This window comes from Podarcis bocagei (genome assembly GCF_964188305.1).
Source record: "Podarcis bocagei genome assembly, chromosome: 1".
Lineage (NCBI taxonomy): Eukaryota > Metazoa > Chordata > Lepidosauria > Squamata > Lacertidae > Podarcis > Podarcis bocagei.
This window is the reverse complement of record NC_138125.1, coordinates 85245734-85503305: the sequence shown is the minus strand read 5'-3', so window position 1 is coordinate 85503305 and position 257572 is coordinate 85245734. Positions and strand designations below refer to the sequence as shown.

Sequence of the window (257572 nt, the reverse complement as noted above, 5' to 3'; positions counted from 1 at the left end):
GCCTTGGGGATGTCCATTCTGGAAACCCAGAGAGCTACTGTGAGCAAGACAGAGTGATAATCTGAGATGATATAAGGCAGCTGCCTTTGTTCCTATGATTCTATATCTAAATGTGCTTAAGTTACAGAATATTTCAGATGAACTTTACTCCCTGGCACTGATGTATCTTTCAATTTTGTGTTGCTAAATTTCACATCATCACAGATTTCAGTAAAGTATACATGCAAGAGTAGGATTGCAACCTTAATTAACAAGATGTGTTTTTGTGTGTGCATTTTATTGATATGTTTTAAGATTGAATATTGGTATGGATAGTAAGAATAGAAATGCATCAAGTACAAGGAATAATTTTTTAAAATCTAAATTTATTTATTTATATATTTTATTTATGATTTTCAGTTTTATACATTTCAATAATTTTACAGTCATTTTAACATTTCAAAATTTGACTTCCTTCCCCCCTCTTTCTGCAGTTCCTCAAATTTATTTTTAATATTTTCTGGGTATCCAAATTAACTTAATTTGCTCATTTGCTACTTTAAATATATACTTTTATAAAACTGCAGGTTATTACAATAATCCTGCCAGTGTTCTTATCTGTTTACAGTTTGTTTGTAAATATTCAAAAACCATTTCCATTTTTTTAATAAAAAGTTTTTTATCTTTATTTCTTCTTTTTCCAGCAAGTTTTGCCATTTCTGCATATTCCATAAATTTTTGTATCCATTCTTCTTTTGCTGGGACTTCTTCTTCTTTCCATTTCTATTTCCATAGGAAAGATGGTAAAAAATCTAAATGTAAGATTCGTTTAAAAGCATATGTATAGCTGTAGTCTCTAACTGCTGCTTAAAATGCAATTCATTTTCCCGACCGCACTGCAATTAGGCCAAGGAACACCCCAATGGCTCCCATAGGGACATTCTTCTGGGGCATATAAGGGATTTTTGTTAGACACACAATGGGAAGGAAATGGTTAAACCTCCCTACATGCTATAGTCACAAGAAAATCAGAGGCCCCAGTTCCTGCTGTTAATTATGATGGACTTCCTAAAAGCATAACACATCTGGTTTAGAACTTAGTACATTCTGCTCCAATAACTGCAGGAAGCCAACCTGACTGGCAGAAACTGAGGCAGAATACATGACTGGGGAAAACGGCTGTCTCGATTATGGATCTTTGCAGGCCCAGCATCAATATGCAGTATCCTCAGGCAGGGACCCAGCAGAGCCCTGGACACCAGGTGGCCAGGTCTGAGCCAACATTTAAATTTCCCACAGTGCTACTGAACTACCATTGCTCCAGGGCATTGTGGGAAATTTAAATGGTGAATCAGATCCACCTTCCTGATCCTCATCATCGCAATGCTACCAGACACTAGTCCATGGTGGCCAACAGGTTAGCCTTCTAGAAGACACCAGTAGAGGAAGAAGACAACCAGAGGGCATTCTGCCAAGGAAGGATCCAAACCTTGAGCCAGCCTTGTGCCTCTGTCATGAAAGCCAAGAATCTTGCTGGTGGGTGTTTGCCCATCTTTGCCTTCCAGCAGTGCTACCTATAGATTTATCCACAACTTTTGATCTTAGATCACCAGGTAATTGTCTGTGAAACAGGTGAAGTGAGTGAAGAGTTCCTGAAAAAGAGCAGAATCATTTCTCAGCTCACTTCACCCCATAATTAATTAGTATCAGAGCCTGAAACAAGTTGGGGCCTCATTAAGGAATGGTCTTCAAAAACCTTTCCACTGAGAGGTAAACTATACATTGTACAGCAGAGCTTTCCAAACTGTGTGTTGTGACACATTAGCAGGTCGGCTGCAGTTTGTGGGTGTGTCATGCGAACGCTCCCCGCTCTCCTCCCGGTGCTGGAAAGGGGTTAGTTGAACCTCCAGTTTGCTAGTAAAACTGAATTACTGTGTCAAGAAATGATGCATGTCTAAAAATGGTGTCACCAACATGAAAAGTTTGGAGAGCTCTATTGCACACTCAATGCATTTGGCAACTAGCTGCAATAGTCATTTTTTGTAAACAAAAGCTGTTTGGGCAGGGAGGACATTTTTTTAAGCAGAGAAGCTGTGCCTGAAGACACTTGAAAGCACTGAGCAGGACACTTTCAAGCAGTGGCGGAGCTTCATGCTCCGGGACGGCGGAGACCAGGCGGGGGGGTGCTGGCGCACGTCCCACAGGCATGACGCGCTGCCCGCAGGGGCGTGGCACCCAGTGCAGGCAGGGAGGCAGCCATGATGGCACCCCACCGGGATCACGCTGCCAGGGGCAGTGCGCTCCCCCTGCACTCCTCTTCCTCCGCCCGTGCTTTCAAGCAGCAGTGGCCAACCAAAGTGGTAGACCGTGGGGTCTCAAATTTCAGCAGTGCCCGCAATGCCCAAAATATCTGAGGCAGATATATTCATGCCAGACGGATGCCTCATCTGAGGCAAATCAGTAACCCTAGTGGAAGCACACATTATTTCACTGGATTGTTATGTACCTTACTTTTGCTGAATTATATGTGCATGAATGCTGAATTATACATATCTTCTATATTTGTTCTTGCCATTTGTTTTATAATTACTATTTCTACCTGTGGCCACTGTGGTGACTGATTCCAGGCAGAAATGCAAGAACAGCTAATTGGAATTGCCAAGTCAGTTTTCAAATCCTTCAGATACCATATTACAAATTCCCAGAACGAGGCATCCCTTTTGGGCAAATCATTGGTTATATTCTCCTGTAGATACTGCTTCAGTGATACAAGCAGGAGCAAGGTGCAAGATTTCAGCTGAAGAAGTAAAAGATGGATGAGGGATTAAAACTGCTCCAAAGCCATCAGGACATGGGTAGGCTCTCTTAGTAATTTCTGGTTTATACTGTACAGTGGTACCTCGGGTTAAGTACTGTTGTATTCAGATTTACCTGGACTGGTAGGAGAAACACTTAAAGATATGGCCTCGTTAATCTTTTTGAAGATATGCACATAAAACAAGAAAGCTTTCCCAGTCCTACACTTATAGCTAGGAAAAGACTGGAGTGTGCAAAGAAATATATTTGATGTGATATTATATACAGTGGTACCTCTGGTTAAGTACTTAATTCATTCTGGAGGTCTGTACTTAACCTGAAACTGTTCTTAACCTGAAGCAGCACTTTAGCTAATGGGGCCTCCTGCTGCTGCTGCACTGCCAGAGCACAATTTCTGTTCTCATCCTGAAGCAAAGTTCTTAACCTGAAGCACTATTTCTGGGTTAGCAGAGTCTGTAACCTGAAGCGTATGTAACCTGAGGTACCACTGTACATTGCATTATGTCAGAAGGAGGGAATCCATATATCACTGAGGGTCATCATCAGGTGGAGGTCAGAAGTTATTTTACATATTTCTTTCATGCAACAAAGCAGCTGGCAATGCTCAGAAAATATTATTTATTGACTTCATAGAAGATAAAAAATTATAAAAATGCAAGCTTTGCCTAGTCATTGAGACTGAGTGCTGAATCCGAATCCAGAAGATGCCCTCAAAGGTAAAATTTCACTAATAACAATAGAAGGCATGAGAGCCAGTGGTACTCAAAGATTCAGAATGTTCTGTGATCCATAGTTCAATGTATGCTATGTCATTTCAGAAATCGCTTGTCTTTTCTTCTCTGCATTCTCTACAGAACTAAAAAGCATGTCAAGGGAAAATCACAGCACCATATATGAGTTCATACTTTTGGGCTTCACTGACTCACCAGAGCTGAAAATCTTGCTTTTCCTATTCTTCCTTGTAGTCTACCTCATCACCATTGTAGGGAATCTTGGGATGATCCTATTAATCAGGATCGATTCTCGACTTCACACCCCCATGTACTTCTTCCTCAGCCAACTTTCCTTCGTGGACCTCTGCTATTCTTCTGTTGTTACTCCTAAGATGTTGATGGATTTTGTTGTGAAAAGCAAAAGCATTTCCTTGCCTGGATGTGCAGCACAGATGGCTATGTTTTGTCTCTTTGTGGCCACTGAAGCTTTCATTTTGGCAGCCATGGCTTACGATCGGTACGTAGCTATTTCCAGGCCTCTTCTCTATACAGTCATCATGTCCAGGAAAATTTGTGCCCAGTTGATGGTTGGACCCTATCTCGCAGGACTGATCAATGCTACAACACACACTAGCTTAACTTTCCAGTTAACTTTCTGCAAGTCCACAATCAACCATTTCTTCTGTGACATCCCTGCAGTCATATCGCTCTCCTGCTCTGACACAAGTTTCAACATGATGGTGCTTTTGGGTCTCTCCTTCACCCTTGGAACTCTCAGTGGCTTTATTGTCATCATCTCTTACATCTACATCCTTGCAGCCACCTTGAGGATCCGCTCCAGTGATGGGAGGCACAAGGCTTTCTCTACCTGCTTTTCCCACCTCACCGCTGTCTCTCTTTTCTTTGGGAGTCTCTTCTTCATCTATGTCCGGCCCAGCTCTGGCTCCTCAGAAGATGAAGACAAGACAGTCTCCATGTTCTACACTGTGCTGATCCCCATGTTAAACCCCTTGATCTACAGCCTAAGAAACAAAGATGTGAAAGATGCAGTCAAGAGGGTGCTTAGAATGAAACATTTCTCCTAATATACAATTTTATTATTTTATTATTTTGAAGAAAAGTTTATGTTTCCATCCATTCACATTTGGGGAATTCATGAAAGGAAGTGCTTTGGAGAAAACTGAAAAATGGATCTGCAGAGCATATAACTACTCAACCAGGTGGTAATTCTGTGCACACTCTCCTGGGCTCAGGAAGTCTTACTTCAGAGTAGACATGTACAGGACTGCAGTGTTAAATGTTTAATAAGCTAATATCTAAATAGCTAACAGTTCTAAAAAGGAATTTTGCAGCAGATAAATAAATATTGCAATATAAGCAGAGGGACATAGGTTAATGGATCCTGGTCTAAGAAGCAGAGAAATATGCTGAATTCAATGTGATTTGGTCATTCTTCCTTGAATTGAAATTTTTGCTCTGCACTAACATTAAGGGGACTACACACTAAATATAGCAAAAGCCTGGTGGCCACCTTCCTTGATAAAAACAGCACTGGGACTAAATTTGAGGCAAGGCTTCCTAGCTGCTCCTCCATGCAAAACCTTCCTTAAGGACCAAACATGACATGAATTTTGTCACATGATTATTTCCCTGGTGTGGTTGATTTTTCTTTAACAAAAATCTAGGGTGAGGGAGAGAACAAAGAGCATTTGTGGTGCAGAGGGGAGATTCTCATGGGGACCATGATGGGGTAAAGGCTTAAAGCTCCCTACCAATCCTCTACTGTGATTCTGATCCTGCTTACCCTCTGTCCAGTGATGGCTATTTGTTAAAAGAATATCAACCACACTGGAGCAAATGTCTAGATCAGGGTTTCCAGCTGTTTTTGGACTACAGTTCCCATCATCCCTGGCCACTGTTCATGATAGCTAGGGATGATGGGATTTGTAGTCCAAAAACATCTGGCGGCCCAAGGTTGGGAAACCCTGGTCTAGATTCACCCTGAACCTCTTTTCTTCAAACATTTCAAATGCATGCTTGGCTTCCAAATATACATTTAACCCTGCTATAGGAAAAGAGTCACAGGGGGCAGGTTAAAGAATGCAAGTTGTCAGTGGAGAAAGAGTTAAGCAGATAGAGACACATCAGCACCAGCGGCTCACTGCTCGTCAACTGATGAATAATCCTGTTGCCCTGATTTTGCAGTAAGTTTGCACTCTCCTTTTCAGAAACCAGAGGGTGCTTCTTGGTCTGTCCTGTACTGTACTTTCAACGCTGTCATTGTCACCTATAATTCTATCCTCATGGCTGTCCTGAGAATATGCTGCAACAAGAACAAGCACAAAGCTTTCTCTCTCAGCTCAATCCATCTCACAGTTGTGTCTTTCTTTTACGGGACTCTCTTCTTTATATGTGTGTGTCTCAGCGGCAGGTCTTCAGTTAATGAGGACAAGATGGTCTCTATGTTCTACGCAGTTATGATCCCCAAGTTAAACACTTTGATCTGCAGCTTCAGAAACAAAGAACTGACAGGTGAAGTGAGGTAACTGAGCAGGTTGGAGGTGAATTTTATTATAGAATAAAAAGGCATATATTGTGCTAGATTCTTTTCTCTGGTAAGTCACTAATTTCAAGTAACTAAAAGAATGGATCTTTTGGGATTTTGTAGAAAATATTGATCTGATCCATGGAAAACCCGATTGCAGTTTGTTCTGATTCAGCAATAAACTGTGGGTCTTCCCAGGGAAAACAGTGAGACACAAAAAAAATACCCACTCATACATGGACTAGTGCCTGGAAAGATGATAGATGATGGATGATGGATAGATGATAGATAGATAGATAGATAGATAGATAGATAGATAGATAGATACAGTGCTTTTTTCTTAAAAATGTTTAGGGGTACTCTCATTTTGACTCAAGAAAATCACCATTTTATAGTTCAAATCGGGGGGAATAAATACAGGAAATGGACAAAAGTACAAAGATTCACAAAATGTTTAGGGGTATGCGTCCCCCTGCATCCCCCCAGAAAAAAGCACTGGGTAGACTAGATAGATAGATGATAGATAGACGATAGATAGATAGATAGATAGATAGATAGATGATAGATGATATAGACAGATGATAGATAGATGATAGTCTGCAAGCTCAGTTCAGAGGAGAAATACGGCAGGTAGAGATGATGGTGCTGAGCTAAAGTACTGCCCATGAAACTTTCTTTCTTTCTTTCTTTCTTTCTTTCTTTCTTTCTTTCTTTCTTTCTTTCTTTCTTTCTTTCATATGCCACCCTTATCTTCCAAGGATCTCAAGGTGGTATACAGTAGTTCTCCTCCTTAGATGCAGACACAATTTCATCACAATAAAATCTTCAAGCAGCCAGTCACTGTCCACATATTCTTTCCAAGGGAAAGGCCATAGGGGAGTGACCAGAGAGGAGGGGGCTGGTGCTGGGGACCATCATTTTTGGCTTGGCAGTCAACAAGCAAAGAGCAGAGATATCACCGACAGCACCAAACAATACATGCCTATCTATAAGTAAGTCCCGTCCCCCCGCCCCAAGTTTAATGGAACTTACTTCCAGTTGTGTTAATAGGATTGCTGCTTGAAGCATTCTTTCTACTTCCTCCCCAAAGCACTGTGGTTGGAAGTAAAAAGAGAGCTCTGATAATGTCATTTCCTGACCGGAATCTATAGCGGTTAGTTGCAAAATTGTACCTTGCACTGCTCCACTTGGGGAAGGTTAAGAAATATGTCAATAATACTAATATTAAAAACCACCAAGAAATCCTCCAACTCTCTGAAAATAATAATAATAATAATAATAATAATAATAATAATAATAATAATGGCATTTATATCCCACCTTTTCTCCAAAGAGTTCTCCCCTCATTTAATCCCCACAATAACTTTGTGTGACCAGGCCGTGACAACCCCAACCCCCAGGGATCATTAGGAAGGAATAAAGACTCTGACAACGTTTTATGGAATTAAAATTAGGCCACAACTTTATTAAACTTCTGAATGTAGGAAGACCTTGGGCTTAGGCCTTGGGCGTGCATCCCTCCCAGCCCCTCAGCCGAGGTAACTGGGGCACATCAGGGTAATTGGGATGTGGGGGTGCACGCAGGGTAGTTTACTGGCAACTTTTCAGTGTATGGCCAGTGACACTCATTATATAACCCCCTTTTAAGAGGGGACCCTGGAATCGCCACTACAGGGGGGTGAGTCATCACGCCTCCCTCCCCCCATTATAGGCAAGAAAAGACTAAAGGATTCCACCCAAGGCCATAAACTGCCAAAGTTGTGATGAATTGCTACAGGGAAGACAAAACCTGCCAACGCAGGAAATTTTCTTCCCAGTCCTTCAACAACAACCAGTTAAAGACCATAGCAGTGCCTGCTAAACAGGGAGAAAAAGTTAACCTGCAGACAAGAAAACATTAAACTAAGTGAGGGGAGGGTGGGTGAATCTCCTGAGCCGACTGCCTGGCTACTGTCGGCTCCACCCCTATATATAATGGGACTGGCCCCACCTCCCAGCAATGAAACTTGACTACAGTGGTGCCCCGCAAGACGAATGCCTCGCAAGACGAAAAACCTGCTAGATGAAAGGGTTTTCCGTTTTTCGATGCGCTTCGCAAGACGAATTTCCCTATGGGCTTGCTTCGCAAGACGAAAACGTCTTGCGAGTCTTGTGATTTTTTTCGCTCCCCCCCCCCTTTTTCTAAGCCGCTAAGCCGCTAATAGCCTTTAATAGCCGCTAAACCGCTAATAGTGCTAAGCCGCTAAGCCGCTAAGCCGCTAATAGGGTTGCTTCGCAAGACGAAAAAACCGCTAGACGAAGAGACTCGTGGAACAGATTAATTTCGTCTTGCGAGGCACCACTGTACTTAGGCTGGGCATGGACCTCCAAATAATAACACTGAGAGGCAGACCAGCCCCTGTTTGCCCTGGCAACTGTAGGACCGTACGCGATCCCACAAAGGGACCCACAATGTAAAGTGTGAGTGCTCATTGTGACATAGATCAGGCTGAGAGGTCAAAAGTCACCCAGTGAGCTTCGTGACTGAGTGGCAATTTGAACCCTGGTCTCCCAGCTCTGACAACTACATTGCAGGCAGACAGACAGAGATATTCATCCCAGATTCATGCCTAATCTGAGCAAATCTGCAGCCCTAGTTTGAAAGACAAAATATTGCATCTGATTGTTACGCACATCACTTTTGTTGAATTATATGTATATTTGTAACCTATGTGTATTTGTAACCCATTAGTTAACCTAATACATGGCTGACTATATTTCTTATTGGCAATGTTTTTTCCTCTTGACTTTCCTACCTATGGACACTGGTGTGATTGTTTCCAGAGAAAATTGCTTTATTGTAGAACAGCTAATTGCAATTGCCACTAGAGCTTTCAAATTCCTCAGAGAGCCCATATCACGAATTCCCAGAATGAGGTATCCCTTTATGGCAGACTGTTGGTTATATCATCCCTGTAGATACTACTTCTGTGATAGAAGCAGGAGCACCCTGCAGAATTTCAGCTGAAGAAGCATATATTTGGGGAAAGGGTCTCAGAATAGATGATGGATGAAGGAATTAAACTGCAGCAAAGCCATCAGGACAATGGTAGGCTCTCTTAATTATTTCTGGTTTATACTGTACATAGCATTATGTCGGGAGGAGGCAATTTGTAGGATCATCATCAGGTGGAGGTCAGAAGTTATTTTGCATACTTCCTGCATGCCACTAAGTAGCCGACAAAGCTCAGAAAATATTATTTATTGGCTTCATAACAGATAAAGGATGACAAAAATGCAAACTTTGCCTAGTCATTGATTCAGAATGATGAATCAGTATCCAGAAGATCCCCCTAAAGTTATCCTACTTTTCTGTGTACAAGATGAGGTTTTTTATGATTAAATAATGTTTAAAAATTTGGTTCATCTTATAAACGGATAGTGCATTGGGTGGATGGGGGATTGGTTCCTGCCTCGAGCCGGAGATAGTAAGTGGCAATTGGGTGGGTGATTGGTGGCTGCGATGAGGTCTGGTGTCGATTGGCTGTCACTGCAACAATTGACAGGTCAATTGGCTGCTGCTGGCAGTGATGGGACAGGTGATTGTTGTTTTCGGCGATGCATAACTCAGATGGGTGAGCAATTTTTGGTCTCCCCCCCCCACCCAAAAAAAGCTCAACATCTCTGGGCAATCTCCCCCCATTTTCTTCATTTGGAGTCCCCAAAAATAGGGGGTGTCTTATACACGGGTCTTGTTGCCCAGAGGAGGGCAACCAAAATGGTCAAAGGCCTGGAAACGATGCCTTATGAGGAACGGCTAAGGGAGCTGGGCATGTTTAGCCTGGAGAAGAGGAGGTTAAGGGGTGATATGATAGCCATGTTCAAATATATAAAAGGATGCCACATAGAGGAGGGAGAAAGGTTGTTTTCTGCTGCTCCAGAGAAGCGGACACGGAGCAATGGATCCAAACTACAAGAAAGAAGATTCCACCTAAACATTAGGAAGAACTTCCTGAAAGTAAGAGCTGTTCGACAGTGGAATTTGCTGCCAAGGAGTGTGGTGGAGGCTGCTCTACAATGAGTCTGACTGAGGTGGGCACTTCCGTGACAGATTTGGGAAGGTAGACAGATCGGGATCCCAGCTCACCTCCTCCCTCTCATCCTGACTAGCTACCTGATGTAGGAAACACACATTAATCAGGCAGAGCCTGGAAGGGACACTAGCTGAGGGAAGGAAAGTGCTGAAGGGTGGGGGTAGGAGGAGGCAGCAGTGGAAAGAAGAGAGCGGCTTCATTTTTATTTTAAATATTATCATTCCCACTGATGTTTGTTTCAAGACTGAAGGCTAGGCTTGGGGGTTGGCGCATGGGTTTTTTTAACCCCCACAAACAAATGAATCCTATGAACACTTTCCCCTGAGTAAGTTCCACTGGACATACAAGGATAATTACCCTCAATCATCATTAAGACAGAGCAAAACTGGAAGACCAAAGTCAAATGATTTTAGGGTTGGCACAGACTTTGGAAGTCACTGACTCAAATCTTCTGCTCAATGTATGCTCAACACTCAACAAAACTAAACAAGTGCACTTTAAAAAATGCTTAAGAGGGTGTGTCTAAGAGGGTGGTAATTATCATCTGCTTAGTGTTCAGTGTCCTAGTCCTAGTTCAATGACTAGCAGGGCATTTTCTAGTTTGCCTCAGGCAACAAAATGTCTTGGGTCAGCACAGGTATAACCATAGGAAGCATGATAGCCAGAAGGATACAAGGATTCAGAGTTTTGTGTGATCCAAACTTGAGTTTTACAGAAATCGCTTCTGTTTTCTTCTCTACATTCTCTACAGAACTAAAAGGCATGTCAAGGAGAAATCACAGCACCATATATGAGTTCATACTTTTGGGCTTCACTGACTCACCAGAGCTGAAAATCTTGCTTTTCCTATTCTTCCTTGTAGTCTACCTCATCACCATTGTGGGGAATCTTGGGATGATCCTATTAATCAGGATCGATGCTCGACTTCACACCCCCATGTACTTCTTCCTCAGCCAACTGTCCTTTGTGGACCTCTGCTATTCTTCCGTTGTCACCCCTAAGATGTTGATGGACTTTGTTGTGAAAAGCAAAAGCATTTCCTTCCCTGGATGTGCAGCACAGATGGCTATGTTTTGTCTCTTTGTGGCCACTGAGTGTTTCATCTTGGCAGCCATGGCTTACGATCGGTACGTAGCTATTTCCAAGCCTCTTCTCTATACAGTCATTATGTCCAGGAAAATTTGTGCCCAGCTGATGGTTGGACCATATCTTGCAGGGCTACTAAATGCTACGACACATACCAGCTTGACTTTCCAGTTAACTTTCTGCAAGTCCACAATCAACCATTTCTTCTGTGACATCCCTGCAGTCATATCGCTCTCCTGCTCTGACACAAGTTTCAACTTGATGGTGCTTTTTGGTCTCTCCTTCATGTTTGGAACAGTCAGTGGCTTTATTGTCCTCATCTCCTACATCTACATCCTTGCAGCCACCTTGAGGATCCGTTCCAGTGATGGGAGGCACAAGGCTTTCTCTACCTGCTTTTCCCACCTCACTGCTGTCTCTCTTTTCTTTGGGAGTCTCTTCTTCATCTATGTCCGGCCCAGCTCTGGCTCCTCAGAAGATGAAGACAAGACAGTCTCCATGTTCTACACTGTGCTGATCCCCATGTTAAACCCCTTGATCTACAGCCTAAGAAACAAAGATGTGAAAGACGCAGTCAAGAGGGTGCTTAGAATGAAACATTTCTCCTGATATGCAGTTATTCATTTTTTTGCATAAAAGTTGCTATTTCCATTTATTTGTGTTTGGGGAATTCATGAAAGGAAGTGTGTTGGCGAAGACTTGAAAAGGCCCCCAAACAGCATGAAACTCTCTGAGTCCTGCAGGTAGAATAGTGGTTTTCTTTCCCATTTATGTTTGTGGGAAGGATTTTAAAAAATATATACCATAGGGAAAGAAAAGGACATGAAAGCAGTTCCAATACACCTTCTGCCCTGGAAGGAGCGAAGTGAAGATTCTTCTACCATCTTATCACCACCACCTGAGGACTGCTCAATCAGGTGGTAATTCTGTGCACTCTCGTCTGGGTTCGAGAAGTCTTACTTCAGAGTAGACATGTACATAACTGCACTGTTAAATGTTGAAACAGCTAATATCTAAATGGCTAACAGTTCAAGAAAGGAATTTCACAGCAAATAAATAAATATTGCAATAGAAGCAGAGGGGCGTAGATTAATGGATGCTGGTCTAAGAAGCAGAGAAATATATTCAGATCAATGTGATCTGGTCATTCTTCATTGAATTAAATTTCAAACTCTGCACTAGCATTAAGCAGGGGACTGCACACTAAATATATGTGTGTATAGCAAAAATCTATGGATGCTTTTCCCTTGGGCAAAAATTTGGACCAGCAGCAATCAGGGCTCCCTGGCCCTTTCCCTGCCTGCAGCTCCTCTGCTCCAAATTCTCCTTAAGCACCAAGCTTGACATGACATTTGTCCCATGATTTCCCTGATAACACAAGATTGGAGCAGGGGAAAGAAGAAATAGCAAGTGTGGGTAGATTCTCATTGGGACTATGATGGGGCAGAGACTTAAAGCCCCCTACAAACCTCTCACCTTGATTCTGATCCTGCTTGCCTTCCACCCATTGATGGCGATTTGTTAAGGAAAATCAACCATCGAGTTTTGCACCGAACCTCTTTTCTTCTCAAACATTTCAAATGTATGTTTGGCTTCCAAATATACATTAGGAACACTACAAGAGGAAAAGGGTCTCAGGCGTCAGGCTAACGCCTATAAGCTTTGGGAAGGGAAACGTTAAGCATACCGGTAAGTAGCAGCAGCTTTTGTTTCCAGCCTATGCATGTGTGGGATGTGTAGTTCCCCTTAAGACCTTAAAGGGGAAACCTGGTATGTAATAAATATGTGTTTGCATGGTAGAAGGTATTTCGGGGTGGGGGGGTGGATGCTTGTTGTTTTGCACTTTGGCATTTGTAAAGAAAAGAAGATTTTTTAAAAAAAAAAGTTTATTAAATATATATACATATAACTGTGTAATGTCTGTGTTTTTATTTCTTGTCTGTAAATTGATTTTATGTATATCTATATCTATCTATAAAGGGACGCGGGTGGCGCTGTGGGTTAAACCACAGAGCCTAGGACTTGCCGATCAGAAGGTCGGCAGTTCGAATCCCTGCAACTGGGTGAGCTCCTGTTGCTCGGTCCCTGCTCCTGCCAACCTAGCAGTTTGAAAGCACGTCAAAGTACAAGTAGATGAATGGGTACCACTCCAGCGGGAAGGTAAGCAGCATTTCCGTGCGCTGCTCTGGTTCGCCAGAAGCAGTTTAGTCATGCTGGCCACATGACCTGGAAGCTGTGCGCTGGCTCCCTCAGCCAATAAAGCGAGATGAGCGCCGCAACCCCAGAATCGGTCACGACTGGACCTAATGGTCAGGGGTCCCTTTACCTTTTATATCTATCTATATATATGGATAAAAGGGCAGAGTTTGCAATGAGCGGCTAAGAAAAGGAAAAAAATAAATGTAATTAATTTACATGCTTAACATAAAAAATAAAGTTAGTTAAGGGAACAGTTGGCAGAAGGTCATCATGGCTAGCTAGACATATGGGATTGGTGAGGTTTCTAGCATGAAAATCTCAGAGGCTGAAGATGTGAGTACATGCTGGGAAAGAATATCTAAAATGGCTTTATGAATACTTGAAGAAATGCTGGAAGTTGCCTTGGAGCAAGATTATGAACCTATGTTGCTCTCTGTCCTTCTGCTTTCCATTCACCCTTCCCCAAAATATGAATAAACAAATGCTCGCAAAGTCACCATAATACTCATGGCCCGGTAAAGGCTGTTCTGGATTATCTATCAAATGCTGAAAAGGAAGTCAATGTTTTGCATCAATGATGTATGAACTTTATCGCTCCAAACACCTTGTTATCCACTTCCAGAAAACATTACCATTTGTGCTACTACAGCAAAACAATTCATTGCAGTATTACACCACGCAAGAATGTCTTGCTTGCTATTCCACATCAGGGGCTGGTGCCCATTGGATCTGGTAGGGCAGAAGGCAAGGAGGTTAACAGTAGGTGCAGCCAGAGCCAGTAACAGGCGAAACCAATTAATTCTACTTTTGTCCCCACGTTCCTCCCAGCTTAGTTTTACAAGGACAGATTTAAGGGCTTATTCACACCTTTGTTTGCCTCACCACTTTCCCCCAGGAAAACCCATGGTTTAGCACTGAAATGGAACAAATGACAATTGAGTTCTCCACAGATTGTTGTTGGTTCCGATTTAGTGCTAAAGAGCAGGCTTTCCAGAGGAAAGCGCTGGGATGAAGGCAAAGCCACTCAGACTCATGGGACAAGCAGAAAACCACTTTGACCTGTGCTTTCTGAATTCAGGATACTGACAGTGACGCGGACTTATAAAAAATATTGGGGGGGCCCGGGAAAGCTCATGAATAATAAATAAGCTCATGAATATGCAAATAAAGTGGCGCCGCCTCCTCGTGAGCCAATAGGGGAGAGCGTGCTGCGCCTATTAATCAGCTCCGGAGCGGAAATTGGGTGGAGCTTTTGCTCGGGAGGGAGGGCAGGAGGCATGCAGCCCGACCCTGTGCATTTTGGGCTGGGGGAGGGGCGGCGATGGCGCTCTGCTGGAGGGGCGCCGGAGATTATTGGGGGGGCAGAGCCCCCCCAAACGAATTTTTGAGGGGGCTCGGGCCCCCTCAAGCCCCATGGAGTCGGCGCCTATGGATACTGATGCCACCTTGAGCATCTTGGAGAAAAAGTGGGATATAAATGAAATAAATAATGTCAAATGCAAGTGTTAAACAGCTTCAGATTCTAAGAGGCTACATTTATTCTGAATTCAGAATGCTGGTGGCATTCAAAGTAATATTCTTGTTTTACAAGGCTAGCAGATGAAAAAGACAGGCTTTACTGTGGCCAAAGCATCTTTGTAGGAAAACATTTTTCAGTGCAATTAATGTTCATACCCAATGGAACAAAAAATAATTGCAGCTTTACCACCTGACAGTAGAAATTGGTCCTCAAAGCCCCAGACTGAAGAACTCAGAAGGATATAAAGATTATTGCCTTTGTAAACAACACTAGAGAGACCAAGAAAACCTCATCTGAAAGATGTGCATTGAGATCCTATACAAGACTTCTCAAAGTAAGTCCCATTAAGTTCAAATGGGACTTTCTCTCCAGTGAGTACAGGTTCTCAGACCAAAGCAACTCAGAAATTGCTACAAGTTAAATTGTTGTTATTTAGTCGTTTAGTCATGTCCGACTCTTCGTGACCCCATGGACCAGAGCACGCCAGGCACTCCTGTCTTCCACTGCCTCCCACAGTTTGAAGAAGAAGAAGAAGAGTTTGGATTTGATATCCCGCCTTTCACTCCCCTTCAGGAGTCTCAAAGCGGCTAACATTCTCCTTTCCCTTCCTCCCCCACAACAAACACTCTGTGAGGTGAGTGAGGCTGAGAGACTTCACAGAAGTGTGACTGGCCCAAGGTCACCCAGCAGCTGCATGTGGAGGAGCGGAGACGCGAACCCTGTTTCCCAGATTACGTGACTACCGCTCTTAACCACTACACCACACTGGCTCACTTTGGTCAAAACAAGTTAAATTACTACCATCATTTCAATGTTCCCATTGATGTAAGATTGAATCAGTGAAAGAAGTTGCCAAAAAAATTCAGTGCCACATTCCTAAGGAGGCCAGGACAATTATGGGAAGTGTATTTTGTTTTAAGTAAAAGAGATAAGAAAGTTAATGACTCTTAGGGATATGGGAAGGCTTGTGGGGATGGTTAGTTTTTGCTTCAAATTGCACAATGTGGGTTGTCTGGACACATTTTTCTCCCTCCCCGCATCTCAGATAGGATTTTTTTAAAAATCCTTCTCGTTCCATCAGTGCCCCTGCTTTTCATTACTTGCAACATTTTCCTAGCCATTGACTTCTTTAAAAGGTAGAAAGTGCATTAGGCAGAACAAGAATCTTGTAAAAAGGAAAGCAGAGAACATTATAGGTATCATTATAGGTATCGTGCATATTTTCAGAAATCATCTTTCTTTCTTAAAATAGCTTCCTAAATATGCAACAGCTGAAATAGAAAACTGGCATTTCTTTATTTTGTCTGTTCTGACCAGCAGCAGCTCTCTGTGTTCCACCAGCACAGAGACACCTTCCGTGTCATTTGCAGCCTGATTCTCTTTTTCACTGAGACTCCAGGAATTGAATCAGGGACTTTCTTTATGCAGAGCATGGGCTGTGGCAAATCCCCTCCTCACAACCTATTGCATTCACATCCTGTATTTCATCTACATTCCTTGCACTATAGTGGAACTTAGCTTCTACTTTTCTGCACAGAGACATTGTGAATGGCCAATGTAAACCACACCATGGTGCATGAATTTATCCTTCTGGGCTTTGCTGGCTCTCCAGAGCTGCATATCCTCCTCTTCATATTCTTCCTAGTGGTCTACCTCATCACCATCGTGGGAAATCTTGGGATGATCCTCTTAATCAGGACTGACTCCCGGCTTCACACCCCCATGTACTTCTTTCTCAGCAACTTGTCCTTTGTGGACCTCTGCTATTCTTCAGTTGTCACCCCTAAGATGTTGATGGATTTTGTTGCAGGGAGCAAAATGATTTCCTTGCCCGGGTGTGCAGCACAGATGTGGTTCTTTGGCTTCTTTTTGGGTGCTGAATGTTACCTCTTGGCTTCAATGGCCTATGATCGGTATGTGGCCATTTCTAACCCACTGTTGTATAAGGTCATCATGTCTAGGAAAGTTTGTCTCCAATTGCTGGCTGGCCCCTATTGTGTGGGGCTGCTAAATGGCATTACACACACAGCCTTAACTTTCCAGTTAACCTTCTGTCAGTTCAAGATCAATCACTTCTTCTGTGACATCCCTGCAGTGATATCGCTCTCCTGCTCAGACACACATATCAACAAGTTAGTGCTCTTTGCCATGTCCTGCACATTGGGCACTCTCAGCAGTTCTCTTGTCATCATCTCCTACATCTACATCCTTGCTGCCATCCTGAGGATCCGCTCTGCAGACGGCCGGCGTAAGACTTTCTCTACCTGCTTCTCCCACCTCACCACCGTTTCCATCTTTTTCGGGACCCTCTTCTTTATCTATGTGGTACAGCCCAGCAACAGCTTCTCAGAAGATCAGGACAAGATGATCTCCATGTTCTACACAGTTGTGATTCCAATGTTGAATCCCTTGATCTACAGTGTAAAGAACAAAGAAGTGAAAGATGCTGTAAAGAGAGTAATCGGGAGAAAGGGGTTCCTATTAAAATAGTGGGCCTGTCATAGGATTTCTTCTTAAGCCAGGGGTGGTTAGACTTCAGGTTTGTGTGATGTAATTGGGATTGTTGTTGGCATGGAAGGGAAGATCTCCCAGGGTGGGAAGCTGGGAGAAGGAAGGGAAGTTCCCACGTGAGATCTGGGAGGGTTCACCTTTCTCTGTGTTGGTCAAGTTAAGATTTACCTGTGAAAGATATTATGAAGATGATGTATAGATGGTATTTGACTCCTGTAAAATTAGCAAAGATGTATCGTAATTGTGATAATACATGTTGGAAATGTAAAGAAAAGGAAGGAACATTCTTTCATATGTGGTGGACCTGCCCCAAGGTGAAAGACTTCTGGGAAAAGATTTATAATGAATTGAAAAAAATGTTGAACTATACATTTATAAAGAAACCAGAGGCCTTTCTTCTTGGAATAACAGGTTTGGAACTGCCCAAGAAAGATGTTAAACTATTTTTGTATGCCACAACTGCGGCTCGTATTTTGTTAGCTAAAAAGTGGAAAACTCAAGAATTACCAACAATAGAAGAATGGCAGATGAAGATGATGGATTTTTTGGAGCTAGCCGATCTAACCGGAAGAGTCCGCGACCAGAAGGAGGAGGAACACCATGAAGAATGGAAGAAATTTAATGATTATTTAGCTAAATTTGTTAAGCTAAACTAACTGGAAATAGCTTCCAGATACTTATTGGGTTTAGGATTGTATTTATGTTAACAGATAAAATAATATGTTTAATACAAGGAGGAGGAGAATTAAAGATGTTAATGTTTAATTTAAAGGGAATCAAAATTGGGATTTGGAAAACCGTTATAAGGATATACAATGAAATTCAACTAAGGGGAAACGAGGAAGTCGTTTTACAAAGTCAATAACTGCTATTTTCTTTTTTCTTTTTTTTTAATTTTAAAACCTTTATTTTTATTCCAACAACTTTAAAACACATGTACATCATTCACTAAAACAGAGTCATCAAACAAGAAAAAATTATATAAACCCAGAATCGAATTCCATACTGTTCATATACTAAATCATTATACAAGTCTGTTACATTGTTAGACTTCCCACCACCTCGGCGTGAGCTGTAACTCAACAATATATTCGGCAGTGTCTTTTGTTAACCATTATTTTTACCTCGCAGTTTTTATATTATACCTACTGTGATTTTGATATTTCCTAAAATCGTCTCCATGTATGAGAGGAATTTATTCCAATCTTTAATAAATTTGGTATTTTCCTGTTGCCTGATTTTCTGTGTCATTATTGCTAAGTCAATATATTCAATTAATTTGGTTTGCCATTCTCTGATTGTTGGGACGTTGGGTGTTTTCCAATTCTGTGCCAACAGTATCCTGGCGGATACTGTTGCGTACTGAAATAGGGTTTGGTCGTCTTTCTTGATTTCATCCCCGACCATTCCTAAGAGGAATGCCTCGGGCTTTTTAGGAAAGGTATACTTTAGAATCTTTTTTAATTCATCATAGACTGAGCCCCAGAACTTCTTTACCGCCTCACAAGTCCACCACATATGGTGGAAATCTCCCTCTTTCTTCTTGCATTTCCAACAGGTCTTGTCTCCGGTTTTATACATTTTAGCTAATTTTGTTGGTGTGATGTACCAACGATACATCATCTTTTCCATATTTTCTCGGAGTCCGACACATGCTGAGAATTTCATATCCTTATTCCATAGTTTCGTCCATCTCTCGTATTCAAGGGGGTATCCTAAATCTATGGCCCATTTAATCATAACCTCTTTAACCTCCTCGTCCATAGTGTCCCAGTCTAGTAGTTGGTTGTACATTTTGGTTAAAAGTTTAGACTTCCCTTCTATTATTTCTAGCTGGAACTTAGATTTATTCTTACTCATTCCGACTTTTTTATGCTCATTCCATAGGGCATTGATTTGGTGGAATTGAAACCATCCCGTTAATTTATCTTTTAACTCTTCGTAGGGCCTAATTTCCCATCCTTTATCAGACTTTCTCAGAAGATCAGCATATGTCCACCTTTTGCCTTCCATGTTTAGTTTCTTGATTGCTAGGATATCAATGGGTGACAGCCACCATGGGGTATCCTTTTCTACCAATCTCTTACATCTATTCCATACTTCCAACAACGCCCCTCTTATTATATGGTTGGAGAATCCTTTATGCACTCTCCCCTTATCATGCCATAGGTATGCATGCCACCCAAACCTAGTGTCAAAGCCCTCCAAATCCAATAGGTCAGTGTTATCTAAGGCTATCCATTCTTTAGTCCAGCAGAGACACGAGGCCTCGTAGTACAGTTGTAAATTCGGGACTGCGAACCCTCCTCTATCTCTTCTGTCGGTGAGCAGCTTATATTTAATTCTGGCCCTTTTACCCTGCCAGATAAACCTAGACAGGGTCCTCTGCCATTCCTTAAACATTGTTGTGCCCCTTACTACTGGGATATTTTGGAATAGGAATATCATTTTTGGTAGGATGTTCATTTTGATGGCAGCCATTCTCCCTTCCCAAGAGAGTTGCAGTCTACTCCAGCTATCTAAGTCTTTTTTGCACTCTCTCCAAGTTCTATTATAATTGTCTTCCACCAGATTTATGTTTTTTGGAGAGACCCAAATACCCAAATATTTAACCTTCTTCGACGTCTTTATCCCGGATTCGAGCTCAATTTTGGTTTTGGATTGTTCATCTACGTTTTTTATCAGCATCTTTGTTTTAACTTTGTTTAGTTTGAACCCAGATAACCTTCCAAATTCCTCCATTAATTCAATAACTGTGTTTATCCCTTTTGTGGGGTCTTCTATTGAAATTACTAGATCGTCGGCATAAGCCTTTACTTTATATTCCTTTATACCAATTTTGATCCCTCTTATTTCCGGTGTTTCTCTTATTTTCTTCAGTATGACTTCCAGGACCATAACAAATAATAGGGGTGACAAGGGGCACCCCTGCCTTGTGCCTTTTGTAATCATGAACGAGTTTGTCAGGTTACTATTAATGATTAGTCTTGCTCTTTGGTCTGAGTAGATTGCCCTTATGCCTTCTAGGAATAACTGCTATTTTCAATAAGGGTATGATTTATGTTTGTTATTGTCAGGGGTTCAGGGACAGAGGCACAGGTGAGGGGGGAGACGGAGAGCGATGGGGAAGAATCCCAGGACTGTGAGGAAGAGGAGGACAATGACTTGAGGTCTTCCATGAGTCTCTCAAGTGAATCGGAGGATTCCCAGAAGGGGGCGCCCCTAGTCAGGCCAAGGGGGTTCACAGGGGGGACATGCCAGGGGCAGGGAAGCAGCAGGGAAACCCCGAGTGGGAGTGGGAGATCGGGGCCGGCTTCCCAGCAGGAACGAAGTGAAGAGAGTGGAGTTCCCAGTGTGACACACGGAGCAGAGCAGGAAGGAGACAGGGGAAGGAGATCGGGGCAGGACGTCCTGCCGGAAGAGGCGGAGAGTAGTACAGGGAGTAGTGTAAGTGTCAAGAGGAAGGTCAGGGGTAGCGAACGCGCACCAAGTTCAAATGTGGAGGCGCGCGGAAATGGAGAGAGCCCGGAGGAGGAGCCTGGCCCCAAAGCACGAAGGAGGGGGGAACAGGCATCTGAGGAATCCGCTTCGGGAGAGAGCAGGAGGGAAGGAACCCAGGGGGGCAGAAAGACCCTGCGGAAAAGGAAAGACAGGAAGAGGTGGACTAGCACAAGCCTCTTAAGCTGGTGTAGGGGCGGGACCGATTCAGAGGGGACTTAAAACGTCTAGGCTAAGAGACGCGGGGCTGCGCGCCTCGGTTGTGAAAGCAATAATGAACTGCAATAAACACCCTTGTATATAAGAAGAACCTGGCGTTGGTCTTTTGTGAGCTGAGACCTGAGGCAGCCCTGACAGTAAGTCCCCTCCCAAAGATACGCAAAAAAATTTTTTGCAAAGCTCACGAAGTTTGGCAGCCATGAGTATGGAGCAGCAGATAGCTGAGCTACGCAACGCAGTCTCCCAGCTTACCACTGAGGTAGCGATCTCCCAGAAGAGGGGGGAAGAGGCGGAAAAGCGGTGCCAAGATCTGCAAGCCAGGTGGGATCATGCATGCCAGGTGGGGTTCCCGGGGGCCAAAGCTGCTGGAGTAGCACTGGGCAGAAGAGGAGGCAACTTGGTAGCCCACTTCGATGGGAACCTGAAGCAGTACCCCAGTTTTAGAGCAGACGTAGAATATGCGTTGCATTTGCTTCGCGACGGCTTTAAAGATGAGGAGGAAAAAGTGGGTTTCATTGTGTCCCACTTGCATGGGACTTGGCTGCGCAATCTGTGGCGCGAGGATTGCCCTGCTCGAAGGGACTCTGATGAATTTATCAAATGCATGGACGCTTGCTTCCAGTCTAGCGTGGATGTGGATGTAGCACGCCAGCAGATGCATGGTTTAAGGCAAGGCAAGGCTTCAGTACGTCAGTACCATGCTCGCTTTTTCGCCTTGCTGAATGTGCTGCGATGGGAGAAAGATTCTCTGGCAGTCAGAGACTTGTTTTGGGAGGGGCTCTCTGGCCCTGTGAAAGACGAACTGGCAAGGGGGGACAGACCTAAAACCCTGGCAGACGTGGTGCAGCGGGCGCTTGCCATTGGAGTACGTCATGAAGAACGCCCTTGGCGCAATGAGGGGGGTAGCCAGCTTCACGCACCGTCTAGAGTGCCTCCTTTCTTTCCCAGAGATCCAGGACGTACGCGTCCCTCACCTCAGCTGCAGGCAGGGGAGGAACCGATGGAACTGGGGAGTGCAAAGGCTCAGTCAGCAGCCGGAGCCCCAGCGTCCGGAGCAGTCAAGACAAAGCCTCCTAGAGGGAACAGGAAGTGTTACATCTGTGACAGTGGGACGCACATGGCCAAAGAGTGTCCCCAGAGGCTCCAAAAGCACACTGCAGCCTTAGCAACAGTAACTGCAGCAGCACAACATGAAGAGCAGTTTCAGGGAAACGACAATGCCTGGCTGGAAGCACAAATGCTGGGGCACAGCCAGGAGAGTCAGTAGGGCAGTCCCCAGCGCTTTTGCAGCCTGCAGACCCCCTGCCACCTAAGCCAGTGGTGCAGCTCACTACAACTCTCCAGCTACCTAATGGACGCACCCTAGAAGTCCCCATTACAATTGACAGTGGGAGCAACGCAGACTTCGTGGGGGTGCACTTCGTCAAGCAGCATCGCATAGAGCTCCTACCAGCCACGCTGCCTTTGAACGTCGTCACGGTGGATGGCAGGAAGTTGCTGGGTGGGCAGGTGGTGCAACAGACGCCACCCATGGTGATGCAGATTGGCAATCACCGAGAAATCATCAGTTTCAACGTCACCCGCCTGTCAGACACGCCTATGGTGTTAGGCATGAGTTTGCTGGATAGGCACAGCCCGACCATGGCGTGGTACCAGCGGCAGCTCACCTTTGGCTCGTCCTATTGCGCACAACATTGCATCCAGACCGGTCAGGAGGAGGAGGGCCAAGAGGAGGGGCAGCAGCTACGTCTCAGCATGGCGCAAGCAGTACCCCTCAAGTACAAGGAGTTTTTGGAGGTTTTCTGCGAAAAGGAGGCAGACCAGTTGCCACCTCACCGGCCCTACGATTGCGCTATTGACCTCTTGCCAGGGACAACGCTGCCGCCTGTGAAGCTGTATTCCATGTCCGAGGAGGAGCTGCGGGAGCTCAGGGAGTTCATAGATCACAACCTGCAGCGGGGATTCATCCGAGAATCAAAGGCTGTAGGGGGCAGTCCTGTGTTTTTTGTGAAGAAGAAGGACACGCCCCAAAAAAGGCTGATCGTAGACTTCAGATTCATAAACTCGAAGACAAAGCCCGCGGCCTTTCCCATGCCCAAGATTGACGACCTGCTTGCCACGGTGCGGAAAGGGAAGACCTTCACCAAGTTGGATCTCCGCGGAGCTTACAATCTCATACGCGTGCGAGAGGGTGATGAGTGGAAGACGGCCATGTTCACACCGTTGGGCACCTACGAATACAGAGTTATGCCGTTTGGTCTCCAAAATGGCTCCCACTTTTTCCAAGCTTTTATGCATCACGTGCTAGCGGGACTCCTCTACAAGAAGTGCGTATGTTTCCTCGACGACATTCTTATCTTCTCGGAATCGCCGGAGGCTCACGAGAGCGACGTTAAGGAAGTCCTGCAGCGGCTACGGGAGCACAGGCTCTACGCCAAACTGGAGAAGTGCCAATTCGACGTGACGGAGGTGGATTTTCTGGGCTATAGGCTGTCCAACAGGGGACTAGCCATGGACAGCGCCAAGGTTCGCGCGGTGTTGGACTGGAAGAGCCCGCGAACGCGGAAGGAGGTCCAGAGGTTCGTCGGTTTCGCCAACTTTTACCGCAAGTTCATCAGGGGTTTCGCCAGGGAGACGGCAGCTATCACGGACACTCTCAGCTCCAAGAAGAAGAAGTTCACCTGGACGGACCAGGCGGAGCAGTCCTTCAGGAGGCTTAAGAGTCTCTTTGCGTCCGAGGAACAGCTGTTACACGTGAATCCCAGCAGGCCCATGAGGGTGGAAACTGACGCATCTGACAGAGCGGTGGGGGCCGTCCTCTTGCAGGAAGACCCGCAGGGGTACTGGAGGCCCTGTGCTTTCTACTCCCGGAAGCTCAGCAAGTCGGAACAGAACTACACCATCTGGGACAGGGAGTTGCTGGCCATCCACGCAGCTTTCAAGGCATGGAGGCACTTTCTCATCGGAGCCAAGCACACCGTGCAAGTCTGCACGGACCACAAGAACCTAGAGCACTGGCGCACGGCGAAGCTACAGAGCCAGAGGCACATACGCTGGGCGGAGTTCTTTGCGGATTTCGATTTCAGAATCGAGTACATCCCAGGCGACGACAATGTCATAGCAGATGCGCTCTCCAGAAAACCGCAGTATCTCGAGGAAGCGGCACCGGCGGCAGCCAAGCACATTTTTGCACCACAGGCGTGGGCGTGCGCTTCAGCCGCCGTGGACCTGGAGGCGGTGCGGCGCGTGTTGCAGGCGGATCCGTTCGCACAGTCCAAAATGGAAGAGGTGCGGAGAGGCACGGCAAAGGATGGCGAGTTCCAGATACGCGACGGCCTGCTGACCCGTAAAGGTGCTCTCTACGTTCCGGGAGACGATCTCCGCGCGAAGGTTCTGCAGCAGTTGCACGACGCACCCAGCGCTGGCCACTTCGGCAAGGAAAAGACGATGGAATTAGTGGCCAGAGACTTTTGGTGGCCCCAGATGCGAGGGGAGGTCGCGGAGTACGTCGCCAGGTGTGACACATGCCAAAGGTCCAAGCCAGTGCACCAGAAGCCAGCGGGACTGCTGGAACCGTTGGAGACGCCACTGCAACCGTGGGAGAGGGTGGCGCTGGACTTTGTCACTGATCTGCCCAGTTCGCGAGGCAAGACGGCGGTGCTTGTGGTTGTAGACCTGTTCACCAAGATGGCGCATTTCATTCCTTGCGCGAAGGTGGCGACAGCGGAGCAGACCGCCAAACTGTTCATCGACCACGTGTTCAAGGTGCATGGCTTGCCACGGTCCATTCTGTCCGACAGGGGGCGCCAGTTTGTGTCCAGCTTTTGGCAGAAGCTCCTAGGGATTCTGCACGTCAAAATCAACCTGTCGTCGGCGAGACATCCGCAGACCAACGGCCAAGCGGAGAGGGTCAACGCGATCATGCAGCAGTACCTGAGATGTTACGCCAATCAGCGACCCGCGGCTTGGGTGGATTACCTGCCGATGGCTGAGTTTGCCTACAACAACACGAAGCACACGTCGACGGGGGTGACGCCGTTCTTCGCTAACAATGGACGGCATCCCAGAACCTTCCCGGGGCTCGTAACGACGGGGGAGGGGGCGCCACAGGAAGCCGACCATTTCGCAGCAGAATTGCAAGAGGTCCACGACGAGTTACGGAGACATTTGGAGCTAGCCAAACAGGCCTATAAGGTGCAGGCAGACAGACACAGGAGGGAGGGGGAAGACATCCAGGTGGGAGACTGGGTATGGTTAGCGGCCCAAGCAATGCCGGCCAAGTCGTTAGCTAAAAAGAAGCTAGGACACAGGCAACTAGGGCCGTACCAAGTTGAGGCCAGGATCAATCCTGTAGCGTTTTGACTGGCCCTCCCCGAAGGTTCCAGAATGCACCCGGTCTTTCATAGGTCGGTGCTCACCCCTTACAGGGCCCCACACAGATTTCAGGAGTCAGGGACGGCACCAGAACCGAGCAGAGAGTCGCCCAAGAGGGGGAGGTCACCTAGGGACGAACCAATCAACGAGGTCACAGAGGTTCTGGACTCGAGATGGGGGGAAGAGGGAGTAGAATATTTTCTCGCCAGGGAGGGCGCCCCGGCCAGCGCCAACAGTTGGGTGCCGGACTACGCTTTGGACGAACCCCTCCTCAAGGACGAGTTCCATGCCCTTTTCCCACACAGGCCCATGCCAGCACAGTTTTTCGACGATTGGCTTTTTACGCCCACACTTTCCGCCAGCACGTTCCGAGGGTTCTCCTCCGCAGAGGAGACGACGCCAGAGTCGAGCCCTCCAAGGGGATCGTGTTCGGGGGTGGACACCGACACTCCTTACTGGTGGGACGACCAACCAGAAGAGGACTGGCGCACGAGGTGGCGGATGGGTCCTTGGCAAGCAGACCCCACCCAGGCAACAGGGGGAGGGGAGGACGTGAACATGTTGGGAGAGGACCATGGGTTTGAGCACACAAACAATGAACTGGAAGCAGAGGAGATCGACGTCGACGACCTGTGTCCGGCAGCGACCTCCGCAATGACGGAGCCCCCGGAACCTGCGCCCGAGCAGCGGGAGGGGGGAAGGGGGGGCTTCGAGGGGGGATGGATGTCAGGGGTTCAGGGACAGAGGCACAGGTGAGGGGGGAGACGGAGAGCGATGGGGAAGAATCCCAGGACTGTGAGGAAGAGGAGGACAATGACTTGAGGTCTTCCATGAGTCTCTCAAGTGAATCGGAGGATTCCCAGAAGGGGGCGCCCCTAGTCAGGCCAAGGGGGTTCACAGGGGGGACATGCCAGGGGCAGGGAAGCAGCAGGGAAACCCCGAGTGGGAGTGGGAGATCGGGGCCGGCTTCCCAGCAGGAACGAAGTGAAGAGAGTGGAGTTCCCAGTGTGGCACACGGAGCAGAGCAGGAAGGAGACAGGGGAAGGAGATCGGGGCAGGACGTCCTGCCGGAAGAGGCGGAGAGTAGTACAGGGAGTAGTGTAAGTGTCAAGAGGAAGGTCAGGGGTAGCGAACGCGCGCCAAGTTCAAATGTGGAGGCGCGCGGAAATGGAGAGAGCCCGGAGGAGGAGCCTGGCCCCAAAGCACGAAGGAGGGGGGAACAGGCATCTGAGGAATCCGCTTCGGGAGAAAGCAGGAGGGAAGGAACCCAGGGGGGCAGAAAGACCCTGCGGAAAAGGAAAGACAGGAAGAGGTGGACTAGCACAAGCCTCTTAAGCTGGTGTAGGGGTGGGACCGATTCAGAGGGGACTTAAAACGTCTAGGCTAAGAGACGCGGGGCTGTGCGCCTCGGTTGTGAAAGCAATAATGAACTGCAATAAACACCCTTGTATATAAGAAGAACCTGGTGTTGGTCTTTTGTGAGCTGAGACCTGAGGCAGCCCTGACAGTTATGTTTTGTTTGTTCTGTGTTTTTGTTTGTCATTAATATTGTAAAAACTAATAAAGATTTTTTTGGGGGGGGAGATTTACCTGTGAAAGAGGAGTTTTGTGTGCTCTTGTTTCTTTTCTTTTTTCTGTTTTTGTTTTCATTTAGATTAGTTTTTTATTGTAATGTATTAATAAAATCTTATAAACTTTTTAGAAAGAAAGAAAGAAAGAAAGAAAGAAAGAAAGAAAGAAAGAAAGAAAGAAAGGGCTTTTTCTGTGGTGACTCCCCGCTTGTGCAATGCTCTCCCCAGGGAGGCTCGCCTAGTGCCTTCATTACATATCTTTAAGCTCCAGGCAAAAACATTTCTCTTTATTCTGGCCTTGGGCTGATTAACATTCTATGTCCTTTAGGGTTGCCATGTGTCTTCTTTTTCCAGGACATGTCCTCTTTTTCAGAGGTAAAATTTCTGTCCGGGTGGATTTTTTAAATTTGCCCAAATTTCTCTGGCTATACCTTCTAGATGAGACATAGACATAGCTGATGGTCGAAGACTTGCTTTCCTCTTCTCCTCTCCTGCCCCCCCCCCCTCAGCAATATGCACAGCTTCTATAGCCTACATATAGTGGGGGTATTTAAAATGAGAGTCGTCATAGTGTCCTCTTTTTTGCTTTTTAAAATATGGCAACTCTAAGATTGAACTTTGGATGAAGGGCAGTATACAAATTTAGTAAATAAATAAAAATAAGTGGCGCACACAAACATCAACTCAAGTTGGCAAACATACTCAGGTTTTCGACATTTCCTCTGATTCAGCTTTAAAGAGCAGGGTTTTGTGGGGGGAACTCCAGAGCAAAAGGGGGGGCACTTGCGCCATCCCTGGAAAGAGTGGAGGAAAGGTACGTTTGGATAAGCCCATAGTGGAACAGACATGTCAGGGACATGCCCAGCAGAGAGGAATCTCCAGAATTGGCTGAGTCTCCACCTCCAGGGGAGGAGGAATTGGCTGCACCTGAGTCACCAAGAAGTAGGAGCAAGCAATTAGAGCAAAGGTGGGCCAGCAGGAGGCAGGGGAGGATGTGGCGTATATCTGGCCTTGATTAGGGTCAGAAACCAGTCGAGTCAACTGACTCTGATGGCGAAGGATGAGTTTTAGAAGCTTGGACTGCTGTAAGCCACTTATTGAGGAATAAACCTCAGCTACTTAAACTGCCAGCGTTCCGTGTCTTGTGTGGGAGAAGCGCTAAACCTGACAAGACACAGAACTCCTCCAGGCAACCTATTTACTGGGTATTCATCCTAATTTGTTTGCACAAAGCTTATGTGGAAGTACCGGTAATATTGTATGGGATCTCTGCTAAGCATTCATTCTGATTTGTTTGTGGAAAGGTTATATAACAATGAACTTTCATCCTGACTTGTTTGCAGGGTGTTCATATGTTTTACAATTAATCATTCAGTTCAAACTTTTCAACACAATTCCCTGTCCTCTTTCGAACCAGAAAAGGTCTTTCTTTCTTTCTAACTTCTTTAAAAAACTTTGACATGCTAGGCAACAGAGCACTTTAAACCACTTTAGAAGAAATATATTTGATGTAATATTATATATATATATATAATATATGGTCCTGTGCCTCCCCCCCAAAAAAAGTTACAGAACCTGGGTGTGAACCAGGAATATTTTTCCATTAAAAAAGCATACATTCCACAACTGAGCTATCATTTTTCCAATGGATTATATTAGGAAGGGAGGGGGGTGTTTCCTGAGTTTTAGAGGGCTGAACAGCTGCTGGTGGAACTATTTATTTTTCATTCAGTTCTTGTGGTTGCCAATTAAACAAATGAAGGTGAGGAAGAAAAGTGAGAAAGGAGGAGTATTTTTAGTACACTTGCCAACAAAAATATCTGCCCTGGCAATTTTTAAATCACCTTATTTGGCATAAAACAGAACAAATGGAATGTGAATGAAGTCAACATTTAGCGTGAAGCTGATCAGCATCTCTTGCTTGTTCAGTTTTCAGTTTCTTGCCCAGATTGTGAACAGCCCCATGACCTTGAAAGGCCAAATGATAAGGATATGGATAAGCTGCTTCTTTTGCACATGAATTGTTCCTGAATGTATTCCAAAGAGTTTATCAAGTCTGCCCTTAAAGCCTCCCATAAGGTGTGCTCACATACTACATTTACAGTGGTACCTCGGGTTAAGTACTTAATTCTTTCCGGAGGTCCGTACTTAACCGGAAACTGTTCTTAACCTGAAGCACCACTTTAGCTAATGGGGCCTCCTGCTGCCGCCACGCCGCTGGAGCAAAGTTCTCATCCTGAAGCAAAGTTCTTATCCTGAAGCACTATTTCTGGGTTAGCGGAGTCTGTAACCTGAAGCGTATGTAACCTGAAGCGTATGTAACCCAAGGTACCACTGTAATGAGTGCATAGTGTGCCACTGTGCATAAACAGCTGGACTTATAAAGTTATTCACATGTAACACTCAACAAGTGTACAGACAGTGTACACAATATTAATCCATGCAGATCAAAAAGTGTACAGCCTTTCAGTGGAGCACACTTCATCAGAACAGGGCTTTTAGAATTATTATACTAATAATTCATGGAGGAGAGAGCTATCCATGGCTACTAGCCACAATGGCTATGCTCCGCCTCCAGAGTGGGAGGCAGAAATGCTACTGAATACCAGTTGCTGAAAACCACAGGAGCGAGGAGTGGTTTCCCACAGGCATCTGGTTGGCCACTGTGAGAACAGGATACTGGACTAGGTGGGTCATTGGCCTGATCCAGGAAACCGCCTCTTATGTTCTTAATGTTAGAAAGAGCCCAATTATTTGTCTCAATAAGAAGCCATTGTTTCTTCTCTAGGTGACTGGGTTTTACAAGATCCAAAAGGAGAACAGAGCATTCCAGCACTTTGGGAGTATATTTTAGGCAAATGTCTTACAAAGAATGGGTGGGAAATCTGCACTGCCTCTCCATATCTGCATCCTCAAGAGCAAGATTTTGTGCCAGCTTCCAGAGAGCAGCGGCGACAATGTCAGACACCAGCAGCACTCAAAATGCACATGACAACAGGCACTTTTGTGACTGATAGACATAATGAACCCCTGGCTCTGGTTCAATAAATACACTACGGGATTTAAGCTCGTCTGCCCTAAATCTGTCGAATTTCTGTTTGCAGAGAAGTCCAGCAGGTGGCAATAGTACACCACCACATTTTCTGCTCACAGAAACCCATTGGCAGGCAGTACTTTCAGCCTAGTAACTCATGTGACCCCAAGACTGCTGTCAGCCCTGTTAACTTATTTATCAGAGGGCAGCTGATATGAGCTGCTCTAGGCCTGGAGGCTGACAAATGGGTGTGTGCAAGTTCATGCACATCTCCGGGTGAATTCAGGATTAAACTTAACAACTTGGCACAAAGGTTTTCCAGGGAGCCCTTTGAAGAATCTGACCAATATGCTGTCATTCTTTTATCTCCCCCATGTTTATATGCATCCTGACATCTGTTCTTCAGCCAGGACCAATCAGTGGTGCCCACCAGCTTTCATGGCAACCTTTCACTCATCACCATCCATTAAGAAGTGGGCTATCGTGGGTGAAGGCGATCAGGCAACTGGAAGAGAAGATGCTGAAGCTTTCTTTGACTGTGACACACAGCAAAGCTTCCTCCAGCTGCCACGCTGCCCCAAAATGTCCCACAGGGAACAGAGCTTGGTGAGATCTGCTTTTATTATTAACATCACCACCATTTAGAGGGTGCAAGCAATACTTTGATCCACACCTATACAATGTTTGCTTCCGGAATTTTTCATGGGGGTTCACATTTTCATTTTTTCAAAATCTGCAAGGAAACTAAAATTTGCCATTCAATTCTTTCCCAGAGAGTGCTTCTGCCATTTTTGTTTTTAATCCAGCCATTTTAGTGGTTGAACACTAGAATTGTTTATATTGTTCAGAATTATCAATTATGTTCCCATCATTTAAATAACATGAACATCTCTTGAGTCTTCTTGTCATGGAAGTGATTCAGGCCACCCTCTTCAGGCTCATTTTGTGGGTCATTTTATTGAATAATTCATTTCATTTGCTTCATGTGTCAGCCTGTCCATGACACCAACTAAAGAAACACTGATACAAATGCTGTCTCCCTGAGCCTGTGATATTCGTTGATGTTAACCCCTAGCTAAGAATGTCACCCAAAGAGCTCCAGAATAAAGAACACATTTGTGAGATTATCTATGGCTAATTACACACTATACCTTTAAAGCACATTCAGAGCACATTTTCCCCCTGAAAGAATTCTGGGTACTGTCGTTTACCCCTCACAGAGTTATAATTCCCAGCAGCTCTTAACCAATGACAGTGCCAAGAATTCTTTGAGGTGGAAATGTGTTTCAAACATGCTTTTGTGGGATGTAAACACAGGAGCAGTCAATGACAACATTCCTAAAGTGTACATGTTAGAACATGGGGAGGGATGTCTGTCCAGCAAGCAGGTAAACTTCCTGGGGACGGACTTCCTCCGCATGTGACCAGAGGTGGGTGTGGCCTCACCTGTGCAGGTGATGACAAAAGCACAGGGCAGGCAGCCACTCTCTCTCTCTGCCATCTTCCTTCGATGAGGAAACATCTAAGGATGCTCTCTTGGCTCCCAGCCAAGAGAGGAGATAAGGACTATCTTGCTACAAGATAGATTCTGAATGTATGTAACCTTTTTAAGCTGTCTGCCTTCTGGGATCATATTGTGAACAGAACGTGAGTAAACTCTTTTATACTTTTATAAAGACTGTGTCGTGTCTTGTATTTTAAGAGGGAACAAAAGGGGAAATTACCAGAGTAATTATTATAGAGGTTCTAGCGAACCTGTGCACACGTTACCGTTGCGAACTTAAAGGGGAATGTTTATAAACTCTGCTGATATTTTGGGAACTTGTTAGCACAAGTTGGATAAGGATATAATTAGTCAATATATCCTCTCCTGCACCCCAGAACATTCCCACAGCTTTATAGTGTGTACACAGCCATAGGAAAATGGCCTGTTTTGTGTGGCAGAACATTAACAGTTCTTAATTAAAATATGTCATCTTTGTATTAGATTTAAGTTGCTTCATGCAACTTACATCTCGTGAATAAATAAGGAACAGGTAGTAGGCCTACCTCAGGCTCTTTAGAGAAAGACATTTAGGCAATGACTTGAGTGCAGCACCTTCCTGCACACATCCTCAGTCCACATCAGATAGTCAGCACTGTCAGTAGCAGCTGGCAGTGGGCTCGCCCACACCTATTTGTGTCATGCCTCAAAAGTACAGGTCCGAGCCATTTTCCACTTGACCCACGCTTTTTAGGCAAGGGTCCAAGTGGTTCCCCCCCCCCCGCCCTGCTCTTTTCTAAGGGAAAACCCGCTCTTTAGCAAAATATCAGAACAAAACAGCAATTTGGGGAAACCCTGAATTGCTATTTGCTCTCAGTGAGCTCTAAAGAGCAGCTTTCTCTGGGGGGAAGCAGTAGGACAAGAGTAAGTATGGATAAGACTACTGTAGCGTCATTGCTGTAGCTTACTTGAATGGTGCTGGTCCACAGTTTAAAGCTCCATGTCAGAATGCTCTCCCCCTGCCCTGCCGCTGTCCCCAGGAAAACCCACTCTTTAGAGCAATCAGAAGAAACAGCAATTTGAGTTCTCTGCAGAATTGTTTTCAGCACTGAAGAGTGGGTTTTTACTGGGGAAGCACCAGTCAGGGGGAAGAGGGTTCTGACACGGAGCTTTAAACTGCCTGGAAATATGGCACAAAAGGAAGCCTTGATGAGCTCTCCTCCAGCCCCAACTTAGCCACCACCCAGCCACATCCCAGTGCTGCCCAGGTGAGCTGCAGAGAAACTAACGTCAGCCAGGGGAGCGGCTCTGCCCCACCACACCTGCCACTACTGTTTTTGTGGTGCCACCATGGCTCCCTCAGCTGGAACATTTATTTCCCTCAAGTGTTTGACACAAAGCGAAATGCATACATTCTCCTCATTACTGTCCTCTCCTTAAAAAGATAAGAAGAGCCCTGCTGGATGAGAAGCAAAGGCCCCCGGTTGTGATTTCCAGCAACTGGGATTTATAGGCATCTTGCCTGTTCACCCACATGCCTTCTCCTGGCTCTCTCCAGAGCCCTCCCCTGCAAAGATCTCAGTTACCATGTGTGGGTCCCACACATACACCCTCAGCACCTTGTTCTCTCAAAAGCAGCAGCCATAGCAGTCAGTGAGTCAGACTAGGAGGGGACTGTTTGCTTGACCAATTACTTTGAATGCCTGCACTCCCTTGTCTGCTGTAAAGTACAGTAATCCTGACACATCACAAATATATCCTGTGACAAGCTGTTCACCCAACCTCAATACAAAGCCCAATACATGACAAGCAAAGAAATGGATAGTAACCAGACCCATTTGCAGTCTAAATTTTCAACCAAAGTAAAAAGGTATATTTGTTTACACTGTTCCAGAACAGCAGTCGTGTTATTCTGTTATGGCAAAAACAGAGTCTTGTGGCACCTATAAAGCGAGCACATTTATCATGACAGAAAGTTTCAGGGACCTCAGTCCATTTCATCAGACACACAAGTTTATTATTATTATTATTATTATTATTATTATTATTATTATTCATTTATTTAAAAAACACATCTGGCTGGGTTCCCCAGTTAACAAAGGGAGCTCATCCCATGGATATAAACTGTGACTTTTTCTTAATTGGGCTCAACTAATATTTGTTTTTAAAGCGGGTCACCCTTCCTCACTGGCATATTTGGGTACTTTGTTATTGGGAATCCATTTTCAAGTACAAAATGTCTGCTAGGGAGCAGCCCTCTGGTACCCATGCAATCTGCCAGCATATATTTCCGCCCAGAGTCAACACAGCGATGGAAATCCTCCCGGAGGCATAGCGTCAATATCCAAACTGATAGGCTCAACAAACTAACATAAATCCACATACATAAAAGGCAGCCTTTCTGCCAAAAATACAGAAATAACTATCAAATACAGATCCAGCCAAGATCCATCTGTCAAACCAACTCAGAGATGACAGTCAGCCCAGCACAAACACACCAACAGATGCAACCGACAACTACACAATGAAGATGCATAAATGACAGCACTATTACCATGCAAACACACAGAGAGGTGTATGCCTGTGTAACAACCCAGCCCTCTAGCACTAGCCATCACCCCTTATAATCACAACACAGCAGTCTTTTTCAGCTACTTTAAACTGTATAGAATCAACTAGGGAACCTGAAAACACACACCCTGCCCTTGCCCTTGCCTCCTGCATACCAGTTGTTCCTTGTGCACAAAGGATTGTTGGTTCAAGTTGGGGAAGAGATCTGACATCATTATGCTGACTGATGGCCACATTCTCTTCTAGGCAACCCTGAAGGGGCCACATCCCCGCAGTGGGCTGGGTCAGAGGCACTGGCACCAGGTATAGGGAGTGCTGGGGGCTCCAGCCCCCTCAATATTTTGAATCAGGGGGCCAGGCCCCCCAATATTGAGGGGCATCATCCCCCACCACCACTGGGTGTCCTACCAGAGCCCCAACCCAAGAGCCAGGAGGGGCTGGGACATCTTCATAGAATGGAAGAGTTGGCAGGGACCCAGTAATACAGGAATCTCATCAAAAGCATTCATGACATATTGCCATCCAATCTCTGCTTAAAACATCCAAGGAAGGAGAGTCCTTTAACCTCTAGCCTTTGTCATCTAAAGTATGTGTGAGTTTTAAGAGCCACTCTGTTGCTGCGACTGTGATTTGCTTTAATCGTTTTTTAATACGGTGGGGGACTTTGTGAATATGTGGTGTGCATCTTGCTTAAAAGCCACTCAAATGCCGTGTTAACTTGACATGAGAGACTTCAGCCATCTTCCGACTCCACAATCCTATGATTCTATGAAACTCTGGACAGATTCACAAAGTCCCCCATCATATTGGGGGGATTAATGTTCTCACTCTCCATTTCTCCAACTAGAAATGTATTCACACATGTGCGATGTAGTGTGGATTTTGCTTAAAAGCTGCATGAATTCCATGTTAAATTGATATGTGAGATTTCAAATATCGCTGGTGTTATATCTAAGTAACTTAGTTATGAGTTCTCAGGTACCACGCATGTGAGAGAACTTTCTATGGGAATCCTAAGACATCCTGGCTTGTTTGGCTATTTTTGTTTGTCATCATCTGTCTTGGAGCAAGATGTAAAAAGGATACTGGAAAAATCTGATTTCTTCATACACTTAACATAGGAGTAAGTGCCATCTAATACAGAAGGACTTAACATCCATAGGATTATGTTGCACGGTCGCTCTCTTGCTGCAGAACATTGCTCAGTTCTGCTATTGTGGTTTACATAGGCATCTGGTCAGGAACAGAATGCCAGGCTGTCCCAGCAGGGCTCTGTGTACATGATTATGATTAATAGAAAACAATGTATTGATTGATTATATCCCACCTTTTATCCAAGAAGCTGAAGGTGACACGTTTTCTTCATAGCAATTTTGCTGAGAGGCAGTGCCTGGACCAAGGTCACATAGTGAGCCACTACATGGCCAAGTGTACATGGGATAGGATTGCTTCCAGAATGCTCTGACAGAGAAGCTAAATCTAAATGAAGCCGCGATAACAACAAATTGCTCACATTGTGATGTTCCTTTATTATATCACAGGTTTGCTAGAGCAGCACTGCTTACGTGTCCACTGCTCTTTGCCAGGGAGGAGGATGGGGAGAAAACCAGAGCAATTTGGCCTTGCTCACACAACGTCTGGGACTGCCAAGCAACCCCTCCAAGTCCAGAGTCCACCAACTGCTACTGGTCCCACCACACTGGCCAATATTATCCTCTGCAAAGTTGCAGAGGTGTCTTGCAGGGGAGAAGCAGGGCGGGCTTAAGATGCACCCTGCCTACCACTCTTCCTCCTGAAAGCCCTCTTCCTCCTGGTTGCGTATCCTCTATGCCAGGTGGAGGAAAGCAGCTGGGAAAGCAGTAAATACAGAAGGGGTAGAGCATCCCCATAAACACACTGCTTCTCCCCTGAGCAACAAAAGATCCCTCACATTGCCATTTGCAGTTGAGAAATAGCAACCAGGGTTCAGAGGCCGGTGCTTGCTATCTATCACCGACATTTACCCTATGGGGTAAATAATATGGCCTGATTCTATCAGGTTTCTCTTCTCCTCTGTTGTGTGAAAGCTGGATCCAAGGTTGCCTTACCTCATTCTACCTCAGTCTCCGCTGTCTCCTCTTCCCCCAATTGTGTCATTCTTGATCTTTCCAATTCATTTCCTGTTCGCCCCAGAAGTTTCTGCTTAAATAGACCCTGGGGCTTCCTCGGCTTTTAGCTGATGCCAGCAGTCTCATTTTCTCCAGGCTGTCACAAAACTGCTGGTCCATGAAGGATAATGACAGGTACATCTTAGAGAAAGAAAAGCGGGGGGGGGAGGGGTGAGCAAATATAGAGAAGACTGGGAAACTATAATGGTAGGGCAGAGGAAACAATGCTAACATCATATTTTTAAAGTGTGATAATACGGTTGCAATTCTAGCAAATGAAAGGACAGTACATTATTAGTTATTTAATTTCTTGTTGTGTTTTTACTGCCAGGTAAGGCCCAGGACAGAAGCACTTACAAGTTTTTCGACCTCAGGTGCCAAAATAACTTGGCTGGCCTTGGATTCTGTATACCTTTTTTTTTTTAAAGTATGATATATCATGTTATGAGTTTGGGGGAGGGGATGTAGGAATTCAGGGGTTAGGAGGAGACCCTTCCAACCCCTGAATTCTTCTAATCCCTGGATCCAGGAAGTGTTAAAATATAAGCCAGGCTAGCTTCCCGGTGAAGCGATCACCTGGGTGATGGGCCATTAAGAGGAACAAAGGAAAGGGGATCTGCGTGAGACAGCAAATAGGTGGAGAGGCCCCCCAACTCGTGGATAGTTAGAAGGAAAAAGCCAGAGTTTAGAGTTTGGAGTGAGCAGCAAACTGGGAACTGAGAGAGACTGCTCTGATTTCTGTTCAAGTCCAGGGCCATCTTTGGGTGTTAATGCTGTGAACCCCTCCATCACAGGCTCAGGATACATAGTAGATATGTGTGAACAAACCATATATCCTAAAGACACCATAGTTTTCACTATGCCTCATTCCAAGGGAAACACGAACCCTGGGTAAGCACCTGGAATCTCCCGCCACTCAGAGATTGGGGTGACGTGCAACAATATTTTTATTCTTTTCAACAACTAAAACCCAAACAGATCAAATGCTGCCACCCAACGATGGTACTGAGGTACACTTTCATTATCTTAGTTCTGATCTATTGCTGAAGTTGGCATAGCAGGTCACACGCTATTTGAAAAGAGCTCTCTCTTTTAAGTTGTGTATATTTCTCTCTCTCTCTCTTTCACACACACACACACACACACACACACACACACACACACATATATATACACACACATGTGGCTATCAGAGCTGGAACTTGCATAGGTTCCATTTGCTGTTGTGCCTCAGGCAGAAAAATATATTGAAGAGGCCTTGCAGGAGGATGTAGGCCATCTAGTCTCTAGACTCAGGGCTGAGAGCCTCTTTTTGGAGATCTGTGCAGTGCTAAGTTAAACCCTGGCTGTAGCTTTACAGGCTATAAATCTCACTGGTGGCCAAACAGCTGGCAAATACCATCAAGAACACGCTATTATATCCTTCTCTCGACCTGCTGCCCTACAGATATTTTAGACTTCAAAGAGTGGAGGAATCTGGTTGTGGACTACAACTCCCATCATCCCTGACCGTTGGCTAGGCCTGACAGGAACAGGAGCCCTACAGCATCTGAAGGGCTACAGGTTCCCCATCCCTGGACTGCAAATTCCATCAACTCCAGGCAGCAAAGCCAATGTTTAGGGAAGATGGGAATTGTAGTCTAATGACATCTGGAGGGCACCAGGTTGGGAAAGACTGCTCTCTGACATTTGGCAGGCTTTGTTCTCCTGAGTCATACCTGGTGAGGTTTCTAAATTAGCACAGGCAGAAATGCTGTGCTTCTGAGGGAGGAAATGAGGCAATATTTACCCACCGCTGTGCCTTTGTGAAGTTTAGCTGGCAAAGGATAGATCTGCATTTGTAAAGTCCGTTTCAGGTGGGAGGTCCCTTTGGAGCCTATTGGGATCTTAAAATAAAACCAATTAATATCTACCCAAGGGAGAGCTCCATACACAAAAGGAAAAGAGCAACCTCTCTCCTGGGGTTTTTACACCATCTGTCTTCCCACCAGATGCCAGCAAGAGGCAATGGGGAAAACAGACATGAAACGTCCCCCTAATAGGTGCCAAACCCCCACAGGGAAAGGAGGGAAAATAACTCCACACACACATGTGGAGAGTGTTAAATAACTAATCAAAAGCTCTGTGAGGTGGCCACAGGCCACAAAGGGAAAGCCAATATGGCTTCTGGGCAGGATGTCTGGTGCCTCAAGGTTGTTGGCGAAGAGAAGAGTTGGTCTCCAGGCCTTGTTAAAGCCATCATCTGTAGGAAGAGGCAAGGAATTGCCTTCTGACCTTAGATTTATGCCCCCCTTTCTGTAGACACTCAGCTCAGTCCCCCACCCACTCCAAAGAATTATGGGAACTGTAGTTTCCTATGGGTGCTTGGAATTGTAGCTCTGTGAGAGTTCCCAAGATCCTTTGAGGGGAAAATGTTCTTTAAATGTACGGTGTGTTCGCAGTCTAAGAATCCGAGTCAGCAATGAGAAGCTGCTTCCCTGGCATATCTTGTTTATTCCCAGTCTATTCCCCCGGTCTCAATTTCCGTGTCTCTGTGTGTCCCTGTTTGCCTCCTCGTTTTCTGCCCCTGTCTGTCTCCTAGATCTCCAGCCGCCCCCGTCTGCCTGATTCTGCTTTCCCACTCCCTCCAGGATACGTGCCCCCCCCATCTCTGGGATTCCGTGGGTGCGCTTTTTATTCCATCCTCTGTTGCTTCACCCTTCTTCTTCTTCTCTCCCCCCACCCCCATCAGCTCAGTGGGGTCTGCAGCCAGCTCTCCTGTTGCTCAGAGATGAGGAGGCAGTTGCTAAGAGACAGTGAAACGTCAGTACCTGGCCCTCAAGGGGAAAAGGAGGGGGGGTGGCGGGAGAGGGAGAAGGAGGGAAGAGGAGGTGGGGAAAGACCTGGCTGAAATCAGAGAGAGAGAGAGAGAGAGAGAGAGAGAGAGAGAGCGCAACAGTAGCTGCAATTCAATGAGAAGACTGTCAGAATCTCTGTCTTTTAGAGGTGCAGATGAAAGAAAGGATGAAAGGAAGCAAGAAGCACAGTTGAATGGGAAGGAACCAGCACAGGAGTCCGCAGCACCAGAGCTGAGCTGAGCTCCAACCAAAAAACAGCCACCCTCTGCTCAGAGTAAGTGTCTCCATTGAACAAAATAAAATTGATGATGTGACGGGGGAGAAACGAAGAGGGGGTGCCTGTGTGCTGTGCGTCTGTGGGAAAACTAAGGCTGCCTTGTGTGAGCAGGGTGTGTCCAGCGGGTGAGGATGGAGGGTGCATTTGACAATGGGGTGTCATGGAGAAGAGGCAATGGGTAGAAAGAGGACATGGCAAGGATGAGTGGGGAGAGGGCAAATAGGATGTGAGCTCTGCAGGGCATCCAGGTCATTCTTGCTGGAGGAGGAGGAGACAACAGAAAGAGATAGAGAGAGGGGAGAATGGCAGTGGAGAAGGAAGAAAGCTTTGGAAGGAGAGGGATGTGGGAAGAGAGAGGCAAGAATGGAAGCGTGGTCCAAGTTAGGGAAGAGCCTCTAGGAAGTCATGTGCAGAGACTCAGGGATGAAGGAGAGGAATGGTGAGGGATGCAGGGAAATCTGAAACGCAGGCCTAGTTCTCCCAACAGAATAAAATTCAAGTGGTGTGTTTGTGTGGAGGCCCAAAGCTACTCCACAGCTAATGGTGGAGGAAGGAGCTATGAGTTGCCTCTCAGCAGACCTCTGTGGATGAAAGGGTGGTGCCCCGCAGCTGAGCCTGGACTAGGAAAAGAGAATGTGGGTCATCTTGACTGAAGGACAATGACCAGTTTGTGTGAAACCCAGGGGAGAGCAAAAGTAGGAGTTAGCTGCAGAGATGAGATTTGTAAGGACTTCCCCAAAGTTGAATCTAGTATTTTAATCTGATCGCTTTCGCTTTTTTTTTAACATGAATTTACTCCTTTGCCAAATGAGCCATGCCAAAGCTCTCCCCCACCGCTTTTCTTCTCTGCACAAAAGTCTATGGCTGAAACATCAGAAACACACAGAGGAGGAAGCTGTGTGGAGTCCCCAGAAATATGTCAGATCAGAAATGAGGGGCTGCTGTTGCGGCTTGTGAAAAATGCATGGTGGCTGATACTGTAAAGCAAGGTGAAGGAAGAGGTGAACTATAGTGAAGGCAACCACAAGAAGTATATGAAAGGGGTGGGGAACTGTGGTTCTAGCAGCATCAGGGGGAAGCATGCAAGCTGATCAATACCATGGTTGCTGTGCCTTTGATCCTCATTGCGTTTTCATTGGCAGGTTGCACAGTTAGAGTCTTGTTGCTGCCTGCTGAGAAAGAAGACCAGGCTTAAAGGACAGCATCACAACCTCTTGCCCTTGGCCTTTGGGATCCTGTAGCCATTGTCACACATGGCTTCCACATCAGCACTTCAAAGTCAGAGACACCATGAATCCATGCAGCTATGGGATTCTGTGGCTCTTTGGTAGTTCCAAACTGAGCAATGACGGCCAACCTTCTTCCCAGAGAAGAGAAACCACAGACTCCTAAGTGGCTTGTGTCCAGCCATTGTTCCTCCTCACCTTTCCAAGAGGACCCCGCCTACACCAGGACAGCAGCACATGGGAAATTAAGCAAGGGGAGCCGTTGAACCCTGCAAAGGTCACATTTTGTTTATAAATGCTCCTGTCAAAGGACACCTCAGTGACTCCAGAAGAAGACCATTTCAATGCTCGACAAGTGGAGTCACTGGAAACAACATTTATGGGCCTGATTATATATTTTTTCTGGAGTGACAGAAAACTTCTCTGAGAGGCCTATGTCTCCAACTAACACAAGGTAAAAAAAAAAGGAACACATTGTCTCTTAATTCAAGCTCAAGATATGTAATGCTCAACAAACATGGGTAAAAACCACCAGCTTTATTTACACAGATTATCTCCATAGACCAAGGTGGTCACATGTGCATGTATGCAGGTAAATGTATTTCTTTCCTCTTCTTCATCCTCTTACAGTAAAAAGTTTTTTTGGCAGCTAAATAAAACTACCAGAAATCATCAGCTTCTGGCCCATTTACAGCCCTTTTTTGGCACATTGTTCTCCCATAGGTGCCTCAAGAGCAGGACAAATAGGGGTTCAATGTCCTCCCATCCTCCCAGTCAGAATGTAGCAGGCTTTCTGTATTGGTGGCTCCCATTTGCTGGGCTGCATCCCTGCCCACTGCTCTCCCCATCCTGATTGGCCTTCCCTCTGCCATGTAGCCTCTAGCTTGCCAAAATGAACGCCCACTGTGTCCAGCTGGGAGGAGAGCAGCTTGCACCCCACTGCTGCCCTGCCATGATACTGACCCCTTTCCTTGTGGCAGTGGTGGTGGTCTTTGCCAGTGCCGTCACCGGCTGCCCAGTCCTGTGCACATGCCGCAGCCAGGTTGTGGATTGCAGTGGGCTTCGGCTCTTTTCGGTGCCACCAGACCTTCCGTTGGACACCAGGAACCTGAGCCTGGCTCACAACCGCATCGCTACCATTCCTCCCGGATACCTGACCTGCTATTCCGAGCTGAGGGTGTTGGACTTGCGGAACAACTCCCTGGTTGAGTTGCCCGCTGGACTCTTTTTGACATCCAAGCGCCTCTCCCACTTGGACTTGAGCTACAACAACTTGACTCACGTGGTGGCTGACATGTTCCAAGAGGCCTACAACCTGGTGCACATTGACTTGAGCCACAATCCCTGGCTGAGGAAGGTGCACCCCCAGGCTTTCCGAGGCTTGGTCCAACTGCGTGACCTTGATCTCAGCTATGGGGGCCTATCTTTCCTCAGCCTTGAAGTCCTGGAGGGTCTCACAGGCCTGGTGACTCTTCAGATTGGAGGCAATCCCTGGGTGTGTGGTTGCACCATGGAGCCACTGCTGAAGTGGTTGAGAAATAGGATCCAGCGATGCATGTCAGGTAGGTGAAATTACATGGCAGTCCAGTTGTTAGCTTCACCTTGGGGGTTCTGTCATTCTGTTCCCTATTACACAACACATTGTGAACTTCTGGGTAAAATGTTGGGTCTCTGTCTCAGCTTGAAATAAAAGCAGCAGTTCTCTCAGAGCTGCTAAGAAGGGCATTTTTGGATCATGGGATTTGAATCCTGTGCCTTGAGAAAGGCATTCTGCATTTCCCTACCTGATTTAGACCTGCTATGCTAGGAAACAGTCTGTTTTACACATTTTCCTAGGGATTATAAACCACACAATGCAAAAAAAAGTTTAGAGACAGTTGTAAGTTTCCCCAACCATGCAGCATTTGTGTGTGTGAATTTATTAGATTTTGGTACTTTGCTGCATCTGTAGTTGCAGTTCGCGAAAACTGCTATACAGAAATTCAAATAAAGGACAGCTTGTACTTGGTTAACTAAACAGGTCACTACTCTCTTCCAAATGGCCTGTTAAAGTTACTAATCAGAATTGCTCTACTAGAACTATTAGGCAGAGCAGGGAGGTGCTCTCCTTCTCCTAGAATATGAGTCAGGGTAAGAATATCTGGCCACTTCAGGGCTGAGCAGAAATTGCCTCTGAAACAAACAAGGCTTGTTCACACTTCAGCTTGTCCCATGCCTAGAAAGCATGAGTCCAAATGGTTTTCCACTAGAACCACCCTTTCTAGGCATAGGTCTGAGCAGTTTCCCCATTGCCCCTCTCCTTTCCCAGGGAAAACCTGTTCTTTGGCTTTAAATCAGAACCAACAACAGTCCATGGAAAACCCCTTTGCTCCAACTGAACATTAAAGAGCACCATGGGAAGAGCAAGAGGAAGTGTGGATAAGCCTTGACTGAGGGAAGCAGGGTTTTTCTTTCTCCTACTCTTTTCTGACTGTCTGGGTGATAGCTTTGTAACATGTGGCAGCAAAGTACTCTCACAGAGTCAGGACAGTCTAAGAAGTGTGGATTACAAACATAGTCACTGGTCAGCACTGTGAGGGGACAAGGGATTCCCTAGTTTCGCCGCTCAGGACTTTGGGACATGGAAGCTGGAAAAGAGCCCCCCTGGACCTTGCATGCATGCAGAGTCCTGGGGTTTGGGGTTGTTACTCGGGGGAGTCTCCCATGACATCTAATGGCATCGCCAGATGGAGTAGAGGCAGGCAGAAAATGCCGGGAAGCTCTGCCTCAGCCAGTTCCCATTGCCTAAGTTTGGGGCCTAGTTTATCCACACACATCTGCCTCGCTTTTTTATTATTTATGGGACAAAGGTGGGGCAAAGAAGCAGGTGCAGCATGGTGGCTGCTAAAAAGTCCTGTGGCAGCTCTAACTGCATACACACAAAGGCCTGAACCTCATCACACACAACCCGACTCTTCACATCCACTGATTTCCAAGAGCACAGTGAGGATCACCTCCCGATGTGGCTAGAGGCAACAGCTGACTGGCCCTCTGTGAGGTTAGATCCAGGGTGGATAAAAATCAATAATTTTTAAAAAAATCAGATTTTAAAAAATTTAAATCAGATTTTTTTTTATTTAAATTGGATTTATTTTATTTTTTAATTTGATTTTTAAAATAAAATGCTTTTTGGAGGAAAAATCTTTCTGAAGATAGTTTTCTACTCAGTCTAAGCCTTTAAAAAAAATGTTTAATCACATCAGTTAACAAACATGGATGCATATGCTATAATGTTATTGTTTTAGCTAAATAAATAAACAATAAATTGTTTAAGTTGTTATTAAGGAAATAAATGATTATACCAGCAAGGATGAGTCTTTCTGTAAAAAAAATGATTTAAATCAAGTCTTACTGACTCGTGATTTAAATCATGATTTAAATTGATTTGATTTACGGTAAATCAAATCCACCCTGGTTAGATCCATTGCACAGAGAGTTTTTAAGGAGCAAAGAGACAGATGAATGAGCCCTTTGGTACCTGGAGGCTGGCAGTGGCAATGCTCCCTTCACCATATAATTGGAGGCCACTGACAACCAGATTTCCACACAATGATGCCACCATGTGCGGAGCTGCCTAGTGACTGCCACCATGCTGCAAATGGCCTTCCAGAAGCACACCAAGGCTTTCTCCTCATTAAAGCCGAGATTTTGTCAGAGCTAGATGGGAATGAGATGTGCTGTACAAGCTGCCCTTGTGACGTGCCGTCACGCTGCTCTGCTCTCCCTGCGTCCTTGTAGTGACAGATCCCCAGCTCACATTGGGAATCATAAATCAGCATCCTCTCCCACTCTCCATTGATTTTTTTCTCCCCTCCCTGACATTAGTCCTTTCCTGACCTTCTTGCTTATCTCACGAGCTGCAAGCGAGGGAACATGGAGACAGGAAATCCTGCCCTTGTGGAGCCAGAAGAAGGCAGTCCTGCTTTAGCAATCATTCTCATCTCCTTGGAGCATCAATTCTATTTACATTTCCCAGCCATCTCTGTGACTGATGTATAGCAGACAATGACGGAGAAGGGTGCCATCCATCTCCAGCTTTGGCAGTGATGCACGGGGTGGCTGTTGGTTTTCTGATTTGGTGCCCTCATCCAATTTATGTGTCGTGATGTCTTCTTAGCAAACATAAGTGGAGAGGAAGATTATCTGTCTTGTGCACCTTCTTCTAGTTTCTTAAGATGGCAAGTCTAAACTTCCCAGTGAGTTTTCATTAGTGCTTAACATTCAGGTAGTGGTTACCCTCTGCAAAGCTCGGTTCCGCTAGTCCAAACTGACTCTTTACTGCTGAATCAGAGCAAACGTCAGTTGGCTTTTTCAAGGATTGACAAATTGCCTGCAGACAGCATAGGCGCAGGCAGGCAGATGGAGCCTGAGAAAGTTCTGACAAAGTCCCTTCTTGGGCTCCACCTATCTGCACCTTTGAGGAAGCCCCACACCAGAGTTGTATTGTGGGGTGGGAGACTTCCTGTCCCCCAGCTGAGCAGTTCAGTGAAGCCTCTCTGCCCCTCTGACTCTCCTGAGCTGGGCAATATATCTTGGTTTCCCTAAAGTGGGGAGGAAGAAGCAGCTGAGAAACATTCCAGACATTGTAATATGTCAGTATATTGCAGCGCAGTCATACCTTGGATCTCAAACGCCTTAGCTCCCTAATAAATCGGCCCCCCGGATGATGGAAACTCAGAAGTGAGTGTTCCGGTTTTTGAATCTTCTTTAGGAAGCCGAATGTCTGACAGGGCTTCCAAGGCTTCCGATTGGCTGCAGGAGCTTCCTGCAGCCAATCAGAAGCCATGCTTTGGTTTCCGAACATTTTGGAAGTCAAACGGACTTCCAGAATGGATTCTGTTCTACTTTCAAGGAACAGCTGTATTTAGCTGCTGAAAACCAGATATCGCCCAGCCCTACTCCCCACCAGATACACACATGTAGGACCAATCTACACTGGTGAGTTATAATGTTATAAATGTGTTATAAAATATGACACCAGGGGAAGCTGTACAGCAGTCAATGGAAAATTGCATTGAGAGCTATATAACAGTTTTTCCTAGTGTTTTTTTAGATCAGTGTAGATCCAGTCGTAGTCTCCCTGAACAAAGATACATTGTATATCAGGGAGTATATCAGCGTGCAGTCCTTCTCCCTGGCATTCTAGTTGTCTATGAGCAAGGAGGATTTTGCTTTTGTTATGCTTTTTCCTGATGGGGGAGCATTCAGAAATGAGACACACACACCTCCCCCGTCTGGCATGTTATAAGCCATGAAAAAAAAGCTTCACAGTGTGATTCTACTGCAGGTGTAAATTGGTTTTCTTGCAGCAGCTTTCTCCAACCTGGTGCTCTCTGAAAGTTTTGTATTATGGCTTCCTAGCATCCTCAACCAGAACAGAGGTCACTAAGATGCAGAAGGCTGTCTTATAGTCTGTGTTACAAATTAGAATGAGATGTGGGTAGAGATCATAGACTGGTGATGGGGTAGAAGAAAGAAAATTGAAGAATGGTTAAGGTGAGCCCAGTTGTTATTTCTTGAAAGCATCTACCTAATTTAATCTGGTGTGTGATACAATCCCTAATAGTTATGTTCTACTTCCCTTGTCAGGGGCAAAAATGAATGCTTCTGAATACCAGTTAATAATCATAATAATAAGCATCAGTAATAAGGGGGGCTGGGAGTATCTTCAGGGGTAGAGAGGAAGAGGCACTTGCACACATATGGGGTGGAATAGCAAACAACACTGAAACTAGGGTATTAAAAAGAGACTAAAGTAGCTGTTTGTATCTGTCAGGGGGTAATGTGAATTGAGAGGTTACTGTGCATAACAACCACTCATTGTGCACATTTACCAGACCTCATGGAAAATGTGCATTTAATCTCTCCATGAATGGATAGTTGTACACAATTCCTGGTCAATGTACATAATCTCCTGTAGGTCTTGGAGAGTGTGCATATATTGACTGAATTTTGCACAATCTCTGGCTGTTGTTGTTGTTCCTCTCATTGTGCATAATCTCCCAACAGACCTTGGGGATAGCTGTGTTTTGATTTACCTATTGTTTCAGGAATTCCACACTGAATTCATCCTGCATCCCTAATTACAGCTAGAAGTCTGGGTGTTCCTAGAACATATCTTGTCATGAAAATGTTTGAGAATTTATTGCCACCTGCCTCTTGGTTCTGAAGAGCCATTGGTAGAGCATCTGCTTTGCATTCTTTGCACGTAGGACTATGATTGTCCCCTGCCTCACGAAACCCTGGAGAACTGTTGCCTGTCAGTTTTGACATCATGGAACTAGATGGGTCAAGGATCTAATTTCCTATCTTCCTGTAGGCAGCTTCCTATAATATCTGATGAGACCAGAGAGGCATGGGTTGGGAAAGGAGGAGAAATGGCCCTCTTCTCTGGGTGTTGCTCTGTGTTTGTGGGTGCTGGCATGACCCTCTTGGTTCTTGTTGCAGATACTGAGTTGGCGGAGTGCCGGGAGCCACCCGAAGTGGAAGGAGCCCCTTTGTTTTCACTGACGGAGGAGAGCTTCAAGGCCTGCCACCTGACCTTGACACTGGATGACTATCTCTTCATTGCCTTTGTGGGCTTTGTCGTCTCCATTGCTTCTGTGGCCACCAATTTCCTGCTGGGCATCACTGCCAATTGCTGCCACCGCTGGAGCAAGGCGAGTGAGGATGAAGAGATGTAGCCACACGGCCTGCTCCTTCCTGCTGCTCCTGCGCCACCCACTGCCAGGGGGGAGCCAAGGGCTATCAAGTTCAGGGAAAGCGAAGTGACTTGTCTTTTCCCTGGTGTGCCATTTCCTTGGGCCTACCCCCCAACCACCAACCCCTGTACAACAGCAGCAGATTGCTGCTCACCAATCTTTCTGAGGGCTCATTCAGACTTCCTTTCATGCTGTGCTTCTAGGCACAATCCACACTTGAAAGAGCTGTGTCCAAGTGCTCCCACCACTGAAAACCCACTCTGAACCAGAGCAAATGGCAATCTGCGGAAAATCTGTATTGCCAATTCAGGCAACCAACCAACCGAGTTCTCCAGCCTTTGCTTGAAGAGCAGATTTTCAGGGGGGGGGGAGTGCTTGGACATGGCACTCTAAAGTGCAGACCTATGCCGAGAAAGTACAGGGTGAAAGGTAAGTGTGACTGAGCCCTTACTAGGTACAGGGGATGGGGCCAGCCAGGGTAGGGAGATTGAAGTGTGCCTTGTACAATCCTCTTCGCACTGGAAACAGCCAGCAAGCCATGTCCTGGAAAATAACCGAAAGACATTGATAGACACTCAAACCATTCACCATCCTTTGCTTTCCTCATCTCTCATGCCTTGTTGCACCTTTCTCAGTCAATGCCTTGAATGCACGGCTGTAGCATAAACACACTTTTGCACATGCACATCACACTGACTGGCCTGGGAAAATCAAAGGTTTCCTCTTTGGAGGTCTGAAGCGCTCTGTTTCTCGAACCATCCCATCCCATCATTGCATACATTCTTTCCCAAGCATGAAAGAACTGTGTTTTTAAAACCATTCTTAACAAGTCCCAGTGGCCCAGTCTCTCAATCTATTCTTATTTGCAGCAGTGCCATCAAGCTCCCCAAGCAGATTTTGGAGACCCCAAAAAATATGAGGGCCAGAGAACCCACCTCAGATAAAACTACTTTCCAGTCCAACTGCTAATCATTTAGCATAGATGGTGCTACGATTTATACAAGTGTCTCCTGCTTTTGTGACTGGCTCCTTGAAAGCTGTACTGTATATGGCTTTTGGGTTAGGTGGCCTTTCGTGGAGTCCTTCCCCTGAGAAGAATCTCCCTCTATAGGTGGCCCACAGAGAATCACTATATCACAGGAGGGAAAACCTTAAAACAAGTTCCCTTGCCAGTAGTGTTTAGCTCAGAAGGGAGGAGACAGTGCACAGTCTAGCCAAGTTGGTCTGAAGTGTACATGGCTGAGGTTAGACCAAGGCTACAGACCAGAGCCGATTATATTGGCAGACTCCCTTTGAAATTAACCATGAACGGAAAAAATATACCTTCCAGTAGCACCTTAAAGACCAACTAAGTTAGTTCTTGGTATGAGCTTTCGTGTGCATGCACACTTCTTTCGTGTGCATGCACACTTCTTCAGATACATTGACTATGGCAGACCAACACGGCTACCTATCTACAACTGGAAAAAATATAGGCTACAAAGGGGAAACCCAAAGCTGCCAATGCTAAAACTTTTCTGGAGAATGATGTTTTTAATGGGGATAACGTGGTAAGATCTTGCCCAAGGAGTGAAGGGCTGCCTTGTTTTTTGAAACATCTAAGGATATGATATATTATGGTTTGCAAATCCTCCCTAGTATCTGCAGCTTTGTTTTTCCTCAGAACTGTTTTAGACTAATTTGGCGAGGCAAACATTCCTGGTTGCAGATTCCTATTACCCCAGAAGGAATGAGTGTTCAAGCACTTTAAGGGTGCTTCCAGACTTGTTTCTTGAACATTTGTCCTTCCTAATTTGTTTCCAGGGAGATTAGATGCCGCTGGCAATTTATTCATTCTGATTTGTTCGCAGGAAGGTTAGACAACGTTGTAACATAACAAAGCAAATGTTACATGCACCAGTGCACTTTCCTGTCACTTATGGGGGGGGGGAGCGAATCCAGTTGACTAGAATTGTGCAACCTGAATTTGCCAGTATGTGATTGAATCCCACCCTAAAATAGCAGCCTGTTTGTCCCTGGTTTGAGAGTTGTTCTTTTGTTGTTGCACTCAAAGCTCGGGCAGCAGGTGGTGCTACAAGTCAGGGCTGAAAGCAGCAAGGCACAGTCCAAGTGAGGGGGAGCTTGGAAGGACTTGTGAAGCTTAGGTCTGCTGGAGACTGCTTGTTTCTCTTGATCACAACCAACTATTCTGGAGGGAAGAAAGTTTGCATTGGAAGGGAAGGTGACTCTGGCCAAAGCCATCTGATTCTCATGGCCCTTTGCTGTCTCCATTCATGCAGCATCCCCCAGAACATTTTCATCTGCCATTATCCTTGCAAAGCCACCAAGGTGCGAGCAAAGGGGCAAATTTATATGGGAGTATAAAAAGAGGCAATGCATTTCCCAGGTCACATAGGAAGCCTGTGTCAGGGGTGGGATTCAAATTGAATTCATCTCAACTTCAACCATTACATACACAGTCTTCAGTCTGCAAATCCGGCTCCTATAAATTGGTCTGAAGACCAGACGAATGCAGCCAAGGACCTTCATCGATGACTGCGCATCATTGTTCCCATCCAGACTCGCCGTGCCAAGGCTCATAGCAACAAAGCCGGACATGAGGATTCTGATGCCTAGCTGGCGTGTTAAACTATAAGACCACAGCCAATGTTCCCTGCTGGGGAACCACCTTATAAAGCCTATAACTATCTCTTAGAGATTTCTGTGTGCGCTGAGCATAGCTAACGTATTTTGAAACTTGTACTTTTTTTAGGTTTTGCATAGAAATAGGACCAAACAAGAGACTGAACGCTGCAGGGATGGGGGGATTGGAGAGAGGAGGGTGGGAGGACAGAGCACTTCCACTGTTCTCACCCAGTCTCACCAAAATCAGGAAGACAGCAGGTAAAACTGTCCTTAAAGGGCAGGATCTTTTCAGAGTGCACTCACATAACCATCATTTCTTCATGTGCCATGCTAGGATCTTTCCCCCTCAAACACTCCATGGTGAGATCAGCTTGGAGTTGAGTGTTTTCACCAACCGCAGCTGACCTTTTCATTCTTTAGGGTGAGGCAACCTGCATCAGGCAGAGGATGTCAGGCAGCAAGTTGTCAATCATTTATATGGATGGTGATGATCAATTCGACCATGAGGGAAGCACTTCAGTGTTCAGCTTCAGACATCAGAACGTGTTGGACTATCTCTGACACTGTTATAGATTCAGGAAACCTAAGAAATTGTCACATGCCCTTCACAAAAATCACATTTTCACACTGATCTCACTACCAAGTGATGGGGAGCACTGTGACGGGGGGGGGGGTGATATCAAATGACCCTAAATGTTTGCCTTTATGTGATTTTCAGGATCTGGAAACTGGTTTATTCAGGGCTAAATTCTGATAGGCCTTCATTCGCGAGCTAGAATTGCATTATTGTTCCCATACCCTGTAGTGAATTGCCTGTATTTAGCTGTCATGAACTGCAGAGGACTATTTCTAGGTGCGCTTAAGGATCTCAGCCCCACTGCAGTTTTTTATTGGTATTGGCTTGGTTGTCCCTCTGATGGCCACACTGAGAAAATGGGCTTTCACTCTAGAGTTGCAGAAAATAGAACAACGTCCGCAGATAGCCATGGCTAAGGGCAGCTCTCAGTTTCATACTGAAAGTTCATGGCACCCAAGTGAAAAAAATATTTGGAGATCTTTCCAACAGAAAAAAGCAACATAGGTCTGCTCTAGTTAAAAACAACTACTACTACAACATAGAATGGCATCTGGTACTTCTTTTTTCTATTATGTATATTGAGAATAATGTCTGCTGGCCTGTGATAAGTAGGTTCCTCTCTTTCTTGTAGTTTTGCACAGCAATGCAAAACAGTAGATCTCATTCACCCCAGCAAGACTGACTTGATTTTTGTCCAATCTTTCCAAAACTCATTAAAATAACAAGCATCATTTATACATCAGGATGCCTTTCAGGCTGCGTCTTAGTTTTTGATTGCATTGACATAGTTGGTTGCAGTTTAAAGAAGATCAATGTGGTTTACCAGAGAGAGAGATTGAGAGAGATCTTAATCCAGCGCTTGTTTGGGGGAAGTCAGGGGCTGGCAATGACCAAAAGGGCGTTTTGATAACCTGAGCAAAAGTTCAGCAGCAGTTCGGCTAGTGAGAAGGAGGTCTTATGATTGTCCATGACACGCTCACGTCACGCCTCCACCCACATTTACTGTCCCATTGCATAGTCACTAAAAGTGGGTCAGGTGCGGAGCAATAAATGTTGGTCTCAGCACAGATCCTCATGTCCATCTGCATCAAGCAATATGTCCCAGATATAGAGCAGGAACCAACATCAATTTACAACCTTTTGCAATTCAGCTCACACGGGATAGTTATGTAATCAGTGTGGAGCTGACCAGCAGCTTTTTGCTGGTGTAGGCATAGCTGTGTGAGAATATATTTTCTGGAAAGAAACCTAGTTTGATACCCTGATCGCAGAGGCTGGGAATCTACTTCCCAGGTCTGCTTCTAAATTAAAGATATGAGTACTCTTTTGTGTCAAGTCTGGATCGGAGAAAAGGGGGGGGTGGAATCAATTAGTGCAGAAATATACAAGGAGAATAAGCTTTGCCATGCCTTCTGAGGTAGTTTCATGTATGATCCTTCTCTCTTTGCATTCAGCATATTTCTTCAGACACAGGGATCACTGCAAGATGATTTTGTGTTTTTTAGATATCCAGCAAAAAGCAGCAACTGAGCATTTACGTATCCTAATTGAGTGGGACATAAATGCTTCTGCTTGTAAGCTGAGCAGATTTTGCTGGTGCATCTCTTAAGGCTGGCTTCCCTCAAATTGGTGCTAAAGAGGGGGTTTTCTAGGGGAAAGCAGTAGGGTAAAAGCAAAACTGCCTAGAAAGGATCCAAGCATCGAAAGCACAGGACAACTGCTTGCTCGGGTGCTTTCTAGGCCCAGGACAAACAAGTGTGGACAAGCCCTGTGTCTTACTAACACATGCTGTCTTCTCTCTTTTCTCCAAATATTTCACTTTTTGCTTTTGAAAGATTTGAGAATGTCATGAGACATAAAGTTGTCAAATAAAAAAAAAAATCCAAAAGCAAAACAGTCCACTTCAGAATTGCAGCATCTCATCCATAAATATAGTGCTCCCTGATGCTAGATCTGTCAGGCTCTATGTAACTTTGTAATATGTTTTAAGGAATTTCAGAGCTAAGTCTTTGGAGCTTTGTGAACCAACAGCATCTGTTCTCCATAGATAAGCAGAACTGAGCTGTCTGTTCAACGAAGATATGTGGAGAACTTACAGGGCTTCACCGAACATTTAAAACTAAGATCTAATTTGCATATCATTATATATATTCAAAATTTCGCTATGCAACTCTGAGGGCATAGTCCAGTCATCAATAATCTTATTTGAATGATGGCCAAGCCAAGATTCCGTAGCCCAGGATCTGACTATCACCAGTGCTGGAGTCACCGTTAACTTCTCCCTTGCTCTGCTAGAATGGCAATGGCGCCCACCTGAGAGGTGCCAAAGCTGAGCTCTGGTGAGCTCCGGCTGAAAGAAAGCTTTGACTATCACAATTACATTTTGAATTTGGTGCAATTCCAAAAATTTACATTCGCAGGACAGTTTTGAAACTGAACGTATGGACAAAATTGGTCTGGGCACTTCTTTCCCCTCCATCAAACTCTATGAACCTGGTATTGCCTCTTTTTGTTGGAGATTCAGAGAGCACCGTTAACCGAGAGATAGGATCAAACATCCCTTTACATTCAAAGCATCTGGCAAGGGCACAACCTGTGGCAGGAAGAGGTTCAGGATCAGCAAGATCCGAAAGTGGAAAAGGAACAGAAGCCATGCATGAGAACCTGGAAAGTTTGGAAGCAAAAGTCATAGAAATGTCTCTCTGTGTGTGTGCATGCGCACCAAAGTATCAAAGTAGTAAGACCCCTATGTTAAAAATTACAGCATGAGCTAAGCCAATTTCCTATAAGCTATGCAGGGACATTTAAAGCAAACCATAGGGCAGTAGGAGGAAGTACTAATTCCGTACTCTCTCATGAAAGCCACTGATTATCTCCAGTGTCAGAGGCAGTATACCAGTTGCTGAAGATCTGGAGAAGGAGAAGCCTATGGCTCCCACACCCTGTTGGAGGGCTTCACATAGGCATTGGTTGGCCGCTATGAGAAGTATGGTTGGTCACTATGAGAATGCTGGACAAGATAGGACTTTAGTCTGATCCAGCATATGTTCTCTCCATCTCTCCCCCCTCCTCTTTCTCCCCCTCCCTCCCTCTCTGTCATGCACACATGCACACCCATTATTCAAAAACTGCTCCTCTTTAACCAATGCAACACTGATCCACTAGAGGGGGGGACCTGCTAGGGGGAAATTGGGTGGGGTGGGTATTCTACAGACTGACTAAAGGTTCATCACAAACATCCTCCCACCTGCCAGTGTTACACTTTGAATACTCCCACCCCACATTCTAGAAAATCAGTGCAGCTCATATTGGTGTAGCGCAAAGGTTGTGCAATCTTAGCAGCCAATTTGATCCTCAGCTGGTGGATTAAAAGAGGAAATTCCATTTAAAGTGCACACACATACATACATACAAACACACACACACGTTTTCTCATGTTATCCATGAAGAAGTAGGGTTGCCTAAGATTCAGGATAAAGCGCCTCCTTTTGGAATTCCCCCCCCCGACATCAATTCCGCCTTTGAAATCACAGTAATGTCTGAGAAAATCTGGACATATGGCAGCCCTAGGAAGATGCAATAGAGTGAACGTAAAAAAATTCCTTCCAGTAGCACCTTAAAGACCAACTAAGTTAGTTCTTGGTATGAGCTTTCGTGTGCATGCACACTTCTTCAGATACCTGAAGAACTTCAGATACCTGAAGAACTTCAGGTATCTGAAGAAGTGTGCATGCACACAAAAGCTCATACCAAGAACTAACTTAGTTGGTCTTTAAGGTGCTACTGGAAGGAATTTTTTTATTTTGACTATGACAGACCAACACGGCTACCTATCTGTAACTGGAACCATAGAGTGAACGCTTACACATTTCAACCTGCAAACAAATTCCAGTCAGATTTCTGGAATATTTTCAAGTCAGGCAGCCTGATTAAAATAATGGATGGACTGATCCCCAACCACCATACAAGTTTTTGAGGGGAGGGATCAACATAATTGCTCCATATCCAGCAAATCCAAAGGGACTCAGGATTTCCACTGCTCACAAGAGATAACCTGGGCATTTCAATAGAAGGAGATGCAACTTTGCAAGCCAAGTTTGGGCCCTGTATTGCATGGGGACCTCATAAGAACATAAGAAAAGCCCTTAGAAAGGAACCCATTCCTGAAGGGGCTCCATGTGCACATTGTAGCACACAAAGAACTCTGGAGGGGAGGAATTAACTTGCACTTAAATCTTTCTTTGGTATCACTTTGTCTTACGGTTTTTAAATAGTTAAAAGGGGTGCATCTATAACATTTTCATGGGTATTCACAACTGTTTTGGAGCAAAATCAAAGAGAATTCAAAACACAAGCAACTAAAAGTTCAGAGTCTGGCACTTTTGTTTGCCAACAAGTACATCCAAAAGCAGATAATGTTTTAGCATGAACTAAAACTTTCACAAGGGACAGTATTTTCTTTTTTAAAATCTTGTAAAAATCTTGTGTTTTGTGATACTTCCTCTTAAGAGTATCTTGAGCTATCTCTCATGATGTTCTGCTTCCTCTCCATGAGGCTTTCCTTCCTCTTTTCATTCTCCTTCCCTTTTGGTGGCTCTGTTCCATCTCTCTCTCTCTCTCTCTCTCTCTCTCTCTCTCTCTCTCTCTCTCTCTCTCACACACACACACACACACACACACACACACACACACGGGGGGGGGGAGGGGAGAGAGAGAGGGGAGGGGAGAGGTTTCTCTGTAAACCTAGAGATTCATGTAGTTTTTAAATCTATGTAGATTCAATATATAGATGTAGATTTGGTGGCTGCATATTATTATTTGCCATACCTCTTTTGAAACTCATGAATGCACAACTTGTGGCCAACTAAGCCAAATTCAGCCCATCTATTGTGGTGTGTTCATGCCTGGCAAACCCCATGTAGATCCCATGCTGGCAAAATCAAAGGAAAGGACAGACAGCCACATGTTTGACGGACCCTCTTCTCCTTGTCATTCATTGTTTTATGTATCCTGTCAAGGCCTTTTTTTTTACACCAATGACAATACAGCATTATCTCTTACTTGACTGGAACACCCAGTGAGTGCTTTTCATGTGCGAGTGGGTCATCAAAGATCAAATACCGCCAATAGCTGACACCTCAAATAATGACACTTGTCAGTGGGGTCCATTCTCATGTTCATCTCGGAGTCATCGAGTGACGAGGAGTCAAGCAATGTGTATTCATGTGTGAGTGTACACTGCGCTTGGCATCTTTACGAGGAGTCCTGAATGACAGTGTCATGGGTTGCAGGGTGTCTGTGTCAAGTCTGCTTTTCTGTTTATATCTGTGCAACAGTGTTTTTGGAGACTGCCTGTCCATTCAACCTGGGGGGCCATAACTTTGAGCACAATGCCTGCATCATGCATATGCAGCCGTTCCTGCGAACTCGCAGCCTTGTGGTCTTCTGTGAGCAAGAGGATGTTCTAAGAAGCAAATGCCTACAGGGATGTGGCAGATTTTTCCTTGCTGTACATGTGCCTTCCTGCTCACGCAGGGTCCCGGTGGCCAGACGGAAAGAAAAGTCCTTCTGTAGCTATAAAGGGAAAAAACAAAAAGCCACATGCAGTCTGGAGAGTGCATTAGGAGTGTTTTCCCTGGTTCTTTCTCCCGATCACGCTTCCTGTTATTCTTCAGCACAGCTTTGAGAAGAGCCTCGCTAGATCAGGCCAAAGGCCCATCTAGCCAAGCATCCTGGTCTCTCAGGGGCCAACCGCATGTCTATGGGAAGCTGGCAAGGAGGACCTGAGCACACCAGCCCCCTCTCCACTTGTGAATCCAAGCCCACCTCAAAAGGAACTAGGTGGCTTAACATGGTTGATGCTGCAATTGGTGCAAAAAGTCAGCCTCAAAATTCCTAGAATTTCATCTGGAAATTTTCATCATTTTCACTGAGGGGTTAATTTGGGGGTTCTTGTGAAGATTCCCTTTCACAATAGAAAATAAAACAGGAAAGGGATGTATAAAGTTTGCTTTCCTCATAACTTAGGGGGGATACACACAATAACCTCTCTTCCTAGTGTCTTTAGTTTCCCACTGTTCTCTGATGGTTAGATTTTCTTATGAATGTACCCATTGCATGCAGCCAGGTTTATATTCCACCCCATTTTAAAAAGTCTTTCGAAAAACTAAAAATGTGAAGCATATAAACCAAACCACATTAGAATATTTTTGCAACGACAACGATCTGACCACAGCAGAAATGAAGGACTCTACTTATCAAAAATGCTATTGTATGAATTTCCGTCTATTTTGGAAAGTTATTTGTCTGTTGGTTATGCACTTGCACACCTCTTAAGAGCTAGTAGCCAAATTTTGCATGATGGTTCCTGAGATTAAGGAGCAGGCCTTCATCTATGTTTGGATACAGTTGGACAACATTTTGATTCAAGGTTGTGGACTGAACTTTTCGAAACTGCACTGAGTTTTACTCCTGATTTCTAAACTGCACAGATTTGGGGTTTTTGTAGAATTCCCATGCAGTGTGAGGTACAAGGACTGCCTGTGCTCTTTTTGCAACTGGAGAGCACATTTGCTTAACAAGGGGAAATGTTTGTCCCCTTATGCTATACTGAAAGAAAAGAACCATTTCCCCCAATATCATGTCTGCAACAAAAAGAACCATTTCAGGAACTACAATAGTAACAAGCAAATAATGCCACTTAAATCGCAATGAATGTAAAGATCAATAATGAAAACGTACTCCTTTTCTCTGGCTCTTTTATTTGCAGAGCACAGCGAACAAACACTCCACACAGACAAGTGTAGAGTGCAGGACAATGTGAAATCATAGCCATAACCCAGAAAATGGTCCCATAATACACTTGAAAACAAAAATAGTACATTTTCAATTAATCATGCATCAGTGAAACCTACCGACTGAGAGGCTTCATTTCAAGCTATCAAACCACATTAGTCTGGGTTCTAGGATAAAGTTGAGGAAGTTCATGAAGGGAAAGTTTCCTGTCTGTTCCTTCTTCCTGTGACCCCCTAAAATGCATATCTGTTGGGTCTGAGAGGACACCTTGAAAAATGTATCATGGGGAGGCTGTGGATGGAGTATCTGCTGCTGGCAGAAGGGAAGAATTGCCTGAAATTGGGCAAAGGGTTGTGGGCTTTTGAAGCGTAAAAATGGACTGGATACTTAGAACCAGGTCTGGAGACTGGGTTCAAATCCCCACTCCCTACTCAGCCATGAAGTTCACCAAAGTCACCTTAGGCCATTCCCCATCTCTCAGCCTAATCTACCTCACAGGTTTATTGTGAGGATAAAAAGTGGGGGAAGAACCATGTGTGCCGCCAATAAGCCAGCCTTGGAGGGGCTGTATTGCTGACCTTCCTTCCCAGAACTGTGCATCACTGCTGCTTGCTGAGAGGCATAGGTGCCAATTCCTTGGGGCCCTGGATGCCAGAGCACCCTCAGAATTCCCCATGAAGGGGCTGGGCACTCACAGATTTTGGTGCCAGGGCCATGCACATTGCATGGCACCTACGGCCCTGAGCACCCACGGTCGTGGGGCCAAGTTGGCACTCCTGCTGACAGAGAGGGGCAAGGCAGTGGGAGCTCAGCATGGTGTGGGCACAGCACAGGCACAGTGGTGGTAGACTGCCTCTGTTGCTCTGCCCACATCACTGACAGCTCCGCTTTTCCCTAGTCAGTCCTGTGGGCATCCACAGATTTTTCATATTAAAGACGCTGGGTAATGCAGGGTAGGAGCCAGGCGTGTGGAGAGCGACTGGTTTCTATTTTAAAGCTTCCTTCTACTGCGGACTCAAAACAGCATTTGAACATTAGCAGGAGTCAGAGGTCACTGCAAACATTGTGTATTTGGAGGCCACAAGTCTCAGAGGTCAAACAGCAGCTGGCACTCATGTCCTGACGGAGATTACCTTACGAAGGCTTGCCTTGCCCTGCTTTCTCCCCCAAGGACCAACAATATATCTTATATCATCCCCAGATGCATTGTGCTGGCAACAGATTCCATTCACATCTCCTCTGCTCATTCATCTGCATCAGACCTTTCTAATTGTGAAGCTAAGAGGTGGATTTTGGCCGGAAAACTTGAGGAAGTAGCAGAAGTGAAGGCAAACAAAACTTACTGGGGGCGGGAGCTTAGGTTACTGTGCCATCTATTCTCAAGTGTCTTTTCAATTCTAGGCTAGTCGTCCTGAATCTCCGTTTAAATATTGTACTGGATTAATTAGTCAATGTTAATTACTGTTAGGCCTACATTTGTCCACACTGCAACACTTCTAACTGTACTAGTATAAGCCACCCTGATCGTCTTCTAGAAAATGCTGGGAACCAAAGGGTTGGTCTACCTGTGAATACCTGTCTTTGCTCGCATGACCCACTTACAAGGCAAATGCATGCTGACTTACCTCCAAGATAGGGTTGCCATATCTCAAAAAGTGAAAATACGGACACAAAAGTTGCTGAGCGTTTTTTGGCAAAGTTGTTGAGCTTCAAGATTATTGCAATAATGTATGTAAAGTACATTGAGAGGAAGCGTGGCAAAGTGGTCAGAGTGCTGATCATCTCTTAGCCCGCCCTACCTTACAGGGTTGTTGTGAATATGACGCTGCTGTCGCATGTGCAGGTGGCTGCCATTGGCCTGAACAACTGCATCCTCGTGTGGATGGGAATGGAGGGCACTCCTGCAAGCCCACTCCCAAAGTCTTTGCACATGTCCCCTCCCTCCCCGTTCAGTCCCCAACCATCCTTGCATTGCACAAGGAAATCTGGAAGGGTCTTCTACCTGGGCTTGCTTGAATGGGAGTAGCCTCCTTTGCACAACCAGGGACCTTGCTTTGTCAGATCACAAAGAGGGTTCTTCTAATCACATTTAATCAAACCCTAGTGGAAACTCCCACACAACACACGGGCGAGGAGGGCAATGCTCCTAAAGACATCTGGAGTGGATGCTCTGCTCTGAATCTGAAATACCATCACTCTCAGTTCGCACTTCAAGGGAGGTAGGAAAGGAGATCCACATTTCAGTTGCTGCTAGACCACCCCAACTCAGGTGATAAGTAACATGTTGCCAGAAAAAAAGAGGACAAAACAGGTGGGCGATTTCCCTAATTGCATATGTTAATCCATGCAGATCTAGAAAAAAATTTCTATTATTTAAATAAAGAATTAAGTTCTGTCTTACTAACCAGTGGCAGAGCTTCATGCTCTGGCACCGGGGGGGGGGGGCGGAGAGCAGTCGGGGGCAGGGCTGGTGTGCATCCTGGGGGCATGATGCATGTCCTGGGGGTATGGCACATCGCCTGTGAGGGCATGGCGCCCAGCTCGGGCAGGAGAGCAGCTGCAATGGCACCCCACCGGGATTGTCAGAGGCGGTGTGCTCCCCCCGCACTCCTCCTCCTCCGCCAGTGTTACTAACTTGTTAAGAGTTATTTGAGACTGACAGCAAGGCTATAGAAAGAGGTGGTACGGTGAACTTTCGAAAAGCTTTCAACAAGGTAGCTCACCAAAGACTCCTGAGTAAGGACTCACTCACCCACACTTCCCTTTATCCCTTGATTTCTTCCATTTGTCCCATGATTTCTGGGCACAGGTCCAAGAGGAATTTCTTTTGTTCTGTCACTTTCCCCAGGAAAACCTGTTGTTTACAAATGAATCGGAACAAGCATCAATCTGCAGAAAACTCAATTTGTTCCAATTCAGCAGTAAACAGCGCAGGGAAAATGGCGGGGCAAATGAAAAGCCTCTTGGACCTATGCCTAAAAATCATGTCACAAATGTAAGTGTGGATGAGCCCTAAGCTTTAAAATCATGGAATAAGATAGGGCTGCCATGCGTCCTGGTTTTCCAGGACATGTCCTGGAATTTGCCTCCGGAAATGGTGCCCTGGATTATTTTTTTGGAAATTGGGCAAATATCCCAGAAAACCGTGCCAAAAATGCCTTTAAAAGCTCCAAAACTCAAAAATTATTGTTGCTTTTACTTTAAAAAAAAACCTCAACAAAGTGGAATTTCTGGAAGGTGGTGCTTTGTCATGGATCACAGGCCAGTCAATCAAAAAAATCACTTTTTTGGTGTTTTTGTAAAAAAGGGATTGTGGATAGAAAAATGGCAGACATGTGTTGGGGCAAAAAAATTCTAAATTTCACATATGTGCTCTTGGGGCTTGAACCAGTGACTGACAAGGAACAAGATTTTGGAGTAATAGTGGATAGCTCAAGAAAGATGCCAATGCTATCATTCCTCCCAGTTTTTATGTTTGGAAGTAAGTTAACACCCCTACTGCTGGTACATGTGTAGTGAGGAAATACATTGTGCTCCCACTGAACTGGTAGAGATGTATTTATTTATTATGACTTTTATATCTCACCTTTCTTCCAAGAAGCTCAAGGTAGCATATATGGTCCTCTTCCTCCATATTTTATCTTCACAACAACCATGTGAGGTAGGTTGGGCTTAGTGGCAATGACTGGCCCAAGATAAGGTTCATGGGGATTTTCAGTAAGGTTCATGGGGATTTGAACCCTGATCTCCCAGGCTCCCACATCCTCACCACTACACCACACTGGCTCCCATTTGAGGGGTTGCATTTCATCCCACACAAAGCCCTTTTTGTTCTTCCCATTTTCGACTTGGATCTCACACACAGGACACTGGGCCGTGCCTCAATAACTCAAAGAGGAACTTCAGAATAACATTTGCATCCTTTTGACCGTCACCTTATCATGCTCACAGCCCCAGAGATATTTATTCTTCCTGTTTGTCCATGTCACAGGTTTATGACTGATTTAATGCTGCTATCTCAAAGCCATGTAGCCCTGGCTCACAGATGCTAAAGAAGACAGAGTCTTCTCTCCAGGGAGCCATCAGCAACCCAAAGACACATGGCAGAAAATTCCTGCTGCAAGAGCGCCAAAGAGTTATCAGCCACGGTGCTCCTGTTTGTTCCTAAGGGGGAATCAGCATTGTCTCCTGACCTAGGCCATTGCAGGCAGATGCCACGTAAGCAATTTGGGAGATAAAGAAAGGGAAAGACGGTAGCTCAGCGGCAGAACATCTAGGTCCAAGTCTCAAACCTACTTCTCCTAGAAATGAGAGTAGGTTATGTCATTTCTTTATGGAAGACCCTGTCACCTACTTTTGTCTCCTCAGTTGTACACTGTCATCCTGAGCAACAGAATTTATCACCCTCTCCCAGTTGTTAACATCTTCATTGAGTAGCAAAGCTTAGAATGTCTCTTACTGCCATCTGCATTTTATTTGTCCTGCCCAGCAGTATTTATCTTTCCTGTTTGCTGGAAGCAAGAGGCCTGGAAGCTAATTTTCTTGAGCCTTCTTTCCTGGTTTACGGTTCCAGTTTGCTCCTTTTGTTTCCCACAGGGGAAGCCTGATCCTTAACAGCTGGGGCCAGATCTACCAAACACAAGGTACCATGGAGCCCTTTGATCTGAGGGTTTGAAATTCCTCACCTTGTCTCCCAGAAGGAAGGGAAAACAAAACAGGCTGGATTTCACTTTGCTGGCAGAGAAGTCCTCAGGACACATGTTGAGTTCATCTCAGTGGCACCTTGCTTGCAAGATTAGCGAGGCAACCCAAAGGTCTATGTCAAATTCAGATGTGGTTGTTTCAGGGCGTCACCAAACCCAGAGTTGCCTTGCCAACTGGCCCTTATTTTGAGGGTCATCTCTTACTCCCCAAATGTCACAACTTCACTCAACCAACCAATTATTGCAATTTCACAGAGTATCTTATTAAATCATCCTTTAAAAAGTGAAGGAAGCCACATGGGTCCATGAGAAGAATCCCCAAACCCACAGCCACAAATCAAAATGTGTTGACTTCATATATCCCTGGTCATGCACCCTTTAGTTAGCTTCCCTGAACAATTCAAGACCAGGTTACCTGAACGACCACCTGCCACCTGTAAATTACTTGGATCATCTAGGGAAATTATACTCATGGCACTGTACCTTACAGAATATCACATGGCTGTGACCCCAAAATGAGCATCTTTTGCCATTGCCCCTATGATTGATTGATTGATTGATTGATTGATTTGCAACGCCCCTCCCTCTGCCACACATGAAGCATCACCCATCAGCTGCTTCAGACATCTCGAGTGAACACATATCTTCTTGCCCAGCCTTTCCCTGAGCCCTGCTGTTACTCAATGCCTGCTTCATCTGCTTTTAAGTGGCACTTTAGCATATCACTCGGAAATGCTTAAATATCAAGTGATTTAGAAATGCTTTAAATTCAGTCAATAGATTGCTCTGTCTCTCATGTGTCTGTCCTTCCTTGTTCTTCATACTTGATTCTGCAGTAGCTTTGTGCTATGATGATGCCATCTCTGTTTTCTTCTCCCCCTGTTCTCATCATTCAGAAGAGACTTATTTTGGAACTTTAGTTGGAAAAGGATTTTTAGACAAATCTATGGCATATATAACTCTATATGCAACTTCTTGTATCTGTGAAGAATGGAACCTATGCAGAGAGAGGCAGGTGATCAAAGATTGACAGGTACCCAGAGGCAAACTTCAGAGGGTGGCTGTGAGCATAACACCCTACTTGTGAACTTTACTTCCACAGGCTTAAAGATGCCAAGTTGCACCTGCTGATATTCTTTTTCCCACACACACAGCTGAGAGACCATATGGGGTAGATAGAGGTTAGCCTTCCCCAAGCCAAACATAGCACAGAATTGGGTTGTGACAGCTGGACTGCCTCTTTAGTCACATGCTTGAATCAGGAGGGAGGAAAGGAGATCTCTGGTAGTGGCCAGCAACCAGTATCTAGGCCTGCAGAGTGCAAACTTCATCTAGTAACACACTTTCCTATATTAGCACATATAATTGGCTAAATGGAGACCACACTGACTGCCAAGTAGGGCTGCCATATACCCAGAAATTCCGGGATTCGGCTGCTAGAAACAGTGTCCGGGTGGGAATCGCTTAAATGTCCGGCAAAATCCGGACGTATGACGACCCATGTTGAGTGTAGATTTGGGCAAATTTCCTTATTGCAAGCCTGTTGCCAAGCCTATTTGAAAATTCCTCTCTGGCTACAATTTGCCTCCCAGCCTCTCTGTTTTGCTATGCTTTTGCCAAACGCAAAGAGAGCCTTAGAGCAGGGATGGGGGAACTGTGGCCCTTCAGATATTGCTGGGCCACATTTCCCATTGTATTCTGGTCATTGGCCATGATGGGTGAGGCTGATGGGAGCTGGAGTGACACTTGCAGGACCACAGCTTCTCTATCCCTGTGCAAGCGGATGATTCACTTATGGTTGGATTGCCTGTTGTGCTTTCATGCTGAACAAATTTCAGCCTCAGTCTCTTTCTCTGAAGCACCCACAGTTTTTACCCTGGCAGCCTTTTTGAAATTCTCAGGCCCAGCATCTATAGGTGACCAAGCTAAGCATGCAAGAACTGGTTCCTTTTTACCTAATGCAATTTTGAATACTTCTAATGGAATCTTGTGTGGTTTTTATTTTTTGCGCTTAGAATCACAGAACTGTAGAATTGGAAAAGAACCCAAGGGTCATCTAGTCATCTAGCAAACTTCTACCCCACCTTTTCCTCCAAGGAGCTCAAGCCAGCATACATGCTTCTCCCCCTCCTCATTTAATCCCCACAACAACCCTTTGAGGTAGGTTAGGGCTGAGAAGCAGTGACTGGCCCCCAAGGTCACATCCAGTGAGTTCCATGGCCAAGTGGAGTTTTGAACCTTGGTATCCTAGTCTGACCCTCTAACTATTACACTGCACCCGCTCTCCATTTGAAGGCTTCATTTGAACGCTTGAAACATTTCTTGCAATGAACCTTTTGCTGGGATTTTGTTGCTGTTGTTCACTTGTTAAATACAGAGCAACTGCAGCACTTCCCTCCTCCTATTTTTGGGTCACGCTCAAGCACAGCAACACTTTTAAAAAGCTACTCAGCCCTCCTGTATTGAAGTCTGTGTCAAGAGCTAATTATCACCATGTACATCTACATTCTTTGTTTCCGCCAGCTTTCAGCATATGTGTGAAAATGGGAGTCAACTTGCAAAGGCATAAATGGTTGCTAGGGGAGGTGTGAGCTCTTTCCGGACTCAGTTTTGGGTGGGCAAGGAGGAATGGCGCCTGATGAGTGTTACTTGAAATATCCCAGTCATTGCAATTTTGATAGCTTGGGTGAGCAGCTTCAGGTTCTACATACACACCATACATTTAAAGTACACACACACACACACACACACACACACAGAGGGAACTGTAGTTTGCTAAAGGTGCTGGGAATTGTAGCACTGTGCAGACTACAGTTCCCTACATTCTTGCAGGGGGCTGCTTTAGACGTGCTTTAAATGTATGGTGTTTACACAACCAGGAGCCAGTAGGGCAGTGTCTCTCTGTGACTGTGTGTGTGCTGCTGCAATGTTTTTGCTAATTCAATCTGTACATTTGTGAGGTTCCTTTCATTCCTTTTCCTTGTCTAAGCATGTTATCCAAGGATACCATCACAAGGCATTCAGCATTATTGAGCATGAAGGCAAGGCCTTTTTAGTGGTGGCAACACAGCTGTGGAACTCTCTTTCAGCAAAGATCCATCAGGATGCCTCTCAAAGCTCAATTCAGCAAAAATGGGCAAGTCTTACTTTCTACAGCCTTTCAGTGTTTGGTAGTGCTGTATTCATTAGGGAAAGCCAGAACCTAATAACTATTCATTATACACAAAGGTCACTATCCAAACTGCAACAGCCTTTTTATTCCAGGAACAACCATTTTGTGACAATGTGATTGGGAGAGGAGAAATGGCTAAGGTGGGTGTTGTCAAATAATTCGTGGTAATCTGATCATTCTTGGGATAAATTAAAACCCCATATTATTTGGAGCTGGAGCAAGAGTCCTCTCTTATACTTTTCTTTCTAGTTAATTTCAGTTTCTGTCTACTGTGGTTCCAGCAATGAACAGCCCATTTCTGCGGGCTATGAAAAATAAAATAAGAATAAGTTTAAGATATAACCAGTGCTACTGTACAAAAACCCACTTCCATATCACCCCATATTAAACAAATGTTCTTAATTAAGCAAGTATTCAAGGTTCTGTTGTGTGTAGGCTCTAAGAAGCATTTCACCATCATTTTCCAAACTGCAAACTGTCCGTTTTTTAAGGTGGATTTGTAACATGCTAGGGCAAGAGAGCACTTTAATCCACCTTAACTGCACAAACCTAAAACTGTATATATGTGCTTGAATCCCTCCCACAATACAGTTATGCTCATTCAGATCAATGGAATAAATTAGTCATGACAAAAGTAAGTCCTATTGATCACAATGGGTCTAAAGTGAGTTACTTAATATGGGTTCAATCTATTTTTTCTACACAAATGAATACCTGTACCTCTCCCTGGGATTTTCTACTCTCTGTCCCCTTGCCATGCCTCAGGATGTTGTCACCTTTCTTATCGCCTTCAGACATTTTGCTAAATGTTGCTGCTTCCTCCCCACTTTTCCCCACTCCTCTTCTTGAGGCAATGTGCAGGTTTAAAGTCTCTGCTTCCTGTCATGTTGCTTAAATTCTCTCTTCTGGTGACTCCATTCAGGCCATTTCCCTCCTTGAGAGGAAATGGAAAATGAAGAGGCTGCATGACAAATCTAATAGATGGCACTCTGGACTGAAAACAACAGCAGCCCACATCCCTTGTCCCCACTCCTGAAAGGAAATAGCCGACAAACTTCTTTCTCCCCCTTTTTTGCTTTCATTCTTCAGTGAGACACTTTGTTCATGGTCTTTCAACAGTTTTGTGTCTTCCAGAAGATGTCAGATGAAAAGAGGTTCATTTCTTTGACACTATGTCATTCAATATTGAGCGGTAGTGGAGAAAATGAGTGGGGAAAGTCACTTCCACCACCACTGTTTCCTCTTATAGCAACATGCGTGCAAAAAGTATTGCAGGCTGCATATACAAATTTCATTCTCTGGAGACTGAGACATCTACGTCTAATTCCACCATACGTCTGGAATTTCCCGGACATAGCCAGTATTCGGCTCTCGTAAACAGCGTCTGAGCAGAAATCGCTAAAATGTCCAGGAAAAGCCCATGTCGGAAGTGTAGGCTTTATTCTGGCAATTTTTAAATTTTATTTTTAAAGAAAGCTCAAAAACTCTTTTCTTTTCTTTTTTAGATTTTTCCAAAAAAGGCTCAATAACTTTTGTGTCCAGATTTTCACTTTTTGAAATACGGCAACCATCTACCATAGGAATTGTACCTTGATTTTCGAACAGAATGCGTTCCGGAAGTCCATCCAACTTCCAAAACATTCAGAAACCAAGGCACAGCTTCTGATTGGCTTCTGATTGCACAGGCATGCCAGAAACAATAGCAGAAGCCACATCGGATGTCCAGCTTCCCAAAAAAAGTTCGAAAACCGGAACCCTCACTTCCTGGTTTCGATCATTTGGGAGCCGAAACATACGAGTACCAAGGCATTCAACAACCAAGGTACGACTGAACTGTAAGTTAATTTAAGAAGCTGTGTTCTTAGTGGAAGCCAGAAAACACACCCGAGTCTTTATTACAGCCCCACAGTTTTTCATACAGTATGATTACAATACCTGATGATGATGATCTTCATGCTTCCTATGAAGCATCTTGAAGCAATTTCACCATACAATAAAACCATATACAAAATCATTGCACACATTAAAATAGTTAAAACAATTTCTTATATAAAAACAGGCAAAACTAATACACACACATATACAAACACACTCAAAATTCAAAACAGATACTGACTGAGGTACACTTGTTGACAGAGGAAAGACTTGGACAGATGCTGAAAAGACAGTAGAGATGTCTGACATGTGAAGAGGGGGAGTTCCCCAAGTTAGATGCCACCACCCTAAAGGCCTGACAGTGTAGAAAGGAATTCCTGATGAGATAATATCTTTAGATGGTATCCTGCAGAGCACAGTAGGGATGGGGATCTGGTGGTGACAACAGTCCCTGGAATACCAAAGCTCATTTTCAGCTGATTGCTTGCTATCACACTTTTCCTCCTCATCTAATGATAGATCTGATAACCAGGGAAGAGACTATTTGCATCAGCATTAGGCCACAGGACTCCACCCACCTCAGGGTTCTATCCACTTTAATTCATATTTTATTTTTGCCATTGCTGCCAAAAGTAGTGGGGTCATTGTGAGCAGAAAAAATGGCTTATTGGGTGGAGTTCAAGCCCCAAAACTGGGCATTAATCACCCCTGGTATGGAATTAGTCCTCAGGTCGCCTCTTGTATCCAAGTTCAGAAAGTTAAAAACAAAGCAATCTACTGCACCCTTCCTTTAGCTTTGTTTTTATTTTAATACTTGTTAGATCATGAGACAAATTAATCCCACTAGAGTTATGAATTTGGCAGAAGGTGCAAAATTATGAGATCACCGTGATAAGAAAAGTCACACAAACAAGACCGAACAAAAGAAATCTTGCCAGCAGTATCAGCCCTGCATCCTTCCCAGATCTGAGCCAAGTCAAGAAACATAATTAGAAAATATGCATAGAGACAGAAAGGATAGAGACAGAAAGAGTCCTTGGCTTCTGGTTGGAAGTGGGACCCTCATTTTGCAGCGTTAGGAGGGGTGAATGCCCAGTGCGTCTGCATGAAAGTGAATGGGGTGCAATTATGTCAGTGTTCAGCTTTGAGTTTGAGGCTACAATCTGAAGAATTTGTTGGTGTCCGATCGTTCTTGCTGGAAAGCCAAAACAGCAACTACATAGCCCCTAGCTGCACATTGCAGGTGTTAAGAGCTTCCACTACAGTGCTTCTGAGGGCTGTTCAAGAACCTAGATTGCAGTAAGAGCAGCGAGGATAAATTAGATGACCCCAGTGCTTTTTTTCTATATAAAAAAAATATGTTTAAGAGGTACTCTCATTTTGACTCAAGAAAATCACCATTTTATAGTTCACATTGGGGAAAAATAAATACAGTAAATGGACAAAAGTACAAAGATTCACAAAATGTTTAGGGCATAGGAAGGCAAACTAAGGCCCAGGCGTCAGATCCGGCCCAATCGCCTTCTCAATCCGGCCCATGGACAGTCCGGGAATCAGCGTGTTTTTACATGAGTAGAATGTGTCCTTTTATTTAAAATGCATCTCTGGGTTATTTGTGGGGTTCATTCATTATTTTTTTGAAAATATAGTCTGGCCCCCCACAAGTTCTGAGGGACAGTGGACCGGCCCCCTGCTGAAAAAGTTTGCTGACCCCTGGTTTAGGGGTATGTGTACTCCTGCGTCTCCCCAGAAAAAGAAGCACCGGATGACCCTAAGTAGATAACACCAAGCTGCAGGCTTAGAGTTCAGCCCCCTGTATAATGAGAGGATAATAATACTAGACTGTGTTACAAGGGGCAGTGTGGTGTAGTGGTGAGTGTTGGACTAGGACCTGGGAGACCAGGATTCATTTCATCACTGGGCCATGAAGCTCACTGCATGCATATGAGCCAATCACAAATCTCTTAACCTAACCTACCACACAGGGTTGTTGCGGGGATGAAATGAGTTTCTTGGGGGGAGAGGTAGAATATACTGTAATTGGAATAATAAATGAAAATTAAAAATAAGCTACTCTTGGGTAGCCACCACTACTCACCACAAATATGGACTGTATTTGTATTGGCATTAGCATGGTGTTTAATAATAATAACCTTTTCCCCTGCACAATAAGACCTGCATGTGAAAAAGCATGCAGTCCCTGCCTTGACATTTGTTTCCTGTGGAAGCACAGGATGATGCGCTGCTGCCAAACCACAGCTATGATCAAGTCCAGCATTTCTCCATTGCCTGACACTTTTAACCCTGCTCATAAGAGACAAAAATAAAAAAGGCATCCAATGTAGCAAGGAAGTCTCATTTCCAAACAAAGGAATGGTCTAGACTCCAGCCATTTTCCAAGTCCATGCATGGAGAAGTTGAAAGAGCTGGAGGGACTAGGACTTGCCTCAGGCTGAATTTCTACACAATCTTGACTTCCAAGCTTTTCTATCTATCTCAGCAAGCAGCCTGGTCTACTTTAGCTTACTTTAAGCCTATGTTAGCCAGCACTGAATTTAGGTTGGTTGAGCCATGCAGTATCTATTCTGAAAACACGCAGGAAATTGTGATTGCTCAGCTCTGTAGAGGCCAATGTAAAACTCAGCAAGCCTCAGAGACCCCCAAATGAACTCTGGTATTTGCCCATCATAGCTCCCATGACTTGGTCAAAGCAGGCTGCCCTTGTACCTTCTCCCTCAAATCACCACTTCTCTGGCCTGTTCCACCTGGTACAATGGCGGTGGTGGTGGAGGCTGTGTACCACAGTGACTGAGTTGAGTGGCTTTTTTGGTCATAGGATCTCAGCTGTATTACTTGGGGAAAAGTCCCATTGAATTCAGTGGAGCTTACTCCCAAGTAAACAATGCGCAATAGGACTGAGTTCATAAGAGACACAGACTGAGATGCCAACCGGGCCTCTGGGTAGCCCATGTGGGTGGCTGTCAGCAGTTTTAGATTGAACTAGTAAGTAGGCTTCTTTGGCCCAGCTGCTGTCCTCCTCAGCACCTTGGCTGCTAGGTGAAGGATTATCCTTGCCATCAGTACCATAGAGGCTGGGAATAGACACCCAGCCTCGGAAGCAGCTCCATGTAGGAGTCAAAAGAAGTCTGCCGAAGTTTCTTTAGCTTAATTTGGGGGAGGGAAGGAGACATTTCCCTCAGAGACAAGTGCACTTACAGCTGCTGCACTCTGAAACAACACTATCCCTCCCACGAGGTCTGCCTCACACAGGAACATAGGGAGGGCGAAGTGGGCGGCTGTTTGAGCATGCAACTCCCTCACAGTGTCAGCTTATTCTTTTCTGTCAGCAATGGCCGTGAGAGGGGTGACTGAAGAAAATGGTTCTTTGCTGTGGACTGCTGCCCTGCTGGTAAGCGGAAGACCTTAGACCCGGAGCATTGTCCATCAACGCCTAAACAGACTTCAAAACAGTCTTTATTTCCACCCCCCACCCCCGGTGCTGTTGGCCTGCTTAGATCAATTAGCCTGGCCTGAGGTACTTCTGAGGTCTTCTTAATTGCCTTATTAGGTGTCAGTAGGATGTGTTTTTTCCTTTTGCCAAATGCTATCTTTAGTATGATTCCCATAAGCAACTGTCAAGTGTTTGCTGTTTTGCTTGTGTGCAAAAAAAAAAAGCAGCACCTCAATTAACCCAGCTGTAGCCTTCAAACTTTTCTTCAGATAAGAAGCAAACAGCAAACAAACACTCCCACAAGCCCAGCTTTTATATGTGTGGGCAGTAATTGCCTGACTAGCCTCATGGGGGCATGTTGAGGTTTCATCTAAACATATATTTGCAAGCAGAATCAGGTGAACTGGCATCTATTCTTGTTCCTTAGCAGTCATTCTTTTTGCCCCACATTCCTACTCCACACAACAAGGGGGCAAAGTGAGGATGGGGCAATTCTAAGGGGTTGTCAATGTGGTGTCCATGTGCTCACAGAGGCCATCTTTGCTGTCCCCAAGGTACACCCCTCCCCTCACTGAAATTAGAAATTTGGAAGAATCATTCTGTGGTAACCCATAGAAGAGGCTGTTGTGCTGCGGTGGTGGGTGGGGGGTGCCCACAAAAGTTTCTCATGTTTGCAAATCTGACCACAGGCCCAATAAGGTTAGTGACCACTTGCTCTACACTTTTCACATGGGGTATGGAGCTAGTCTTCTGTGGCCGACCATTCAGTCAAAGCGATTTATCACACAGAGCAGGAATTTGGTACCACAAGATGTGATGATGCACCATGTTAGACAGCTTTCAAAGAGGATCCTACAGACTCATGGAGGATAAGGTTATCAATGGGCATTGGACAGGATAACTATCTGCTACCTTCAGAATCAAAAGCAGTGTGCCCTGGGTTACCAGTCAGAGCAGCAGGAGAGGGTTATTGCCCTCATGTTTTGCCTGTGGGCTTCTCACAGACATCTGGTCAAAGACCACTTTGGGAAACACGATATTGGCTAGGTAGGTTTTTGGTCTGATAATGTAGAGGGGGCTTCTCATGTTCCTATGAAGGAGTTTTATTGATAATGGCTTATCCAGTCTCTGTCCCTCAACTACTCCCACTCTAAAATGGGAAACAGAGTGAAGGCAGCTGACTATTTGCCAAATTGGGGTGGGGAGAGTATGATAGGCACTGAACCACAAAGTAAGTCAAAGACACAGGGAGGGAGCCCAGATTAAAACCAATGGAAAATATGAGGAGCCAAGTATAATCAGTTATACAACATGTTTAAACTAGGGAAGAAAAATGGGTTTTCAGACCAAAGCTCACAGTATGAAAGACAGTTATTACAGAATAAGGACAACCTATAGTCTAAAATATATCAATTACTGCTAGAATGGGAAACAAAAGATGAGCAGGTTAAAGCTTCAGTGACACACTGGGCAATGGATATAGGGCATAACATAGATCTAAAACTTTGGGAGAAACTCTGGAAGAACGATTTGAAATTTACTGCATGAGATGCACGGAAAGAGAATCACATGAAAATGATCCATAGATGGTATTTAACTCTGAGTAGATTGGTTAAGATGTATAAAGTAGAATCAGATTTGTGTTGGAATTGTAAAGAAAGGGAGGAAACCTTTTTTCATATGCGGTGAGCATGTAAGAAGGTTAAAGAGTATTGGGGAAAGAGTGCTGGTCATTACTCTCAAATGGAAAGTTTTATTTGTTTGTTTGGTTGGTTTTCCCCAGCCCCAGTTAACTTATACACTACTTTTCAGCCAAAAGCCCCCCCAGCAGTGAACTGCACAGCAAAGTGCCATAAACCAACCAGCAAGGTTAGCCTCCCTAAACAAAAGGATTAAATGTATTACTCGATGTAAATACGTAGTTAAATAGTTATCTGTAATCAAGAGGTCACATAAGCACTGAGGTAAATTGTCTTTTTGATAAACAGTCGTCTGGCTTAATCCCAGTCACCCAGAGAATGCGGAATTACGTGGCCTGGTACCCACAAGTGCACTTGTTGGCTTCTGAAAATCCCAGGGGTGGCTATTTTGGCTAGTACGCTGCCTTTTAGGATAAGCCCTGTCTCTTATTACTAGAACCAAAGTGAGAAAACCAGGAAAAACATTTTATTATTTTGCATTGATTCACATCCACCACCGCCATTAAAGATACTTCATATTGCGATGTTTTAAGGCCAAAGAGCTCACTCTGCACGTGAAGTCTGATCTTGGCATCTGTTTCAGTCAGAGAAAAGGGAATTAAGGCCTTGCCATGAAATTTTCTGACACACTGTCACCAGGGATTCCCAAACTGGTCTGTGGGCCACAAGCTTCATTCAGGTGGTCCTTGACATTTCTGTGGATTTGGGACTGAAGATGGGAGATGGTGGGATGGGAACTGGGAGCCACTGCCTAACTACCTAGCAGTTCAGGTTTAACAAAGTCTATTTTATTTAATTTGCGAATGCAGAAGCTTTGGGCGGGAACTCTGCCTTGATCTAGCAGTTCAGATTTTAAAACCTTTGTTTTATTTTAAGGAGAGGCTATTATACAACATGCTGGCTCTGCTTTGATCTAATTGCCAGGGACGCAGTTAACAGAACTCCAGGAAGAAATTAACATTTTGCAACACTTGAAGGGGAAACTAAACAGAAGGAAGGCAAAGTAAACAGATCCAATTTCAGGAACATGGGGAAGTAAATCAACCTTTTAAAAAAAACAAAACTCACTAATCCACCACTCTAAGTGGTGTTGGTAGTTTTGGTACATTTAGGAAATGCTTGGCTGCAACTTTGTACCCATTAAAATTTCAAGATGCAGCCCAGAATCCACACCTGTCCCAAAGCAGCAAGAGAGGGACGAAAGAGTCACTGTGCCATCCCAGCGCTGTTCCTTCATTATTACTGTTGTTCTCACTTCTCTTACACTGTAGCAAGAGAACTCCAGGTTTACCCTGAAATCAATTGATGCCGCACCTTTTGTAGTCTTTCATTGCTTCTTCCTAGACATTCGTAAATATTACCTTTGTCTCTCTTGCCTCTTCTATAACAGCATTTCAAAACTAAACATATCCATTTCCCTCAACTATTATTCATTTAACTTGTGCGCCAAACCTGGAGTTTATTCACTTATTTTTGCTCTTGATGCAGCTAGCCATTCACGGGCAGAATTCACTTAGCAAGTTCCATCAGCCGAAGCCCCTCTCCTCCTCCCCCCCCCCACCCTTCACAATTGTCTCTGCTTTTCTCTACCTGTAGTTGACTTGATAGGGTCCTGATGACAAATGTATCACAGAGCTGCCAGCTAGAGGTTTAGCACCATTTGCCCCTCTTTATTTTCAGGACAGGGAGACTACAAAGGAAGAGCTGAAATAATTAGGTGGATTTGTTGGGTGAGAAGAAACCTACGGAACAGCAGAGGACTTTTGAGAGCCAGTTCACACAAACATGCACATCACTGGCTGAGCGGCTGCTGAATGTGTCAACTGCTTGTTTCCATAGGTGAAACAAGCACTCTTCAGGTGGTGGAAAAGTTCTTCCATTGATGGCTGATCTGATGCAGCTGTTTCACACAAGCAAAGCATCAACAGTGGATTCAGTTATTATGCCTGTGTGAAGTCGTGCAGGCTAGAGAGAAGTGAAAAAGCTGCATATCCTCCGCCGTTTGATAGTGGCATTGGTAATTTGCTTATGGTCATTTTGTATGTCCACGTTGCTGTTCGCCTTGCTCCCAGTTTGGGAAAAGAGTAAATCTGGGAGACCATGTAACTCACCATGTGATCTTGGGCCTGCTTCTCAGCCTCACCAACCTCGCAGGGGTGTTTTGGAGATTAAATGTGGAACTGGAGAGCCATGTGCATTGTGCAGCACCTTGAGCTCATTGGAGAAAAAGGTGGGATAGACATGCCGTAAATAATAAACAATAAATCTTTCCCATAGGAGCATCCATGTGCTTTCCCCAAGAAATATATAGCCCAGCCTGCACATTCCTCCCTGGCCCTAATACTCAACAGATAGCAGAAGCTGCCATCAGGGTGATGCGCCCAAGGCATGTGGGATGTCAGGATAGTATTGGTATAAAAGCAGCTTGTGATGCTTGGACTCACATAGGCCAGGGGAACTTGATAAAACAGCATGTGCACTGATGCTCCTGTATCAATTATTTGGTCACTTTAGTGTTATGGTGAAGCAGTCAAGTAAGTCAGATTCATCATCATCTGTTGAACACAAAGCACAGGAAGCTGCCTGATACTGACTCTGTTCATTGGTCTATCCAGAGCAGTTCTATTGACACTGAGTGGCAGCAGCTCTCCAGAATTTCAGGCAGGTGTCTCTCCCAACCCTACCTGGAGATGCTGAGGATTGAAGCTGTGAGCTGCATCCCCAATCTACTGATCTAACCTACTGGTGTGCCCACTCCAAAGAATTTTTGAGAAGCTCTGTTAATTGTGTCTTGTGACACATAAAGTACCATTTTAGATTTAGATTTAACCAACATACCCACTTTAATTAGCACACATCTCACTCCCAAAATAAGTTTTACACTCAAAATAGTTGTGGTAGCAAAGTTCTGAAAAGGGAGGAGCATGGTGGCAGTCAGATAGGTACAGTTACAATGCATTTCCATGCATCTCTGCTCAGAAGAGAGCCCCACGGAGTTTGATGTAACTTACTCCCAGGTAAGTGGATGTGGGGTCACAGCCCTCTCCATCAGCTAGCTGGACAGCGGGAATAGGGGAGAGCCCAGCAATGAAAGAAGGAGAAGGCTTCCACTTGTCCCATGCTTTCTAGGCACGATTCCAAATTGTTTTCTGCTTGTCCCAGTGCTTTACCAGGGAAAACCCGCTCTGTTAAATCAGAGCAAACATCAATCTGCTGAAAACTCGATTGATGTTTGTCTTGATTCAGCACTAAAGAGTGAGTTTTCTTGGGAGAAGCATGTGGGATAAGCAGACATCTGGGAGCCCTAGGAGACATCATTGGTGTTTGTGACTGATGAAAAGCATAATGGTGAAGAGTAAGAGAGAGTGACACTCTTTGGGAATCTGAAAGTGGAAAGTTCAAGAATTCTGTAGTGAGGACACTGGGGCGTCTAGCAGTTATTTGCACTCAGGCATCAGTTTTTATCTCTTTTTGCATTTTGAATGTTTGGTTTCCCTTGCATCTGGCTCCAGCAAGGAATCTGGTAGCAGAGCAAACTAGATTGTTTGAGCTGTGGCTTTGTCTGGGAACATTGGTCTCTGAAGCTTTCTGCTATGTTTCTGCAGTGGGAGGGAGCAAAGAGGGCAATGCCACCATGGATGGGCAAGTCTTCCCCTAAAGCATCCAGAGGAGAGGTGTGCATATGGACACCTGGGTGGTTCCAGATACAATAGGCAAGCACCAATATGATCCATAGGCACTAAACACCAGAGCCAGTGCCTTCGCTATATATGTAATTTGAGCAATTAATGTGCATAACCAGACATTATGCACATTAACCAGGCCTCATGGAGAATATGCACATAAAAGGCAACTGTGCACATTTCCCAGTCAATGTACATAATCTCCAAAAGGCCTTAGGGAATGTCCATATCTCAGCCGAATGTTGTATATTCTCCAGACATTAGGAGATAATCTCCAACAGGCCATATCTTGACTGCATTTTGTGTGTTCTCCGGGCAATATGCATAGTCTCCAAGAACCTCCCCCCGCACCATCTCCTGTTTAGAACTGTGCAATCTGCACCCACCCACCCCTGTTACCTTTTGTCCCTCTTACCCCCCCATGAAATACCCTCCCACCGATCAGCTGAGGAAGAGGAAGAAGGATGAGACCCCATATTATTAACATTTTTTCCAGCAGTCTATTCCCCTTTTCATCACTCTCAGCTGTTCTCCAGTCAGCTGAGCAGCACAGGGAGCATCCCAGGAAGAGGAAAGTTTTAAATCCTGCCCCCCAGTGCTACTATCAAGCTTGTGGGAAATCTTAATAGCAGCATGAGATCAATCATAATAAAATTCAAAGAGGAATTTTAACCAGATTGCCCTCTCCTATTCTCCTTTCTGCAGTCTTTTCAAGGCTTTAAGACAAGGGCATCGACAGCTCAGAAACACATCACATATGCATAATCCAAATTAGGGTGTGCACTTTCTCTGTCCAAGGAGAAAGAAGCTGACACACACAGAGCCCTTTTAGACATTAGCCAAAATCAAGTGGGAAAGCTTGTTCTGGATTGCGTGCTTTTCAGGTTGCAGCTGGGGGTGGGGTTTCATGTTTAAATCCACCTATCTAAAACTTTCTCTTCATCTTGAAAACGAACATACCATGGAGAATTGTTCAACCTCATATTTTCCCTGAAATGCTACCTTTCTATATCCGGGGAGGTTTTTTAAACATGAAACCTCCCACCTGCACCCTGAAATGGTACAATTGAGGGAAAGTTCTATCGCTTGGTTCTGTTAAATGCATCACAACCTCAGTCAGCAGCACGTCCTCTCCAGAACGAGAGCCATCTGCACATCTATTTTTACCACTGGGAGAGAGATTCCCCTCCCCCACCCTGCCCCAGGAAGACAGCAAAGATGTAGATTTCATACATTTTAAGATTCTTTAATTCAACAATAGAACATTACACTCTCAGGTGGGAAATGAATTTGGATTAGGCAGGATAAAAAAAATAATGATGATGAATACTTTTGTTTCAATAGGATCTATACAAAAACATTTGCATTTCCCAGTTCGCTATTCTTTATTCAAGCAGAGTATTTGATTGCTAAAAGCCGCTTTCCAGTCTGCAGCACTTGCTAAAATTTTAAAAGGTCAGCAGAAATCTTATACAAAAAAAGTTTAGGAAATTAAACATGAGTCGTTTTTAAAATAATCATTCAGATATAAAAAAATATAGCAAGTGAGAGATTCAAACTTTTTTGTTTGTTTGTTTGCAATTTTGTCCTAGGGTCTCTAGATTAATAAGAACAGAGAATGCATTATTAAGGTCATTTCATACATAAACCTTTTGCCAACAGACAAATTCCTCAAGGTTTGTTCATAGCTTGCAGAGAGCACAGTTACAAGCTTTCTCTACACACTTGCAAGTCTTTGTGCAAAAGAGTGTAACTATCTGATATATACAGCTCCACTATATGTGTAGATAGGTACACAGACTGCACACTCCTTGAATGCAACATGTGAACACGCCTATAATAGTGTTCTGGAGCATTTTGATGCATGGCTCAATATATTAAACTGGAGAATGAACAGAAGGAAATTATCAGAAAGTTGCCATTTGGTCCCAACCCCCTTAAAAGGGAGCTCATATGCAATATTAACTGCATTTTGCCATTTCTGTTCATATTGCCTGCAAAGGGGGGTTCTGTACACATTCTGGGAGAAACCAGCTCCCAGTGAATTGTGGGGAAAGAGGGGGATTATACCATAAAAAACTGAAAACCCAAGAAGTCACTCCTACTAAACCATCCATAATTGTGTGTGTGTGTGGAAGGGGAGATAGTTTCTCACACCTCACATCTTTCCTTCACATCTTGTGGCAGGAAATAAAGTGGGAGGGGGTGTTAAGGGACAGGAAAAGAGGGAGAAGAACAAAGGGAAGGACAGCCTGGTATCTATTCTCAGTGCATCTTATAAGGCACATTTCAACTACAGTGGTACCTCGGGTTAAGTACGGTACTTAATTCATTCCGGAGGTCCGTTCTTAACCTGAAACTGTTCTTAACCTGAAGCACCACTTTAGCTTATGGGGTCTCCTGCTGCCGCCGCACTGCCGGAGCACAATTTCTGTTCTCATCCTGAAGCAAAATTCTTAACCCGAGGTAATATTTCTGTGTTAGCGGATTCAGTAACCTGAACCTTATGTAACCTGAAGCGTATGTAACCCGAGGTACCACTGTACAGGGAGCAGGCCGGAGACCTCTGTCCATGGTGCCAGTCCTAGTGCTGGATCTTAAAAAGGATACATTCCTTGAGCTGTGGTCATTTTGCTCCGGCAGAGGTCTAGAGCAACTGGGAGCTGTAAATCTATCACATCCCCAAGTGTCTCCTGACAAGAAGAATGAATTGTGTGGGTGGGGAAACTTCTGAGGCAGGGAATCCTGACCAGAGGCTGGCTCAGACAACAGCAGCAGCAAAAATAAAAATAAAAAAACGACAACAGCCAGCTACAGATAAGAAGTTATTACTCCCAGGTTTGTTGTTATTTAGGGAGTGTGGAGCAGAATGAATTCTGACACTGCTGCACTGCAGGGGGTTGGACTAGATGACCCTTGGGGTCCCTTCCAACTCTACAATTTTATGGTTCTATAACCAGGGGAGGGCGGGATTCACCATAAACTAAAAATCCTAACCCCAGGTTGCAATCCTATGCTGCTTACTTGAAAGTAAGCCCAGTGGAACCCAGTGGGACACACAGGATGATCCTGTCCTGATTTAATTGGAAATGAGTCCCGTTAATTTCATGCGCATGGGATTGCTGCCTTTCTAGAATGCCCAGGATTTGCCTAGAAGTGATAGGCTGTCTCCTCGGTGATCAGACCATCTGTGCAACCCCAGTTATGCCTGCTCAGAAGTCTGAGTTCTAGGGGACTCGTTCCCAACTATGTGTGTGTGGGATTGCAGACTTTGCTTGCCTCCTAAGACAGCTGGTCACCTCTTAAGGAACTCATCTCTGCTCCCTCTTTCCTGCTGCCATGCTACTGGAATGTCAAGTAGCACAAATTAAGGCAGATTTATCTTTGCACCATGCCAATAAAAAGCACAGATGTGCAGAGGGGGGGATAGAAGCAAAACTGTATTGAAAGTGCTATGGAGCAGGAGACAGAGCCAGTGCCCAGCAAAGTTATGTTTCAGCACCATGACCTGTATTTTTCACTCCAGAACAGCTGGCAGAGCTCCTAATTGTTCCTTGGGAGCTTAGCTCATCCCATCACTGCAGGATATTCCATCTTAAAAAGAGGTCAAGTGGCAAAGTTAAACATGGATGTTGGACTACATTGAAGACCACCATTTTTTCCAGCTCTGGTTTAGGGGACAAGGTGGTGGGCAGAGAAAGACAAAGAAAGGCAGAAGGGGGTGTAAGTCAGAAGGGGTAAGGGAACCCTGAAAAAGATAATAGCATTAAAAAGCAAGGGCCCACAGAAGAGGGTGGAAAAGAGGAAAACAGAGCCCCTTATCTCCAAAGTCCTTGACATTTGTATGTGGCGTAGTCCAGCTTTTATCCCCGGAGCAGAGTCTCCTGGCTGTCGGGGCACTGCTTCTCCCGCTGTGCATCTGCTCCTTTCCCCAGGTGGTTCTGGCTGTGGCCGGAGGAGTAGCTGGCAGACTTGTCCCCACCAGATCCTGCCAAATGCCCTGGGCTGCAGCAGAGGACGGCGGCACAGGCCTGTCGGAAGCGGGGGTCAAAGAAGGCATAGAGGAAAGGGTTGAGGCAGCTGTTGATGTAGGCCAAGCAGCTGCTGTACGGGTGGAGGTTGCTGAGGAAGGCGTGGAAGCCGCAAGACAAGGGCATCACCCCCCAGTCCATCAGCATGTAGATTGTCTTCACAAAGTGGAAGGGCAGCCAGCAGACAGCGAAGGTGGCCACCAGGACGATGATGATGGTCAGCAGGCGCTTCCGCTTCCTCAGCGCTTCAGTGCGCTCCTTTCGGAAGTGGCCAGCAATGGTGCGGGCAATGAAGAAGTAGCAGGTCAGCATGATGGCAAAGGGAAGCACAAAGCCCAGGAGGGTGGAAGACAAGCCCAGCCCTGCTTCCCAGACCTGCTCGGTCTCATCGGTGGCCACACTGGAGAAATTCATGTAGCACGTCACTTTGTCTGTCCCGGTGAAGACGGTTGTGCTCCGGAAGATCATGGCTGGCAAGGCTAGGAGGACTGCCATGGCCCAGAGGGTTAGGGTCACCAAAAGCCCACTGACCTTGGACCTCAGCTTGGCATTTGCGATGGGGCGGACGATGGCCAGGTAGCGGTCAAAGCTGAGGCCTGTAAGGCAGAAGACACTGGCGTACATGTTGACAAAGACCAGGTAGCTGCTGAGCTTGCAGGCAAAAGAGCCAAAGGGCCAGTCGTAGTCCAGGATGACGTAGGTAGCCCAAAGTGGCAAGGTGACCACAAAGGTGAGGTCTGCCACTGCCAGGTTGGCAATGAACGTGTCTGCAGACCGCCGTTTCTCCTGGCCTCCGCAGAAAATGGTCCATAGTACCAGGCCGTTGCCAGTGGTGCCTAGGAAGAAAACCAGCAAGTAGATGGAGGGAATCAGGATCCTGGATGAACTCCAGTCCTCGTAGTCACACTCCAGAATGCCTGGGTAGCTGTCAGTGTCGTTGCTGGACTCCATGCCTGCTCAAGAAGGAGAATGTGGAAGAGGCCTCTCTTCCAATCTTGTAGAATCCTTCACCAATCTGGATCCACTCCGTGCAAGTTCCTTCCTTGTTGCAAGGAGGAAAAAGTCCCAGGGTCTCAGCTCATTTGCCTCTCCTGCGCCTCCTTATCACAGCTTTAGGCAGATCTGGCCAGGGGCTTGCTCAGCCTGTGTGTCATCTCCTCCTCACTCTCACACACACACTCAGGAGGCTGCAGTTCCTTCCTTGGGATTTGTCTTAAAATCCAGGCTACGACCCAGCCCCCTTTCCCACCCCTCCCTTTGCTTTCACTCAACATCCTTATGTGAATTGGAGGACTTGACCCCCTGCAGTGCTGGGCAGCTCCATCTGTCATTTGTATCCACCCACTTGCAAACAAACCATACACATCCTCTCATCCTAAACTCTCCAGAGCAAAGAAAGAAAGAAAGAGGGGTGGAATGCAGCTGAAGTCCAACCAGAGATGCTGGTGGGTGCGGGTGGAGGGAAGGCTCACTGCCCCAGTTCACAAACGCCTTGCTAACCTGATCTAATTTGTCTGTCAGTTTCATCATGAGCCTCTCTTAGTTTTAAGAGCAGTGCAACATGGAACAAAAGGGTGCCCAAAGCAAAGAAAGCATCCACTTAAGTCAATCCTACTTAGATGCAGTAATGCTGTATTTATTTTGAGTGGCATTTGTTCATGCAAATAGGTTTGGTGGGGTCGAGGATAGTGTCACGAGTGAGCTTGGCGGATGCAAAACCAATCTGAATTTTAAATAGGTTCTGCTTGGTCCTTGGGAAGGAGCTGGAGACAAAATGCAGATGCTGCTTATCCTTCCAGCAACATCTCAGCTTATGTGATTGGTCCCAGAGATGAGAAAAAGAAGGCTTGGGGTGTGCAGAGTATACGAGATGCGTTTCCAAGCTTTAAGGAGGGGTGGGATTTACAGGGGGCCCAAACATTTGAAGAGCGTCATTGATCTAGGAACTCTCTCCCCACAGTCTAGGCCAGGGATAGGGAACCTGTGCTGGCCCATGTTGTTGGACACAATCTCCCAACAACCCTTGCTAAAATGACCAGAGGTTGGCCGCCACTCCTCTGGACTAAACAGATTTACCTGTTCTGAAACCTCTGAGATCAATAACGGCACCTTTTTATTTTTTTAAAAAAATAATCCAATAGCTTTTTATTTAAAAAAAGTTGCTGCAATCTTGAATTAGAATTTTGAAATCCAAATCTTTTCTATTTTTCCAAACAAAATAATTTATCTGAAATCAGCTGTAACTGATGTGGGCAGCAATCCTTGCCATCTCCGGCATCAATCATTTAATGCAGTAAAAGTTATCCCGCAGCAACCACATCAGCTGTGAGTGGCATATGTATGTTGCATGTGCTACTAAGGAATCCAAAATGAAGTTTGTTAACTAAATGGTGATGCACAAGAGAAAGAACGATGGTCTCTATAGCCTGCTGACTCTCTTTCTAATATGAGGCTGCAGAGTAAAATATTTGTAGGACCGCAAGTCTCATAAAATGGCAATGTCCTCATACTTATAGGGACACGGGTGGCACTGTGGAGCCCAGGACTTGCTGATCAGAAGGTCGGCGGTTCGAATCCCTGTGACGGGGTGAGCTCCCGTTGCTCAGTCCCAGCTCCTGCCAACCTAGCAGTTCAAAAGCACGTCATAGTGCAAGTAGATAAATAGGCACCACTCCGGCGGGAAGGTAAACGGCGTTTCCGTGTGCTGCTCTGGTTCGCCAGAAACGACTTAGTCATGCTGGCCACATGACCCGGAAGCTGTACGCCGGCTCCCTCGGCCAATAAAGCAAGATGAGCGCTGCAACCCCAGAGTCGGCCACAACTGGACCTAATGGTCAGGAGTCCCTTTACCTTTTACCTCATACTTAGGGTAAAAACCAAAACATAAATTCCATGTGTTGATTGGAAACAAGCTGACTTACAAACCTTTGATTGAGATGAATACAAATCCGGAAAATCTGGAAGAGCGTTGACAAAGGGTTGCAGGAAACCCTATCAGACTCAGCCCATGAAATGGTACCTCTGACCTGACTTGTCAAAAGGTCATATAAAAAGTCTACTCTGAAGACTAGTTTGAACCCAGGTCACAGGAGATCTCGGGACAAGACCAGACCCTCTTTGCTAATAGTCAACAGCAGCTACAATCAATTTCTTTGAAGTGTCTACAGTAGTGCCATTGCTTATTGGATTTTATCTGCATTCCCAAGAACATCTGGCTTATTGTACTAAAAAATGGCTTTTGTGCTGACCAGAATGCCATGCCTTATGGTCACGTATGGCTTTGGTGTTTGATCTCTCTGTGATCATTTTATCTGCTCTTTGTGTTTTGCTGGTCTGCCTGATAACTACTGATATCTGTCCTAGTTAGCCTCAGTTCTCTTATGTTTATAGTGCATGTGCTGTGATACCATCAGTGTAACAAGACAGCCTCTATGCTGTTCAGGCTTAAGTTTTCCTCCCTGAAATGCTGGACTTCTCAACTGCTTAAGAAAACTAGGAAAGAAGTGTACTTTGATCTAGTTAAACAGACCCGGAATGCTTACACTATCTTGACTGTGATTTGCCTGCCTTCAAGGACTTCAGGGTGATATACAAATCTTCTCCCCACCCACCTCCATTTTATTCTCACAACAATCCTGCAAGGTAGGGTATGGTGGCCAGTCTAAGGTGAGCATCATGGCTAAGTGGGAGATTTGAACTTTGGTCTTCCCAGTCTTCGTCCAACCAATGAAACACACTGCCTCTCTCATTGTTTCACTCTGGAAGGATCAACAACAGATATCTGCTCAGGTCTACAGATGGGAAATTAAAAACAAGAAAGCATGTCTGGCTTAGTCAAGGGAGCAGTTTCCCCAAATCATGCAAGCCATTTGTTGAAAAGTAGAAAATCATAGTGAGCCTGTGTGGTACTGATGTGGCAGGCCAGCTTTGATGATCATTAAATGATCAAATACCATTCTTGTTTTGGAAAACATTCAGTCTAGATCCTTTTGCCAATGGGTAGCCCATCTCATTCTCCTCTTCACATACCAGGGAATAAGCATGATGTCATGGTTAGTGGGAGATCCAAGTCTCCAGCTGCAATACTATTTAAGAGTTATTTAGCACAACTGAATCATACACCTTTTTTCAGTAATTCCGAAGCATGCAGGGTAGGTCAGAATCATTAGCCCTGTATGGCAGATGGCCAAGTGGCTGAGCCTATCAGTTTGCCTAAGGCTAACTAAGTAGTGAGTTCATAGCAAAAGGTGACATTTGAACCAGAGACTTCCTGGTTCACTGTTCACGGCCCCCTTCCAACATTATCAAAACCACTAGATGAACTTGGGTATCAGTATATTATGGTGTGATCCTATACTAGCATCAAAAGAAGCCTCACTGAGTGCAATGAAGCTTATTCCCAGGTAAGTGGGCACAGTGACTGTAGATCACTAGGTAGCCCTTGGGAACATCATCATTTCCAGAAAACATATCCACTTCATGTGCGGAACTAGCCAAAAATGCCAAGCCTCTCTTTTGCCTCATTTGAAATGAGAACACGATTTAGAATAAACCTCGGTAGGTGTGCTTCATGAGCCAAGATCTACAATTCTATGGCAGGCAAGCTATATATTGTGAAATACTTCTTCAGAAATGCTAAGCCATTAGGGGTTGTTTCACCCATGAATGAATTTCCATAGAGGACATTATGAAACTCTCACATGGAGTGGGTCACATGTGACAAACACATGGGCTTGCACATGTACACACATCCAAATTCATTGTGTAGGAAAGCCAGTTTAGTTGATAAAGCCCTCAATATAATGTTTTAAAACACACAGGCAACTAACTGAAAGCACTGTTTTCACTAGCCTTCCAAAAGTTTGGGACTACAACCACCAGCCCAGTCAGCATGAACATTTTGTTTTAAGTGGCACATAGATCACATCAGGGTAGCCTGTCTCTTGATGGAAAGGACATTGATCCCAGTGCTTCTGGGTCTATACTGCTTCTATATTGCATAAGAACATAGGTGCCTGCTGGTCAGACAGAGGGTTTATTTAATCCAGCATCCCATTTTCCACACTGGCCAATCAAATGCTTCTGTGAAGCCCCCAAGCAAGACACGAGAGCAACAGCCATCTCCCATTCATGCCCACCATCTTAAGTTCAATAAGTATATTTTGACCTTGGAAGTTCTAAACGTGTTCTACATAAAGACTACAATCTGCTATGCTCCATCACCAGCCTCAAGGTTAAAAAAAAATTGAGAGATTTCATGTTCCAGCATTTCTCAGAGTCACTCCATACAATCTAATGGACTTTTATCTCCTGAAATTCAGAGGCTACTACTAGTCAGGGCATGTCTTGGGAGTCAAGGAGGCTGGAGGAAGAGCTGTGCAGGTGAAAACAATCCCATCCTATTTTAAAGAGGTTAAAGATGTGTCATAATCACGTCTGACGCTTGAGCTATTCAAAGAGACACGTGGAACAGACCTTGACTTCAGTTCCTGTACCAGAAACAGGATTATTCCGAGAATCTTACAAACAGCATTTTTTCACCCCTAAATTGCTATTTCAAGCCTGTGATAAACAGGTAGGGTAGAACAGCAATTTGATCAGCAAAGAGCAGTTTTGTAAAGGTGCCAAAATTTCAGAAACCTCCTGAGTCATTACAACGTTACAGTCTAAATAGACTCCAGCAGATCTTTCTTTAACCCAACTGCTTAATTTTAAAAACACAAGAACTTCAGCTAAAAAAATAGAATATGACTGAATTATCAGTCATTTACATATATGCTATGTGAAAAATCCTCAAAACAGCTATTTAGGCCAGCGATGAGGAACCTATGGCCCTCCAGAATGTTGCTGGAATAAAATTCCCATCATTCCTGATCACTGATGGGAGATGGAATCTAAAAACATCTGGACAATCACTGGTTCCCCACCCCAGCAAGGGACATCTTTCTTTCCACCTCCAATATTAAAAAGCATATTGGGGGTGATATTTTGAGCTGGGAAATTGCCAGAATAAAAATGGTTAAGCACCCTTCCATCTGTCTTTCTCACACCCCACCTTGTAGCCTGCCCAGACCAAGTTTGCCTTTTAAAAACAATAATGAATGGAGAGGACTAAAACTGTTGCTGCCACATCACGTGTAGTTTGGAGCCGAATGTTGGAAGACCCAGGACAGACACAAGGAAAGACATCTTCACATATTGGATTCACTTCCACAAGTAATGGTGGCTACCAACTTGGATGGCTTTAAAAGGCTAACAAGGGCTACTAGCCATGGTGGCAATGTTCTGCCTTGACTAATGGAGGCCACAAGTTTCTGAATACCAGTTGCTGGAAACCAGAGAGGATGCTCTTGTGCCTGGTCCTGCTTGCAGGGTTCACAAAGGCATCTGGTTGGCCACGGTGAGAACAGGATTCTAGACTGGATGGGCCACTGTGCCTGATTCTGCAGGGCTTTCCTTACGTTAGGGCTGGTCCACACTTCTGTTTGCCCCATGCTTTCAAGAGATTTTTCTTTTGTCCCACCACTTTCCCTGAGAAAACCTGCTGTTTACTGCTAAATCAGAACAAATATCCATTGGATTTTCTGCAGACTGACATTTGTTTTGATTCAATAGTAAACATTGGGTTTTCCAGGCGAAAGCAGCAAGGCAAAAGACCCAGGGCTAGAAATCATGGGACAAATGGAAGGGGACAAATGGAAGTGTGGAGAGAGCCAGGGGCTTGATTAAGGTCACCTAGAGAGCTTGTGGCAGAGTGCAAGATTGGTCCTGGTTCATCTAGCTCAATCTCATATGACTGCACGTACTCCCAGACTCTGAAATATCTTTTAATCGATGGATGGGAGTAGGAGCTTTTCTAGGAAAACAAAAGGTGTGCATGATGTGACTTTATCATTACTATTTAATATGGGTCTGGTATTGACACGATGTCAGATGTTAGACAGCTTTGGGAAAAGCAACTCGTATTTTAAATTGCAAATTCCAGCCAGGTCTAGTCTAGAAACTGGCGTTACAAATCAAGCTCAGAGAGGAAGGATTGTGAATTTGAGAGTGGCCCAGATGAAAGAGTAGGGAACAGACACAGCAAAAGGGGGTTAGACGTGACTATGCAATAAATAAACTCAGAGAGCAGCATCTCCCGTCTCTGGTGTTCCCTTTGATTCCATGCTGCCCAATCTCTCCCGCCATGCCCTGGTCAATTACCTTATTATTACATACAAGCAAGTACGACCAAGTAACTGCCCTCAGTTTTCCTCAGAAAGGGGGGGGGCTAGAAATACCTGGGGGTATCATATTTAAAAACTTCACCTGTCTAAAGCAGCCTTCTCCAACATGATGCCCCCAGGCATTTTGGACCACAACTGTTAGCAGCAGCAGCCAGCACGGCCAGTGTTGAGGGATGATGGGAATAAGTGTTTGGTTCAACAACATCAAGGGAGGGTGGTACCTGCTTGGGGGAAGGCTGGTCCATAATAAATGCAAAGGAAGATTCAACTTCTAAGAGACTTGGCCTTTTGTAAAAACAACTCTCCTACACTCTCTTCCATCTTTGTTGGGGACACAGCTACAGTCCTACCCTCATACCATACATTTAAAGCACCAAGACTCCTGGAAACTCAAATTTACTCCTCATAGAGCTACAGCTCCCAGCACCCTTAGCAAAATATAGTTCCCAGGATTCTATGGGAGAAGCCATTGGGCTTTAAATGACAGCCTGTGTGATGTAGCGGTTCAAGTCCCCACTCAGCCATAAAGCTATTTGGGGAGCCTGGGGCCAGTCACCCCAGTCTCACCTACCACCTATCCACTACCTTGAACTCCTTGGAATAAATAGAAATGTATGTTGTGTCAAAGAAATATCTTTCTTTGATTGTTGTCAGTGTTTTGATGCGCTGGGCTAGGCTAGTGAGCCAACAAGCATGTGCTACTGGCACAGAGGTACAATGCCAACCAGTTTAGCTGGAACGCTCCCTTCTCTGCAGTCAGGCCTGGAAACGTCAGCCAGGCTCCTTTCGATGGATGGAGATGTGTAGCAACAGCTGCAGGGGCCTCCCTCCAAAGCGCCGGCTGCCACTCGCCTGTCTATTTCCGTCACTTTTCCCTCAGTGCTGAAAGTGCGCCTGGATGTTGGAGAAGATGCCTGGCTGAGATTGGGAGGGGGGGGCAGGAAATGGAAGGGAGACAGGAAGGAAAGGACAGGAGAGCTGGGGCCAGCATACAGTAAGCAAAGTATTTATAGCATGTCTCACTGTAACAATGAGGGGATGTGAGCAGTGGAGAATCTCTGCTTGGATGCAGATCAGCTTAAGGAGATAACAGACCTCTTTCCTCCCATCCAGAGCTGAATGACTATCCATTGTAGGCATTGCAGCACAAGTAAATCAGGCCCCAAGCCCATTATCCTTGGAGTGCCATAGACCTTCTCGGCACAACAGATAGAATAACAGAATTTCATAGAATCATAGGGTCATCCAGTCCAGCCCCCTGCAATGCAGAAATCTCAGCCGAAGCATCCAGGACAGAATGGGAAGTGAAATTCCAAAGGTATGTGGTCTTGCTATTGTGAGGGGAGGCAGCACTTGATGCTTTGCACTCCCAAGCACAGGTGAGGATTTGTGCACAGCCCTCAAAAACTGAGATACATCACTCTTCCCTATTTTGCCAGTTTACGTTCTCCACTAGATTGCTATAGTGTCGTCTCTAAATAATTTTGAAAGCTAAATGAAAAGGGTCTCAACTTAGCATAGGCAAGGGAAGCTTGCTGCTTCTCATCAGCCATTTTGCACACAAAAATCATTAAGCAGTTATGACTCTGATGCAACAGACATTGTCCACCAGGAATGAGGAACCATTGACCCTCCAGATGTTGTTGGACTGCAGTTCCCATCATCCCTGACCACTGGCCATGCTCGCTGAGGCTGATGGGAGCTGGAGTCCAACAGTGTAATATTATCTACACCATAATCATAATATAAATGAATGTGCTAAGTGTTCTTTAGTGTAGCGTAGCCTTGTGGGCAGGAAAGGGGGGGAAATCATCTCAACAAGCAATTCCAAGCTTTTCCTCCCTGCCAGTTTAACAAGCATGTTTTAAATTTGCACTTAAACAATTTATGCACAATTGTATGCTTATGTCCATATGAAACAGGAGGGGAGAATGAAACACGATGAAATGATGCTGATTGGAAACTTGGTTTTTTAATTGTTTGTTTTTATTAGCACAGACATGGTTTTTCGTTTAAGCGCTCTTCTGCAAATATTTCAGTAATTAAATATAATAGCCAAAAAAAGAGTTTTAGAAATGCAGCTAACACAGTGCTGACCAGAAACATAATAGTGACAATGTGTGGGGATATATATGTGTGGTCTTGAGCTTGCACATTTCATATGACACTGCACATATAAAAATTGAGCTCTTAACACACTTTTGTTCCATTCTTTCAACAAAAAAGCCAGATTTTCTGCTGTTGGGCAGGGGGAGGGGAGAACATGGAGAGGAGGGAACACAGGACTATGATTTAATGGCATCGTATAAATACCCTGTAAAGAGTGGGTGAGTAGTGTGACAATTGCAAAGCAACAGTGGGCTTGGCAGCATCCAAGTCACAAATCCACACTGAAATGAGACAAACACCATGACATCACATCACGTCTCTCTCCTCTTCACCCCCCATTCCCTGCCAAACACATAACACATACTTTACATAGAACAAATACTGAAAATGTGGAATGTTTGTGCAAGCTGAAAGATTTAGGAGCGTCTGCAACATCTGTAGTGATGGGGAAAGCAGGGGAACATTCTCAGGCATTTTCATGCTTACTCAGGTCTGTTCAAAAGATGGCAAGGGGGAAGAAAGGAAAGTATTTAAAATATTTTTCAAGCTTTATGAAGGCAATAACATTCATTTAAAAATACGGCAATTTAAGACTCGTTTTTCTGAAACCCTTGCAACTAACCATATCCATAAGCAAGAATACTGGAAATTTATATAAATTTGAATTTTTTCAAACATATTTGAGTTAGGCAACCACATGTGCTTTTCCCCTAAATACTTCAATAAAAATGATGTAGATTTCGAAGTGACCAAACATCTCATTCTCTTCAGCCATAAATCTTGTAGAGGCCAAGAGAGCCCAATCTTACTGTTTTCCTTACTGGCACTTCAGTCCTGTAATTCTTCTTTTTCCACTTTGGTTTCCAATGCAAGTTATAGTGTTTTGACCATATTCAAGTGTGCACATGGATAGAGCTGGACCACTCTGCATACAGATGGAATTATGTTGGTGGCCCCACTCAATTTTAACCCAGTTCAGGGTGCATGTGGTGAGATTATTTTTTTCCATCTGTGGTAGAAATGCTTCTACTCTTTTGCTGTTTCTTACTGCCTTCGCTTCTCCTGTCCATCTGTAGCAACTGAATGCACAAAGCAACAAGACATGTCTGCTGCCAGTTTACAAGGTGCCACAGTGCCCTCTGGTGAGTGCAAGGCACAATAGTTTCAGGCAAATCCCACATATGCAGTGGCATGTTTGAAAAGCAAAATAATAATAATTACACTATAACGTTTGAAAATGGGATCAAGTTAAAGGCACTTCGAGATTGTGCTGTAGTTAAATCGAGGTGTATAAAATCAAAAGTGTGCCTCCCTGCTAAACCTGTGACCAAGAATGAATAAATCCTCTTTTCAGAAAATATTGTGGCTAAGCTGCTAATCTACTGTGGGCTCAAGTTCAATACTCTGTTCCACTAGTAAAGCTGGCTGATTTGTAGGCCATAGTGAGCAATGGCGCAACAGCCAGACCAGAAGAAAACTATAGCACCCCTGCTTCTGTCATTCTCACCTCGTTGCTTGCAGATCCCATGGGGGGGGGGGAGAGAGACACACAAGAGTTCTGAGAAGGGGGTACCAATTTAAATTTGAAGACTGGCTGTATGCACACCTGCATAGCTGTCATCTAGGAGGAAGAGGAGGATGTTTGCACAACTACATGTTAAGGCCAGCTAGTATGTGTCCAAAAGGAACCCCAGACTCATTTAAGATTGAGAAATACTTGTCTTGCATAACTGAGGCTACTATGAAACTGGAGAGTGGCCAATCCACTTCTGGCACAGGCAACATGTGAAAAGTCTCTGTGTAACAGTGCCAGGTGTAAAATGAGGTTGTTGTACTTCCTAATGAAATTAACTGCATTAAATACCCCATGCTGTATCGTGGCTGACACCTGACTTATACCTGTTCTGAATCAGGGCTGGGGAACCACTTTTGGCCCAAGGGCCGAATTTATTGTTCCAAAGGTGGAAGTGGGCAAGCCACACCCACCTGCCCATCACCAGACATCAGGCAGAGGAAAGGTAAAGCCACGCCTGCAAAAGAACAATTAGGAGAATACTGTAAGCCTTCAAGCGAGTTCTCAATTGTGCCTTTGGAGCCGTGGCTTGAATTTGGCGGTGTCTGAACACGGCATATTTCCCCATAGTGCTACTTTCTTCATGGCTCTGATATAGCTGCAGTGAGCAAGTGCTTTCAACCTCTTCCATAAGTAGCAAAACAGGTGAAAGACACCTAATTGAGATGGTGTTGAATTCAAGCTGTGGCTGCAAAGGAACAATGGTGTCAGGAGTTGGACAGGTGGGAGAGGATCACCCAAAACAACCTCACAGGTTGGAGATTCCCTCCACCCCAACTGCTCTTTAGGGATTCAGGAGGTATGAGAGAAAGCCAGTTAAAGAGGAGTGAGGATGTGTGCTGATGTATATAAAAGGACGGGGGAAGATCTGGTGTAAGCTTTTCCCCCTGCAGAGCAAACCTGGATTCATCTCCCCCTACAGTGCCATCAGCACACATACTTACTGAACTGATTACATGACTGAATCAGCCACAGATCTTGCCCCTCCTGCCGCGGGTAATGTAAGCTATCTGACTTTTAAAAAATATATGTTTTAAAAACTGTCACTTGTACATCTAAGCACTCCAAAAGTTTATTTGCTACCTCGGTCCTGGAGAGGATTACGTATGTACAAGTAGGACTTGCAACAAAAAAAGGTTGCATTGTGGATGGAGTGCTCCTGTTCAGGGGTCCAGCTCAGCCTGTGTTGCCCTCTTAAAATGTACTCCATTCCATCTCCCTTTCTGGTTTTCCTCCCCACACCCACCCACTAACCAGCATCCTGGGCACACTGAACATACTCAGTTCTAACTGGACTATTTTGGGACTTGCACTCTGAGTTTTTTTCCTAAGGATTTTTTGTACTTGCGGTTCCCATGTATGTGTGGTGTAGTTTAGATACACAAGGATCAATACACCAAGAATGAGCTCACTACTCGTACACAGGACAGGACAAGAAGACTGGTGAATGCACTTTCAGAGCTCAGAATCTTTTCGTGCACATCTTCAGCCTTAAGATACCAACCAAGAGGTACGGTTGGGTTTCTCCCCAGCACTAAAATTCTCCACACTGATTTATATTGAAACTAGCTAATGAACCAAGTTTCATATTCTAATATTTACACTCATCCTACATTCCCAGCAGGACTAAGCCAATGAGTAGTAAAAACTGAAAATCAATTTTTTAAAAAGATAAAAACTATATTGAACAAGCTCCCTGTTTTTATCCACTAAAAAGCAAAACATCATTTCACCACCAGCATTTTTTTATAACCCCTGCTTGCCTGCCCCTCTCAAAGAATAGGTTGCCAAGTAACAAGGCTGGCTCAGGATACAGCTCAGAGGATCACACACAAGCACGCGGGAACCACAGTGCCTCCTTAACCATAAAACCTTTATTTGTTTCAAGTGGCCAAAGGGGGGGAATTCCATTCTTCTTTTGTCTGAAATGCATTATATGGCAGCCGAGAAAGCAGAAGCCTCACCTCTTTGTCTTCCCTCCCTACCTTGGGGTGAAAGAAAAGGGGGCCAGCACAAAGCTCCTTGACTGGTTACAAAAAAAGAATAAAGATACTTTATAAAAATGTATGTGGTATAAGAAGGAGGGAAAAAAGGAGAAAACAGCCAGGACAGCGGCAGAGAGCATCTGACCGCCATATGCATGAGTGACTGAATGTGATACAAAGTGCATAAATGTGCCTTGTCCTCCCTCTCCCCTCCCCCCCTCCCCCCTCCCCCCACCCCACCCCAATCCCTCTAAGTTGTTAGGTGGGGATTCTGGCTCCAGACCCAACATGCTGCCTCCCACCCGTGAACAGCTCACTGGAACTTCAGCTGTCAGGGGCCCAGTAGCAGGAGAGCAACACCTGCAACAAAAAGAAGAATATGACAGGAATTACAAAGCTTGGCAGGCTTATTTGCTATAGTGCAGGAATCCCACCTACAGACTTATGCATCACCGCCCAACTTTGGCTCATGGGCAAAACATGTTAAAGGCTTAGTCTCCCACACAAGCCTACACACCCTTTGGAGCAGCACATTCAAATCAAGGTGACCTTTTATAACTGCATAGTTATTTAGTATGCCAAATTCCCTCTTCAGTTCTCTTTCTATTAGAATTCCCAAGGAACCAATCTTCCATTTCCCCAACCAAAATAAACGGGAAGTCATGTGCAGCATTGCCCACTAGGTGGCAAAAAGTTCCTAGAATAGCCTGCAAGTTGCAGACACAGGATGCTTCCCACCACATGCGGTTCCAGCTGCTGGAATGCTACTCTAGTTCCTGGAATAATGGTAGTCTGGTGCAGCAAAGACAGCCCAAAGAGTAACAAATGTATTATGACCTAAACTTTTGTAGACTAGCATTCATTCTGTGCAATACATGGAAGTGCTATGACACGACCTGTACTTTTCGCAGTTCATTTGCTTCTATCCTCATACACCCACACAGCCCAAAAGCGCATATATTGCGTGCATGCACCTACTTAGGACAATATGTCATGCATCTGACGAAATGGAGTCTAGTCTACAAACGTCTGAGCCTTGATAAACATGTAAGTCTTGAAGGTGACGGAAGACTGTTGTTTTTGCAACAATTCCCAGGTCAACCAGTGCAGCACTCATTGGGAATTGCCCTATACCAGTCATACTTCTTCAGCCTGGCAGCTAGTTTCCTCACCTACAATATGCACATACCATTTACACAGGAATCAAAGCACATGAATCATCCTGTGATGGTCTTGTCACTTTACATTAACTGCAATGAACCTCTGACAGATGGCAAATGTTTTAGGCTCCTCTACTGCAGCTGTCTGTGGGATTACAAACAGCTAGGCAAGAGCATGATTATCATGAACATGCATGATAATTCACCTATGTAGGATTCCAGAGTGCCAGTTACCACAATGCAAGCACAGGTAATCCACTAGTGCAGCCTTCTGGGCTCATGCAGTTCTACTATCTATAGCTTTGTCCTTATAGTACCAGGACTAACCCAGTATACATTACCAGAGTGGTAAATGGAAAGGTCAAAAAGGACAGGAGGATTCCCCAAGCTCCCTATCCCCACCCCACACAAACACAACAAAAATAAATGTGTACTGAAAAGCATTGTATTTGAAATCACACTTTTGTGCAAAAGCTAACACAAGCAGCCTGAAGCTGCTGAGTGCAATCTGGACAAGACTTCAGTGAGAGCTCACGGAAGAGAATTTGGGGTATAAGGATACTAGCAGGGAAGAGGTTTAATGGCCACTCTTATAACTCTGTCCAACTGACATCCACTATGAAGAGTGCTTCAACTTCCAGGAGGCCTAAATGCCTCATCCTGTTCTCTCAGATAACAATTCAGAGGTCTTAATGCTTGATGTACAACAGCCACAGACATTTTTCTGTAAGCATGCTTGACAAACTGCCAAGATTCCAACAAACTTTTCTTGCAGCTGCAGAACCAAAATGGCCAGCTGTGCTGAATGTAGTGCACTTGGAAATGATGATCCCACTTGCACAAATATTAGGGATCAGATGCCCATTTGGAAAGCTAGACTTAAGCCCTGCATCTGAGAAGAGAAACTTGCCTGAATGTTTTTATTTCAAGACTTCTTCTTTTTCAACTTCAGGACTTGCAGCCAATTGGGTGAGGATGTTTCTGACCTAGGGGAGTCAGGAAATGGTTAAAAGCAAAAGGTGGAACTACGATAGAAAAAAAATAATGGGTTACCCACATTCCAGAGGCAAAATGATGGACCTGGATGCTAAGAAATAGTTTGAATACCAACACTCAGCATGCAGCCACACAGACATGCCACTGTATACAATTTTCCAACCCCTCCAACACTACACAGGCAAGGAGGCAGAGTGCAGAGAACAGGATCTAAGAGCCCTGCACCACTAATTTCACCCCCCCCCCCCAATCTAATATGTCTCATGAGTTGTGGGCAGGAAGCCTGAAGGAGCAGGTAGCACTGTGACCCATGGCAGAACCCAAAATCACAACACTAAGTAACAAAGTTTGCCCCAAAATTATATATTTATTATGTTTCTTATGTATTTCAGTTACTTCTACCTGCCTTTGCTCACAGAAGTGGACTAAGGCAGCTTACAACAAGACCACGGCTACAGTCATAAAATACAAATCATAAATACAAACCAGTAAGACAACAGCTGAAAACAACAATTAAAACATCATGGAGAGAGGCCAGGTTAAGTGAGCACCTGCTGGAATAAGATGTTCTTCACTGCTTGCTGAAGGGCAAGCAATGAGGAAGTCAAGTGCATCTCCCTAGGCAGGCTGTTCCTTAATGTGGACACCACAACAGAGAAGGCTTTCTCTCTCTCTCTCTCTCTCTCTCTCTCTCTCTCTCTCTCTCTCACACACACACACACACACACACACACACACACACACCAGCCCGTTAGTTGTATCTCTAACAGCAAGTGAATATAGTAGGGGGCCTCTGTAACGGAACAGCATTCCTGCGCAGGTTCTCATGGGAGAAGGCAATTCCAAAAGTAAGAGTACATCCAGTTTCAAACTTTTTGTAACATTAGTTTTTGAATGCTCAAAGAGGGAGCAGACAACTGCAAAGTTTACTTTAAAAATGAGAATATCCCACAAGGTCATTTGCTGGGAACACATCACTGAACTCCAAAATCTGTTTTAGGACAATACTTTTATTAGGCCAACCAAAAATGTCACAAAACAGCAGACAAGCTTTCAAGTTGCCCAGAACTCTTTATCAGGCTGGATGTTCAAAAAGCAACAGTGGGGAGAGAGAGGAGGAGGGAAAGGCCATGAGTCTGCATCAGGTAAGAGTCTTAACGCAAAATGCCTTTGTCCCTTTCCCTCTAGCTGAACGCCAACCACTAAGAGGTCTTGACTAGTTGGCATGCCAGAGTCTCATTCGATGCAAGCACTAAAAAGACAAAACATCCCACCAACTAAGAATGACTATGCATTGTTCAGAGCAGAGAAGGGGGGGGGGGGAGTAGAACTTGTGGTCTTCCAGATGTGGATGGACTGCAACTCTCCTCAGCCCCAGCCAGCATGATCAGCGGTCAGGGACAATGGGAGTTTCAGTCTGATAACATACAGAGGACCATGACTTAGAGGGACAAATGGTATACAGACACCTGTAACTGACCAACAATAGGCCAGCAAAGTCCATATGATTGAACAAATGCCCTCCATTCGGGATTCCAGCTGTTCCATTCCATTCTTCCCCATCCCTGGTTTTCCCTAGTCAAGGAACATTCTGTACTCATTAAGCACACTTAGTTCTCAATGGGATGTTTCTTGGGGAAGGAGGCATTCCCCTCAAAAAGGTTTCTTCCTTCAAGATTTTTTGTACTTCTGCAAACCTGGGGTGCTGCCTCTTGTGCATGGGTGGTGATGTTCTGACTACATAAGCAATGGTACTTGGAGAATTGAGAACACTGATAGTATATATGATCTTTATCCTAATTTCCTGTGTACTGTTGGCTGCTGCCTTTCTTCTGCTATAGTTGCCAGAAAGAGTTGCAGCACACTCATGTTCTGCAGCAAGCAGGATAACCACCACCGACATACCGACATATGTTATTTTCCACCACCACACACCTACCCTGAGGATTTCTCTGGTTTGGGTGGCAGCACCAGAGGCTTCCCAGTGATGTTGGCAATCTTGCATGATTTAGAGCGCTGAACATGGGTTTCCTTGGCCTCACTTTGTGGATCCCCTTCCTCAGCAGAACGGTTTCGGCCTCGCAACTTGGCCTAGGATTGAGTACAACAGATTTACAAAAGCAGGCATTTAGCAAAACACCTAACATTTGCTTAGAGTTGTCCTACTCCCTGATCTATCATTGGCGATTTTCTGTTTTTTCTCATAACTGCCCCCTGCACTTTCTTTACCATCAGGGGCTGCAGGTTAGATAGTAATCTCCTCTGACAAAGCAAAGACCTATCTCAAGTGTGTGGAAGCTTTTGGCTCCATGGGCCAGGATTGCCTTGCAAGCCAAATTGGACACAACTAGCCCTGTGGGCCAAAACAAGCCTTGCAAGGCCACCCATTTGTCAATCACCTCACTAAAACAGTGAAAAACATTTTGTTTTAGCAGGGCTTTCAATGCCAACACCTTTTTATAACAGGAGATTTGCATTGAACCTACTGCTAAAGCAAAGGTTTTTCGTCCTTTCATTTTAGCAGGGGTTTTAATGCATGCACTTCCCTTCCTTATCACAATGGGTTCACATTGAAACTCCTGCTAAAACATTTTAGTAGGATTTCAATGCAAACCCCTTCCTGAACCCCTGAAACCCCCGGCCGCCTATAGGCCAGAGGTTTATTAGCAAATTAGTACAGCATCCTGGTTCCTCATAGTAGCTAACCAGATGCCTATCAAATATGAGTGCAATAGCATTCTACCATTGGTGATCCTCAGCAAATGATGTTCAGTGGCATGATGGAAGTAATGTTTATCCACCATGACTTGGAAGCATTGACTGTCTCATTCTCCATGAGTTTTTCTCCCCCCTCCTTTCATTCAGTACTTTGATTTCAGCTTGGAATTCTAACATTTAACATTCCACTATCTGATAGCAAAGGCCACTCAGTTTCTAAGAGCCAACCCATATTTGTTAACATTGTGTCATTCTTTATCCTGTCCCCAACCCCTTTCCAGGTACTACCTTCAATGCCGATGGGTTCAGCCCTGGGAAGAGAGGGACCTTTACCCCCTTTGACAGTGGAGATGTCCGTGACTTCCTGCTCCTTGGTTCCTCTGGGGCTTCTTCATCAGAGACCGCAGAAATTATTCGAGGCTCTAAACAGGGAAGAAAATGGCAATGCCATAATGCAGAAGAACCCATGCTGACACCATGTGACGCATTTTAATCCATGCCCCAACAGGAGGAAAAGAATGACATAATCTAAAGTGCAGTGCCTAGAAAGCAGCAATGACAGGCAACATAGGACACTCCTGTTGGAAACCTTTGTCACACCAAGTCATGCTATATGTGGCACATCTGCTGAAGCCTATAACAAAGCCTAAGCACATGTAACTGAAGCAACCACATACTGCTGCCTTGGTTATCTCCTCTTCACTCTGTCAAATTCTAGACTGCAAGCTCTAGATAGAAACTTGCATTCTTGTACGTGTAGCATGATATAAACTACCTTAAGATGGCCTGACCCTAAGCAGTGCCTCTGTAGTGAACACTGCCTGGGAATCATATGCAAGCTGCCTAGAGCTTTTTGTGAAGAAAGGCAAGAATGTAAATTAACAAAATAAGCCACACACAAAATGACATAATCAAGTAAGACACAAAGAGATAACACATCCAAAACCGCTTCAGTAACAGATGTTGGGAATACACCAATGAAGGCTACATGCCAGGCCCAGGATGCAACGCTCCATGCTACCTGTGGAATCTCTGAACATCCAATTGTCTCCCTCATTCTCGGAAAGAGCCCCTCCAGACCGGGTGGCTGGTGCACGATGACCTCGCTTACGGCCCAAATTAACACGGTCACGATACACAGTGTTGTCAAGAACCTCTGTATCCTGAAAGCATACAGAAGAGGAGAACAAAGAGATCAGAGAAACACATTTCTCCCTCAATGAATGCACAGCAACACCCAGAGTGTCCCCATAGATCCTTCTCAGCTTCAGTTCCTCCAAGGAGCAGAAACTGAAGAGTACTTCATACACTTTCCAGAGACATGCACAGCTTGCAGGACCACAGCTAGCAAAACATCCACATATTCCCACAAAGCCTGAGCTCAACCATTAACAACTTGTCCTTTCATTAAAAACTGTTAATATGTGTCGGTTTTCTTCTATTTCCTGCCCCAAATACTCTTCTATGGTTGGCTCACCTTCTAAATTTTAGGTGAACGACTGACAGCTATGAGTAGAGGAAGGCAGGGAGAACTGCTTATGAATTTTTCCAACCAGATTGCTGCTTACATTGTCCTGGGGTGTCACTCAAGTCTAAAGTGTGGGATGAGGCTGGTTACCAAAAGCCTGGACACACTAGCTCTGCCCATGTAGCACAACCCAAGGGCATCACCAGGCTGTGTGGGAAGGCTTCTGGGCAGACTGGCATGGGTGGTTGGCTGAAACCTTTCCTACAAATGATTTACAGCTTGCATGAAAACCAAGGGACGAAAATAACTTTGGTTCAAGGTTGCCCAACTGAAATGGCAATATTAGAAAAAGGATTTAGATTTCTCTTCTCACTCTCTAGTCTTCCAACTTATTTCTACTTCAGCAGCAAGACATAAGCTGTTTGTTGGAGGACTCATGACTCATGAGTCAACTTGTGAAGCCTGAAATATTATCTGGAGTCAGCTACCAAAATACAGCCAAAAAAGGCAAGGTTATGAGCTATTCTTTATACATAGAATCACAGAATCATGGAATTGTAGTTAGAAGGGACCATGAGGGTCATCTAGTCCAACCCCCTGCAATGCAACATCTTTTGCCCAACATGGGGCTCAAACCCATGATCCTGAGATAAACAGCCTCATGCTCTACTGATTTAGCAATCCCTCTCAATCCAGAAGCAATTATAGAAGATGACAAAACCCTTTGTAAAGCAGGTCTGAAATGGAGCATTTGCCTGAAAGAAAGCATTAGGAACCCATGTTTCTATATCAGCTACGCATTTAAATGTAATGTAAAAGCCCCTCAAACCTTAGAATTGCTGTGCACGTATAAGCCCATATCCTGCAGAGAAGGCTCAGGGGTCAAGCAGGTACCTCAGAAACATCTTAAGTACTACTTACCTCTAAGAAGATGAAGTTCTCCCCTTCAGGAGCAATAGCTCCCTCTGAAGCAGGAGCCTTCTGTGATATGGGCTGTGCAGCTTGACTTCCATTTTGTTCTGGATGATTCAACACTCTCAGGTCCACGGGTAGCTGACTCCCATTTCCACTGTCTAACTGGCTGTCCCCACCATCTGCAGCAGACAAAGCTTTTCCATCCTCCTTTGCTGAGAAAGGCAGTCCTTCAGCCCTTTCAGCAAGAGCCCCCTGGTTATTACGCAAGCTGCGCAGTATCCTCTCTTCTTCTGAATGGCAGCTGTGGAAGGAGGCAGGTCTCTTCTGCTGGGCCACCTCTTTGACAGCACTATTGGAAACCATGTCTTCCTGCAGGCAGCTGGGGCTGGAGAGTCGCTCACTACGGAATTTTCTGCTTGGATGTCAGATAATGAACATTAGGGTAAGGTTCTTCTTAATTCTTATCAACAGGTCTCTCACTATCTTAGCAAAATTCCCCCTCCCCAACTCCAAGCATCTCCATATCTCCTAATCATCCCAAAGCCATTTTTCTCCTCACTGTACAAAAGAAATGACGGTATGTGAAGGTCAGGACTCGACAGCCAAAGCGAGAATGAATACCTTACAAACATGATGCAGGCCTAAGGAGGCATCAGAGATGGACAAACCCACAACAGAGGATTCAAACCTACAATTGCCAATGGTCAAAGAGTACAAATACCTCAAAGAGAACTCAAATCATGACCCTACACTTAAGCCACATGGTACAATCATCGTAGGGATATCCACTTCACAATGCAGGTGGAAGCTCATGCGATCCAAGGCAGCAACAGTTTGCATTAGAGAAGACAGGAGGAAAGATAAACCTGCACATTTCCCGACTGCCAAAATAAATACAGGCTATACTATATGGCAATTTCAAAAGGCTGGACTGCAATGAGGAGTGTGGAATATGTAACTGTAGCTACCCCACAGACTACAGATTCCTCAGGCCAAAGGCTGCCGTTATGACATGTCTGCCCAATTTACAACCCACAGCCTGCAAAAACCCTGGCTTGACAACCTCCTTGGTTTTACATTCCCTTAAGGGCAACTCTAAAAGAACAATCCTATGCATGCTTACTGAGAATTAAGTCCCATTCTGTTCAATGAGGCTTACTCTCACATAACACACATAGTCCTGGTTAGCATGTAATGGTAAACCATAGCCTAAAGTTACGGTTTACCATGACCCCATGTTTTTGGAACATTTTCAAACAAACCATGAGTAAGAAATCGAGGTTTGTCTTTGGTTTGCCACTTGTGGTTTGTTTAGTGGGAAACAAACCATGAGTGCCGGTTTGCATGCAATGCTAAGCCAGCAATGATTTGCTTCTGAAAAAGGACAAACACAGAGGTCACAATCCGACCACCATGTACAAGTATACTGCTTGTTTAAGATAAGCTATAGTTCATTTCAGAGCATGGCTGCTACATGCAAACTGGACAATAGGATTATAGCCTTAATCAACTTCAGTGAGCTGCTAGGCACTGCTGCATTCTGTTCCCTCTGTGGCCTGAAGAACGTAAGTATGAAGAGGGGGAGTACCCAAGACACGACACATTAATTAATTTTCATTCAATTTACACTGGTTTGGATGGTGATACTTCCTGGTTTCTCATTTTGAGTTGCAGGGATTAGCAGAGAGATTCAATCACTCCATGCATGGCTTAAGGGTGTCAAGTGTACAAAATTACCCAATATACAAGAAAGCCTTTGTCTGGAAGTTACGCAGCAACCAAAACAGGCAGAGGCAGCTTCAAAACAAGAGTATGACTAGGCATGCACATGAGAAGGATTCCACATCAGAGAAAGGCAGCATGCTAGGCTTGGACTAGGGAGCCCCAAGTTAATATCCATGCTCAGCCATGTTGTTCACTGGGTGACCTTGGCTGTACCCTCAATTCTCTCCATCCCCCATTTTAGCCAAATCAGAAGGCACATCATTTAGCTAAGAAGAGTCCTTGAGTGAAACCTGCACCTTTTAAAATGGCTGTGTGCATGGCATTGAAAGTCACACCTTGTTGTTCTCCTTGAATTCTCTCTACAGTTGCCAAGGCCATCTCTATAACTATCCATTTTCATTAGGTTACAAGGACGAGATGATGGCAATCAGTTATTTGAGATTAAAACTGACCCAATTCTTCCTAATTTCTACACATATATGGAGGGCACGATGAGAAGACTTCAGTTCTTTTCCCAGGCCTTTCAACATTTTCAACATATGTTACCAATCAGTGCTTTTAACATTATTTTGTTTTGTTTTGATAAACTTGATGACAATGAGGCTTATGCTCAAGAGGAGTTTAGTATTTAGTCTGTTTGTTTTCTATGGTTCATTTTTGCTGCTGTACTTGATTAAATTTAATATATTTAATTTTCACTGTTGGCCACTTGGGGTTCCAGCATAATGGTAACTAATAAATAATAGTTTGCCCCTGTTTCATGGTTAGCTTAAAAAGTGCAGCACTGCAAACTATCTTTCTTGTCCCTTTTGCTTTCCATAATCACAATCCAATTTGATGACTTCGCATTTAAAAGAGCTCACAATCTGGAAGTCTTATTCCAAGCAGTGACATGAGTTCCTCAAATGCTAGAACAGAAAGATGCTGGTTATAACCCACAGAAAGTGATAGAAACAAAATTGTTTCAAGTTTAGGAAAGTGGGAGAAAGGCGACAGTGGTTTGTGCAGTCTGCTACTCCTACTCTGTTTTGCATTTCAAAGAAGCTGGACAGTCATCAAAATTGTTATTTCCCCAGTGAAAGCAATACAGGTATGGATCCAGATTTGAGTGCTGGGGGGGGGGGAGGAAATTAGCTACCACTTCATTCCAGGAAGAGACCACAAGGGCCTGGTCCAACCCCTTCTGACCTACTTCTGTTATGGAACCTGTTCCTACCTCTGAAATAGTGTGCCACTTCCTCATCAGCACAATCCTTAAGCCATACTTGCTGCTGGTCTCTCAAGTACCTAGTTGTGGAGAATGTATTGCCAAAAAAGAGGTGCTCAAAAGCACATGTTCAAAGGAGGGAGCACATCCTGACAAAGCACTCCTACTCCAGTCTAGAGCAGTGTTTCACAACCAGGGTATTCCAAGGGGGCCACAGGAGAAAATTGCGTAAATGAGGGACCACAGCAAGAGGCATGGGGGGCACAGAGGGAAGTGAATCATTTTTTAAAAAATACTAGTCAGCAAATCCAAGGCTGAAGAGAAACAAGTGATGACGAAGAGAGATGTTTACAGAATACAATATAGGAAAGAGAATTATAGATACTGTCACTCATTTTCACCCATAACAAAGAGGTTGTGACTTCAGAGCATACTGAATGAGAGTGCTAATTATGTGCATAAGACATGGGACCTGCTGGTACAGGATGTTGCTGAAGCAAGACAGCTAATTGAAAGCCAAACACTAGAAGCAATTCATAAAAGAATCAGTCCTCTTCTCATTCCTGCTGAACATGGCACCAACCCAAGACAAGACAGTGGAACTGATCATACGACAGCAAAGGTGACAGCTCTTGCAGAACAGCAGCTGTATCATTAGGCATTTGCCTGGTCAGCTAAGGAGAGTAAAAATATACCTCCAGGTAACCTGCTGCAGCCCCCCCCCCCGCCTGCCTGATTTCATTCTACAACAGCCACAGTACTCTACTGTGTTTCCACAGTTAGAAAAACAAAACAGTGCACATCATGGCTACTGGGTGTGCAGTTGCTGTCATGACCAGATGGAGGGTAGCAGTGGAGCATCACTGGATTTTCTCACAAAAGAAACAAGAGTTACATACTATGATTGTTGCTTCTACACCTCAGGGCCATATTCAACTAATATGTTGAGCTAAAGTTCCATCACCACAAGGATTTTATTTGTTGGATGGAACCTTCTCCCTCTCTTCTTCTCTCTCCCACACCACCAAATGTGACCCATGCTATCCCCAAATATGCTATGGAGAACTGGGGGGAAACTCATAGTAGATTTAGGGGCCACACACGGAGTGAGGGAAAGAAGTTCAATTGCCTGGGCAGTGTTTCTACACTGCAGCGCCATAGAAGTTGCCTCTCCTGGTTCCCACAAAGATTTCTGGCTTCAAGAGGTAGCTGTAAGGCCTACCTCAGCAGCTGTGCACCATAGACACAAAGTAATATGTGGTACTGGCTGTACTAACAATGGGTAACATGGAGGGATGAAAGGGAATGGTTGCAAACCGATTAAAAGTGTGCAACTGTGCTTTTGACTTTACAAAAGGAATTTACAAAAGGAAATCAATGCAAAAACAAAATCAGTACTTCAATTCCATTGTCCACTTGTATTCATTTAGCCTTCCACTTCCATTCTAACTTTCTTAAGAGACATGGGGCTGTGCCATCACTTGCTTCACTCACCAACACACACACACACACACACACACACACACACACACACCCGTCTGACCCACATTAAGCTGCTCAAGGGGTCCCAACTGTTCCTCTATGACTCACTTGGGCAGGTCACCTGCTTCACTTCCCTTGTTGTCTGACACTGCTGAGGCTGAAATGGCAACACTGGTGTGAGGTGAATAGCAATGGATATGGCGGAAGCAGCAGCACAGCTGCTCAGAAAATGTCCTGGCAATTCCTCTGCAGATCGCCTGGGCAACCTACCCACCTGCCTTCATCTTCTCATCCTCCTCTAATACCACTGTGAAAGCTCTCATAGGTCTCTTGTCACACTGAAGTGCACCTGTTGGAGACCAAGTGAACTGAAGCATGAAAACATCTGAACCTTTTTATAATACATTAGGATACAGCCTTTACCTTTCTCCAGAGACTCCAGCTGCTCTTGGATGCTCCATCTCATCACCATCCAAAGGTGTCGCTCCAAACTGATAGCTGCTGTCCTTATGCTTTATCCCAGTTGCGCCAGTCCAGTCCATCTGTATTAGATCTACTTCCTCAGCCCCATCCAAAGCCTTGGGCCTCAAATCAGACACTTCCATGCTTTCAGTGCCAGATCTGTAGGCCAAATCTGCTTGTCCCACACCAGGTTCTCTGGTCTCCTCTGGATTCACAGTCCTTACATCTGATGAAGCAGACAAGGTTTCCAGACCCAAGGAAGGAAACCAATGAAGCTGCTTCTCTGTAGGTTTTTCAGATGCATCTGGGCTCCCAACTTTCAAGTCTTTTGAGAGATCCATGCCTCTGAGGCCAAGATCTTGAGTCCACTCAGGCTGCCCCTCTCCAACTCCTCTAGGCTCATCCATAGCAACTGCTATTAAGTCTCTAGACTGACCTACCAGGCTGCCAGCTGTCTCCTCCAAATCCACGGTCACACTTAGACTTGGTAACTCTATTGGACCAAAACTACCAGCTCGGTCCTTCCCTATAGCACCTAACTGGTTATTTTGTTTAGTTGCCGAGACATCAGTGTCTCTGACCCATTCTCTTGTGGCAATGGGGAAATCACTATCTTGTAGATCAGATTCCCTAAGGTTGTAATCATCAGCCCAGACTGGCTTCCGGGCACAGTACTCCACATCACCAGCCTCAAATTCAGTGGTGCTGCTTCTGCTTGCAATACTGAGTTCTCTTTCCCAGCGTGTTTGATTATCATCATATTCACTGGCTCCATCTGGTTTTTCAGCACTGAACACACCATCATGGCTTTGGGGAATACCCATGACATATCTGCTGGGCCAATCAGACTGTTTGACACTCAGTTCAGACTCCTGACAGCTGCCATCATCAAAGCCATATGTATTGGGTCGTAGTCGCTGTTGGATGCTAACCTGGGATTCTGGATGATTGGCACTATATTCACTAGGTTGCTCCACCTGGTTGGCATGGGACTCTGACTGCACTGGGCTAGCCCTGCTGTCAACATTGGAATCACTAGGCCAGCCTGACTGGCTGGCACTGGATGTGGCATCCTGAGAGCCAACATTGACAGCACTGTGATCACTGGGCCCCTCTAAATGCCTGGCACTGAGCTCTGCATCCTGGTGGCTGTGAGTACCGTATTTGCTAAACGCATCTGATGATTTTGTGTTAACCTCCAATTCTGGACAGCTATCCTTTTCTTCACTGTATTTATTGGGCCAGTCAGTTCTTTCAGTAGCACCAACGTGATAGGGGCTGCTCCAACCCATTTTCTCAGCAGCAGACCTGTTGCTCTCCTGATCATCTTCATTACTGCAGAGTCTGGGCCAGCCTGGTTTTCTCACGTATGGCTCTCGGTCCTGACACTCAGCAGTGCTGATGCTATATGTGCTGCTCCAATCTGGCTCCTCAATCTTCTGGTCACCACAGCTGCTGCCATAGGCAGTGATCCAATCTTCTTGCCCTGGATTAGAACTGTCCTGCAATGGTGTTCCTCTGGTCCAGACTTTCTGGCTGGAACCAAATTCCATATCCTGCCTTTTGGCATCACTGTATGAGCTCAGCCACTCCTGTGGGCCAGTGCCAAATTCTCGATCCTGCTCTGTCTCACCAGGCCAAACTACCTTGCCAACACCAGCAGCCCAACCCATGCCAAAGGTAGCAGACCGATCAACTTCTACAAAGCCAAACTCGCTGTGAAGATCCTTCCTTGACCATCCCAGAAGATCCTAATAAAGAAAGGCGAGGAAAATAAAGCAACATTAGAAAGGCATGGGACAGTGAGCCAAATTTAGTGGGGATCTGATCTAGTAAAGATGTCCCTTCTCCCAACAGTCCAATATGAGAAATACATTAAAGAGACAGAAACTGAAAATGTAAATTCACTAAGCCCTTCCTGTATTATTATTTTTTAACCAGTTTGAATATATTTCACTTAACATGCACAATTTAGGAAAGGGCCATTACTGGGTAGCAGCACGTTTTGCATGTAAAAGTGCCAGGTTCAATCCCTGCCATCCACAGACTGGGCTGGTAAAGATCCCTGTCCAAAACCTTGGAGAGCAGCTGGTCAGTGTAGACCATTATATCTTCAAAAATGTGCCAGATCTACTACCAGATCAACATGACTTAAGGTGGGCACAACAACTACATCACAACCTTATAAATATGTAGTAAAAAATTAAGATGCTTATGCCCAAAAGCATGTTTGAACTAAAAATGGGTCCCAGGTCTAAACTAGACATGAACTAGAGGGATCAATGGTCTTGGTTCAGTCTAAGGCAGATTCCTATGTTCCTAACACTGCAATCTTCCATTTAGAAAGTTCCTCCAAATGGAAAAATATATCAAACCCACATGTATGATTTTAGAGGAAAGTTTTCCTTTTATTCTCTGTCATCCATTGTAAAGGCTTTTGGCTATATACAATTAAAAAAAAATTGACCATACATAGAGTGATAAGCCTGCACTTGGTAATCAGCCACTCATGTGTAGATGAAGGAAGTTTCATGCATTTAGTATAGAAACAATTATTTACGTAAATGTGCATGGAGGGGGACCTGGTGGCAATTCTTTCTTTGGTCTTTCATGCTTGCTCAGTTTCCTACATAGAAGTGTTTTCTATGTAAGGAAATTATAGCTTGAAACGTGCCTGTTAAAAATTAGTTTTCAAAAATAATTTGGAATTTTGGCAAGTTCCATATTGGTAGAATGCAAGGAAGATTAAAGAGGTACTTATATGGCCAGGAAAACAAACTAGTAGCCACTGGTACTGAATTGTTCACTGGCAAAGAACCCCCTTGCAAGCCTGATCAGACTGTGAGACTTTTGGGCTTTCAGAAGCACCCCCTATTATAACCACCTAATGAACAGTTAATTCTTGTTCGCTAGAGCATGTGAGCCTACCAAGGTATGCACATTAGTTTTGGTATACAACCCAGTTCATTAAGTGATGTGCCTTGTAGCTACATAGCTATGGAGCCCTACCAAACTAAGAAGCACCAATTCATTCTTAGGCTGAGTCTGCTGGAGCTCAAGGCACAATTTCTTGGTGGCAAAGAGGGCCAACCAAACAGACAAAAGTAACTTTGATGTGTACGGGCAGGCTGGATTCAGGAAGGTGAGGGAAGCTGCTCCACCCAGGATGACTGGAGGATTACCCACGCAGCAGCACCTTTTGGCTCAGCCTCCTCTTTTGCACGCTCTGCAGCCATCTAACCTGTTCAGCCACTTTTGCGGCTTACTTAAAAACCAAGACCCGCCCTTCCCAAAGACAAGTTCAGTCTCTGTTATTTAACTGGGCAGGAATGCACATTCACCTAGCCATGCTTGTGCCCATTTAATGCCTTCTTACCAGGTTCTAAAAGCACTAGAAATAGGAAGCCAGTAGAACTGTCTCCTTGCAACCCGTTTTGTGGTCTTCAGCCAACCACCCATCCCCACACTAAATACAGTTCCTTTACCTCCGGTCCTGTAGGGTCTTCTGACTTGGGCGTACTTCTCTTCTTTATGTCATCAGCACTAGGCGGAGGAGATGCCAGCAGTTCATCAAGCCAGTGTGAGCCTGGATCAGGGTCAGCCCTCCTTTCGGGGTCAGCAACCCCCAACTTGCCTTCACGTGCCAGACCTACAGCACCATCATCTTCTTGGCAGGAAGCAGCTGTCCGCACCTGGACATCTTCAGAGAATAAGATGCAAGGCTCTGCAGGAGGGGCAGCCTGCTCTACACTTGGCAACGGCTCCATTGCCCTTAAAGCCCCTTCCTCAGGGGTTGGGACAAAGGGTAAGAAACCATCATGCTCCTCTTGACAACCAACCTCTGCTGCTGCTATAGGGCCCTTGAGCTTGGGGCTAATAGGCTCCCTCAGAGTTGAGGGACCTCCAGGCGCTGATATCTCAAGGGCTGAAGGGGACTCCAGCTGGTCCTCAGCCTTTCTCCTGATCCCTGGGGAACTCCTGGAATTGCTGTGGCAGAACAAGCTCCCATAAGCCTCAGTCTCCTCTCCTCTCTGGCCCTCTGAACCTCTTTCCTTATAAGACCCTTTGGGGCTGAGGCTCTCTCTATCCAATTCTGCCTCCAAGAGACCAGTATCATCAGCCTCCGCAATGGGAGACCTTGGAGGAGACCCTAGTCTCCTTCCACCAAACTCAAGAGCCCGGTTAGGGAACGACCATTCAAAGGACTGTGACAAGCTCCAGTTGGACTCTCCCCCTGCAGCCTGCTCTAAAGCTGGGTCCCCTCCTCTTGGCAAGACAGCCAAAGACCCTCCCAGCTCCTCCTTGTCCATTTTTTTACCCCGTGGTTGCAACACCCCTTCTGAGGCACGCCGTAGAACCAGTTGAGGTAATTGGGGGTCTTTACCCTCAAATGGTAATGTTGGTGCTTGATTGTCGAGGGAATCCTTAACCCTGGAGAGTAAGGGGGAGGCTTGTGCATGAGAGGGAGAGCCAGGAGGTTTATCAGAACTAGCAAGGTACTCAGAAGGAGTGCTCGGGGAGCCAGGGGACTCTGACACTCCTCGGAGACCACAGGGGGGTGCCAGGCTGTGCTCAGCAGCAGGATGAGTCAAACTGGCAGATGGCCCAGCACATCTTGCAGAAAGGTCCCCAAGACCTGAAGACAAGGAGTGTCCTAGGAAACCACTGGGGGATCCTGGGGGGCAGGGATCAGATAGGGCAAGAGGGGAACCTGGAGCCTGGGCATGACCAAGGGAGACCTTAACAGGAGATCTGGGGGGTTCAGTAGGTGCATCAGGAGAGCCTGGGGGAAGCTGAGCTTTAGCACTTGGGACATCTGCTGGAAAATGTGGGCTCTCTGGGGACTGGGCTGATTCAGCAGGGGCATCAGGGGACCCAGGAGTGACTCGAGAAGAAAGCTTCGTGAGGAGTTGATAGGTCTTGGGGAGAGAGACCTGGAGAGAAACAAGGGAAGAATGGGTTTTAAAAATATGATTCCTCCCTCCCTGGAACCTTCCCGAGCATCCTAATCTGTCCCCCTCCAGCCCCAAAGAATACAGGATGTCTCCTCCAATCCTAACCTCTTCCCTCTTTTTCTAGACCTTAGAGATTGTCCTTCATGTCTTGGAAGTTCTGGTTTCACTACAAGACCCCACAAGACCCTCCCCAACAATATTTCTGCCCGAAGGAAGCCAGAAGGAAAGGAAATTCAAAGAATGGAGGAAGGGGAAAAAAGAGGCTGAAGAAATCGTTCAAAGTGTTGCAGTAACAAGGCTGTATGCCCCACCCCAGGACCTTGCCTCCTCTCCAACTAGGCCTTCAGAAAAGTGAAGAACTAAGCTAAGTAGATCACACAATAGGCTGATGACCTTCCTTCCCTCCTCCTCCTCCTCCTCTGGGAGAGGCAAAAGGAGTTAATCATTACCATCACCCATCCCTGAACAAGCAGCAAGAGGTTATAGTGCTTTCACTGCTAGATTATTTGGCCACAGGCCCAGCTGCTGGGATCTGCTTCATACATACCTTGTAGGTCACCAAATTGTATTCACTGAGTCACAGCTGCTCCCTTCCCTCTAGCTAAGGGCCTGGTATTCTGCATTAGGTTTCCACACTTTGCCTGGGCTAGGCTCAGGCTAGCTAGCTAGCCTAGGCCAGAGTTTGCTCTCTAAAGAGCTGAAGGGTCACAGATCCATTTTTCTCATTTATTTTCTAACTCTTCCAAAAGCATAAGGCAGTATTGGGACTGTTAGTGGGAGCACTATGTGCTATACCAAATGCCAAGATTATGCTCTGGATTTTTCAAAACTGTACCATGCAAGGTAGAAAAATGAAGACTTCCTCAGAGTCGATGTCACCATGTCTTGCACATGAGGTTAGGGGCTGAATCTTTCAAACTGCAGGCACCTACGTAAGCCAGCCCATGGGATTTTGACAAGGACATACCCAGTTACTGAAAAGCAACAAATATGGCCTGGGAAACCCCATAGCAGTGCAAGATAGTGCACTGTTTGCTTGGGCTACCAATCTCTTCTTGAAGAGAAGCATTAGTAGAGAAAGGAGACACGCACCCTACAGAGAGGGAGCCCGGAAGGAGAGAGGTGGCAGATACCCCTGAGACAGAGGAGAGCCAGGAAGGAGAGAGCCCAGCGGAGGAATTGCCGTGCTGCAGATAACTCACGCCAGGAGGAGACAGTAGACTGCTATATCCAGGTTGGCCTCCATCACAGCTCATGCTAGGTTGACTGGAGCTGCTGAGAGAAAGATTGCATCACCATCAGGAAACAAGCCTGATTACTGATGGAAAAAAGTGTATTTCTAAGGCAGGGATGGAAAACCTGTGACCCTCCAGATGTTGCTGGACTACAAATCCTATAATATCCAACCATTAGCCATGTTAGCTAGCTGGAAGTCCAACAACATCTGAAGATCCAGTTTCCCCAAAGCCTGCTCAACAGAATTGTGTGCTACTTTTGTCACAAAAGAGTTTTCTGCCTAACACTAGGTATCACATAACGAACAGGAGATGGGGAACCCCAATTATCATCTAATCCAACCCCCACAATGTAGAAATGCTCCAAGCATCATCAGAGATCTTCTAAAAGCAGTTACCTGTGCCTGATCAACTGCTCACCTACAAATAAATCCCAAGAGTTGCTACCACTCATGACATCATCGTAGGATTTAAGATTACTGAGATTTCACAGAAACTATAGTTGGGAGAAGCATGCCCAATTCTAGCCATTGAATTCAAGTTGTGATTAATTCAATGGTATTTATTGCCATGTATGTAATGCCCAGGAATGTAGCCTTCAGTTGTGCCAACCTTCAGTTTTCATTCTTAAATCACAGGAATAATTTACCTCTGCTAGAGCCAAATGTGAAAGAACAAAGAAAGAACTGCCAGCAGGTCACCTTCTAAACACATTTACTGTATTGCTTTCATTTTCCTAGCACTGTTCTATAGTTGCTGACCTGCATCCCATCTCAGTCCTTGACAGAGGGCACTCTGTGATGTATTGCAAAGCTGATCATCTAAGATTATGTGGAATGAATTTGAACCTCACCTGTCCTTAGAGAGTAAGTCTAAGTTTCTCTCCGTTGCTCTTGCTGGTAGCTCAGATTCAGGCAGATGCTGACCATGTGAGCTTGTGATTTCCTCCTTGTTCCTTGACAATATGCTGTCCTCAACTTCACAAGAGGCTCTGCAAGCAGGACCCTCCGACTCTGTTTCACCCCCTTCTCCACTGGAACATCTCCGGAATGCAGCATAACCCTTAGGCCCCAGGTGGACAGCTGTGCTACCATCCTGGCTGAAGAAGGAGCGTACCAGCCGAGGCCTGTCAGGGCTGCTTGCCCCTTCTTTGTTGGGCTTCTCCATCTTGGCCAAAATCTCCTCCACTGTGGTCCCAGGAAAACGCTCTGGTTTGGCTGCTACTGGCACCGGTATTACTTTGAAGGGAAGAGCACCCTTGCGACCACTGGAGGACTCTCCACACTCCTCTCCGGATGCTCCCTCCACAGCACTTGATTTATTTGCAGGCCCAGTTCCTTCTCCATCTCCAGCTGGTTTGACTGTGGTGGAAAATGGATACAAAACCTCCTTTCCATTGGTAGCTTCTCTTGGAGAGGTCTTTAGACCAAAAGAAAGACGCTTAACAGCATTGCCAGCCCCACCACTATATGGCTTGGGCCCAGCCAACAAGTTGATCTTTTCAGCAGAGGGCACCTCAGAGAGAGCCTGACGCTGTCCAGGAACAGGCTTCACTGGCATGGCTGGCTTTGGCAACACACAGGGCTTGGGTTTCACGGGTGGCTTTGGACGGGCATCCCCTGAGGAAAAAAGGATGTGGGGAAAGATGTATTTTATACAGAGCTCAACCAGAACACAGGGCAACTAAATTATATGGATCAAAATAATAATCCATTGCCTAAGTACACAAAAAATAAAAATAAAATGAGCTCTACTAATAATCCTTGCTAAATTTCCAAACTATTTTGCAGGAAACCGAGAAGCCACTAAAACTGCATCCAGCTTTGGACACAGGTCAGGCTAGAGGATCTTCTAGTCCATTAAACCAGAAATAGTGGTAATAAAGATTACCAACAGAAGCCATGAAAATGTTTTTGGAATGCATTTAAATTGCAAATGGTAGTATTCAGAGTAGACCCACTGAAAGTAATAGCATTACTAAGTTAGCTCTATTACTTTCAATAGCTCTGCTCTGAATCTAACTTAGTTGCATACCACCCGTTGTTCTCAGGTCAGGCAGTGGGATCAGAGCCTTTACGTGATTAGCAGAACCATGTGGTGCAACTTTTAGGGACGACACCACTTCAATTATAGGTGCAGGGCTGCCTCCTGGGGCAAAGAGGAATCCCCCATGCACACAGAAAACAAGCATGTCAGGAAAAAAGGTTCAAGGTTAACCTTCTCCTGGACACAATAGCTTCCATGTTTTGTTTTTCACACATTCAAATATGTTGTCCCCTACTTTCAGAATGAAGAGCTACAATCCCTCAAGAGCTGCATTAAGTGATTCTTCTGCTTGCTATTTGACTCCATTCTTCATTCTCTGGTGCACCACCACCCAACATAAACAGAAAAATTTAAATACCTAGCAACTTGGCACACTATCTCCCATATTTAGCTCTCTCAAACAATCAACTCAGTTCTGCTGAGCTGAAGGCTCACAATGCAAGGCATACCTATCTCCGGACTGCTTGCTAGTTGTTTGGGTCCTCTCCGGCCATTAGCAGCAGTACAGGGAAATGGGGAGCACAGCGACTGAGGATTAGAGTCCATCACATCACCGGGCTGGGACTCTGAACTCAGCATAAATGTCAGCCCCTAGGATACAGGAAAAGGAGTTTAGGCAGTCTGCAAAACTTGTAAAGCTAGCAAAGACCTTCAATGCAACATCAGACCATAGATGCTTCCTCCCAGAATGCAAGTTTTCCAATATCCTCCTTTGTTCCTTTGAGAGGAATTTCTCTCTCTCTCTCTCCCTCTCTCTCTCTCTCTCTCTCACACACACACACACACACATACATACACACACACACACACACAGAGAGAGAGAGAGAGAGAGAGAGAGAGAGAGAGAGAGAGAGAGAGAGAATGTATCATGTTATGCCACTCCCAGGGCAGGCTGGAACAAGGGTGAAGGAAGCAAGTCTCCCACAAATATCCAGGCCATGAGTCATGCTAAAGGATGGGAATCTCAAACTTATAAAACTTTGGCTTTCTAGCTGACTTGCTCCACTCTCCACAGGGCCACCCCTGCTCCACCTTTCTGCCACGCCCTGTCCTTCCCAGCCAACTCGCTATCACTCCTTCCCTGCCTTTCTCTTGCCAGGTCCAGTCCCTTTGCCAGAACATTTGGCTGCTTTTCCAGTCAGAATCTCCTTTTCTCTTCCCAAGTCCCTTTCTGCTCCCACCCCTTCACAGCAAAGCCGAGTTTCTGCTCAACCCAATCCCAGCTGTATACACTCCCAACCCGGATATACTGAGCAGGGAGCAAACATCTGGAGTACTTCCCCCTCCCACCCCCCTCCAGATTTCTCAATCGTTTGGCACAGCCCCTGGAATTCAATGAGGTAAAGCTGGGGCCTGCTCTTGTCACTACGGCAACGGCCTCCCGCTAGATTTCAGGAGAGGGCCAAACCCTGGCTAAAAAAGAAAAGCAAAGCCAGCATCTTGGTTACAAGGAGTGTGTGCCTCAAGAGATTGTTCTAACAGAACTGATCCCCATAATGAGGCAGGAGGAGGAGGGGGGCCTACCAGTAACCCCCCCTCCCTCAGTAAGACAGAAAGAGCTGGAACAACAGGCATACAGCTGAATTTAAGGCATAGCCACAAGATTGTAAACAGCCCCCTCCTCAGCCTCCATCTATACATTATGCCAAAATAGGACCATCAAGCCTCTCCTTCCAAAGCGAGGGTGATTTAAAGGCACAGTGCCTCAGATGAGGGAAGGCAGATCAGCCGCCTCTGCTCTTTCTGCTTAGGCCCCTCCTTTGACTAGTTTAATCTTGATTTATAAAAGATGTTTTTAACATCATTTTTCAGCCCTAACAAGGTCCCCTGAGGCAGTTTACATAAAAGAACATGCCAAACAAAACCTGAAAACTTAAAAGGAACAGAGCTAAAAGCTTCAATCATATACTGAGAACCATTAAAAGCCATGCAGAATAAGAATGTTTCCCCTGCCAGTCGAAATGTCGTCAGAATGGGACTAGTCTCTCTACAGACAGGCTGCTGCCACAAAAAGGCCCTGTCTCATTTCTACAAAGATACAGCGCCTTAGTCCCATCCCCTACTTCTAGCCTGGTAGCACCTAAGCCCAACATTTGCAAAGCCCCAGACCTTATTTTTGCCTAAGCTACTTGTTCATATAACCTCTCTCCCCTCATATTCATTTGCCTTAACTTAAATCTTTATTGCAACTTTGCACACCCCTGTGTCTGAGGTACCATTCTGTTTATCCTACTCACCAAGAACTTCCTGAGTGAACTATTGCTTCTGAATACAGAATCCCCTGCAAGGGGGAAAGTTTCATTTAGTGGAGAAGATAGCTGAAGGAGAGCCGATGAAACCTGAGTGGACATTGAAAACCAGCAACACATTAAGGTACCCAGAACCCCATCCAAAATCTATTAAGGCAGTGAATACCTGACACACAATAAAATACGCAAGACAAGATGAGACTCTCTCCAAATTCAGAACTAGTATAACTAAATAAAGGTTGAATAAAAAAAGGCAGAGAAACAGTCCAATCCTATTTCCTCAGCTCTCTTACTTTTCTTCATAGATGAAGTATGGTTTTTAACCTGTCAGGCAAAGAGGCTCCTGAAACAGACAAGTCCTTTCTACAAAATACAAGGAAGTACACAAACTATATTTCATCAAGCAGTTAAAACTGCCAAACATGTTGTTTTGTTATCTACACAAACATTATTTCTATGTGGGAAAATGAATGCATGGTCATTTTGCCATGGGTACATATAAAGAAACATGTGTCAGATTAGATGGTATATGCTTGTTCCTGTACTAAAGAAACAACAATGTCAATGCAGGAAAATCATCAAGAGTAAAGCAGCCTTCAAAGAGGAAGTGCCTTGGTAAAACACATATGCATACACACAATAAGCTAGTAAACAAAAACCAAAAAGAAAGATAAGCGAGGGTGGTTACTTTTGGCTTCTAAAGTGAGGGGGGGAGGAATATTAAGAAAAAACTGTTTTATATTTAGACACTGACTGACAACCCATCCTATATACATGTCTACTCAGAAGCAACTCCTAGAGTTGAATGGGGCTCACTCTCAGGTAAGCAGGTATAAGATTACAGCCTCAGTCTTGAAATGGAAGTTATCACAGTACAATTTCTATTTTCCCAAGAGTGTATCTCATGTTATGAGAGACTCCTGAGGAGAGAATTCTTTCACACTTGATCAAAAAAATTAACTTGCAAGACCCATAAGATAAAGTGACATTCCATTTATGATCTTTTCAGATAGTTGCAAAATCTAGTTTCAGCGCCTGGGCTTTCTACTCAGCCAGATGGGCAGGGTATAAATAATAAATTTATTATTATTATTATTATTATTATTATTATTATTATTATTATTATTACTACTACTACTACTACTACTACTACTACTATTACTAACAGAAAGGGGCATATATACCCAAATGGTACTTTCTGCCCCAGCTGCAACAAAACGTATCTTTCCCACATGGGTCTCCACAGCCACAGCAGGCAATGCAACCTTCCAACAACTTGACCTCACCCCCAGAGGCACACTCCTCCATTGTCTCCTGAGACACACGGATGCCAACCAGACTTTAACTTTAACAGTGATGCATTATTAAAGACAATCCATAATTGTTTCAAGAAAGGAACAGAGAGATCAGAATTAGAAACTGCTTAGGAAGAAGGAAGCACATAATATTACAGCTGAGCTTTGGGCTACCGTGATGAAACAGAGATATGCAGAAAGGCAATTCTTAAAGATCAAGAGTGAGGCAATAGAAGGCAGAGAAGACAGGCAAGTTCACAGTGTAAAGAATAGAAAGGAATATCTAAAGCAAAATAGTTATTTTTGTCATGTATATAGTTGCACCTCCACAACCCTATGTCAGGATGAAGAAGGCACAGACTTCTAAGTGAGTACAACTTGCAACAGAATCCACTCCTGCTGGAACCCAGAGATTTTCAACTGGAATGCCACAGGAAGGAAACCACTCAGAAAGACTATAATAAGGATTTGGTTAAGGTAAAACCAGGGGATGAACAAACAGCAGATACGACGTGGGAGAAAAATGCACCAATAGGTGTAGGTAAAAAGAAGAAAGTACAAAAGCTGAGCCAAGAAAGTAAAACTGAGAAAATACCTAAAGGCGATGGCTTGATATCTACAGAGGCTCTTCTTGTGAAGCAATTATACCTCCAAGACATTATACAAAACTTCTCCAGCAGAAGGTATATGAAGAAGAGGAAACTATACAACTCACACCATGGCTGCAATGTTCAAAACTCCCATTGTTCTAGGCGCATTTTGCGACAGGGAATTTCATTAGGGAGAGCAGTTTCTGAGTTCTGGGCGCAGTTCTGTGCCTAAGATTTCAGATTAAAACTGCAGAGTGGAAGGAAAGGAGGACCTTTTTCTGCCTCCCCACTTCCAGCTACTCTCTGAAGACTGGAGAAGAGACCCTCTTAAGAATATTAGGGGGGTGGGCAGGGGAAGGACTAGACCATGTGAAAAATGAACATAATATTTTAGCTGCAGTTCATTCATTTTCAGCTTTGTATTCTTGTTATAAAAAAGCATGCCTAGACATTCCGTTGTTGCACCATAACCTAGGTTTAAGGTGCCATTTAGCTCCTAATTTTCATATCTCAGTTTCTAACACTGCATGGCTGGACTACGCATCAATGACTACTCTCCCAACATACTATGAATTCAAATCAAGTTGGGCTATAACTTTGTTCCTCTAGAACTGTGCATCATGAACAAAAGAGTCTCTAATGCCACAGGTGGGTTTAGATCTGGAACCTCAATAAGATTCTTCTCTACATTAGCCCCTCTACCCAATATAAATACAAGTTGCTTACTTATTTGTTCTTTAGAATCCAGACAGAAAGTCTCCCAAACGGCTGCATTCCCATTCCCAGCCCATGCCAGGATCATACTACTTTCTTAAAATGCTGGTTTGTTGTCATTTTTAAAGCTTCAACAACTTCAACTGTAAGCACAAATGTTTCATGTTTCAGTTGAAGTGGCACTATTTCCTCATATGGATAACCAGATTCCCAGCACTGATGCAATAGGACTGCGGAGGTGAAGATGGTAAAGCCTTTGAATTGCATTTACAAGAAGGTGAAACTTGGCAGCAACAACAACAAAAATCAGTTAAACTGCTTTCTTCCGCCATAGAACATCAGAAACAATGGTGTCAAGGGAGCTCTTATGGGAAAAGAGCTAAGCAAGTAAAGGTATCTAAGAAGCAATGGTAGGTGCTCTAGTGGGGGGTGGAGAGTAATATGGGTGCAACTTTCCCCACCCGCTCTCTCTTCTGAAGGTGCTGCATTGTGCAGGGACTACCTATTATGCAATTAGCACTGAATCAGACTACTACTTGCACAGCTTTTCATCAGCACTTGCATTCTGATACAGATAGGTAGCCGTGTTGGTCTGCCATAGTCAAAATAAAAAAATTCCTTCCAGTAGCACCTTAAAGACCAACTAAGTTAGTTCTTGGTATGAGCTTTCGTGTGCATCTGAAGAAGTGTGCATGCACACGAAAGCTCATACCAAGAACTAACTTAGTTGGTCTTTAAGGTGCTACTGGAAGGAATTTTTTTATTTTGCATTCTGATAGTTTGCAGTCGAAGGAATGAATAAGTAAAAAGACAGCACACACTTACTACAATGTAATTCAAGGGATCCCAGCTGCCATAGTGATCTACTAAATGCATCCAGACAAATCCCTTGCCATCTTTGGGCTATTGTTTCCCATGCCACCCTGCCTTTTCAGCCTGTAAGACCCTTGCAGCAATCAGTGTCTGCCACTTTGTTTGCACAGTCCACATATGAAGGGGACCTTAATCTCAGCATGTCCATAGAATGCACACATACCATGTTAATAAAAAATAATGGATAGGAAACAGTCACAGAAGGATAATAAAAAGGAGGCTCTTCCTCAAGGAGCAGCGGTAGAAAAGAACGGCACCAGGAACAGATGTATTTAGGTAAACTTGGCCCTTTGTGAAACAAAACTGGTTTATTACAAGGCACAGATTATGAATTTATTCTAAAAATGTATTGCTCCCTATTTCCAAACAGAGAAGATCAAAGAAAGAATCCTAAATAGAAACCAGGGCAGATAGGAAAGAGGTTATCACAGCAATTGGAAAGGGGGCCACTAGATTAGTAGTTAATGGGCTAAGAAACTCATAATTCTATTAGGGGGAAGAATTGTGCAGAAATACAGGAAACAGAAGGCATGTGGGAGAATGTTGACACGTGATTAAAGTACAAGAGAGGGGTGGATTTCTCCCAACAGAGAATAAGTTTCATTGTAAACAATAAGCAACAACCAACATTCACAAATGGCAGAATTTTAAAAGCCAGTTTAGACAGTCCTCATAGCCCAGTTCAGACCACTATTTACACAAGCAACAAGGAAATATCATGAAAGAAGATGGGAGCTCAGCAAGCATGAGGCAGTGTTTTGTGGTGCAGAAATGGGTACAAGGAGAGGTCACAGGGTGTACTTCAGGTTCATAAAGCCTGTGTGCAGTAACTGGTTTCCAGCAAGATTTAAAGGGAGCTAAGTATTTGTAAGTTGGGTGTTCTTGGAATCACAGCCAAGAAAGGGAGGGAGTGGTGAGAGGCAGAACTGCGGGAAACTCCAGCCAAAAGGGGGTGGAGAGCAGCTTCAGGACGCATTAAGCAGAAAGCATACAAAGAAGGCGAGCAGGGGTGCCAGTTAGCAGAAGCGAGGAAGCAGGGAGACGGCCCGAGGACAGTTACCCCTGGCCAGTGTAAATGACAGCCCCGCTTACAGCAGAGAAGGCATACAAGCTACCTTTAAGAGCATATGGGCATACCATATGGTCCTAATTGGCCTTCCCTCTACGACCAATCCGCCATCCCCGCTCCTTAGACCATCCTGCAGTCGGGTCTCCAGGCCAGGCCTTCCACAATCCCTGCAGCAGCGAAGCGGCCACAAAGAACAATTGCTGCCCCGGCCACCATGACTCGCCTCGACTCAATCCCAGGCAAGGGGCTGAGCCGAAGACGACCCACCCGCACGCGGATCCACAGCTTCCCTGATCTACCGATTTGGGGGCGAGGGGGGGCACTTGGCCCTCCTCCCCCTAAGCTCTTTTCCCCAGGGCCCTCCGACGCCAGCCTCCTTATCCTCGCGGTCCGTTCCCTTCGCACGCCTCCCCCCGCACGCATCTCTTCCCCCCCCCCACCAGCGACCCCCAGGAGGATCTCCTGCCAGCCCCACCTCGGGATGTGGACGAAAATGCACAGCCCTCCCCGCTGGCGGGGGCTTCTGCGTAGGCTCCCTTACCAAGCTCGGCGATCTACGGCCCGACATAGGCGCAGCAGATCTTCGCACTGTGCATATTCATGACGTTCGAATCAAGGCCAGGCTCGCCCCGCCCACTTCGATGCATATTCATGAGGCATGCAAATACAGAGCCACCCACCCCCACGTGTCACATTCCCGAGACTTGCAGGAACTCCAACGAGGCTGGGCTTGCAAGGAAGCTTCGGCTTACACATTTTATGAGAACCTCGCTGCCTCCGCCTTTTTAAGGGGAAAAAAGGAGGTTTACGAGCACGGCCAAAGGGCGGGGCTTTGGAGAAACCCCACCCCACTCTCCAGCCCACAGCCCCCCCCTCCGGCATGTGAAATATTTCTCCATTGTTAATTTTTATTTTTTTTCGGCAACCCATCCCGGACTCACAAGGAGCTTGGAGTCATGTGGTTTTTATGTACACACAATAAACAATTGCTTTTCATTCTTGTTGTTGGTTTCCTTTGTTTTGGGTTTGGCTGAGGATCAAAACTTTAAAGGAGTCCCTGCAGGCGCGGGATCCACACCTCCCTTAACTTTTCTCCCACTTTTCCCACGTGTTGCAAGTGATGGGCTAATTAACAGCACTACTCCGGTCACGAAGAGTCGGACACGAGTAAACGACTAAACAACAAACAACTTCGGAGTCGAGGCGAGCCTCTCGACCCCTGTGCCTGTAACGTACTCCGAAACTGAAGCCCCACCCCGAGGGAAGCTTTGCAGGGAAGGGCTGAGCAGCGCGGCTGCTGTGTTACACATAAAACGATCAACAGTATCATCACGCCTTCTTACTAGGGAGATACTGCTAGATCAGATTATGGCAACCAGATTACGGAACTACCTCCAGCAAAAGGTGAAGTCCGGCCCCTCTCTTGTGGCACTTTTTCTTCCTTTCTTTTTTATTCCACCTCGTCTTGAGGCTGCAATCCTACACTTAACCCCCATGGAAGTGGGAGCTTTCTTCTGACTAGACATAGATAGGACTGAGCTGCGAGCGATGTATTTTTAAACTGACCCACTTAGAATCCTGGAACTACAGAGTTGTACGCAATTTCGTCTAGTTCAACCCCCTGCAATGCAGGGGTCACAGCTAAAGCAGTCCTGACAGATGGCCATCCAACCTCTGTTTAATAAACTTCAATGAAGGATAGTCTATCTCTTCCCAAGATAGTGTGTTCCCCTTACCACCAGAAATATCTTATTTAGGTGGAATCTCCTTCCTTTTAATCTGGATCCATTGACTCACATCCTACCCTCTGGAGCAGCAGAAACAAGCTGGCTGCATCTTCCATGTGACAGCTAGTTAGATCTTTGAAGGTGGCTATCATATCACCTCTCAGTCTTCTCTTCTCCAGGCTAAACATACCCAACTCCCTCAACCATTTCTCATGAAGCTTGGTTTACAGATCCTTGATCCTCTTGGTGGCCTCCTCTGCACACATTCCAGCTTGTCAACATCCTTCCTAAATTGTAGTGCCCAGAACTGGACACAGTACTCCTGGTCTGGTCTGACCAAGATAGAATATTATTATTATTATTATTATTATTATTATTATTATTAATAATACCCTGCCCATCTGGCTGGGTTTCCCCAGCCACTCTGGGCGGCTTCCAACCAAATATTAAAATACAGTAATACATCAAACATTAAAAGCTTCCCTAAACAGGGCTGCCTTCAGATGTCTTCTAAAAGTTTGGTAGTTATTTTTCTCTTTGACATCTGGTGGGAGGGCGTTCCACAGGGTGGGCGCCACTACGGAGAAGGCCCTCTGCCTGGTTCCCTGTAACTTGGCTTCTCGCAGTGAGGGAACCGCCAGAAGGCCCTCAACGCTGGACCTCAGTGTCCAGGTAGAACGATGGAGGTGGAGATGCTCCTTCAGATATACTGGACCGAGGTCATTTGGGGGTTTAAAGCTTTAAAGCACCAACACTTTGAATTGTGCTCGGAAACGTACTGGGAGCCAATGTAGGTCTTTCAAGACCGGTGTTATGTGGTCTCGGCGGCCGCTCCCAGTCACCAGTCTAGCTGCCACATTCTGGATTAGTTGTAGTTTCCGGGTCACCTTCAAAGGTAGCCCCACGTAGAGCGCATTGCAATAGTCCAAGCGGGAGATAACCAGAGCATGCACTACTCTGGCAAGGCAGTCTGCGGGCAGATAGGGTCTCAGCCTGCGTACCAGATGGAGCTGGTAAACAGCTGCCCTGGACACAGAATTGGCCTGTGCCTCCATGGACAGCTGTGAGTCCAAAATGACTCCCAGGCTGCGCACCTGGTCCTTCAAGGGCACAGTTACCCCATTCAGGACCAGGGAGTCCTCCACACTCGCCCGCCTCCTGTCTATTACTTCCTTTGAACTGGACACTATACTTCTGTTGATACTTCTGTCGGTAGTGGCGCCCTCCCTGTGGAACGCCCTCCCACCAGATGTCAAAGAGAACAACAACTACCAGACTTTTAGAAGACATCTGTATGACATTTGTATGTTTATGCATGCAAATTTGGGGTGATTTTCAGAGGTGATGGTGGAAGACCTCTGGCTCTTGGTCCCCAGGTTTACTGTGAGTTAATGAGGTACCAACAATATTTTATGGGCCTAGTACACTGTATAGGTACCCCTGCCCATATGGGCCAGTCGTGTCCGACTCTAGGGTTGTGCGCCCATCTCACTTAAGAGGCCGGGGGCCAGCGCTGTCCGGAGACACTTCCGGGTCACGTGGCCAGCGTGACGAAGCTGCTCTGGCGAGCTAGCACCAGCGCAGCACACCGAAACACTGTTTACCTTCCCGCTAGAAAGCGGTACCTATTTATCTACTTGCACTTAAGGGTGCTTTCAAACTGCTAGGTAGGCAGGAGCTGGGATCGAACGACGGGAGCTCACCCCGCCGCGGGGATCCGAACCGCCAACCATGCGATCGGCAAGCCCTAGGCGCTGAGGTTTTACCCACAGAGCCACCCGCGTCCCACCCACGTCCGCCACAGTACACTGTATAGTACTCTGCAAAATAAGATGGAAAGTTGCTGTGGTCTCCCCAGCACTGCACTGTGGTCTCCCCAGCACTGCACTGTGCAATGGGTCCAATTACCCTGAAAGCAATGTTTAAAAGTTTTTTTTTAAGAGGAGCAGAAGATCCAGGGCCCTGAGCCACTGCCACCCTACCTCCGTTTTGCTCCTCTAATGCTGCTGCTTTAATATTTTCCAGATTCCCACTCTGAAGGAGCCTGAGAGGGTGGTGGCAATGTAAAGGGCCTTTGCAGTTGTGGCTCTCCACCTGTAAAATGCTCTCCCTAGCAAGGTCCACCTGGCATCTTCTCAGACATCATTTTGGCACCAACTAAAGACTTACCTGTGAATTGGAGGTTTTTTCTGGATTTATCAGTGTACCGATTTGTTAATGGCACAGTAATGTATTTATGTTTGTTCTTAACTGTGTCGTAAGTCACCCAAATACGTTTATGTAACAAGCACGTTAACAAGTATAATAAAAAATATTATTTATGTCATCATTTTATGGTAGTTTTGTATTAAAACTAGAAGCCACTTTACAGACTCCCTGTGCAGAAATTTACTAAAATAAATCAACAAATTCATGGCAAGGGTGCATTTGGGATACTGTTTACAGTTGTGATTATCCCATCTGCAAAATTAGAGCCTGTAGTTGGAAAAAGAAAAGGCTAATACAGATGATAACAGGGGGCAAAGGCTGCTGTGGTGCCTTCCCTAGGTGGAAAGGGTAAATGGGTATTTTTGCTTTAGAAATAAGAAAAGGGACAGGACTGAGATCTATCTGAAACAATTAAGCTTGGCTTGTAGAAAGTGGGTAGAAATATTCAGTTTCCTTTTTTCTGGGGTAGCTCAGTTAGTAGGACATGAAATTCTTAATCTCTGGGTTGTGGATTCAAGTCCTACATTGGGCAGAAGATTCCTGCATTGCAGGGGGTTGGACTAAATGACCCTCATGGTCCCTTCCAACTCTATAATTCTGTGATTTTTGTTTATTTATTTACATATATTTATTTATAACATAACAAAGTACAGTCGTACCTCAGGTTACATACGCTTCAGGTTACAGACTCCGCTAACCCGGAAATAGTACCTTGGGTTAAGAACTTTGCTTCAAGATGAGAACAGAAATCGTGCAGTGGTGGCACGGCAGCAGCGGGATGTCCCATTAGCTAAAGTGGTACCTCAGGTTAAGAACAGTTTCAGTTTAAGAACGGACCACCAGAACGAATTAAGTTCTTAACCTGAGGTACCACTGTATAACGACATAAAGTAAAAAGAGATCTACATCCAAACATATAGGAACAAATTTCCATACCAAAGTCAAACATAATAAATTAATATCACAATATTCCTCTCTGGAACTTGGGGCCACTCAAAAGCACAACCACAGAGTCAGGAAAGCAAAAGAATACTTCGTCCCAGAATGCATAATTAATTTTATGGCAGTTGCTGCCGCAGGATGGGGTAATAGCCAAAACCTTAGATGGCTTTAAAAGGGGATCTGGTAAATCTGTGGGTAGATTGGTTAATTAGTACAGTTAAATGGAACCTCTATGCTCATATGCAGTATACTTTTGAAGGTTAAGTGGTATGGGACAGACAGCAAGGATTGGCTATTACTTCCAGGGCCTGCTTGTGGGCTTCTCAGAAGCATGTGGCTGGCCAGTGCATCAAACAGCCTGCTAGAAACTGCATACCCTTGGCTCTGATACAGCAGAGCTCTTAGGAAATCAAACACACTACAGAGACATGTCTTTATTACTGGTTCATTGTATTTCATGGGTCAGCCCCAGTTCAAGCAGGATGGTGGGGTGAGCATTTCTTTTTTAGTAGATCACATACCAGTACATGCTGCCCAAACACCCCCAACTTACTGACGTGTTGACAGTGCCACAGTATGGCCCCTGATGAGGGAAAAGGACCAAATCCTTTATTGTCAGTCTCAAAAGACAGAAAAGTATCCTTGGGCTCAGTCACAACCATGAACCTAGGTGGCCAACATGATGTTCTCCAATCATTGGTGATCTACAACTCTCCCCTTGGAGGTCATCCATCAGGGTGACCAAGGCAGATTCAGTCCCAAACCCTGGTCTGAACCCAGATTGGAATGGGTCTGTATCAGTGGTTGCCATTTGGTGGTTAGCAGACCATGGGGGGGGGGTCCACGTAACCCACTCAAGAGGTCCGTGGCACCATTCTCATAATAAAAACTACCATAGAGATATCAAATTTTTCAAAAGAAATGAGTCCAAAAGAAACAGGGAGTCTGCAGCACTTAGCTAATTGGGAACCACTGGTCTAAACAATCAATTTCCTCCAGGAATGTCTGCAGCTGTGTCCCTTCTTAGGTACCTTCTCCCAAAGCGGGTGAATGTAACAGGGGAGTAATTACTGTTGAATGCTACCCTAATCTCTGAGCAGTGCAAGATTCCATGGGTTCCAGGCACTTGTTAAAAGTTGGCATTCCGTTCTGGAAGGAGGCACAGCAGAGACTGTGGTGTCCTTATGATATGTGATTTATTTACACATGCATACAACCTGAGTCTGCGTTGGAGGAGCACACAGCATTAACACTCCAAAGCATCCTTCTTATTCTTCCATAGCCGCAGCCTTGGATTCCAGCAGACATCAAACCTGGAGCTCTCTCTCTTCCCTCTTCCTCTCTCTGCCTTTCCAGCCTCACGCTTTGGCATCCAGCATCTAGCTCATTTCACTCAGCTCTTAACGCTGGCTTTTTGTCTTTGTCACTAACCAGGCAGTCCACCCATTTTCCTCTGGCACAGAGCCACTCCTTTGTTCCCTTAAGGACCTATACTTATCAGGCCATTGCCAGGCAGGCCTGGCTATTCCAGCAATTGAATCCTTGCTGGGTCCAGGAATTGGAAGAATCCTGCATTCAGCCTACTTCCTTTGGAAGTGCCAGGGGTCAGCAAGGTTTACCCCGCCTGGGCCGGTTCACTCCAGCAGAGATCCCTCCGTGGGCCGGATCGTGAGCACGCGTGACCACAATTTTCTGGCACCGCGGAAGCGAGTCCCCAGGCCATGCTGCGCTGGTGGACTCGCCAAGTGGGCGGCTCAGTTTGGGGGTGGCTCGTGGTCCGGTTAAACGACCCCCGTAGGCCGCTTGTGGCCCATGGGCCTTAGGTTGCCGACCCCTGGGTCACACTATCACCTCCTTCAAGGCAGCCAGCACCTCGCCCAGAAACACATTCATCTTGGCCTGGACTAGCTTTAGTCAGCCATGAGGGGCAAGGGCCAAGAGGACACAACTGGATGCATACTCGCAAGTACCTTCCCAACAACATCAGGCTGCAAAAACTGGAACCGATCACACAAAACGCTACTTGGCGGGACACTGGAAACCTCACTTGGGACTGCATCACATCTTCCAAGTTTCCCAATTGGCCAGACTAGGTAAATCTAAAATGAGCACGTGATATCTATATGGAAATCTATTTGGGATTATATTTTTTTGAACATGCAGACTTCCTTAAGTGACTCCTTCATGGCTGAAAGTTGCATTGCCACCGATATTTCACAATCTTTAGCAGCAACATTAACCATAAACATGCTTTAAATCAGTTTGAATACAAAGGTAACAGGGAATTATCAGTGGAAAATTATATTTCCCACTCCAGAGTGTATATACTTAGATCTCCTGCATAGGTTATTTTATTGGTTAAGCTTTAAAATTATTATTTTGGCCACTAGATGGGGACTCAAGACAGGTAATAGTCACACTCATCTAGAATATTAAGGTATTCGCAATTAGGAATCCTCAGCACTCTTGATGGCTGGGTCTTTTAGTTATTTATTCTCTCACACTCCCACAGCATGGAAAGTTAATGAGCAACAGAAAGGACATATTTTTGAGCCATATATAGGTCTGAAAGACAGTCTTTCCCTTAAAATAGAGATTCTAGACCATTCAGAGTCATTGCTGCAAATGTGGAAAGACGCTGAGGTATCAGGAAGAAAGGTAGAAGATCTTCTGACACCCAAGTTTTTATCTTAAACAGAGTATTTGAATTCTCTCTTTTGAAAGCAGGCACAGCTATATTCTAAATCAGCAGTCAATTTTCTCATGCTCAGAGTGCATAAAAGCTACCTCACCTCTAGATAACCATCAATCACCTCATTTGAATTCAGAACAAGGTTAGGGTGGGACTAATCAATTTTCATGCCCCTTCAGAAACAGGCCCACATTATTAAGGCTGAAATGGGTATCCCGTTGTTTAATGATAATACCTAGTAGACCTAGATGTGAAGCATTATCTATCCTGTGCATCCTCTTTCCCCCAGGATTTTGGGTTTATAAATGAGATACAACCTTACAATGCTTCTTGGGGATGAATAGACTGAGACTCTCACAAGAAAACAGACAAATCCCCAGAGGAACAGCTGTGCAGTGGCCAAAGCAGCACCCAAAAAATTGTGTCATGAGCTTCTATACACAACAATCTACTTCATCCATAATCCATCCATTCCCCCCCGCCCCACTATCTTTTATTCTTGGGCTACAAATCCTATACAACTTAGCTAGGACAGTAATTCCATTGAAAACTACAACTTATTTGCAAGTACAGGACTACAGGACTGCATTATTGCCTTGCAAATATTGCCATGGTATATTGTCCACTATAACCTCAACTCAGGAATTTATGTCTACAACTGTCTCTAGCTAGATCATTCAACCTCCCTTCCCACATATATAGGTAAAGGTAAAGGGACCCCTGACCATTAGGTCTAGTCATGACTGACTCTGGGGTTGCGGCGCTCATCTCGCTTTATTGGCCGAGGGAGCCGGCATACAGCTTCTGGGTCATGTGGCCAGCATGACTAAGCCACTTCTGGCGAACCAGAGCAGTGCACAGAAATGCTGTTTACCTTCCCGCTGGAGCGGTACCTATTTATCTACTTGTACTTTGACGTGCTTTCAAACTGCTAGGTTGGCAGGAGCAGGGACTGAGAAACGGGAGCTCACCCCGTTGCGGGGATTCGAACTGCCGACTTTCTGACCGGCAAGTCCTAGGCTCTGTGGTTTAACCCACAGCGCCACCCGTGACCCTTCTCCCACATATATACCACCTCCCTAAAATCTCTAATTCCTATTTGCCTGGGAAGTATTAGAAATACCAGAGCCCTATCCTTTATTTCATCTGGTCAATGCCTAATTAGCCAACACTCACAAAGGCAAGGTAAACTAGTTAACTCCTTCCATGGAAGCTGCTGTCCAGCAAAAACACAGAAAACAGGAAGACCATTGGATAAAAGGGCTGCTAGGACCACAGAATAGGAGGTTGGCCATTTGCTTGCCACCCTCAGCTGTTCAGTCAAAAGAGCAGCATGAGGCAGCATGAGGCAAGACACCACAGTTGCAGGGTAGCCTACAGGTAGATGAAACCAGCCCCCCATTTATTCTTGGCAGCCTATGCACATTTCCAGTAAATGACTTATGTAAGCTTGGCCAAAGCAAACACAAGGACCTCAGGAATTTTACATTTTGTGTTGCTTCCAAGTGTGCAAATAGGAATTTGCTGCTGGCTTTAATTGCAAACTTACTTACAGACCCTTTGGAACACTCCTGCGCTCAACTCCTAGCACAAGCAGGAGATGGATTCTTCCGTACCAAGTCTCAGTAAAACAATTCAGTGCTTATTCAATTATCCCAAAGCAGAAAATGCTGTCTGACTCACAGGTGATTGCAAGACAGTTCTCAAAAAGGTTCCCACAGCCATTTTAATGGATGGCAGAGGACCAGTAATCCACACTAATTGGATCATGGTTCAGTCCCCTAGCTCAAATTAACTGTCCTTTCAGGAAAAAGAACTTCAGGCTGCTTTAACAGTAATGGAGCTAGATAGAAAATCCACCTTGCTACTAATTGCCACCTAGCAGTTAAATTTGCAAAAGCTGATGGGGTAGAGAGAACTAGAGTAGTGAAGTGGGAAAGGGACAGGAAATCATAAGTAAAAGCTTGACTTTTTAGTGAGAAGGGGGCAAGAGCTATTCCATATCTACACAGTTTGGGAAGGATTGAAATCACATAGTGCTCCGAATTATCAAACCAGTGAAAATGATAGGTTGAAAACTCAACTAGATATGACTGTGGCAGGTGTGTTATGCTTGATATGGCATTCTCCTTAATCATGTACAGAACATGGGACTATTTGAAAAGCAAAAGAAGCATGTGCATGAGAGGAGCTGGAAATCCTCTTTCCCCACTAGACCGTGGCTTACCCTGTCTGTAGCCAATCCTTCTTCTCCACCGCTACCCCTCCCAAAAAGTGCTTTCATGCAGCCAAGATCACTTCCAATGTCAGAGAAAAGCAGTCACATAGAGAAGCCACAATAGGCTGTGTGATTGGTGTAGGAGCATTCTGCAGTCCTTACCCACGTATGCCTTTCGGGGTTAAAATCAGACACATTCTTTAGGCAAAACTGGGGGGGGGGGGTTATTTGGTTAAATACATTAAACTGCTACCATCACATCTAGTCTGACCCCTGGTAAGGCCTGTTTTTTTCACTGTGGGTTATGGTGATTTTAAGTATACATAACTACAGAATTCAGACATCAGTCTGAATTCGTCAGAATCTCAGGATGAGCACATGAATATAATATTTACTAAATGTTACATGTTACAAGGAAAGTTGAAAAACACAGCTTCCATCATAGCACCATCATATAAAAACCTATGGTATGTGCACACATTTAGTAATGTGTGTGCAGTTCTGGGAACCTCAATACAAAGCCCTACAGCTGTCGAAAGAAAAAACCTGAATAAAATGATCACGGGGAGCCCACCTACCTTACAAAGAAAGTGTAAATCATTTGAGGATTTTAGCTTTGTGTGGGTGGGAAGTGCTGAGGTGGGATAAGATTGGCTTGTAAGTTTATGAGAAGTACTGGGTAAGGAATTTTGAAAGGTTGCCCACTCTAAAAAAACAAGAGTTCACAGCTCTTCATTGGAAAGGATATATAGCTGGTTTTAAGATAAATAAAAGTAATCAAAAGAATGCATATGAAACCTACTGCCAGGGGATACCGTGATGGCCAACAACATAAATGGCTTTCTAAAGAGAAATACAAATGTTAGCCAAAGCAGCAACTCTCATGACTAATAACAATACAGGATGCAAAAGATTAAACATGATGGATTTGATCACCATGCCCTGCTTTTATGTTTCCCAAAGGGCTCCCACTCTGTCTAGGGGGCACAATACCCCTTTGTTTTGCCCAGGATGCGTTATACTCAAAAGAGGCTGATGACTTCCATGGGTTGAGCCATTAGGTCCAATTTGATTTTAATTAGCCCCTTATCATTTTAATACTGCTCCTGAATTCCCAGAGAGCCACTTGTCGAGCAACATCCCTGCCAAGGAAACAGCCATTGGCAATCCATCCAAGGCCAGCTCAAGTCCACCTCTATTCCTTCTGTACACACACTCACATGGATACACGTCTCCATACTGGTTGATATAAGATGATCCAATAGAGGAAAGGGGGGAAAGGAAGTTGCCTGTAAGCTTCTTTTGCCTTTAAGGAAAAGCAAAGCACAGAAGCTCTCACATTTCTTTAAAGAGTGCCAGCAGTTATCCATCGGGACCAGACGCTGTCCCAAGTGTTAATGTTGGCGAGGTTCAAGGATGCTGTTATTGCTGATGGAATCTCAGGCACTGCCAGGTTTCATCTCTATTGACTGCTTGCCTACATTAGCCACATCCCATCAGGACGCAATGGCCCTTTAAATACAATTAGTGCAGCAGCTGCTAATGGAAGGTACTACAGTTAAGCCCCTTGGCCCAAAGCATAAGATGCAGCTCCTGTACAAAACTCTACATAAAGATCACTGGCGCAGGTTGCGCAAATATACGTAGGTCTTTCCCTGCTGCTGCAGAAGAAATGGTTTGATTTGCTTTGACATACACCTCCGTGCTAGAAGATGCTTTTCATTTGTCCGGGCTGTTGCAGGGTGGGGTGTCACACAAGAACAAGTCTCGTCCAAATTCACTTGATTTTTATTAAATCAGTTAGCCACGATAAACAAAAATGCAAAGAGAACTTTAAAAAAGAAAAACCAAAAGACATCAACTGAATCTGACCAGGGAAGCAACACAGTGCCCCCATCTTCCAGCTGTATGCCACATACCACTGAGCCCGCCATCTAACAGGACACAATGCATCTATAGCAACATGAAGGTAGAAAAGGGGCAGGGGTGATGGGCTTTCTCTGCCCTCTTTTTAGCACAATCCATTCTCTCTGGATGGGACAACTGGCCCTGACTACAACCTGCAATACTGGGAGGGGGAACAACTGAAGCATTGTAGTGGTGCCAGCTCTCCATCCATCCTGCCTGGAACAATGTCCTCTTGGCCTCACCTCCACAAATAGAACCACCACAACACCTGCAAAAAGGGTGGGGAATCGGGGTGTTTGTGTGGGTGTTTCTTGCTAATCTGAACCAGATGCAGATTCTGCTGAGCTGGGTGGGGTGCTGGCGATCTCCTCCTCATCAGAATCCTAGAAAAGAAAGAGGCACAGGTATTGTTAAGAGCAAGGGAAAGATTCAAGATTAGCTGCATGCCTTAGAGTCTAAGCCAACAGAAACAGCGCCGGAAAGGGGAGCTGCTGGGTACCACTGGGACCAGATCAATTAAGCTTCAGCTGAACAGCCAACTGCAGTAAAAGCATACAATAAATGGAGCAAACAGGATGTTTAAGCTGCATGAAGATGGGGAAATCTAGAAAAGCCTGTGCTTTTATTTACTACGCTAGAAACACAAGAGTGTGTACAATGTAACAGGAATGAATATGGTTCAGCAAATGGCAGTAAAAGGACAGGAAAACATGGAGAAACCAGGGAAAAATAGAAATCATATGATATATTATTAAAGCCAATATTGTTCTCCAGCTTGAGCACTTATACATAACTGGCTCGGTATTCTTAAAAATAGCAAATTTCTAGTCTTCATGGTTGCAGAGCATAGTAAAGCAAACGCTTAGAAACCAAGGGGGCTTTAAGCAGGTCTTTGCAGTGGTGTGCCTTTTACCAACACCAGACGTCCGTGTTCTTCCCATGGCTCTCCACCTATCTTCCCTGCCTCAATATCTTTCCTGTTGTCCTTTCCTCCTGACACTGTCCTATAAGACTACACACCGTGAAAAATGTTCTTAGCTCTGAAATACAAATTCCATAAATACTTATTCAGCAAATTAAAACACATGAAGCAATGCAATGTCTCAAGTGTGGAGACTAATGAAAGTAGGTAGATTATGGATTGCCATGTTCACGGTTAGAGGCACTCTACCATTTCTAGTGGCCACAAAAGGACCATCCTGTAACTTGTGGTGAAAACATCATGGGGGGGGGGTAATTGGTTGCTCTTCTGTAGCAAGAACTGGCAACAGGATTCTGACCTGAATGGAGCATGTTTTCCTTCCCCTCCTCCCTAGCTCACTGGCAGTGGCACTGCATTGCCACCACAGAGTGCATTGCCACTCACCTCCTTCTTGTCCTCGCCTGAGGAGCTATCATCACTGGAGACAAACTCCTTGCTCTTGAAACTCTCTCCAAGTTGTTTGGAAGGGCTCTTGCTCACAGACGATTTTGCAGATGCAGGTGCCTTCTTCTCTGGCTTGCCTTTCCCTGGCTTCTCTGGCTTTTTCTTCTTCTTGGATTTTTCCCTGTTCGTGTGAAGAAAGAGATAGGGTGCTGTAATGGCAGAATTGGCAGAATCCCTTTGGGGCAACAGAAGCACTATGGAGAAATGAGGAAGGGAGTCTGTTTTCTTGTTTGTGGGGGAGGGACACAGCTACTCACTTCTTGGAGCTGTCTGACTTCCCTCCTTCAGTGTAGTCCTTCATTGCCTTCTCGTAGTCCCTCTTGGCATCTTCAGCTTTGCGATCCCATTCCTTCATCCAAAAAGAGAACGTTTTACTCACTACTCACGCAACCCACAAAAAGAACAACTCATGCACCATTTCTGCTAACACCAGGAGCATGTGTATCCCATGCAATAGAAACTGAAATCCAAAAACTCAAGGAATGCAGAGTCCTGAGGTTTTATTTTAAGCCCATTGTTCTTTTCCTTATGCCTGTGGGTCAAGGCTGAAATGGATTCAACTGAGGTTCAAAAACCCAGAGCTGGATTTAGTGACCAAGTGGAAATGCATAATCATCAGGATAAAACAGGATTTAACTGTCTCGGGACATTATGGAATTCCTGCTGGATCAGACCAAGAGTCAATTTGGTTTAGCAACCATTTCTCACAGCAGGAATTCCCTAATGTCCCAGGGTTTGAGGCAGGAATCCTTTCCAATCCTAGCCTGACACAACAGGGATTGAACCTCTGACCTTCTACGTGGAAAACATGTGGTCCACCACTGAACTACCACCCTTCCAAGACACTTCAGAGAAACCTCCAGAAAGCAACAGCCCTCTCCCACTGTCTGCCCCCCCCCCAGCAACTGGCATTCAGATGAACAAATCATAAACAACTCCCAAAAGTTACTGGCACACTTCCACATCCATAAAATGTTATCATTATCAACTCATCACCCACCTCTTTCTTCTCTTTGGACATTCCTTTCCAGAGTTCTCCGGCCTTCTTGGACACATCAGTGACACTCATGCCAGGACTATCTGCCCTGATCTTGTCACGGTTAGCATTGAGCCAGAGCATGTAAGCAGACAAAGGTCTCTTTGGGGCATTGGGGTCTTTCCCTTTCTTACCCTGTGGGAAAAGGGAGGGTGAGAAGAGAGAAAAATCACAACACTTCACCTCCAGGTAAAGGGAAGCCCTGCCTATTCCACAGATTCCGGAAAAATCCCTTCCAGTCTACCAAAGCCACCTGCATAAAGACCTCTAACTTGACTTTTGACTGTAGCCAATTGCCCTTCCAGGAATCTGCAGCTCTGCAAATTGCGACACACAGTTTTTGCTCCAAATCCTCTTCTACTGCCCCCTTTCCCCCTTATATTCCCAAGACTGGTTTTCATATTCACTGCACCACTAATAAGCATGGACCAACTTGGCCCCCAGTGCCATCCCTCAATTTCAAAGCCCATCCTGCCACAGCTCTCCCCTATGTGAGCAGATTCACAGGGGAAATAAATGCCTGTTAACCTCTCTATGTAAGGAAAGACTTCGGCAGTGAACTCTCCTTAGGTACCCTCAATAGCTTTACTTAAGTCGATTAATGTTTGAATGTGTTCAAGAGTTTTAAAACAGTTCTTGTTCCGGTCTCAGCTAACACAGGCGCAAGTTAACACTGCTGGTCCCGATTCAGTTCAAAATATGGTCCCTTGTCAATATATCAACTGCTGATTTGTCTGCTTGCTAGGTGTTTGGGCACCACTGAGATCGAGGAGCAGGTTCCCCTCTGTTTGGATGCCCTTTTGAATCAAGATGACAGAGTGCACCTTTCAAAACTGCACTGATTTGTTTGGTTTCTTAGGAACTCCCAAGCAATGCCCAGTGCAAGGCTGCTGATTTGTAACTGTGCACTTGTTTGCTTTCTCACAGGCACTTCCAGCTCTGACAGGAAGCACTCAAAGAAAGCCAGGAAGAGAGCGGCCTTGAATTCAACAATCTCCACATCCTGGTTGCTCTCACCTCAGATGGCTTCTTGCGAGGCTTGCGTTCTTTGACAATTTTGGCTTTTTTGGCAGGTTTCTTCTTCTCGTCACTGTCTCCTTCGTTGCTAGACGAGCTGGCTGAGGCATTACTGTCAAACCTGTCACAAGGAAAAGACACCCAAAGAAAGAGGTGGGTTCACAGCTTCCTAAACCCACAAACAAATCCCAGTCACTTTTAAAATGAGAGCACACACTCAAGCTTGAGCAACAATATCCTCATCCTAAGTTTTTTTGTGCTTAACTCTCATGTGTCAGTTACACTACATCAGTGCAGTGTAGTGGTTAGAGTGCAGGACTAGAAATAGGGTAACTAGGGTTCAAATCCCCACTCAGCCTAGCCTACCTAACAGGGTTGCTGTGGGGATTAAATAAGGAGGGGGAGAACCATATTAAACAGCATCTCCAGCTCCTTACAGAAAAACTGGGAAATAAATGCAGCAAATAAATTAATAAGTCCCAAGAATGACTTGGATGCTGCAGGATCATTAAAATCAGTAACAAATATCATAAACAGATAGGTCTATATAGCCCGATTAGAATAAACAACTTATAAAATTTAGAAACACTGGAAGCCCTACCACGACTGCTAAAAATTGTTAGATATACAGTATAGGATTTCAATAAGCCGCTGCATAGACTTGTCAGAAACTATTCCAGCAAGAGCGCACAAAGCAGCAGGTATCAATTGACTGTTAACCATTACATGCAAACATCAAAAGCAATTGCCTTTTATACCCTTCATCTGTCTAACCTGCCCCAATGTTCATACTTCAAAGACCAACCAGACAAGCCTTTTAAGTAAGCTGACGTTCTTAAAGCATTTGAAATAGAATGGGTCCATTGTCATGACTGCCCACCCTGCAAGATGCTCTCCAACAGCTTAAGTGAAAGCACACCCAGATTACTAGCTCCCAACGTTTTCTTGAATATTCAACCCTGTCTACAATTTTAGACTGATGAAAGGACAGCATATTTCACAGACGAAGATAAAAAGCACAAGACTGTCAAAGTGAGGACAGGAAAATTGGCTTTCAGATGGAAAAATCAAAACTAGAGACTGAATTGTTAGAACCCAATACTAAGAATTTATCCAGAATGTATAACTTGTTGCTGAAATGGAATACACAGGATGAAACAGTCAAATCGGCTATGATTAAGTGGGCACAGGATGTTGGTCATAACATTATGTCAGCTGACTGGGAATGGTTATGGAACACCGGTATTAAATTCACGGCATGTAATGCCTTAAAGGAAAACATTATGAAAATGGTCTATAGGTGGTACATGACCCCAGTCAAGCTGGCAAAAATTTATCATTTGCCCGACAACAAATGTTGGAAATGTAAAGAGACTGAAGGTACCTTCTACCACCTTTGGTGGACGTGCCCGAAGATTAAGGCTTTCTGGGAAATGATCTATAATGAAATGAAAAAGGTACTTAAATGTACTTTTCCTAAAAAACCAGAGGCCTTTCTCTTGGGCATTGTCGGCCAATTGGTGTCAAAGAGGGATAGAGCTTTTTTCATGTACGCTACAACAGCAGCAAGAATACTCATCGCAAAGTATTGGAAGACACAAGATCTACCCACTCTGGAAGAATGGCAGATGAAAGTGATGGACTATATGACACTGGCTGAGATGACTGGCAGAATCCGTGACCAAGGAAAAGAGACGGCGGAAGAAGAATGGAGAAAATTTAAAAGTTATCTTAAGGACTATTATAAACTTAATGAATGTTAGAGTGTTGTGGTTTTCAGGAACAAAGGGATACAGTGATATAAGGTCAGAATATAGAGATGACTAAGATGACAGAGGTTGGAAAGTAACAAATGGGAGTTGCTATAAAATTATGGACATTGGGATGCAGAAAGGGGGGGGGGTATGGGGAAGTCCCAGAAAAGAGGTTTATGAAAATATGATATGAAATTATATGTGTATGTTTGTCTTTTTAAGTGTTTGTTTGTTCTATAAAATTTTGTAAAACCAATAAAAATTTTATTAAAAAAAAAAAGACTGTCAAAGTGAGTCGCAAAGTGTTGCCTTAAATTTAGGACTCAGATTTCCCCACTCATTTTGATAACCAGTGGTTGCACCCAGTAATGCTGCTATACGAGAGGAACAGGCCTCCACTAATGCAGTGGGACTTCCCCTCCTCCTTGCAGCTCTGACTGTACACCGTTACAATCGCTCAAGAGGCTTTGGAGACCATCCTGAGGAGATCTGGGTGGGCTGACAGTAGACAGAGAAAAGAAAGCACGCCACCCCTGCAAAAGTGGAAACCTGCTCATGTGGCATGAACTACAACCCCAATTTCCTACTCCCCAAATGGATCCTCACAACATTATAACAAACTGTTCTTCTTCCCATTTCACCCTACTATTGTCATCACTCCAATACAGATGATCCAACTTTCTTCTGTTGGAAGTCTCCTAATCATGTGTTTTGCCTGCTTCCATACGGTCATATTGAAGACCCGCAGTTCGATGTTATTGCATCCTTCAGTGTTACACTGGTCCCTTCCAAGCACACAGCTTCCTCCAGTAATTATTAAAATATTAATATCATGCCTTTTGATTCCTAACAGAGCCCTCAATGCAGCATTCAACAACACTATCTCCAGCAGGCTGAAGCATTTTACTTACTCTTCTGCCACATCCTCTTCCTCCTCCATAGGATTGAATGATTCATCTGGAAAAAGAAAATCTCTGTTTTTAAACCACACTGATGAGAACGAAATGTAAGGCATGAAAAAGCAAGCAGGAATGGATTTGGCCACAAACCAAAGACAGAATAGGCCAATCTCTGTATCTCCAGGCTGCAGAAAAGCTATTTATTCATTTACTTATTTCATATTTAAGTAGCTAACAAAAGAAATGCATAAAATAAGCCTTTTTGCAGACATTGTATCAATTATGCTATTGAATCCAAAAGTTGCAATGCTCATATTACTGAAACGAAAAAACTAAGCAATTATGCTAAAGTGTCTGGATTCAAAATCAGCAAATCCAAATCAGAAATAACATAAATGGACATTTCTCCATCTGACCAATCAATCATTCAAAAACAGATAGGTTTTTAAATCTGCTATAAGGAAGTAAAATATTTGGGAGCCCAGGTAACAAAAAAACCTGTCAGCTCTAAAGAAAGCAAACTTTACACCATTACTTTTACAAGTACGATGGGATCTTAGATCTTGGGAAAACTTACATTTAGCATGGTCAGGACGCATAACCATCTTTACAGCAGCTATCCTTCTGAAATTTTTGTTTCTCTTTCAAGTGCTGATAATTATGATTACACCCAAACAATTTAAAGTTTGGCAGTGCTCAATGAACAAGTTCATACACGAAGAGGGAAAGTGCAACTAGGCTCCAGAACTATGTATGGAAATGTTTAAAGCAGCAGATTTGGAATCCCACACCTCCAAACTTCTAACAAAGCCTTTCAACTAAAACATCTGATGTCACTGATGAACAGTCAAAAGAGCAAACCATGGGCAGATATAGAAATAAGCTTGACATACAACAAAACAAGTGAAATGTCTCCTGCACTAGCAGTATTTGGCTTATGATCCCACCCGCTCAAAATTACCCTAATGTTGATCTCTTAGCCTTTCTATTGACAGCTGCCTGTATGGAGATAGTCAGATACTGGAAAATTGGTGTTGGGCTTAACAAGTATAGTCCATAGCATTGGCTTAGATATTGGCATGTCAAGTCGAAGCGGCAAAGGGCAGACACTATCCACATTCCTTTTATAATGTATGGCAAATGCTTCTTGAAAACATAAATTGTTGAGACCATGGCAGAAATCTATCAAACATTCATGGGGAAATGTGGCATGATCTTTTAGCGTAATCAAACACAACTTTATTATATAACATGACAAAAGTTTGAAATACGATCAGTACAAGTTATTTGTTGTTTACTGTTGTAACAACAGTTTTCTCAAAATGTATCTTCTGTGCCATGAAAAATAAATATAAACATATTTTTTTTAAAGTTGTATACTGTTCAATTATTAAAAAAACCAAACCCCAAAGAAATTTTCAAAAAATGGCTTACCCGTCTCCTCCCCAGAGTCTTCACTGCTGTCATTTGCATGCTCCTCACGAATTTTGCCCTCCTCCTTCATACGCTCCAAGTAAGCATCATGTGAGTCCTCATCCGAACCAGCATAATCATCATAGGGCACACTCTTCATGCCCTAGAAACATAAACAAAGCATTCCATGGAAGCTTCCCAACTCCAGTGTTTGAGCAGACACTCTCTCTCAACACTTTCCACACCCAAAACATGCAGAGATTCTAAAACCACAACTCCCAGCATGCTTTTGAGCACACATACTGTATGGAAAAGGCTTCTGTTTTAAACACACACACACACACACACACACACACACACACAGAGCAGATTCCTCAAGAACTGAATGCATGCTGTCTCCTGGGTCTGCTAGAACACACCTTCTCTCCTTAGAGGAAGGGAAGAACCATGCTAGTAAGGTGGATTAGGTGGAAGCCACTTCTTGAGCAGAGCAGGCTGCTGCCCCTTGCCTGTGGTTCATGCAAGCTTATACTATGGTGATTAGGAATGTTCACCACAGCCATGCAGAGGAGACCTGAACCAAGAGGAGGAGGAAGAGGAGGGGACAATCGCACAGACCTTTTTCTTCTACAAGGAGAGAACAGAAATTGAGAAAGGAGAAAGCTCCGGAGAGACAGAGAACCCCCACCCTTCCCCAGTAGATCAGGATCAGGACCAGACAGTAGTTGCCTTTCCCTGTCCTCTCTCTTGCCCACCCTCTTGTAACAGGTACCTCCTTCAGTCCTCTGTTCTTGATGTTCAACTTCTTGGTATTCACAAAGTCAAATAGTTTGCCATATTCTTCTCTGCAAGGAAGAGAAGCCATAGATACAATCATCTCGCACAAGACTAATACTCACTTGCCTGTGACAAAACTTCACAGAACAGCAGTGAATCAGTTGCTGCCAGGGAAAATAGATCCTATATTGTGAGGGCACAGAGGGGAACTGGAGAACGGAATATTGTGTTTTTAGGACCTACCTTAGTTTTATGGTTTTAAATTGTTTTGAATATTGTTTTTAACGCTGTAACCTGCCCTGGGACCTTAAGAGTGAAAGGCAGGTAACAAATTAATAAATAAAAATATATGCATGATGCAGCTATTAAAATGAAAACATCTGAAAATTATAGGTCACACATATGCAAGCAGCATAAAGAACTGTCTTTCAGAATGGGAAGGGCTCAAGGGCAGTGGCAATTCTGCCCCTTTGCACCACAATGGAAAATATTATACAGCTATAGAGGTGGCTGAGATCAAAAGCTGGTGAGCACACTTGTGTCTCTATGGGTCTGCTACAGTCCATTCACTCACCTCTCTATGCTGCTGAAAGTGTATTGCATTCCCTGCTTGGTTTCTATTTCGAAGTCGAAGGAGCGTGTGGTTGTGGTCCCACGGGCAAAGTTCACAAAAGAAATCTCATCAAAGCGAACATGAACAGGTGGCTTGTGCACGTAGATGAAGCCACGCTCTAAAGGGTACAGGAGGCCCGAACTAGCCTTATAGGAACAAGTGATGCACTGTGCCCCGGAATGCCTGTAATAGGGAAATAAGAGCCATGCTCAATTTTGGCCATACCTTTCTCATTCATACCCCGGTCAAATCAATGACAGCCAATGAATGGTTCACAATTCCTCTAACCCAGCATGGAGGCATTTCTCACCCCTGGAAGTTGCCAGGCACGGTGATCTTCCGGTTGACAAGAGCTTTCATGACACGACTGACCATCTCATACAGGGAGCCAGACATATTCTTGGTGAGCCGACCCTCAAAGCGCTTCTCTACCTCATCCCTGTTAGAGAGAGAGACAGAATAGAAGTTAAGAAAGTGCCAGACTCAAGGGGCTGTTGAAAGATGTTTTAAATACTAAGTGTGCATGCTTATGTATGTACAGTTGACTCACAACTTATGCACATTTAACTTGAGGGATCACAGCTTTATGCTGAAAAAGCACAGTCAGCAATTCCACCTGCCATTGCATTCACTCTGGGAGAGCATTCTGAGATCCAGGGACAGTCTGCAGTAAATGCCGCACTGTGCCTTTTATAGTTTCTACCTTCCCTGGACATAGCTCCCACATAAGCAGAGAGTCGCCTGTGTGTGGGTGTGCACAGGCATATATGTACACATGGGGGTCGGGGTTGAGAAAGGTAATAATAGGGAGCAGGTGGAGACTAGAACTAGCAGTCTTAAAGTTAGAATGTTGCACTGGAAACTCCGAGGTCTCCTTGTGCAAGCCAGTCTCGTTCTCGTTCTCTCCCTCTCCATACAAACACACAGAACAAGTTTGACAGAAATGGAAATGCAAGAGACTCCAAAGATTACTACAACACCAATTAATTGCAGCAGTCTGTGCAACTGGGACAAAAAAACACTTGGGCATGACAGGTAGAGTCAAGCTTAGAAAGCATCTAGGGGAAGCAAACACAGATAGACTGTAAGGAATACAATATTGTGAATGGTACGCACTCATTCATGTTGAGGGTCAAGGAGATGTCCTCATCCTTTGAGAAGAGTAGGATAAGAAAGTGGTAACGTGTTTGGCCTTGCTTTATAGGAGGATCTAAGCTGATCTGGAAGGAAGCAGAGATCATCTTCACCTTCAGCAGGAGCCCTGATCCGAAAGCACCATTCCCATACAGCCTAACCCCCACACACCACGCTGATACCACATGCATCTCTCTTTCATAGAGACAACCTACCCATTACAAAGCCCTTTCCCCTTGATTTAAGACAGCAACAGAAATCCGAATTTAATCCTAGACAGCAGCAGTCTCTACAGACTCAACTAGGAGAATAAAAATTTGCACTTCTTTTCAGGAATCTTCAGGTTCAGACTGCTGCATAAAACTGAGTATATTTCTCACACACACCCTTTCAGAAATGTTAAGAGACATTATAGTCTTTTTTATTATAAAAAAAACAACCATGCAGAATGTCACTATGTAGCCTTCTCCAAAATAGCATGGTCTAGCTTTAGATATGACCACTCCCCTAGAACTGCAGATGCTCACAGGTAAGCAGACAAGGGCCAAACCTCCCCAGGCTGTATATGCAGTTGCTCTGCTTGCAATAACATGTCAGACATTGGCAATGCCATGTCAGACTGGACATGCAAGCTCTGACTTCCTTCTGCCTTAAAGGCCAATGGCCTTCTCTTTTTTGTACTTTTATTTGTTTATTAAAGATTTTGTTGATTTACAAAAGTGTGTGCACTGTCTCTCTATCGTATTTTTTTCCCATGTAACATTTTTACAAATCAGTTTCATTTGTTGAGACATTAAGGCCAATGGCCTTCTAAGCAACAAATAACTTGGCCGGATGTGCAGTCTGGCATAGCAGGTGCCACAAGAACACCTTGCTGCTTTCTAAGAAAAAATTATGTGCTTTAACTCCATCTGATAGGAAGAGATTATTATGTGCAAGTTAGCTATGCAACGCTGAGGGATTAGCTCTTGCATCTCTATCCACACCTGCTGCAGTTAGAAGGAACGAGAGAGCCCTAAGGCCCGACACCTTAACACAGTGCTGAAACAACAGGCCAGCTCCCCTTATGCCCGGAACGCTTGCAGAGAGGGAACCAAGGCAGAGCAGAAGAATAGGAAGGATACATAACAATCCCTGAAATTTTATCTGAGACACTGACTGTGTACTGAGTAGAAAGACACCTGGATTCTTCTCCCCAGAGTGCAACATAAGACTGATAATTTGCTTTGTTTCTGGTTTTTTAATTAGTAACAAGAACTTATTTATTTTTATTTCATAAAAGGTATACATCATTTGATTGCAAAATACCTCCAAGTGATTTACAAAAAGATAAAACAAGAAAATCAAGAAAAAAAATCACAACCATATTTTTTAAAAACTTAAAATACTAACTTTCAAAGCACCAGGATAGGTTTGTGTAAGCAAGAATGTTTTTAGCAGGCGCCCAAAAAAGAAGGTGCCTGTTTGATCTTAATAGGCATGAAGTTCAGAAGCGCAGGTGCTGCCACACTAAACAATCAAGTTCTTACAAATCTGGAACAGGTATTATGTGGTCCCCACAGTAGTGCCAATTCCACCGATCAAAGCAGTTGAGTGGGTGCATGTGGGAGTAAAGAAATCTCTTACGTTAACTGGTCCCAAGTTTTCAAGGAATGAAAGGCCCTGGCCTCTCTCGTAAAGCACAAAGGGGAGAAGGAAGAAAACCTATGAATGGAGCCTACTGCATGAAGTAACCATCATTCTTACTCCTGACAGGCAACCCCTTCCCCCCAATTCCACTGCTGCTCACCACGAAGAACATCTGGCGTTGGTCTTTATGGGGCAGCAGAAAAAGCCGCAGAACGGTGGTGTAGGGGATCTTGTAGTCAAATGTCTTGCCATGGAGGTGCAGGAAGGTAGGGTAGATGCGGATGTCATATCGACCACGAGGTGTCAAGCACTGCAGCTCTCGGAAGATGCAGATGGCATCTCCGGTGGCCTGGATGACGTCTGCCTTGGATAATACATTCTGGGCAAATGCCTGCAGTAAAGAGTGGAATGAAGTTTTTATCAACTAATGCTCTCTCTCCCACCCCAAAATCATCTCTACTCAGTTCTCACTCACCTCCACGGGATCCACGCCATCCTCCTGAGTGGGTGGCACGTAGAAGCGCACCTCCATAAGCGACACTTCAGTGTCGTCATTCTGGTGGAACTCCAACGTCACTTCATTCTTGCCAGTTGTACACTGGGAGACATTACTGAGTGGGATCTCAAAAACTGGCTGCTCACCAATGTCAAAAGAGAGAAGCTGCCCTGCAAAAGACCAACAAGGTATCTTCCAAGAGAAAATAATAATACATTCTCAGTCACTCTCCAACCCAAAGTAAAACAAAAACAACCTTCTCCATTCTTTTCTCTTAGCTCTGTCTTCGAGACACAGTGCCAATTTCCCTTGGGGTCAGGGTACCACCCACCACACCCAAACATACCTCCAAACTTCACTGTCCCCCAGTTCCACCCCTTCACACACAAGTCTTTTTCAGCAAGGTCTAAGTGAAAGTGTGTCTTGAAGAAATCTGAGAGTTTGTCAAATTCCTATGGAAGGAAAATGCATAATCAGGGAACAGTCAGTTAATGCACTAGTAAGGCAGCGGTATAGAGTAGCCATTTGCTGTGAATAACTTTCTGCACCTTGGAAATTAAAATAAGCTACATTCAGAGGCCAGAGCAAAATTATGTCAATACTAACAAGTATTTTTTATATAAGCTAAGAGTTAAGAATTGCATGCTACAAGAGATGCATGAAACTAGAAATCCCATTGTAGAACCGACATCTCCTTTATAACAGCCTGCAACTAAGGCAACACACAACCATAAGGCTAGAGGGAAAAGGCACTTTTGCAAGACCAAACTGGATATGCAAACTGGTGGAATTTCAGGCAAAAATAAACACCCAATGGCAGATGCTGCACAATATCAACCTGTCTTGATCCATAATACAAAAAACCGCTCACCCCACCAAGTCCTGAAGACCTGCTGAGGGCTGTACTGTATCATGCTCAGAAGCAAACTCATTCCAAAAAGAACCTTACCGTCTCTCTGAACCCATCATATTTGTAGACGTGACCGTTCTTTGTCAGGAGTTTGAGACCATGTCCCAGTGCCACTCGTCGCCAGATGCCCTCTGCCAACTCTGATGCCTGAATATTGTCCACTTTTCCTGTTTTACTGTTCTTGAAAATCACACCTTGACGGTTCAGTCGCAGGCGGCCATCATTCTGACCCACAAGAGACAGAAGGTTAGCAGGTGCTTTAGCTCCGTGGCCTCTCAAAAGCTTGATAGGCTCTTCTCCTAAAACAACTCCATTTATTCCTCAAACTGCCACCAAATCCCCTTTTAAAATACTATTTAGAACAAGTTGGACAAGACATATGATGTGGTGTTTATGGCAACTATCCAACAACTACAATAATTCCTTCCACTATAATTGTTTTCTCCCCAAACATTTGGAATGGGACTCAAACCACTCAGTAAAGCAGCAGTGGGGAACCTCCAACCCACAGACCTAATTAGGTTACCAGTAAAGCAGCAGTGGGGAACCTCCAACCCACAGACCTAATTAGGTTACCAGACCTCCCCATTTTGCCTGCAAGCCACACCCACCTGTCTTACACCTGATGTGCTATATGCTATCAGGGATAGAGAAGGTCAAAATGTGGCTGGTCCAAAAGTGGGGTTGCAGTGTGCTTTCTAAGCACTTTGCTAAGTGATTTGCCTTGGCCCACAGTCAATTTCTAACCATATAGGGAAACACCAGTGACTTGATGTTGCTGTGATGTCAAGTGACTGACAGGTGGGTATCCCCCCCCCATCTGTCAAACTTTGCTTTGGCAGCGAGAGGAATATGGAGCCAACCTAGTGGCCAGATCTAGTTTTCTGCTTCTACAGTAAAGTGTCCAGACATCTGTTTTCTTAAAAAAGACAATGTTTACAGCACAAACCTAACCATATTTGCTAAGAAGTAAAGCCCTATTTATGTAAGTAGGTGTTACTTCCTTAGAAGTCAGCCTCAGAACCTTGCTTCATATTCAGTTTTAAATTAAGCAAATATTTGTGGCTAGGAATCACATTTATATAGATCTATAGACTCTAGCTCACAAAATCTTACACCATAATATATTTGTTAGTCTTTCAGTTTGCCACAAGAGTCTTTGTTGTTTTGCATCCAGAAATAATCCCAAGTGATATACAACCAGCCTGCCAAGTAATCCCCCCAGTGGCATTAACAATGCTGAATAATAAAAAGGCTTTAAGGCACGTTTCATACCCAGCTGAAGTCTCAAGATGCATTTTAGTGAGTAAAGAATTTGCCACCCAAAAAAGTTATTTCTCCACAATCCTCAGGAGCCCAAAGCAAAAATGTGGGCTTCATCACTCTTGAAACATTTGTTCACCGTCCTAAATAATGTATTCTCATAGGCCCTCCTGCCATTATGTTTAAAGTATTAACCTCACCGAACCCTTAAGGGACAGAGCAATATTATTTCTTACTCCCCTGTAAAAGATGGCATACCAGAACACCACAGATCATACAACAAACTTGTGGCAAAGCACTAGGTTTCTAAAGTGGCAAGGTGGCATCCCATCCAACAGGTCAACCTTCCTCCAAACATACTGCTTGTTCCTCACATAGCACCATATGTTACTTTCCTCCTTTCAGGCTACCACCACCACCCCATTAACTCACCATCGATCCCTTCACTTCTTGGTATATTTCATTGAATTCCAATGTATCCGCCATGTTGACAGCACCTCCAACCGCCTCACCCCACTATGGCAGGGGTTGAGGCCACACCAGCAAAACGTGCTGAGCTGTTCAGGGGGAAAGTTTTGCAAAGGGAACCAAGCAGGGAGAAGACAAGACGCCTTAGTCCTTCCTGGAACGTGGGATCTTCTCCATCTAGTTCTAACAGAAGCAAAGGGAACACGAAGGCACAGGGGAATAGAAAACACTTGTGGGGAGGCGAAACCTGGGGAGAAAGCAGAAAATGTTTTGTTTATACATGGGAGACGGGAAGAAGACGACGACTTCTAGCAAGCTGCCTTTGGCCAACTCGGTTAAAAACCACCCCTGCCTCACAATGCCTACTAGGAAGTACACACACCAAACCCCGCACCCAGGAGCCCCCGACCCACAAGATGCTCAGCGCCGCCACAGCGCAACACGCACGTCGTCTATTTGCGGGAGCCAAAACTCGCCTCCTTACGGAGCAGCAACAGCGCACACCAGCCGCCTACTCCTGCTGCTACCACTACTACTACCGCAGTTTCCCATACCAACCGCGCTTAAACCGAAGACAATTGCCCCCAGCCCTCGCACGCCCGGTTTTGAATCCCCCCCCCCACCTCACCAGACGCACTTTCCCGCCTGCGCAACACGAGTCACATCCTCTCCCCTCCTCTCTAGAAAGCTCACCTCACTTCCTCCTTCCGGGGCCGTTGGCTTTCGGTCCCACAGTCGCTTAGTGTTCTCTTGCCTCTCCGGTTTGAAAAAGAAAGAAAATGGAAGAAGGCGGCACGACTCTCTACGGAGGCCGTGGGACGCCGCTCTATCGCGCAGCGCCTCTATGGTGGGACTGCTCGGAAGAGAGTGCCGGAAGCGCGCTCCGTTGTAGACCGGAAGTGCTCACGGGGGAATCTTGTTTGAGGAGACGTTTGCCTTTCAGCCTGGAGTAGTGGGGGGTTTTTTGTCGGCATGGAGAGAGGGCCGGTCTTTCCTCCCTCCTACCCCGTCTCTATGGGCTTCCCATCCTGGGAGCGAGGCGCGGCTCCTGTGAGGAGCGGCAGTGTGACTCTCTTGATTGGTTAACGCGGGACTAGGATGGGACTCTAGAGCGGGTGTGTGGGGCTGCCTGTTCAGTATTGCTTTTGCCTCCTCTTGATTCCTAAATACAAGTCGTTCATAAAGGCATTGAACAGCAGGGCTAGGACAGAACCCTGTGGCACTTCGCTTTTTTCCAGGGTGATGAGGAACCATTAGTGGCCACTCTGGGTTCAGTCAGGCAACCAGCTACATACCCACCTAACAGTTACCTCGTCCAGACCACATTTTACCAGAGTCTCCACAAAAATTGGGGTGGGGGGGGACAACTTTGTCAAAAGCCTCACTGAAATCAAGGTACACTACATCCATAGCTTTCCCTGATCCACCATGCTTGTAACTCTATCCAAAAAGAAATGAGATTGCATGATTTGTTTTTGAGAAACCCATGCTGGGTGTTAGTATTCACAGCATCATTTTCCAAGTGCTCACAGACTGTTAAATTATCTGTTCTAGGAGTTTTCCTGGTACAGTCATACCTCGTGTTACGTTTGCTTCATGATACTTTTTTCAGGTTGCGTCCCGCAGATGCACAAAATGACGTCATGCGCATAAGCTGCGAATCACAACCCACACATGCTCAGATGTGCAGCTGCGGGTTGCGTTCTGCTCATTTTGCAAACGGGGCTCCGGAATGGATCCCGTTCGCAACCAGGGGTACCACTGTACAGTATTTACTTCAAGCTGACCTGGGTCTTCTTTTTTTCCATTTTCTGAAGAGGGGGGCAACATTTCCCTGCCTCCAGTCTGCAGGAACCTCACCTGTTCTCCAAGAATTCCCAAACATAGACTCAGGCTCTGAGATTACATCCACAAGCTGCTTTAGTACCCTTGGGTGCAGCTCATCGGGCCCTGGAGATTTGAATTCATTTAAAGTAGCTAGGTGTTCCCTTACCACCTGCTTTCCTGTCTTGGGCTGCAGCTCCTTCCTTGCATTATTTATTCTGTTAGCACCAGGTTGGGCACTGCTTTCCTTTTTGGGTGAAGACAGAGGCAAAGTAGGCATCTCTCTCTGATCCCAGTAAGAGTTATTTGCTTCAAAAATTATTGCTGTTCCAAAGTTCACAGCAAGTCCTGAGTCCAGCAGCTTCTAAAGTCCTTGCAGCTCTTCACAAAGTGTTCCACTTCCTTACACAATTCTACACAATTCTAATCAGTCTCTGCTGCTTAGATCTCCCACACTTTTCTGGCCAGCACTGAACGCTTTAGCTTTTGCTCTTTATCCACACGGGAGCTACCTACAAATTCCTCCCAGCAACAAAGATAAGACGGTCACCAAACACTTGCATTGTGGGGAATGACTCAGCATTTCCAACTCATGTGCAATTAACCCATTGAACACTTTCTTTAACATATAAATCACTTTTTCTTTACCTGTCTAGCTGAGTCCCATCACTCAGATGAAAGGGTGTGTCACATGGGGCTATACCCCTTTGGCCACAGTGGGCCAAGGACATTTTGCTGCTAGAGACAAAGCAAAATCCCATCCCTCATCCACAGCCCACCCTCTGCTGCGCACCTGCCACACACCACTCACACAATCCACTGTCCAGGGGTGGGGGAGTAAAAGGAGGCCAGAGAGGGACAACTGTCTCACCTTGCCTCACTGGAGGGCCTGTCCTGTCTCTGGTCTTATATCACACACACCTGGAACTCACAAAGTGTAACTCTGGGGATGAGAAAAATGGACAATGGTGCAAGCTTGTTTTCTCCTCCGAAGGCGAACCAATGGTTTCAAGCAGTGCTTTTTTTCTAAAAAAATGTTGAGGGGTACTGTCATTTTCCTACTCATATTTGAAATACTGCCCCTCAATGGGGCCAAATTTAGATTCACAAAATGTTTAGGGGTATGCATACACCTTCATCCCAGAAAAAAAGCACTGGTTTCAAGTTACAAGAAAGGAAATTCCTATTAAACACCAGGAAGAATTTTGTGACAGTAAGAGCTGTTTGACAGTGGAATGGACCCCCTGTGAAGGTGATGGAGTCTTCTTCCTTGGAGATTTTTAAGATGAGGTTGGATGGCCATTTGTCATGGATGGTTTAGTTAAGATTCCTGCATTGCAGGGGGTTGGACTAGATGACCCTTGGGAACCCTTCCAACTCTAGATTCGTAGAATCATAGAATTGCAGAATATCACTTAAGCAATGTAACGGGCAATAAATAATTTGAAGAGCTGAAACTACAAGGCTTTTTGCATATAAGGCTCCATTCAAAGTCTTTCTGTAGCTCAGTAATAGTTGCTTTTAACCTTTTCTGACCCTGAACCTACCTTTTAATCTCAGCCTGCAACTTGAGTTCTGGTTTTAGTTTTTAAAAACTGTATATATCACCATTCCTCTTTCCTCTCAGGCAAAATTCCCATACTGTGTGCCACAAGAGAAATGGGAGTGTGCTGTGAGAAACAGACAATTAAAGGCTGTACAAGTCAGTGCTCTGGACTTGCTATCTTCCTACTGGGGAGGTAACACCCAGAACACTAACTTGTGTAGAAACCCGGGGGGCAGGGGGTGCCATGGTTATTTTGTTCACTCTTAAGAACAAATCTTCTCAGGCACAATAGTCAAGTGATGTTGTTGGAGGCCAACTCCCATCTGCCACAGCCAGTATGGCCAATGGTAAGGGATGATGGGAGTGTTGGGCATATATGCCATGGAAGCTCAGTCAAGCAGTTAAGCTCACCACAGAAAACAGCTCTTTAGCAGACTTGTCTTTACCGGTCCAACGCCAACACACACACACACACACAATTTACAGATGTTACAAGTAGTCTTTGCTCTATCTCTCTGAGCCCAGAGAGGGGTCTTTGCTTCAAAGTCCTTGCTGTGTTAAAGTCCACAGCCAAGTCCTTAGTCCAGTTGCTTTCAAAGTTCTACAGTCTTTCAAAAACTGTTAATAGTAATAATAATAATAAATGTATTTATACCCCACCCTCCCCGGCCAGAGTCGGGCTCAGGGCTGCTAACACCAGTAAAATTACAATAAAAACATAATAGGGGGGAACAATTTAAAATACAGGTTAAAATACAATTTAAAATGTAGCCTCATTTTAAAAGTAGCCCATAGATCAAAACCATAAGGGGAGGGAAACATAAAGGTCAGACTGAGTCCAAACCAAAGGCCAGACGGAACAGTTCTATCTTGCAGGCCCTGTGGAAAGATGTCAAAACCCGCAGGGCCTTAGTCTCTTGTGACAGAGTGTTCCACCAAGTCAGGGCCAGTACTGAAAAGTCCCTGGCCCTAGCTGAGACCAGTTCCAATTTTTCTTCTTCAAACTGCTTCACACTGTCTCAGGCAAATTCTCCTACTGTCCCTACTGTCCCACAAAATAAATGCCGTAAACTGGACCCCTGGACCCAGCCTGATATGCTTCTTTTATTTGGCTACTGAGCTTTGGTAAGTGAACTTGAATTGTGCGTCTTGAGACAGATAGCCCAAAGGAATAACCAGGAACTTTCTTTTGCTGTTGCTCACACTGTCATGGATTTGGGACTAGGATCCCACTTTTCAATGCAGGCAGCATCTTGTCAGAATGATTTCCCATTTTCCAATGTCGTCTCCGGAGGGGAACATTATTCAGCTTTCCCCTCCCCCTCTCCTTCCTTCCCCTTTGACTGATGTTGTGAAGGTCTGACACAGCAGGGGCACTATCTGTAGAGCTGGAACACCACTCAGAGGAAATGCAGCAATTGCAGATTCATTATTTAATGCTCAGATCTCTTCCATCTAGGCACTCGCTAGAATCCAATTTGTAATTGATGAGCTGGAAAGCCCCACCTTTCTCTGACTGCATCACTGGGTGTTGGGTAGGGGTGGGGGTGGGGAAAGAGATCTTATAAAAAGGGGTCCCAGCGTCTCAAGCATGCCCAGAGTAGCAGGAGACAACAGCAGGAGGGAGCCAGCAGAACTTCTTCCTTTCAAAAAGCTTCTGAATGTTCTCCCTGCGCAGATTACACCTCCGTGTCTACCACTCATAGACCCATCACAACATCCTTGACATTCCAGTCCTGTCTGCAGAACATCTTGGATTTGCTCCTCTGCGTCCAGGCTTTCCTTCGGCATGAACTGTGTGGCAAACTTCTTCACCTATGAAACCACCAAATCGGTGGTGGTAAAAAGTTGGACCATCGGCGTGATCAACCGGGCCGTCCAGCTGCTGATCATTTCCTACTTCATTGGGTGAGGGATGGCATGTGAATGGGGGAAATATATTCTCACTTGGGGGGGGTGGCTGTGGGAGAAGCAAGGTAAGGGCTTACACCCCACAAATCATCATCGCTCAAGAGGTGACAACTTTTTACACAAAGGTATTGGTAGAGGACAGTAGAACAAGGAAAGTGTTGGGGAAGTAACCGAGAACAGCTTGGCTACCTTAAAAATCTTGCCTTATTTTTGATGGGTGTGAGAAACCAGGTAGACAAGGCTGCTAAGTCAGGGCTTTTTTTCAGTCAGAAATCACCGAAACTCAGGTCCAGCACCTCTCAGGTGGGTACCATTGCCACTGTAAGAGAAAACAAGGAAGGTGTTCATGGTGAGTTCTGGTATTTCTTTTTCTAGAAAAATAGCACTGTGCCAAGTGAATGGTTCTAAATGTAACTTGTTCCTGTAAGGGAGACTTGAAATACATGGAGATTTTCACTTGGATTCTCCAAACTTGCAAAGATCTCTAAGGAAATAATAACTCACATAGGCATGCCTGTCAGCTCTGGGAAAGGAATGTGCAGTTGCAGGTGGCAGGAAGGCTTATGTGGTTCCACGAGGCTGCAGACAGTGTTGTCTCTGTCTTGTGGGGTTTGGGTAGCGGATAGAAAATGATTACCATCTCTCACAAGTCTGGAGTTGAGGAGCTGTTTGGAGAGCCAGGAGACTTGGATTCAGGGCCACAGCAAATTTTATTTGTGAAAACCCTGTTTCATCATCCTAAGGGGTTGTTGTACAAATTCATGGGCTTCTGCCCTTTGATAGCCCCAAGGAAATCATAGACAAAAAGGAGCTGCTGTTGCTGCTGCTTTTTAACTGAAGAAGTGCTTCACGATTATTTGCCTATTGTGCCATGTGTTTACCTGAGACCAAGTAGCTGAATTCATGTTGTCCCTTCAGAGACTTTGTTTGGACGTGTGATTATGCAGGCAAGCTTGTCCACACATACTGTATAGTCATTTCTTCCAGCAAAAGAAGGATTCTGCTAACTCTTTGCACTATGTTGTGCAATTGCAAACTTGCTCCCCGGGCCAGAGCATCCAGCCCCACAGAGAGGCTGACTTTACCACATGCCATGATAAAATTTGCTTTACCAGATGGCAAGAGGCTCCTGGTAGTTGTTTTAATTCATTCTACTCGTGGCTTTTATGGGTTGGGTGTTCATTTGAATGTGAGCAAAGAAGAGGGACACGTGCACGTTTGAACAGACAGAGATGGGGGAGCTGCGTGTCGTTCCTGGAAAAGTAAATCTATCAGTGTGCTGAATGTGGGAGATCTGTATGAATAACTGAATCAAGGACGTGATTCATAGGTTAGTGGCAGACAGCACATGATTTGACTGCAGAAAGCCCCCTGCTCCTTCTCTCCACATCTTCAGGGAAAAGGATTAGGGAGCAGGTGATGTGAAAGAGTTCAGCTTGAGACGCTGGAGAGCCACTTTTAGTCAGAGTGGGCAGTGCTGGGCTTGATAGCAAAAAGGTCTGACCTGGTAGAAGGCATCCTCCCACAGTTCTCAGGGGAGCTAGGACGGTTTGGGAAGGAGGCGATTAACAGTTCACTTAGCTGCTTTGGGATGGGTTCTGTGTTCTGTTTTTCCTGAGACTGTTTATACCGGAGTAGTCTCACTGACATCTTAAAGTTGTTTCTGGGAGAAAAATATATATTGGGGGGTGGGGTAAAGGAGGGAAGCCTTTTGGGGGATGACTGCACGGGATGGTAACTCTATAAGAAGGTACATTAGTAGATTGTGAGCAGGCTGACCAACTTTAAACTACTTCAGCAGGAAAGGTGCGTGTGTGTGTGTGCGTGTGTGTGTGTGTGTGTGTGTGAGAGAGAGAGAGAGAGAGAGAGAGAGAGAGAGAGAGAGAGAGAGAGATTGTGCACATGGAGATCATAGCTACAGGAGACAACTACTACTGTATAGGGGCAGAGGTTATGAGTAGTTGGAAATCATGGAAGCCAGCAGCTACCTAGGGAACAGTGACTGTGAAGGCCATTTGGTGGCAAAAAAAAGAAGTAATATGGAAACAGCTTTTGCTGCACACAGAGAGATGTGGGGGGGGGGGAGGCGGGGGGAATCACTGCTGGGTATCCTAGTGCCCTGGGCTTACTCTTATTGATTACAGTTAAATAGGTCCATGATATGGTTTTGCCTTACATGCGAAAGAATGTTAATGTCTCCTAATGGCCCGTGAAGGTCTCTTTATGGGAGATAATTGTTAGGAGATGGTTTCTTCTAGTTAACAGAGAGCTTTCTGGAATGAGTAGAACAGGAAAGCCAGCGGAATGAGGGGAAGACCATAAATCCTCAGTTTCCCCAGGCAAGGGGTGGGGGCTGATGTGAGATGTGTGCCTGTGTATAACAGAATAAGCACTTTTGAAACTGATATTGTTGTGAATAGGCAGCACCTATACTCTGGAGCTTCCCGCCAATTCACATCAGGCAGGCACCTTCACTGTATTTTTTCTGTAAGCAAGCTGACCCAAACAGGTAGATGTCAATATGTTTTAATCTCTTTTTAGCCTATCCTGATTCTAATTTTTTTAACGTTTTTAACTACTTGTTTATTTTTTACTGAGAATGAACATATATTGTCAACCCCTTAGTTTTGTTACAATCAAGCAGTACATAATATTTTTGTAAAATAAATATTTGCAGGTAAGAGGGGCAGGATTAAGCTAACAACAAAAACAAAACACCACTGCTATGAGTCAAGCAATGAAATGGAGGGCCTTGAATTTGGAGCTTTGGGGTTCAAGACTTCTAGTCTGGCCCCACATAGGTCCCTGACTGCAGGCCTCAGTCCCTGATCTGTTAAATGGAATGATGGGTTGCTTGTGAGGGTAAACTCTACAAAGTCTGCAAAGCAGATTAGTGTTGTCTAATTACCAGGAAGTCCCATGGAGATACGGTAAGTGGGACTATCCCTGTATAAACAGTGTTGGGAAGAGGCTATAAAAGTACAATATGAAATAATAATTATGAGCTTTATCCTGGGTTGTGAAAGGGATGGTGAGAGAGGGCAGCTATATTAGCAAGTGTCCTGGTTATATGCAGAGGTGGTAGTAATATATGGGCGTTGCAACAGTGGACACTTCCAGATGAGCATTGAACCTGAATTGTTTGTAGGACGATTAGGTGATGTCTGTTCATTGGGTATTCACTTTGATTTGTTTATCAGGACCTTAAGACGACCATTGCATCAAGTGCATTTTCCCGGTCACTTTCCTTATCTCAAAAAGTCCAAACTTTGTGGGTTGGGAGTGGATTTGTCATGCAGGACACCAAATCCACTTTCATTGCACAACCTGAATTTGCTGGTGTGTGATGGAATCCCACCTGAAAATAGATAGCCTGCAAGCGCTCAGTGCCAGAAGAATGGTGGGAGTTCATTTGCTTGATGAGGCACAGACTTGTTTCCTGGGCATCCTTCCAGAGGAATATGAATGGTGGGGCTGATGGCAGGAAATAGGTGGAGGCCAAGCTCCCCCCTACCCTCTGCCATATCAGCTTGAGTGCTTGGACTGAATTGTTCCCCACCCCAACCCTGATGTTGTTAACCAGAGTTCCATTAGCATGGATAGCCGCTGGGGCCTTGCCCATTACTTTCTCTCTCCCCTATGCATACTCCCCTCTTCCGGGGGGCAACACAATTTCTTATCCGCTACTGCATTGCTGGGGGAAACTCGGCTGTAAATCCTGTCTTCCCTCTCCACTCCCAGGGGTCTAACAGACTAAAGAACATTGTTCTTCTTGAGACAATTATTTAGCAGTGCAATAAATGCACAGGCTCTAATCCAGCATAAGTTCCCTATGACTAAGGCTGCAGTCCTAAACACATTTACTAGGGAGTGAAAACCGTCAAAATATAGTTACAGGCAGGGAGCTGTGTTGGTCTGCTGTAGTCAAAACAAAATAAAAAAAAATCCTTCCAGTAGCACCTTAGAGACCAACTAAGTTTGTTATTGGTATGAGCTTTTGTGTGCATGCTCACGTCTTCAGATACCTGAAGAATCTGAAGTATCTGAAGAAGTGTGCATGCACACGAAAGCTCATACCAATAACAAACTTAGTTGGTCTCTAAGGTGCTACTGGAAGGAATTTTTTTATTTTGTTTCGACAAAGCATAGTGCAACTTACCGTATTTTCCCGTGTATAACACGCACCCGTGTATAAGACACCCCCTATTTTGGGGGACCCAAAATAAAGAAAATAGGCGGAGATTGCCTGGAGTTCTTGAGCTTTTTCGAGGGGGGATTGCCCAGGGTCGTTCAGCTTTTGTGGGGGGATTGCTGAAAATCACTTGCCCACCTGAGCAACGCTTCCTAATGCACATGACACAAAAGCCACCAAACATCTGACCGCCAGCAGCTGCCTATCACCTGCCCAATTGAATTGTCGCTGCAGCAGCCAATTTTAAAAAGCCCTTGCCGCAGCCAACAATCACCCGCAATACCACCGCAGACAATCTCCAGCTCCCAGCAGCAACCAATCCCCGATCACCCCTCTGTACTACCCATGTATAAGAAGAACCCAATTTTTCAACATTAACATAATAATAAATAATAATTATAATTTTTTATTTATACCCTGCCCTCCCCAGCCAGAACCGGGCTCAGGGCAGCTAACACCAATAAAATTACAATAAAATGTTAAAGAAAAAACAGTTAATTAAAATATGGGTTAAAATACGGGTTAAAATACAATTTAAAATGCAGCCTCATTTTAGTAGTAGCCCATAAATCAAAACCATAAGGGGAGGGAAACATAAAGGTCAGACTGAGTCCAAACCAAAGGCCAGGTGGAACAGCTCCATCTTGCAGGCCCTGCGGAAAGATGTCAAATCCCGCAGGGCCCTGGTCTCTTGTGACAGAGCATTCCACCAAGTCGGGGCCAGTACTGAAAAGGCCCTAGCCCTAGTTGAGACCAATCCAACCACCTTGCGGCTCGGGACCTCCAAAGTATTGTTATTTGTGGACCTTAAGGTCCTCCGCGGGGCATACCAGGAGAGGTGGTCCCATAGGTATGAGGGTCCTAGGCCACATAGGGCTTTAAAGGTCAAAACCAGCACCTTAAACCTGACCCTGTATTCCACCGGGAGCCAGTGCAGCGGGTAAAGCACTGGATGAATATGATCCCACGGCAAGGACCCCATAAGGAGCATTCTGCACCCGCTGGAGTTTCTGGGTCAGCTTCAAGGGCAGCCCCGCGTAGAGCGAGTTACAATAATCAAGCCTGGATATGACTGTCAAATGGATCACTGTGGCCAGATCAAGGCGAGAAAGGTAAGGGACCAACTGCTTGATACGGTGGAGATGGAAAAATGCCACCTTTGCTGTGGCTGAAACCTGCGCCTCCATGGAAAGGGAGGCGCCGAAGGTTACACCCAAGCTCTTGGCGGAAGGCGTGGCACTAATTGAGCTTCCGCAAAAGATGGGAGTTGGCCCCCCAACCCCATGTCGTCCCGACCCAGCCAGAGGACCTCTGTCTTCAAAGGATTTAACTTCAACGCAGCCATCCGTAAAAAATCCTCATCTTATAAATGGAAAAGCATGGTACTTCTGCATAAATATGCATAAGATTGAGCCATCCATCTTATTGAATGCAATGTGACCTCAGTCACAAGTTCTTTGAGGCTTCTCACTACACCTGTAGCTGGCCTGCCCTTTTAAAAGGGTGTTCAGCTTATCCACTTTGTGCTGCCTTCTGAGCCAGAAAGCTCAAGAGCATTGCTTCCTTACTGGAAGAAGAACGCATCAGCAACACAGACTCAAAAGTGATGCTGCCTTTGGCTAATCTTTTGCCTAATTAAAGTACAGAACGGATATACCCTTGGCCACAAGAATAAAGTGCAGTTTGGTAGCCGTCTCACTTAGCGCTGTCTCAGAATTCTGTTGCATCCCATGCAAAATAAAAGGTTAACCCTCTCACTAGCCTACTTGGGATGTTTGGCAATAGGTAATTGCTGCCTTGCTATCCAAAAATAATAAATAGAATGTGTGTTTATTATTGATTGATTGATCAATTGATTGATTGCATTTAAATCTCATCTATCCTCCAAGGAACTTAAGAGTGGTATACATGGTTCTCTACAGTCACATTTTCTCCTCACAACAATCTTGTGGGGTAGGTTAGGCCGAAAGATAACAACTGGCCCAAGGTCACTCAGTGAACTTCCTGACTGTGTAGGGATTTGAACCCTGGTCTTCCAGGTCCTATTCCAACACTCTAACCAGTAGGTAATATATCTTACCTCTGGGGAAGGAGAATGTGCACGTCTGGCTATGTGTAGTTCTCCATCAGGCCCCAGGATCAGCAGCGCAGTAGAAGGGGAACTCAGGGGAGCACAGTTCCATGATATTTATTCCAAGTAGGATGAGGGCTATCAGGTGCCAGAGTAATTGACAGACTTTCCTTGTTTTGGCAAGTGACTGAGATGACAGTGAGGTTTTCCAGTTTGCGTGTGGCAGAATAACAGAAGTCAGAGAATTAGGGAAATAAGTAAAGAACAGATACTCCTTTCCTTTTCTCTAAAGCACGGGTGTCAAACACAAGGCCCGCGGGCCGAATCTGGCCCGCCAGACCTCGTCATGTGGCCCGTGTAGCCGCCAGCCTTCACCTTTTATTCTCCCTTTTTTTTTTGACACAAGAAAGCCGCTTCTTCAGCGCATGCGCGGCAGCCTACAAGCCACAGAACGTCTGCCCTCTAGCGGCGCCGGCCGTTCTACACAGGAAATCTCCACTTTACATGCATTCTACTTGCCATTATTCTATGTTTCTGCTTTCAGAGCTAGTTATTACTTACATTATTACAAAAAACAGTAATAATTGAATGCAGTGACAATAATTTATGATAATAAAGAGTGGACACATAGTCCCACAGATACAACCGGCCCTTTGAGGGTGACCAAACTGCTGATGCGGCCCCCAATGAATTTGAGTTTGACACCCCTGCTCTAAAGGATGCCAACTTCATGCTAGTGGTTTGAACTTCTTTGCAATAATATTTGCATTTCTTTTCTTTTCCCCCTGGTTAAATCATATCTCTTCTGCCAGGCATCTGACAGCTGGATGATGACCTATTCCGGGTGTTTTTTTCCAGCTGGAACCAGTGATTTTTTTCCTGGGGGGATGCATACCCCTAAACATTTTGTGAATCTAAGTTTGGCCTCATTGAGGGGCAGTATTTCAATATGAGTAGGAAAATGAGAGTAGCCCTAAACATTTTTTTAGGAAAAAAACAGTGGCCAGAACTCACCGGAACTCAGTTCCGGCACCTGTCAGGTGAGTGCCATTGCCATTATAAGAGAACAAGGGAGGAGTTCATTGTGAGGTCTAGCACATCTTTTCCTAGAAAAATAGCACTGGACCTATTGGATTAAACGTTCCTCTGCTGAGTTTGTGCCTACATTTTTGGGCTCCACTTAAGGGTTTGGTTGTGAACTTCCTGCAGGTATTGCTGCGTGAGCCATCATGACAAGCTCCCACACTCCAGCCTTTAGGTGCCTGTGATGCCTTATTAGATTCTGCACAGCTCAAAAGGATACATGATACTCCTGTACAAACCACAATTAGTTGCCGGCTCTATGCAGGCTCTCAAGTTAACACATGTAGATTGGGGATGCTGCATGTCACAGCAATTCTTTACTCACTTAGCATGGAAGGCCTTTAAAAGAGAATTGGACATATTCATGGAGGATAAGGCTGTCCGTGAGCAGCAGCCGTGTTGTTGGCTGTGCACTTCCTCCACCATCGGAGACAGCATTTCTCTGAATACCAAGTGGGGAGAATTACAAGTGGGGAGAGTGCTATTTTCATTCTGGTCCTGCTTTTGGGGGCTTCCCATGGGCATCTGGCTGGTCACTGAGAAAACAGGATGCAGGACAAGACGTACCTTTGACCTGACCCAGAAGGGTGTCTCTTCTTACCGTCTTATGTTCTTACATAGTAAACATGGATTGAAAAGGCTCTTGAGTCACACGATGCAGGTACTGCTAACCCCCCCTCGCAGGGTTTCATTTGGCTCACAGCCTAGCGAAGCATTTGTAGTCTGTGTAATGGACATGCTGCTCAAAGCTGGTGCATGGAGTCTAGGAATTGGCATGACATTGATTGTACAACAAAGCATGAAATATGTTCGTGGTCATGGATTCCATTAGCTTCTGAGGAACCTTCAGGAACTTCCATTTTACTAAAAGGCAGGTTTGTAACTCATGATTGTGGGGGAAACTCCATGCTTATGTTCTAAATTAGGGCAAGAAAAAGAAAAGGGGGGCTGGGTAAGTATTTGGGGAGGGGGAACTTCTCAGATCCAGCTACTGAACTTTTCCCTACGCAAACAGATCAATCCCATCCCAAGGAAAGGGGATCAAATCATTCCCCCCGCTAATATTTAAATCAGGAGACCCCCCCAAATGGAGAGTTTAAGTAGGTAGACACTTGAAAGCACTATGCTCTTGTTAGCCTTCATCCCACACCTTGTTGGTGTCCGTCTGTCTCGGGAGACAATGGAGGAGTGTGCCTTTGGGGGTGAAGTCAAACTGATAGAAGGTTGCAATGCCTGCTGTGGCTGTGGAGAATGATGTGGGAGAGACATGTTTTGTTGCAGCTGAGGCAGATGAAGGCGTTTTGTTGGTTGTGCTGCTGCAGATGCACCGTGGCATAAATCAGGAGACACCCCCCCAAACAGAGAGTTTAGGTACGCACGCACTTGAAAGCACTATGCTCATGTTAGCCATCATCCTACAGCAGTAGGAGGATATCCCATCACCCCCCTAATGGAGACAGGATGCATTGCCATAGAAGGGATAGAATTGGCTACATTCGCTGGATGGGTATGGTATGGTTCAGATGCCAGGGTGAGGGAAAGTACATGGCCTTCCTAAAATGAAAGGTTCATAAAATGGCAAGATTATTATTGCAGGGTGATAGTATATACCCAGCTTTTACCAATCTGGCCCCCAAATGTTTTGGACTACAACTCCCATGAGCTCTAGCAAGCATAGGCTGATGGTAGTTGTAGCCCAGAACTTTGAATGGGGGCCAGGCTGGTATAACCCATCTAGTGTCTGACTCTCTCTTGCCTGCTGCCGCACTGGAGTGATGTGCTGGGGTTGTTTTTAGCCTCCCTAGTTTGTAACTACCAGGTAGTCAATATAAAATGGTGTTGACCCAGCAAAGAAGTTGTTGTCACCATTTCTGAGCCTCTTGCTGGCAAAGTCCATTCCACACAACAGTTGCAAATATCAGCATCTTTGCTAGACGGACAGGGCATTTTCCCCAGTGACAAAACTGGGGTGGTCTGAGTGCTGGGGAAATGTGCGACATCCCTTCAATAAAAGCTCTTCCTCCAGAGGAGGGGACTGGATCCTGTGCTTATGTTGCCTACAACAGCAAAACTCCAGTCTTTGGCAAAGGCAGTAGGAAAGGAGTGATGTAAGATAGGATAAACCCTTCTACTTCTTCTGAGTTGATCAAACAGAGGGAAATAAATGGACCATTTAACTGAACTGCCAGCTTCATTTCAAAATGACCGTGTGCTTAATGTTGTTAGCATTTTACCAAGTTCTAAGTGGGTATGGAAGGGGGGAAATATCTAATTTAATTTGATCCATTAGTGGCTTCCAACCTTGAATGTTGGCATCTGATACTTCATGAGGGTTTTTTATTTTTTTATTTTTGTTCTCCTTTGTGATGTTCAAAGGCTGTCATTCTGGTATGGATGGGATGGCATCAGCTGTGCCTGGCTCACATGGTCTTCTTGAGCAAGGGAAGGGATGAACAAGGAAGTGATGTCTCATAGCGGAGGCCATTTTTTAATCTCTAGGCAACCAAAGAGGGATCCAGCAGGGAGATTGAATCCCTCAGACTGGAAATTAGCTGCAAACATTTAGCCGGGAAGATAATTGGCAGTTGGAACAGTTTGCCAATGGATGTGCTTGATTCAGCACTAGATGTCTGATATCCCATAAAAGGTACAGACACTATCTAAGAATTACTGGAGGAATAATATATGCACCCTGCTGTATGCCGGAAATCAGACTGATGATAGAAAGGCCCTTTACAATCTGTGATTCACTGAAACCCAAATTAGACAAATTGCATTACAGATTGTATTCTTAAGCACATGCTCTTATTGGGGAGCAGGCTTAATTGAAATCAGTGGGATGTGCTGTTGAGTAAATGTGCTCAGGTGACATTTTTCCATTTGGCCAGTGCTGATATGCTCCCTGGCTTCCTTCTTGGTAAAGACACCGTTGTCAGAGCCATCAGCTGCATACATGGATGGCATTTCTATCTATCGCTGTGATAAATCAATATAAGTCTGAGCGCTAGAGGGCAGCACCCAACAAAAAATGAGATGCGAAGTAAAAATTGCCTTACAATTTGGTTTGGACAAAAACATTCTTTTAAACGCCCTCCTACAGGGCTTATCGTCATTTATTGCCTAGCAGGGAGGCCTGTTGTAGGAAACAGCATTTTTTTTGGAAGCAATAACTGGGAGGGATCTACTATTATGGGGCAGGGGTCTAATGGTATAGATAGGACAACGTCTGAACTGGAAAATAGTATGTTTATGGTTCAAACTTCATTTTAAAAGGACCTGAAAGCCTCACATCATCACTTCCTTTGCTTGCCAGAGCAAGCAGAAGCTGTCAATTACCCCTGCGCTCCAGCAGATCACCTCATCACTCCTTCTCTGAAGAAAGCCCCCAACCCCCCAATAGCCTACCTTGATTTCAGCAAGGCATTTGACAAGGTGCCCCATGATATTCTTGTAAAGAAGCTGGTAAAATGCGGTCTTGACTATGCTACCACTCAGTGGATTTGTAACTGGCTGACTGACCGAACCCAAAGGGTGCTCATCAATGGTTCCTCTTCATCCTGGAGAAGAGTGACTAGTGGGGTGCCACAGGGTTCTGTCTTGGGCCCGGTCTTATTCAACATCTTTATCAACGACTTGGATGATGGACTCAAGGGCATCCTGATCAAATTTGCAGATGACACCAAACTGGGAGGGGTGGCTAACACCCCAGAGGACAGGATCACACTTCAAAACGACCTTGACAGATTAGAGAACTGGGCAAAAACAAACAAGATGAATTTTAACAAGGAGAAATGTAAAGTATTACACTTGGGCAAAAAAAATGAGAGGCACAAATACAAGATGGGTGACACCTGGCTTGAGAGCAGTACATGTGAAAAGGATCTAGGAGTCTTGGTTGACCACAAACTTGACATGAGCCAACAGTGTGACGCGGCAGCTAAAAAAGCCAATGCAATTCTGGGCTGCATCAATAGGAGTATAGCATCTAGATCAAGGGAAGTAATAGTGCCACTGTATTCTGCTCTGGTCAGACCACACCTGGAGTACTGTGTCCAGTTCTGGGCACCACAATTCAAGAAGGACACTGACAAACTGGAACGTGTCCAGAGGAGGGCAACCAAAATGGTCAAAGGCCTGGAAACGATGCCTTATGAGGAACGGCTAAGGGAGCTGGGCATGTTTAGCCTGGAGAAGAGGAGGTTAAGGGGTGATATGATAGCCATGTTCAAATATATAAAAGGATGTCACATAGAGGAGGGAGAAAGGTTGTTTTCTGCTGCTCCAGAGAAGCGGACACGGAGCAATGGATCCAAACTACAAGAAAGAAGATTCCACCTAAACATTAGGAAGAACTTCCTGACAGTAAGAGCTGTTCGACAGTGGAATTTGCTGCCAAGGAGTGTGGTGGAGTCTCCTACTTTGGAGGTCTTTAAGCAGAGGCTTGACAACCATATGTCAGGAGTGCTCTGATGGTGTTTCCTGCTTGGCAGGGGGTTGGACTCGATGGCCCTTGTGGTCTCTTCCAACTCTATGATTCTATGATTCTCATAACAAGGCAACCAGAAGAGGCTTTTGAAATGCCAAACAAATTCATAACATCTGTACTGACTGCAATAGAAATGGATTACGCCCACAGGGAGGGAGCTGGAGACCCCAAAATGAGATAACCAGCTGGCAACAGCTGGGAGAATGTGGAAGATGTGACCTCGCTACCACAGGGCTATGCAGAAGCATGAGGAGAAACTACTTGGCCCCAAGATCTAGTAGTCATAGGAAGCTATTCCATTAACAATGCTAATGCTTAGGACACCAAAACAGGGATAAGCCGTGTGCTGGACTCCAGCTCCCATTATCTCTGACCATCGGCCATGCTGAATGCAGCTGGAGCCCAACAGCAGTGGGAGCACACTAAGTTAGCTAACCTTGCAGTAACAGATCAGGGTGGTTTTTGCTCATGTAAATTAGTCCACCATTATTTTCTGTCTCTTGTCATTTCATACAAGGCATTCCTAGCCCTAGAGGGCTTGCTAACTGGTTTATCCCCCACTCCCCCCCTTCCACAGGTGGGTGTTCTTGCACGAGAAGGCCTACCAAATAAGAGACACCTCCATTGAGTCCTCTGTGGTGACTAAGGTCAAAGGCTTTGGCAAGTACAGTAACCAGGTCATGGACACAGCTGATTATGTTACGCCTCCACAGGTAAGCCTTCACGAAGTTCTCGGGGAGGGAGTTGGGTTGAAAGGGTATGGAGCTCTCTTGAGGCTGAAAGATGGGTAGGCCATTTGGTTTGTTGATGTCTGGATAAATTGATCATTTTTATTTTTGTCATCATGATTTCAATTTAATAGTCGCTTGCTATGTAAGGAGTCTCTAAGTTACTTGAGAGCATAAAGTATAATATAAAATCAGAAAAAAGCAATACAAGCTATACAATAACCCATAGCACAGACCCAATAAAGCAGCAGCAAAACCCTTCAGCAGCGGAGTATGGCTTCAACAATAACTTGGGGTGGGGGGGGGTAATGTGGCTCCCCTCTCAGAAAAATATTCCCTGGTATAGTTTGTGCATGACTATGCATCACTTTCTGTAAGAGAGATTACTATATACCTGATTACTAGTAAGGGAATGCATATGCTGACTGACTCCATGTAATAACATTGTTTGTGAAGTGATAAGAATGTTCTAGAACTGTGGTTCCCAAAATGGGGCACCCGCCCCACAGGGGGGCAATTTGATTTTTAAGGGGGGCAATTCGAGAATGAGTTATTAACAGTGAATGGCCTTTTAGGCTTCCTCCACGTGAATATGAGTTCACTTTTTGAATAATAATAATTATATGTCACGGTGGGAGGTCAGGATTTTAGAGATGCTTAGGTGGGACATGGCCAAAAACAGGTTGGGAACCACTGTTCTAGAATGACCCATTCAGCATGGTCGGCCTGCCCATGAGGCTGGTTGAAGTAGCTGCCTCAGGTGGTGGAAGTTGAAAAGACAGTGCCCCCATGGGTGCCCCCGGCCGTGCCGCCAGTGGAGAAGTAGCAATAGCAGCAGCAGCAGCATCGCTTCTCTACCAGTGGCTGTCCTTCAGCTTCCCAGGTATGGGTGACACGTTCCCGTTTCATCTCAGGAGGCAAAACAGGACGCACTGCCCCTGCCATTCAGTCATACGAATCACCCCTTGATGTTGCAGCCATCAAGTGATAAATGTGCAGGCATGAACCAGATATACATACTTAATATTTTAATGGTGCAAATGAGCCATTTGTGTTTGCACATAAATAGTAAATGGAAAAGGATCAGGGCCTACGGTGTCTGTATTTTAAAAGAACAAACATGGCTGCACAATTTCAGGTGCTCAGTTGTGAGTATTTCTTGCCCTGGGGAATCACACCTGAGTGCAAACCTTGTTTAAAGTACTTCTAAATGCCTTCTTGGAAAATAAGTGTCTTAATGATTTCATGCTTGCTCACTTGCCACGGCAAACGGTGCCATAAAGGAAGATTGTTGGTAGCAATACAGTACAGATGAAGGTATGAAGAGCCTTTCTTGTGGCTCCAAGGCAGCAAGTAACTGGCATCAGCAGAACTGTAGATAAAAGTTTATTGGAGTCTTGAGTCGGAATATTCTATGGATATGTGTTCAGATTTCATTGTACCTTCAGCATCAAATCTGAGACAGGTCAGTGAGCACAAGCAATTTGTGTTCTAAATATATACACACTGTACTTCTCAGGACCGCAGATAACCCTTCTATGCTGTTCCCCCCCAACCCCATTGGAACTGTAACAGAGTTCTAACGTTGCTCTCATGTTCCCCAACTGAGCAGGAAATTCCCAAAACATGCTCAGGCCCATTAGGAATACAAAGAATGCAGAAGAAGAGTTCCATGAACAGAAAACATTGTGGGTAAGAACATGAGCTGTTCCCACTCCCCACCCCTCAAAGATGATAGGAGCAACTGCTCCGAATTCTGGAGCCACCAACTTCGTCCCAGTTGTTTCTGATTTTTGCTGCATGTTGCAGTGAAACTGATGGATGGGGTGGAATCCAAGAGTAAGGCTTAGTCAAGGATATGGCGTCCTGAGGTCCCTGCCAGCTTTTGCAAGTGGACTGAACCCGGGCAGCTGAATGTGGACCTCTGCCGGGGAGTTGGGGGCAACAGGATAGGATTGTCAATTCGTTTGACTTGGTCACCGCAAACTGAGTTTTCATGGGACGTAATAAAAGAGCGTTCATGTTCATTTATTTGATTTTAAAATCTTTAAACTGCCCTTTGTCCAGACAAATCCCTGGGTAGTGTAGAATAAGAATAATACACTGTTGTGTGCCACCCCAATATCCAATTGGTGTGAGATTTCGGGGGTTCCAGGCGCTTACCCAAGGTTTGTGCTTCCTTTGGAATAAGGGACAGTGGAGACTGTGGTGTTGTTATGATATATGGCTTATTTACACATATATACAACCTGAGCCTACGATGGAGGTTTTCACAGCATTAACACTCCAAGAGGGCCTTGTTTATCCCATAGCCACAGCCTTGCATTCACACACAAATCAAGCATCACTCTGACTTTCTGGCTTCCCAGCATGCAGCATTTTTCCAGCTTCTAGCTCAGACCCTGCAATTCTTCACTCTCACCTTTGTCTTTCTAACTACCAGCAAGTTTGCATCTGGCACAGATCCACTTCCTTTGTTCTCTTAATGTCTCCATCACCTAGGCTATCACCTCACCAGGAAGCTAGCCTGACTCTTCGAGGAATTTTAATCCCTGCTTATATTACACTTGCTGGACTCAGGGGATAGAAGAGTTTCAGCATACAGCCTACTCCCCGCCCTCCCACCACCGGCCAACTCATAACAATACAGTAGAATCAAAACAGAATTCATCATAATAAAGATGCACACACCCATTCCTGTTACACCCCACTCGACTCCCTGCAAATACCACATAGTCTTTTTAAAAAAATAAATTTTATTTTCCATTTTTCCCCCAATAGTATTTTGACATAAATACAATCCAATTTCAACAAATATATGTAAATACCACAGTCTGAAACTGGCATCAAATAAATTGTGAAGTCAAGCTTTTGGGGGGGTGGGGGGGGGTTGCCATGTCAAATGGGTCCTGTGCTGTTTATGGCCTTAAAAGTATGCACCAGGACCCATCCGTATTTCTTAATGACTTTTTATGGTCTCCTGAATGGGCAGTTTGCCAGCAGGGCTGGAATATGGGACGGTTCTCAGCAGTTGTGTACATGAGAAACAGCACTGGCAATTTAAATAGGCAACAAAAACAGACTGGCAGGATGGGGAGAAAGTCAGACTCTTGTGGTTGGCTGGAGTTAGCTGGAACTGGAACTGGGGTGTTCAGCAGCTGCTACCTACGTGTGGGATGTCTGTTTGCCTCCAGTCTGCTTGCCTATTTGAAGGGGGAGGGGGACAAATATTGCAAAGAAAACCAGAACTCAGTTGCTTTTGTACACAGAGAGAACTCATCCCGGCAGCACAGCACCTGAAGCTCTTTACCACTCGGGGAAACAGAAATGTGTAATCTCCTAGCACACACCTTCCTCCATTAGGGGTGGGGATCAACTGTCTCCCTCCCCCCTTTGCTTGTCAGCAAACTTTTTCAGCAGGGGGCCGGTCCACTGTCCCTCAGACCTTGGGGGGGGGGCAGACTATATTTTTGGAGGGAAATGAACAAATTCCTATGCCCCACAAATAATCCAGAGATGCATTTTAAATAAAAGCACACATTCTACTCATGTAAAAACACGCTGATTCCCGGACCATACACGGGCTGGACTTAGAAGGCGATTGGGCTGGATCCAGCCCCCGGGTCTTAGTTTGCTTGCCCATGTGCTAGACTGAGCAGTTTGCATTCCTTCATCCTTAAGCATTTTTAGAAAATTATCTGAAGGCATTTCCTGTTCTGCATGGCAGGTCATGGGTCAGGAATGTTGGGTGGCTGTGAAGGGGCCGCCCATCTCCTGGGCCCAGTGCTCCTGATGCTGAAGGAGCTGCGGCCAACATTTCAACTCCCCGCCCAGTTTCTATCGGGGAATTGGGGGGGATTTAAATGGCGCTCCCAGCCACAGGCAGTGCTTGCCAGCTAGAGCACTGTGTCATGTTACACCCCCAGCATCTGTCACCAAGGTAAAGATGGGGGGGGGTTTAAGGTGAAATACACCAGCATGTAAGTTGTTGTATTTGAGCATCATTAATGGATTATAGTATGCTTTGCTGTTTGTCTTATGGTTCAGTTTTCCTGCACCCCGCCCCCCACAAAAATGGGTAACACATATATTTGATACATTAAGTTAATTTTTTAAAAAAAATAAAAAAAAAGACGGCACCTGAACAGGGTAGAAAATCATTCTGGCTTGCTGCTGTGCCTTTTAACAGCATCTTAATCAGCAGAGATCAGCAAATGAAACCTTTTATGTCCTGGAGATAAGCATAATAATCTGCTAATGTCTTTACAGCTACAGTGGTACCTTGGTTCTCAAACTTAATCTGTTCCAAGAGTCCATTCGACTCCCCAAACTGTTTGAAAACCAAGGCGCAGCTTCCAATTGGCTGCAGGAGCTTCCTGCACTCGAGCGGAAGTCGCACTGGACGTTTGGCTTCCGAAAAGCGTTTGCGAATTGGAACACTTACTTATGGGTTTTCAGCGTTCAGGAGCCAATTTGCTTGACAACTAAACCATTTGAGAACCAAGGTACCACTGTATTCATAAAGGTACCACTGTATTAAAATAAAGGACGGAGATGGTGTACACAACATCACTTTTTGGCTGTGGAAACATCCACTGCGCTCCCACTGGTGTTCAGAAAACAGTGTCACACAGCATTAGCCGCAATCCATATCTTTCCTGCACCCTATCTCCCCCCCCCTAAATAGTGTGTTTTGATGTGTTTCCTCCCAAACCAAATTCGATCCAATATTGATTCAACAAAAAGGACAACCTTGCTGCTTTTTAAGCTGGTAACATGTACACAGTTCTTTTCTCATTTTGGATCGAAGCTGGTTTGGGTAAAATACATCAAAACTCAAGATTTCGTAAGGAACAGCAGGACTGATACAAGATAAATATGGATTGTAGCTAATGTGTGTATCCTGCTTTTCAAACCAGCAGTGGGAGTGCACTCTAAACGGAGTAAAGGGAATGTGCGGGTCAGTGAAGGCTCAGACATGGAGGGGACACCTCCAAACTCCAGCATCAGCCAGAGCCGAGCAGCTTTTCAGAGAGCTGCAAGGGGGAGGAAGAATCGGCAAAAAATGCTTTCCCCCTTCCTTCAGCAGAAACACCCCAACAGTGGAACTGTGCTCATAGCACAAGTTCTAAGCCACATGTTTCAATTTTGCTTGCCGAAAACTGCAACAGGGGAGAGGAACTGCCATAAAATGTTTTGGAAACTCTGAGTAACCTTTTTTCATTGGCAGACGTGGGAAAGTTGTGGTGCAGAAGAGAACTTTCCTTCTTAACTTATTGGAAAATTCAGAGTAATTCCAAGCACAGAAACCAGCTCTGTTTTTGTTTTCCTGCCCAGTCCCGAGGCAGATGCTTGAAAAAGGGAAACTCATTTTCTCCTAAGAGTTGCGGCTTCTTATTTCCAGACTTGACATTCCAGAACATAAGGGCTGCTCTGTGCTGTTTGTTTCAAGGTGGGACCTTGTTTCAGGATCACTTTACGTGGAAATTTAGTTACTTCATTTTATGAACCAGGGATTCCAGGTAAGCTGTGCGGGAGAGGGGGAGATTTGAACTTGCGTCTCCCCAGTTTCATGCCAATACTCTAACCACTACACCACATTGCCTCTCTTACTTTTGTTTGTCCATCTATGTATGCATTGTGAGGAGCCAGGGTCAAGCTCAATTCCTATTGCCTGTGTGAAAAATGCAGCTGCAAGCATTTAGTTTTTTTAATCGTGTGAACACCTTTAGGTATTTAGGCGCCCCTAGGTGTGGAACATTTTACAAGTGTGCCATGCAAATCCTTAGATTATATTGAAATTACACAGCTTTAAAAAAGTTATTCTTTATTGAAAAATTAAAAGGATTTTTGTACCCAGTATAAAGTTACAAGTGAAAACAATAACAATTGTTAAAATACACCTGTGAAAAAAAGATTGTACTTATCCTAAATTTAACCTAATACTGTGTTTGTACAGATGATTTCTAAATATTGTTAATTTTGTCCTTGGCAAGTCTAGATTTGTACTTGTTTGTCTATTCCCAGTAACAAGGGTTGGTGGACTGGCTGGCTGGACTCCCTCGCCCACTTGCTTACTCCAAGGCCACTTCAGCTCCTGGCAACCAGTACCCCCTGGCCAGCCCCAGAGGCACCATTCGCCTGGGGAGCTTGTGGCCAGGGCTGGTGCAATAAACAGCTGTGCAAGCCTTTGGGAGGCAGAGATGCAAAAGGGCATCAGAGGAGGGAGGGAAGAAAAGTCAGAACAGTGCCATGGCACACTGGTTGAAAACCACTGGTGTACAGGATGCAGGTCCTCTGCACAAGTTCCCTTTCAAATGTTAAATGCAAAAGTGACTGTGCATATGGCTGAGTAGCTGCAGAAGAACAGCCAGAGAAAAGGGAGGGGTTAATGTTAATAATAATAATAATAATAATAATAATAATAATAATAATTTATTATTTATATCCCGCCCATCTGGCTGAGCTTCCCCAGCCACTCTGGGTGGATTCCAATCAAGTGTTAAAAACAATACAGCATTAAAGCTTAACCCTTTCTGATGAAAAAAATCCTCCCCAGCAACTTTTCTCCCTGGGAAGGAAGGGTACCCCCCAAACCTTTTCCTCCCCAGTGGTGGAAAAGCTTGAGTGAGTGCTCAAGGGAGGGAGAGGGAGGGTTTTTTTACAAAGAAAAAGAAAAGTGTTGTTGTTTTTTAAAAATATATTCACAATTGCATCTCCTTTCCAATTCGTTGCCTCAGGGTCTTATTTTTAAAATTCTAATCCATTGCAAAAATAGTCACAGGTCTGTTATGGTGAATTTTTGCAAACTTATTGAGAGTTGGTTGCAGCTGACTAACATTGGTCGATGTGGACAGGCAGGCTCATAAAAAAATGTTTGCTTGTCCCGGTCTCTTAGTCTGTGCTTTGATCCTTGCCTGGGTGTTCTCTGATTCTTTCCCACCCATTGCTTCACTTGGCATACTCTTCTTCAACTTGTCGTTTGGGTTTAATTTTGCATTTTATTTTCTTTGTCTGTGACCGCGGTAACTCATTTGTTCACCATTCTTCTGTCTTTGTGCCCTTCCTTGCGACAACGTGAACTTTTCCCTCCTTTCCCTCCCTGCTCCCACCTGCTCCTAGGGAACATCGGTCTTTGTGATCATCACCAAACTCATTGTGACGAAGAACCAGTTCCAAGGCGTCTGCCCTGATGTAAGCAGGTCAGGCAAGAGAGGGTGAAGGGAGGTGGCCTGGGGCTGTGGTTTCTTCTGCCATGTCTTCCGTGCTCTAGACAAAAAGGGGCTTACCCTTTGGTGCTTCCCTCCTTAGCTATTCCTTTGAGAAGACTATCCTGGTGGCAGAGGAAGCTTTGCAGCAGAAGCTGTCAGTGTGGTGGGGCAGAGCTGCATGACGCCATGTAGCTTGCTTGAAGCGGATGTGCTGGGGCACAGTGGCAGCAACGTGGGCACAGCCAATCCGGTGTTCTTGCTGGTGGCAGCTCTGACGTTCCGCACTGGCCTGTTCATTTTGGAGTATAAAAAGCTGCCTTCACCGTCTAGCTCAGAACTGCTCACACTAATTGGCTACATTGGTGGCAGAGAAAGGGGCGGGGTGGAGTTCCTGGATTTTATTAATGGGCTCCTTCCCTCCAAAAAAGAAATTTAAGGACTGATTGTGAATGAGACAGGGATCGGGAGCTAAGATATTCTTAGCTCCCTCAGGAGTCTGAGCATCTCAGAACAGGGGGACAAGGTAACTGGGAACTAATATTGGAAGCATTAGAGGTTTCTTCTCTCTGCCCATCTCTTCTCTTTCCTGTTTCATAAATAGCCGGGGTACAAGTGCAAGGGGGACAAAGACTGCAAGAAGCCCGTCCCCACCGCCACAGGAGCAGGTAAGCAACAGACAACAGACAAGGAAGGAGCGATGTACAAATGAAAGGCTTGTCTTTACCTTTCATTGTCACTGTGAAATGTAATGGCTTTGGCTCATCGTTGGCAGAATGATCTATACACCATTGACCTACTTTTTTTCATACTGAATGGTCTGAGGGCACATGAATGATGCTGTGACAGTAGGGGGGGGGAGCCAAGCAGGGGCTGGTTGGTACTTGGATTGCTCTGTACAGAATTTTATTTTTAGAACAATTTCTGGGATGACGGGAAGGATAAATAGTTGGAATGTGTGGAACTTATTTTTCCCACCATACGTTCTTGAGTTGTGTTGAAACAAGGCTGGTGGACAGGCATCCAGCACAGGAAAAACTGTGGTTTAAAAAGAATAATGTGGCTTTAGAGATTATTTTGATGAAGACTGTCCACAGGCTCCAGCTGAATCAGCTCCCAAACCAAATCAGGCCAATTCAGGTTGACCTGGGGTTCAGCCAGGTTGAGGCAGTCATGGATTGCCCCACAGTGGACTGGATGTGCTTGATTAAAAGGCAGGTGGTTGCTGAGGAGAGTGTGGAGACTGCAATGGGCCCCTTATAATGAGCTGGAGAGTTCCATCCAGTTTTGCTATTTGAGGTGAACTACAAATTCTCAAGTAATCTTTGAATGAAGACATGGCTTCCTGACATGCTGAGCTTTGTTTTTTTTTACCATGACATTTTCCTGATGGAGTGTTTCCTTCTGCAGGGATCCTGACGGGCCGATGTGTTAATTACAATTCCACTTTCCAGACCTGTCAGATCCAGGGTTGGTGCCCAGCAGAGGTGGACAATGTAAACGTGTAAGTGCTTGGACCATGATTATTTCAAAGAGAAGGAACATTGACCCCACTGTGAACCTTCAATCAGAGCTGGCGCCCTAGTCAACTGACTAGTCAAATAATGCCCAAGAGACCCGCCAACTCTTGCCTGTAGTCAAATATTTCTTGAGGCCAAAAATGTCCTTGCGTGGGTGGTGGCTTAGCTTTTCCATTCGTTTTAATCTGACATGGAAGGACAGGATGGTTCTTTGACAGTTATCCCAGTACTGATCCAGTGCCTTCTTAAGACTTCCAGCTTCAGGTAACGTGAGCATCATAACCAGGCCCCAACTGGTGGATGCATGAAATGTCTTAGTGCCTCACAGACAAGTATAGGCTTGTTCCTGATTTAAAATGAGAAAATCCCCCATATACGGCAATTTAAAAAAAATAAATCTTGCACAGAAACCTGAAACCTCAACATGAACTATATTGCCACTATCAGAGATCATGGAATCATAGAATTGTAGGGGTGGAAGGGAGCTTCATGGGTCATCTAGTCCAACCCCCTGCAATGCGGGGAAACTCAGCTCAGGCATCCGTGACAGATGACCACCCAATCTCTCTTTAAAAACCTCCAAGGAAGGGGTTATTTCATCTTATTTCACCTGATTATTTCATTTGATTAAAAGGTGGTGATGTGGTCATATCCTTCACCACATCTGAGTCAGCAATCTTCTTCAGGAGGTCAGGACATGCCCCACCGAAAGCACAGACAGCCCTTGTCCTCCAACAGAGGGAAATGGCTAGCAGGGCTTAGGAGGAATAGCCAGGAGACATTTGCCACTTGAGGCAGTCCCCTCACTTTGCCTAATGGCTGGGCCAGCCCTGCAGTACTCCGCCCTGTTCCAAATAATCACTTTCCTTTACTTTTCTCCCTGCAGACCTGTCATGCTAGAAGCAGAAAACTTCACCCTCTTCATTAAGAACAGCATCCGTTTCCCCCTGTTCAATTTTGAAAAGTGAGTAAATGGGCTCGCGCCTATAAACCTGAGTGGGGATGGCATTCAGGAATGTGGCTCCCGATACACTTGGTCTGAAAGCTGCCCTCTGGAAATTTCCCTTGGCCAGAGGTTTTCCTCATCCCGCTGGAATTGTGTTGCAGGAGGGCTCCGTGCAAAGGGTGGGAAGTGGTGGCACAGACTGACAGTGGCTGGGCTGCAACAGGCCTCCTGGGCCATCAAACCAGTCTGCAGCATAGGGCAGGGACAGGGAACTGTGCGGCTCTCCCCCCACCCCCACCAATACTCTTGGACTCCAGCTCCCATCAGCCCCAGTCAGCATGCCCAGTAGTCAGAAATGATGGGAACTGTATCCCAACAACACCAGTTCCCTATCTGCAGCATAGGCATAGCCACTGGATGGCATTTGATTGAGTATGTCATCTCTGATGCAGATTCCCAAATCTGGTGGCCACCAGGTGATGGGAATTGTAGTCTGGAACACCTGGAGGGCATGGCTAATGTGCAGTGTAGTGGGTGCAGGTTGCATGTCAGCAAAGCAGGCTCTTCCACACCAATATTATTCTTTCCTCTCTAGAGATTCAGGTTTGGGGGGGGGTTTTTGCGAACAGTAAGAATGTGAATTGTGCCAGCAAGCATCTGTGGAGAGAGAGAGAGAGAGAGAGAGAGAGAGAGAGAGAGAGAGAGAGACCCCTATAATGACCTCTCTCCCTCATAATGTCTCCAAGCAAGTTATTTTTATTTATTTTATTTCATAAAATTTATATATTTAGCATTTATTGATTGTAAGGTGAAACCTCAAAGCAGTCCATATTGACTCTGCATTCCCCTTGGCCACTGGGAAGAGTCAGGGCTCGCTGTTTCATTGTCAAGCAAGTTGTGCCGCAGAAGTAGACTGGGAAGGTTCAGAGAGCAGCTCACACATCCAGCTAGCAAACGTTGCAGTTCTTCTGGCCAGTCTCCTTCACCCTGTGATGGCTGTGGCTCTAGTGTCACCTCCAATTACTTCTAGGTGAAGGGAGCAGTAGGGCAGGCTCCTCAGACCGAGTTGCATTGCACCACCAAGCCCAGACTTTTCTTGCCACTGACTTTCCTCACTCTCTTCATTTGGGGCTCAGCAGTTCTCGTCTCAGTCTGACTTGCTTTGCCTCCTTCCCAGGGGAAACCTCCTACCCAACCTCACAGCTGAAGATATCAAGAGATGCCGCTTCAACCCGGTGGAGCAACCATTCTGCCCCATCCTGCGCCTTGGGGATATAGTGAAATTTGCTGGGCAAGACTTTGCCCAATTGGCTGACACAGTGAGTATTACTGCTGCCAATACAAAACACTAGGATGGGTGCTCTGTGGCTGCTGTGGGGTAATGGCCAGGATTGCAGTTTTGAGCATTGGAAGCCTAGTTTCTGACCTGAATCTTCCCCTCAGCTACAATGCTTTCTCAGTGGCCTTGCAAACTCACTGATACACAGTCTGTCCTACCTTGCAAGGTTGCTGAAATTCTAAAGTACAGCTCTGATCTCCTTAGAGATCAGAGCAGGGATATAAATGTACATCACAACCATTGAAATAAATGGTGCAACAGTGGTACCAGGATGAAAGCATTTGCAAACAGAGATAGCAGGGACCACAGGCATGGGGTTAGGGTGGATAACTTTATGGTGATGTTCATAAGATTACACCCCTGTACTTTGGAGATGCCACTCCGCAGCCCCTCCAAATACAGCTCTGAAATCCTGGAGAGCTGCTGCCACTCAGTGTGGACAATATTGAACTTGATGGACCACTTTCTGAAAGCTTGGGTGCAACTCAGCTTACAGAAAGAGGGAGTTAGAACAGATAGTGTAGGAATCTGGAGGTTGCTTACTCTAGCTCTGTACCTTTGATCTCTACGCTGACTTCTGTATCTTTTGGTATTAAGACTGATATCCTTAAGCTGCATCCTCTCTAACTTTCGCCTCCCTCTCCCTCTCCTCTTTTGGACCTTGAGATGAGAGGTCAACAAAAGAAGCAAGCATATTATTTCTCCAGCCTAGTTAGCTTAAAACTAGAACCTCTACCCTACCCAAGTTATGTGCTTCCCATAATAAAATCATTTGCTACTTTTCCTCAACAAGGGTCTGTGTGTGACCATAACAGGCAAACCTTCACACTTACAGTTACAAGCTGTCTCAATTCCATTACTGATGGTCTCTGTCTCTGTGTAAAGCAGATTCCTATCATCCTAATGGATCCAGAATAGCTATCACTCATTCACAATCCATTGGTAGCCAGGATTAGAACCCCTCACACCATGTGTAAGCATGAATTAAAAAGATGGTGGTGGGGGGAACCCATCCTTGTACTATACAGTGGTACCTTGGTTTTCGAACTTAATACGTTCCGGAAGACCATTCGAATTCTGAAACGTTCGAAAACCAAAAACTCAATACGGAAGCCTTAATACAGTAAACACAATATGGAAAACTCAGTACGGAAGCCGCGTGGCATGTTCGACTTCCAAGGGGCATTCAAAAACCGAAATGTTTGTCAACAAAGACATTCGGAAACCGATGTACCACTGTATTTTAGTGACCCTAATTTGCACAATAAAATAATTAAAGACCACAAAAGCATAATTTAATTAGTATGACGTGATCTTGGGCCGCATGCCTTTAGAACTGGCTCTGTGTCTGTGAAGTTCCTTGTTCCTGCTTAGTGGCCAGAAACTCCCTGCTCGCTTGTAGGGAGATTTTGCCTGAGGGTGTGTTTTTCCGCACAGGGTGGGATAATAGGGATCAAGATCGGATGGGTGTGTGACCTGGACCATTCTTGGGATCGCTGCGTCCCCAGCTATTCATTCAACCGGCTTGATGGTGTCTCTGAAAAGAACAAAGTCTCTAATGGATACAATTTCAGGTAAGTGCGGAGCTTTTCAGTCCTCAATCAAAACCAATACTCGGAATCCCTTCCCCTGTTGCAATGACTTTGTAATTTAAGATTCCTCCCCACATTCTCACCCTTGCTGTGGCTTGTGTACATGCTGTCCTGTGCACTTTCGCGCCCACCCACACATCTTCCACCTGCTTTCCCCCTGTGCAGATACACCAGAGGCAGCCCTCATTATATATGACTTTTCAGCTGCAGAACTCGTCTCGCACATAAGACACATCTGCTCTGTACATAAATGCAGGTGTCCTTACTCTGCCAGCCACACACAGAGAACAAAGGGGAAGAATGGCAGTTCAGTAGCAGAGGGCACAATTTGCATGCAGAAGATGCCTGGTTCAATGCTTGCTATTTCTAGGTGAATTATCAGATAGGTGAAAGAAAGAAAAATCTGTTTGAGAGTTTGAAGTGCTTCTGTCAGTCAGAATAGACCAACAGTCATCAATATTTTGAGACCTGGGACCCACCTTTAACCCAGTCTTGCATTTGACACCCATTTCTTATCCTTTTTACCACATATTTTGTATGATAGTTGTGCCACTGTTGCAGCCCATCTCAGATCAGGCTGTGAGATAGCAGTGTTTCCTGACACACCCACAGCAGACCAATGGAGTAGAAGGTATTGAGCTAGTGAATTATTAGTATAGCTCATTTTGAAACAGCTTCCTGTGTATTTTGGGGTCCCAGCACCTTTAACTGTTTCATTTATTTCTCATGGTGTGATAGGAAGTTTTGTAACTATGTACTGGTGTGTTGAGGCACTCAGGGTTCTATCCAACGAAGTTTCCCATTTCCCCAAAGACTTTTGCTTGTGCAACAGAACTTCTCCTCCCTCTCCCTGTACACCCACCCATTCTGTCCCCTTAACCTTCTAGAGCACGTGGGAAGTGGAGAGGGAAGGGAAGTCCTAGTGTGAACAGGATGGCTCTGTTGGACACAACCCACAGTATGCAAGTAACAGCCTTAGTGCCTTCTAGCTGCTAGCTGGCAAGCCTTCTATTGCAGGTTCACAGCCTTCCGACTCTCCTCTTCTACTGTTACAACCATCCAATGGCACCTCACTGTTATGTTTACCTTGCATGGATGTGTATGTACATGCAATTATGTGTTTGCTGTCAGCCTAAACAGACCCATGGACCTGCGTGTGTCCCTTTCCCTCGCCCACAGATATGCCAAATACTACAAGCAAGAGAACGGCACAGAGTTCCGCACCCTCATGAAAGCCTTTGGCATTCGCTTTGATGTTCTGGTATACGGGAATGTGAGTGGAACAGGGCAACTGCGCGAACAGAAAGCAATGGCTAGGCAGAGGCCTGATGGGATATGGTGGGAGAGAGTTAAATCTTAACTAATGCCCAGGGAGTTAAAAGCCCAGGTCCTTATGCATTTACAAAGGCAATATGTCTTGCAAGGGGTACTTTTAGCACAATCCTATACATGTCTATCCTGATGAGCCTCATAAAATTCAAGGGAACGTACTTCCAGGTGTCCAATTGTAAGATTTCAGCTACAGTATTTTAATGAAAGGAATCAGGTTGATCCAGACTGAAGCTGCAGTCCTGACCATGTCTATTCAGAAGTAAACACTATTGAATTCAGTGGGATTTACTAACAGTTCGAAAGCACATCAAAGTGCAAGCAGATAAATAGGTACTGCTCCTGCGGAAAGGTAAACGGTGTTTCCGTGTGCTGCTCTGGTTTCACCAGAAGTGGCTTAGGCATGCTGGCCACATGACCTGGAAGCTGTATGCTGGCTCTCTCGGCCAATAAAGCGAGATGAGCTCCGCAACCCCAGAGTCGTCCTGGACCTAATGGTAAGGGGTCCCTTTACCTTAAGTGGACTTAGGATCACAGCCCAAGTTAGTTGAAATCAGAAGAGCAGCTTTGGGGCGGGGGGGCGTTTTTAATGAATTCTATATCAATGAAACATAAACTAAATTAAAACAGTGCTAACAGAAAAGAATCTCTAAAGTAAATAAGAAGTGTTAATGTTAGGATCTCGAAGGATATGCATACATTCAAAAATTATTCCTTCAAAACATCACAAATAAAACCCACCTTTTCACAAATGTGTTCAGATGCTGCTGGTTACCCATTCATCTGTAGTATGTTAATTAATCAATAATTCCATATTGAATTATTATTGTGGAACTGTGGATTCTTGACCATCAAAGTGACACCAGTGGCCATGGCCAAGATGGTAACCTGGAATGATTAAGATGACAGTGGCATCCATGATTGCGGCCCTTCTACAGAGAGCTGCAAGCTAAGGTAGAGCTGCTTTCATGAATAGCCCAAGAACGCCTTTCACAACTGGAGGGGGAGCCATTTTGGTGGTATCATAGTTCGCTGACATTTATTCCAATCCTCTGATTCTTCAAGGAGAACCGCTTTTGGTATGCTAACTTTGCCTTGTGTTCCCTCAGGCTGGGAAATTCAACATCATCCCAACCCTCATCAACACAGTGGCAGCCTTCACATCTGTTGGGGTGGTAAGCATTTTGGATTGCCCCGGGTTTTGTCATGTCTTCTCTCCTTTCATTGTTTAGTCCTAAGAACTGATTGGATTTCACTGTTCATGGGTTTCAGTTCTCAGAACTTCACACACCTGATTAGGACAAGGTTCTCTAGAGCAGTGTGGACACTTTTTCAGCCCAAGAGCTACATTTCCTTCTGGACAGCCAGAGTGCTCTTGTCCTTCCTTCCTGCTTGCAAACTTCCCACAGGCATTTGGCTGGCCACTGTGAGAGCAGGATGTTGGACTAGATGGGCCATTGGCCTGATCCACCAGCCCCTCTTTATTGTCCGTATGGATTCTCCGACTGGGGAGGAGAGTGGAAAGTGCTGGGTTCCTAAAAGCTCCGGAGGATCAAGGATTTGAGCTTCCTTTTGGACAGGAAGCTTTTTCTGATCTGAAAATGTTGATTAATGCACCAATCAGTCAGTTATGCCCAGAGTTGCTTCTTCTGCTGTACCCTTTTGCCTGGCCACTTCTCCTGTGAGAGGCCATCTCACCTGTTCTCTTCTCACTTCAGGGGACAGTCTTGTGTGACATTATTCTCCTCAACTTCCTGAAGGGAGCAGATCAGTACAAGGCCAAGAAATTTGAAGAGGTGGGTCTCTACAGTACACAGTTAAGTTCATTGACAGCAAAAGTACCCCCATGCCAGTAGACCTCAGCCTTTTCAGACCAGGACCATCTTATGGTTGTAGTGCTGCTGTTGTAACCCATCTTATGTCAAATGATGACCTAGCAGTGCATCTTGGCCCACCAGCTAAAGATCAATTATAGTAGACTCTGTTCGCTATGGGGAAAACTCCCCTCTACTCCCCTTTTTACCTCCGCCCCCAGCCTTGTCCACACGTAACACTGAACCAAACCATGACTCAGTGTAAATGAGCAAGTGTGCTGGTGCACAGTTAGAGCACTGCAGCCTCTTCACTTCTTCCCTGCTCTTGCCCTGTCACAAGGAGCTAAGTCACAGGCTGCAGAGAAGAAATGTTCAGAATTGTGCAAGCTAGTGTGGGGCAGGGGTTAGAGTGTTGGGCTAGGCCTTAGAAGATGCAGGATCAAATCCCCACTTGGCAATGAAGCTCATTAGGTAACTTTGGGCAAGTTACTGTGTCTTGGCCCAACTTAACCTCTCTGTGTTGTTGTGGGGAGAACCATGTATGCCACCTTGAGCTCCTTAGAGGAAAAGTATGATATAGAGGTAATAAATAGGAATAATAATGATTCCTCTACAAAGGTAACAGCTTTCTGTCTCTCTCCGCACCCAGGTGTCAGAGAAAGTGTTGCATCCAGACACTTCTGGAAGCCCCATTTACCAGAACAACCAGACCCTGGGACGTCGTTGTGAGGAGAAGCAGTCAACTGATTCAGGCACCTTCTCAATTGGACTCTAACAGACAGACATGTGAAGAGGACATTAACAAATTTCCTACATTGCTCTGCTATCATGGGTGCTGCCCCACATAACAGCCCTTCAATTTGGAGCCTTCTGTCACATCACACCACTGGGGTTGAGGGAACTGGTTGGTTGGTTTCAGTTTACTGTGTGCTTCCCATTTCTCTCTCTCCCCCTCTCTGTTTTTTTCTCAGTTTCACATCATGGCCCACCTCTCCCAGGGAAGCGTGTGAGTCTTAACTTGTCAAAGACTCATATCCCCTCTCACCTCTTCCTTGAGAAAATAGCCACAACAAAAAGTGTTAAAGAAAAGGAGATTCCTGGGTCACCAACACCAGTGCATTAAAAGTGGGTGTGGGATGATCACCCAAAAAAACTCTTAAGAATTCCAGTAGAATGGGAAAATGTATCAGTGGAAAACTGCTTTTCACACTGAACCCATGAATCTCAGATTCACTATGGGATGGCATGACAGCAGCATCAAATCTCCACCTCGTGAGCTGAGCTGTACCATGTGGTGACATTACATAAGAACACCTAAAAGTCACAACTAGACCAGCATCCTTGTCTCACAGTGGCCACACAAATGCCTGTGGGAAGCACACATGCAGGACTTGTGTGCAGCAGTCCTCTCCCCACTTGAGAATTCCACCAACAGGAATACAGGGGCAGCCAGTGGAGTTTGGACAGAGCCATGATGGCTAGCAGCCATTGATAACACTCACCCTCTTTTAAAGCCATTCAACTTGGTACCATCATTACATCTAATGAGACCAAATGTCATACTTTAACTGTGCAGAATGGAGAAGTTCTTCCTTTTGTTTCTCCCAATATTTAACTTACTGGATGGCTGAGTTCTAGTATTATGAGAGATGGAGAAGTTTTCTCACATGACCTTTGTGTTGATCCATGTGACAGTATTTTATGCAGAGATGGAGAAGTTTAAAAAAACTGTCACATGGATCAACACAAAGGTCCCGTGAGAGGGTGGTGGTTAGGGAGCTTTGACCACTCCTTCGCCTACCAAATGGCCAGGCCTTTTGGGCAAAGTGATGGAAGTTTCTGAATAAAAATAAAAATGCATGCGTAATCTACGAGGCAAGAAAAATGGATGTGCTGTAAATAGTGGTGGGTTTGTTTGTTTTTCATTCTGTGACAACGCTGATAGGTACTCCCTACTCCAAGAACAGTGGAGACAATACAGCCTTTGGATGAGAGAGAACCCGAGACTGACGATGTCTAATATTGGTTCCATTTTCAAATGTAGAAGCAGGGTCCAGTGGAAGAAAGTCGGCCCCTGCAGCAGACACCACAGCTCCTAAACCTACATCAGGTTCCCCAAAGGAACTTTAAAAGCTGCCTTATACCCATCTAGATCACTGGTCCATCTAGTCCACTACTGTCTTCATTGTTTTGAAGTAGCTTTCTGAATTTTTTCAGATGTGAATCTCTCCCCGCCCTACCTGGAACTTGAACCTTCGACGTGCAAATCAGATGCTCTATGACAGAGCTAAGACACTTCCCCAAAGCAGCAGCTTGGACCACTGGAGCCTCTCCTGCTGCTTTCAGCCCACTAAACTTGTAGCTCGATCTACCCCACATTCAAAACTAGCAAGTGCTTCCCCACCACTCCAGCCTCGCTGTTGCCAAGCACTGACCCCAATCGCAGGTGATCTACCCTTTCAGGAAGAACACCCCCCAACTGTTTGCCTCCCCCAGGAAACATCCGCTCATCTTCTCATACTGGTAGCAAACACTCCGCCCAGGGAAGGATGGTCATCCGGCAGGTGTAACATGGATTTATGATGTAAATTCTTTTGGAAGGTTCATAGCTTGATCAAGTGAGAGCAATATGCGTGTCCTTCTGCTGGATTGGAAACTGTCATGCATGCACAGTCGTTCGCATTTGATCACTGAATGTCATAATCAAGGCTGTGCATGCAACTCTCAGTACCAGATTGGACTGTCACATAGAGCGGTGGAAAAATGGTCGGTGGGGTGCTGTCTCCTTTGACTCTGCTAATCACCTATTTGAGAAGGGTAGGCCCTGCTGGAATCAGCACTTTCTTTTGTATTCTAGAATCCTTCAGGCTGCCTGACTCACAGGCACTAGCTTCTGTCTTTATGAGAGGCAGGAACACAGGCAGAGACTTCAGATGGCACAAATGGTCCCCTTAACTTAGGGCACAACACGATGACACAGGAGATGATGCATACTTTCCCATGCTGCTGGTGCAAGCTTATACGTAGATGAGCTTGCAGAAGAGAAGCATCAGCTCAAAGAATAATGACTAAGAATATTCGTGAATAGTTAGCTGGTGCTTGAGCCAGAAACACAAACATCCCATGTTAACCTGCCTGTAGCAGCAAAGCCACAGTTCTACAGTTAACAGAAATCTCTTTCCGGGCAGTCATAAGAAACTGCTATTGGCAACAGGTGCCCCAGATTCTGCCCCAATTTGTGGGTGTCTGGCACATGTGGAAGATGCCATGCAGCAGGAGGAGGCCTGACAGGGCCCGTTGCAGCCTCTGGAGGGCCTGACGGGACCCGGCACGGCTGCGGGTAGGCCCAAGGGGGCCTGTGCTGCAGTGGGCATGCTGACATCAGACACGTGCTCCCCTGTGGTGCGTGGCTCCAGTGCAGAAATTTGTGGGTGCCCGGCCCCTTCATGGGGAATGTTGTGGGGGCTTGAGCACCCAGCCCCCCCCATCCAGCATCTATGACTGGCAGAATTGATAAGTCCTGGGCTTTTGAGGAAATGTTCTTGTTTTGCAAAAGCTTCTAGAAGTGTTAAAACTGCTGCATGAAAGACTACTTTGGAAATCTCTCTTCAGCAGGGAGTAAGAGCATCACTATTTCATGCAGCCTTCAACTTAAGTAAACTTTGAATATAAACATAGACGTCAGTATGTGTTTGACAGAAAGAACCAGCAGCATATAAGCCGTCTCAACAAGCTTAACTTTTTTAAAAACAACAACAAACCATTGGCTTTATGTCTCATTGAAGCTATTCAAGTCAGAAGAACACAGTGTGAATAAGCTTCCAGATCCATAATCCTACAGGTCCATCAGCCCCATCCATCTCCTGCCCTGTCTTGGATTCAGATTCCCCCTCCTGCCACAAGCCTCCCTAAACAGGTGTCTTACTTATTTTGAGACAGCACTGGTGATCTGTTTAGTCCTTTAAATTTGCATCTCATCTTTTTTCCTGCCATGGAACCCAAGGCAAGGAACATGCGGTTCCTAGGCATCCTGTCAGGAACCACAAGGAAAGGAGGAGGCTAGAGCCCCTTCTAAGGTGGGCTGGTGAAATGACCCCACCCCCAAGGGATGGTCTGGCAACACAACAAAACCTGCTGTTGTAGTCAATGCTATAATTGATACCATTATAGTATCGAACAAGTTACTACACTTTCTTGCTGTACCTTGAAAGGAGAGTTTCTCTGTGATGGGAAGAGCTGTGCACCAGTGTGTGTGTGTGTGTGTATGAGAGAGAGGGAAAGAGGGAAAGAGAGAGAGAGAGAGAGAGAGAGAGAGAGAGAGAGAGAGAGAGAGAGAAATTGATGCTGAACATCAGGTTTCTTATTCTGCTATTCTACAGTATTTATGAACTTTCATTACAGTTGGGTTCCCTTCTGAATTTAATTTAATATTGGACTTCTTGACTGCCACACAATGCCTGAAACTAGTGCATCTTTCCACAATTGATTTTATATATATATATAAAAAAGACAAGCTTTATTGACGTATTCAAATGGCATAGGGTGTTGGGTTTTTTCATTCCATGACTTTAAAAAAAAAATTTTTTTTGAAGGAATATCTCTCAAGCTGTGTAATTGACTTTGGTTCTTAAAAACCAATATCAAATATATCTATTTAATAATTCAAAACAATGAGGGTAGACTGTTTTCCAACTAATTCAAAAACTTAATGGGAGACAACAATGTTAAGACTTCCACTTTAAAGAGTTGCATTTTCTGACATATTAAACATCCTAACTTGGTACCTGCTCTAATACTGGCTTGTTTGTATGATTCACAAAAATATAGCTCTGTTATTAAACAAAATAAATGTAAGTGAAATACAACCTAAATTCCCACACTAGGAGGATACAATATAGGTTTGATTCCTAGAAAAATAACACTCTAGAGAGAGGGAGCAATAAACTGTGGTTTGGCAACACAGATATGTTTAAGTCCATTCATTTCAAGGGACTTAAGCACACCTGACTGTGTTGGACTGTGACCAGATTTTGCTGGGAATGAAGCTCAGAGACAGAAGAGGCTTCTTCCTCAGTTCCCTTTTCAAATCTTCTTAAGGTTCCCTTTTGAAAGGAGAGGTTCGCAAAGTCTACACAGCGAAGGGCTCAGATAGAAGACTCCAGGCCTTCCTTCTTGCCTGCAGTTAAGGCTGGGGAGCCTGCGATGTTATGTTCATTCTGTCGCCGCTTGCACTCCAACCACACCATCACTGGGTTGACCAAAGCCAGAAACATTAGGACTACAAGACCAATATTCACCTGGAAAAAAGAGATGCACAATTAATACGCAGGCGGCTGCTTCTAAAAATGTTGCTTTCTGGGGGGCTCTGGGAAATGTGAAGTGTCTGGGGCTGGCACCTAGCCCAGAGAGCTATCTGGGTCTCTATGCCTGCTCTGCATAGAGGCAGAAAGAAATAGGTGTATGCAAGTGGCAGGCAGAATGAAGGCTTTGAATCAGCCAGGCCTATGGCAGCCACTTAGGCAGCACCAAAAAAGAGAGGAAATGCATCAGCACCACTCCCCGCCCAAAGGACCAATGAGGACAGAGACTTGCATATTTCCATATGCTAATTTATAACTATATGTGCAAGTTCAAAAAATGACTCTATTTCAAATAAAAAATGCAATATATCTAGTCCTACTTGGGACAACAGACCAGGTGCCCTGTATGCTGAATTTGCTGTCCAGGTCCCCTGCCCATTTAAACTCGACTTGGACTAATAGACTTCGCCCTGAAGAGCAGGACACACTCAGGCCCAGATATACCGGTATATTACAATACATGGGGCCTGGCCTTTTGCCTGGTCAACAGAGTAGTATGTCAGGTCAGTGGCGTAGCGTGGGTTGTCAGCACCCGGGGCAAGGCAAGTAATTTGCGCCCCCTAACCTGTGGATTTGCGCCCCCTAACCCGTGGATTTGCGCCCCCTAACCCTAACCCCCAGATGTTGCGCCCGGTGCGGCCGGCCCCCCCTGCACCCCCCACGCTACGCCACTGTGTCAGGTCTCCTAGCTCCATGTTCACTACCGTCTGTTCCTCAAAGAAGTAGAGATCCACATTTGGAGTAGTGACTGTCACGTGGTGAAACAGACTCATTAGGGCACAAAACACTCACATAAAAGGGATCCCCGTTGAGTGGGCCCCTGATGAGCGAGAAGCAGGGGTATTGCAGGAGAGACACCACGGCTGAGAGCCCCATCACCAGGCCGTAGAGTTTCCCAAAGTGTTCCGAGGGAAAGCTGCCAAGACACAGAGTGGGGGAGGGGGAGGAAGGAGGACATGGAAATTGTGACACGGCATGTCTAAGCGGACTATCCTCCTCACAGTGACTTGTCACTATATGCTGCTTCTCTACCTCCCATCCTTCTATATTTTAATTTCTTTCCTTTTTTACTTCCGTGTTCCTTTCCTTCCTCATCAGGAGGAAGGACAGCAGACCTGCATCCCTCATATGGTCAAGGAACAGGGCAGGACATTTGTTTACAGCATCTGCATCACTATTTCACGGCACCCATATACCCTCCAACATTTCTCCAATGAAAATAGGGATGTCCCATTCCATAATGATAATTTTATACCCCACACATCTAACTGGGTTGCCCCAGCCACTCTAGGCAGCTTCCAACCAGCGGCAGAGCATGCTCCCGAGGGGCGCATGGTGCGGATGGTGCCCTCAAAGGGGGTGGAGTGAGCCACTCATGACAGACATTTGGCGCGCCACCCGTCTGCGACTCTCAAGCCTCCCCCAAGCTGTCAAAACAAAGGGGGAAGGGGGGAATGCCGCTGGCAAAGCGGCACAGCTCCCCCCGCTTACCCCGATGGCTTAAGGTAGGCTTGGGAGTTGCGGGCAGCGCACCGAATGCCACCCACCCCCTTCCTATGTCCCTGCTTCCAATATATGTAAAGACATAATAAAACATTAAACATTAAAAAAGTGTCCCTATACAGGATTGGCTTCAGACGTCTCAGGGGGCAGATAACCCCATACCCTCCAACATTTCTCCAATTAAAAAAGGGAAATCGTAAGGAAAAGTGGGACATTCCAGTTTCAAATCAGAAACTGGGATGGCTTCTTTAAATTAGGGACATCCCTGGAAAATAGGGACACTTGGAGGGTCTGCACCCACACTGCAACAAAGGGCTTTTCATTAAATCCATTGAAGGAAAATTCCATGCTAACATGTGGCCTGCCTCCTCAATGACTAGCTTAAAATGAAAACAACCAGCAGATTTAGCACTCAAACTAAGCCCTTTCCTCATATCTGCTTTCTTTAGTATTTTAAGCCAAGTGCAACAGTCACTTCTCATACACTGCCATCATAGCATAACTGCAAAACATTAAAATGCCAGATAAATAGTTCATCTTGTCCAGTCTCTTGTGTCTGACAGAGACAAGCTCTAGAAAGGTATCTCAGCAGGGTTCTACAAACCCAGAAGACATAAATTGTGCTATGAACTGTGGAAGCTGCTCCTAAAGCAAGATTCTGAGAACTGCAGCCATTTATTATTAGTATGAATTGATATTTTTAGCCCTCTTGCGTGTGGGGAGAATCTTGAACAGCCTCTGTTTCTGCTAAAAAATTCAAAACCAGAGGAGTCAGTAGAGAGGAGAAAAGGATTTCAGTGAACAATTTTCTGTAATTGATTGTTATTCTGCACTACTACCAGTTCCTCTCAGTGGCTCCAAGTACCATTCACTGAGTATCAAAACTTCCTTCTGCTTTCATCCTTCCCTTTCTCTTTCCCCCGCCCCTAATCCATCCCTCCCAAACCACACTTTCCTCTTTTCACGGAGAGGCCAGTTACTTACGCAATGGCTAAGAAGGCAGCATTGCCCCCGTAAAGGAAGGAGCGGCTCAGAACCTGCAGGATAAACGTGGCGTACTGCACAGGCAGCACCGGAATAGAGGCACAAATTGAGAAGGCCACGCACTGCAGCACTGTGATGACCAGTGACAGCACACAGGAGCGCAGGTCCGCAAGGGAATCTGGCACCCCTAGAAACAGAGAATACAGACAGAGGTGAGCAGGACCAAAGGAGACCTCGGGGCATCAAATATCCTTGATGGGCAATCTCATGAGGAAAGCAAAAGACACACAACGGGACATACCTTGCGAACTCCCTTCCTTTTTATGTCCACGTTTATGACGGTCCAGGATAAGCCCATTCCAGGGAGCACAGATGACTCCACAGAACTGGGTGAAGGCAAAAGCATTGGTGTAGCTGCTCACTGTTGACAGAAAGAATTAAGACAAAAGGATGACAAAACCCTCTTCCCGTCAGCACAAATATGTGCCAAGATTTTCATACACGTAACCCATTATTAGATGATGGCAAGAGAGTAGGAGGAATCAAAGGCCAGGAGCCCTTAGTTCTCCAGTAAAGGTAAAGGTAAAGGGACCCCTGACCATTAGGTCCAGTCGTGGACGACTCTGGGGTTGCGGCGCTCATCTCGCTTTATTGGCCGAGGGAGCCGACATACAGCTTCCGGGTCATGTGCCAGCATGACTAAGCCGCTTCTGGCAAACCAGAACAGCGCACGGAAATGCCGTTTACTTCCCGCCAGAGCAGTACCTATTTATCTACTTGCACTTTGACGTGCTTTCGAACTGCTAGGTTGGCAGGAGCAGGGACCGAGCAACAGGAACTCACCCCGTCACGGGGATTCGAACCGCCGACCTTCTGATTAGCAAGTCCTAGGCTCTGTTGTTTAACCCACAGCGCCACCCATGTCCCTAGTTCTCCAGTAGTTCCAAGCAAAAAAATTTCAAGAACTACCTCTTCTTTCTCAATAGGAAGACTATCACCATCAGGAGGGGCTTCCCCTCAACTCCTAGCCAGGGCAGTCTCCTGGCACAGCTATTTAGCTAAGTCATTACAACACCATTTTAATTCTATTTCAGCAGCTTTTTCCTGAAGTCAAGAGCACTGCTGAGACAAGATGGCCTTCCTCTCATGGTGAGAGAAAAGGGAGTCAGCAGCACCAAACACAAGAGACTGAAAATGGAGGCATGCCTCAAAATTGTACTGAAATTATGTGGGCTGTATCCACCATTAAGTCATATTTAACGTAGACTCATTGCAATGAATGAGTACAACTAATTTAGGTCCATTCATTTCAAGAGCTCTACTTTAAACATAACATACCCTCCAACATTTCTCTGATGAAAATAGGGACATCCCATTCCATACTGGTAATTTTAATATTTATACCCCACACTTCTTACTGGGTTGCCCCAGCCACTCTGGGCAGCTTCCAACATATAAAAAAGAAACATTAAAAAAACTTCTCCGTACAGGATTGCCTTCAGATAACTTGTGGGGGTCAGGTAACTCCATACTCTCCAACATTTCTCCAATGAATAGAGGAACATCCCAAGGAAAAGTGGGGCATTCTGGGATCAAATCAGGAACTGGGACGTCTTCTCTAAATCAGTGACGTCCCTGGAAAATATGGATATTTGGAGGGTCTGACAGAACTTAAGTTGGCTATACTGTATATGGAACTTTGATGGAACAGAGAAAAGCCCAACAGGTTTCGATGGAAACCTTCCTTAGGTGCACAATAATTCAATTTATTAATCCCAATTACAAAACATCTCTCATTGTGTGTTTTTTCCCTTCTACACTCTTCTAGTCTACCTGCCCCAAGACAAAGGGCAAGACCCAATGTTAGCCATAATTAGAATAAACCCATTGCAAACAATAGATTTAGGTCCACTGATTTCCCTGGGTCTACTATGGCTATGGCTTAGTTGGATCTCACCCAATAACTCTTATCCATCTCCACACACATATTTTTGTTTGTTTCTTACATATCATAAATTTGGGGCTAAATTTTCCCAAAAGAGCCCAGGGGGGCAAGAAACAGCATCAATACAACATAGTTTAAAATAAAGTAATAAAAACACTTAAAAACATAGACACATAGCCTCACAGATAATAATTTCAATAACAACAACAATAATTTTATTATTTATACCCCGTCCATCTGGCTGGGTTGCCCCAGCCACTCTGGACAGCTTCCAACACATATAAAAACATAATAAAATGTCAAAAATTAAAATAAAGTTTCCCAAGAACAGTATTTTTCAGCTATCAAATGTGTGGGTGGACAGAAATGTTTTAAAATTCCTCCTGAATGTTTATACTGAGGGTGACAGCAAAGGGAGGGAGATTATTCTGCAAACAAGAGAACCTCTTAATCCCCACCCGATGGTTCCCTGCCCCTTTCCCAATACTCTCCTTACCAAGGGTGGCGTCTCCCTCAGCCAGCTGTGTCAGCATGGGGTTGAGGGTGCCAATGAAGAGATAGTGGCGCAGCTGCATCACCGACAGCCACACCAGATGCCAAAAAAACAGTTTGGAGAAGACACAGCTCCAGAAGGAAACAACAGCTGGAGCCTTGAGGTTTGCTGCAGTCTCAGCATCTCCTAAATAAATCAAAAAGAGGGGACAGGAGGCATGTGTAAAATCTGAAATGATCTTTATGTCACACAGTACCTTGCTACTATTTCACTGCTGACAGTCATACCAAAGTGAGAGCCCTTTCGAGGCACAAATCAAATGCACATCCATTGGTTTTTATGAGGGCTTCTAAGCAATTATCTCTCCATGCAGAGGCCTAGAGAATCTCTCACCCAGGGGTGACAAATGGGCATGTGAAGCTGGTTCTGGTATAGGACTTACATTTTGTCAGTAGTGATGCTATGGATAAACATGATTAAGTATGGCTGAAATCTTCCAGTCATTAATTCACATGCCCTGGGGAAAACCACTAAGAGCAAACAAATTAGTTAACTCTTCCTGCTTGCTTGCCTGCCCACCCAAAAAGGAATAGCTGACTGTGATGCTTCAGAAGACTTGAGGTCTTATTCTCTAGCAGGAATGATGAGCATAGATGACTGCCTGTGAATTACTAGTAGTGCAGGGGTGGGTGCGTAGGATCAGGGCTGATTTAGGTTTGATGAGGCCCTAAGCTACTGAAGGTAATGGGGCCCTTTATATAGCAGGCGGGGCCCATTATTTACATCATAGGAGCCTACACAACACAAAACACTGTTGCTATATGTAGGTTTTATTTTATTTGTTTTTTATATTATATTTTGGAAATGTACATCCATGTTTTTTTCCTTTAATTTTTTGGGGGCCCCAAGAGGGTGGGGCCCTAAACTATAGCTTGTTTAGTAAATCTGGCACTGGGTAGGATTAAGAAGGGTTAAAGGAACTGACTTGACTCTTGAGGTCCCTGGTATTGAATCCCGGCTTGCTCACTGGCTCTGCTAAACACAGCACTTTCAGACATTTGAGGGTCAGAAATGAGGTATATGAGCCTGACTACAGAAACACATAAATGCACACAGAACCTCTTCTTGGAACAAATGCCAAGTGAAAGGTATATCTGACACCCTCAAGCCCCCATAAACTGCACTTACTTTGCAGCAGATTTACTCTATTTTTAAACATATTTTCCCAAATGCAACATTCCCATCCAATATTAAGGCCCAGCTAGAATCTCTAACCACCAACCTTGGAACCGGTCTCAGTCCCTACCTATGCCAACAAGCCCTTTGCTGGTGGAATTTTCTTCGAGTGCTGGGTCAGCATGCAGATTATCTGAGTCCTCTGCATCATTCTCATCCAGGACTTTGGGGCTACGTTGCTCCTCATAGGTGCGATACGGACGGGACCTCTTGTGACAGCTCACTCTGCAGACACAATTAATATGACTGGTATCCTGGGGACTTATTTCCCATACAAAGAATGAAAACCCAAGTTCCACATGTGCAAAGTGAGAAAGACAGGGCGGTACAAATACAATTTATTTGTTCTTTCAGATGATGCACCATGACAGAAAGATACAAAATCACAATGGCATTGATCATAATGCCGAGTAAATAGAAATTGCCATTAAATGCATAAACTATAAATGGATGAGAAAAGGAGTACAGGAAACTGAGAACTCAGCCTCAGATTAGTTTATCTCTATTGCAGCAAACAACATTCCTCTCTCTCTTCATTCCTTCAGTTTTCTTATTTGATAGTGGTGAGAAATGGGAAGTTTCATTCCAAACCAGTTCACTGCTCACCAGTTTAGGCTGGGAGTCCTCTACAAACTTACTTGGGAGTGAGTTCCATAGAACTCTGAGATTTAAGGCTAAACGACACATTGCACGCAAACAGGTTGAACTATAGCCCAGTGAACCTTTTCGAAGCGGCAATGCTGCTTTCAGGGAGAACAATCAGGAGCATAGAAATGGTAGGAGGGAGGGAATATGTGTTTAAAACCCTACAGGGGAGGGAATTTGCTCCAGGGGGTAATTTGGGGCAGAAAAAGGGCAGGTGGGAAAAAGGCTGAGCATCTTCATATCAGATGCTTCTCTACTCTGGATCACCCCCCCCCCAGGCTTTACTGCTTCAAAAAGGGCTGTAGTCAACATGTATTTGCTTGCTGTGTAGTTTGGCCCTTATGTCAATGTAAATTTCCAACTAAGCATGCAGAGGTCTGGGGTCTTAGGGATACCTACCTCAACTGCAGGCATCCTGAAACAATGGGTTCACTTTGGACTATATTTCCTGCATCCTTTCAATGAAGGCCATGCAGATGCTGTTTAATTAGGGCTTTTCTGAAGATGCCACAAAATGGCACCTGAGCTGCTCTCCAAACGGGTGTTTTCCCCCCCAATGGAGCTTGGGATGGTGATGTTGGGAGACAGCCACAGTAAAAACTGTGCAGGGTGTGAATCCTATCTTTATCGATTGGGCAGAAGAAGTTGTTAAACTGCTCTTTTATCTTTAATAGCAGCACGTGAAGAAAGCCTACAGATGAAGCTTTTCTCATCATGGATATAAACATCACCTGCCAATCAAGCAGTATGGTTACAGTGGTCCCTGAAGAGCTGGCAACCCTATACGAATCACAGAGCACTGTGCCTGCCTGAAGAAGCATTCAGAAAGCGGAACTGTCTTTTAAAAATAACAGTGGATGGAACCCACTGGGGATAGCTTCTTTCTTCTACCACCACCAGGGTTTTAGGCAGCACTTTGCAAGCTTGAAGAAGGAAGGAAGGAATGGAAGGAGATAGAAAGGGGCTCAGGATCTTAGCGAGGGCACACAGGGGAGAGAGCTGTGTATCAGACTGAAGTACAGGCAAGTGCAGCTTACCCATATGTATATCCTGGGGGCAGTGGATATGGTATATGGCTGCGGGGCATCAGAAAAAAAGTACGGATCAAGTGCCAGGCACTGCAAGCAGACATGAAGAGGAACATGGTTCTCAGCAAGAGGCCTTGTTCATACAGCAGCTGTAGACAAATAGCACAAACTTGAGTTAGCCAAGCTCTGCATTGACTGTAATCTGTGTAGTGCACAGATTGCTTGCTTGGCTTTGGGCTCACGTAGCAGATTATCTGCCTGTCTTTTAAGAGTGGGAGACAGATCCAACCCACAGGGTACAATTCAATATAAGCAGCCCTACTGCATTTCTTCTGCAATTCCCATTCATTTGAACAGGAAAATGTATTGGTGGACTGTGCTCTATTTTTAATTATGATGAATCTCCACCTGAGACACCAAAATGCCTTGGACCAGTCACTAGCTCTCAGGCTCATTCTTTCATTTGCATAACAGATTTATCTGGTCACTCAATTTGATTTGATCTTTTTTATAGAATTCCCCAGGCCCAGCTACTGTTTCTAAGCAGCTTCTGCATGTCATCACAATAGAGCCAAATTATATGCAATATCAAAATGTGTCTGCATTTAATGTGTAGTGTTTAATAGGGGGAAAACCACAATAAAAATGTACTTCTTGAAAAACCTTACTTCCTCATAACAATAGATAGCACAGTGCTTCCAGACACCTAAGTACCATAAACCACCGTCAGCAAATCATGCCTCACATTCCCTTCCTAGAGCACAGTTTTGCCATGACATGCTCTCAGAAACATGGATTTGAGTAGCAACATAAAGGTAAAGGGACCCCTGTCCATTAGGTCCAGTCGTGGACGACTCTGGGGTTGCAGCGCTCATCTCGCTTTATTGGCCAAGGGAGCCGGCATACAGCTTCCAGGTCATGTGGCAAGCATGACTAAGCCGCTTCTGGTGAACCAGAGCAGTGCATGGAAATGTCCTTTACCTTCCCGCTGGAGTGGTACCTACTTATCTACTTGCACTTTGACGTGCTTTCGAACTGCTAGGTGGGCAGGAGCAGGGACCGAGCAATGGGAGCTCACCCCGTCGCAGGGATTCGAACCGCCGACCTTCTGATCGGCAAGCCCTAGGCTCTGTGGTTTAGACCACAGCATCACCTGCGTCCTGAGAAGCAACATGGTCACATGCATATACAATGCTGAACCACAGCTGGAAATAGAACCCTTGTGAGCTGACGTCTTCCACGCTAACTATAGCCCTGCTTCCTCTTAGCTGAAATCACGCTTAGGATACTGCACCCTTCCTCTGCTTTCACTACATCCCCATATTCTCTGTCCTCATGTGGCTGGATTTTGGTTTGTGTCATCAGGAGTGCTGCCTGCTGCTTTCTGTGTGGTGGCTCATGTGCTCTCTCTACAAAGAATGGTGATCCCTTAGCTCAATGCATATCTGAACAGTCTTAATGAAACTGATGAAAAGAGGCAACTGTTAATACTAACAGCACAGAGACTGTCTTCCACCAGGTGTAGGGGGGCTATGATGTTGATGTTAAGTATTGCACATACAGTATCTCCAGGAATCCAGTCAGGAAGCTTTGGGCTATATGAGATTCTACAGAAAGACCCAATTGAGAAAAATCAAAGTTGGCCAATAAGTCAAAGGCAAATGGTAAATGAGGATATCCACCATGGTTCAAAAATATCTAGGATATCCTTATTTACCCTACAACTCCCCCTATCCCTGAGCATTGGGCCATGGTGCTTGATGCTGATGGGAGCCGCAGTCTGATGACCTCTGAAAAGCACACTGGCTATCCCTGGGTGAAATGTTGTGATCACACATTGAAATTGAGTTGCTGAGTCCCTGACTAGCTGAAGACACAGGACTCAGAGCCAAACAAGATGCATCAAGCAGATGCATTCCCCCCCCCCCCATGGTGTATTTGTTATCTTTACTGAAAAATAGTCCAGAGCATTATGAGTTTAAGAGGATGAATGGAAGAGGGTGTTTAACCTTTTTCCTTTTTCCTGCTTGCCCACTCAAAATTGCTGCCCCATCCAGCAGTCCTCCCACCTATGAAGGAAAGAGTGTTCCTCTGCAGGAGAATAGCGGCTGGAGGATATTTGGAGTAGACAAATGCCAGTAAGAAAAAAAAAAAGGTTGAACAGCCTCTCTCCCATTATGACCAAGGCGGCATTGTTGTTGTTGCTGTTGTTGTTTAGTCTTTTAGTCGTGTCCGACTCTTCACGACCCCATGGACCAGAGCACGCCAGGCCCTCCTGCCTTCCACTGCCTCCTGCAGTTTGGTCAAACTCATGTTGGTAGCTTTGAGAACACTGTCCAACCATCTTGTCCTCTGTGGTCCCCTTCTCCTTGTGCCCTCCATCTTTCCCAACATCAGGGTCTTTCCCAGAGAGTCTTCTCTTCTCATGAGGTGGCCAAAATATTGGATCCTCAGCTTCAGGATCTGTCTTTCCAGTGAGCACTCAGGGCTGATTTCCTTCAGAATGGATAGGTTTGATCTTCTTGCAGTTCAAGAACACTCCAAGTGGATTCCCCAAGAATCCTGAGAACTGTAGTTTGTTAAAGATGCTGCGGATTATAGCTCTTAGAGGGTTAAACTACAGCCTCCAGTGTTCTTTAGGAGGGGGGAAATCTGCTTTGATTGTGCTTTCAATGTATGTTGTGTATTGAGTCTAGCTCACAGCTGTCCCATGCTGGTTTTCACAGGGAAGACAAAGAGTGTTGGAATAACAAGACAGGTGACTGTGCCATATCTTATTATTTGGCCTTGACCTTCAGCTATGACCTAACTAGGAATTAGCTGAAAGCGCAAGGATGACCCTTCACATACAATTTAGCTACTTATCGGATTAATAGTCTCGAATTGTCTCAGGGTCACTACAAGCAGCCTACTTAATTCTTCAATGTCCTGCAGCAAAGTGACCAGCAGTTTGCTACTCTAATGCTCTTGAAAAGGCATGGGTTAGCTTATCTACGGTACAAGCATAATACAACAGCTTCTAAAGGAAGTGTTTTTTATCATTATGTAAGTGGAAAATTAATCAGGTGGGGATGAGGAGACAAATGTGTTGCATATGTTCTTGCTATTAAATGTTGAGAGTTAATCCAATTTAGAAACCCCCAAAGATTAAAGGAATAAGATACCTAGCACTTGCCAATTCTATCCATGCAGACACCCAGATGTTCAATAAGAAAGACATATCACATGATGTCAGAGAGTTGTAGAATTTTTCTGACCAGAGAGGTTGAAAATGTATCTACTGGAGTTGGGATCTTTTGGAATCTCAAAATCTTTCTCCATCCACCTGTTTTCCTGTCTTCCTATTTTTCCTCATTCTTCTCCCTCCACCCACTTAAATCACTATCTTTCCTCCTCCCTTCCCCCCATCATCTCCCATCCTGGACTGTTTGTTTCTTTCTTTCAGTGTCCAAACCAGTTGCCAGTTCAGGCCATTCAAGAGCTAGCCAGTGGCTCAATCAATGCTATTAAGTTAGGTGGGACAAAAAGGTGGCGATGCTTGAGTCCAAACTTCCCTTTCCTGTGAAATTTCTGAGGGTTCTATGACTAGGCTGCTGACTCAACACCTTAGAGGAAGAAGAAGCACTGTCATAACACACATCATTTCTTAGGAGGAAAGCCCACAACACAGGATTCTGGTGCTTGTTTTTCCTAAGTGTGGCAATTTTTAATTCTTTAGGAAACAGTCACTAACCTTGATGACAAGAAAAACTGCAGAGGAAGAGTCAAAGGCCCCATTGTAGAGGGTAATGATGGTTGAGCGGTGTTTTCCAAACAGATTCCCAACCTGGAGAGACAAATAAGTTCTCAAAGCAAATTGACTACTTTCCTGGAGGGGATCAGCAGATCACGGCCAAAGGGCATAGTTGCCGGTGAAGTTTAATATGTTAGAGTATGGAGGCAGGGACAGGGTGCCCCAAAGGTTCTCCTGTAAAGAATTTCCTCTCCCAGCTCCCTCCCCATTAGGATGTGTGAGGGAAGAGCATCAAACCTGCATGTTGGTGAGGATAAAGAGGATCCCACCGACAGAGAGAAACGTCACTGCTGGGAACAGCATCAGCGCTGTGGCTGTACCGGAAGAAAAATTGATGGAAGGGCATATCAGCAACATAGGCCTACCATGCTCATAAAACAAGACACAGCTGGGCATCACATCACTCTAAGCAGTGGTGCCACTGCAAACTTTGAACTGCAGGAACTCATAACAATCCCTATAGCAGGCATGTCCAACAGGTAGATGGTGATCACTGGATGTCTGTGGTAGATCACTGGTAGATAACTGGCTCCCCCCAAAGAAGATCAACAACCCCTGAAAACGGACCCTCCTCCTCCCTAAAAAAAGCTCAGCAACTTCAACCTGAACCCCAAAAAAGGGGGTAGATCACTGCCAGTTTTTAACTCTGAGTAGATTGCAGTCCCTTGGGAGTTGGCCACCCCTGCCCTATAGCAACATCCCCCTAGATATATTACACACACACACACACACACACACACACACACACAGTGCAGCAGTACATAGCACAATGCCCAAATTATTAGTAATTTCGTTGTCCCCGAGAGGGGGCAATGACAATAAAGATGATATTATTATTATTATTATTATTATTATTATTATTATTATTATTATTATTATTATTATTACCAGTTGGCAATAATAGAAAAGTGAGTCAGCAAAGTTGTAATAATTAGCATGTTGAACTTTGGCTGTGGAGACCTAGGTTCACATCCCCAATCAGCCTTTAGCTATTAAATTAGAAATACAAAGAAACTTGCAATTAAGTATTATCTAGCATGAAGTAGGAACCCCATCCAAGGAAAGGAAAGAAGTACCCAGCCTCTGCTTTACTGGTTCCCTCTTTTTCCTTCTTTGTTTATCTGGCCCCAAAATGTCTGAAAGCCTTGTTATCACCTTGTTAATTTGCCAGAGTAAGGAGAGAATATTAGGCATCCTGACAAATGAAACAGAAGTCCTAGTGCTGCATTCTCCTCTACTTTTGATCCTAAATTTCTTTTTTTTCCTTACAATCTTGCTGGTGTGTGCACACAGAAGCAGCTCAGTACTGAAAAATGAGACATTCCAGTGCAATAAAAGGAACTCATACTCAAGCCATCTCTTCCTACAATTCTCCAGTCAACATATTAATACAGGGCAGCACACTGTGCTATTCTAAATTTCTATGCCAGCTCAGGGGGCTCAGAATGCAGCAATGGGAAGGATGAATCCAGTTCACTTGCTTTTTGGTGTTCAGCATTTGAGAAAGACTAGCACAACATGCCAGGAGTGTGTGGAAAGAGGCAAAACAGGAACTTACTACAAATATAGATTGTAGTTAAGATCCCACCTCATATGATTCCGCTTTCCAATCTTTAGAAATATTTGGAGGATCCAGCATAATTTTGGGAGACCTACACAAGCAATAATAGTAATAATATTGGACTGACAGCTATCTAGCAACACACAAAGACTGAACGTCTCTCAAGATGGAGAGCTATAGTAGCATGATTTATCTCTCCCTGCAGCCATTGATATAGACATTGAAACTCTTGTACATCACATCATACATGTGTACTTAACACACACACACCCTTTCTCTTCCACATTTACAGCCATCCCTTGATTATAGGTGTTGCTAAGGCACACTTCTAAAACTCATGTCCGCACTACAGACAGACACACACACACCCCTTCCCCATATGAAGACCCACCCAGTCATCTTTTGCTCCTCCACACAAAGCCATACAAAATGTATTTAATTAGGTATATGTTAAAATCATTTCTACCCCACCAGATGCACTGGATGGGTGTTTTCACATATACAACTGCATCAAGCTGACCCAGCTTTCAATATAACATAGTATCATGTCTTTGATTGTTCTGAAGGACAACAGCAACAGTTCCCAACAGTTTCAAGCCTAACACTGGAACTATTGTGTCCATAATTTGTACCCCTACAAATCTACCTAAATAAGCCCAGCTCTTCATCCAGGAACACTCACCTGCTGAGGAAAATGCAATGAGGAGAGTACCAGTGGTGTAGGCAGATCTGGAAGACAAAGAGATGCCCTGAGCTACCAAATGGGCACTGGGCTGCGGACACGTGGGCAGCAAGGTGAACTACTTCCTCCCTTCATCCCCCATCAGACACAGTGAGCATCCATCAGCTTCCCATCCTTTTGGTAGACAGGCAGGCAGCTGTGGGAGCCATGGGCATCGGAGGAAGAAAGATGAATCAGTAAGATGGAGACTGGAATTGAGAGATCATTTGAAAATAGAAATAGACCGGTGGGGAAAAGATGAAGGAAACCATGCTGAGGAACAGAATAGAAACTGAAATTAGAAAAGAGGAGAGACTCAGGCAAAGGCGCAGCCTGGAGGGAGTTGGACCAGGGGCAGATTTAGGGGAGCATGACTAGTTCTGTTGTACTGGGTGTGGAGTTTTAGGGGCGCTGCCGAGGAAACCACAACTAGGATTTACAATGGAGTGCAAGAGGCACCGAATTTTGGTGTCACACAGGGTGCCACTGAAATTTGAGACCCCAAGATCTGCCTCTGGTTAGATCATTAAAAATTGTCCTCCATTTTTGTTTAGGGTTATGAGAGAAAGAATGATGATGATGATGATGATGATGATGATGATGATGATGATGATTTATTACTTATACCCACCCACATGAGAATGTGAATGAGCATTAACTCTAGTTTAGCTTTAGTTCAGATACTGATAGACAAACTACATGAAAGTTTATGTTTGTCTTCTGTCTCTAATATACAGGTTCTTCTTTTAAAAAAGGCAAATGGCACTGGGTGGGTGATAACTATTGGAACTTAAGCAGCTGTGGAGAAACAATTTTAACCATATCCTCCCCTGCTGATTCCTTGGGGAGTCTTCTGATGTTTTTGGAATGCTGCACCCATTAACATTTATTTATTTTTTGTACTAGATAACACCAAGCAGATAACACCAGGTTAGGAAAACATTTCCACAGCTCTGCTTAGTTGGCCTCGTGCCCTGCGAGGAAAGAGGGCAAGGACCCAAAAGAGCCACCTCAGCACTACTCTCCTGCCCACATGGCTGATCAGTTCACTCACATGAGCCGCATGACTTTGCCCACTCCATTAATACGCCCAGCCAGTTAAGGAACCTCACAAACTGCAGCCACAGCAAATACTAGCTTCCTGCCTGTGGTCATAGGAACCCTTGGACTTCCTGCCTCATAGGCTGGCATAAACATTGCTTCACTTGGGTATCCAGCTCAAAGAACAGGCACTGCAAAGGGCTCCCTGTTTGCAGCTGATCATACATAAAATCTGTATCAGATAACAGGGCTAGATTGAATATTGACACCTCACTGCTGTAGGCTCACTAACCTCCCATCCCAGAAACTGCCCTCCCCACAATTTGGCATGATCACCAGGGGTTTGATTGGTTTGATTCACAGCTAAAATGTACTTGGGCAGAAGTGCTGTGTATAATCAGCATGTTCTGCAGTGAGTTTCATATGTGAATTATGTGCCGTGTGAAGAATCATTTTATTTTGTCTGCCCTAAATCACCTGCCAGTCATTTCCATTGATAACTACACCACACCCAGTTATTTTATGGTGCAAGAGAGGGGGAAGCATCATTGTCTCCCTGTTCTCCTGTCACTGTCAACTGATAGGGAGTTTAGAACAACCTGTCATCTTCCCTGAAACATCGGCTCAGGCCCTTGTTTGTGAAGGGTGAACTGTGTGCATTTCATGGATGCACCAAGTTCCCCACACAAGTGAAGTATACGGGCATTTCAGATTTTATTTCAGGTAATATTGACTCAAGAAGCACAGCACTTCTATTCCCCACCCTCAAGGTGGAGAAATTAGATTGGTTTTGAAGCCCTGAGTGGTGGAAGGCTCAGTGGTTTCAGTGTGAAAACTGCTACAAATTCAAATGCAGCTAGGTAAAAAAATGTCAAAAGTTTCCAATTTCCATCTTAAAAAAAAGACCAGGAGCTCGTTATACCTGTTGCCCACAGCCTAGCCAATCTGTGTCCAGCACATGCCTGCACACTTGCTATGCAGCTAGTTCTGTACACAGCCCAAATAGAAGTCAGAGCTGCCAGATGAAAAACTGCAGCTGCCACAGTCTCAAGGAGTCTTACGAATAGGCCCTCCAAGCCATGGACAGCTGCTAGTTACTTTTCTAATACTTCCTGCTCATCCTGTGAGTCCCTATCTATCCCCAGTCAGCCTGCTCTCCCCTTCACTGCTTCAGTCAAACTTTTTGAAATTTGAGGAGACGAAGGAACTGTCTTTCAGAAACTGAAAACGTCAATGCAAACTAAAAATGTGCATGCATGTGTACTCGGTTACATATCCTGTTCATTTATTACATAAGAGGGAGGCTGATGTTTTGTATGCAGCAGTCTGCAGAGGCCTCATGCAAAAACTAGCAAAAGTTTCTGACCTTCCTCCCTTGGGTATAACCTCCCCCTTGACAGGAGCAGCAAGCTGTTTATTAGAGTTATGTGAAGATTAGTATTAAGTCAAGAGGAACTTCTCAGTACTCATATGGAGGCAGTCTGGGCTGTTAAAGATAACAGGCATTTTATCATTCTAGCTGTCTGACAGCATGCACAAGAGCATGGGTGGAAGATAAGGAAAGAATCAGGCAGGAGGGAGGGATAGAAATGTGCATAGAAGTGAATTTCTGACCATCACAGTTCCTTTCTGCCCAGCATATGTCAAGTGTTTGGGACTCCACCCATCCCACCTAAAAAAGGGACTGGAAGAACAGACAGTAAGAGTGGCCTGAACCACTTCAGACTACAGGTAGGCATCACATTTTAAATGATAAATAAATGTTTGGGGAATTTTTGTGCAGATTTGTGTCTGCTTTGCTCCTCTTTTGGTGATGCAATGTGAGTAGTCACCCTAGGACCCACCCTCCAGAACACTTCAGTCCCTGAATCAAGTTTCAGAGAGTGAATTTACTTCAGTCTAGGATTACTCACTCTTAATCTATAAAGGATTTTAAGTGTTGCATTGCAGGGTGGAATTCAGCAGGTTCTACTTCTCACATCTTCTTAGGGCTGCGGTGGTGGAAGAGTTCACGGCTGCCCAGTTTCTCCCCACTACATGACTATCAAAGGCAGGGGAGCTCTTTAATGGCAGGCGCTAGCAATCCTGCTTCAGTTCCACAGAAAAGGCAGAGAGCTCCAAGCAGGGAAAACGAGAAGAGGTTGTGCCCCAACACTTACATGGCAAGCAGACGTGCTGCTGTGGTACCAAAGCGGTCAAAGATGTAGCCTGTTGGGAAGGTCATGAAGTTGTTCATGAAGGAGCCAATGGTGAAGATGAGGGAAAACTGCTCATCCTGAGCACTGCAGTCTGCAAAGGGACAGACAATTCAGATATGGTCCCTAATGCAATTCAGTCCTATGTATAAACCCCCCAAGCACATATTTACTGTGTACAGAGCTCAGACTCAACATACTTTATATTTTTATCTACTGTATGTCTCCCAGCCTAACACACCCTGTCCCACATGCAAAGCAAACCCCTAGCACCATATTGTTCATAGCCAGTACCCAGTTTCCAAAAGGAGAGGTGCCAGGATCAAACCCTCCTGATGAAAGTTTCACAGCTTCTCATTTGACAGCCCTTAACCTCAGATTCCTTAAGTGCTGGAAATGGTTGCAGTTACTTAAATGTTTTGAAAGGGAACCCTGTGGGTATTTAAAAATACTCACTTTATTACTATGGTTGAGCCCTGGCACGGAAAGCCTGGCATGTCCTGGGGAGTATTTGGGGTTGCATTCGACTGAACCTACATCAGTGCTCCCCTTCCAGCCTTCAGTTCAGGACATGGAAACAGCAACTTTCCCTCCACATCCTGAAATGTTCCCTGTTCTGTTCCTTGAACTTTTTGCAGTCTACCCATTCACAAAATGTAACGCAAGAATTATTTACAAGCAAGTGTACCAGCCTGCGGTGTGGAGTGCTTGCTAAGGAGCACATCTGTTAAGGCAGAATGGGCTCCAGCTGCCACTCAGTATGTTAGACTGAAATCCTTTTTTCAGATGAACCAAACCTGCCATTCCAAGCCACAAAGCCTGCATGAGAGGAGCACGGTAGGAAAGTTTGTATCCCTGCAATGAGGTGCTCACATCACAGTGAGAAAACCTATAAAATGAGTGCTGTACTCACAGGGGCATAACTCGGGATGATGTATGGACCACACCAGCCAGTCTCCAATGGTACTTCTGAACCAGCATGAATGTCTCAACACATTCATGAGTTCAGGGGCAGGGAACCTGTGGCCTTTTGTGGACTCCAGCTCCCATCATCCCTCTCCATTGGCCATGGTGTCTGGGACTGATGGGAGTGAGGAGTCCAACAACTTCTGGAGCACCTCACCTCTGCCATAATTCATACACTCTCACACCCACTCTCTGTGCAGTTCCAAACTAACTCCCTATGTCAGACCTGCTCAACATGTGACCCACCAAGCTGAATGTAGCCCACCAGCTATGCATGGTTATCTGCCGCAGGCTTGGTAAAACTCCTCGGTTTCTGCTGCCTGCAAAAGCAGGGTTATCAAGCATCTGGCAGTTCACAATACATGAACAACAGTCTGCATTTGGCTTGGTGGGATTACAAGTTGTGCAGTCCTGCCCATACAGCTGTTTGTGACTCCCAACTAGCCCAGTATGTGTATAAATTCAGAACTTCCCTTTAGAAGCAGACCCCCACCATCTGATCTTACCTGTGACATTGCTTGTTTGATTGGCAGCTGCAGACATACACAGATCCTCAAAGTAGTGCATATCCTTGAGGACGTACACCAGGGATGCCCATCCAAAAATGACACCTGCAAAGCACATGCATTCCACCAGACCTGAGAGTAGCGTGGCCAGACGTTTGGCCATGCTTGAGCCCCGATGCTCCATGGCACTTCCCTGTTGATCCTGAGGAAATTCCTTTTCTGATCCTGCAACCAAAGAGAAAATGTAGTCAGTGAAATATGTGGAAAACTAAGCAGGGAGTATCCAAGTTGCTCAGTAGCAAGCAGCTGCTTCTGCAGTGAAATGTATAACAGCATGCATGAGTTTATAAGGGGAGGCTGGCTGAAGATGCTGGACCTAGTAGAGAGGCAAAGGGGGAAATGAGGAAGCAGATTAGTGGTAATATCATAAGACCATGAGCAAGGACCAAGCAAGCTCTCTACATCTACAACACAAGGAAACAATCATAAGAAGAGAAAGAGAGACAATATAAGAATGTGTAAAATGGACACAGAATAGGTTTGTGAATAGCTACAGTGATACTTGGGTTTTGGCAAAGCACCCTATTTTTAAATAGAGTGCTTGCAATAATAAAGAGAATTTAAAGCTCAGGCTGCTTACAAAAAACAGTTGGGAAGTTCAGTTATGAAGCTTTCAAGGGCAACCAACTTATGGGCAGATGCAGAACAACTTGGCACTGCCATTCTCTATTGATCTGTTGTGAAAAAGCCCTAGCTGCACCTCAGGAGCACAGAAACAAGACCAAACTCGCCTAGCAAGCCAGAGGAGAAAGATAGCTAAACTTACAGGATTTCATGCACTGATATTGGAAGAATCTGGTGACTTGGGACTGGTGCATGTTGTTTTGAGTGCACCCAGTTCCTTTGAACTCATTGCCTCTCTTCAGTGTAACTATATTGCAATGGAGTTGGGTAAAATCTCTGGAGAGTACTCCATGACATTATAGGGTTCTCTTTTACGTAACTTTGTTCTCCTTTACCTTGCAGTGAGACAATTCACTCCGACAGTGGCCCACCCACTGACCTTCAAGGGGGTAGGGTTTATACCCTACTTCCCACATCAATCACTCAAGCAACCCTACACCACACCATGCCATACAAGCCCTCTTGCGGCAATGACTTTTCTGCAGGATTTCTCCAGGTCTCTGGTTTGTGGTGGTAGGGAAAGCCCTCTGTGCTATTGCAACAAGACTGAGCTGCTGCTGCTGCTACATTGGCTTGAAGTATACTAGTTAACAACAATGTTTTAATAAATGTTACATTTCATTTAAACAAAAAAAAAAAATGATAGCTTGGCTTTCATAGAAAAGGACAACAAAGCTGTATCTGGGAGGGGTGGGGTGGAATCTGCTTGTGTTTTTTTTTTCCTTTTACTACAGATTCCACCAAAATGTGTCTCTCACACACTTTTCTACAGAAAGGAAAGCTGGTGAGTGATTAACAGGGTGAGGTGGGAAGTCCTTGATCAAATCTCTCCCTGGCCAAGAAAGTACCGGTACTTCTTTGCCTTAGGCAACCCCGTTGTTTTTCAGAGTCAAACAAGATGGGCCCTGCCATGGAATTATTATTTTTTTAAAAAAAAAGAAAAATGGCCAGCACATGGGGGCTGAGTGAAATTGGCACCAAGGTATCAAGGGGGCAGGGTTTTGATCCTTTGCCTCACCGTAATCACAATCTTCCCCCTTGCATATTTACAGTGGAAAGAAGTTAGCACCAAGGGCTTCTGATCAAGGGCAGACATTGGTAATATGGCACCCTGGGCAAGGACAAGATCCCACCCTGCCCAAATATGCCTTATTTTCACAATAATTTCTTTTGGTGACTGTACCCACAATGTTTGCACACACCCCAGCTTGGCACCCCATGTAGAGAAAACCACCTGCAGCACCCTAAATCTGGCACTGCTCTGATCAGATCAGGATCACAGTGTGGGGGGTAAGCTTCAAGTCTCCCTCCACCCCATGGTTCCAATTATAAATAAACGTTGCATTATATCCTTGCTAAATTTCATGATAGAACAGCAGCAGGCACACACCCTAAAAGCCACTTCATGCATTACCCTTACACTGTAAGAACCTGCATGTCAGAAAAAGCATGTGTTGACATCACATGTGGCTATTGCACAAACACATTTCACTGCCTGTCCACACACAGCTTCTCAGTACTTATACATGAAGCAAAATAAACATGTATACAATCACTGTCTGCAGTGATGTACACCCAAGCTTCACACTTTTCCCTACACACACAAGTCCTTAATACGAAAGAATGAATTCAACATTGGACAACACAGCCACACTTTTCTAATGGTATCTGATATGAAATATGCTTTTGAGTTTTGAATCCACACCCTGTACAGTTCAAGCAAGCAAAGACAAGTCATTGTAACAAAATAATAATAATGCATTTTTATGGTGCCATCAGGGTATTCTTCACTTAACAGAGAGAGACCCCTGCCCTGAGATGCTTACAGTTTACATTTAGACTATTGGCAGCAGGAGAGATTACAGAGAGATGGAAAAGTGTGACAAGGGTAAGAAGGCATGAAAGATGAGCTTGTGCAGTTACACGTGATAATTGATTGCACATATGATCATTGCTAAACAGGAATGCACCCTCTCAAACTCCCTCCAACATTCACAGATTCACATCCTGCCATCTGTTTAACTTAAGACACCCAACTTTCTGTCAATCACCTATCCTCCTGCTTGACATGTGCCTATGCCACCAGTTATCCCCTCACTTATCTATATTTCTACCATCCTCCTATCTTTTGCTGGCAAGCTCATCACCATGGTATTTCTTCAGTGCTGTATAATAAGCAGAGAGATAGGTTTGGTCTTTGGTTATTGTGGTGGGTTGCATATGGAGAGAGAAAGTAAGTGTGTGTGTGTGTGTGTGTTTGTGTGTGTGGATGTGGGGCATGTTGCATTGTATAACCTTCATAGCTGCAGCTTTGTCTGTGAATCATTAATCACACATTCTTTTAATAAAAGCCTGTTCCCTCTCAGCTGTGGGTGGTGGTAAATGTTAAAAATAATGTTCCACATTTCTGGGGCCCGTTCAATCCAAGCCCTATCAACATGTTCCACCTAAATTAACTACCCAAGCTGAGCTTTAATGGCTGGTAAATAAACTACATCACATCTCAATCACTTAGAAGAGAACTGGGACCCAGCTCCACAGGGCTAGACCTAGTTTGATCCAGGTACTCTCTGCTCAAATAGAGACTCAGGCTTCTTCTACTATAAACATTGGGACCATGCTGAGTAGGATGTGAGGGAGGAGTACCAGAGCAACAGACTCCCTTAGGGATACTGATCTCACTATAGGGTGTCTCAAGTCAGGAGGATATTGTCAAAAGCTAAATAAAAACCCAAGGATGAATTATTCTACTGGAAACATATAGTAAACAGACTAGTAGAGAGCTAGTAAGCATCACTTCCTTTCACTTATCAGTTCATCAACCCAAATCAAAACATCTTACACATGCCTGCCCTTTGTCTTGTTTTCTTCTCACACCACTCAGCAGTTGGACTCGAAAAGCCAAAGTAGGGCAATATTTATTCATTTATTTATTGTGAAAACTATGTGCCACTTTTCACCACATGGGTCTCAAAGTGGCTTATAATAAAATATACAATGTACAATATTAAAAACATAATTAAACCTCCAATACACAAAAGTTAAAGATTTTTGACCAGGAGTCAAACTCAGCAGGGGCAGTGACCCAGATGTGGGAGGGAGTGCCATAGAGATGGGCCCACAACACTGAAGGCATGGCTCTTCATTGGCATGTCATGCTTCTGGCCCTAATAGTGCTCCCCACACACAAGGACCTTAGTGACCAACTTGGGTATGCAGGGTAAGGTGGGCCTTAATATACCGTACCTTGGGCCTAAGTTATTCAGCTATTTGTACACTAGTACAAGAACCCTGTTTAATTTGACCCAGTTGCAGACAGGAAGCCAGGGTGGGTCTTTTTAACAGCAGCGCCATGTGTTGGCAGTACAGTGGTACCTCGGGTTAAGTACTTAATTTGTTCCGGAGGTTCGTTCTTAACCTGAAACTGTTCTTAACCTGAAGCACCACTTTAGCTAATGGGGCCTCCTGCTGCGGCTGCGCTGCCACTGCACAATTTCTGTTCTCATCCTGAAGCAAAGTTCTTAACCCAAGGTACTATTTATGGGTTAGCAGAGTCTGTAACCTGAAGCGTATGTAACCCGAAGTACCACTGTAGTCTGTTCCTGCCACCAAACTACTGTTGACCAGCTGAAGCTTCCAGACCAGACACTAAGGCAGCCCCACATACAAGCATGTTACAATAAGCAAGTATTGAGGCTACCAGTGCATAAACCAGAGAGATCAGGTTATCCTAATAATAATAATAATAATAATAATAATAATAATAATAATAATAATAATAATTTATTATTTATACCCCGCCCATCTGGCTGAGTTTCCCCAGCCACTCTGGGCGGCTCCCAATCAGTGTTCAAAACAGAACAGCGTTACATATTAAAAACTTCCCTGAACAGGGCTGCCTTAAGATGTCTTCTGAATGTCAGGTAATTATTTATCTCTTTGACATCTGATGGGAGGCCATTCCACAGGGCGGGCGCCACTACCAAAAAGGCCCTCTGTTTGGTTACCTGTAGCCTCACTTCTCGCAATGAGGGAACCGCCAGAAGGCCCTCGGCACTGGATCTCAGTGAACGATGGGGGTGGAGACGCTCCTTCAGGCATGACCATAACTGACGTACCAGGCAAAGTTGATAAAAGCCACTCCTAGCTACAGAGGCAACCTGAGCCTCAAGTGACAATAGTGACTCAAAGAGTACCCCCAAAGTATGGACCTGTTTGTTTAGAGGGGGTGCAACCCCACCCATGACAGGAAGCTAGCCTTTTGCCTGGATGTGAGAACTTTTCTCCCACAAGGCCTCTGTCTTCACAAGGTTCAGACTCATCTTATTGGCCTCATTCAGTCCACCACTCTTTCACAGCCTCTCCTGAGTCAGATGTAATGGAGAAACAGAGCTTGGCATCCCCAGCATACTGATGAGACCTTGCCCCCAAACCACCATTCCCAATGGCTTCATATAGATGTTGGACAGCACTGGGGAGAACAGAGTGCCCTCCAGGACTGTATACTGCCATGGGGCTAAGAAGCAGTCTCCCCATCATGCTACTTTCTGGACATGACCCTGCAAGTAAGAACAGAATCACTGTAGAACAGTGCCCCCAATAACCAGCCTGCAGAACCAGGCCAGGAGAATCACTTGCTGAGAGATGCAGCAAAAGAAGCGGGGTTGCAGTCCCCTACCTTTTTCTTGATAAAGGTCATCCATCAAGGCAACAAAGGCTGGTTCAGTCCCAAACTCAGATGTGAAACCAGACTGAAATGAATCTAGACCATTTGTCTCCTCCAGAAGCAGCTGTAGCGGCTCCACCACTGCCCTCGCCACCATCTAGAAAAATGCAGGGTTAGCAACTGGCCAATGGCTGTTGCATTCCATTGGGTCCAAGGTTGGCTTTTTAAAGAGTGGACACACTACAGACTCTTTGAGGATGGGGGTGGGAAGTAATGTTTTTATTTGGACTTGCTGCCTTTCTCCCACTCCTGCTAAATTGCTTCCTCCAGATTCTTGCTTAATCTCATTTCTTCCACTACCATGCCACCACACACCTCGATATCTCTCTGTATCCCTCAGTTACATTTGTTATCCACTCAATTTGTCTTTTTACTCTTTGATCACCTCCCCTCACTTTCCTGAGTCATTCTCAATCTCCCAAATACGTGTCTCTGTTCCTTCATGCCTCACAGCATCTGGTTCCCCTTAGAATCATTCAGCTATTTTCAAAACTTCCTCATATTTCCCCCATAAACATCTTACCCTTGGCTAAGCTCTCATGGGCTGGACACCTGCCAGAGAGTGAAGAGGGGCAAGAGATGCTGCTGACCTGCATATGCGCCTCATGTCTCAGAATTGACATGGTTTTCCACAAGCCACTCTCAGACAAGACCCGAAAGACACACAGCTGCCTCCAGAGAGCGAGACCTTTGCCAATGAAGGCAGGTCCAGTCAGCAGAATAATGAACAACAGGAAGCAGACACTGGACTGGGACCACATGCAATTTAAGAGAATGCCCAGAGTCTCTCTCCTCCCTTATGTCTCCTCCCTCCTTCCCTAGAGGAAGGAAACAAATGTTGAAAGAGGAGATCCTCTGGTGGAAGAAGTCTCAGTCAGACAAACAATGGCACTTGTGATGGGTACACTGACACATATTCACCAGTACTGTCACATTCATGCATAAACTGCTGCCCCAGATCTCTCCTTTACTCAGTTTCTACCCAGATATTTCACACAGCATTGGCTTTTTCCTGTGAGACACCAGGGCACGTCATGGGAAGCTGAGGTACACGGCAACTTCCTCACCCATAAAATAAATTAAATACATGTGGTGCACTTTACAAGTGATGAAATGCACATTTTGATCTATGTTGGAATTTATCTCTGCAAAAGAAGAATATTTCACCACATAAAACGGCCCCAGAAGACCTTCCTGTAGTGCAGGTCTTCTTAAGTGTGACCCAGCATTCGGTGCTCAAACTGTGTGAAAGGGGTGCCAAAACCTCTAGCTTACAAACGTAACACCTTCCTTAAAGCTTATGGCTCAATATCTTGTTCCCCCAAATGCTGACCTTTTTCTCAGAAAATTGAAAAACCCTGAACTCTGGGCTTAATTTGAACAGGAGCTTGATTCTGCAATGGTTGGCGATTATATGGCACAACTGTGGAACTCTAGAGTTGCTAGGGGCAACATTTTACAGATGAAATTACACATTGCTGAAAGCTCTACTCTGCTTTTGTTTGTTGTTGTTGTTGTTGTTGTTGTTGTTGTTGTTGTTGTTGTTGTTATATTTCTTAGTTGCTTTATCTTGGCCAGGGCAACCCAAAGCAACATACAACCAACTCTACCAAAAATCAGCAGGGTGTTGGATTGTTTGGTTTAAAATGTCCTGCAATATGGTATCAACAGTTCAACACTGCACCTTAAGCAGCTGCAGTGTGTGTATGTAAAATAGCACAGGACCTTGGTGCACACATGCATGCTTTGACATCAGCGGAGGGCAACTTGTGGCTCTTGGCATTAGCACCATGCAGGTGGCAAGGAGGAGGAAAATGAGGGGAAAGGGGGAAGAGAGAAAGGAGTGGCAGAAAGAAAGAAAAGGGGCAGCTCCAGCTTCACACAGATATGAATACTAGCCCACCCACCATTGGTTTGCAGAGCCTCCCCCCACTGAATGTGGACCCTCAACAGATTTTTTTTTAAAGGATTCACCACCCTAATTTACATGGATGCATGCTAGAGGCAAGATGCGTCCCCCCTCCTCCCCCATTTCTGCAGACCTGGAGTAGGCAGCTGAAACTCCAAAGGATGGCATATCTAGGAACTCCCCCAAAGTTCAAATAAGGCATTTCCCCAACAAAACAAAAATAGGCACTTACCAGGGGCTAGAACAGAAGGAGGGGCAGTCGGCATGTATGCAGAGGTGCTCTGAGCAGGCTCAGAATGCCTTCTGCTCAACAGAGCTAACGCCCCGCAAATCTAACAACTGCCAAAACTTTCCCCTGGCTTTGCTGCTTCTCCACACCCTTCCCTTAGGTCTACAATATGTGGAGTAGACAAATTCTCCGTTCCTATCTACCCAGACCCAGAAGTCTGCAATCCCTCTGGTTCCTTATCTCAGCCACTTGACTAGGCTAGCAACCCGTTATGTAATGATGGGCGGGGCCAGCCCCAGCACTTGACAGAGAATCATAAATGGGCAACAAATTAGATACTTAATTTATTATGGTATTTTTTATTATGGTATTTTTTTTAGTGCCGGGGAGTGGGGCAGGGAGAAGTACAGTGGTACCTCAGGTTACGTATGCTTCAGGTTACAGACTCCGCTAACCCAGAAAGAACATTGCTTCAGTGTGAGAACAGAAATCGCGTGGTGGCGGTGCGGCAACGGTGGGAGGCCCCATTAGCTAAAGTGGTACCTCAGGTTAAGAACAGCTTCAGGTTAAAGAACGGACCTCCGGAACGAATTCAGTATTTAACCTGAGGTACCATTGTACTTGTGGGATTTTCTGCTGCAGGTGCCAAAATAACTCAACCAACCTTGAATACTAGGCACCTTGACTTGGGAGAGGGGTGCTGTTTTGCCACTCTGCCTCAGGCAGCAAAATGCCTTGGCCTGACACAAAAGATCCCACAGGCAGAAGAGAACCTCTTGTAGAAATTCCTCCAGTTTCATTTACAAGGCTATGATCTTAATAGCATTTGCCTTAGAGGTCACCAATGAATTACTGCTGGATGCGCCCCTTTAGCTTCCTGCTATTTCTCTTGGGATTGTTTAAATTAAAATGAGATGTCAAGCTCAAATGGGTTGGAGGGCTCAGCAGTCCACACAGCAGATGCACAAGGGCACAGATACATATATTTTCCCATAGACAAAAGAATTATAGCTGTGCCCTTGTACATCTGCTAGTCAGTACTACATGAATTCACCTCCGTTAGATGACAAGTTTGAAATAATTTTAAAAGGTTTGATGCCCTGCCCTATGGTTTTGTGGGTACTTTGTAGAAACATGTCACATAATGTGCCCTTAAGGTACATTCCCTGAAACATTTGCAGAAGGATAGATACAGAGGTTAGGGAATTTTGAATAAAATCAGTATATTTTTTGCATTTTTAATTGATTTTCAAATATAATGTAAAATCAAAACAGAAGGAATGAACAAAGAAGTCTTTGAGGCTTTACAAAGTCCCAGACTCTTTACTGCTCAATTTGCCCTAAAGTCACAAAGCAAAAAATTGGTTAGGATTTAGGTGGATGAGTTCCTCCCAAAAGCAGTGCAATTGAAAGTGAAAAGAGAGAGAGACCTGGTAAAAGTCATACCTTGACTGGCAGCTAGAACTGCAAGTCACAGAATCCCTCCCCTACTTCCTGCCTCTTTTGTGTCTGGTGTTTTCAGTTAGTAAAGAAGTAGGACAAGGTTACAAAATATATTTTTTAAGAACACCTTAGGAGACTTCCCAAGATTCTAACACTGTTCCAGAGCTTTGGAGCTAGGCAGCTACACCCAAGACTGCCTTGGATCCAAGCTATTTTGGATTCCAAAGTGGTCCAGGTATCTCAGAGATGGAGATCTGCAAACTCTGCCTTTTCCACAGAAACTACATACTATCTCGATTGTTCACAGAACTGGGACTTCAAGAAGTAGGACTGTATTAACATGGTGTGTGATGGGCATCCTAACTCTCTTACAGAGGAGTTTCCAAAGGAGACATAATGATGACCAAATAAAGTTTTAAGTTAATCTTAAAAAAAAAAAAATATTAATAGTTTCAGAGTTACAGAAAAAAAATAAAAAATAAAAAACAACACTGCAATACATAGAAAAGAAAAAAGGAAAACATAAAAACCAATACAACAATACAGCAAAAAGATAAAAAAGAAGAAAAAAGACACAAATCCCATATTACATATCTTTAACTTCCATTTGCTTGTTTCATTGACCTCCTCACACCTCCCTTTTTGTGTTCTAGTTTAATTAGTTATTTCAGCAAATTCTTTCCATCTTTCTCAATTTTTATTAAATAATTTATCTTAACAATTTAACCTATTAATTAACTCAGCAAATCCTTTCCATCTTTTCCCCATATTCTGTTATTCAAATTACCTTAATTTATTTAACCTTATCTTACCGTGAAATACCTTAGAGCTTGAAACTTAATACTCAATTATACATAACTCCTGATATCATTTCTTCTAGAGCCATATAGTTTCATTCCAACATTTCCCCTAATATCCATTAATTTTAGGCTAATTCCCTAAATAAATTTTTTTCTTTATAAATTTTCTTCCAATCTTCATCCAACGTCTCTTCTTCCTGGTCTCGGGTCATGTCAGTCCTTACTGTCCATTCCATCTAGTCCATCAACCTGGTAGTCTTATGTCCGAGGCCCTTAAGTCTCTTCCATGTCCCTTCTGCAGATCTTCTTCTTCTTGATTATACCTGCACTTTTCCTTGTCTTTTGTTGGTCTCTTTCTTAATTTCTTTCCTTTCTCATTGAGGAGTAGGTCTCTGGGAGGTTCCAACCCAAAATTATCTCCGTCTCCCTTCATCAGACCAGCCCATTCCCCACAGTCCCACTCCCCACAGTCATCAATGTAATCCAAAAAATATTTAAAAGCATATTTCAAAGTCTCCCCAAAATTAAGAACCTCCTCAGCTCCAGACTCCCCCTGGCCCACTCCAACTTCAATCTTCAAAAACAGTGGCTTATGCTCCTGTAGGGCCTCGGGTATCTCCATTTGTATTATTTGAGGTGCAACCGCAACCTCCTCCATTATCTTCTGCACTTGCCCAATCAATACAGGTTCCTGATTTGGTCCCTGAATGGTTTCTGTATCAATATTCCCTGTTTGTCCACAGTTATTGACCACAACAGTCATCAAATCCATTTTCTCATTCATCAAATCCACCTTCTCATGCATCTGTTCCAACAAAGCACTTGTTTTGCATAAAGCAAGCACCAAAACTTCCTCCCAGCTCATATTTAGTCAAGGTCAAAAGGACTGGTCCCACGATCTTAATCTCACAGCTGTAGTGTCCTCAAGTAGACTGCAGCAACAATTTAGCAAGCTCCCTCTAGAGGAGACAATTTCTATTTGTATCCATCTTTTTAAGGCAAGTCCAACAATGGAAAATTACTTTCATTTTTCAGATATTTTGTTTCTTTAGAATGCAAAAGGCAACATTGGAATAAGTTTATTTCTCTTCTTTAGCTATCTGTCAAAGTATTCCATTCACAGTCAATAAACCTCTCCAACAATTTCTGTCTCTGACACCCCGTTCCCAGGTTAGAGATGGTGGAAACTTATCTTTCTTCACTCCCTCTCCTGCAGGCATTAAACAAAGTCCCCCCCCCTTTTTCTCCTGCTTCCAAGGGGGTTTTAGTAGTTATAAATGAAGGAAATTTAGACTTTTTTAATGACTTTCCAGGCTTTAGCTTACAAGGTTTTTGCTTCAGTCTATGTACAAAAAGCGGAAGGTGGACTTCCTGTTTTGAACCTTCCCGCTTCGGTGCCAAATTAAGATATTTCTTGATCCAATTTTCCGTTTCTACTCACGGGTACTTGTTTTAAATCCAATTGTCCACAGGAAAAAGTCAGCGTTCTCCGGCAATGGCTATGCGGCTTCACTCCGTGAAAGTAGCAATCAGTTTGCAGCACCGCGCCGCTCACCCCACTTCACTCCGGAACCCCGAAATGGGGTTCCCCATGAGTAGGGGGGCGCTCCTGGTGCCCTGCTGAACCCCACGTTCCCAGGCTTCCTCCGCCTGGGATTTCTAGCGGGTCCCCACCTTCGCTGCGGCGGGAAGACCCAGTTTCCACGGAGCCAGTTCCTCCGGTCAGAGGAACTCCGCCATTCGCCGATGGCGCTAACCCGGAAGTCAGTCAAGTTTTAAGTTAATCTCCCAAGGTAATGAATTAAAAAACAATGAATTTGTGTACACAATCTTTAGTGCTTTACTGTGAACTATCGTAACAGAGACTACATAGTGTGGATGTGTGGAGGAGGGGAACAATGCAACCCTTCACTCTGTAAGGCAAGTGTGAGTAACCTTTGGCCCTCTAGACATTGCTAAGCTACAACTCCCAAGCATGGCCAATGGACAGGGATAATGGGAGTTGTACTGCGACTGCTGGCCGACCAAAGGTTCACCACGTCTACGCTATATAGTGAAGGGCCAGTTAATAATCTTTTGTGCCTGTGAGTGTGGATCCAGCTCACCATTTATTTTCCATGATCTGCTCTTCGTTGTCACACAGACCTACTTAAAAGGAGTGACAGCTACCATCAAGGCCACTATGTTGCAACCCAGTCATGAAAATTCTCCAGATATTCTCTTTTGCCCTCAAATAAAACAATTACTGCTCACCCCCTCCAAGAGGGGGGCAGGGTTTGCGACACCGCACAGCGGTTCCCGGGACCAGGGTGCCACCCACCTTGCCTACAGGGTTGCCATCTCCCCATCCCCATCTCAGCGGGTCAATGGGCTGCAGGCTGGGGGCAGGGCGAGGGTCGGAAAAAGGCCGATGCTCTTAGGTCCAAGCTCACTTTGTTTTCTTTCCAGGTTCACCCACCCAACCCCCCCTAAAATATAGCATGGTCTTCTTTTGCAAGCTAACCTCTTGCTTCCTAGGTCAGTGGGTGCTGCTATAGTTGTAAGATGGTTGCTGTGTTCAGAACCGGGAAGGAATTTCCCTGCATTGGCAGGTTTTGCCTTCTCCATAGCAATTTGTCACAACTTTGGCGGTTTTAGGCCTTGGTCGGTATTCTATAGTCTTTGAGATGGGGGTAGCATCTGCATGCACCCCCATGCGGCGGCGTCAGCAGGATTCGTGAAAGGGTTGCTTGCAGGAGTCACTGGTGCTGGAGCGGCAGCATACAGTCAAACTCCCAGCTTCGGCGAAGTGGGAGGGCACACTGTGCAAGTTCACGCTTTACAGGCCCCTCCCACAACACATGACTGCCCTGCACATCCTCAGCCTATGAGAGGGATACCTTCCAAGGCCTAAGCCAAGGTTCCTACACCTGAAATCCGATAAAGTTGTGGCCTCATTTAAGCCCATACATTGTTGCCATGTCTCATTCCTGGCAGGTAGGCTCCAAGGACAGGGTTTAGCATGTGGGCTCGCAACATAACCCAGACTGCAAGCATCACAAACTAGATAACAAAAAGTCAAGGGGTTAGGCTGCTTCATATCTGCAACTTAGAACTTAATGCATATATCTTCCACTAAATAAATATGCAGCAAGATGCCCACTCTACTTCTCCACCCATATCTCCACACCAACAATTCCAGGATATTTGCCTTTTCCTGATTACTACACAGGCGGTGCAATCCCTTCTGCCTTAAGAGCCCTACAGAAAACGGTACACGTGCATCAGTTCACCAAGCAACAATATGTTTAGACTTAACAGTTTTGTCATGGAAATGAGGGACAGAAGACAGCCCACTTTGGTGGCACTTGGAGCTTTTCTGTACAAAACCACATCACTTTCCTAGTACACAGTAAGAATTACAGTTGTAACATGCCAATTGACCTAAACCTGGGGAAAACTTACATGCACCTCAAAAGACGACTAGCCTCTCTTCAAAGCTGGAGATGTACCTACGTTGCTTTCTGTCTTCCATTGCGCTGCACGTTCCACCATCTGGTTGTCTTAGCTCAGGCATGTCCAAAGTCCGTTTGGGGGCTTAATCTGGCCCGCCGGTCGGTTTAATCCAGCCCCAGACCCTGTGGCAATTTATTTCCTGGGGTAAAATCCTTAAAAAAGCTCAACTACTTTGGTCGGCCCTCACATATGTTAACTTCATCAAATCTGGCCCTCTTTGAAAAATGTTTGGCCCCCCCTGTCTTAGCTGAACTCCCGCATGTGTGCCATTAAGCAAATCTCATGGGGGGGGGGGCATGTGTGTGTCTTCCAAGCCATTAGTGCTGCTCCCACTCCAAGCTGCAAGAAGCAGGGACAAGCACCTTCTGCTACCGCTTACAGTTAGAAAGACCTTTTAATTCCTAACGAGACTTTGCACCTTACACTTGTTTATTTAACTTCCTTAATGGACCCTTAATGGAGGTACATTATTGCAAGGGCTTGTGAAAAGTCCACTTAATTATGCCAAAGGAGTTGCTTTCCAGCACTAAAGATTAACTTTGGCCCAGAACTATCACTCTTTCCATATGCCTGGATTTCCCTTTCCCACTGCATTGATTGTGTGTCATTATTGACACAGACTATGCCAGCATTTGTAGGTCACACTTTCTAAAATCATGATTCCCTCAGTAATTTTTCTGTTAACCTTTCCGTCACATCAGGATTTTTTACAACTATGCAGCTGGCATGGCAGAGTGATGCCTGCACTTTGGTCCAGGTTGGTTTAATTTACCACAGTTTAGGGACAGACAACACATATATCTGAGATTAAAGTGTCAATGGGACACACACTCCCCCTGTGGCATAATAAATTGTCTATGCATGGGATACACAATCCTACCCCCTCCCCCCCCACATCTTGTTAGCATCTCCAGACAAACACAATGCTTATTTAATGGTTAGTATAGTGCTTCAAAACCTGGCAAGACCTGTTTGACCCGAGAAAATAGAGCAGACATATTATTTATTAAATAATATCCCACTTTTCCTCCAGAGAATTCAAAGCAGCATACAAGATCTTCCCCATCCCTCACTCTAATTTAATCCTTTGAGGTAGGTTAAACTGAGAGATAAGGACTAGCCTGAGTCACTTCGTCCACTGAACACAGTGCCTCCTTGAACAATATTAAAATACACAGACAAAAGAATACACTTTTTATTTATTTTGTTTAAATATGTATAAGCACTATTTCATATAAAATACTGCAAGGCAGCATACAAACTAAAAATACAATACTATAATAAAAACAAGAAAAACACCAGGCATACCAGCTGATTGGCAAAAAAAAAAAAATCTCAGGTTCAAAAAGCCTGTTTTTCAGAAGATGTCTAAAAGCGAGCAGATGACTCCTGCTGAACCTCTACTGGCAAGGAGTTCTGCAGGTCAGGGTCTGCCACACTATAGTCTCAGTTTGTGGTGAAGGCCAGCTGAACTGGGGTTGGCCTCCTATGCCCCATCAGAAGACCTCGGTGATCAAGGTGAAGCATAAAAATGTGATGGCATGGATGGAATAATGCCTACTGCTATAGTGCAAGTACATTTTTCAGTCAATTTTAACATTGCACTCAATCTTTTCTATTGCTATGCATCAAATTAATCTAGGCATTCAGATCATATTCAACCTATTCTGAGGACCAGGCCAAGACATTTAGGTACACAAGGCAAACCACAAAATGGTGGGGGGCTCTGCTAGGAAAGAAGGGGTGAGTGAAGCTCTACATCCCGGGGGGGGGATTTACATTGGGAACAATGGGGGAAGGAGACCAGCAGCCCCTTCTATTCGCCAAGAGGCCACTCTAGAGCCAGCATAGGAGGAGCTATTGAGGAGGTGACAGATTCAGCCTCCAAGGAGTGCACCACAGTTTTTGCTGTCACGGAGATGGTGGTGGCAGCAGCAGACTATACATAGAAAGTCAGATCTGCTGCCCCTGTGGGATCCTGCTGCCTGAGGCAGTTGCCTCCCCTTGCCTCATGGGTGGACCAGCCCTACCTATTCTGCACTGATTCCAAGTCATTTCAGAGTGCTGGCTTTGGCTTCTTAAACCCTAAACAGTTTGGGATCAGGTTATCCAAGGACCACCCTGATCTCCAGCCTGTCACTTGGAGCTGTTAGATTGCTGGGTAACAGATATAAGACCTTTTGTCCCCACACCTTTGGAACTTCCTCTCCGTGAAAACACGTACTATTGCTTCATTATTTATGTTTTAAAAGAAATCTCTGAAGATGTTTTTATTCCAGTCTGCACTTGATTAATTACCGTAATGGGATATGCCTGAAGGTTTTTAGTTGTTGATAGTTTTCAGTTACTATGTTAATATTAATGATTAAACTGCAATGACTGTTATTTTCAAGTGTTTATCACCTCGGAAGGACAGCGTGTCCTAAAAGATGTGATACAATTTCTTTACATACACATTTATGTAGATTTCATAATTATATAAAATCATTTTGAGCAAGACTCTTTATAGGGGGGAAATGCTCAATTATGACTCTTTAAAAAGTTTTTAAAATGTGTTTGTTAATTACAACGATAACAATTTTGTGTTTTTGGTCTTTATTCTATGCACTTATACCATATGCAGGGCTTTTTTCAACTGGAACTCAGTTCTGACACCTCTCAGGTGGGCACCATTGCCATTCTAAGAGAACAAGGGATGTGTTCATGGTGAGTTCTGGCACCTCTTTTTCTAGAAAAATAGCACTGGCCATATGCATATATTATTTGAAGTTTTGAAGTAAATTAGGTGGGGGTTTTTATTAAATACCTTTTCCTCAAGTATATTGTCTTTCTATAATTTGGTAGTGTAAATCCTGCCAGAACCCACTGAGAAGGACAAAAAAGGTGCACTTCCTTCATAGGTGACCTTATATTGCCATGTTAGCTGATAACTTAGTGTTATCTAGGTACTGGGGGGAGTAAGAAACTCACTGGGAGTGGGGGGGGGACAGAAATACAATACAGAGAACTTGTCAAACACCTAGTAGTCACAAAAAATAGGTGGTATGTACATTTCCCCTTCATGGATCACTGCCTTGTCATGGCGAAGGGGCTTGAATAACTCAGAGAAGCTATGAGCTATGCCGTTCAGGGCCACCCAAGATGGACAGGTCATAGTGGAGAGTTCTGACCAAACGTGATCCACCTGGAGCAGGAACCAGCAAGCCACTCCAGTATCCCTGCCAAGAAAACTCCATGGACAAAGACAACAGGCATATAAGTGACTGGAGTGCTCTGGTCCATGGGGTCACGAAGAGTCGGACACGATTAAACGACTAAACAACAACAATGCTACATTTAACTCACTGGGTCACAAGTAACTGTACAAGTCTGTAACAGTTGGGTGCATGAAATCCATGGTCAGCCTTACAGCCAGACTGTTTGGTTCCTCCTTTGAAAATGGGAAACAGCAGCTGGTCCAGAATCACAGCTTCTTGGTTAGTGGTCAGGAATGGACTGCAGAGTTTGTGCAGTGCTAGAAGAACTGCACTGGTCTGGACTACAGGTTAGTTTCCAGGTACAATCCAAGGTGGTAGTTCTTTTACAGTCCTCAATGTCCTGGACAAGGATACCTCTGGTAACACTTTCCCCTACATAAACTGCCTTGTGTGCTCGATTTGTCTCTCAAACCCCTTTCCTGGCCTCCACAGCCAGGGCCAGCCTGAGGCTAACCTGTGTCTCCTCCCTCCCTGCCAGGGAAGATGGAGTGAGTGAAGATATACATGAGGAACAAGGGGGCAAGAAAGATTGACATCGGGATCTGCTGCCCCCAGGGATACTGTCACCTCATCTGGACTCATGGGCAGGTGAAACCTGGCCACAACTCTCAGAGACAGAGCTGGTAGCTACAAGAAACAGGCCCTTTTGGGCAGCAGCACATATGCCCTTTAGAAATCTGTCCAGAGGAGCCGAGGCCCAAAGAGAAGTTGGCAACCCTAACCACCACATTTCCCTGTTTAGAGGGCAATGTCTCCAGGTGGAAAACATAACTTTCAAGCAGAATGGAGCCCCAGTATTTTAGAAATGTACTGTCTCTTTTACTAATTTTTCAGAGGAGAGCTCTTTATTCCACCGCATACCCTTCCTGTACTGTCCAGATGACTAAACCAGGGTTGTCACATTTCAAAAGGTGAAAATCCAAACACAAAAGTTGTGTGTTTTTTGCATTTTTAAACTATTTTTTAAGAAAAATCAGCAAAATGACACTGCCGCCATGGGTTGCCATATGGATTTTCCAGGACATTTCACCAATTTCTGCCCAGACACTGCTTTCAACTTCAGTATTCTGGGTATGTCCAGGAAAATCTGGACATATGACAACCCTAACTAAACTTTCACGTAGTGTGTATACTGTGTTCAAATTGTAGAATGGGTAACATCTCAGTTGTGGTGCATATATTTTCAGGTTAACAGATAGCTAAACAATATGTGTGGATTATCAGCAGGTAATGTGCACAGAAAAGAAATTCTTAAGAAAATGGTCTCTTGGAGAGGTCCAATGCAATTACATATGTCATATCACAGAATCATTAATGATGACTTTTCCTAAGATGTTTGGAACCTGATGGATCTGCCTGCTGTTAACCAAGTAATTTCTAGCACTAATTTCTCATGAGACTATCTCTAGAGCAGGGGTGGGAAACCTGAGACCATCCAGATGTTCCTGGACTACAGCATGCATCATCCCTGAACATGTCAGCTGGAGCTGGTGGAAACTGGAGTCCAACAAAAAAATCTGGAGATACACAGATTCCCCCGTCTCCCAACATATTATGTCACAACAGATAGAGAGGCTCTGTTGTGCAAGGCCCTTTAAAACGCATGGGAGTTGTATAGCAGCACAACTATGTTTTATCACTGCTCACATCCATTTTAATTGGGCTAAAGGAACAGGAAAACATCCTAGTGTACAAACCATTTTAACCAATACATGTGGCAGGTGTCTGTTTTGTCTTGAGTTGCAAAAAGGCTGTAGCTATAAAGCTAACCAGATCCACCCATTAGTTTTGAGAGGTGGCGGAGGAAGGGAGACAAGGAAGGTGTTTGAAATGCATTCATCATAATCACCCAGATTGTTTTGCTTGCAGAAAAAGCCAAAGAGAGAAGAGGTAATAAGGCTGCACGGCTGGGAAGGAAGACTGAAAGGAATCTAATCACAAAGTAAAACAGAATCTGTGTGCAAGGTATAGGAGCAGCAGCAAATAAGTCTGACATAAAGAGCAACCTGCTGATGACAGTACTCTGTCATTTAAACCATGAACAGTCAGTGGGGCTGTAAAACAAGAATACTTTTGCGGTAAATTATCTGGAATTATCTGGGAAAGCTACAGTAGAGGCTCCTCATTATACAGATTGATTGTTTCTATTTTAAACGTTCGCAGGCACGCACACACAAAGCCCTAAGGCCACTACTTATGCACCTGAGACAGTCATTCAGGAATGCCGACTCAGGTGCATTGCATTTCAGCAATCCCAACGGAAGCAGAATCAGTTCCTCAGTCATCTTTGGGGGAGGGGATGCTTCTTTTGGGCTGTGTCCCACAAACCATAATTTCAGCATTTTCTTCCACTTCTCTGTTTTGTTAGTACTGTATTGTGTAAATCAAATAGTAGTAGGGACATACATTTCATTTCATTTCATTTCATTTCATTTCATTTCATAACTTACATTGCAAGTAAGACATGTTGAAATGCTGGGTTGCCAACTTTTTAAGGGCCCTGTTCCCTTCTTGGTAGGGGCAGCCTGGTGTGTGGGGGGGAGGCTATGTTACTAAGTGGAGCTTTCCTCATTACTTTTGCCTCCTTGCCAGGAAAAGTTGTTAAATTTCTGCTCATTAGACTGCAGTTAAATGGTCAGGAACAGGGCTGGTATGAATGTTGGCAACCCTAACAGAAACCTTCAGATGTTCCTATACTATGCATAACAAAGCTCTTGCTTGTTTGTTTATGAGGGGATAATCATTTATACAAGAACAATGGTAAGTTGCATTTAGAGAGAAAAGACAACCCAGATTTACTCCCCAAAAGAATCTTGGACCTGTAAGCAGAACAAACAAACCCTGGGAGAGTACAGTTTATGGTCTCTTTAGGGAAAATGAGGTACAGCTTGTGGATACCAGGGCTGAAGGCAAACTCTCTACCATCAGCCTCTTCGCCAGTCCAAATTCACATCTCTTTTGGATATAAAAGACTAGCTCATTAAATGCCAAGCATGACACTGCTGGAACAGACCAAAACTGTCCAGCGTATGACCCCAGGGACTGGTTTCCTTGGATTATAAACAGCCTATTCATGGTGCTACAATGCACACCTCCCCCTCTCAGAAACACTTCATAGTCTTCTCATTCCATACAGAGCTCCCTTCTGTGCTACAGAGACGGACTCTCTGTCCAAAATCAGTCTTGCTCCTCCTCCTCATGAAGTACAATCCCTCTTATGCATCTGCCCATATCACTGGCTTTCCAGGTCTCCATTTTCTTTTTTTACTGACCCTATATTTGTGCAGTACAGTACAGTAAAAAGGTATGTTGCAAATAAGTAGATAAAGTTTTTTCTCATCACTTGTATCTCCTTATTTGTTTGTTTTTAAAAAATCACCGGCAGACTTTCTGCTTACCAGGTGTTCGAGGCAGAAGAACATGATTGTCAAAAATAGTTGCTGATCATGTTAAGACTAAAATAAAATTTAAAAATTGGTGCCTTGAAGCATTCTAATATAAGGAACAGAACCATTAATATGTATGCAGAGTAACATAAAGAGATCATTAATTGATTTGAGTTTGGGAAGAATTCACTTTCAATTTGTGAATAATTAACTACATAAAACAGAATAGAGAGACACGAAGGTCATGAGTAGAAATGCATTGAACAAAATGCCCTTGCTGGTCAGTAGGTATGCTGCTAAGCAACAACCAAAGGCTCTGATTCAGCAAAGCATTTAACTCAAATCCAGCAAACTTAGCAAGCCACACTGTGAAGCACCTCTCCTTTAAAAAGCAGGCGTGGAGCAGGAGGTGAGGGGCTTGAAGTGGGCTGTGGGGAGACAGGTGGCTGAGGTGTAAAGAGAGGTGTTGGGGAAGGGTAGTAGTAGACAATATCGGCAAACAGAGCAAACAGGGATGGCAGCTCCTTGTATGTTTGATACCCTTTTAACTGGCCAGGGGAGGTGAGTCTGGCTGCTGAAAAATAGCCCTGGGAATTGCAGCTTGGCAAGAGTGCTGCAAATAAAGTTAGAATTCTCTAACCTCTATTTACATAGCAATTCCTTAAGGAGACATAATTATGGTTAGGGAGAATCTTGTCTTAAACCAGCTGAGCAAGTAGCCTTACCCTTTTCCTCTGCAGAATATCAATTCTCCTCATAGAGGCAGCAATGCAATCAAAATTATCTGCAGAGAGGGATCCTATGCAGGCCTACTTGGAAGTGTATTCTGTTGAGCTCAGTGAGACTTGCAGTAAAATCCTATGCATGCCTACCTCTAGAAGTAAACCATTGATTTTAATGAGCCCTACTTCCAGGTATGTGAGTATATTACAACCTAAATTCCTAGTAAATGCACTTAGGATTGGAGTCTAAAGACAGGGCTATATTGACTTAAGGTCAATTCAAACTATAAAGTATCTAACAAAGACAGCAATTCTACACCCACTTACATGGAAGCAAACTGCACTGAACTCAGTGGCACTCGCTTCCAGGGAGACATATATAGGATTGCACTGTTCATTCCAATTACATTTTAGTAGTTGTGTGATACTCTTGGAAGTCCCTTTTCTGTGACAATATTGAGATATCTTATCCACCCAAAATTAATAAGAGGTGGCAATAGCCTTACTGCTGCCCTTCAGCGATTCTGAAATGTGGGATCAGACCTACACAGCAAAACAAACTAACTAACCCTCCTTAAAAGTTTATTATGGCTCTTATCTTCAGTGATAGCCAAGGTCAAATCCACTAGGGATTTGCTTCTTGACTAGCTCCAGGCCTCATTTATTTTATCCTTGTTGCTAATTTCAGCTGCTATGTTGACTTTCCAAACAGTGGAGTGGGGATAAGGACATTTTCCAAGCTTCAGACTCCCCCATCTCCTGGGTCAACAAGAATAAAACTTTCCACAGGAACTCTGATTTCACAACATATTGTCATGGCTGTCAGATCGAAAAGAGAAGAAGGCCTACAGCTTTAATTATCTCACAGAAGAGCTTTTCTAACCGCTTGCTGAAATCCCCTTTTTCAACAGAAACCCTCTCCTCTTTTACATCTCACCTAGGGCTTTCAAAGATGGAATTGAGGGGGTGGGGTGGGCGGGGGAGGACAATTTTGCAGATTTCCTTTAAAAATGCTTTTGGGGTATCCTGGTTTTTACTTTTTGAAATATGGCAACCCTGTCTCACCACACTTGCATTCTGTTTATAGAATGGGGGAAAATATGTTGCAATTCAGTAGTGTCAATGTGACTGTTTTGTACTCCCGGGTCTTTACAGTGTAACCTATAAACTAATAGCAAACTGATTTTATAGTCAAAATGGCAACATTCACACACAAACAGGTTTGGGGAAAACCCAAGGTTTATAGTAGTACAAGAAAAATATTTAGAGGGAAAGCCCTACAGGGATGAGGAGTAAACACACACACAGGGGACGGGGGGGGGGGGGAATGTTCAGTGAGGACTGAGCATAAACAAGATGCTGACTTACTGTTAAAGAGAGAAAGAGAATAGAACAGAGTATCCTAGAAAAGGTTAGCTGCTGGCATCCAGCACACCACATTGCAACATTTTGTTGCAGGTTCCACTTGCTGACCACTCATTTGGGAGAAGAGTTTTTCCATGCACAACTATCTTTCTCTACACTTAGTACCACCAGCAGTCAAACACATTTACACAGCCTGCCACACACCTAAATAATATGCACTACACTCTTGTGTATGCATGCCTGCACATCCAAGTGCACCTTGTTTCTGCAAAGAGGGAGTGAAGGGAAGGCCCAGGCACATTTCACAGCATTCTGGCTTTCTAAAGCAAATAAATGTACAAGTAGCTGTGAAACATGTTTTTAAAAATATGATCTAAGGAAAAACAAACACCGCCTAATTATAGCTGCGGTTTCCTCAAGGTCTTGGTCATCCCATGAGAGAGCTTTCTCCTTTTCAAAGAGGGAAGTTAGCTCATACTCAGAAGCATAAGGTCCATTCAGAAATGTCCACAAGCAGTGGACAGGACCTAAAGGAAACACAAGTCTAGGGGAATTGACAACTGTTCTAATACTCCCAGACCATACTCCCATTTAACTCCATTTTCCTCCCAGCAAACAGATGAGAAAGTAGTAATTGATGCAAATTGTTCTCCTGCCGATACAAAAGGGAGATGCTTGGATATTTGGTTAAATTGATAAAAAGACAAGGTTCTGTGCAGTTTCTGACCACCTGAGGCATAGACACAGACGACACTGTCCATTTCCTGAGCAGCACAAACTGCAGGGCCTGTATAAACTTTTAGGTAATAATTGAGCAAGTGGAAGATAAAATGAGGACTTTGCGAAATATATGATTCACCAGACCTCAGTAGGGCACAAAATCATGTGTTCTTGCTTATGAGCAAGAAAAAGAGGCAAGAGAGAAGTCTGCAGATATCAGACAAAGACTGATTCTTTTCATTATCTCCTTGCCTGCCATTTCAGGACCACAAACAGTGGACAGGACCTCGGATAAATGCTGGAGGCAGTGTTTTTTTGGTTTTGAAAAGAGGAATAAGGCTGCAATGCTGCAGACACTTACAAGGGAGTAAGTCCCACTGTACTCACATATTGCTTTTGTCCCACTGTTGCCTCTGGTCAAACAGTTGTTGAAACAATACGAAATGCTGCAAAACCTGTTTGTCAGACATAACAGTGGGATGAGTGCATATATGCCCTACTCAATGGCATACTCTAGCTTCAACTCTGAAAAGCAAGCAAAACAAATCACTTGTCTCCCACTAAAGAGCTTCTCTTGGGATTCCAGAGACCACTTCTGAGCAAGGCCTGTCTTTACCCAGAATCCTCCTACCTCAATATTTCACAACAAAAACTCTTCCTCCTTGTCCCAGGGGTCTAGAACACCACCAGGTACTCACCTGCTCCAAAGGATACATGCTAGTACTGCCAGCTTTTCTCTAGAGAGCCAGGCCTGCCATAAATTCCACATCTACTTATGCTAGTCAAGGCTGTTGACTTTCAGCATCCCAAAACCACAACACGGAACAATTTCCAGGTGTGCTGTAAGTAGTGCATGTTTGGCTTTCCTTTCAGAGCAGAGACAGGTATGGGGACTATTTTAATTTTTTGTAGAATTTTATATTGGGTCGAGATCTTGGCCTATTCATCTGTTTTCAGTAATGACACCTACCCTGGGAGACAGGACAATTAAGAAACCTAAATAAATGCACAGCACATGGGATACAAACACTTCCTCACAACGACACGTCTGCTCAGAATTTATTTGGGTAGCCCACCTCTCATCTCTGAATAGTCACTACCTGTATCCATATAACCTCAGGCAACCTCAGGGCCATGAGTTCGAGCTCCACTTTGGGCAAAAGATTCCTGCATTGTAGGGGGTTTGGACTAGATGACCCAAGTCTACGATTCTGATACAAAAAGCAAGAAACACCTCCCTTCTATTCTTTGGGAGCAACCTACTCCCAGCTGCTCACACACACCTGTACAAGTCAAACTTTCTGATATCTTCCTATGAAGTTAGGCGCCGAGGCTGCTTCCCTCCCCACATTTTCACGGGAGCAGTAGCTGCCCGACACGTGGCTCATTTATTCAGAAGTCGCCGGGGATGCATTCAAGGTAGGCAAGCTCGAGAGCAACCAACTTCCAAGATCCCTCTAACAAATAGGCGCTTTTAGGGGGCACCTGGCGCTCCAGACATACCTCCTTCCTAAGGCTCAGGGCCCCTCTTCCACTCAGTCCAATGCGAAGAGGGGGACGTCGACTAGCCCCGTGTGGCCAAAGGACAGGCTGCTCTGGAAGAGACCACTATCCGTGCCCCCCCCTTGGAAGAGACCACTATTCCTCCCACCTGCAAATATGCGCGCTGGCAACCTCCCTCAGCTGCAGGTACTTTCCCCTTCCCTCCCCACGCGCCCGGAGGTGTCAGTCACCGGCCCCGCCCCCGCCCTGCCCCCCCTGGGGCCCCTCGCCGATTGGGTGGCCGCCTCTCCCTGCCTACTCCCTCCCCTGCTCGCAGGAGGCTCCCGGAGACAGGCCCGCCCCAGCCCCACATGAAAGGAAGCCGCGCGCATTTGCTCCCGCGGACTCACCCTGCCCGCGTCAATCCGGCCGGCCGACTGTTGTCATAGCGGTGGGTCGTGCAGCCCTGGCCGCACGCCACGGGTGTCCTCCATAGGCAGCGCGGGGTGCTCTGACGTCAGCGCGGAGACACGCCTCTCCCGCTCGCCGTCTCTTCAGGAGCCGCGTATTGGACCAGCCCCCGCCCCACTGGGCCGCGCCAGATGAAAGGGATTGTTCTCCTCGACACCTTCGGCGCGCCAAAACGGCCGCGCTTTTCGCCATTAGCGAAATATATAGGCTGCTGCAGCCCTATCGGGGATTTACCGGGGGGGGGGGCGTTCTCAAACTTGGGTCTCCAACTGTTTTTGGACTACATTATCCATAGCTAGCAGAACCAGTGGTCAGGGATGATGGGAATTGTAGTCCAAAAAAAAAAAAAACCAACAGCTGGAGACCCAAATTTGGGAAAACCTGATCCAGTACATTTTGCTCTCTGAGGCAGACATAAGAAGCTGCTTTTTACTGCGCCATACCATCGGGTCCATCTAGCTCAGTATTGTCTACACTGACTGGCAGCTGCTGTCCAGGATTTCAGACCAGGATCTCTCTCAGCCCTACCAGGAGATGGTGGAGATTGAGCCTGAAGCCTTCAGCTCATAACGGAAACGCTGTAACTCTCCCCTAAGTAATTTTGGGCACATCAGGCAAAAAAAGAAAGGAGGCCATTTCCCCCTCCTTAGTAAAAATACAATAATAAATAACACTTTGCTTCCCTGCCAAATCCGCCACCTGAGGCAGCTGCCTCACTCCGCCTGCAGTCCTGCTTTTCCTGTGTGCTAGTTTCTTGTTTTCAGGGATTTTGCTCAAACTGGAGGTCAGGGAGAACTATTCAAAAGTGGAGTCCCATACCTGTTGCCAGAAGTAGTACAGAGTATTTTACCACCTCCGCGTTTGATGTCCTACCATGTAGTTCTGCTGCGTGTGCTGAAGACCCAGTACTATCTAGAGATCATACTTCTATCACCCCACCCAGGAACAGCAAGTGAGGATTTGCTGTTTTGATAACTGTGTGTGCCAGTTTCCTACACGCATGTGCCAAAGTGACTCACAACACAAAAAACAATGATACAATAACTGCAGTACATATAACTGTTACAAAAAAGCCTCCCTTTAATTCACTTGAAAGGCAATCTGGCAGGCCACCAACTGCTGGGAAAGGAGGGGAAAGAGCATCCAGCTGTGTAAAGGGAGATAGGAGCACAATTCTTAGTGAGCCCAACATATTTCAGATCCAGTTTAACCTCAGGGGTGCTCTCAAATCAGGATTGTCAATATAGTATTGAAATACTGTTACAACTTGCTAACCTGGCACTCTGCATTTTTCATGTTAATTGAATCTTTTTCATGAACAGTCTGAAAAAACTTGGACCGCCATTCATATACTCATGGAATTCTACAATTAGAAGGGATCATGAGGGTCATCTAGTCCAACCCCCTGCAATATAGGATTATTTTGCCCGGTGTGGGGCTTGAACCTATGACGCTGAGATTAAGAGCCTCATGCTCTTCCGACTGAGCTATCCTTGTGATTCGTCTGCTTTTACATAAACTGGTTACTGCTGAGAACTCTGTGAAGTTCTCCCAGGTTGGAAGTAATTGTACAGGAAAATACACAGGAAAGCAGATAAGGAGAGACAAACCAAAGAGAGCCAGATAAAAGTGACCAGTGGCCCCTGATTTGTTGTAGGTTTGCCTGTAACGTGCCCACATTTTCTCTATCTTTCTTTGGGGAGGCTCCAGAATGTGCAATGATCAGAGCCCAGTATACACATGTCTGTTTATTGGCATGGTGTGTGTAATGTGTAGCCAGCCTCTTGAGCTTGCAGTTTTTGTTGAGCAGCAAAGCTGAGTATGTTTTGAATTGCTAAGAAAATGCTAGTGGTTATGATGGGCAGAGTGTGTGGCAGGTAATCTAAGAGTTAACCGGCCAGAGAACTATTGTTATTGGTGGCTATAAATATATGTGAATGAATGAAAGATAGATAGATAGATAGATGATAGATGATAGATAGATAGATAGATAGATAGATAGATAGATAGATAGATAGATGATAGATAGATGATAGATAGATAGATAGATAGATAGATAGATGATAGATAGATAGATAGATAGATAGATAGATAGATGATAGATAGATAGATAGATAGATAGATAGATAGATAGATAGATAGATGATAGATAGATAGATAGATAGATAGATGATAGATGATAGGATGAGACAAGCTGCATCAGACCAAAGGCTGTCAAGTCCAATATCCTGTTCCCATATTGGACAAGCTGAAGCCTATTGGAAAACCACATCCAAACATGAACACAAAAGCATTATCCCTATTGTAGATAGTATAATTTGGAGACCTCTGGGAAAGTGCACCGCAACCCTTAATGGAACCCTTTTCAGTGAGAGCCAGGTCACCCAATGTCAAGGTGAAGGGTATGTTTTGCTCTCACCACAATAGTATCAAATACAGCACTTTGCCTAGCAAGCATTCACTTATATAAGTGGGGCTAGGCAAAAACATTTTGCTGCCTAAGGCAAAGAACAAAATGGTAATGCACCCATTCCACATACAAAAACCTGACAGGACTGCCAGCTGAATCTTCTTTCAACATTGGTGGTGGGACAACATCTTCCACCATACACAGCTTAGGAGGTACAGGACTAACTTGCTTAGGAAACTCAGGAATGGAGGTGGGAGTGCACCTACCTCCTGACATCTTCCACCTGAGGCAGCTGTCTCATTCTGCCTAATGGTAGGTCTGGCTCTGTGTGTATAAAAGGGGATACCATCAAGTAGGGGCTAAACCTTATGCCTGCTCTTATATTCACATCTCCACCTTTCATATTCACATTCCTGATTCTTAACCTGTGTAACCCCATCCTGTGTTCAGTTTCACACTAAACTGTGATAGTGTGTTGGAGAGAGGGTTACATCTGTATTTCTACCTACCTCAGTGCAGCTAATGACCTTGTTATTGTATATAATATGAGACCTGTGTCCTTTAAATAATTCACCAAAAAGAGGACCACACTTATGGGAGAGAAGGCCAAACCATTTGACTAGTCAATTGTGGAGGCTGCAAGGTTTTTTATAGTTAGGAAACCTGAAAGAAATATACAATTTTACATCTGTTGAAGTAGTAGTGCGCATAATGCATAAATGAATCCAGTGGGTTTTAAAACAAAAGCAAAAAACCTGCAATCAATAAATAAGTAAATAACCTCCAGAACTATTTGAATACTGGCGGAGGGGACAGGTAACAAAAGGGTAAATTCTCAGCTGATCCAGAAGTAGGGTTGTCCTACTCCCTTTAACACAAAGAACAGTTGGTGTTATGTGGCAAGGCTTATAAAAGGGATTAATCCAGCTGATCTAGAATGTATACTGATGACAGTATGGTTTGGATTTTACTACTCCACTTTGAGGACTGAATGCGATGTGACCTAGTGTTGCAGTGAGGGTTAGATTTCAGGGCCATAATCCAGGGACCCAGGGGCAGAGGGAATTGCCACTCAGGGCATGGCAGGTTATGGTGGCAGTGGCAAACCTGCCCCATGTTAGCAGCTAAGCCAGCATGCTGGGGCTCACCTGGACAAGTGATCATTGCTGCAGGATTCATTTTTTCTTATATTTTAATTTTTTTATATAGTTGAGAGCTGTGATCCATCCTTAAGCACTCCCCCTCTCCAGCTCCAATACCAGAAGGAAGCCCAACTCATGGCTATGTACACATTGGTGCCTTGAAAAGCAGTGAGGTAGCTTCCCTCCTCACTGCAACTGACTTTCTTACATTGCTGTGTACACTGGAGAGGTTTCTTCATCCCAGATAACAATGACTGGTTTCGTTCCCCACACTGCATTGCTGCATATATGCAATGCACACCCCTCTGCTTAACCTCATCTTTCTTTTTTTCTCATCAAATGGAAGCTGGTTTAAAGGGAAGTGCATCAAAGAGGAGTATTCCTTAAGAAGCTGCAGGATTCAGATGCATTGTGGCTAACATCATGTGTGCTCAACTTCAAGCACCAGCAGTGGGAGCGCAGTGCAGTCAGAGTACACCATAATGTGTACAACACAGCCTAAGAGAAAAGTGTCTGTAGCAATAGGAGAGGCACTGCCTGGGAGGATCCAATTTCCCTCGCCCACATGCTTCCTGAAGTTAAAATCAGAATTCACTCTCCCTTTATATGTGTGTGTGGTCAGAACAGACACATCTATAAACAGATGCCCTCATCATATCCACTTTGGTTCTCAGAAGAACTCACTAAGTTATCAGTAGCAACATGGATGGGCAAAAAACCTCTCCTTACTGGCTCTGGTGCTGAAAACCTGACAGATTCTGACTGAAAGCCACAGCTGCTTCCACTGCTGAGCTGGGCTATCTGTCTCACCAAGTCGCATTCTCCCAATACATCACTGCAGAAAAGCCACTGAACCCAGAAGCAGGCAGACAGGGAGCCGGGCCAGCCCATGCACTCTGGCAGCCACTCTTCATGTGCCTACATTGCTATGCTCCTATGATGCATGCTGGCCTCTATGGTTGTATTGGGGCATGTGCTGGAGCAGTGAGCAAGTGGCAGTGAAGTCTTGGAGGGCAGAACTTTGTCGCCAAGAATACTCTGCACCCCCTTAGGTAGCCTGATTCTCTCATGGGTGGTAGAGGACACTGTCCTGTTGCTAGTGCAGAAATAAGATTCAGCTACCAGTCCTGAACCAATAGGCTTCTGTACATGCCATGGGTTGATGTGGGGGCAGCCCTGTGCTTCACCTTAAGGTAGCAAAGTGCATTGGTCTTGCTACTGTGAGCCAGACATACAACAATAGCATATGCTCTGCAGTCCCCTACACCATCATGGGTGAAAATTGCACATGTGCCTGTTTTGCAATCATAACATATCTTTGGGAGTGACTGTAGCTGCTTCACACATCTCCCTTTCATATAGGAGATACATATATCCACTATTAAATGTGAAGAGTTCATGCATGTTTATTTCACTTTATGAGCACATAGCAGGACTGTGGTTGAAATGAAAAGGCATACATGTGTTCCTCCCTAGATGATAGTAGAGAAGTACTGCTGGCGCATCCTATTTCCTACATGAAAATCATTGATTCAATGTGTGAAGCATCCTTACAGCTTGCAAAATCCTGTAACTGAAGCAAAACTGCTACTGAGCTCATTCAAGAGGGTATGTGTATGTGCACATATTTTCCATGATGCATGGGTGTTTTTTCATATTGAAAAAGAAGTTATGCATGAAGCAGCCCCAGAATGAACACCAAGTATTGAAAACAAGAAGAGTCTTATGATACCTTAAAGACTGAAAGATTTATTATGGAAAAAGTATTTAGGGACCAAATAAATGTTATGTCATCATAAATCTGTTTGCCTTTAACATGAAACAAGATACTATGTTGACTTTTCCTCAATAGACTTGGCTAACCCCCCTGGAAGTTGTTGCCAAGTTTTGAAATTTTACCAGCAGCCAGCAGAGGGGGCCTTAGGCCCATGTATATGTATCACTGCAATTTGACATGCCCTTTACCTAGTCTGTCTTCTGCATTATGCATAATCAGGCAAAGTGCAGAAGGGTGCAAGCATGTATTTGAGGCTTGAAAGGTCTAAAACAGGTAAGTTTGAGAGGTGTTACTAGCAAGATTTACATCATAGTTCTTCAGCTGAGATCTGGTGCGCAGCAGAGGAACTCCTTGCAGATCCAACGATGATGGTGGAAAAAATGCTGGGGATGGATTGATGGCTCATTGGATGCATAGCGGGTGCCCAAAAAAAGAACCACCTGTTTGGTGCAAAGTACTCTATGTGCTGTATGTAAAAAGAAATACCCGCAGTATCAGAAAGCCTACTTGTTATTCATTTGTCTGTAGCTTTTATTTCTTTTTATGCTGTATTGTAATATTGTACACCACCACTGTTGTTTTCAGATGGTGGACAATTAATAAAATTATTTAAATAGAATATGCAGATAATCCATTATATGGACAGAAGTCCCATTGAAATGAGTTGGCCTTTCTTTGAGTAAACATGCTTAGAGTTATTGTATTGCACTTGTTGCACACGAATCAGAATTTTAAAAAATGGGAAAGTGCAGCAATTCAGAGGCAAATTGAAGGACTATGTTGGATTCTGTGGACAGAGGAAAGATGTAGTTTCAGATGGACCCCCGATGTCTTCACAGTCAGGTTTTAATGACTGAATGTGTAGTATGAGAAGAGAAAGCCTGGAAACATATAAAGAGTACATTTTCAGAAGAAGAAGAGGAGGAGGAGGAGGAGGAAGAAGAGTTTGGATCTGATATCCTGCTTTATCACTACCCGAAGGAGTCTCAAAGCGGCTAACATTCTCCTTTCCCTTCCTCCCCCACAACAAACACTCTGTGAGGTGAGTGGGGCTGAGAGACTTCAAAGAAGTGTGACTAGCCCAAGGTCACCTAGCAGCTACATGTGGAGGAGTGGGGAAGCGAACCCGGTTCACCAGATTACGAGTCCACCGCTCTTAACCACTACACCACACTGGCTCTCTGCATCATTGATTAGCAGTAGAAGGGCCATAGCCAAGTGCTAAAGCATCTGCTTCAAATGCAATACGTCCCAGGTTCCATCTGAGGCATCTTCAGGTAGGATTTTGGGGTATCTCCCATCTGAACCCCAGAAGACCCATTAAAAGTCAGTGTCGCCATTGCTGAGCTAGATGGATCAGCGGTCTGATTCAGTACAATGCAGCTTCCTATGCTCCCATCTCTGGTGAGGGGCAGGGCTTCCAGATGAGATAGTGTGGTTTAGAAGCATGTTTTGTGCAAGCATTGAAGAATCAGAACGGAAGAGACATTCCCATCATTTCCTGTTAGTTGACAAGTCCATTCCAGCCAGGTCCTTTCAGAATCTGCATAGAGATGAATGGTGCTATTTAAACTCATTTTTGAATGATCTCATACCAGGGGTTGGATAGTAAGATAACCAAGTTTGCAGATGGCATCAAATTATTATGGATGATAACATCAAACAGACTGTGAAGAGCACCAAAAGGGTCTCTTCAAACTGGGTAACTGAGCAACAGATGGCAGAGGAGATTCAACATAAATAATAAGTGCAAAGTAACATACATTGGCTATTGGGGAGTGGGAACAGTTCCAACTTCACATATATATTCCAGTGGGGTTTGAAATGACTGCATTCATCTGTAAGAGATCACGGGGTCATGGAAGTAGCACTGAAAAAGTCAGTCCGTTGTGCTGTGGGGTTTTTTGTGGCTTTGTTTTAAAAAGGCAAATGTGATGTCAGGATGGTTGGGAAAGGGCCCAAAACAAAAACAGCAGATACCACATGGTCATTATATAAATCTCGTGTTCCCACATTTAGAATCCTGAAAGCAGTTCTGATCGCCCCCACCTTGGAGATAGTGGAGAGCTGGAAAATAACTCGAACGGAGGTGGGGTATTGATAATTGAAGCGTCTTCCCTCTAGGAAAAAGTCTCGGGAATGTAAGGTTTTGTTTTGCTTCTTTAAAGAAAGGAGTAGGACTAATAGGGTTATCCTAACTATGTCTACTCAGAAGTAAGTCCTACTGAATTCAGAGGGGCTCACATCCAGGTAATTGGGGTCAGGATTGCTTCTTTACTCTGAAATTTACACGGAGGTTTATAGTAACCATACATGAACGGCGAGGGGTGGGGTGTTTTTCTCTGAAAGCCCTAGGACACTGATGGACAACAGGTTCCTGGCAAGCAAATGGATTAATTTATGGAACTAATTGCCACAAGATGAGGTCGTGGTGACCTGCCTAGATGGTAGAAAAAGAATTGGCCACATCATTGATGATCAACTATCAGTGCTTATTGGTGCTAAAACATACACACACCAACGGTTAAAAGCCGCATGTCCCTGTTTGTCAAATGCTAGAGACAAAGGACAGGGAATGGGAATGTGGATCACGTTCTGCTTCTGAACTTCCAGGAGACATCTGACAGGTCACCATGGTTGGGCAAGGATGCTGGGCAGCAGAAAACCCGTTTCTGTGTATTGTGGGTACCAGAGTGTCTTGGGGGCGAGCACAGTCCTTAGAAGTTGCAACGAATTGGGATGGTCAGGTGAGAGTACCATCACCTGCCTTGAGCAGACCAGGAGAAGAGCCTTACCTGTGTGGGAAGCGAAAGGGGTGTGGGATGGCTTTATGGGCAGCTAGCTTGAGGGACTCAACGCAGGAAAGAGGGGTTCTGGATTTAGAAAGCTCTACAGAGGATGGGGAGGAAAGGAAAGGAGGAGGGAAAGCCACGCTCCTGATGCCAGGTGCCCATGCTTGGTTGGCCCCAGTGCATTGTGGGAGCGATCCTCCCTCCCTAAGCGAGCCGCATATGGCCAGCCAAGCGGATGACGGCCCCCCTGAGTCAGCCTGAGCTACCGCCCGCCACCGCCCACCTGCACCCTCACCGTCTGTCTCTCCATCTTGTGATATTTCACTCCGGAGGCAGCGAGGCAAACAAACTCGGTGCCAGATTGTACTGAAGAGCCCCTCCCCAGCCCTCCCTACGCTCTACAGAGCTCTTCATCAACATTGGGTGGTAGAATCTTATCTCCCCCCCCCCCCAACTAACACACACACTTTCCCCCTGGACCTCCGACTTGCCCCCTCCTCCCAAGCCATGCCAATCAGAGGCGCATCTCCTTCGAAATGACAATTGCGGCCCACTCTTCTGCATCGCGCGATGAGGTCATTTACACCGAGAGCTCTTTCTCCCGTTACTTAATGCAGATTAAGAAGATCCTGCGTGTACGTTCTGTCACTCGATTAAAAAAAAACAACCATTAAAAATTGGCATGTTCCAAGTTATAATAACTAAAGCTGTTCGACGTGGGTTGATTTTTGGTCACAAGCTAGCATTTTTGTAAATCCTAAAATGTTCAGCTTTTGCCAGAACTTCCAAGTCTATGACACAATTTGACTGGAGGGTGTTTTTAGTTTGTTTGTTTTGCTTTCGCCCAGGTTTCTGGTAACCAAAATGGACCAAACCCACAAATCCTTCGTCTTCAGAAACGGCAACATTTCCATTTTTAAACCCCTTTCAGTTTACTTGCCACTGCATAAGCTAGCCATGCCAAGGACTTTTAGACGGATCCGTCGGAGTACCTGATCCCACCTGCGTGAGCGTAAAACAGACTTCCAGTCTTCAGTCTTACGCATATTATTACCTGGAAGTAAGTCCCATGGGTCTTATGAGACTTACTCCAGATTTCAAACATGCATTGGATCGGTTGCGTGGCTATTAGATGGCGATCCTAAAGCATTTACTTACGATCCATGTGATTAGGGATGGGCTGCGATCTCCAGGCATTTTAAACCCGCTACTTTGTATGGCAGTGGCGCAACCTGTCTTCTTGAGGCCTAACTCGTATCATCCAACATTTCTCCGATGAAAATAGGGACGTCCTATTCAACAACAACAACGCCACAGTAGTTTCAGGAATTTCGCCTAGATTGGGTTGGCTCCAGGTTTATAGTGGAAGCTCCACCATGTCTACTCGGAAGTAATTCCTTTGGAATTCCATGGCCTTGCTCCCAAGTAAAGGGGCGGGTCAGGATTGCAGGCTCAGTCCTGATCAGAACCGACCCATTAAAAAAACAGGTAACTAGCTTAGACTATTGGATTTCACCGAGCCTACTCTAAGCACGACTAAGTCGGCCTCTAACCCATCTTCTCCTAGCGCTGCCCTACACCAACCCTGCGAGCTTGGCGCGAAGGAAGGACAATCCTCCGATCTGCTTGAAGCTAATCGAGGACCATCTAGGCGAGAGTGGTTTTGGCTCTGAAGCCAAAAGGGTTTGACCTTCAGCTCGCACACCCTTACACCCGATCCCCCCCCCCGCGTTGACTCGGGTGTAAAGCACGCCAGGATCGCAGCTCTGACCACTCCGCGGTCTCCGCTCCTACACCGGCTCTCCGCCTTCGGTCCATGGGCCTTTGCATAGAAGCCAACTCCTGGGAGCTGAGGTCCCTTCGACGCCCCCCCAATAAAATATTCGAGGGGGCTGCCCCGACCCAAAGTTGATGGGCATTGCCATTCAAATAGTGTGCGTGCACCCAGTGGCGTAGCGTGGGTTGTCAGCACCCGGGGCAAGGCAAGTAATTTGCGCCCCCTAACCCGTGGATTTGCGCCCCCTAATCCGTGGATTTGCGCCCCCTACCCCCCAGATGTTGCGCCCGGTGCGGCCGGCCCCCCTGCACCCCCCACGCTACGCCACTGCGTGCACCGCATCTTATGATCGATTATGCGGGGCGGGGTTTACCTGCCCCCCCCTCAAAAAAAATATTCAAGAGCCTTTGACATACGAATCGGTTATTTTATTTTATTTTTTAATGCCTGATGGAGAAAGTCCTGTGAAGGGAGAATCCTGACTTTTGCCCCCGCCCCCATTTCACGTGGGAATCGAACTGGCCCGAAAGCGAGCAGGAGCGGGATAAATAAGGGAGGCGGCGGCGGCTTCCTTTCCTGGGAGAGCAGCGATTCTTGGCAAGGGAGTCTTTGGCAGAGCTTCGGCCAGCTGGCGCCTCTTCCAGGTTGTCAGTTGCGCGGGCTCCTTTCTCCTTCTCCTCCACCTTCCTCCCGCTCCTTCCCGAGTCTCCCCTTTGGTTTTGGCCCAGAGAGACTCCGTTTTCTTGGCTGGCGTCTTTCAGGTCCTCCTCGATCACCCGCACTCCGCCACACGGGACGATGATGGGGGGGGGGGAGGGACACGGAAACCTGCCCCGGGGGAGCCTGGCCCCTCTCGCGGGCGAAAGTCCCGTGCCGTCGTCCGCTTTCCTGGTTTCCTTTCTCCCCATTCTACCGCACAACAACCCCGCAAGGTTGTTTAGGATGAGCACTGGGGACTGACGGCTCAGCATCACTGGGTGGAAATTCATGGCTGGCCCGCATCCCGATGCTCTAACCATTGCACAACACTGCCTTCCCCCTCCTGGTAGGCGCTGCATCATATGACGACTCTCCAGGTTTTGTCACGTTCTGGCATGACTAGACAACTGGATCTAGCCCGGCGCCGCGGTGCAGTTAGGTACCGTGAGGTTCTGGGCTGAGTGGTCTTGCGCCCTCCTCCGCCCCTGGGATCGGGTTTAACCTTTCCGACCCTGCTGCGCTTGGAAGTCCTGGACTTCTGTTCTGCCCCCAAAGTCCCACCCCAAAGGCAATAGTGGCTGGTGACAACTGAAACTGGTAGGGCGGGTGGCAAGGAGGTCACCAGTAGGTGGAGCCAGAGCACATGGGAGGCAAGTCACTCTGGTTCTGCCCCGCTCTGCCTCCCTTGCTAAAAGGCAGCGCTACCTCCTGGACTGGAGGCGGTAGGCAAGTCGGAGGCTGGCTGAGAGCAGACTGAGGTTGGGGGGCACTGCCCCATCCTATCCGCCCGAATGGGTCGCCAGTCTCCACTGCAAAGGCACCGCAGCTTCCTGTGTCCATCACCGCTGACTGACTAATCCATCCCGCAGAAGATTCCTGCATTGCAGGGGGTTGGACTAGATGACCCTTGGGACCCTTTTCTAAGGGCGTCTTTGAATGTCTACGACGTAGACGTTCTGCCTGTGCTCTCATCCCGCCCATCGTAAGGACGAGCGTCCTGCTGTTTAACTATCCCAATGAGCTTTTTCTAACTGGGAAAGGCAAATCTTGCCGAGATGGTATCTTCTAGTAGGGGACGCTTCGTTGTGCACTGTAACCTGTCTGTGTCCCCCCCCCCCTTAAGTAAACAGCCCTGGGGACGTCCTGTTGAAAGGCGGTAGAGAAATCCCAATTGCACCGAGGTTGGAATCCTGGACGCACCGACTGTGGGAGCAAGCGCAGTTGAGCGCAGTAGGGGAAAAGGTGCCGCCGCCTGCTCTCCGCGCAGACTTTCTCTTGGTTCGCGTTTCCTGTTTCCATGCTCTTCCCATAGGGCAAATTTTCTGGATGAGCCATGGGATGAGGTTCCACTCCCATCAGCCCTAGTCAGTATGCCCTGTGGTCAGGGATGATGGGAGCTGGAGTCCAGCAACATTGGAAAGGCCGCAACGTCCCCACGCCTGTACCCAGAGCCCCGACGTTTACACGAAAGAACTGCGTCCTTAAACTTGTTTCAGCCTTATATATCGTCTGTTTTTCAGTGTAAGCGACTTCCCATCTGCTCCAGCTCCATGGAGCTGTGTTTTATTCTGCCCCGAACCTCTCCCGCTAAGCTTAGTGTGTGTGTTTTGGGGAGAGCGAGTTGGCGAGGTCACTTGCCCAACTACGGTACTTCGATTTGGGGGAAGTAGGCGCTGGTACTCCGATTCCCCACCTCCACCCCGCTCGCTCGCTCTGTCAGGCTGCTGAGAAATACCTCGAAATCTTTCCAATGGAAACGAAACCAGATTTCCCAACCCTAAAGAACAGTCCCGCTTTTTGCAGTGAGACAAGCACGAACCAAACACACCGGAGACTAGAAACTTCTCCCCACGGTTGCTCTGTTCAAAGAGAGGGTGCTGAGGAGGTCGCGCTTCCTCGACAGCCGTGCCCTCTAACCCCTCTAGCCCCCGCCTTCAGCCAAATCCAGTTGCAGTTCCTAGGTAGAAGGGAAACTCTGCACATGCTCAGAAGCACCCTCTTTCTATGATCACCTAGCGTGCGGCGGGCTAGGCTTACGCCCTGGCCTCCAGCCGCTTCTCAGAAAGTGCCTGGCTACACAGTTCATCTCCTCCAACCTCCGCTTCTCTGTGCAGGAGGCGCAATCCACGTTTGAAGCCATCGGGAAGATGCGCGTCGGAACAGGTGTAGTGGTGGGGGCGCATGCTCAGATCTCCTTAACTTTTTCTTTCCCCAACCATTCATTCACCCCAGAAAGCACCGGCTTCAATGGGAGCTTACTCCCAAGTAAGTGTGCACGGGGTGGGGCAGCTGGGGGGAGTGTCTCCCGTGGGGACTGAAGCGAGAATGTTTAATTCGTATTAATTAATGCGGAGCGCAAGGTCTGGGCGCGTGGCGCCTCTTGTTGACTTCCCGCGGGCGCCCCGTCCCACCCCCCGCCCCCGCCCCTTTCCAGGGGAAGGGCAGGGCATGCGACCCCCCGCGGAGTCCAGACGCGATGACGCCTGCAGGGTGGGGCGAGGTGCGTGGGCGGGAAGCAGGTGGGCGGGGCCGAGTGAGGGGCTGCCGGGCAAGGTGGGCCGGGCGGCAGTGGGCAGAGCAGATCGGGGAGGACGAAGGGGAGGACGACCCTCCGCCAGTCCGTCCGTCCCGCTCCGAAAGGGTTAAAGCGCGGCCGCGGGGGGGCGGAGCCCCAGCCGGCCCTGGGAATAAGGCGCCGCCGCCCGGCCGCCTGCGCTCCCTTTCGCAGAGTGGTTCGCTGCGCCGGGGCTGCGCGCGCGCGCTGAGCCGAGCGGAGCGGAGCAGATGGAGCCAGGTGGCTCGTCCGGGATGAAGCCTCCGTCCGGCAGCTCTCGCCGGCGGAGCGGAGGGTAGTGCCGCCGCCGCCGGGCCAAAGGAGGGTGGCTGGCCGGCCGGCCGCTTGGCTGGCTGGCCCCAGGCGGGCCATGATCCCCCGCAGACTGAGCCCAGACGCGCCCGGTCTACCGCGACCCCTCGCCTTGCGCCCCATCGCGCAGGAGCTTCTCTAGGGAGTCCCGGGACGCCGAGCGCGTTTGCTCTCCAGCGAGGACTTCCGAGGCGATCGCGACCCTCCCCGCCCCCCACCCACCCACCCGCCGCCGCTACTGCTTTCTCCTCCCTCCTCCTCCTCCTCCTCCTTGTCTCTTCGTTCATTCCTTTTCTTCTCCTGAGGTTTTGTCTGTCTTTCTTATTTTTTGCCGTTTTCTTCCGTCCCTCCACCGAGCCTGCCTGGCACCATGCGGCTCCGTCTAGGACCCACCCTGTACGGTAAGTGAGGAGCACCCACCTCCACCCCCTCCATCCGTTTTCGGGAGGTCTGGAATGCGGGACACGAATGTTTTGATCGTGAGGGTGGGCGAGGAAAAATAACTTGGTGGGTTTTTTTATTAGGGGGCGGGGAGATGTGGGGGGGGGGGGAGAGAGAGAACGGGACCTCGCGTGTAAACTGGCTGTCAAAGCGAGGGAGGAATGGGGCACGATCGGTCAGGAGTCCATTTGGGGGTTGTTCCTTTGAGTTCAGAAAGGAAAGGAAAAAGCGAAGCTTTACTTCCCATCCCCTTGAGATGTCCCTTTCGAGAACACGGGAAATATCTCGTGGGAATATACACGCAGGCACACACACGCAGGCACTCGGTTGTTTGCCCACTCCAGCCCCAAGGCGACCTTGAGGTGGCACCATTTCCAAAGGCGCTATTATGCTCACGTGGACTGGAGATAATGGGCGTCTTCTGGGGCTGTCCAGTTATTCTGTGCTTTGATTGTTCTGAAATAACTGCTCTTTCCCCGATCCGGTGCCTTAATAATGTGGAGGCACACAAGCACCACACACTAGCGATGATGTCCTGGCGAAGGACGCTGTGTATGTATGTGTGTGAGAGAGAGAGCACTACTCTTCTGATGGTTTTAACCATCTCGGATGGATAGCCCCAAGGAAGATTACAGGAGTGGTCTAATTTGCCTGACTCAAAATTGTTCAGAAAGCCTCATTAGCAGCCCCCCCATGCCACCTGGACAGGATTGTGCAACTTCTAGAGGGGTATCCGTTCAAAAGTGGCTCCGGAGGCTAGGAGGTTGGGTTCTGTAGGCACAGAGGAAACTGGAGACCTTTCCCCCTCCAGCTCAGCAAGGCCAGTTCTCTTCTCCGAGCAAGGTGAAGTGTCCTGAAGTTGGAAGGATGTGCACCGCTTCTTCTTGGCATTGAGAGAAGATTGACTCTAAAGGTGATGGACAGGGCCAGTGTGTGTGTGTGAGAGAGAGAGACTGCAATGGGCTTCTCCATCTCTGGAGGGCTGATCAGTGCTGAATTCATAAAGGACGGAGGATGTGCGCTGCCAGCGAATGAGGCAGGAGCCAAGGAATGGCAGGTGCTGCAGATCTCCCTGGCGCTGCTGTCCTGCAGGACAGATGCATGGCCCGTGTGGGTCCCGGGATCAGGAGACCGGGCTAGAGTTCAGACGAGGCAATGGCCCTGCCTGGCTGGCTGGCTGGAGGGATGCCGGTGGCTTTCTGCTCTACTCTGCTTGTTGCCATTTATAGCCTGGCCCCCAATGGGTTACGCAACAACAGGCAGCTGCTTATTTTGGGGGTGTTAAATTATGGACGAAAGAGGAGTTGGGTTGTTTTCAGCTTTATCCGCGTCACCAGCTACGTCAGACCTGCTACCTCTGGCCCCTCCCAGGGACACTTGTCTTAACCCCCCCAGCCTACGCACAACTGAGTTGTCATTTCTGATCTCAGCACCCACCATGGTTCCCCAGATTTAGGAGCAGGGCTTGAGTGTTGCCTGCCTTGGTATCCAATCACACACTGAGTAGCGCTTCCTGCCAGATCCTGCACTGGAACACACAGGCACCCCAGCTCCCCGGATGGGTCCTACCTTGCTTGTCCTATGCAGCTCTGCTGATTCTGACACAGGATTCTATAAACACTGGAACATGCGTACCTGGACCAGCCATACAGACAGCCGCAAACAAGGATGTATGTGACCAGGGGTGAAAATCTGGACTCAGTGAGCTCCCCCATAGATCATGTCAACTTGTGGCTCCAGATGGAAAATTGTTCATCGTTAAGCAACCAGGTCTAGAGGCAAACCATGTGATGTGGTGGTGGTGAGAGGGAATCTGTGGCATTCTGGAGTGCTTTATTTATTTATTTATTTATTTATTTATTTATTTATTTATTTCCTTCTGTCTGACTGGATAGCATGCACAGATCTTTTGTAAGCACATATCTTCTGATTCAGTTTATTCTTTTAATTTCAAAGTTAATTTCCTCCATGTTTCCCTTTTCTTGTAATCTACACAGCAAACATAAAGAGAAAGTTCAATGCTGGGGGAGGGGGGACCCTCCCCAAGACAACAATAGCTAGGTAGGCTGAGCCTGCCCACTGTTTACCTCCCACCTTGAAAGCAGGCCAGTAAACAGATATGTGAAGCCCTGACCAGCCATTAAACTCCTTGGGGATGGAAGGAAGAAGAAGCATTCCTTCTGTGAATGGAATCATGCTGGAGGGCCAAATCCTTGACTTTTCTTTCCCGGGGTGGCCTGTTGCCACTTTAACTGCAAATAGGTTGGCAACTGGCAAGTCAGATGGCACCCCTCTCGGGTCTGGGTCTGTCCAGCTGCCAATCTTCCAGCTTCCAATCCTTCCTGTAAGGGGTAAGCAAAGGCTCTTTCCAAAAGGGCAGTAATGGTCCATAGTAGGGGAGAGTTCTGGTGTGTTAAGATGGGAATCAACACTTGATTAATGGAGCACCAGCACTGCTGCTATCACGGCATGCTGGACCCTAACCTGGCGCCAACACATTTAAAAGATCTCCAAGGTTCAGAACAGAGGCTGGGGGAGGGAAGCGATGGGATGATGAGCTCAAAAGACTGACACAAAACATGGCCCATTGAATATAGCCGCCTTTTTCAGGAGAAGCCCTTTGCGCCCACTATTTGAGTATTCATCAGGATGCTATTTGTTTATTTAAAAAAAAGATTTGAGAACCTTTAAACCTAGTTGACTTTTCCAGCATTAAAACTTTGGATATCAGCATTACTTTCTTCTGGCAGAGGAAGACAAAACCAACAGCTGGCAGCCAAAGGAGCACATAGGCCTCTCTCTCTCTTCCTCTCTCTCAGACTCTCTCTCTCTTAAAGCCAGGGTAGCTGTACAGCATCTAGAGGAGGGAGGGCAAGGCTGCGAGAAGAGGCTCTCCCCCTTGGAGGATCCCAGTCAATACCATGCCCTGATTTTTAGAAGAGATGTTCAGTCTGCAGGAAAGGTGGTGTGATGTGTGTTTCTGTAGTTCCTCCCTGCTTGAGAGAGAGCAGGTTCCTCGTGAGCTGCAAGGATCAAGAGGTGGAGGTCAAGATAGGGAGGAAATGGTGTCCCTTAAGAAGCCAGACTTTCTGCAAGAACTGGAAATACTGTCTCATTTCATCCCCTTCCTCCTGGGATTGAGAGCACATCTACTGCCATTGATTTCACTCCTACCTCTTGAGTTAAAAATGGAGCCAATCTAGCTGTGCATCCCAGGTCAGACCATGCTTTCAGTCTTGACGTGGTGGTAGAAAACTTCTGTATTAATCCTCCCCCTCCCAAGTTCTTCCTGGCAAGTAGGCACAGATCTGATTTATTTTCGGTTTTGATTATTTGTTACCATTTTTATCCTGCCTTTCCCGCAGCAAGTTGATTCTCCTCTCTTGCCCCCACAACAACCCTGTGAGGCAAGTTAGGCTGGGGGGAAAGGACTGATGCAACGCCCCCATTTTGCAGGCCACTACAGGGTTGTGTTGCCCAGTTGGGGGAAAGCAACCCATCGCGTCCCAGCTTCCCACCACAACTCTTCTTCCTTTCAACTATCCCATGAACTGAGTCTGTCTGGCAGGATGTCCCACCTCCTTCCTTCCTCTGTGTGAAGGAAAGGCCCTCACGTGCACATTCACAAGGCACCAGGTTGGGGGACATGGCAGGGGCTGCTTCCAGCTTCCTCACCTCTGCCTTGGAATCCTGCTGCATGTGACTCATGCCCCCATGCTGTTCCTTTCCATCATGGGGCAAGTTGTTCCTGCGCCTTCCCAAGGGAGTGGTAAAATCCATCCATAACAGTGTGTTTAAAAGCCAGAGTGCATTGAGGAGCTTGTGCTATTCGTAGTACGGACTGGAATCCTCTCACAAGGTTAATGAACATTTGGTGAAGTTTTCTTCTGAGGGAAGGATCAAGGGTTTTAAATCTCAGGAGAAGCAGTTTAGGAGGGAGAAATGTCTTTAAGAGTGGGGGTGGGGATGCTGGTGTCGGCTTGGATGGGGATTACAGGGCACACATTCTTAGTGCTCCAGCCAAGAACATCTCCTCTCATTGCAGTTTAGCAACAAGGGTAGTAAAATAGCTTTTTTGGTCTCATACAAATGTGCTCGGTCTCGTCTGAGTCGTTCAGCTTTTCACCTTGAAAATTATGAATGAGCACCTCTTGCATTTGCTGGGGGGGGGAGAAATCGAAGCAAAGCGTCCCCCATACGATGATTATTTTGGGGGGGGGGTTAGGTTGGAGAGGGGACCGGGAAGGTAACTGTGGGTGGGTAATTCCTGAGAATATTGGGGAAATGTGGGGTGGGTGGAACTGAGAAGGAATTTGCTGTGAAAACCCCCATGAGATTCAAGGGTGGGGGTGTGAGAGTTGGCTGGGGTGGGGCATAGGGAGGTCAGCAGTATCTAGAACTTGCCTGCAAGCATCCCTTCCCCCTAAGATGAGGCAGAGAGGCCAGAGGGCTTTTATGGGGAGAGATGTGGAGCTTCCAATCCCTTTCCCCTCTGCTTTTTCTCTGCCCAAGCTCCAGCGAAAAGCCACAGGCCTGAATTATGGATGAGACTCCTTGGGTTACAGCCGGTTCCACCGCACCAGAGAGAGAGAGAGAGAGAAAGAAAGAGAGAGAGAGAGAGGAGTCCAGAGACAAGAGGCAAGCAGTCAACATTAGTAGCAGCTGCAGCTCCCTCTCTTCTCTGCCCCCACCCCTCTGCTCAAGATAAAGGCTTTTTCCCTGTTCTCCCTTGAGGGAAAACTGGCCTGCCATTATTGGAGGAAATGGCCACTGCTGATGGCACTGAGGAACATAGGCTTCCTTCCACCCCACCCCAGGGTTTTAGGGGAAGTGTTTTGGCAGGAAGGGAGCAGGGAGGTCAGGGCAGATTTCCCTCCCTACTTCAGGGGTGAAAAACAGGTCCTGCAAACAGAATTTCGCCTAATGTGTCTCTTTGGTTGTGGAACATGCATGGTTGCTGCCTACTCAAAGCCATGCTTTTGGAGCTATAAATCGACATGTATTTTTGTGACTATCAGTTCTGTAATTTGATTCACAACCTGAATCCCAGTCCTGCCTGTGTCATATCCTGCCAAAGTTGTGCCTGTTACTGTCACGAAGCCACCCATCAGTAAAAATGGGGTGGGGGGGTGGGAGAGACACTCCTTTCCTTTCCTTGGCATGGCATATGTTATGTAAGTTAGGACTTTTTTTGTTGTTGAAAATTTATGTTTCTTTGCTACCAGCTTGCGGTAATAGTCCAAAACTGAGCACAAACAGAATTCTTTAAAAAAAACTGGGAAGAGGGGGAAGAATTGGATTCTGTGGTGGATTTGGGGGGGGGGCAGCAGCATTTCACCTTGGCATCCGTTAGCAGCTGTCTTGCAATTCCCTCTTGTCCCAGTGGCCATTCAGCTTGCCCCTCCCCTTGTGTTCCTGCTCTGTTTAACTGGGTCAGTGCAAGACTTCTGCTTGTAATCTTACAGCGAAAGGAGGGGTGGGGCAGGGGGTCCTGGCCTTCTCAGGTGCCGCACTTGTGAATCTCCTGACCTGTGGAGTGAAACCCTCCCTTAAAGAATTCTGAACGCTGGGATTTGTAAAGGGTTGCTGGGAACTATAACCCCATGAGGAGGAAACTGCAGTGCCCAGAATTCTTTGAGGTAGCGAAATGGGCTTAAATTGTGCTTAGTGTGTACGCTACCCCTATCTCCCATCTATGACTGGTGTAGCCAAAAGGAGGCTTTTCCCAGTATGCTTCAGGCAAGTCCCAAAACAGTGAACGTATCAAAACTATAAAGTTAAGCTGGCAGAGGAGTGTGTGATTTCAGGTGTCTCTTATTTGAAGGGACATGGGGACTGTCATATTCCTGCCCTGGGGGGGGGGGCATTTACAATGTTGTTGATGTTGGTAAAGATGGAGCTGTGTCGAAGCATTCTGGGTGTTGGCGAGGCTCCTTGAAGGACTCCTGCGTTTGTGCGGAGCTTGTCATGAGCAGCATGTAGGCTGGAGAGAGTGGGAAGGCAGCGTAGGGCCCAAGTGGAGGTGGTGTGAACTACCGAAACGGATCGGCAGCTTGTGTTACTCGTTTGCCACGTCACACTGCCCACACACATGCATGCAGAGGTTGGGGACCATGCACACTTGCACGGGGAGGAGGGGTCTCACGTGAGAAATTGCGTGCGAAGGATGACATCTTTGGCTCTCTTGCCTAGGGGAGCATGCCTCCTCATGTGGGATTACGCCTCGCAGGGTTGCCAGCTCTGGTGACTTGTGAGTCTCACGGTTTGGGATCTCTCTCTCTGCATCGCAGCTCTTTAAAAGTGGGAGGATTTTGGCTTTCTTTCTCTTCTTTTCTTTTAAATCAAAGTAATAGCCAGTAAATCAAAGATAAAGAGCTGGAAAATGTAACTGACCCATCAAGAACACAATGTTGACATTCTGTTTTGATCTTTCAAAATCATGTTTTTAACTGGAAGCCTGACAACTGAACCTTTGAAGTATCTGGGTAGTATGTGTGTATTTTGGGGGGAGTACTAAAGAGAGCTAGTGTGGTGTAGTGGTTAGAGCAAGGGTGGGGTGGTGATGAAGATGAGGAGGAGAATAATGGGAATAGCCCCCTTAAGCTCTCAAGAGGAAAGCTGGGCTATAAAGATTTTAAATCAGGGTTTCGCAAACTTAGGTCTTCTGTTGTTTTTGGACTACAACTCCCATCTTCCCTAGCTAGCAGGACCAGTGGTCAGGGGTGATGGGGATTATAGTCCAAAAACAGCTGGAGACCCAAGTTTGAGAAACCCTGTTTTAAATCATGAGTGGGAAACTTATTGCCTTCCAGATGTCATTGGACTCCAACTCCCAGCAGCCCCAGCTAGCATGTCCAGTAGACCGGGATAATGGGAGTTAATAGTCCAACAAAATCTAGGCAGCCACAGCTTCCCCAGCCCAGCTTTAAATAAATAGCTGTCTTGAAATAGCAATGCAGTGGGTGGACAGGGAAGGCGGGACCACTCCTAGGATATTCCACATAAGGGCGGGGGGGGTGATGGTTGCTGAAGGAAGCATCTCATTGCCTGTCCTTCTCTGCTTCCAGGCTTGGCTCCCACCTTCCTGCTCCTGTTGGCCTTTCCTCTGGTGGCCGCCATGTGCCCCATGCTTTGCACCTGCTACTTTTCTCCGCCCACGGTCAGCTGCCAGGCCAACAACTTCTCCTCAGTGCCACGGGTCCTGCCCGCCAATGCTCAGCGCCTCTTCCTGCAGAACAACCTGATTGGGACCCTGCGGCCCGGCATGTTTGGGCCAAGCCTCGTCACCCTTTGGCTCTACTCCAACAACATCTCCTCCATCCAACCGGGTACCTTCCGCCACCTCCAAGCTCTAGAGTGGCTGGACCTGGGGGACAACCGCAATTTGCGCACCCTGGACGCAGACACTTTCCGCGGGCTGGAGCGGCTGCAGTCTCTGCACCTGTACCGCTGCCAGCTGAGCAGCTTGCCGACCACCATCTTCCGTAACCTCTTCAGCCTCCAATACCTCTACCTTCAGGAGAACAACCTGCTTTGCCTGCAGGTGAGCCAGAGTGCTTGGTTGTGGGTTAGCGTCGAACTTGGGCCACTGTCTTTGGCCTCTAAGGGAGAGCTTTTTCCCAGGTGGGCCGTGGAGGTATGGACCCCTTTCTCCTCTGGTGGTCCTCTGGGCTTAAGTTTCTTTTGACCTTGTGGGGCATATTCTCAAGGAAAGATGATGGGAGTGGGAAGGAAGAAAAATGACTGGCAGTGGAGCCTGAGGACAGATGGGGAATTTCCTTTGAGTTTCCAGCAAGCAGATGGATAGGAGAGAGTCTCACTGGGCAGAACAGGGAGGTGGGTTGATGAGGTGAGGTGTTGACATGTTTCCACATAGATGGTTTAAGATGTGCCTTCTGAGAGGACAAATGGAGGCCTCTCCGCCATTTCTCTCTGAAGACTGGCAAGGAACTGGTGTGCCGCTCAGCCTTCCACCCCCACATGGCTGGTCCTCCCCTGAAGGCAGGTTCTCTGTGCCCTGCCAGCGACTCACTTAAAAACCACATGCCTATCCGGCCTCGGGCGCGCTGTGGCTTAAGAGTAGGGGAGCTGCAGCCTGGCCTGCAGCAGCAAAAATGCATTTGCAGATCATGCCTCAGTGCTTCAAGCCACATCCTTAGCGGGGGAGGGCAAAGTTTGTGGGTGGGGGACTTAGGAGCCAGCCTGTATCATTTCCTCAACCAAAGCGCAGGAGTCAACTTCCTCATAAAACTCTGGCTTTGCGTCCAGCAGTAAATCCTGTGTAGCTGTGTGGGAGAGATCTGGAAAGGTGGGGAGACAGCAATGAATGTCTACAGTCTTGAGTTGACAATCGGCCTAGAATCTCCCATATGGAGGAAGAGGCCTTTGGGGCTGTTCCTTTTGCCAGCGGTGTCTTCACAGCTTGTCCTTTCTTCCTCCATCTCCCAGGATGACCTTTTTGTGGATCTGGCAAACCTGAGCCACCTTTTCCTGCACGGCAACAAGATCTGGCAGCTTTCCGAGAACGTCTTCCGGGGTCTGTCTGGATTAGACCGCCTGTTGCTGCACAGGAACCGCCTGCATGCCGTTCCGACTTGGGCCTTCCGCGATCTGGGCAAGCTCACCATCCTCTACTTGTTCAACAACAGCCTGACCACCCTCTCCGGGGAAACCCTCTCAGACTTGCCGTCCCTGGAGTTCCTACGCCTCAACAACAACCCGTGGGCCTGCGACTGCCGGGCCCGATCCCTCTGGGCCTGGTTCCAGCGCACGCGCGTCTCCGTCTCGGATGTCATATGCACTTCTCCGGCTGACCGCGTGGGGCGCGACATGCGCCGCCTCAACGAAACGGCCTTCCGGGGCTGCCCGCCGGGCAACCACCACCCTGTAGGCTTTGACTGGGGTTGCAGGCCCGAGTGGGAGAATGGAGCAGCTCACCCCCACCCCCACCCCCGCCCTCACTCCAATGGCTCATCCAATCACCTCTATGGCCTCGGGGGGTCGCCTCCCGCCGACCCCTCCTCCTTCTACAGGGACGTGCCAGCGAATGACATCCGCAGCCCCAAGTATGACCCACCCACGGAGGATGGCTACTGGGGGGGCTATGGCAACGAAGAAGGGGGGCAGCTGAAAAAGGGGTGCCCGGGACCTGGCTGTTCTTCTCTGGACTCTGGAGGTACCAGGAATGGCTTCCTGTTGCTTCCCTTTCCCTGGCTGCTGATGCTTTGGGGACCTTCCTGGTTTTGACAATGGAGGGTGGCTGCTCTGCTGGATGCTAAGCTGCCTTTTGAGAACTGACTCTCTGGGAGATCCAAGCCAGGATGGGTCCCCACCCAGCGCTTAGCTGAGGCCAAAGGGATTAAGCTTCCTCCTGCTACAGGGACAAAGGGAGACTAGATCCGTTGCTGCTGCTTTCCTGGCCATTTGTGAGACTTAACACTGGAGCCACTTTCTGGGTGGTATCTGACATATTTTGTGAACATATGGCAAGGGCGCCCCCTTTTTATTTCTGGGGTGTTGCATAATTCCGCTAAAGATGTTCCCTTAATGCTACTGCTATCCAGGGCTGTTACGAGGCCTTCTGTGTTTTCCATATCCTGGAAAGAGCAGGGATCTCTTCTGTGCATGACAAGGAAGTGCGGAATGAATGAGGATCTGATCTTCAGAGGTTCTGTTCTTTCTTCAGTATCCTACCATGCACATAAGTGCCTGCTTTGTCCAATCGGATAGGATATCTCAACTCAGAAAAAAAAAGAAAAGAAATACCATTCTCCTCCTGAGGCGCAGAAGGCTACAGGAATCTTGGGCCCTTGTCACTCTTGACTCCTCTCCCATTATTTGGTATATGTTTTGGGGTTTTTAGTTTAAACACCAGGGGACCAACTCACATAATCAGTTCAGGTAATAATTACCAAGTGCAATGTTTCACTCGGTAATCTAATCTTCATTGGCAGGGATAGTGTCTACATGATGATGAAAGTGGCTGTGTTGGCTCTTCCACACTACCAAGTCTTAGAAAACAGTTGCAGTTATCTCATGATAAACACGATCATGTGAATTGGCCCTTGCTCATAACTGCTGGTCTTCATTTTTTGTGTGGCTGTGTCCTCTCCCCACCCCACCCCTGGTGCCTCCATGTCTTCCCCTGCCCCTATTTTCCCTTGAAAAAAAGGCCAAAAAATTGGTTGGTTGGAGAACTATTAAACTATTTTAGTATGGCTTGGTGGACTTGGTCACTCAAGGAAGTTTGTAATGGGGTACGCAGAGAGAACCACGATGAGGTGTGAGAAGTCTGTAATTGTTGGTTGACTGGAGGTTAACTGGAAATGAGTAGCTCATTCTTCTGTCAAAGGCTACTCATTTCTCACTACACATTCCTGTATGGATACTTCCTGGAGTAGCCCTTAAGCCAGTCATTTGGTTATTGAAAGAGATCCAGTCCATTCATCCATGGTTTCTTCAGAAATTCTGTTATTGCAACTGGTCTTCACTCGCATTGAAGTTGTGGCCTATGTCTGCTGCCGTGTAACCTGCGTTTGCTGCAGAGTGCTACACTTGACAAAGAAACACAACTGAGTCCAGCTTCCCAATGTGTGCCTTTTCTTATACAAGTGTTCTCATAATCACATGTTTACTTTATAAAAGTGTACCTGCTTAAAACAGGCCCAGAGCTTTGGAACAAGGGCTCCTTTCAGATACATTAGTCCACAGGTCTTTCTAGGCTTAGTTGGGTTGAAACAGCCTCTACTTCTGTCTTAGCCTGCTGCATAGCTTATTTACAGTATTTATTTATATGCTGCCTTTCAGCAGAAAGTTAGCAAAGTGGTTTACAAAGCAAAAATGGACAACAATTAAAACACCCTAACTCTAAAGCTTTGGCTACACTTTATAATCCGCCCTCTTCCATCAGTTGAATGTTACTTGAAGGCCTCATTGGAGAAATTCCAGCAGTGGATTATTCTCACAAATCTTAGAGATAGAGGCTGTCAGAGATGCTGATGGGAAGGAAGACCTGAAGCCATCTCCTGTTGCTGTTGTAGCCTGGCTGGCCCCATAGTAACCATATAGTGTGGTCCTGGAAGTGTTGTTGCATATATAGCCCAAGAGGTTAGTGTCCGAAAGAGCTAGGGGTAATATAAAATCTGGCTGGGACATAGCAATTTGGAAGAAATTACTGGCAGCAAAAACAAGAGCACTGTAGCATAAAACCCAAACACATTTATTTTGGCAATGGATAATACTCCTTAAGGGTTTATGCTTCCACAAGAAGCAGTGATTGCCACCAACTTGGATGGCTTTAAAAGATGATTAGACAAATCCATGGAGGATAAAGCTATCAATGGCTACTAACTCTGATGGCTATTCTCTGCCTCGACTACTGTCAAAGGCAGTATGCCTCTGAATAGCAGTTTCCGGAAGCTGGTTGGCCACTGTGAGAACAGGATACTGGACTAGATGGGCCACCGACTTGATACAGTGGGTGGGCTCTTCTTATGTTCTTAGGCTGTAATAAATGTGTTATAGTCTTTGAGGGGTTGGATGGACCCTTAGCCTGTTTAGCAGCAAGAGCAACACACCCTGCTACCTCCACTGAAAGTTGCTTCTATAAGCAATGTGGACCATAGAGAGAGGAAACTATGTCAAGAGGGAGGGTCCTCATAAAGGCAGAGTTGGACATTCTCCTGTTGTTGGGGGTCTTCAACTCCTGCCAGCCTGCCAGTGGGTAGGAATGAGGAGTGTTGTAGTCTAACAACTTCTAGAGAGCTACAGGTTCCTCATCACAAGGTTTTTCCCATGGGTGTATGAAAGCTTTTGGTGGGAAAGAATCCTTTCATTTTCAGAGCATCCTAATAATTTGTTCTGGCCCACCCTGAAGAAAGATGGCCTCCTCTCAGATTGAAGGGAGAGTCCTTCCAGTCCTGGAATGCGCATCAGATGTTCAGAAAGCCAGTAGTACTTACCTCCCTTTTCCTGAGCTCTTACTCCTGTTATACAGTGGTACCTCGGGTTACAAATGCTTTGGGTTACAAACTCTGCTAACCCGGAAGTAGTACCTTGGGTTGAGAACTTTGCCCCAGGAAGAGAACAGAAATTGTGAGGCGGCAGCAGCAGGAGGCCCCATTAGTGAAAGTGTGCCTCAGGTTAAGAATGGTTTCGGGTTAAGAACAGACCTCCGGAATGAATTAAGTTCGTAACCCAAGGTACCACTGTACACAGTTATTGTATATGTTTTGGGTACAAATACTTGTACAGGGTTAATATTCTAAACAGAGAGGCTTGTGATTGATAACTGGAAGGGGATCAAAAATCGTCTTTTAGGATGCCGTGTTAAATTGAAAATATTCAGTGTTGGTATTCCTCACACAGGTTTCTTTTTTAAAAGGACATGTTCTGCTTAATTCTTTTGATTATTTGCCGAGAGTGTCCTCCTTTGGCAACATGATATGCTTTTAAAAAAATAGCATTTTCTCCTTTCTTGTCCCCATTCCCCTGTTAAGTTTGCCAGCAAGAGAACTATCTGCATCTTAAAACTCTCCAAGTCTCTGCAACCAGTCCCCCCCCCGTTTTTTATTTTTAGTTTTTGAAATAGGCTGCAAGTATGTTTTGTAAAGATAGGAGCGATCCCAACCTTCCTAAAATAAAAATTCAATAGAGCCCTGGGGTATGTGTACAGGGAGAGTGTGGATCAGGTGGCTAGCACCAGAATGCTTGGCTTTATAGTGCTTAATATTGCCCTGGGGTGCCTGCAAATTGTGATAGAGAGAGATGGTGCTAGAGAGGCTCTTTTTTAATATGTGGAAAGAAGGGCGGGGTTGGGGTTGAAGCAGCAAGAAGAGCGTGTATATTATCCCACTCCGAGGGCAGCAGCTTTCTTAATTTAACTTCACATAAGGGAGAGAGAGGATGTTAGAGCTGGAAGAGTGGGTTATTTTTAGCAGGTAGAAGACTGCTCGTAGCCAAAGTTAAATGTGAGAGTACAGGTGTGAGGTATGCATACGTGTGTGTACGTGTGTGTGTGTTGTCTGAGGCAGGTTAAATAGGCAGGTCCATTGAAAGGGGTTTTAGGAGCTGGAAGGTGAGGAGAATTGAACACATACACGAACACGTTGGGGTGACTGAGCAACAGAACCAGCTCTCTGGTGTTCCTGTGGAAGGGTGGGCAAGCGAGTGAATGAGTATGAAGTTAGGGTTAATTGGCAGGGGTGCAGGCAAAGGCCAGAGCTGCAGCGAGGGCCATGCTGAGCCGTGAAACGGGAGGAAAGTGCCATTAAATCTGCCAGCAAGACTCCAGCGGGCTCAGTCTTTCCAGGTCAGGTAATTATCCTTGTGAAATATTCATGACCCCTTATCCCAGATGCTATTTCAGAGCAGCAGGGGGGGAGAGAGGGATGTGAGAATGAAGGCTCGGGAAGATACAAACACACATACGCATAGCTACATCGCAGCATGGAATCTTTACAAATTACACACCGTCTCGTGCCTCCTGCCCACCCTTCCTCTTAAACACAGGCAAACATCCACGAGATTGTGCAGGCAGGGCTTCCTGTCCAGACAGAAGATGATGGGGGTGACCTGCTATTGTCGCGGCAGTCAGCAGCCCGCCTCATCTTTGCCACAGCAACAACCCCCCGGAAAACCTAGCGTCTCTCTTGCTTCTTTTGTGCGGAGCCGCTGTGGAAACTGGAAGGCGCGTCGTTCCAAAAGGCTTCTGGGGGCTTGGCTCTCCCCGAGAACTGCCACCAACACTGGCCTCTGTTTGAGTGAAGAGATGCGCCGAACTTGCTCTCATTAGTAATCACAGCCACTGACGTCTGGGTGACCATTTGTTCCGGTTGCTAACCTTTAAGTCCAATTTGCTCCTGAGCTGGGCATGGGCAATCCTTAGGACGAGTGGCAAAAATCTGTTGTGCTGGGATGAGTCACAAATTCCTATGCCTTGCTCAGTTGCAAAGGTGGACTTTGGTAACATGGTGCCCTGAACAAAGGCAAAATTTCCTCCCCCCCCCCCAATGTTTCTTATTTTCTCAATAATTTCCTTTGGTACAGTTGCCTGTTTTATGGGTCTTCTTAGTAGGTACTCATATAAATACATTTGTTGTTGTTGTTTGTTGTTTTGCACCTACTCATCTTGGCACCCTGTGTGGGAAAACCACCCACATTACCCTGAAACCGGTGCTGCTTGCTTGCCATGAGGAGTGCAGTACCCCATATAGGGCAGTGGCAGGGAAGCTGTAGCCCTCCATATGCCGCTGGGTTCTGAGACTCCCTATTGGCCATACTGGCTGGGGCTGATGGGAGGCAGAGCCTGATAACTTCTGGAGGGTCAGAGGTTCCCCATCCCTGCCATTGGGCAAAATAGACCTCTGTCCTCACTTTCTCCTGCGTGCTGAACTATTACAGCAGGGCAGTTTGGGGAATGGGAAGCTAAATGCTTTGCGTACCTTACCTCAGCCATCTTTGCAAGAGCCTTGTTACTCAGGATGCTTCCCAAATTTTAGGTTAAAGGGTATGGCTTGATGCAGGGGTTGAGATTTGAAATTGGGCTTGCTGCAGCTCAGGTTCTGTATTTGCTCTTAAGATACCTGGCAGCAACTGCTCCAGACAGGTACTCCTGCATCGGGTGTTAATCCCACACCTTGTCGACCTGCTGTTCCTATGAGCTCTCACAGACTCCTAAACAGAAGAGGTATTTGTGTACCACTGCCCTGCTTAGACACAGATCAGCTGCCACAGTCAAGGGACTGGATCCTGTGACCAGTCATGTGTGTGCAGCCTGTCCACTGGGTGTGGCGTCTACAGT

At 45.4% G+C, this 257572-nt stretch overlaps 10 protein-coding genes across 35 annotated transcripts; 6 read left to right on the top strand and 4 right to left on the bottom strand.

The window, feature by feature from the left end:
- Positions 1-3631: 3631 nt before the first annotated feature.
- LOC308573189 (olfactory receptor 5G3-like) lies at positions 3632-4596 on the top strand. Its single transcript, XM_081169883.1, has one exon. It carries the CDS (start codon positions 3662-3664, stop codon positions 4592-4594), a length of 933 nt encoding a protein of 310 aa, XP_081026009.1. The 5' UTR covers positions 3632-3661; the 3' UTR covers positions 4595-4596.
- A 6144-nt stretch (positions 4597-10740) lies between these two features.
- On the top strand, positions 10741-11973 carry LOC308572826 (olfactory receptor 5G3-like). Its single transcript, XM_081169262.1, has one exon. The coding sequence runs from the start codon at positions 10746-10748 to the stop codon at positions 11820-11822; it is 1077 nt and encodes a 358-aa protein (XP_081025388.1). The 5' UTR covers positions 10741-10745; the 3' UTR covers positions 11823-11973.
- Positions 11974-16238: 4265 nt separating this feature from the next.
- On the top strand, positions 16239-17421 carry LOC308576289 (olfactory receptor 5G9-like; the record flags this gene model as incomplete). Its single annotated transcript, XM_081175487.1, has 1 exon — positions 16239-17421. Exon 1 carries the CDS (start codon positions 16480-16482, stop codon positions 17419-17421), a length of 942 nt encoding a protein of 313 aa, XP_081031613.1. The 5' UTR covers positions 16239-16479.
- Positions 17422-39027: 21606 nt separating this feature from the next.
- On the top strand, positions 39028-48381 carry LRRC55 (leucine rich repeat containing 55). Its single transcript, XM_081169953.1, has 3 exons — positions 39028-39450; positions 40596-42241; positions 47166-48381. The coding sequence occupies exons 2-3, from the start codon at positions 41572-41574 to the stop codon at positions 47399-47401; spliced, it is 906 nt and encodes a 301-aa protein (XP_081026079.1). The 5' UTR covers positions 39028-39450; positions 40596-41571; the 3' UTR covers positions 47402-48381.
- Positions 48382-79647: 31266 nt separating this feature from the next.
- On the bottom strand, positions 79648-82535 carry APLNR (apelin receptor). The gene has a single exon (XM_081190746.1). The coding sequence runs from the start codon at positions 80980-80982 to the stop codon at positions 79864-79866; it is 1119 nt and encodes a 372-aa protein (XP_081046872.1). The 5' UTR covers positions 80983-82535; the 3' UTR covers positions 79648-79863.
- Positions 82536-93150: 10615 nt separating this feature from the next.
- On the bottom strand, positions 93151-120735 carry TNKS1BP1 (tankyrase 1 binding protein 1). Of its 5 annotated transcripts, none has more exons than XM_081168900.1 (12): positions 120625-120735; positions 113743-113884; positions 112101-112866; positions 111215-111287; positions 108543-109991; positions 105019-106808; positions 100188-100596; positions 98820-98961; positions 98087-98220; positions 97020-97171; positions 94995-95070; positions 93151-93284 (listed from the first exon to the last, which is right to left on the bottom strand). In XM_081168900.1, exons 1-11 carry the CDS (start codon positions 120649-120651, stop codon positions 95010-95012), a joined length of 5145 nt encoding a protein of 1714 aa, XP_081025026.1. In that variant the 5' UTR covers positions 120652-120735; the 3' UTR covers positions 93151-93284; positions 94995-95009. The 5 variants fall into 5 exon arrangements, with proteins under 5 accessions (XP_081025026.1, XP_081025023.1, XP_081025024.1 ...); XM_081168897.1 differs by having other exon boundaries at positions 120559-120696; XM_081168898.1 differs by having other exon boundaries at positions 100188-100593; positions 120559-120696.
- A 10907-nt stretch (positions 120736-131642) lies between these two features.
- Positions 131643-147470, bottom strand: SSRP1 (structure specific recognition protein 1). Of its 4 annotated transcripts, none has more exons than XM_081190644.1 (17): positions 147307-147470; positions 146578-146860; positions 144922-145107; positions 144319-144424; positions 143952-144142; positions 143637-143867; positions 141830-141933; positions 141024-141152; positions 140675-140896; positions 140096-140168; positions 139345-139486; positions 137923-137968; positions 135258-135378; positions 134205-134375; positions 133462-133553; positions 133145-133325; positions 131643-132161 (listed from the first exon to the last, which is right to left on the bottom strand). In XM_081190644.1, exons 2-17 carry the CDS (start codon positions 146629-146631, stop codon positions 132093-132095), a joined length of 2118 nt encoding a protein of 705 aa, XP_081046770.1. In that variant the 5' UTR covers positions 146632-146860; positions 147307-147470; the 3' UTR covers positions 131643-132092. The 4 variants fall into 4 exon arrangements, with proteins under 4 accessions (XP_081046770.1, XP_081046772.1, XP_081046771.1 ...); XM_081190646.1 differs by having other exon boundaries at positions 147251-147441; XM_081190645.1 differs by having other exon boundaries at positions 147242-147322.
- Positions 147471-151586: 4116 nt separating this feature from the next.
- Positions 151587-181120, top strand: P2RX3 (purinergic receptor P2X 3). 7 transcript variants are annotated; one of them, XM_081169166.1, is made up of 12 exons: positions 151587-151891; positions 164304-164439; positions 171577-171648; positions 172267-172330; positions 173073-173166; positions 174069-174146; positions 175306-175447; positions 176905-177041; positions 178239-178332; positions 179498-179563; positions 180107-180184; positions 180852-181120. In XM_081169166.1, the coding sequence occupies exons 1-12, from the start codon at positions 151773-151775 to the stop codon at positions 180975-180977; spliced, it is 1206 nt and encodes a 401-aa protein (XP_081025292.1). In that variant the 5' UTR covers positions 151587-151772; the 3' UTR covers positions 180978-181120. The 7 variants fall into 7 exon arrangements, with proteins under 7 accessions (XP_081025292.1, XP_081025295.1, XP_081025293.1 ...); XM_081169169.1 differs by lacking the exon at positions 151587-151891 and adding an exon at positions 161811-161887; XM_081169167.1 differs by lacking the exon at positions 151587-151891 and adding an exon at positions 163872-164196.
- Positions 181121-184334: 3214 nt separating this feature from the next.
- Positions 184335-229796, bottom strand: SLC43A3 (solute carrier family 43 member 3). Of its 12 annotated transcripts, none has more exons than XM_081169019.1 (14): positions 228808-228888; positions 227303-227370; positions 204180-204404; positions 202672-202801; positions 199433-199479; positions 197427-197503; positions 197130-197222; positions 193406-193545; positions 191794-191948; positions 190491-190673; positions 188351-188470; positions 188050-188236; positions 186355-186478; positions 184335-185499 (listed from the first exon to the last, which is right to left on the bottom strand). In XM_081169019.1, exons 3-14 carry the CDS (start codon positions 204361-204363, stop codon positions 185347-185349), a joined length of 1593 nt encoding a protein of 530 aa, XP_081025145.1. In that variant the 5' UTR covers positions 204364-204404; positions 227303-227370; positions 228808-228888; the 3' UTR covers positions 184335-185346. The 12 variants fall into 12 exon arrangements, with proteins under 12 accessions (XP_081025145.1, XP_081025146.1, XP_081025140.1 ...); XM_081169020.1 differs by lacking the exon at positions 228808-228888 and adding an exon at positions 228419-228534; XM_081169014.1 differs by lacking the exons at positions 227303-227370; positions 228808-228888 and adding exons at positions 209542-209686; positions 211731-211838.
- A 12240-nt stretch (positions 229797-242036) lies between these two features.
- Positions 242037-252989, top strand: RTN4RL2 (reticulon 4 receptor like 2). 2 transcript variants are annotated; one of them, XM_081189295.1, is made up of 3 exons: positions 242037-242732; positions 249840-250315; positions 251221-252989. In XM_081189295.1, the coding sequence occupies exons 1-3, from the start codon at positions 242702-242704 to the stop codon at positions 252016-252018; spliced, it is 1305 nt and encodes a 434-aa protein (XP_081045421.1). In that variant the 5' UTR covers positions 242037-242701; the 3' UTR covers positions 252019-252989. The 2 variants fall into 2 exon arrangements, with proteins under 2 accessions (XP_081045421.1, XP_081045420.1); XM_081189294.1 differs by lacking the exon at positions 242037-242732 and adding an exon at positions 247075-247410.
- Positions 252990-257572: the final 4583 nt, after the last annotated feature.

Excerpts from the sequence above, each read along its gene's own strand:
- LOC308573189 (XM_081169883.1), top strand. The coding sequence starts at position 3,662 with ATGTCAAGGGAAAATCACAGCACCATATATGAGTTCATACTTTTGGGC.
- LOC308572826 (XM_081169262.1), top strand. The coding sequence starts at position 10,746 with ATGTCTTGGGTCAGCACAGGTATAACCATAGGAAGCATGATAGCCAGA.
- LRRC55 (XM_081169953.1), top strand. The coding sequence starts at position 41,572 with ATGAACGCCCACTGTGTCCAGCTGGGAGGAGAGCAGCTTGCACCCCAC. Across the intron at positions 42,242-47,165 it reads GATCCAGCGATGCATGTCAG|ATACTGAGTTGGCGGAGTGC; the intron begins GTAGGTGAAATT and ends TTCTTGTTGCAG.
- APLNR (XM_081190746.1), bottom strand. The coding sequence starts at position 80,982 with ATGGAGTCCAGCAACGACACTGACAGCTACCCAGGCATTCTGGAGTGT.
- TNKS1BP1 (XM_081168897.1), bottom strand. The coding sequence starts at position 120,651 with ATGTCGGGCCGTAGATCGCCGAGCTTGGTAAGGGAGCCTACGCAGAAG. Across the intron at positions 106,809-108,542 it reads AAGACCCTACAGGACCGGAG|GATCTTCTGGGATGGTCAAG; the intron begins GTAAAGGAACTG and ends TTTCTTTATTAG. Across the intron at positions 98,962-100,187 it reads AGAACTTCATCTTCTTAGAG|GATACAGAGGTTCTTGACAA; the intron begins GTAAGTAGTACT and ends GTATGCTTTCAG.
- SSRP1 (XM_081190644.1), bottom strand. The coding sequence starts at position 146,631 with ATGGCGGATACATTGGAATTCAATGAAATATACCAAGAAGTGAAGGGA. Across the intron at positions 141,153-141,829 it reads TTGACCCTCAACATGAATGA|GGATGAGGTAGAGAAGCGCT; the intron begins GTGCGTACCATT and ends TCTCTCTAACAG. Across the intron at positions 132,162-133,144 it reads CAGGCGAGGACAAGAAGGAG|GATTCTGATGAGGAGGAGAT; the intron begins GTGAGTGGCAAT and ends TTTCTTTTCTAG.
- P2RX3 (XM_081169166.1), top strand. The coding sequence starts at position 151,773 with ATGAACTGTGTGGCAAACTTCTTCACCTATGAAACCACCAAATCGGTG. Across the intron at positions 177,042-178,238 it reads TCTAATGGATACAATTTCAG|ATATGCCAAATACTACAAGC; the intron begins GTAAGTGCGGAG and ends CCTCGCCCACAG. Across the intron at positions 179,564-180,106 it reads CCTTCACATCTGTTGGGGTG|GGGACAGTCTTGTGTGACAT; the intron begins GTAAGCATTTTG and ends TTCTCACTTCAG.
- SLC43A3 (XM_081169009.1), bottom strand. Across the intron at positions 202,802-204,179 it reads TCAAACAAGCAATGTCACAG|ACTGCAGTGCTCAGGATGAG; the intron begins GTAAGATCAGAT and ends GTCCCTTTGCAG. Across the intron at positions 193,546-197,129 it reads CAGTTTTTCTTGTCATCAAG|CTGCTGTATGAACAAGGCCT; the intron begins GTTAGTGACTGT and ends ATTTGTCTACAG.
- RTN4RL2 (XM_081189294.1), top strand. The coding sequence starts at position 247,317 with ATGAGACTCCTTGGGTTACAGCCGGTTCCACCGCACCAGAGAGAGAGA. Across the intron at positions 247,411-249,839 it reads GAGGAGTCCAGAGACAAGAG|GCTTGGCTCCCACCTTCCTG; the intron begins GCAAGCAGTCAA and ends CTCTGCTTCCAG. Across the intron at positions 250,316-251,220 it reads ACAACCTGCTTTGCCTGCAG|GATGACCTTTTTGTGGATCT; the intron begins GTGAGCCAGAGT and ends TCCATCTCCCAG.